Source organism: Mus caroli, unplaced genomic scaffold (assembly GCF_978045245.1).
Source record: "Mus caroli unplaced genomic scaffold, Mus_caroli_1 scaffold_18, whole genome shotgun sequence".
Lineage (NCBI taxonomy): Eukaryota > Metazoa > Chordata > Mammalia > Rodentia > Muridae > Mus > Mus caroli.
In genome coordinates, this window is record NW_028227273.1 from 59,636,199 (window position 1) to 59,879,991 (window position 243,793).

Sequence of the window (243,793 nt, forward strand, 5' to 3'; positions counted from 1 at the left end):
ATGCACATACAATTAAAATAAACATTTATGAGACCGGAGAGATGGCTCCGCAGTTAAGAGTACTGTCTGCTTTTCCATAAACTTAGGATTCAGTTTCCAGTACCCGTATGGCAACTCCCAACTACCTGTCATTTGAGTCCCAGGGGACCTGACCTGTTCTCTGTCCTCTGTGGGCACCCGCTGGGCTCCTGGGGAGAGGGGCAGGAGGACTGCATGTGATAGGAAAAGGGGGGAGTGATAGGTCTAAAAAGGTTGAGATGAGAATGGCAGTGAGGATGAGGGAAATGAGAAGACTTTATGGGTGGGGTGTGAGTCCAGCACTCGGGAGGCAGAGGCAGGGAGATCTCTGTGAGTTCAAGGCCAGCATGGTCTACAAATCGAGTTCCAGGACAAACAGGGCTACACAGAGAAACCCTGTCCTGAAAAACAAAACTAATAATAATAATAATAATAATAATAATAATACAACCACTTAATGAAGTAACTAAAAGATACAATTAATTTTTGAAGGCTTGGCTATATCACACAGAGATGAATAATGCCACCCCTCAGAAACCATAGATCTCTAAGCCGAAATCCCATTGCCAAGTGTGGGTTATCTCCCTGTGTGTTGCTGGCCAAGAAGCCCTGAGAAGCGCTCAAGACAGGGCGGCTACTGTCATCTCTCTCCGTTCCTGTTCTACTTTTCTTCCTGCTGTTGTGATCAAAAGCCCCATGGGGAGGAGAGACTTTGTTTCAGCTTGTACCTGAAGGCCACTGTCCGTCATGGAGGGATGTAAGAACGGGAATTCAAGCTGGAGCTCCCAACTGAAACCACAGAGGCACACTGCCTGCTGCCTCACAGCTCTCATATACAGGCGAGGCCACCTGCCTTAGGATGGCCCTGTGTCCCTGGGCCTGGTGGGTTGATTCTATGCTGTGTCAAGTTCATTAGAGCTACACTTGCGAGCGCCCCCTGGTGGGGATTTATTGCTAACATCAGCTAAATGGTCCCAGAGCAAAGCTGCTTTCAAACTGCATTTAGGTTGCCAGACTGGTTCTGCCCGGTCTGTGGCCAGAGAAGATGCCTTTCATGGTAGGCAATGGCCAGGACATACTCTTAACTGGACAAAGTTCTGGAACGAATGACAGCTAACGGCTCAGCCCTAAGAGAGACATTGATATTATGCCCCTCCAAGCCTAAGGGACATGGTGGAACGGGGACTGAAAGACTAAGGTAAGAGCCTGAGGCTGGGGTTGAGGGAGGGCTATGAGCCACCACCTCGTGGGTATGACATCCTGAACACACGAAGGCTGTCATGACTGTTTCCGGGCAGTGTGTAAGAGGGGACCTGGAACAGACTATGCTAAAAGCCTGAGAAAGAGTGGCGGTTGGAGGATGGAAACTAGGTCTGACTGGCGTAGGCGGGTAGTTTTCAGGCAACAGGTATACCAAGAGGTGTCTCTGAGGCCAGGATTACCTCTACTGGAGGCAGTCAGAACCTACAGTGATCTTGAACCACAAGATGAAGCCAAATCCCAAACTGCCGGAGGCAGAGTCCCAAGTGTGGTGAAGGGATGTGAGGGGCAGAGCCAGCCTTAGTGGCTATTCTAAGAAGTCTGACAAGGGGACATCACAGATGAGGCGGATGGGGGAAGTGCATTCAGTCTCCCTGGTGACTCCAGGACCTGACAGTTTCCAATGTCACCCATTTCTTCCCATCCATTCCTGCTGAGCCTGCCAGCAGGAGTCACGTTCAGGAAGGGACAAACATCCTGGGCCTTTGCCAGCACTGCTGCTATGTGTCCTAGCGTCATGGTGACTCCATTTGCTATGGGTAGCAGGGGTGCAGGGGAAAGGTGCACCTAGCCGTCACACAGAGCTTGACAGCCATGCTGTCTGTCTGACAAGCTAAGTCATGTGAATGACACTTTCCTCCTATATAAAGTGACGGTGGTTGTGAGGAAAGAGACTGGGGGCCTATAAGGCAGAATAACACTTCTCCTTGATCTTTCCTTGGATTTAGGCTTCTGGCACAAGGCAACAGTGATGTCATCTCAGAGACCCTTCCTCTTCTGGCTTTGAATCTCCCAAATTTCCCCTGCTAACTACTAACTACATCAGCTGTCCCAAATATGGGTAAGGGTACTGGAACACAAGGCAGCTAGGGGGATTCTCCTAGCCTAGAGTGCACTACAGTCTGTAGGTCTTAAGAACCCGCTGTCCTGCCCCATGCACCCAAGGAGCCCCAGGGGAGAGGGGGGACAAGGCCGGCTACACCTTTGCAGGAACCACCTCTTACCAAAGGCTCCTCCTGCCTCATATCCAGGAAACAGCAATGTGAAAACCAAATCCAAGTGTTTCCTCTCAGCCCCCGCTCCCAGTATGATGACTCTGAAGCTAATTATTTATTAACAAATGCCTACGCCATAAACGTCGGCTTGCTCTCTGACTTGCTCCTAACTTATCTCTTTTCTTCTATTCTGTTTCCCACATGGTTAGTTACCTCTCCTCAGCTTCATGCCTCCGAGTCCCAGGGCAAATCTCCTCTTTATCCAATCCTGAGTTCAGCTACCTGCCGGTTTCGGTCTGTCCATCTCCTCAGCGTTCCTGGGCGAATGTCTTCTGTATTCTAGCCTCCTTTCCGTCAGTCCCGGACACTTCTTCCTCAGCGTCTATCCTTGAATCTCTCGTGCCTCTATCTCCCAGAAATCTGTCTCTCTTCCTGCCAATATTCCACCTCCTATTTCCCACCTCCGATCATTGGCCAGAGGCTTTTTTTATTGACAGGTGTTGCTTGTAAGAGTGGCTCTACACAGCAACAAGTAAGAACCGTGCAGGATTGGATACAGCATCCCTGCTTGGAGTAAACTTCAGCTTGCTGGAATAAGCACTTTGGCCAGAGGCCAGAAAAGGCAGGGGGGGGGGTTCTCTGGGGCCTCATTAACTTTGTGTACTTTGAGGCACACACGGAGCCTTTAAATAACCATGAGAAAGAAAGGTCCCAACTGTGAGGAGCTAGCAGTAGCTCGGGGTGGTTTGAGCCAGCTTTAAGATTTAAAGATGTTTCCAAACTCTTGACTTTATAAATATGATGTAAAATCATTACGTATGAAAAGCACTCACCAACCTGGGCCTGAAACCCCAATTACTGGAGGCTGAAGCAGGATTTCACGTTTAGGACCAGCCTGGGTTTCAAGGAGTAGAAAGCCAGCCTGAGCAACTTAGGGAGACAGCTTGGTGGAAGAGTGTCACCTCGTGTGGCTTTGTTCCAGTGAGAAAGTGACCTGTGAAAAAGTGACCCCTTGATCACATGTCAGCTCGGTGAAACCAGTGCAGACCAGAGAGAGCAGGCTGAGGTGGGAACAAGTTAAGCAGAATTAAGCACACTGTGTCAAGTGTTGGGATACCAAGCACAGACTTTCATTGTTACAAAGGCGCAAGTAGTGTAAAAGACAGACAGACACCAGGGCGTGTTGCGTTCCACAGTGAGAGTCAGAAAGGATGGGGCGGGGCAGAAGGTGTCACAGTACTGACGTTTAATCTGGGCTTGAGGGACTGGCAGGCAGGATCTGGGCACACAGCGTAACTTACGCAAAGTCAAACATACAAGGGAAGGCTGTGACTTACACAGCGACTATTTTCGTGGCGTTTCTAGAGCTAAGGTTAAAGTTGTCAGGGTTTGAGGAGGCTCCTCACCCTGTGGGGAAGGGAGCGCAGGTGTGACCGTGAGACAGGAGGAAGGGAAAGTTCTACCCAGACTCACACGGAGTTTCAGAACTCCCACATCTTTTGGCTTTTCAGCTGGAAGCTGAGTGACTCGAGGCATTTGTTAGATGTCCTCGGGGGAATTATTTCCAACCTTGACCTTTGTACCGTCTGTAATGGCTATTCCTGGTTGTCAACTTGACTATGTCTGGAATGAACTACAATTCAGAATCGGAAGGCTCAGCCGGGCAGTGGTGGCGCACGCCTTTAATCCCAGCACTTTGGAGGCAGAGGCAGGTGGATTTCTGAGTTCAAGGCCAGCCTGGTTTACAGAGTGAGTTCCAGGACAGCTAGGGCTACACAGAGAAACCTTGTCTCAAAAAACAAACAAACAAAACAAAACCCAAGAATTGGAAGGCTCACCTATGTTCCAGATCTTGAGGCTGGAAGACACAAGTTTCTGACCTGGATCTTGGCATGGAGATCTTGAGGCATAGTGTCCATGAAAAGCTTAGGCCCAGGCAAGGTCATACATGCCTTTAGTCCCAGGAGACTGAGGCAAGCAGATCTCTGAGTTCAAGGTCAGCCTGGGACAAAACAAGTCCCAGATCCAGGCATGGTGGTACACACCTTTAATCTGGGAGCCACACCTTCTGCTGGAGACCCACTTAAGGACCTTAGAAGAAGGAAGACTCACTTTTCTTTGCCTGCTTGCACTTACTTGCCAGCACATCTGTAGGAATCTACTATCCTGGTGGGACCGAGCAACTACTAGATCCTTGGACTTCCCATCCACAGCTGACCATTGTTGGGTATTGAACTGTATTGACTATAAGTCATCATAATGAATTCCCTTACTATAGAGACTACCATGAGTTCTGTGACTCTAGAGAACCCTGGCTAATAGGCCGTCCTAGGGTGAGAGTGGAACGAGACCATGTTCCTCCACCCACATAGAATAAAGTTGGCTCCTTTGCACGAACTCTCTGAAACCGAAGGAGTATGTGCCCGGATAAAACAAGGCACCAAGGCCGGGCGTTGGTGGCCCACGCCTTTAATCCCAGCACTTGGGAGGCAGAGGCAGGCAGATTTCTGAGTTCAAGGCCAGCCTGGTCTACGAAGTGAGTTCCAGGACAGCCAGGGCTATACAGAGAAACCCTGTCTTGGAAAAACAAAACAAAACAAAACAAAACAACACAAAAACAAGGCACCAAACCGTAGAAGAGAGGTGACAGGGAACAAGAAACGAGAGATCCGGCAGAGCAGACAGGTGCATCCTGACAAGATGCAGATGGAGGTGACAGCCGAGTCACCAAGGACTAAGAGCAGAGAAAGTTCTGGGAGGACACACAATGTGTGTCAGAATTTTGATTGGCTAGGAACAAATACAACCAAAGTCAAGCAAAAGGAAAGTGAACTAAGCCCCCAGGGAGAACAGGACGTCATCTAGGGACGGAGAGCTGCCAGCTGGTTCCACGGCTCACCCTGTGTGGGCAACCCTTGGCCAATCAGAGTCATGAACAAAATTGTTGAAAGTGTGTGTGGTGTTGGAAGGGGGCGTGTGTGATCCTCACCACGGAAAAAGCAAAGCAGAACCCCAGCTCCTCCTCAGAGCCCCAGCTCCTCCTCAGAACCCCAGCTCCTCCTCAGAGCCCCAGCTCCTCCTCAGAACCCCAGCTCCTCCTCAGAGCCCCAGCTCCTCCTCAGAACCCCAGCTCCTCCTCAGAGCCCCAGCTCCTCCTCCTCAGAGCCCCAGCTCCTCCTCAGAGCCCCAGCTCCTCCTCAGAACCCCAGCTCCTCCTCAGAACCCCAGCTCCTCCTCAGAACCCCAGCTCCTCCTCTGCCACAGTGGCAGGAGAAAAAGGAAAGCTTAAAGACCAACATCGGGATAGGCCTCTGATCCCAGTGGAGACTGACGGGTCCCTGGGAGTTCGAGGTCAGCCTAGTCTACATAGGAAGTTCCAGAACAACCAGGCTACATACTAGGGCCCAGTTTGAAAACAAAACAAATCTATCAAGATGTAGCAATCCATCCCATGTGGTGTGGATAGGAGTAACATTATTGTTAACTGCTGTAGTCCTCTTTCCACTAACAAAATGTTTTTTTTTTTTAACCTTTAAAAGATTTATTTAGTACATGGTTCTAGAGAGTCAAGAGCACGATGCCAGGCTCTGGGGAGGATCTGAAGTATGGGGATACCCCCATGGAGGGAGGATGTGGGAGGAGGAGAGGGCATTGCCAGACAGGAAGCCACAGGGCAGTTGGGGATCAGGCTGTCTCTTACAACTAGCTAACCAGAGCTGCCTTAATCCCTCCCCAGGGCAATGTCCCCAGTGATCTCAGAACCTCCCTTTGACCTCATATCTTAAAGGTCCCTGAACCCCAACATCACCAGCACTGAGGATCAAGCTGCCAACACCATAAATGTGGGAGGGAGCAATCCACGATGAATCACACACACCTCAGGGTCTGTTAGGACAGTTGAAAGCAATTGTCCCTGAGGGTGAGGCCGAGGTAAGGGAAGGGCTTGGTCATGGATCCTGTAGAGCTCTTTTGACTCTTAGGCTATTCATGGAGGGATCTGAGGAGGCCAGCACGGAAATCTCAGGGAAACTGGTTGGACACTGGAGGGTTGGCTGGAGGGTAGAGGGGGAGGTTTTCTGTCATTACGTTGAGAGAGGCGACCTGATTGTTATCTGTAGGAAAGTAGGATGCGGAGGGTTGAAGCCCTAAGGAGAAGCAGTCTCTGATGGCCGGGTAGCTAGGTGTGAATGCATGACAAATTGGGCAAGGGTAGTGGCAAACTGTGATATCTTCCAAGAGCTGGGCTGTCCTCACTGAACCTCAGGTAGGAGCTCAGTGGCTGTGCGATCTTATCCCCTGCTCTGAATACATCGGACCGGCATGGATGCCCACCCCAGGTTTAGCTAGCTGTTCTGTTCGTTTTTTCCAAGGATTTGAAAGTGTGACTGGGAGACAGTCCCGGGGGCGTGGCACGCATCGACAGGTGCAATAGGAGCTCAAGAGCTGGGAGAGGTTGGCCAGGGAAGTCAGTGCACGGAGGACTACGGCTAATATGCAGGCCCTGCAGCCCAACAAGAAGATGAGCTGGGTTCTGCTGCCTTGCCCCAATGTGTTCCCAGGAGACAAGACCAACCCCCAACCCCCTGGGTTGTGTGTACCACCCCGAGCCTTTATGGTAGTAGTGTGTTCTTGGTGTACCGGGAAGACCTTGCCGTTGCTGGCAAACAAAGCCTTTGACACCTTTTCCCAGACCCAACATTTTGTGGTTGGCTTCTACCAGTTTTACTCTCTCCCAGGAAGTCTGAGAAGTCTTTGCCAACCAGTTCTTTCCCAGGACCAAACTTACAGGTCAAACCACCATTTTGGCTCTATTTATCTATTTATCTTAATTAACTTTGATGCTTTGAAAAACAACAAACCCAGTTTCTTCAGAAAGCAGTTTTGGTCCAACTCAGACCTCAGGGTCCTCCTGCCAGTGCCTAATATGATCCATACCACTGAAGGAAGTGGCCATGCTGTGTCTTAGGCAGCTGTCTGTCAGTCACAGGATGCCAGGAAATGTCCAAAAGAGAGGTGGTGTTCAAGTAGGAGCAGAGTCCCTGTGAGCCCTCCTCCCCGTGCCCTACAAAAGCCCTTGATTGGGGGAGTTGCAATAATTGGATACTCTGTGCCCATTTCCTTGAAGCCTGAATTAGGAGACGAATTTTGTGAAGCCCTTATGCAGTGGCCCACTGACAAAGTACCACCCTATGGGTCAAACAAGGCGCAGGTGAGATGGCATAAAAACATTTACTAATGTGGCCCCGCTGGGTGATCACCACCCAGAACTCCTCTTGATGCTCAGGCGTCCCTGACCTGTAAGTACTGACCCTGTGAAAAGGACACACACAAGGACTCTTAAGAGAATTTAGTGCGGTTGCCAGAGCTGTGGATGGCACTGGAGCTATGAGTGAAGTGGGGTACCAGGGCAGTAGACTGCGCCCACAATGTTCTACTGGGATTTGGTGATCAGAAAATAAGCGATCTATAGAACAGAGGTTGATGCCACTCGAGGTCAACACTGTCACAGGCTGCCGCTGAGCACACAGAAGCTTCCAGAAGTCCGCCAGGAATCTTCTCTCAAGGGTTTCTCAGAAGAGAAGTTACCTAAAGTCGCGAAACCCAGGTGACCGAAGCCATTCACATTCGCACACCCACTTCTCCAAACTCCCGCTTTTCTAGCTCCTCCCCCTTCCTCTGTCTCCCTCCACCCCCCCCACCCCCCCCCCCACCCGCGTCCCCCATCTGCTCTCCACACCTTCCTCCCTTTGCCCACAGACTCCCGGGGCTTCTGCACCTGCGGATACTGGGCATGCGTGTGCCTGTGATCATGAGCACGGTGCCCAGGAGGCAGCCCATAAGGCCAAGAACCAGGCCCAGGCCACAGATCAGGGTCTCTATGGTGTCCGGTGGTGGGGTAAGCACTTGGGGTTCTAGGAAAGAAAGCAAGGGTCAGAGGACACAGGAAGGGATCTGGAGTAGTGGAGACACAGGCGTGAACAGGCTGGGGCAGGGTGCTTCCTACCCCAGTGCTGGAGGAGCGGTGTATCCAGGCCCCAGTGCTCCACCTTGCAGTCGTACACATCCTCCGCAGAGGGCACGAAGGTCAGGTAGTGGAACTTCCGGAACCTGTGGTTAGGCTGAGAGTAGAAGCTGGTCTGGGCCACTCCCTTAGTGATGGGCTGGCTGTTGCGCAGCCAGGTGACATTGATCACAGGCGGGAAGATATCATCCACGATGCAGATGAGGACGTTGGGCTTTCCGAGCTCCACACGAGACTTGGGGAGAACGGTCACTCTGGGAGGCACTAGGAGGAATGAGAACCTAAATCCCAAAGTCCCGTCCCTCACAGCTCTCGGTCTTACTAGAGCTGAGATTAAGGGATACTTCCTCCCGTGTGGCTACCTGCAGAAACGTTCTGGGATCTTCCTGGGGCAGGAGGGGAGGGGAGGGGAGGGCAAGACTCTGAAGAGGGGTTGGGGATTCTGTCCAGCACCTTCCCTGCCTAGTTAGGTGGGTTGGAGGGAGGGCCAGGTACCGCTGACGGCTCTGGTTCGGTTGGAGCGTTCCACCAAGATGTCCAGATGAGCTCTGATCATGGAAATGCTCATCAGCCCACTCTGAAAGTCCGAGTGTGCGAAGTCTCCAAACTCAGGAAGACGCCACACGACCTCCTCGTTCTTCAGATCCACAGAGAAAATTTGTTCCCCGTCAAATTCGTGTGTGAACTGTCCAGAAGCACCGTAAGATTGGTAGAAGGCGGGTCCATAGGAGCCCACGTGGTCGGCTGTATTGGGTGAGGGAAGGATGAGAGAAGCGTGTCTCAGCTTCTGAGTCTCAGCCTGGTCTCACCCTGGGCTGTGGGGTGAGGACAGCCCTGCAAAGCCATAGCAGCCCCTTGAAAAGTTCGAGAGACACGAAAGGGGGAGGGCAGAGGGGGCGTGGCCACTGCATGCTTGGGTGGAGCTGACAAAGCAGGCTGGGAAAAGGAGAGACTGCCCACAGGAGATGGTGTCAAGTTTCCAGGCCTCCATCATCTGCAGTAGCTGTAGCGGCAGCCACCCTGTCAGATCTTGTGTGTAAGATGGTAAATTTGGGGCAAGGAGAAAATGGTTAAGGGGAAGGGAGCTTTTGGGAAAGAAAGCTAGCATAGGAGTGGGTGAGGGACAGTGACAGACAGGAGCATGGTTTAATAATTTCCATGATTCAGAGACCAGGGTGAGGGAAAGGGCCGCTTTCCACAAGCCAGGCATGACAGCACATCCCTACAACTCCAGCACAGAGAGGGTTGAGACAGGAAGATCAGAAGTTTAAGACCAGCGTGGGCTACCTAGTTCAATGAAACTCTGTCTTATTAACACATGGAGGGAGAGAGAAGTTCCCAAAGTATTGTAAGATAACACTGGACATAAAGTCAGATGTTCAATCCTGGCAGCGGCATCGGCAGAGGCACACTTGAGAGGCAGTGGCAGGCAGATTTCTGAGTTTGAGGTCAGCCTGGTCTACAAAGTAAGTTCCAGGACAGCCAGGACTACACAGAGAAACCTTGTCTCAAAAAGCCAATTTAAAAGAGAAAACAAAAAAACAAACAAACAAACAAACAAAACCAAGATTCAAACTTTACATTCCACCTTCCATCTGGGAGTGTTGATTAATAGGTCTCACCCTCGACAGAATGCTGTTTCCTGGTGTCAGGGCTACATTTCCACTGGCTCTTTCAGAGCTCTACACTTCTGAGGAATGTAAGGGACTGTCATGAGCCCAGTGTGACAGCAAACAAACGGGGAAAACCAAAGGAGGTCACATGTAAACACAGCGGTGGTGGACGCTGCAACAAAGCTGGATGAGAACTGCATGTTGCAGCCAGGAAGTGGTTCAGGAGCCAGGGTGCTCTGAAGTGAAGCGGGTGAGGGCACGGATCTCAGAAAAGAGGAAGAGGTGAGGGGGACTCTGAATGTAAAAGAAGCCCAGAAGAGACCCAGCCTCAGCCCAGTGGTTAGGTCCACAATGGAGGTGGCAGGGATTTGTCTGCAGGTGGAGGGAGTTGCCATATATCCGACACAGAGAGAGACACTTTCCTCTGTGCTGTCCTCTCCCACTCCCAGGTGTCCCCAGCACTTACCCTTGATGGCCCTTACTCCTCGGGGACTCAGGAAGCTCATTATGGTTAGGAGTACCGGGACCAGCTCCACAAAAAGGACCATTGCTGGGGTGAGTGGCTCTAACAACGTCTGTTTGGGAAGCAAGGGAGCAAGATGGAGGTAAAAAGAAACAGAGTCCAGGTTAGGGGAAGACCCTTGCGGTAAGCAGCCAATCAGAGCAGTTCTCTGAGATAATGAGTTTGTTGCTGGGCAAGGAAGTAAAGAGTCTGGGTGAGAAGGTGGAGGGTGGAGGCCATGGGTCATCTGTCACTTCACCCTTCAAGAAGGGGCTTCAGGAAGGAGCAGAGAAGCCACAGAGCACCAAACGGCTGTGCTGGGCAAAGCCTCCATCTGGTCCATGATAGAACCTGATTTTCCCTGTGGGTCCCTCTGGAAATTTGGGGGGTAAAATATAAAATAAAACACACTAAGAACCTTTAAAGGGAGATCATTGGGTATAATAAATCACAGCATAGAAACTCTTATATTTGTAAATCATTTTCAAAAACATTATTTTATTTTATCCTGTAAGGAAGAATGTGTAACGGCTGAAGATGCTCCCCCTAAAGGAACACTACAGGCAGTTCCTACAACTGACGTGGGGTGGGCAGAGGGCATTGGTGGTCTCCATTTGTCCCTTCTAGTCCCCAGACACCCTCTTGTACGCTGGCCAGAGGTTGACCAGGGTCCGCATGCACCTAGCATTTGCCTATTGGTGAACTCAGCCAATGGCTGGCACTGGAAGGACTCAGTGAATACAGTAAATAGAGAGATTCAGGCCATGCCTTTAATGCCAGCACTCTGGAGGCTGAGGCAGGTGAATCTCTATGAGTTCGATGGCAGCCTGGTTTACACAGCAAGTACCAGACCAGCCAGGCTACATAGAGAAACTTTGTCTCAAAAAAGAGAAAGGAAATAGAAATGGGTAAAGGGAACTTCCATCAAACTTGTGGCAGCCATCTTCCAAAGAGGCTGAAATCAAGGGTTTTCAAGCTTGACTCTGTCTGAGAAATCTGCGAATTTGGCTCCAGCGAGTTGCTTTGGCTCAGTGGAGTTTGTAACAAATACTCGTTCCTGGTGCTGCTGAGGTGGCTCTGTGGGTAAAGTACTTGCCACACACGCACAAGGACGTGAGTTTGGATTCCCAACACACCGAAAAAGCCAGGCATGGTGGCACATGTCTGTAAACCCTCAGCCCTGGCGGGGCAGAGACAGGGAGATCTGTGTAACTGGCTAGCCAGCCAGTCTAGCCAAACAGGTGAGCTCTAGGTTCAGCAGCAGAGCCATCTCAAAAGATGCAGTGGGTAGGCTGGGAAACACTCAGCCTTAAAATCCCACGCTGTTCTGCCAGAGGACCAGAGTTTGGGAAACAGCGCCCTCAAGAGGCTGCTCACGACATTCTGTAACTGCAGCTCCAGGGGACACAGTGTACTCTCTGGCAGATGTCTGCATGAATGAGGGGACCTACTCACAGCCTTGGTCCAGCCCTGGACCAAGTCTCTCTTCCAGTGACAGTGCAGCTGGAGTCCCAGGTCAGCGGGGCAAGAGATGGGTATGTCTTAGAGAAATCATGGCTACCTCGGTGGCTTCTCTGTTTAGTAATGGCTGAATAGAGCGGAGTGATTTTGAGATGGGGTCACCCAGCAACTCATCAAGGGAGGCTGCCCAAGTGCGTTTTTATTTCTAAATATGTGAAGGCTTTTGAGCCAGGAGTCCCAGCCCACACCCATAATCTCAACACTGAACAGGCAGAGGAAGATCGCACAAATATAAGACTAGGTTCTGTCTCAAAAAACAAATCAAGAGGGACTGGAGAGATGGCCCAGAGGTTAAAAGCACTGGCTGCTCTTCCAGAAGTCTCAGGCTTGGCTCTTAGCACTCACTTGGTGTCCTACAACCATCTGTAACCCCAGTTATCGGAAATCCAGTGATGCACAGACATGCATGCAGGCAAAACACCATGTACAACGAAGAAATACATCTTTTTAAAAATAAAACAACAGGATGAAATAACAGTAAAAAATGTGAGCCTCCTGGCCACTGCCCCTCAAAGTGAACTGCAGACTCAATAAATCTGTTTTCTGCCTGAAAAATGGAAATTTTGTTCTGCTTTGAGGTTTTTTTTTTGTTGTTATTTGTTTGTTTTTAATTTTTTACATTTATATCTATTTTGAGACAGGATTTCTTTGTGTAGCTCTGGCTGCCTGGAACTCACTCTGTAGACCAGGCTAGCCTTGAATTCACAGATATCTGCCTGCCCCTACCTCCGGATCGCTGGGACAAAAGGTATGTGCCACCACTGCCCTCCTTTTCTTCTTCTTCTTCCTCCTCTTCCTCCTTCCTCTTCTTTTTTTTTTTTTTTTTTTTTGTTTGTTTGTTTTTATCGAGACAGGGTTTCTCTGTATAGCCCTGGCTGTCCTGGAACTCACTTTGTAGACCAGGCTGGACTTGAACTCAAAAATCCGCCTGACTCTGCCTCCCAAGTGCTGGGATCAAAGGCGTGCGCCACCATCCTCTTCTTTTTAAAAACGTATTTTCTGTGCACTGGTGTTTTGTCTGCATGTGTGTCTGTGTGAGGGCGTCAGGTCCCCTTGAACTGGAGTTGCAGACAGTTGTGAGCTGCTATGTGGGTGCTGGGAGCTGAACCAGGTTCTGTGGAAGAGCAGCCAGTGCTCCTCTTCAGCCCCTGAGTCCTCCTCCTAATACTGTGGTATGTTTTACTGTCAGTCACCTTTGACCTCTGACTTTGGGTGAACCAAGCTTTTCCCGCTCTCCCGTGAGCTCAGGATCATCACAGGGCATACAGATTCACAGTGTGGGGTTCATCTGCAGGATAAAAATCACAGCTTTTGCCAAATCCCAGCACAGAGGCAGGCGGATTTCTGAGTTCGAGGCCAGCCTGGTCTACAAAGTGAGTTCCAGGACAGCCAGGGCTATACAGAGAAACCCTGTCTCAAAACACCATTAAAAAAATAATAATAAATAAATAAAAATCACAGCTTTTTAAAAATGTAAACTGAAATCATATTTCCAAACTGAAGGAAGCACAGGCTGCCGAGTCTTTCTGCCACCCAGAGACTGAACCGACTTTCTTAGATTTCATAACTCTGCCCACAACACTTTGACCTCAGGCGTCATGAATATGAATATTAGCATCCACAAGGAGCGAGGACTTTTCTTGTTTCCATTTCCAGTTGTAAATAAAAAACGGTCAAGCTGGGCACGGTGGTGGTGCACGCCTTTAATCCCAGCACTCAGGAGACAGAGGCAGTGAATCTTTGTGAGTTTGAGACTAGCCTGGTCTACAGAGCAAGTTCCAGGACAGCCAGGGCTACACAGAGAAACCCTGTCTTACAATTTATTTTAAATAAAATAAAACATTACCCGTGAGACTCCACCTCAGTTTTACCTAACATATTAAGAAGAAGCGAAGGTTCGTCAAAAGATGCTTTATTACAGTCAACTAGAGGGGGTCTGAAGCTCTTCCTTAGGAACTCCAACCACTGTGGCCCTCAGACTCATCCAAACGAACCTTCATCCAAGTCAATTTTACCATTGTCCCTCTCCAGGGCCAAATCTAAATTCTCAACCCCGCCCCCAAGTAAGATCAGAGCCCTCAGAATTACTTCCATGGTGTCACTCGAAGTCACACTGCCATGCAATGTTAGTCACAAACGACTTGGCCCCAGACATCCAGTAAGAGCAGTCTCCTAGCTCAGAGACAGGAAAAATAGTTCTTGGGCACTCCCTGGAAGCAGGCAGCAGTGTCCATGGTGGAGCTCAGAGCTGGGGAGCCGAGGATAGGAGCCAAGGGCAGGCGTCTAAGCTGGTGCCAAGCACAGCAACACCCATGTGATATCATTAATTTATTGGTAACGATGCTAAGAGCTGAGCCCTTAAGTCCATCAAGGAGTAGAGCCCTCTGTGAGTTCAAGGCCAGCCAGGTTACAGAGCTCCAGGACAGCCTGGGCTACGTAACAACAGTTACGTACAGAAGTTCAGGACATCTTCCCAAGGCTGTGTTCCTTTCAGAAATATCATCACCTGCAGCAAGACGCACACAGTCACCGTCAACCTCGGGTTCAGGATGGAGTCTAAGATCCATCCTGCCTTCCCCTTCCCTTTATATATGGCTTTCCACAGTTTTTCAGCCCGTGAAGCTTCACTGTAGCCTTGCTCGAGCTGTCTATGATACACGCTCTCTACCATGGTGACAGTTATATAACACAGGCATGCTATGTTCTAGGGACGGTGCCACAGAGCTCATCATTGTAGTCTAGAGCTGGCACTCAGCCTTCAGTACGCTAACTGTATTTGAGGAACTAAACAAGCCCATGTCGGAGTAATAAATAATCTCTCCAGCAAGTCGACAGACGCTTATGGAGGAATTACTAAATATCAAGATACGTGCTAACCTCTACAGATAAAAAACACTAAGGAGGGGCTTGGAGGTGCCTGGTGTTGATTCCAGTGTTTGAGAAGCAGAAGCAGAGGCAGATGGATCTCTGTGAATTCAAGGCCTGCCAGGTAACTTAAAGAATTCCAAACCAGCCTACTGGGCTACATAGTGAAATTCTGTCCAAGAAAAAAAAAAAAAAGAGGAAGGATGGACAGACAGACAGACAGACAACACAGGCTTCTCGTTATAAGGCTACAAGCTAGGAGAAGTCCCAGACTTCTCCCTTCACCAAGTTTGCACACAGGAGACAGCAGGTTTTGGTAGGGGAGTGAGAGGTGGTGAGGTGGGGGGTGGGGGGTGGGGTGGGATGGGGGTGGGGGTGAGTCTGGCTGGTGACAGGGAGCAGGATTGGCAAGGTGACAGCAGGCAGCACTGGGCTTTTGCTTTTGTCTCCCTCCCCTGTTGCCCCATGAGAAACCTACTGTGGTTTGCATAGGAACGGCCCCCACTGACTTACGTATTTGGTATTTGAATGTCTGACCCCGGGAGTGGCACAATTAGGAAGTGTGGCCTTGTTGGAGTAGGTGTGGCCTTGTTGGAGTAGGTGTGGCCTTGTTGGAGGAAATGCATCACTGTAGGGGTGGGCTTTGAGGTCTCCTATGTTCTAACTCTGCCCAGTGTGCAATTCCTGTCCCCTCCTGGCTGTCCACAGAAGGCAGTCTCCTGCTGGCTGCCTTCAGATTTAAATGTAGTACTCTTGGCTCCACCAGCCCCTCATCTGCCTGCACACTGCCATGTTCCCTCCATGATAATAATGGACTGAACCTCTGAAACTGAAAGCCAGCCCCAATGAAATGTTGTCCTGTAGTCACGGTGTCTCTTCACATCAACGAAACCCTAACTAAGACATCTATCTTCCCTGGAACCTCGGGGACAGAGTTAGCAGCACATAAAACATCCTGGTTTGGCAGGAAAACATCCAGAGAGAGACAAAGCCCTGCTGGGTGATGACTTCACTTCAGGTCTGGGAACTGAGATCCACACAGCCATGATGATGGGCAGCACACGGTCAAGGGAAGAAGCGGCGTGCCCAGCTCCCAGCAACTGCGTCCCGGGATCCATGCATTCCAGAGATACCGGTCCACATGAGAGAGTCAAAGATAATCAGACACACCCCAGGTACCCCAGAGGTACCTGTAGCGACAGGTGGATGGTTAGAGCAGAACCATAGCGAACAACCGAAAGCAACAGACTAGAGGTTCAAAACCAGGCGTATGATAATGCCATCGGAGCTCCCTAAAACTGCAGATGTGGTGAATACTTCCACACGGTGCAGATAGTAACTATATGTAAAAAACAAACAAGCAAAAAACAAAAACAAAAACAAAAACAAAACTCACTCAATCCAATTACGTATGGTGTGGGGGGAGAGGTTAGAATAAGAGAACAGAGGAACAAATGAATCCAGGGTCAGAACAGGGATGTCCTGACAGTCTGTAGGGCCTCTGTGGAGTGGTGGCGTAACTCTCTCCCACCTTTTCACCCTGGTCCAGAGTGAATAATGACGTCAGTCAGTATGAGAGAGACGCAGATCATCATGGAGAGATCACTGTCCAGTGGGAGGAGAATTCAAAAGCATTAGTATTTGAAATATAAATGTTTCGATAAATAGAAGCCCAGAAGAGAATTTTTATGCGAGCTTTGCCAGCAGTGTGTCCGAGCAGAGATGGAAGCTGCACGTCATCCCCGGCCCACTATCCGGGACGCATGCGCAGGACAGACTGGGTTCAAGCACGGCTGAACTTAGTCTCTTCCATAGGGAGCTGTTTCGATCCAGACAGTCTAACTGTGTGGCTTTGGTGAAGGTGCTTAATGCTCTTGTGCACATAGATGCTATAAGCGTCTCTCATGTGTCAAAGCCACAGCGACTTTAGTACTGTCACGCAGATCTTAGGTGAGGGTAACAAGGGCGCAGATGCTCAGGGCAGGGCGTGAGTCTTAGGTTTTCAGTGTTGTTTCTACAAAGCTCTGCCCTGTTTACCCCCTTTCTGCACAGCAGGTGTAGATGCCCCCCTCTTTCATCTGACTGCACCCTATCTCCACAGTTACTCATAGGGGTTCCTGGGTGCGGGGAGTTATGGCTGCCATGTGGAACCCTTAGGATGAGCGCACTGCCAACCACGATGCCCATGCCCATCAAGCCCTCCACCAGGCCCAGGGCACAGACCGCAGTCTCCATTGTCTCAGATACCTGGACTGGCTTCTGCGTTTCTGAGGGAAATGAATAGATGCAGTTAGTATAGCAGGATGCTGGGGTACCAGGTCCTGGGAGCAAGGGTGTGTGGAAAGGGGGTGCTGCTTACCCCAGTGCTCCACTCTGCAGTTATACACATCCTGCGCCGTGGGTATGATGGTAAGGTAGTGGAACTTGTGAAATCTGAGTTCTGTGCTGGGCAGAAAGACAGTCTCAGAAGTTCCCTCAGTGACCAGCTGCCGATTACGTAGCCATGTAACATTCAGCACTGGTAGCAGGGCATGGTGGCACACGCCTTTAATCCCAGGCAGGCAGATTTCTGAGTTCGAGGCCAGCCTGGTCTACAGAGTGAGTTCCAGGACAGCCAGGGCTACACAGAGAAACCCTGTCTCAAAAAACAACAAAGAAACAAAAACATTCAGCACTGGGGGAAAGAGCCTATCGATGTGGCAGATGAGGACGTTGGACTGGCCCAGCTCTACCGGGTTCTTGGGGAACACGGTCACCTTGGGAGGCTCTGGGAAGAGACAGAACCCGATCAGTTCTGAGTGAGTCACAGAGATCCCACGCTGGGTGTTTTCTGTCTCAGGCTCAGAATTCTTGACACCTCTGAGTCCAGAGAGGGCCGGAAGACTCCTTCTACTGAGCAGCCTCAGTAGAGCTCAACCTCTCTTGGGTAAGAAGAGGAGACACCAGCCCCCTACTATACAGCAGGGAGTTCAGGGCCGCTCCAAGGAGGGTCCCTCAGCAGAGGGCATCTGTAGCCCATTCTGAGTGTGGACCAGGGGTCCTCCCATCGTTGTATCTCTGGATCAAGGCTCTCAGGTTGTTCTTCAGGCTGATGATGTAGGGCAGAGCTTCCTGGGCGTCAAATGCATAAACCTTGCTGAACTCCCGGCAGGTCCCAGACCGTTTCCTCCCTGTCAAGATCCATGTCGAACTGCTCATAGCCATCAAACGCGTACATGCATTCACCGGATGGATGTTGTGTCTGTACAAATATGCCATACATTGCTACGTGTTCTGCTGTAGAAGCAAGATAAAGAAAAATGAGACCAATATAAGAACTATCGTGTAAGTGGTAAGGCAGGGGAATGGCTGGATTTATTAATAAAGTCAGAAGAGACCAAAAAAAAGGGGGAATAGGGGAGGAGAAACAGCAGACAGGAGGCAGTGTGGGGTGTTGGGGAGAGGGAAGAAGATAGACTCTTCAGTCCATCTGCCCCTGCCCACTCCCAGGTGGAACCCCATGGATCTGGGCAGGGTGTGTGTGTGTGTGTGTGTGTGTGTGTGTGTTTGACAGAAGCCTCTGTTGAGCACTCGCTGAGTGCCAAGCCTGTTAATAGGCTACATGTTTGACACATGTTAATGCTACAACAACCTTAGATGCAACCAAGGAAGCACAGAGAAGGTCGGTGACTTGCCTCAGGTCACACAGCAATGCACAGCTAGGAGAGAGACTTTGCCCTCCCCACAGCTCCGGGTTCTAGGACTGTAGGTGTGAAATTAGGTTTAAACTCGTGGAGGTGGCAGGGCTGGCATGCTAGTGTCTATTACAGAAAAGGTGGGAAGCTCGCTGCATTGTAGTGATCCAGTTGCTGAGTTTCTGTGTTAGTTCATAAATTTGCACCTGCAGCATGTGCTAATTCTGTGACTCTGTATTTTTTTAATCTTAAGCATATTAAATCCAACAGAATGGATTTTGACAATGGTTTCAAAAAAAAATTTTTTTTTAATTTAAGTTGATTTAAAGAACTTTTAGGGCTGGTGAGATGGCTCAGTGGGTAAGAGCACCCGACTGCTCTTCCGAAGGTCCAGAGTTCAAATCCCAGCAACCACATGATGGCTCACAACCATCCGCAACGAGATCTGGCGCCCTCTTCTGGAGTGTCTGAAGACAGCTACAGTGTACTTACATATAATAAATAAATCTTTAAAAAAAAAAAAAAGAACTTTTAAAAATCTCTTTTAAATGTTTGCTTTTGTTTTAAGTGGAATTATGGAAGTTGTTGAGTTTGAAATCCCTGTGTGGTTTTTTTTGATTTTGTTGTTGTTGTTGTTGTTGTTTCTTAGTCTTTATTAGTTGGTAAGAAATAGCAAACATAAAGAAACTATCGTTAGTCGAAACGTTATAAACGGTGTGAGCATTCTGGACTTGGAAAGGGCGAGGAGAACCATGGGAGGATTTGGACCACGCCCCTCCTCTTCCCTGTGGATTCTGGGCCCCAGCAGGTAGGGGTGTCTATGCTTGGACCAAACAGTATGGAGAATGTTCTCGAAGAAGGATTCTAGGTTCCTTGTGAGCTCAGAAAATTCTTCCTAAAACACGGTGAAGATAACAAAAACCAAACAAACAACTCTCTGTGGTCTCTGCTTCAGTTCCTCCCTGGTTCCTGTCCCGATTCTCCTTAGTGGCGACTGTAAGCCAGACCGTCAAATAACCCTTTCTTTCCCAAGTTGTTTTTGGCCACTGTGTTTATCACAGCAACAGAAGCAGGCGGCACCCCAGGGAGCCTGTGTAAAGTGAGAACTGAAAAGGCGGGAGGCCACAGCAAAAGGGAGCGACAGCTAAGCAAGCCATTCAAAGGAAAGTGAAAAGGATGCTGGGAAATGGGGTGGGGGATGAACAAGTTCAGGGGATCCTTTCTGAGGTCCAATAATAGGAAAAGTGAGTTGAATTCAAGTAGTCTGGACTTGGTGGTATGGGCATGAAATTCCAGCACAGTCAGGAGCCTGAGGCAGGAGGATTGAGATTCAAGGCCAGCCTGAGCCACATAGAGAGACCCCACCTCATTTGCTCCAAACCAAAAGGCACCCGCGGGTATGGTCTCTTACGAAGGATATTGTCGATACGCACCCGCGGGTATGGTCTCTTACGAAGGATATTGTCTATACGCACCCGCGGGTATGGTCTCTTACGAAGGATATTGTCTATACGCACCCGCGGGTATGGTCTCTTACGAAGGATATTGTCTATACGCACCCGCGGGTATGGTCTCTTACGAAGGATATTGTCTATACGCACCCGCGGGTATGGTCTCTTACGAAGGATATTGTCTATACCAGGACCATGTGACTCCTGCCAAGGAGAGCCCCAGATGTAGAGTGGAGCTAACCTAAGAGGAAACTTGTGTGTGCTGTGGATGGCAGAACACCTGTGCACCAAATACCCTGTTTCCTCCCTAAATTGCTTTTCACTAGGGTATTTCCACAACAACAGAGAAACTAGAGCCAGGTGTATTTGTTACAGAGCCTAGTTTTGTTGGTTGGTTGGTTTAATTGTGCGTTTGTGTCGGAGGCTTGCCTTGAACTCCCAAACCTCAAGCCTCAACTAGGATTATAGGTGTGCACCATCACACCAGCCTGTGCTGTGAATTCTAATCCTTCCCATCTCTGCATCTTTGGACGGGTGCTTGGTGCTTGGTGCCAGATGGGCTTGGTGCTTCCTGATATCAGCAGGAGGAGACAGAGCACCATCATGGCTTATAATCTCAAGCGTCGTCTTTATGGCCATCCAAAGTCCACAACGCTCCGTGCAGTAAGAGCTGCTTGGCTCACTGGGGATCTGACTCACAATAACAAATCATGACACTCTGTTTGAGGGAAGAAGGCATGAAGAAGGCACAGAGATCCTAAGAAGGCCATAAGATCCTGGGAGACAGGATCTGATGCTCTGCTAGGTCCCAAACACAGCTCCATAGAGGCAGCCACATACAGCGGGATGGGGTCCTGGCGGGGTTCAGCTGTAAGGTCTGCATGTGCAGGGTCAATCTGTGGTCAGAGGTGTGGATGAATTCGAACCTTGAGTCCTGACTAGGTGAACTACTTTGGAACATGTTCTAATCTCTTTAGCTCCAGTGTTTTTGTCTCTCAGAAAAAGGCAAAACTATTTCCACAGATGGTTCCTGTGATGTGTAAAATGATGATTGTGAATGCTGTCCTTTTAGATTCCTTTATTTTTATTTTATATTGAGTGTTTACCTGCATAAATATAAGTGCAGTGCATGTGTGCAGTGCCTACAGAGGCCAGAAGAGAAAAATCAGATCCCCTGGAGCTGGAGTTACAGATTGTGAGTGGCCATGTGGTTGCTGGGGATTGAACCCAGGTAGGTCCATCTGGAAAAGCAGGCAGAACGCTTAACCATTGAGCCATCTCTCCAGCCCAGCTGCTTTTTTTTTCAATGCTTATTAGAGCAAGATGAAACCAAGTAAACTTCACATAAGGGAGTGAGGAGAGGTGAGACACAGAGGAAATGGACAGAATCCTGAAAAATCTCTCATTCTAAAGGAAGCACGTGGCTGTCTATTCCCACCATGTGATCCACCCATCCTCCTGACCTTTGATGGCTCCAGATCCCGAGGAGGCTCAGCAGGAAGGCCAGGAAGGAGGTTCTCAGGGCCTCAGCTTTAGTCTGCAACATCCTCTTTTCAGAGCACAGGTTGGGGAATCTACGGCTGATGACCGTAATCACAGGACAACGGTGAGGAACTGAGGCAGAGTAAGGACACCTGAATCTCCCAGACCTGGTTCTGTAGCCTGACTGCATAGACCAGGGGAAACCGGCAAGGCTGAGTCAGCCAATCAGAGAAGCCAGACAGCTGATCTGGCTGTTGCTGGGTAAAGGGGGCTAAAGAAGAGGAAGCACTCTCAGAAGCTAATGTGGCCATGACACTTCAGCCACAGTCTCCGTGAGGGGTAGAGAATTGAGATGTTTATACTGATTCTCTTTGGTAGAAATCGTCACCAACACCATTCCCAATCATGAGTTCCCAACATCACTGACACTTCAATGTCAGATTATCTCTATTGTATCGAGTTTGTTTGTTTTTGTTTTGTTTTTTTTTTTTGTTTTGTTTTTTTTTTTTTTTTGGTTTTTTCGAGACAGGGTTTCTCTGTGTAGCCCTGGCTGTCCTGGCACTCACTTTGTAGACCAGGCTGGCCTCGAACTCAGAAATCCGCCTGCCTCTGCCTCCCAAGTGCTGGGATTAAAGGCGTGCGCCACCACGCCCCGCTGTTTTTGTTTTTTTTTAAGATTTACTTTATTTATATGAGTACACTGTTACTCTCTTCAGACACACCAGAAGAGGGCATCAGATCTCATTACAGATGGTTGTGAGCCACCATGTGGTTGCTGGGATTTGAACTCAGGACCTTTGGAAGAGCAGTCGGTGCTCTTAACCACTGAGCCATCTCACCAGCCCTTGTCTTCTGTTTTTAATACCTTTTTATTTTATGTGCACGGGTGGTTTGCCTGTGTATTCTGTGTGCACCACATGCGTGCCTGGTGCCCACGGAGGCCAGAGGAGGGTGCCAGATTCACTGGAACTGGAGTTTCTGACACTCGTAAGCCACGATTTGAGAGCTGGGAATGAAATTCAAAGTCCTCATGAGAGCAGCAAGTGTTCTTCAAGTCAGCTCTTCAGTTCCTCCACCTTATTTTTGAGTAGGTTCCTCACTGAACCGGTATCCAGCAAGATATGCCTGTCTCGGCCTCCCTGTCACTGGGATTACATGTGTGCCAGGGATTCAGGCTCAGGCCGTTATACTTTTGTGGCAAACACTTTACTGACTGAGCCATGTCCCTAGCCCCTTCCATGACTCTTTTTTTTTTTGTTGTTGTTGTTTAGTTTTTGAGACAGAGTTTCTCTGTGCAGCCCTGGCTGTTCTGGAACTCATTCTGTAGACCAGGCTGGCCTCGAACTCAGAAATCTGCCTGCCTCTGCCTCCCCGTGACTCCTGCACTATGATTTGGCTGTGTCTCTTCAGGTACATGACCTGTGCCTTCTTCAGTTGCACAGTGTGGGTCTGGTTGCTGCTGTCTGCCTCAACTGCGCTTCCTTCTGTCTGTCGAGGGGTTGGGATGGGGCTGGCTGAATTATTCCAGTTTAGGTCATGGTGCTCCCTGCATTAATATTCTGCTTTTGTTTTGCCTCCAGCAGACACCTGGCTTTAGGAGGGCGTCGGGGTCACGTGGTTGCCCTCGACTGGGTGACAAAGAAGCTCATGTGTGAGATCAACATCTATGGAAGCAGTGCTGGACATCCAGTCAGTGTTTCCTCTGTTGGCGGTGGATGGGAATGGGCCAGCTTGTTCCCTATTGGATGGTGCCCTGTGGTCCTGTCTCCCATGAGCCCCTCCTCCTTTCTATCCAGCCTCTGACAGTCATCTCATCTGTATCACGCACTAGGTTGTCAGTCCTCTTACCTTCATCAGCCCAGTAACTGATGACTCATAGGAAGCTCAAGCCTCATTGGTTCTTTCCTCAGCCTCTGTCCAATGGGATCATAGCAGACAACTTCAGTCATAGGCGCTGCTGTTCATTCAGGAGTTCAACTTAAGGAGTCCACCATCCCCTGACCTCTGCTTTCCTCACTTCAGCAACCCTTCCAGCTCCACGATGGTCCCATGGGTCCCTATGGTCCCCTGGACAGCAGCTCTGATGGTGTTGCTGAGCAGAGAGACCCAAGGTGGGGCCACTCCAGGTAAGAGCGGGTACTCTGAAGAGCCTGGCTCAGGACTTTCCTCTTATAGGACCACACTTCTAGAAACAGTTGGGCTTCTCCCACAGCTAGAAAAGCAGGTTCATACCCGCATTGCTTTTTTTTTTTTTTTCAGCCAGTTTTTCCCAGTCCCGGAAATATAGAAACCGTGAACCCAGCAGAAACGCTAAGGGGTCTGCATGCCACATTCTGTGGACAACGGGCCTGGAGTTCTAGAATAAGTTTGCAGGGCAAGGTTACAGAGCGGTCAGAAGGCTCAGCCTCCTGGGTTTCCCAAACCTCTCCATCACAGCCTTGAGGGGACGCAGGTCACATGACCGACTCAGCTTTAAGAGAATGGCTTCTGCTCACCCAGAGTGGGATAGAAGCCTTGTGCCTTCTGTGGTGCCATCGGATGCACGGTGAGCCAGGAGCCTGTACATTGGGTGCACTTGCCAAGGAGGGAGAAAGAACTTGTCCTTGATGATCATAGAAGGCTGTGAGACCCAACTAAGGGACAGCTCAGCTGTGGGAACTGTACCTTCAAGGTCCAGGGAATCAGAAATGGATGGCGCCAGGGACAGGCTTAGCGGTGTATCTGGGACACTGAGTGACCGCGACAGGTGAGGGAAACCCCCACAGTTCAGTTTTGCCTCCTTCATGGATAACTTCCGCTTACAAAAATTAAGTGTTGCCAAAGGAACGTCTCAAAATTGTTTTCCTTGCTTGTACAAACACGAACTATTCACAAGGGAGGAGAAATAAAAACTAATAATTAAAATGACAAGATTCATATGTGGAGGCAAGGAGAGGCAGGTGGGGAAGAGGGAGAGAGAGAATGTTCACGGGAGGGGGTCGGGACCTGGGCACAGGGCTGAGTGAGACACAGTGTGGGTTGACTGCTACAGAACCCCAAGGCCTTCCCACACAACCCTTGTCCTCCGCTCCAGCCGGGCAGGGCCTCCTGAGCACACCAGGATGGGCCAGTTGTTCTGGGGTTACTATGGTGACAGAGGGAACCATCAGAACACCCCATAGTCATCTCTTCCTGCACCTGCACCCCAGGTTGTGTGCTCCCCCACCTCAGGAGGGCTTCCCAACGTCTGTAGCTACAGTAACCAGGGCAGGTTTGTCTGGAGCTGGGCTCCTGTCTCTGGCTTTAGCGCCTCCCAGCTTTAGCTCTCCTCCCACCCCACCCCCTGACATGGTAGATAAGTTAATTAATGAGCATCTTATGTCAAATGCACTGGGAGCCCCAGCAGTGTGTTAATACTGAGGCCTCAGAAGCTATGTGATGAAGAAGACTTAGCCCTTTAACTTAATATCCTCTTTGTCTTAAGATGAGAGGCCAGGCCGGCCTCCAGTTCTCCACAATGCCCCTGCCTCAGCCTCTCAATTGCTGGGATTACAGGCATGCATCCCCACGGCAAAGCCTAATATCCTTTTATGTGAAACAATAGATTATTTAGTTGAATGTGTTTATTACCTGCAATGCTGGGAATGGAACCCAAACAACTTCAAGCCTCCCTCCCCAAGCTGCTCCCAGCCCCAGGCTGCTGGTTAAAAAACGCCCTGTCTCGAAAAACCAAAAAAAAAAAAAAAAAAAAAACGCATTAATAAACCGGCCTAGAGCGCCCTCTTGTGGTACAAACAACACCTGCCGTTTCATCTTCGGATCCGCTTGCCTGATCAGGACAGACTATATTGGAACTGGTTGTTGGACTGGAAAAGGGGCAGGATATGCTTTAAAATGCTAATATTCAGGGAGTGGAACAAGAAAACCATCTTCACTGGTAAGAACAGACAGACCCACAGAGGCTCCCACCTCTCTTTTGTAACAACTACCCAGCCAGTGCTTCTAGGAACGAGGGAGCCCACTAGGGCTTCACGGAGGCGATTTTCAGTGATTAAGGTTCAGAACAGTGCCTACCCGAACCCCATTAGACCAGGTTGTCCCAAGATTTGCAGTAATCCTCCTGCCTCTGCATCCTTAGCCCTGGGATTTCAGATGAGAGCTGCCGTTCCACATTATTTCTAAGGGAATTTATTATGTTCTGTATTATTTTATGTGAAGGAATGCTTTGCCTGCATGCTCATATGTGGACCATAGGTCCTCCTGGGACCCACAAAGGTCAGAAGAGGGTATTGAATCCTTGGAACTGGACTTACAGGTGGTTGTGAGCAACCCTATGGGTGCTAGGAACTGAACCCAAGTCCTCTTATTAGGAGCTAGTGCTCTTAACTGCTGGTCCACCTCTCCAGACGCTAGTTAACTTTTTAAACTATCGTGCCAAGTGGTGAGCTTCATCATGGTGTTTCTACATATGTAGTCCACGCCTTTTAAGACTAAGTCTTCCCACATGGATACTTGAAGATGAAATAGCGAATTAACTCTTACGTTAGGGTTTAGGGGGTTTATTTCACATTCCTGGCGCATGGGACAGGACATACAGTGTGTAGTACAGCATGCAGGAGTATTAAAGATGTTGGTTCAGAAAGGAGAGCACCTTGGTATGGGGAGGTGACATTTGAGGTCTCCAAGTGGGCTGGTTCAGACTCCACAGATACGGGATTCAGTACGTCTCCCAAGGCCCCGCCCCCACCCCGCAGCTCCACTTCTGTAGGGACTGCCAGACGCAGGCTTTGATCTTAAACTGGAGTGGGAGTTGTCATATGAATTCTGGAATTCAAAGCTGCCGGTGCTCTTAGTCACCCAGTCTTCTGTCCAACTCCATAATCGCTCCTTTTTGAAAGTGATGTCATTAGTACGTGTCCAGTGCGCCAGTGGATGGGACAGCAGTAATTGAACTTAGAGGAAAAGAGGAGGAAGAGGAAAAGACAGGGTACAGAGAGAGGAGGAGGGAGGAAAAAAAGAGGGAGGGGGGAAGAAGGGGAAGAAAAGGGAGGAGGTAAGAAAGAGAGAGTAGAGAGAACCTGAAGTAGGGAGGGGCCATGTTGAGATATTTGCAGGGAATTGGAGGGGCAAGTGGAGGAGGGGGTAGATATGATCATGTCTAAGTCTCAAAAATGAAGAAACATCAATCAATAAAAATAGTATTCAAAGATCCAGACTGAGAGGGAAGCTGGCAAAAGGCAGCCAGGCTGTGAGCTGGTGGCTAGGGGTGGGGGGTGGGGCGCTCAGTGGGGTGGAACTGGGGCTGGTGGCATCCCAGCGCCCCAGGACTCAGCTACCTGCTGAGCACGCTGCACGAGTGCTACGCGGAGAACAATCAGATGCATCTTCAACCCCGAGGAGTTCATGCGCTTCGACAGCGCGGTGAGCGAGTTCCGCGCGCTGACCCCAAAGGGGCGGCTGTGGGCCAAGTCCTGGGACAAGCAGAAGGACTACATGGAGCTGCGGAGGTCTGAGGTAGACACGGTGTGCAGATACAACTACGAGCTGACCAGGGCTTCACGGTAAAACGCTGAAACGCCGAGGTGAGGTCCCAGAGGAGAGCAAGGCCAGGCAGCGGCCCAGGGGACCGACAGGGTGGGATGGGGGTGGGGGGTGGCAGGCGGAGACTTGGGGGCGAGGACAAGGGCACAGAGGTCGGACTAAGGAATCTCAAGACAGACAGTTATGAGCTGCCATGTGCAAGCTGGGACTTGAACCTGGATCCTCTGGATCCTCTTAGCGGCCGAGCCATGTCTCCATCCCTCCCGGATTGAGAAATCATCTCTATAACTCTGGCTGCCCTTGAGTTATGGGTTTTCCTCCTTGTATCCTTGGGTATTTAGCCTTGGGTGTACAGGGTGTATCACTGTACCCATCTGGACTAAGTCTCTAGGGTGAGTAACTGACAAGACTTGAAAGAACCTAGTGGGGAAACCCCCACCCAACTCCCGATTCAGCGTGCACCCAAGAATCACGAATAGAACACAAAACCTTGATGTAACAACACGAGGTATTTTAATGGCGGAGCTCCGGGTCGAAACGTATCTCACACAGGAGACAGTGGATTCGACCACGAGGCTTGGAAGCTAGGGGTTTTTATAGAAAAGGAGTGGGGCTGGGGGAGGAATTGGCGCGGTTTCACATGATTGGTCCATTTAAACATCAGCAGCCTGAGGTCAGAGGGGTGGGAGATAGGGAAGCGATGGGCCTGCCTGGGCATGTCCTGGTCTGTTCTGCTATGTTCTCAGCCCCAGGTTTCAAAGCTCACAAACAACTCTTTGGGCTATTTGACATACATTACATGAATCACAGGTCTCAAGTTTTATTTCCTTTCATTCCCCTCTTCTTCTGTTTAGACTAATTCTAATCATAGAATTTTAGAGATTGGTGTCCTCTAACTCTTCATCTACCTGAACTATAGGTTGATATTGCCTTTGAAGAACCATGAGTTTTACTGTATCAATTCTACTCTGGATAAAAGCCATTCCTCTATTTATTATACAGGGGCCGAAAACTAAAGCTAAGCATATCATAAGGATTGGTCCAGCTACAGCGGAAATCAAAGAAGTTATCCAAGATGGTCGTGATTCAAACCACGACTCAAACCACCCCCGTTGAGCATCCCGTTCCCGTTTCCTTCGCTCTAATCTTTCTCTCAGTTTCTGCATAGAGTCTCTAACTATTCCTGTATGATCTGCATAGAAGCAGCACTCTTCTTTAAGGGCAGCACACAGTCCTCCTTCCTTTAGGAACAACAAATCAAGACCTCTCCTGTTCTGCAAAACTACCTCAGACAGGGAGGTCAAAGATTTTTCTAAAGCGTCAATGGACTTCTCTATTGCCGCTAGGTCTTCATTGACAGCATCCCTCAAAGACTGAATTCCCTGTCTTCCTTCTATCAAAGCTGACACTCCTGTCCCCACTCCTACTGCCATACCTATTCCCAAGAATGCAGCCAGGGTTAAAGTAATTGGTTCTCTTTTCGACCGCCGGCCAGCATAGCTTTCTTCTAAACTGGATGCAGGGTGATAATATACGCGGGGTAACAGCTGGATCATGACACAAAAATCATGAGATGAATTAAAAACCTTAGTTGATACACAGGGAGTAAGTCCTGTATTGCAAGCCCACCATCCAACCGGGGAAGGTACAAGATAGTAATTAGCTTCCGTTCTGGACACGGACTGAATTTGTCCGCATAGGTGTTTGTGAGTGGAAGGTGGGGTGCCTATACAGAGACCTGGACTCCTCGCAGATACTTCAGTCAGGGTCAGTTTTTGTCCTGTTCCCCAAGAGCAGGAAGTATGGCTGCTGGTTCTGTTGAAATCTCCATTGAAAGCAATTCCTTCATAATAAGGCGGACCCGAGGTCAGGCATAGCCAGCAGTCCTCAGTAGCCCTTGGATCAGTTCTATTAAGGGCATAAAAGGCTCCTCTCACTAGGTTAAACATCCTCTGTCTTGTTGAAGGAATCTCAGGGGTAATAATTAGAGGTACCTGAGGAGTGGGAGGTTGGGTGGTAGCAGCCATACTAAGAGGGTCCGCAATCACCGGAGTAGGCTGAGGAATAGTATGGGTGAGGGGTGTGGACTTGGTTGGGGGGCCTAAAGGATTGTAGGGGGTCTCTACTTTTAGTCTGATGGTGAACAATAATCCCTCATCATATCTTTCCTTGTAAATCCTAAGACCCCAGGTATACCCTTTTGTCCATCCCAGAGCTCTTTTCCCTGGTTCAGTAAAGGTGACACGGAGCGGATGGCACCAGTCAGTACACTCGTCTAGGTCGAATCCTCCAGGTACATAAGACGCTAGGGAATAGTTGGCTGTTACTCTAATATAGTCCCAGCTTGAGGAGGGCTTCCAGTGGGCTGTACCTGAAGTCTCGCAACCCCAGCTCTTGCAATAGAAGTCAGCCTTACCTCCACATGTTGGATTAAGGGATTGACTTCGGTGGGGCCCGGGACAGACATAGAAGGGATGGGTTCGAAGCATACTTCTATCCCTTTGGTTAGAGCAACCACCCCATGGGTCTCTCGAATGTTTTTCTACGTACGGAGGGGGTGTTAAAGGTGCCCTCTGAATGTCAGAGTACCCCTCCAAGTCCCATCCAGGAGGGGCTCCTATAGCCAACTTACAGATGTCAGGGAAAAGATCAGGCCACCAAGTCCACAGAGGGTGTACCTCGGCGATTGTCCACACAGCCCTACCCCCCTCATTGAGTACCTCCCACGTTTGTTGAACAGGACTGTGGGGGTTGAAGTCCTTTGGGATCGCTCTTACGAAGCAGGCGCAACTTAAAAGGGTTAGTAGTCTTCTCCAAAGTCCACTCATCATGGCTGACTCCAGGGGGTGCTCTCTTGACGTGGGATGCGTGGACCCAAGTGGGGATTCCTTCCACTTTGACCGCGGTGGGCGTTGTCAGTAGCACCAAGTAGGGTCCCTTCCACCTCGGTTCTAGGTTTCCCGCTCGGTGTCTCCTCACCAGGACTGCGTCTCCTACTTCAAACTGGTGCGGCACCTGTGTGTCACCAGCAACATAGGTTTCTTTTAGCTGTTCCCAGACCTCTTTTCTTACTATTTCGAGAGCTTTTAATCGAGCCAAAAGACTAGAAGAAGGAGAGAAAGACACATCCGGGTGATTCCTATCCCCTACAGTCATAAAAATGGGTGGGGGTGCCCCATACATTAATTCAAATGGAGTTAGGCCAAGGGGTCCAGGTGTATTCCGAACCCTGAACAAGGCATAAGGGAGAACGGCTGTCCAATCGCTTCCACCGGATTCTAAGGCTATTTTAGTCAGAGTCTCCTTTAGCGTCCTGTTCATCCTCTCTACCTGTCCTGAACTCTGGGGTCTGTATGCACAATGTAATTTCCAATTTGTCCCCAGTTGCCTGGCCAATCCCTGACTTACCTGGGAGACAAAGGCAGGTCCGTTGTCTGACCCCATTACCTTAGGTATCCCAAAGCGGGGAAGGATTTCTTCAAGTATCTTCTTGACCACTACATTAGCTGTTTCTTTCTTGGTGGGGAACGCTTCGACCCATCCTGAGAAGGTGTCTATAAAAACTAGGAGATATTTATTTCCATACCTAGCCGGTTTCACCTCAGTGAAGTCAGTTTCCCAGTAGGCTCCAGGCCTGTCTCCTCGCAGTCGTTTTCCTTCCTGGAGCCTGCTAGACCCAGCATTGGTAAGTGCACAAGCACGGCAGTTTTTTACTATCTCCTGCACAATTCTCTTTAATCCAGGAATGTAATAGGGGGACTTACTAACCAATTTTAGTATTTTTTTAGTTCCTAAATGAGTCAGATGGTGTATGTTAGCTAAGTAATCTCGCCCCTCTTCTTCTGTGAGGGTTCTTTTATTAATTTCCTCAGCAGTGGGCTGTTGGGTTCTCACCACCAGAGTCATTGGCCCTTGGGCTGCTTTTTTAGCTTCTTGGTCTGCCATTTGATTTCCTTTTTCAACGGGCCCAGTTCCCTTCTGGTGTCCTGGGCAATGGATAATTGCCACCCTACGGGGCAGATGAACAGCTTCTAATAAGCTGAGAATTTCTTCTTTATTTTTGATATCTTTGCCGGCAGACGTCAGCAGTCCACGGTGTCGGTATATTGCTCCGTGAACATGAGCCGTGGCAAAAGCGTACCGGCTGTCAGTATAGACATTAAGAGTCCTTCCTTCTGCCAGCCTTAAGGCTTGAATTAGTGCGATTAGTTCTGCTTTTTGAGCTGATGTACCCTCTGGCAGGCTGCTGGCCCATATGACAGACTTTCCATCTACTACTGCTGCCCCAGCCCTCCGCTTACCTTCTACCACAAAGCTGCTTCCGTCTGTGAACCAAGTCATCGCCCCTGGCCAAGGTTGGTCTGTGAGGTCTGGCCGGATTCCAGTCTCTTCTGCCAGTATCTCTTCACACTTATGTGCAGGGGCCTCATCAGCCTCAGGTAGTAAGGAGGCAGGGTTGAGAATGGCTGGGGGTGCGAAACTTACTCGCTCTGTCAGCAATAGGCTCTGGTAATGCGTCATTCGGGCGTTGGTCAACCAGCGGTCCGGTGGTTGCCTGACGATGCTCTCAAGAGAGTGTGGGGCCACTATGGTAACATTCTGGCCCATAGTCAGTTTGTCAGCATCTCTTACTAGCACAGCCGTGGCTGCTATCGCTCGCAGGCAGGAGGGCCATCCACTGGCCACAGAGTCCAGTTTCTTTGATAAGTAGGCTACCGGGCGCTTCCATGGTCCCAAAACCTGGGTAAGAACTCCCCTTGCCACTCCATTTCTTTCATCAATGTATAGGGTGAAAGGTTTGTTTAAATCTGGCAGGGCCAATGCCGGAGCCTGCAGCAGTGCCTTTTTGAGAGTTTCAAAGGCTAGCTGATGTTCCCTGGTCCAGGTGAATTCCCCTTTCTCTTTGGTTAGTGGATACAAGGGAGCTGCCAGTGAGGCAAATCCGGGAATCCAGAGTCTGCAAAACCCGGCAGTCCCCAGGAACTCTCTTACCTGGCGAGCAGTAGTAGGGGCCGGGATCTGCATAACAGCTTGTTTTCTGGCTTCTGTGAGCCACCGTTGTCCATCTCTCAGGACATATCCTAGGTAGGTCACTTCTATCTGGCATAACTGAGCCTTTTTAGCAGAGGCCCGATACCCCAGCTTACCTAACTCGCCCAGGAGGTTATGGGTCCCAATTTCACAGTCCTCGCGTGTTTCTGCAGCTAGGAGCAGGTCATCTACGTATTGCAAAAGAGTCACCTGTGGGTTATTGGCTCGGAAAAGAGCAAGATCTCGGTGTAGGGCTTCATCAAACAAAGTGGGCGAGTTCTTGAATCCCTGAGGCAGCCTCGTCCATGTGAGCTGTCCGGCTTGTCCACTCTCGGAGTCTCGCCATTCGAAAGCGAACAAGGGCTGGCTGTTGGGGTGTAACCTCAAACAGAAAAAAGCGTCTTTGAGATCCAGGACTGTGTACCATGTCCGACCAGGTGGCAAGGTGCTGAGGAGGTTATAAGGATTTGGCACCGTGGGGTGTATGTCCTGAACTCTCTTATTGACTTCTCTAAGGTCCTGGACTGGACGGTAGTCACTGGTCCCTGGTTTTTTTACTGGAAGTAGAGGAGTGTTCCAAGGGGATTTGCATGGAACCAAAATCCCTTGTTGGAGCAGTTTGTTGATTTGGGGGCGTATACCCTCTCGAGCTTCTCTGCTCATGGGATATTGTCGGACCCCTATAGGGGTGGCCCCGGACTTAAGTTCAATCACCACGGGGGGGACCAGTTTTGCCATCCCCACTCCTCCCGTCTCTGCCCATGCCTGAGGGTATCGATTCAACCAGTCCTGTAATCCCTCATGGGGCTTTACTTTATTTTGGTAAAGTCGATATTCCTCTCCTAGTTGTAAAGACAGCTCTAGAGTCTGGGGCACTTTTATTCCCCAGAAAACCTCCGGTCGATGAGAGGTGAAAGTTATTTGTGCTTTTAACTTGGTTAGTAAGTCTCTCCCCAATAAAGGCATAGGACACTCTGGAATGACTAGAAATGAATGAGTTACTCGATTTCGCCCTATGTCTACTACTCGGGATGTGGTCCATGGATACAACTTTTGTCCCGTGGCCCCAATCACCAAGGTTTTTTCATTTTTTTTCACTTTTCCTAGAGGTGTTTTGAGTACTGAAAATTCGGCTCCCGTGTCAACTAGAAAGTCCACAGGGGTCCCCTCCACTTCTAAGGTTACCCTAGGCTCGGGGAGGGGGTCCGAGCCCCGTTCCCCCTAGTCTTCATCTTCTCCAAGAGAAAGTACCTTTACCTCTTGTTTTTTTTTCGGACAATCGCTCTTCCAGTGGCCCATTTCCTTGCAATATGCGCATTGGTTCCTCTCCAGGCGCTGCCTGCCTTCTCGGGGTCTCCTTGGTCCCTGCTGTCTTTTGTCTCCCAGGTACCCTGACTGTCTACCTTTTCTTCCGTTATCTCTTTCTCCTACTGCGGCCAGGATCCTAGTCAAAACCTTTTCTTGCCTCCTGTCTCTCCTATCCTCATCCTCTCTTTTCTCTCTTTTCTCTCTCTCTAACTTTTCATCTTCTGTTTCTCTCCTATGATACACTTTCTCTGCCTCTCTAACTACATCTCTTATGGTGTAATCCTGCAAGCCCTCAATTCGCTGTAACTTCTTCCTAATGTCAGGAGCCGACTGGCCAATGAAGGCCATAATTACTGAGGCCCTTTGACCCTCAGACGTGGGGTCGAATGGGGTATATCTCCTATAAGCCTCCATGAGCCTTTCGAGGAAGACTGAGGGGGGCTCAGTTGCTCCCTGCATAACCTCTCTTACCTTGGCCAGATTCGTGGGCTGCCGGGCAGCGCCTCTGAGACCCGCCACTAGGACCCGGCGATAATTGGACAGTCGTTCCCTACCTGGTGCCGTATTATAATCCCATCGGGGCCGGGTTAGCGGGAATCCTTCATCTATTTCAGCTGGAGTTTGGACAGGGCGCCCAGCCTCGTCTCGGACGTTTTTCCGAGCCTCAAGGAGAATTCTCTCCCTCTCCTCGGTTGTGAATAGAGTCTGCAGAAGCTGCTGGCAGTCATCCCAGGTCGGCTGGTGTGAATACATTAATGATTCAACCAACCCAGTGAGTCCTGCAGGGTTCTCTGAAAAAGGGGGGTGATTAGCTTTCCAGTTATAGAGGTCAGAAGAGGAAAAAGGCCAATACTGTAGGGGCTGTAGACTGTTCGGATCGGCAGGGGGAGCCCCAATAGCCCTGAGGGGGAGCGCCACGGTTGAATCCGCAGGCCCCTCAGGGGTGACTCCTCGCCGGCTCCTTGTTCCTGTGGAGGGACCCCCTCCTCCGGCCGGGGCCTGAGGCAGGGGTCCGGAGGGAGCTGAAGGTTGGGGCTGGGAAGCATATGGTGGGGGTTGAGGGGTGTCGGGCCATTCAGGGGGTTCTTCAATCTCTGGATAGATCTTGGGGGGTTTCGTCACTGGTGTGCTGCGGTCATCATCTCCCCTGAGCGGTGGTTTCGGTTTCTCTTTCTCACCATTTTCTCGGATGGCTAGAATCTTGGTGCCAGGGCGGAGAGGCGGGAGGAATGGGCGAACCCACGGGGGTGGGTAGCGTGCCAAGTCCTCCCATACCGTGATGTACGGTTGCTGCTCTGGATACGATCCTGGCCCCTCCTGAAAAACAATGGCCTTCACAGCCCTTATGGTGGGTAAGTAAAAAGTTCCTTCTGCTGGCCAACCTACTCCAAAAACAGGCCATTCTGAGGAACAGAAAGTCATCCATGGCTTTTTTTTCACTGTTACTGACAAATTTCGTCCTCTAGCCCTAACGTCCGTCCAATGGTCCTTAGTCAAAGATAAAGGAGTAGACACGGTCTGTCCCATAGTGAAGAATAAGAATAAACACAACACAATGACAGAGACGGAAAACACTAAGACATCCAAACACACTCGTCCGCGTCTGGACTTATACAACCAGCCAAACGCTACCTCTGACGGAGTGGGATTCCGCGTCCACTCCTCTGGCAGGAAGAGCACTCACTCTTCTTCACTCTGCCGGGCAACAGCCAGGTCCTCCTGACTGTTCCGTACCCTGGGCACTCCAGGGTCTCCCTCGGAACGTCTTCCAAGGTTGCAGCCCGTGGGGAAATAGACCGTCGTCTTCCCACAGCCACTAGGGTCCTTACGGTCCTCAGTGGCAGCTGCCAGAATACAGAAAACCAGAACTGGTAACACAGGTGGGACTCAAACCCACAATCTCAGAATTGAAAAACCAAGACACAAGTTCAGCGGTTTCACACTTACACACTTAGACAACAGACAACATACAAGACTCACACAAACAAACGTACCTCCAAGGGGTCCTTCGGGGTTCTTGGGTGTCACGCAGATCTCGGTGGGACCTCCAAATGAAAGAACCTAGTGGGGAAACCCCCACCCAACTCCCGATTCAGCGTGCACCCAAGAATCACGAATAGAACACAAAACCTTGATGTAACAACACGAGGTATTTTAATGGCGGAGCTCCGGGTCGAAACGTATCTCACACAGGAGACAGTGGATTCGACCACGAGGCTTGGAAGCTAGGGGTTTTTATAGAAAAGGAGTGGGGCTGGGGGAGGAATTGGCGCGGTTTCACATGATTGGTCCATTTAAACATCAGCAGCCTGAGGTCAGAGGGGTGGGAGATAGGGAAGCGATGGGCCTGCCTGGGCATGTCCTGGTCTGTTCTGCTATGTTCTCAGCCCCAGGTTTCAAAGCTCACAAACAACTCTTTGGGCTATTTGACATACATTACATGAATCACAGGTCTCAAGTTTTATTTCCTTTCAGACTCTAGAAATAATCATACGGATAATTAATGGCCATTCCGCGTGCAGCCTTAGGACATTGGAAATCTTTTTTTTTTCTTTTATTTTTTTCTTTCTCAGTCTCCTTCCTTCCTTCCTTCCTTCCTTCCTTCCTTCCTTCCTTCCTTCCTTCCTTCCTTCCTTCCTTTCTTTCTTTCTTTCTTCCTTCCTTCCTTCGTTCCTTCCTTCCTTCGTTCCTTCCTTCCTTCCTTCCTTCCTTCCTTCGTTCCTTCCTCTCTCTCTCTCTCTCTCTCTCTCTCTCTCTCTCTCTCTCTCTCTCTCTCTCTCTCTCTCTCTCTCTCTCTCTCTCTCTCTCTCTTTCGGTATTTTCTTAATTTACATTTCAAATGCTATCCCAAAATCTTTTGTCATTGTGAAATATATGAGTGTTCTTTGGGCCTGTAGATTTAGCTCCAGAGCCCCCTAGAGGTCAGTTGTATAGTGCAGGCGTGTTGTATATCTCGCGGTATGTTCTAAGGCAAAACTAACTGACTAACCTGAAGTCCGGGTGTTCAAATGGAGGGAGACACATCTTAATTCATAAATCACAATTCAGGAAGGAGTTTACTGAGGAACTATCAGTTCATAAAAGTGGCCAAGTGGGGACTGGAGAGATGGCTCGACAGTTAAAAGCACTGGCTGCTCTTACAGAGGTCCCAGGTTCAATTCCTGGCACCCACGTGGTGGCTTATAGCCTTCTGCAACCCCAGGTCTGAGAGAACCAACACCCTCTTGTGAGCTCTGAGGACACATGGTGCACAGACATGCATGCAGGCAAAACATTCATATACATAAAATAATACAAATAAATCTTTTTGTTTGTTTGTTTTGTTTTTTTGTTTTTGTTTTTTTCGAGACAGGGTTTCTCTGTATAGCCCTGGATGTCCTGGAACTCACTTTATAGACCAGGCTGGCCTCAAACTGAACTCAGAAATCCGCCTGCCTCTGCCTCCCAAGTGCTGGGATTAAAGGCGTGCACCACCACACCCGGCCAAATAAATCTTTAAAATTAATTTTAAAAAGTATTTGAATGAATCTTGTGTCCTTCTCACCATGACAAAGTGAGAGACTCACAGCTGGAAAACATGTCTCACTATGTGTTCCTGGATGTCCTGGAGCTCACTCTGTAGCCCAGACTGGCTTCACACTCACAGAGATCCACCCACCTCTGCCTTCTGAGTGCTGGGATTAAAGGCGTTTACCACAGAATCACACTCTCATATGACACTTCTTTTCCACTTCTAGTCCAGCCTAAGGTACATGTGTCACCTTCCAAGAAGGTCACCCTGAAGCACCATGACCTGCTGGTCTGCCATGTGACAAATTTCTACCCAGGCATCATTCAAGGCCATTGGTTCTGGAACAGCCAGGAGGAAACTGCTGGGGTCCTGTCCACCAGCCTGATCTGAAACGGGGACTGGACCTTCCAGATTCTGGTCCTGCTAGAGATAACTCCACAGCGGGGAGATGTGTATGCCTGCCACGTGGAACACCCCAGCCTGGAGAGCCCCATCACAGTAGAGTGGAGTGAGTCACCCCTAGGGACCCTTCTAGATCCACATCCTTTAGATAAGGCAGCACCTGACTTAAGACCCACTATCCTGCCCTAGCTGTTTATACACTGGGGCCTGATCACCCCAGGAACTTCTGGAGGCCCCTGACGCTGGTTCTGAGCTAGAGGCACAAGAGGAGAGCCTGTTCCTGGTCTGGGGATGTTGAGGATATGGGATCTGGTTCTGTCAGGAAGTCTAGGGAGGCAGATATCCCCTGCCATGCCCCCACAGCGAGGTCTGACCTCCATCTGCCTTTTTGTCTGTCCTTGTTTGGAAAGGCAGCTGTCCAAATCCTCATGGTGATTATTTGAAGACACTAGCCTAGGTCTACATCTCTGAGTCCTTCCACATAGTCTCCCCTACAGTGAGTCCCTCTCAGTGATAATCATGTTGATAATCCGCATTCCTGCCAGCCACTAAGGAGTGTTGTGCCTCAGGAGGGGACATTAACCCAGAATTCTCTTCTTCCCAGGGATCCAGTCTGACTCTGCCCGAAACAAGATGCTGACTGGAGTGGTTGGCCTGGTGCTGGGACTCATCTTCCTGACAGTGGGCATCATCAGGCACAGGAGGAGCAAGCAGGGTGAGAAGAGTGTGGAGGAGCAGCCTCCAACTCCAGCACAGGCAGGAAGGTCGCAGGTTCAAGGCCTGCCTGAACTACACCCAGTCCAGACATCAAAGATATGAAATAGAGAATCCTGACAGGTGGCTGGGGCTAGCATTCCCCCGATAAACTCTCCTGTTCACAGACGGGCCTAAGGCAGAAAGGTGATGCTAGAGAGTTCTAGAAGCCACTGGAACCAGTGTCAGAGCAAAGTTGTCCTATAGGACGAGAAGAAGCCCCAGCCAGAAGTCTGACCATTAGACTACAAGGTCCCCAGGTTCCCAGGCTTCTGTAGGTGAGGTGAAGAAGAAGGAGGAGGGATGGAAAGTGTCTCTCACTCTCTAAGGAGATTTTAATAGCTGAGTGTGTACCCTTTCAGCCCTCATCCAGCTCAGCTGAGATCTCCGGGATCTAGATGAGCAGCTAAGATATTGTGTTTGTCCTGAGGGCTCCTCTGCATGGTCAGAAAGTCTCAGCCTGAACTTCCCTCGCAGTCCCGAGGGAGTGTGGCGGAAGAGTGAGGCTGAGGAAGGGAGCTGGGGTAAGTTGTTCTAACACTTGGTCTTTTCAAAGACTAATTGTTTAGTTTTATTTTATAAGAGAGAGGGTGGGGGAGAGGGAGGGAGGGAGGGAGTGAGGGAGGGAGGGAGGGAGAGAGAGAGAGAGAGAGAGAGAGAGAGAGAGAGAGAGAGAGAGAGAGCTCTGTGCACAGTGCCTGCTGAGGCCAGCAGAGGGCGTCTGATCCCCTAGAACCGCAGTTACAGACAGCTGTGAGCTACCATGTGGGTGCTGGGAACTGAACCTGGGTTCCAGGCAAGAGCTGCAAATGCTCTGAGCCGTCTCCCCATCTCCTGAACACTTTCTCACAGGGTCATACTTTCTATGTCCTGGGTCATAGAGGAGGAGGTGCCAGCAACCTACAGTGGCTTGTCTTCCCTCCATACTGCCCCTGACCTGATCTCGAAGACAGTGTGTGCTTAGAACAAGATCTGTATCACACACACACACACACACACACAGTGGGGCCTGGGAACTAGTTATTCCTGTAAAGAAACTATCCTCACCCTCTTTCTTCCTCCAACCAGGTTACACCTCCCACAATTTCCACCAGCTCCCAACAGTCCATGAACTACAAACCCATGAACAGAGGCTGGAGAGATGGCGCAGCAGTTATGTATGCACTTGGTGACATCCCAGAGGTCCCCAGGTCAGTTCCCAGCACCCATGTCTGACATCTTCCAGCTGCCTCTAACTCTAGCGCCAAGGGATCTGAAGCAGTCTTCTGCCCTCCATGCACACACATGTACACATAAATACAAATATAAATAAATCCGTCAGGGCTGGAGAGATGGTTCAGTGGTTAAGAGCATTGGCTGCTCTTCCAGGGGTCCTGAGTTCAATTCCCAGCAACCACATGGTGGCTCACAACCATCTGTAATGGAATCTAATGCCCTCTCTTGGTGGTCTGAAGACAGCTACAGTGTACTCATATACAATAAATAGATGAATAAATAAATAAATAAATATTTTTTAAAAATCCACCAATGGATGAATCCACTGACAAGCTCCAGGTTTGCTGACTGCTCACCTCTGAACTATAGTGCATCAGGGACCAAGCCATCAACCCATGAGCCTCTGGGAGAGCATTCCAGATCCAAACAGTAACCGTAAGCACGGCCATCAGAGAATGCTGAGAGCACCCTCCCCAGCAGAAGTCTCCGCTGTCAAATGTCTATCTGCGTCTGCCAGCATGGAGGTTGGGAGCTCAGACACTATCATGCTGTCCGATTTAAATTATTTAAATTTAAGTGAAGCCATGCATGATCAGTAGCTGCCATGGCAGGCAGGCTGAGTTTATAATCTTTGTCTAAGGCTCTCTGAGTGACTTTTGTGGGGCCGTCTGCAGAGACAACACTAGAGAATTGGGCAAATAAAATAATTGGAGAACTCGGGCTTAACCGGGGAGCCGGGGAGGTAAAGCGTCTCTTAGCTCTCAGGATATAACATCCCCAAAGCATAGCAGACCCGTTAGCAAGCTAATGAAGTTACAGAAGAAGCGAGCCCTAAGCTGTCAGAGTAGCAAACGCTGCCTGCCCAGCTCAGTAGACACAGAAGCCACCGAACACCACAGAATCACTGTATGGCTGTGTCCCACATGGGCTCCCGTATTTGTACACTTAGCTCCCAGCTGGTGCCATTATGTTATTTGAGCCCTTACAGAAGATAGGTCTCTTCTGTAGGAGATAGAGCCTTGCTGGAGGAAGTGGATCACTGGAGGGCTGGCCATGTGGTTTTACAGCCCAGTACATTTCCTGTCTGTCTAGGTCGTGACTGCTGAGGCAGTGTGACCAGTTGCCTCATGCTACTGCCATGCCTCTTCTGCCATGAAGTGCCAGATCACTTGGAACTGAAGGCCACACTAAACCTCCTCCTTCCTTATGGTGCTTCTTGTCAGGGCTCTGGCCACAGCACTGAGAAAGAGAATGAATAGAAACTCTAAGACAAAGATGGCGTAAGAGCAAAGGACTCAGCTCCTGGGGCTGAGAGATGGTTTGGTGGTTAAAAGCACTTACCGCTCCTGCAGAAGACCCAGGTTGAATCCTAGCACTGGGTCAAGCAGATCCCTGTCACCTGTAACTGCAGCTCTGGGGGATCTACCTTTTGGCCTCCACAACGAGATGCATGCTCTTGGTGCACATAAACTCACATGTGCACACATGCTTCCACACATATGAGTGTGCACACACGTACACACACACCCTTGATAAGAACACACCTCTCTATACTTCAGTGTCTCCCTTAACATATCCTCTGAAGTCAAGGGGACCTTGTTTACTACTTCCTTCGATTACTTTGTCTTTGATCTAAGACCTGACCATGTCTTCTGGATATAACAGGGTGTGCATTCTCTTTCACCTCCTGTACTGGGGAAAGCAGCAGACAGCTCGGGAACAGATCAATGTGTAGTGCAGAATCGGCGGGGTGTGGGGGGGGGCTAGGATGATAGAAAAGCAGGCTGGAGAAAAATAAATCTACTTCAGCCTCAGCGCTGGCTGGAGTCATGGTATAGTGTTGTCTTTGTCTTTTCAATCCTCGCTCTCTCCCTCGAGACCCTGTTGATGGACTGAGCTGGCTTGGTCAGCCTCCATTTAAAAAGAATAGAAAAAGCAATCCCCACTGGACTGAGGTAAACCTTCAGCAAGAACAGGTGGCTTCCACCTGATTTGCATGGGGCGATGTGGACACAACCAGAGAGCGTGTCACCATGAGCCCCACACTTGGTGGAGTATTCGTGCCTTCCGAGCCCTTCACAGATGAAACAGCGAGGCTGCATACCAGAGCTGCCAGAACAGGAATAGGATACATCCTTTCACCTCCTGTACTGGGGAAAGTCACAGACCGCTCAGGAACAGATCAACGTGTAGTGCAAAATCAGCAGGGGGCTAACATGGTTGCATCCACCAAAGGAAGCAAGCTACTTTGTTGCCTTTCACTGAGGCCAAGATCTGGTTTGCTTGCGCATCTGGGCTGCTCAGGGAGGTATATATCCCTGGTACTTCATTTAAGGTATTGCATGATGCCATTCCCAGTGAGATGTGAATAAATTCCTACTTACTTCAGATAGGGAGCCAACAACAGAGCAGAGTAAGAACACCACCAAAACACAACTCAGGGCATCAATGGGTTAAGTCTATAGTGTTACTGTGGAGTGTGGATGAGCGATTACTTATAGGAATCAGTGACAGCTACACTCAAGAATGCACTCCATCTTGGGCAGTGGCTCATGAAACTGGAAACTTGGAGTGAGATTGTTTCCAGAAGCTCAGCAGGTCCGAGTGTCCCTCAGCAATTCTTTTTTTTTTTTTTTAAAGATTTATTTATTATATGTAAGTACACTGTAGCTGTCTTCAGACACACCAGAAGAGGGAGTCAGATCTCATTACGGATGGTTGTGAGCCACCATGTGGTTGCTGGGATTTGAACTGCGGACCTTCGGAAGAGCAGTCAGGTGCTCTTACCCACTGAGCCATCTCACCAGCCCCGTCCCTCAGCAATTCTTTCTGCTTATGCACTTGGGATGGGAAGGACCTAGTGAGTCTGGTCAGTTTCAGGAACTTCCTGGAACTTTTGAGTTGTTCACTTCCTGAGTTTTAAGGAGTATCCCTGCAGGATGGAATGTTCCCATCCCTTTAGACCAGCCTGAGTCTTAACAGCTTCCTTACAAGTTAGAATGCTACACAACAAAGGGCAAGAGACACAGTAGTCAGTACACAATGCCACTTCCCATGAAACTGATGTGAAAATGAGAATATTAGTGTCCAATAGGACACTCAGGAACATCCAAGGTGGAGTGGTGTCTCCTTCCCTCAACAGACTAGAGGCTCTCAGGAGCCCTCCAGGAAGAAGGTGGCATGTGACCATCATAGGCCTGCTCTACCAGCCTCACAGGAACAGGGGCCACACCCTTCAGCCTGGGTTTTTACTCTGCCACATAAAAACTTCCTTCTGAGGCAGCTCAAGTCTTGTTCCTCGCTCCCTTCCCTCTCCTATCCATTCCCACCTAGTCTGGCCCTGTGTATCTGCACCTGTGTATGTAACAAACCAAGGTCGAGAGCAGTGAAGGCCACAGCCTTCTAGGGTCTAGTGGTCTCAGGACAGTGGCCCAAATGTATTCTTCATGGTCTTTACTCTGTTATGTCTGTTTGTGATGGGATCTCTCACTATAGCCAGACTCACTACATAGCTCAGGCTAACCTCAAACTAAGCAATCCTCCTGCCTCAGCCTCCCCAGGATCTGGACTTACAGACATATGCTACCACTCTTGGCTTACAAGATTATTTTTAACCCATAGAAACCCAAAGCCAAGAAGTGGCTTCAGGGGTGTGACAGGCCCCAGGACTTCCCCTTGGCAGTTTCCCTCCCCCTCCTTGTTTCTCCTCCTCCTCCTCTGATCCACCAACAGGGCTGTGGGTTGTGCAGCTGTGTCTCCATCTTCCCTACAATTCTGTCCTATTCTTGCCTGTTCTAGTGACAGGGATGCAGCATCCCTCTAATTTGGGGTTTCAGCTAAACTTGGAGACTGAAATCTTTCTAGAACTGTCACCTCCTATAGCAGCTGGTATGCTCTGTCTCAGTCAGACCCACTGTAGGGCCTCAAAGCCTTTGATAACTTGCTCTTTTCTTTCCTGGTTCACACTGACACACACAGAGACACAGACACACACATGCAAGTGCACACATGCACACACACTAGAGCACGAGAGAGAAAGAGAGAGAGAGAGAGAGAGAGAGAGAGAGAGAGAGAGAGAGAGAGAGAGAGAGAGAGAGAGAGAGAGAGAGACTTCTGCCCTAAGCCATCAGGGGCACCCACTTGCCTACATGCCAGGGCACCCACATTCCCCAGCCCTACCCCAGAAGATCCACCTCAGAACCTCTGCCCTCAACTCCTCCCGCACCGCCTGAGAGCCAGGCCGCAGGTTCCCAGAGGAAGGAGAAGCTGCTGCAGGGAGGGGCTGTGAACCTGCCACTTAGCTGCCACTTGGCAGAGTGGCTCATGAACTGTCAGATAAGGTTGGCTGGCACAGTAATTTAATAGCCTGTTGTGGGTTGGGGACCTAACCTTCAACTATAAATGTTATTTGAGTAACTGTGTGACATTGTTTCCATGGAGAAAATCTCAGAGCAAAAGTGACCTTTGGGGACACTCCCCTTTGTGCTCTTGGGGTGACCACTGTGGTTTAGTACCAGCTGCAGAGAGCCCTAGCCAAACCTCAGCTCTGGCCCAACCCCGCTGGGAATGAGTCTGGGTGGGGAGGGTGAGTGTCTCTGAGGCCAGGGAGAGGAAGATGGAGGGGGCAGTCTCTCTCAAGACTTGACTATAGACATGGAAAGGCAGACAGGATCCCTCAAAGTGTATCCACTGTGTTACTCGATAGATGAGATGGTACACACACACACACATACACATACGGAGATACTTCAGCTCCCTTAAGGTTTGAGGAACAGGAAATAAGAATTTGATGGGTGAAGAAGGAGAAAAGATTTAGTGGTATTGTAGGGACTGCAATATTCTGGGTTGTGTTTGAGACAGGGGCCTCTATATAGCCCAGGCTGTCATGGAACTTGACTCAGAGATCTACCTGTCTCTGGCTCCCAGTGCTCAGATTTTAAAGGCACGCACCACCACATGTCCATCCAGGAACTGTATTCTGATTACTTTGCAATGGAGAAGACAATTTAAGTAGAAGACAGCAGAGACAGAGACAGAAAGGCAGAACTGTGGCACTCAGATGCAGGAGGGGTCTCCACTGGCACTGAGTCTGTACGAGCACTGGAGCCTGCACCTGCACTGACGCTCCACCTGCACTGACGCTGCACCTGCACTGAGACTGCTGTAACAACACTGACTCTGCACCTGCACTAGGGTCTTCACCTGCACTGAGTCTGTACCAGCACTGAGTCTTCACCTGCACTGACTCTGCACCTGTACAGGGGGATCTCCACCTGCACTGACTCTGCACCTACACTAGGGTCTTCACCTGCACTGAGTCTGCAGCTGCACTGGGTCTCCACTGGCACTGAGGTCTCCACCCGCACTGACTCTGCACCTGTACAGGGGGATCTCCACCTGCACTGACTCTGCACCTGCACTAGGGTCTTCACCTGCACTGAGTCTGCAGCTGCACTGGGTCTCCACTGGCACTGAGGTCTCCACCCGCACTGACTCTGCACCTGTACAGGGGGATCTCCACCTGCACTGACTCTGCACCTGCACTAGGGTCTTCACCTGCACTGAGTCTGCAGCTGCACTGGGTCTCCACTGGCACTGAGGTCTCCATCTGCACTGAGGCATCTATCTTCACTAGGTTCTCCACCTCCACTGAGTCTGCACCTTCAGTGAGGTCTTTACCTCCACTGAGTCTGTACCTGTACAGGGTGGGAACCTCCTGGGATCAAAAATGAGTGGGGTCTGAAGTCCCATGGTTTTGTCCTTCAGCAGGAACTATCTAGGTGATACGGTCTGGGACTCACCACAGGGAAGTGTTGGGGATGAGGTGAATGGAGGATGCAAATGAACGACATTCAGCCATCCCATCCCATGGGCTATAGACAGGAACTAGACACACTGTAAGGAGGGGCACCCCAGTTGGATAAGGCCCTGGAGTAACCCTCAACCTCCACTTGACAGACCAGAGCAAGCAAGGCTGTGTGAAGATGGGAAGCCCTTGGAAAGCAGGAGGCCTTCTAGGGGTGGCTAGAGCAGACCTGAGCTACTGAGCAAGTCCAGAGAAGGGCATCTTGAGAAGGAAGGAAGTCAGTATCCCTAGGCAGAGAAACCGGGGTCTATACACATGCCAAGCCCCAAAGAATAAAGATGCTTACATGCATATGTATATGTAAAAGCATGTGCCTGTCGGAGGCCTGACTTCAGTTCTGGTTTTTGACAGTGTTGCAAGCCTGAGGATACATTGTGTCTTGGGAAAGAAGCCACGAAAGTGGACACAGGTAGAGTTTAGACGGAACCACTCAGAGCCTTCTAACCTTGAAGACCTGAGGACAGCTGGATTTGAGGGGAAATGGAGGAGGCAAAGTTCACAGCGCCAGTGGCAGCCCTGCACTGGACCAGAGCCCTGTGCATGATGTCCCTGGAGTGTCCATTTGGGGGTCTGCTCTTGCCACCCTGGGACCCACTGGAGAACTCCTGTGTGTCAGGTGAAGCCAGGCTCTAGGGGACAGGAGCTCTGTGTGAAGCTTGGAGACTGAAATAACAACACAAGTACCAGCACACACCCAGGAGGAGACAATCACATTGTTTAACCATCAGTCAGCAGGGACGTTGGGCATAGGGCTAGAGGGGTCCTGGGAGTCCCTTCTGGCCATAGGCTAGACCTTAGCTTTCTTTCCAGAATCAGGGAAGGTGAGGAGGTGTGGCCAGGACAGTGGCTCAGAGCCACTGGCAGAACTTCAGTATCTTCATAACCTGCCAGAGGCAGGTCCTGCACAGCCCTCTGGTCTGGTCTCCCTTCAGGGAGCGGCCTGGTCTTAAGTAGCAGGTCATTCCTCCAAGGGACAGATGTGTCACAGAGCTTAGACTCTGGGGAAAGAGGGCTGGAGTCCTGAAGCAGGGGAGACCATGTTCCAGCATTCTTAGTGCCCCAGGTGGAAGGAGAGGAAGGAGGGGTTCATTTTAGGAAGCCACACCCACAGGCACTAGGGAAACCCTGAATGGAGGATGGGCTGCAGGCCCACCCTTGCAGCACCTGTCCCCAATATCTGCTGGGATTTTTGGCATTTCTCTCTTTATCTTCTTTGTTACTTTGTTCTTCCACTCTTTAAATAATTAATATAATTATTTTTTTAAATACAAAATACACAGTGTCCTTTCTCTTCCACTTATTTGGGGTGACAGGGAAGTGTTTTAAATAAAGGTCTCAGCTCTCTAATGGGTCATAAGTGGGAGAGCTGGAGGCCCAGGTACCACCCTCCCCCTGGGCTATCCCGGCACCCACTGGTTCACCCCAGCCCTGTGTGCTGCCTGACTTGAGGCTTGAGATGCCTGGCCCAAGGCCCTCTAAACGATGAGAGGTCCTCACGAGAGGTGACATGGAGTCCATGCTGTGTGACTCCAGCTGGACCTGGTTTTGGTTGACAGCGTCAGAGACAGGCCTAGCCCATGAAGCAGACAGGCCCCAGAAGCACCCCTCCCCGTCTTGTGGGGGCTCCCAGGTCTGCGAAGGAGGCATCCAGCACGGGCAGCTGCTCCAGTACAGGCGTGCGCACCTCCAACACCGTCCGGCCTTGCTGGGTCTTCACAGGGGAACAGGGAAGGAAGATCTGTGAGCACGGTGAGGCCTCCCTCAATGGACCCCTGACCTCAGCCTCTGGCTCGCCTCTCCTCTGAGAATCTCACCCACATGCAGATGATTCTGGATGCATGGCCTAGTGTGTCAGTGTGTACCCGCTCTCAGGGGCATATGTTTGTAACCTCTCTGTGCCTCTGCTGGGCATCTGGATGTGCACAGTTGCACGAGCTTGTGTAACTCCATGTAAGGCAAGTGTGTGTGCAGCCATGAGCCCACACAAGCTTGGCTTCCATTTTCCCCACCCTCCTCTTTAGCCCTGTAAGCTCCCTCCCCTCAGGTGCATCTGGCACTGGGAAAATGTACTCCTGCCTGCTAGGTCTCTAGGCACCCTGCTGAGAGTGTTTCCCTCTCTTCCTGTAGCCCAAATCTGGGACCTGCCACCCACCCAGCATTTCTGGTTCCCACCTGACAGCCATCTCTGAACTCCTTGACATAAGGGCTGGTCTCAGGGCTCAGCTCATCCTCGTTGGCTCCTCGGAGTTTCAGGGGACCATCCTGGGATACTCCAGAGCAAGGGTAGGAGACATCCTGGTGGGCAGAGACGCTGAGCAGCCGCAGGAAGGTGAGCTGGACCACGCCCACTGGGGAGCCCTCGGAGTCCACGTAGGAGAACTGGAGAGAGAAAAGAGTCAGGGGTGACAATGACTGCTCTGGGGAACAGCCACAGACGGGATAAGGACTGGCAAACTGCTGTCTGGGGATCCAAGGAAACGTGACAAAGGTCACACAAAACGATGGACAAGGGTGGGCAGACTGAGGGCCAGCAGCTCGCACCTGTGTGACGTCATCCCTGGGTGTGACACACGTCTCCCCTCCTGCTGTGAAGTTGCAGAACACCCGGAAGGCATCCCGAGCACAGCCCTGGTTAGGGTCAACCCAGTATTCTCCTGTAGAGGGAGAAACATGGAGGTCAGGGTTACAGAGGTCTCATGCTCTAAGAGACCCCTCTCTCTACAGACTTCCTTCCCTTGCTCTACCCCAGTGTCCCAGCCAGACCCACAGCACAGTCTGCCACTGCTTTCCCACTCTGTCCATCCTGAGCACCTTGCAGCCCTCCCCGATCTCTGGTTGGTGCCTGCATCTCTAATACTGACTCTGGGCTGCCCTGCAGAAGGACGGCGATGTGTAGATGTAACATGTAGCCATCTATGGATTCAGGTGCACATGTACACGTATATGTGTCTGCTCTCATGGACACTCGTGTTCACAGGCAGAGCCCTATTGGCTGCTAGGACCCTGAAGCACATCACCCCACTCCTACATCTTCATTAAGATCCCACTCCCAGCCGCCACTTCTCTGTGCCCCGCCAGGCCCAAGGCTGGTGCTGACCATCAGGAAGCTCTGGGTGGCACAGCTTCAAGTCCTGGCAGGTGCGAGCAGGGCTGTCCTGGGTCCCCGCCGGCCTCCTCATCTGCTCGATCTCCTCCCGCAGAGAGTCCAGTGAGCCAAAGATCTCCTCCAGCCCCGCAGGACTGCCCGGAGCACCGCCAGTGGGCACAGCCTCCTCATCCTGCATCAGTTTGCTTCCGTCCACGGAACGGCGGGTCTTCTTGGGCATCTGGATGGGCAGGGGCTGGATCACCTCTCCCGGGGGGCCCTGGGTGGAGACAGGGGGAGTACAGTGAGGTCCCAGTGAGAGTAAAAGGTAGGTACAATGGGTGGCTTACAGCCAGAGCAGCAGGTACCGCTGGCTCCTCACTCACCGGGTGTCCTGGAGGGCCCTGGACACCCTTCTCTCCCTTGGGTCCAGCCGGGCCCTAACAAAAGAATTAATAAGATCAAGGAGGGGTCAAGAGATCAAGTATAGGATCAGGGTCACAAAAGGGTCAAATTGGTCTCTTGGCAGAAATGAGGGATTCCCCACTGAGACAAGAGAATGTGAGGCTGCCCTGGAGAGACAGGGTTAGGGCCAGATCAAGGAGGGCAAAAGTCAAGGCTAATAGATCACTTACTGTGGCTCCTTTGGCTCCTTTGGGGCCAGAGGGTCCCTGTAAATGAACAGGAGGGGTCAGCTCAGGAAAGGGCACAGGACTGGACAGACAAAGTCATGAGTCCAGGAGCAACACAGAGACATAGACAGGAGAGACCGTGGCACACAGAGGCCTGGATGGGGAGTCTGCAGTAAGCTTACAGGATTACAAGGAGGAGATAGGGTACTTACGGGCAGGCCAGGAGGCCCTCCAGGACCGATGGGGCCAGATGCTCCTGGGATACCCTAGAACAGCACAGGGAGAGGCTGGCTCTCAATCCCTCCACCCCACAGACCCGTTCCTGTCCCCACCCCACCCCTGACATCTCTAAGCATAGCATAGGGAGAGGATGGGTCCTTCAATCCCTCCACCCCATAGACCAGTTCCTGCCCCCACCCCACCCCGACATCTCTGAGCCACATCCTGTACCCACCGTCTCTCCCTTCTGTCCAGGTGAGCCCTGAGGTCCAGGGAGGCCACGGTCGCCCTTCTCGCCTTGCTCTCCAGTCGGCCCAATCAGTCCAATGAGACCTGGGTGACCCTGGATAAGGGGAAAGGTGGACAAAGAGATGCTAAAAGAATGCACTCCGGTAAAGAAGGGCAAGAAGGCAGAGACAGACGCAGGCTCTGGAGAAAGCTTCAGCTAGAATAAGAACCCGCGGTCTGGGCACTGGAGGCCAGAAGCAAAACAATGGGCACTGAGCAAGCATCCCTGTGGGATGTGGGGCTGAGGCATGTGACCCCGTATCTTCTCTTACCTTCTCCCCCTTGGCTCCAGCATCACCTCGGAGGCCAGGAAGCCCTGGGGGTCCCTGTGGGGAGACAGGAAGTCACTCTCCTCAGAGGTGGATCCAAGTTCACTTTCTACTCCCTCCCTGGCTCTGGCCAGTCCAGGAGACCCAACCCACCCATATAGTGAGTCGCTTACCACAGGACCTGGGGGCCCAGCCTGGCCTGTGGCTCCAGGGCGGCCTTGCTGACCCTATAGATTAGAAAGAACACCCCAGGGTCGGGAGGATTGTTGATACATTATACACCGCCCATGGCCGGCACCCTCCTCCCAGATCCTTCACGCTGCAACTCACCACTGAACCCGGGAGCCCCCGAAGACCATCAGGGCCGGGCTTTCCTGCTAGGCCTGCAGGACCCACAGGGCCTGTCTTTCCCGGGGCCCCCACAGCACCAGGGTCCCCCTGAAACACACAGAAAGAACTTGTCCTCAAAGGCAGAGGAGGAGACAGAAGAGGAGTAAAGTGGAAAAGTTGGAGCTCAGGAACAAGGGTAGGGGCTCAGCACAGAAGAGGTGGGTATGAGGAACATCTGAACACAAGTCTGGGGAGGAGAACGCGGGCTAAGTCCCGGCACCAAGGGTGGCCTGTCACCTTAGCTCCCTTCTCTCCTTGCCGTCCTTCTGGACCAGGAGTGCCAGCAGGTCCCTGAGGAAGAGAGCAGGAAAGAAATGTTAAGGTGGTAGCCAGCCCGACTCAACTCAGCCCCTCCCATCATTGTGTACATGCGTGTGTGTGCACACATACACACTAACATGCATACACACACATACTTATGCTCACATGCAAACATGCATACATATGTGTGCACACACACAAACGGACATACAAACATGCACACAGAGAGGACCATTCACAGACAGTGAAGACAGGAGCAACCACGCCCACAGTTAAAACAGAACCTCACTGCCTATGGTGAAGAGCCGCTGGGCCACTTTCCCTCATCCCACCGCCTGCTCCAGCAAACTAAGAGGCTAAGCCCTTCATCCTGGACCCACCTTGATAGGTCAGTAAGTAACACCGATCAAAGCCCGGGGACAAAACCACACCAAAGATGGCCAGCTATGCATACCACACCCCAGCCAAAGATAACCAGATACCAGCATCTCCCTGCCCACCCCACCCCCCACTGTTGTCTCACCTCTGTCCACCCAACCCAAGGACGGGCAGCTGGATCGACTTACCCGCTTTCCGAGGGGTCCAGGGGGCCCGTTCTCCCCGGTGGGACCAGGGGATCCCTGAGGAGGGAAGACGAAGAGAGTAAGTAGGCCTCAGTCAAGAGACCTCTGGGGACAGGTAAGGGGAAGAGAGGGTTCACTGGTCACTCACAGGCTGTCCTGGCTCGCCATCCTCGCCTCGGTCTCCCTTAGCACCATCCTGGCCCTGAAGGGATGAAACAAAGTCAGAGGAGGATCCCCAACATGGCTGACACCTGAGCCAAGGTTCACTCCTGCCACCTGCCGAGTTACCATGCCAAACCCTGGCTCCTCGAGACCCAGGCCCACCTACCACACAGAGGCCAACCGATGATGTGCCACCATCTTAGCCTCTACCCCTCCCTGGATAAGACTTACCCGTGGGCCAGCTTCTCCAGGGGGGCCAGGGTCCCCAGGAAAGCCAACAGGACCCTAATCCAGAAGGAGAGCAAGGTCAGCACCCTAGCTCCCTACAGTCAGTCAGGGCCCTCGTCACGCTTGGAAGACAGTCACCTGGCCCCTCTTCCCTGCCTCATCCCTTGCTTTACTCTGCTTTCTCCCCCAGGAGACCATGCATTCATAACCTCGCTCCCAGGCATCACCCCATCCCTGGGTCTCCACGTTCCAAAGTGCCGATGCCCACACCCCCCAGTATTCCAGGGTCTCCCATTCCTAGAGCCCCCCATTCAGCCCCCAAACTCACAGGGTTCCCCTTGGGGCCATCGTCGCCTGTAGGGCCTTTGGGCCCCGGTGGTCCAGCCTCTCCCGCCTGCCCAGACTCTCCTTTCTCACCACGCTCTCCACGTGGACCCTGTAGAGCGAGGGAAGGGGTCTTGATGTCAAAGACAGCCTCAGCCACCCCCCAGTCACTCGATAACAGCGGGACAGTCTGAGTCAGGCCAATAGGGGGTGTCCTGGCCCCTCCTCCCTTCAGGGAAATGGGCATGAGCCTGAGAAGGTGAGGATACAGTTGGAGGGCAAAGGGGTTAGAGAGCAAGGCCTCAGAGCTGTCACTCACCTTGACGCCCGGCTCGCCCTGGACGCCTGGAGACCCTGACTCCCCCGGTTCGCCCTGCAAACAGATGAGTATCCAAGTTTCCCTCCCAAATCCTGACAACCCCACGTCTCAGTCAAGAACAGGCAGAATTCTGACCCTCATGCCCTGTCAAGTCTAGTACATTCACCTCTCCCCAGTTACCTTTTCTCCAGGGGGACCCAAGTTTCCAACACCTCCAGGGGAACCTTGTGGGCCCTGGAAGAGGAAGGAAAGCCATTTTTAGGAGGTGCAGAGGCCTGACTGAGAGCCCAGCAGGGAGGCAGGGTCCCAGCACTGTGGGGCTCCTCTTGGTGTCTGAGATGGGACTAGGGTTTACAGTGTAGGGAAAAGGAGGCAGAGGATGAATTGACTTACATCAGCACCATTGGGTCCAGCGGGGCCTCGAGGTCCTGGAGGGCCAGGGGGTCCCTGCGTGGGTGGGGTATGAATGCATTAGGGTGGGGCAGAGAGGGAGAGGAGGGTCTAAGGATGAGCAAGGTGGGTGAGCAGAGATGCAGGCAGAGGGCAGATGGCGGGGCTGCATGCACATCATGAGGTCAGAAGTGCAGCCTCAGGCTGGGGACTGGCTGGGTGGTGGGGGAGGGGAGGAGGGGGACTGGACAGGAGAGGGTCACACTCACCATAGGCCCCCCGTCTCCTGTTTCTCCCTTCTCCCCAGAGGGTCCTGGCAGGCCCTGTGCAGGGACAGGAAGCACAGACGCAGGTGATCAGTCCTTGTCTCTCAGCCCCGCAGCAGCGGGTGGATCCTCTGTCCCTACCTCCCAGTCACCACCAGCAGGTGACTGGCAGGTGCTCCCAGGCCCACCCTGAGCCCACCTCTCAGGCCCTGTCCCCAGTCCTGCTCACCTGTAGGCCGATGGGTCCCGGGGGTCCATTGAACCCTCTTGTTCCTTCATCACCTTTGGCTCCAAAGTGTCCCTGGGGTCCCCGAGCTCCAGGCTCACCATCAGCTCCCTGGAGCAGGACACAATGGTAGGTCATGGGTCAGCTGTCCTCCATCTATAAACCCACCCAGACTTGAGCACCAGGCACAAGGAAGTGTGGGAACCGAGGCAGGCTGGAGTCCAGGGTGTGAGGGTGGGGCTGTGTGGAAAGCCAGAGACACTCACTGCAGCTCCAGGTTGCCCCACAGGACCGATGGGACCAGGAGGTCCGGGAGGGCCCTAGGAAGAAAGGAGAAATCAGAGATGCCAGGACAGGCAGGAGTGGGTGTGGTGGTAAGGGCAACAAGGGAGGGATAAGGTTAAAGGCCAGGAGGCCAAGTGTCAGGGTCACAGATACTTACATGTTCACCCTTGTTTCCTTTGGTTCCCTTCTGTCCAGGGTCTCCCACCTCACCCTGCAGGAGAAGGTAACGGGATGGATGAGAAAGGAGATATGCAAATTAATAGAGGTCAGAAGGTCAGCAGTCTCCAGTGGGGAGAAGAGTGGACACATCTGTAGGTTCTGGTTCCCTCACCTTGTCTCCATCCTCTCCAGCCACGCCTGGGGGTCCTGCGGGACCAGGAAGCCCCACGGGGCCCTGCACCCCATCACGACCAGTGGGACCAATAGGGCCTTTCTCACCCTGCATGAAACAAGGGAAGAGGTAATGGCTTGGATGCAGCCTCACCTTCAAGTTCCCCCCCACAAAACACCTTGGTAGCCATTACTCCTCAGGCTACAACTCACAGCCTCCTGCCCCCAGGCTCACCGGCACGCCTTTCTCTCCTGCTGCTCCAGGAGGACCTTGTGGGCCTGGACGTCCCGGGGGACCAATGGGGCCCCCTGATCCTGCTGCACCTCGCTCGCCAGGAGAGCCCTGAGAGAGAGATGGAGTCAGACCCTCCAGGAAGGGGGACTCCAGGACCCCTGACCATAGATCTTGGGACAACAGAAAGTTGAATGCATCCTGACTTACCCCGAATTCCCTCATGTGTAGGCCCATGGTTCCTGCCACAACCTGCCCAGAATCCTCCCTCCCCAACCCCTTTTCTGGTTCCTGCCCACTGTCTCCTGGGAGCCCCAGACTCACTGCGGGGCCAGGAGGGCCAGCTGGACCTTCATTTCCTTTCAAGCCGGGTCCGCCCTATGAACCAGATTTAGGGTAAGTGGTGAGTGAGAAGGCAAGACTTCACAGGCACGGGGCCCCAAAAGACATCCTGGGAAGTTTGGGCTTTGGGGAGATGTAGGCCCAGTGAGAGAAGCGGGGTATAATATCAAGGGGCCCAGGGATGAGTGACCATATCCATAGGCTGTTAGCTTTGGGGGTCACACTCACAGCAGTGCCTGGAAGGCCTCGCTCTCCTGGGAAGCCTCTCAGACCAGCAGGACCATCCTTCCCTGGGGCCCCAGGAGGACCAGGGTCACCCTGAAATGAAAGGAGGGATGTCAAGTCATAAGTTGAGCAGAGATTCTGGCCCCTTAGAGCCACACTGGCCCATGCCTTGCAGCCCCCTTCCCAGCTCCTCTCCATCGGCCCTCACTGACCTTGGTTCCTTCTTTCCCAGATGTTCCAGGCAATCCTTGCTCTCCAGGAGGTCCTGGGGGGCCAGAGTGACCTCTCTCCCCCATGGGACCACTTTCTCCAGCTGTTCCCTGGGAAAATCACAGTCTAAACTCAGTTCCATCTGCCCTGAGACCCCACTCTGCATCCTCCAAAGTGCCAATCGAGGGCCCAGTAGTCTTGCCCAAAAGCCACGGGGAAATTGTTGATGCTCTCCTGGCTGCCACTGGGGCTTCCCACCCTGGTGTGGAGTGGCCATGCCACCTTGTGTCACAGCCAGGAAAAGTTTCAGGAGAGACAGAAACAGAGACAGAGACACAGAGAGACAGAGAGAGACACCTGGGAAAGAGCTGAAATTTGGGGTCTCTGCCCAGGCAAACAGGTGTCAGAGCTGAGTTACTGGGGGAGGAGGCCCGAACTCCAGTCTGGGGTGCATTTTCTCCTGGGGGAAACATACCTGAGGTCCCACCACTCCGGGCGGGCCTGGGGGGCCGGTCTTTCCTTGGAATCCCTGAGGGGAGAGCCAGAGTGACGTCACAGCCAGATAGGACAAGTGTGGGAGACAGTGGGGCAGGCCCCAAGTTCTAGGCTCCCAGAGGAAGCACAGCACCAGGGCAGCTGACTCAGCAAGATCCAAGCCCCTTTCTCCCCACACACCTGGAATCCCCTCCTTTCCCCACACCCCAGGATCACTCACCACTTCTCCTCTCTGGCCGGGGTGTCCCGGAAGCCCATCCTTCCCTGCAGGGCCCTGGAAGGGAGGTTTGGGGTCAGAGGGACTCTTGACACAGAAGACGAATGAGGGAGAAGGAAGTGATGTGGGTCACAAGTCAGCGGTCACCTTACCGGAGGGCCTTTGGGGCCAGGAAATCCATTGGGGCCTTGAGGTCCAGGAAGACCCTAGAGACAGAGATGGGATGAGTGGAAGACAGGTTCTGGATAGAGGAACGCATGTTTCTTCCCCAGGGAACACGGGAACAGAGCCTTTAAGCCACACTCACCCTCTCTCCGGGTGGCCCATGGGGACCGTCACCACCTGATGTTCCCTGTGAGGGAGAGGAAGTCAGGGAGTGAGACGGGTGTTTATCAGGCATCCCCGAGGAAGAGGCAGAGTGTGGAGGGGAGGGGTGTGGAGGCTCGGCATCAGGAGACAGATTCAGCCTTGCAGAGCCCACTCACCTTAGCTCCAGATTTCCCAGTGGCACCTCGAGGTCCCCGCTGACCCCTTGGACCCTAGGTAGACAGAAGGCAGATGTCAGAAACATCCTTGAGTCTGGAGGAGCTCACCATGTCACTGAAGGTGATCTTGAACATCTGATCTTCTTGCTTCTACCTGATTCTACCTTGTCACACTCAACTGATGGAGTACTAGGGATGAACCCAGGGCTGTTCACACTGTGTGGGACTGGGGATGAACCCAGGCTTGTTCACACTGTGTGGGACTAGGGTGAACCCAGGGCTTGTTCACACTGTGCAGGACTGAGATGGAACCCAGGGCTTGTTCACCCTGTGCTGGACTGGGGATGAACCCAGGGCTTGTTCACCCTGTGCAGGACTGAGATGGAACCCAGGGCTTGTTCACCCTGTGCAGGACTGAGATGGAACCCAGGGCTTGTTCACCCTGTGCTGGACTGGGGATGAACCCAGGGCTTGTTCACCCTGTGCTGGACTGGGGATGAACCCAGGGCTTGTTCACCCTGTGCAGAACTGGGGATGAACCCAGGGCTTGTTCACCCTGTGCTGGACTGGGGATGAACCCAGGGCTTGTTCACCCTGTGCAGGACTGGGGATGAACCCAGGGCTTGTTCACCCTGTGCAGGACTGAGATGGAACCCAGGGCTTGTTCACCCTGTGCTGGACTGGGGATGAACCCAGGGCTTGTTCACCCTGTGCAGGACTGAGATGGAACCCAGGGCTTGTTCACCCTGTGCAGGACTGAGATGGAACCCAGGGCTTGTTCACCCTGTGCTGGACTGGGGATGAACCCAGGGCTTGTTCACCCTGTGCAGGACTGAGATGGAACCCAGGGCTTGTTCACCCTGTGCAGGACTGAGATGGAACCCAGGGCTTGTTCACCCTGTGCTGGACTGAGATGGAACCCAGGGCTTGTTCACCCTGTGCAGGACTGGGGATGAACCCAGGGCTTGTTCACCCTGTGCAGGACTGAGATGGAACCCAGGGCTTGTTCACCCTGTGCAGGACTGAGATGGAACCCAGGGCTTGTTCACCCTGTGCAGGACTGGGGATGAACCCAGGGCTTGTTCACCCTGTGCAGGACTGAGATGGAACCCAGGGCTTGTTCACCCTGTGCAGGACTGAGATGGAACCCAGGGCTTGTTCGCCCTGTGCAGGACTCTACCAACTGAGCTACCGCCCAGCCCACCTCTTAGATTTTGAGCCTCTAGGTAACAGGTGTCAGCCCATAGCACTCACCGTGGGGCCCCGTTCTCCCCGAGGTCCCGATTTCCCAGACAGACCCTGGTGGGAATAGAGTCAAGCAAGCATTATACAAGGCAAGACTCCCACAGTGGCCCCTAGGGCCCCCTCTGGCCCCCTCTGCTTCCTCCCTGTGCATCCTTCCCCCTCCCCCCAGCTTACCCGAGCTCCCTTCTCTCCACTGGCTCCAGGAAAACCAGGGAAACCCAGAGATCCCTGGACAGAATGGAGAAAGAAAGAGGGGTAAGGGGGGGAGGAGCCTAGGAAAGGCCAAAGCAGGGGTGGGGGTGGGGGTGGGAAGAGAGGCCATCAAGACAGCAATGGCGCTGCCTGGGCCCTGCCAACAAACAGGTTGCCTTAGGAAGAGCCCTACCACCCACAGGCCTCTATTTCTCATCTATTCAATGGGAGTCAGTCAGCTAAAACCTCCCTAGGGAACCCCACTCATATATGGTTCCTGGGGTCAGAGGTCAAGGAAGGGGCAAAGAGGAGCATCACGGCACCTTGGGGCCCTGGCGTCCAGGGTAGCCAGGCAGACCAGGAACACCTAGCTTGCCCTGTGGGAGGACAGAATGCAATCAGGAAAGACAGGGGCCACAGACATCTAGCAGCAATACTCCCCACAGAAGCCCCGCCGGCTTCCTGGCTCCTTCGGTGTCCCACGAGTCCCCCAAGCCCATCTCTGCACCTCAGCTCCTCTGTCTCCTCAGCCACTCCTGCTCCTTCTCCAGGCCCACCTCCCCCCAGCACCCACCACTGTACTACCCAGCCAGACCTCTCTCCCTGAGGGGGAGCACCAGCCCAGCCCCTCCCTGAGATCCTTCCCTCCTAGTGCTCCAGGCACTGTCTTGCCCGGGAGGATACAGAGCTGTTGTAGGGAACAGGGGTTCTGTAGCTCATAGCCTGGCTCTGTCCTTCACTGGGGTTCAAAACCATCCTAATCACCCCCCCCACACACACACACAGCTGCAAAAAGCCTCATCTAGGAAGCTGACTATCATGGGGCTACCCATAGAACTGACAGGACAGGGCCACGCCTTCCTTTCCTCCTCGAGTCCCCTCCTCACATTGTCACCCCAGCTCGCACCCCTAGCCCCCCCGTGTCCTCCCTGTGCCTGTCATACTGATCATTTTTCTTGACCTCCTATGTGCCACCTCAGGCCACTGGCACCCAGCAGATACCATGAGTAGAGAGGCACAGTTAATTCACAGCTATTTTTGATCAAGCACCAACTTCTAGTTGGCACCCAGTGTGCCAAGTGACAAGGCACTCTTTCCCATCATCACCTTCTCACCCATGAGCCCAGTGGGCCCAGGGTCTCCTGTAGGTCCAGTGCGCCCTTTTGGCCCTTCAGGGCCATCTTCGCCCCTGGAACCAGGGACTCCAACCTCGCCCTGAGAGGAAAGTGGGAGGTGAGTGTTAGGGAGAGATGGGTCTAGGCCCTCCATAGAGAGGTGGGCCCCAGCAAGGCCGGCTGGGATTGGCAGGTGTCTGAGAAGACACTGCAGGACAGCAGAGATGCACAGAGGGAGCACTGTGGCTGGCTAAGGCTGCCATCTCCCTGGGGCCCAGCTCTAAAGGGGGCGGGGCAATGGAGGGAAAGCTTCCATTTCAAGGGAGCACAGGATGGCTCAAAATGGAGAGCGGTAGGACAGGAGATGGGGAATCGGGTGAGGACAAATGGACGGACAGTCAGACATCTACTCACCCTGTCTCCTTTCACTCCTATGTCACCTTTGAACCCAGGAAAGCCATCCTCGCCCTGGGAAAGACAGAGGTGAGAGGGCACCACAGAAGGTGAATGGTGGGGGAGCTGGGTGAGGTCAGAGGACAAGGGTAAAGGGTAGATTTCAGAGATGAGGGCAGGGGGAGCACTGAGGAAGAAGAGGGAGGTGGAGCACTGAGGGAGAGAGGAGGGCAGGGGAAGCACTGAAGGAGAGAGGAGGGCAGATGGAGCACTGAAGGAGCAAAGGGTTGATGGAGCACTGAGGGAGAGGAGGGCAGGGGAGCACTGAGGAAAGGGAGGGCAGGGGAGCACTGAGGAAAGGGAGGGCAGGGGAGCACTGAGGAAAGGGAGGGCAGGGGAGCACTGAGGAAAAGGAGGATGGGGGACACTGAGGGAGAGAGGAAGGCAAGGGAGCACTGAAGGAGAGGAGGGTTGGGGGAGCACTAGGGAAAAGAAGGGTCAGGGGAGCACTGCAGGAGAGAAGAAGGCAGAGGAATACTGATGGAGAGGAGGGCAGGGGGAGCACTAATGGAGAGGAGGGCAGGGGGAGGTACGTGGAAGCCAAGAGAACACTGCTTACCTTTTCACCCTTGTGGCCCTTCAGGCCCCGAATTCCATCCACACCCTAGGAACAGAGGGAGGGTATAGATAGAGAGATCAGCTAAGTTAGGTACTGAGTTCTAGCGTCCTGGCCCCCTTTGTCTTATTCCCTGGTAGACAGTTACCTTGACGCCTCGAGGGCCTGGGTATCCTAGAGGACCCTGTGGTCCAGAGGGGCCCTGCAAAAAGAAAGGGGGACTTAGGAAGGGCCTGGGGATGCCACCACAAGGGCCTTAGGGGGAGGGGGAAATGGAAACCCAGCAACCACACTGGGTGTTGGGGTCACAGGACTCAGATAATGCTCAGAGCCAAGTGAAGAATGAGACAGGAAATCCCAAGGACTCTGAGCACGTGCTCCCCAGTCTGAAGACACCTCAGACAGGAAAAGGAAGTGTGGAGGGAGGGTCTCACCTGGTTCCCTTTGGTTCCAGGGGGACCTTCCTTCCCTGGGTGACCCTGCAAGAAGGAGGCAGAGAATGTAACTGCTGGGCCGTGTCAACCTCCCAGGAGTCTCTGTGCTCTTCCAACCCAAATTGCTCTGTCAGCCAACACAGCAAGAATCACAGCAGGCCCCATGAGTGACCTTATAGCCACCCGGAGTGACCTTCCAGCAAAAGGTACACACTGGACAGACAGTCACTTGCACAGATGAAGCTTGCAGGCTGCATACTGGGGGGAGTAGAGGCAAGGACCACTCACCGGGAGTCCATCTGATCCAGGCATGCCAGGGAGGCCTGGTTTCCCACGAGCACCCTGCAGGAGGAAGGGCATGCTCACTAGAGGGATTAGCTCTCCACAGCTAAAGTCCCAGGAGAGAGGGAGCGCTCCTCCCTAGCCCTAGAACTTGATGCCCTGAGACTCAGTCACCCACCTTCTCTCCATGAGGGCCGATGGCTCCCTGAGGTCCGGGGAGGCCCTGCAGGTAGAGAAAGAGAAGTCACGGGAGCCTCAGGGCTGAGATGTTCTCTAAATCCCTAGTAAGTGCTGGAGCAGGAGGGCCCGATGCCCTGTCCCCACCCAGAGTGTGACCCGGGCGAGGCCTAGATGATGTCACTAAGCTTGGGAAGACAGGACCACTCACCTGGGCCCCAGGAGTACCCTGTTGTCCAGGAGGTCCTGGCTCTCCTTGAGGTCCCTAGAAACAAACCAGAGGGGGCCAGACCCAGCCCAGGCAAGGGTCAGGCAGGGGTCGGAGGATGGTGACAAAACAGAGAAGACAGAAAGCTTCCAGGGTGGTCCAGAGGACAGGGCAGGAAACAACGGGAAGGGGTTCAAAATGGCAGCCAACAAGACTGGGTGGGAACCTGCAGGGGAAAGGGGGGGTTCTCTCTGCCAATCACTCACCAAGCTCCCTTTGGGGCCATGGGGACCGTCCATGCCTCGGACTCCCTGAAACACAAGACTGGGTAAGCAGGCTGGAAGCTGGGGCCAGGCCAGGAGCACTGTGGTTTCTGGGAAGCCTGGTCACCCCAGAGGGTGGACAGCAGATGCCCGATCAGACCGCGCATTCATCTCAAACCCAGTCTGGCCCAGCCAGCCAGTGCGTGTGGATCTGCAGGGTGTGGGTCTGTGGGTTTGAGGGCTTGTTTTGTTTTTCTTGAAGATTTTTGTTGTGTTTGGCTACAGTCAGAGCCCTGGTGCACTGCACCATGCGGTCCACCAAGTGCTTCTTGTGGGGAAGCTAGAGCAGAAATAACCTGGGCAGGAGTGGGAACCATCACAGACAGAGAGGAAGAAACAAAGTATCAGGAAGGGTGGGGAACTGGAGAGAGCAGGGGTAAGGTCGGGGCTGGAAGCCCGGGTGTCACTTACCGGCGGCCCAGGAATACCAGGCGGGCCTTTAGGGCCAAGGAGTCCTCTAGGTCCCTGCATTCAGAATTGACAGGGACAACATCAGTGGGGTGACAGGGAAATGTGTTTCCCTTTGTGCACATTGTTTCCTGTGGCTTCCCCAGAGCATCTCAGACACTCACCGACTCTCCAGGCAGCCCCCGTGGCCCAATCTCTCCATCATCACCCTGGAAAAGGAAGGCATACGGCGGAATGAACCAACCTGGCTTCTAGACTTCTCCTGAGTCCAGCCGCTGCACTGACCAAGGCACTTACCCTCTCTCCATCCTCACCAGGAGGCCCAGGAAGACCCTGAGCACCCGTATCACCCTGGAAACGGAGAGAGCAGTGAAAGGGGACCCCAGGTCCCTCATAGGGGCAGATACTGATCCCTTCCCTGAGCTCCCAGCCTCCACGACTTACTCTGAGGTCCCAACTTCCCCTCTAGAGATCAGTCCCCGTCACTCCAGCCAGCACCCTTCACACTCACCCTTTGTCCCTTCTCGCCAGGTAGCCCTGGAAGTCCGTCGAAACCTCGGTCACCCTAGGAAGAAGAGGGAAAAATCAAACGGAGGGTCCAGCCCTGTCCCATCCCTTCCTACTCAGTCCTGGATGAGGAGGGACTGTATCCCACGAGGAACTCATGAGCCCTGGGGGTGGGGGGGCAGGCAAGGCAGATGCAGGCATCACAGGAGGATAAGCGTGCTACCTTCACGCCAGGTTCTCCTGGCATCCCACGGGCTCCATCAGCACCTGCTCGGCCCTGGGGGGGGGGTGCAAAAAATTTGTGAGAGCGGGAAGGGACATAGCCCCCTCTCCTCTGAGCTCCATTTCCATCCCTAGAGGACTCACCCTTCGTCCAGCCTTGCCAGGAGGGCCTGTGAGGCCCTGAGGTCCTCTGGGGCCCTGGTGAAGGGAGAGACAGGGATGGTTAATGGGCACAGAAGAGAAACACTGGGCTGAACATCAGACGTGGGGGTGGTCACCTGTGGGCCCAGGTCTCCAGATTCTCCCTTCAAGCCAGGGCTCCCAGGCTGACCCTGTGAGAGAGACGATAAACTCGTGGAAGGGCACAACCAACAGCTCCCCACCACATCTCCCCACCTAAGAAGCAAGTCAACTTCCGACCTGGTTCTTTGACCGGATTATCTACAACTGTGCACACCAACAGAGACGCCACTTTAACATCCAACTCACTCACCAATGGTCCAGGGCGGCCCGTGTATCCCATGGGGCCAGGGGGCCCACGGAGTGCCAGCTAGAGGAGCAGGAGGGACAGAAGGGGTGAGGAGGAAGCAATGTGACCAAACCCCCAGAACCCCAAGTTTGCCTGTCCTCCCTCTAATCTCCCTGTGACCTTCACTCTCCTCCATCTCCCCTCGGCCTCAGGAAACCCACCCTCTTTCCACACCGGTCTTCCCTTTCCACCACATACCTCCCTCTACCAGTCTGCACCCCTACCCTGTCCCTGCTCACCCGTGCCTGCTGCAGAATCGCCTGGGCCTGGGCCTCCTGGGCTGCCACCACGGGGCCCTTGTCACCCCCACTGCTGCCAAACCGGAACTGAGGGGCAATGGAAGATTCAAGTTCCCCTCCAGAAAATCCAAGGGCCCTCCAAGCCAGAGATGCCCTGCAGTGTCTTGGGTGTGCCCTGGCTCTGGCACAGCACTCAGAGGCTTCTAGAATCTCACTTCCTCCCACCCTTCTCCCCACGGCAGCCTCTTCAAGACCCTCCTCTGGTTCTTCACCACTTAAAACGTGAGATCTTTCTGCCCTGATTTAGACGACCCATGTTTGCTTCCAGGTCCAAAGAGACTGTACTCTTCCCACCCCTAAAAGATCAGCTGCTTCGGCTGACGCTATGAGCTCCAGGTCCTCCCACTGTCATGGTCCATGCACTGAGACTTCAGGTGTGCACCGTCATGCCCAGCTTTTCCTCCACAGCGTTCTCCGTTAGTTCTTGGTGAAACAACCCTCCGCCCCCTACCCTGAACCTGTCCCAAAGCCCAGAAGATAGCTCACTGGAAGCATCAGAGATGTGCCGGGAGGACCAGGGGGTCCGTCTGATCCAGGGAGCCCTGCTCGGCCAGGGGGGCCCTGAGTGGGAAGGAGGGAGAAAAAGGGGGAGCCAGGATCAAGTTAGGGATGTGACATCATTTTGAAATTCTTCCCTATAGGACAACATAGACATCTCTAGATCTCTTTGATGCTCTGCCCTATGAAGAAAACATGGAGGGGGATGCTAGATCACGTTCTCTCCAATCAGAGAGGGCGCCCACACTTTAGGTTGTGGGGAGTACAGTCAAGTCTTTAATTAGCCAGTTGATAGGGGATTACTGAAAACAGCAAGTGCCCCAGGGGTACAAGTGGCTCTTTGCAGCTACCCCAGCCCCCAAAGCACTCACTTACCCTCTCACCGGGGTCTCCAACCGGGCCTGGGTTCCCCTGGATGCCAGGGGGTCCAGCTAATCCCTGAAGGACAGAAAGAAGGAAAGTCAGATGTGCACATCAGACAGAAGGTGGCGCATGCGGCTGGGGTTCCACAGCAGAGGTGTGGGAATCCGGGGCTTGGATGGGAAGGGCTCTTGAGAGTGGAGACTTGGATGGACCTAGGCAAGCCACAAAAGGGCCTGCAGGAAATGTCTCTAGCAAAAGAAAGGGCTGCTAATATAATATACTCACCGCTGGGCCTTCTGGGCCTGGGGGTCCCTCTACAAACATACCCTGTGGAGTCAGATATCCAAAGTTAGAGGCCTTGGGGCCAGCACCTATCCTATTACTTCCTCCTCCTATCCACCCCCCCTCAGTTCTGTGACCAGTGTGACTTACAGGCTCCAGCACTGCAGGCTCTCCCTTCTCTCCCTTTAGCCCCCGGGGTCCGTGGGCAACCTGAGGGAGACATACATGTAACCCCCAGTGGGGCCTGTGAACAGCCAGGACACCAGGATGGATCCACCCCAACTCCAGCCTTCACTTGCAGGAACTCCTGCACACCACCTCCAAACCCTAAGCCCTGGTCCCTGGTCCACCAAAGCAAGCTCATGCTGCCACCCCAAAAGTCTTGCTCCTTTGGATTCCAAACCCCAGCATTCCTCTTATGGGGGACCCCACCCTGTCACCAAAGGCTCCTTCTGACCCCAGGAATTCTTAGATTCTTCTCCATCCTTACCCTGTTTGTCAAGAAGTGGGTAGGTTTATTTCTTGGGTGTAAGGCAGGGAACCACATGACAATCTGATTTTAAAAGCCATGGGTTTATCTCCAGAAAATAAAAAGTGTGTGCCCTAATGTATAGACAAGGTAAAATTGCCCAGAGGGGCTGGAAAGACGGCTCAGCAGTTAAGAGCACTTTGTTGTACTCACAAAGGATCCAGATTTGGTTCCCAGCACCTACATGGTGGTTTGCACCATCTTTAACTCCAGTTCTAGAGGATCCAACACCCTGATCTTCTGACCTCCATAGGCATCGAGTATGCATGTGGTGTGCACATACATACAGACGTATACGTGTTTGTGTGTTTATATTTATGTGTGTGTAGTCGAAACACACACACAAAGGAGATCTAGAGAACCCTTGTCACTGATATCCCAGATTCTAGCCTCCTGACTGGACTTTGGAAGAATACAGCTCTTGGGGTCAGTTAACTAAACTTTAGAAGTAACTCCCATAATTCCCTAGCTCCCTTCCCGGCAAGAGTTCTGTGCCTCCCTTCTCCTCCCTTATGATATACCACCCCCCTTACGTCGGCCAGTCCCTCCCTCCCACTCTTCCACCCCAATTCTCACTCTAAGCGCTAGGCCAGACCAAAGATAGCAACAGAGAGGAACAAGGTCATTTGCTACCACTCCACACCCCCCAAACCTCCCTCAACCCCCCCCCCCCAACGAAGACTGTTAGCATCCTCCCCTCCACCCCTACCTTGGCCAGTCAGGCATGATCAGTTCCCAAATTCCAGCTCAACCCCAAGTACTCAGAAAGAGGCACAAGGCAAAAGCAGCAAGGGTGGCCATAAGGGATGGGCAGGGCACAGCGTTAGGCAGCAGCAGCAAGGGGACAGCTGTGGCAGCAAGGCAGGCAAAGGACAGAGCGGAGCCAAGGGGAAGCAGTCCAACAGCCAGGGGTGTTTGAAGACCTGGGAAAATCACTGAGGAGGCAAATAAAGGGACACCCACTTATGCCAGAGCCAAGAAAAATTAAACATGGCCAAGATGGCTAGAAAACACAGTGAACAGACAGGAAATGCTCAGAGAGACAGGAAGCAGCCAAGAAAAAAGAATCGAGGAAGTGGATCTTCAAAAACAGCATGGCTATCATGACCAAGAGAGAAAAGAAATTCAGAAAAACAAATAGAAAGTGACTCTCGCAAAGAGAATTAAGAAGATGAAAGGCAGGGTCCAGAAAACACACCGACAGCAAGGTGAGGACACACAGGAAATGGCCATGATAAATATCTAGGTCCACAATGGATAGCCTTCTAACTCTGATCATCTGAAGTACCCAGGAGTGGCTTATTGTCAAAGAAAACGGACACAAGACATCAAGAAGATCAGAACACAAACAAACAATCCCTTTAGTTCAGCCTCACACAGTCACCAAGAGGGACATTAAGGCTACAGAAGACAGAGAAACACAGACCAGAAGTGGCCGCAAAGGTTGCAAGCTGCCACAGGGAAAGCTAGAAACTCTGCCGTCACCATGGACACAAAGTTGTTTTGACCAAGAAGAGATGAGTGAGACAGATGGGCACTGGGCACAAGCTTCTTATTGACTGAACAGGTTTGTAACATCCATCTTGAATTAGACAAAGAGTGGCCAAAAAAGAAAAGAAGTAGCCGTGGGATTGAAAAAAGTCCACTTGCCACAGACAGAGGATCTACAGGGAACCACGGGTTAAGACACGGGGCAAGAGAAAGCAGAAAGTGATCTTCTCAAGCAACACAGACATCTCATGTGACAGGAATGTGACAAACCAACAGGAAGTAGCCCACAGCCAACAAGGACCAAACAGGAAGTAGCCCACAGCCAACAAGGACCAAATAGGAAGTAGCCCACAGCCAACAAGGATCAAACAGGAAGTAGCCCACAGCCAACAAGGATCAAACAGGAAGTAGCCCACAGCCAACAAGGATCAAACAGGAAGCAATCCATGTCGCATCTCCTGATGGCAAAGGATGGACCAGGAGCTGCTTCCACTTACGGCTCCTGATTGAGCTGTCTCCGCAGAGAGGGCAGGGCCAAGCTCGGTCTCCTCACGATAATCATCCCCATAGCCATAGGTGTAATCGTAGAACCCTGCTGGGGAGTCTGTGCCTCCCTCCCCATATTCCTCTGCCTGGAAACTGTCAGCTGTTGGGGAGACCTGGAGATCTGTCTGCTCCTTCCCAAGGACCAGGAGGGAGGAAGGATAGATGGAGGCATTAGACCTGAGAGCAGATGTCCTCTGGGTCCCAGGGTTTGAAAACTTCTAGCCCAAAGGATCCTGAGGGTCGCTGGGTCTGGGGTGTTCTTCCCCAAGGGATCAAGGGGAGACTGAATGGAAATGGGATGACTACTAACCACAAAGTGGATGTTTGGAAATGGGTGTGGTTAGAGGAAACAGTAGAAAACTAGGATGGCCGGAGGGCTGGACACAGGACAGTCCATAGACATAATGATAGATGAGGAGTCCAAAACCAAAGACAGAGAGAAGAAAGTGAGAGTGCTGGACAGAAAAGGGACCTGAGAATGGTGAGAATGGTGAGAATGGCACCGTGGCACAGGAGGAACTCACTGAACACCAACATGGAGAGTGTACTTTAGAGTCAAAAGACAATGAGGCGGCCATGACATCAGAAGAATTGGCCATACTTAGACAAGCAGATAGAGGTCTAGAGTGACCGGAAAAGTCTTAAGTAGGAAAATGAAGAGCCCTCCGGCCAAGGAGGCATGGCTCCTCAAAATGCTGTGGGGTTTGGGGCCCTCGGCTGGGATGAGGCTGGGGATGAAGTTACCTCTTCAAGGAATGGCAAGGGGCTGGACTCCAGGACTCCTTCCTCTTCGCCTGGGGTGGGGTACTAGCCCCAAGGGGAGGGGGAGAGGAGTGGGGGGAGGTGAGAGAGTAGCAGAGAAGAAAGCAAAGCTGCCACCTGTCCTCACCACAGGCAGGATCTGGGATGGGGGTGGGGGAAATCGCAGATCTTGCAGCCCCTTTGAGGAGAATCAATCTCCAGTGTCTATAAATTGGGGGCAAAGATCTGGATGCCCCGTTCTACCTGCCGATAACCGCTGCCTCTGGTCCTGGGGGAAGCCCTGGCAGTGGGGGAAGCTGCCCGTCGAGCTGGGTGTCGGGAGGGGGGAGGCTGGCCGAGGGCTTTGCCAGAGCCTCCAGCTGGAGAGGGCCTCCGGGCTGGTGAGGGGGGCGCCTGCCTGGTTGTTGACCTCTTGGCAGGAGGGTTAGACTTTCTGGGAGGGGTCCGACGCCCCCTAGGGGAAGGGGGAGCCCTGTGGTTGGAGCTCTGAGGACGCTGCAGTGGAGAAATAGGGGGGCAGGCAGTGAGCAAGTGACCCTCCATAATCTAGTGTCCACCCCAGAAGCTGGGGTACAATGGGGTGTTAACACAGAGGACACTGATAGGGAGAGAGGTGAAGGGGACCCTCGAGGTTACCTGATAATCAGGGGCTGTCCCCGTAGTCATCACATCGTAATAGGGGGGTTCGTAGTCATAGTAGAGAGACTCAGTGGGCTGGGAGCAGGGAGAGGGACAGACAGGATGGGAGATTGGGGGGGATAAGGTGATGGTGCGGAGGTTGGGAAAGGGGGTGCAGGGTTGGAGAATGAGGGTTGTAAACAGAGGAGAGGTGACAGCAAGGTAGAGAGAAGGGGTGGGGGGGGGGAGAAGAGAAAAGAGGAAATGGGTTCCCATGTGGATGGAAGCAGACATGATTAAGAGATTGACCCTTCAGTCTTCAGACTATCCCAAGAACACATCTGTCACCTGAACTCCTAGGCCCTCCAACCCACACTTCTGTCCCTCTTCCCACTGTGTCCCCGAAGCACTTGGTGAGCCACAGACACTGTTCCCTGAGATCCCCTCAACCCCCAGTCCCTCCTTACCACCACCCACCCCCCCGCTTGGTACCACGGCTCAGCTCCAGTTACCTGTCCCCTCCTCCTCGGGGCTCACCTGTCCCCCTATTATTTCCCAATCTCTTAATTCAAGAAAGAGATGGGAAACCTGAGGCAGATAGGAAGAAGCTATCACACGGGTAGAAGCATGCAGCTTCCACCAGGGATTCTTCTTATTATCCTTTTTATTTTTAAATGAAAATAAAAAGGCTGATGACTGAGGACTGGGAGGAGGGCATGATGGGAATGGGGAAGTACAGCTGCAGACTAACAAGAGGACGGGATGGAGAATGGACCAGTGAGGATGGACTGCTATGGGGGACAGTCCTAGAGAAGCCCAGTGCCCTCCCCACAGGCTGCAGTTTCTGTTTGCCCAACTCCCTCACCTGCTTCTGGGGCTCCTGGCTCTGTGGCTTATGAAGTCTTGCTGGTTCCTTCTTTGGAGATCTCTGGGCTCTGTGAGGCTTCTGAGTCTGAGGGCTGTCCCTCTGTTCTCTCTCACATTCCAGATCCTTCTGCCCACAAGACTGATAGGCAGCTTGGACGCCTGGGACAATGAGGAGCTCCTGAACATCGCCCTGCAGAGATGAGGAGGGAAAAATGACGGAGAGATAAAAGCGGGAGCTCGGAGAGGTATTGGAAATGATCTGGGATGAGGTCTGGGTAGACGGTCAGGCAAGCAAACAAGGCAAGGTGGTGCAGCGTGTACATCCACAGGTGGGTCAGTGGGTGTCTGTGACTAGGCGGCCGGGTAGGTGGATGAATGGAGAAATTGGTTGAAAGAATAGATCGAGTAGTGAACAGGTGGTGTATGGATGGCTGAATAGCTGTATAACGGTCTGGGACTAAGCTGTGTCGTGGGAGAAGGTCAGGATCAGCTTCCTGCAGGGATCTCCATAACACTGAGAAGTCAGGAGGACGAGGACCTTCATCCCTTTCGATCCCATCCATAAGGGATGCCTTGGGTTTCATGTCTTAGACAGTCACTGATGAACCCCGGGTCACTCAGCATGACAGGTCAGATCTAGAACTCAGGCCTTCCAACTTCAGACTGAACACAGGCCATGTGGTCACACATGGGCCTCTCCACAGTGGCTTCTATAGACAGGTACAGCCTCGGGTGCTCCGCCTTACAGCATTAGTGATGGTGGAGGTGTGGGGGGGGGGCGTCCTTGGACAGATCTCTAGAAATGAAGAATCTGTCTCCTTCTGAAGCCTAGTGGCAATTACTTGCATCCACACATGGTGCTTATACACAGGCTCATCTCAAAGCAAAACCAAGACCTCCCCAGGATGTCAGGGACCTTGTACAACTGTGCTGTGTTTTCCTTCACCAATATTCAGAAAACAGTAGCTGCTTATGTGAGTGCTGGGTGACTAGATGGGTAGACGGATGGACAGATGGGGTGGGAGGGTGGATGGGTCAATAGATGTTCAGGTTCAAGAGAATGATGGGGGATGGAATGGATGGGTGGCTGGATGACAGACTCGTGGATTGAAGGAGGTTTGGCTCTATAGGCAGATGACAGATGAGTGTGTCAATATATGTATGAGGAGAGAGCTGTCTGGGTAGATGGTCAGGCAAGCAAATGGATGAACAGGCTAGGTGGTGCGTGCATCCGCAGGTCGGTCAGCGGGTGTCTGGCGAATAGGTGGCTGGCTGGGTGGATGAACCGGAGTTGGGGGCTTGGATGCATGCATGAGGGGTTGTCTGTGGGTGACTGGATAGTGGAGCATGCACATGAACAAGTAAATTGATCGAAGGGGGCTGGTGAGATGGCTCAGTGGGTAAGAGCACCCGACTGCTCTTCCAAAGGTCCAGAGTTCAAATCCCAGCAACCACATGATGGCTCACAACCATCCATAACGAGATCTGACTCCCTTTTCTGGAGTGTCTGAAGACAGCTACAGTGTACTTACATGTAATAAATAAATAAATCTAAAAAAAAATTGATCGAAGGAGTAGATCTATTGGTGAACAGGTAACATATGGATGACTGAATAATTAGCTATAAACTATATCTATATAAGGGGGCCTCTTGCTGTCCACTGAGAAAACCCACCCTGAAGACAAATGGAAATAAAAAACCATGGGAAGAGAAATGAAGGTTTAAGCCTAGGAAGACAGAGGGCTGGAGCCAGAAGCACGGCCACGAGACATGGGGATGGCATCACTCTTCTCGGACTTACTTCAAAGACTTCGTCGTCGAGGATGTGGGCACCAAAGATCACCACCCCGTGGGTGTCCAATACCGGATGCACACTTCTGGGAAGGGGCCGGGTGACTCGCTTCTTACAGTCCACAATGAGAGTGACAGACTGACCCTTCACAGCCACAGCCACGTGGTGCCACCTAATCGTGGGGTAAGAAGTTCACGTGGTTTACTTGTGAAATTGGGGAGTCGGCAGAGCTGGGCCACAGCAAGTAAAAGACTTGGCAAAGATCATGGGACTAAGAATCACAACGGTGGGGCTGGAGAGATGGCTCAAGGGTTAAGAGCACTGACTGCTCTTCCAGAGGGTCTGAGTTCAAATCCCAGCCCCTATATGGTGGTTCGCAACCACCTGTAACTCTAGTCCCTGGGGATCTGACACCCTTTTCTGTACTGTGTACTGGTACCAGGCACACACATGGTGCATGGACATACATGCGCGCACTAGTCAAGCAATATATATGGTGGGCATTTTCTAGTTGGGGAGACGTGTGATGATCTATGTCTTACAGACATAGAGACCGAAGGTCAGAAAAGTTAAGTAACTTTCCCACTGTATCAACGAAGATACCTTTTTATCCCAGTTCCCAGACACTGTCTTTGAGACCCTAAAACTGATTAAGAAGTGACAAGTTCAGGGGATGGCCAAGTGTGCCCAAAGGTCCAGTAGAGGTCTTCAGTTTAGAAACTGGAGGCTATGTGTCACTTTCCGCCGAAGGTGTGGGCCAGGCAGGACAAAGAGACAAAGGGACAAGGTGACTTACTTGCCATCTGCTAGGCTGAGGCCTCGGAAGATGGGCTGAGCGGAGGCTTGTGGCCGTCCCCTCTGGTCCTCATAGAGAAAGCGGACAGGGCGGCCGAGCTCCAGGCCCAGCTGCTGGACTCCCTGGGCGCTGTATAGAGTCAAGAGGGGAGCCTGGAGGCCAGGGCGGGTCCGGACAACCGTCAGCAGAGAGAAGTCTTTGGGAAAGCCTCCTGGTACCCCAGAGAGAGACACACACAGATGGAGTGAGAGGCAAGAGATCCCAAACCTCATCCCACCACCTCCCCATCTCGCTGACCAAACCTGGGAAGAGCTGGCGCGTGGGTGCGCTGAGCTGGGCAGGCCGTGCCACACGGTAAGCCACATCACCCGGACAGACCCCTTTTGATCTCCGAACACCATCAGGAAGGGAGGGGAACCTCAGGGCACGAAGCACATCCACAGAGGGACCACCTGGGAGGGGCAGGGTTAGAGTTAGGAGTGAGAACACGTCCCAAGGAGGGTCTAACCAGGCAACACCCAGATCTCAGTCTCCCTGACATTCTCCTAAAGGGACCTATATTTCCATATAGGAAGCAAAGTGATCCAGAGGGGAGGTGCACCTAGCCGGCTGGCATGCAACTCCACACTCTCTCTGCCTCCCTCTGTCAGCATCTGTGTCTCAGACTCACTGTCTCTGTCTTTCAGCTGTGAGTCTGCTAGGCTCACACTCTGACTCCCTGCTCCATTCATCTCTCCTGCCCTCTGCCCCCTGCTCCCCCACCTGTGCACCTGCTGGACCCTCCCACACCCTCTTTTCAGTTTTCCCATCTCCCTGACATCCTGTTCACCCTTTTCTCTCCCTCTTTCTCCCTCTCTTCCCTTATCTCCCAGTCTTTGGCTTCCTGGCATCTGCTTGGTCTCTAGCACAAACAACATCTGGGCAATCGATCATCCTGGGCACAGGGGAGGCAGAGAGGCAGCTGTAGAAGAGAGGTCTTCCAGTTGCCACAGAGACTGGGTTGAGGTGGGGGCAGGGGCAACTCTGCCTGTGCTAAGGAAGGGCATATAAGAATAAGGTGGCCCAGAAGCCTGTGCCCTCAGACTTGGCGAATGGGTTCGAAGAGGGGGAAGGGGAAACTGAAGCTGCCACACAGACCAGGAGCAGGTCCAGGGCCCCAAGCCACACATCTGTAAATGCTATCAGAGTTCTTGCCCAAAGCCCAGGCAAGCTCCGGACACCTGGAACTTCAGTCCTGCCCTGCCATCCCCCACCACCTGAATCCCAAGATTCAAGTCTCAGGCCATCAGCCAGGTCTCCTTAGGCTTCCTGGGCCCAAACTTGATGATGGAAAGAGAAAGCTTGCTCCTACACTTCCCACACCATCTCCACAGCAGAGAACTCCCACAGAGAGTGCTTGCAAAAGTGTTGGTAGAAGTGTGGGGCGGGGCAGAGGCCAGGGCAGTCAGGAGAGCAGAGCCTGGTGGGGTGGATGAGGTGGGGCAGGCAGGAGAGAAAAGGCCCTTTGAGTCCAGGAGCTGAGGAAACCGCGACCTTCCCCCCGCCCCTGAGGAGCCTGGCCCCAAAGTGTAGCAGCTTTGCAAACACTGACACACAAGGGCAGCTTTGAGAGAGTACAGTGAGGGAGACAGAGACACAGAGACTCACAGAGACCCCGGGCAAAGGAGACCTGAGAGGTCCCCACCCTCCGCCAAAGCCTGATGGAGGACAGTTTCACGCCATGCTCACAGCCCACCCACCTCAAGCCACATACTAACCCCACTGTCTCAGACCACTGCCACTCCACCTATCCCCTTGAGCCCCCAAATGCCCTGTCGTATACCCTCAGGAGTTCTTAGCTAACCATCTCCCTGGAGCCCCCCCCCCCCCTCAGTTCCCAAATGGAGACAGTTATCTTGGTCATCCCCCTGCCTCAACTCTGTAAACACCGTGTACTTCGTTCAGCTTCTCTTTCTTTAGTCTAACCTAGATCCTTTACACGGTCATCCTGCCAATTTTCTCTCTTGAGCAGAGAAAACATGAATAATGGAGATCTATACAAAAATCAGACAGACAGACACACATACACACACACACACACACACACACACACACACACACACACACACACACACACACACGTATTCCAGGAGAGAGGAACTGGTTCCTTCCTGCTTAGATCCAGTTATCAAATCCTCTTTTCTAGGAGGCTTTCCCTTCTAGGAGGTAAAAAGGGGAAAGATGGGGCCAGTGGACACCAAGGTCCCACGGGAGTCCTGCTGGCTAGAGGGGAGGGGCAGGAATGCAAAGAGTTGGCTCTGGCCTCAGACACCTGATCCTGGCCTGTCCAGCGGCCGTCCTGTTGGCAGCCAGCCCCCAGGCTCCCTAGAGCCAGCCGCGTGGCAGCATCCAGGGCACAGGGAGGGGTTGGGGGACCCAAAGAGGACGGGACAGTGGAGGTAGCTTTCTTCTCTAGCCTTCTAGGCTCCAACCTACAGACGTTCACCCCATTTCCTCTACCCATCAGTCCTGGTATTCACTACCCTGACATCAGCAAAGCCTGGGCAAAACCGGCTTTGGCCATCTCAAGTTCTTCTAAGGACCCAAACCAAGAGTCCAGCCTACTCAGGCTCTGGACGGTGGCTCCTGTTGGCCGGCGTCACCTGCCCTCTGCCAGTCATTTCAGAGAGGGAGACAGTCCTATAGTGGCTCCAGGGAACCAAAAGTGTCATGCCCTTCATCTAAATCCTGGTGCCCAAAACCCCTTTCTTAAGGCTCAGACGCTCCTACTCCAGGCATCAGAGGTCCCTTCCAAGCAGATGCTACAACCTCCAACTGACTGACACCCAGGCAGGACTCCTCTTACCTGCCCATCCCGGGGCAGCACTCAGACCCAGCACCAGAGGTAGGAACAGAAGGAGGCGGTGGCAGCGGCTGCACCGCTCCATGGCTCAGAATGCCAGATCCCAGGCAGTCCTGGTGCTGACAACAGACAGAAGCCAGCTGAGCCTCCGAACCAGGACCCCTGGATGTCAGCAGCTTTCAGTAGCCCAGCTCCATGCAGCAAGGTGCCGTTGTGGGGGTACCTCTTCTTGTCAGTGCTGCTTGCTCTTTGGTGGCCGCTACTGTGTGCCCCTGGCCACCCTGGCAGCTCAGAGACCCCAGCTCGCCCCCGCCCCTAGGTCCAGCTCCCGCCTCCTGCCGCCCGCCCACAGCCACCAAGGGGAAACCCCACCCCGATCTCCACCTGGGCAGGGGAGTGTGAGGGTTGGAAACCTTCCTCACTCGCTAGCCCTGGAATTGGTACACCCCTACTCCTGGAGGGATTAGGTAGCCCGCGTGCCCCCTCAGATGGCATTTGTGGGAATAGAATACATCTTCTCCAGCCCCTTCACTTTTATGATCCTATAGTCCTTTCACATCACTGTAGCTGCCCTTGGGGGCCCAGAGCCCTTATGCAGAGTCCGGGGAGGGACTCAGGGTACAGTGGGACAGAAGGGGCGGGCCTACGGGCGACCGTTCCACGCCCACTCGTAATCAGGTCTCTATAATTACCTCCCTCGTCCTGCCACATGTAATTACAGAGCAGTCCTGGGCGGGGTGTTTATAGACCCAGCTATAGTGACCCAAAGGTGGGGGGCGTAGGGTCGCCCTGCGGAACGGAGAAAGCTCAGAGATGGGTGACATGCTAATTGCCCCAAAAGATAAAAATACTGGACTAGGTGAAGCAGAATGAAAAGGGGTGGGGGTGGGGGGCAATGCTGATGGAAAGGTCTGGTGAGAGAGGGTCACTCAGGGTCGTGGCCGTTCTAGGAGGGCACCGCTGAGAGCAGTGTGCCCCTAAGCGTGGGCACAGTGCCGGGTCTGCCAGGAGCCTGTGGCGAAGCTGGGGTGAAAGCTGAAGTGACCAAGACGCCGCCGCCCGCTGGCGCTGGAAGGGCACCGGCAAACAAGGCGCCTTTGAAAAGCAGCCGCTCTCCCTCCTCCCTGGGCAGCCCCGCCCCCAACCTGGCACACCCTCTCCCCCTCCCGACAAAGCGCGCCTTGTGTCCCCCACCCTGCACCGCCTCTGTAGGCCCAGGGAACCTCAGGCCATGGCAGCATCCAGGGAGCACGTCAGGGTTTCTCAATGGATATCCCCACACGTAGATGCCCTGGTGCCCACCATCCATACAGTTATCTCAGTCCAGAAAATGGCTATTTTAACTGGAAAGCAACTTTATGTGCAAGTGAAAGATGGGAGGGAACCCCCAAAAGAGATCCAGGGCAAAAACCATGCAGCCCAGCACCCAACTCTGCAGGCTGGCCACCCCCATCAATGTCCCCACTCGCTCCCAGCCTAGCTGTGCTGAGGACTAGGGAAGAGCTGTAGGGCCACCCGCCTCACAGCCCAGAGCTGTGAGAAACATGAAGGCAGAGCCCAGAGGGCTCCAGGACAGCCCACCTGAGGGGCCTCCTTGCCCACATGCCATCTCCATTTAAGTCAACCTGGGGATGTACAGTACTTCTTTGAGTCTAACTCCCAGTCTCTCCTCACAGGAAATTAAAAAGAGCAATGGGTTCCTCCACCTCCAGCAGCCCCTTCACTACCCCTTTATTCTTCAGTCTGACTGCAGGAGGGACTGTGGAAATGGGGCTGACAGGAGACAGAGGCAGGTCCCTCCTCTGCCCCATCTGTCAAGTCTGAGAGGATAAAGGCTGTCAGAGCCCTGCTCTCACGATCATCAGCTTGGGGGGCCTGCCCCACAACACCCCTTTCTGGGGGAGCTCTGTTCCACTCTTCAGAAGGGAGTGAGGCCAAATGAGAAGGAAGCAGGGCAGTGCTTTGTGCTGGGGAGCCAGGATGAAGAATCACCTGCACCATGGGAGACCCCGACAAATTCAGAGACTCAAGGCCACTGAAGGTAGACATATAGTCCTCACAGGGATCTGGGGTCCCCTGTGACTTGGAGACCAAGCGAACCCTGCTAAGTGTTGCCAGATCCCTGGCAGGCTGGGCAAGTGCCCTCCTGCTCTGCACCTGTCCCACGGCTCTGCCCCCTGCCCAGGCTCAAGTCCTCCTCAGTGACACTCCGTGTGCATCTGGGCTCAGGCTAGCTGGTGGGGAGCCTCAAGCATCTCCATGAGGAAGGTGTCAATGGGGGTGTCGCCAATGAGCTTGAAGAAGAACAGGTGCTCCAGACACTTGAGGCCGATGGAGCGGAGGGCAGGAAGACGTAACAGCAGCTTGGCAAACCTGAGGTGGGGAGGGAGGGAGTGAGAGCCAGCACCACCCAGGCCCTGGACATACCCCATCTTCACAACCCCCACTTCCCCCTCGAGGTGTCCACAGCCCTGAGGCCCTCACCGGCCCTGCTGCTCAGGGTACTTCTGCTTGCAGTAGGTCTCCAGTGAGGCGTACACCTTCTCCCGAAGGATCTCCACCTCTCCAGGGTTGGAGAGGCCCTTGGCATCTGGGATGGTGAAGGAGGCAGAACAAGGGAAGACGGCAGGTGAATCAAGTCAGGACAGACAGACATGCAGTGTGGCCCTCAGGGTGAGGGAAATGAGGCCCACTGGGTTTGTGGGGCGGGGTGAAAAGGGAAGGCACTAGTGAAGTGGCCTTTTCAGGGTCAGCTGAGATTTCTGGGCTGAGGCGGGGTGGCCTCCTCTCACCTGGATTAAACAGTATGATTGCCCGCAGGCAGCCAAGCTCTGTCTTGTCCATCCTCATGTCACGCATTTTGGACACTAGCTCTGTCAGCACCCTGGAGAGGGACCTGCAGGTCACTCAAAGGTCACAGCTCAGCCAGCCTTGGACACGGACCAGCCTATAGCTCCACCCCTTCTAGCCACAGGCCAGCCTGGCCAAGGGCCACTGACCGATCAAAGATGGCTCCCACGCCTGCGGAATGGGCTGAGTTTCTGTGCACATGAAGACCCGTGGCCAGGAGGATGCCATCTCGGACATCAATGGACCGATGGGAGAAGGACGCAATGAGGAGCTCGTTCCAGCCTGGGGGCCAGAAGGCACTGAGGGTCAGCAGCCAGACACCAGGCCACGGGAACCCAAGTACAAAGAAAACCGAGGCAAGGTAGCCAGCTGGGCTCCCTGAATATGCACGAGAACGCTGCTGGGGTCACTGAAGGTCAAGAGACTAGAGAGGTTCAAAGAGGTCACTAACCTGCCCGCAGCAGTATGACCTGATCGTCCAGAGGTAGGGAGGAGAAGTGTGGGATCCTCTTTGCCCACTCAACGAGTGTGAACAGCTGTTTGTCAGCTGCCTGGCAGATGTTAGTCACTGGGTCATTTGGCTGCAGAGACAGGGGGGGAGATGCATGGGAAGGGGGAGACACCTTCTTTGTGAGAGGTGTTTTATACTCCTCTCTACACCCTCATTCCCTGTGGGAATCCAATCCACCTCTGCAGTCCAGGCTCCTCTCAGGGCAGGCATAGAGACCACTACCAGTCTAGGACTGTCCAGTGGGAGCAGAGAAGAGGGAGCTTTCACCCCGTGTCAGAGACGAGACTTTCTAAGACAGAGTCTCACTATGTAGTCATGACTGGCCTGAAACCTGCTATGTATACCAGGCTGGCCTTGAACTCATGGAGATCCACTTGCCTCTCCCTTCCCAAGTGCTGAGATTATAGGCATGGATCGCTACACCTGGCTCACCTCAGATTATTGAAAGGCCTTTCAGTTCAGTGCAAGATAAGGAGGGACTGAAAGAAGGGAAGAGGGGAGATGGAAGATACCCAGACCCCTTCTCCCAACCCCCCCCCCATCACTCACGCTGCTGCCACTACCCCCGGTGGCCCCAGGCCCCTCAACGCCTTGGTCACTCTTCTGCTCCACAGCAAGCTCTGCCTCCAGGATCCTGTCCACAGGCATCTCCTCAGGGGCTCCCCCAGCCCCGTCTCCATCCCCGTCTTTGTCCTTCCCCCGTTGACGCTCCTCCTGAACCGCTGAGGGGTGGGGAAAGAGAAGTGCAAAATTAGAAGCCAACTATGGGGTTGTCTGAAACTCGCTTGGGGCCTTCTCAGGGCCAATGTCCCTCGAGATAAAGCGACCAGGGAGGTAATTAGAACAGAAGGGTAGAACAGTCCAAAAGCAAATCTGTCCAGCACACACCAGACCCTGAGCTCTGGCCCCACCGCCACAAATAATAAACACACGAAAAGTAAACGAATAGGCAGATAAAAAGAGAAGGGTGCAAGAATCAAGGATGAGGGCTGGAGAGATGCTCAGCGGTTAAGGATGAGGGCTGGAGAGACGCTCAGCGGTTAAGGATGAGGGCTGGAGAGATGCTCAGCGGTTAAGAGCACTGACTGCTCTCACTCCTTTGCTCTCTTGCTCTTACTCTCCTCTCCTCTCACTCTCCCCCTCTTATTCTCTCTAGCCTTTCCTCCCCCCCCTCCTTTCCCCCTTTGTCTCCTCTTGGCCATAGCCGGCCTCTCTCTCTTTTACCTTCTCTCTTTCCCCCTGCCTTTCTATAATAAAGCTCTAAAACCAAAAAAAAAAAAAAAAAAAGCACTGACTGCTTTTCCAGAGGTCCTGAGTTCAAATCCCAGCAACCACATGGTGGTTGACAACCATCTGTAATGGAATCTGATGCCCTCTTCTGGTGTGTCTAAAAACAGCTAAGGTGTACTCATATATAATAAATAAATCTTTAAAAAAAAAAAAAAAACAAGGATGAGCTGGGCAGTGGTGGCGCATGCCTTTAATCCCAGCACTTGGGAGGCAGAGGCAGGCTGATTTCTGAGTTCGAGGCCAGCCTGGTCTACAGAGTGAGTTCCAGGATAGCCAGGGCTATACAGAGAAACCTTGTCTTGAAAAAAAAAACAAAATAATCAAGGATGAATCCACATTTAAATAGGCTAACGATGTACTAAAATACACACCAACACACTTTAACATTCATTGGAGAGTCCTAAAAACCCAGGAGGTTAAAGACATTAGTCTCCGAAGTTCACACGCTACACGGCCAGTTACATATTTGGCTGCAGACACTCCTGATGGCAAACCCTAAGCTCTGCTAACTAAAGAGCAGCAGCAGAAAGAGCCTGGTCTGGTCTGGTCTGGGCGGTATGTGTTCTGATGCTGGTCCTACCACTCTGCTGGGGTGACCCTGGGAGAGCTGACTTTCATCTTTTTTAAAGCAGGAATTGGACCAAAATGAGCTCTAAAATGTCTCTTAGAATTCTAGGAGTCAGCTTTACTTAGATAGAGACAGAAGGAGAGACACCAAGTCCCAACCTCTTCAGTGATTCTGTAGTTTAACCAGGTCCAAGGAAAGACTGGGAGACTAGGGAAAGAACATGGCGTCAAAGAAAGGAAAGGGCTGTATGCAGTGGAGGAGAGGAAACAGACCCATGAGAAAAGAGGTCACCTCGCCCTAGGGCCAAACTCTTGGAAGGTGGATGAACCCTGAGATGCAACCATGAAGACAGAGACAGAGACACTGAGAGGTACCAAGCTGTGGAGGACAGGAAAGAGAAACCCAACTGCGCCCCCTGGAGGAGAAAGTGAGCAAAGTCCCAAGATATGGAGGCCATGGGGCCCTCAGCAGTCTCCCCTGTTCCTCCTCAGGGCTCTCCCACAGGGTTGGAGAAGGGCCTGTGACTGAGGCCTGGCCAGGGCAGGCCCTTACCCTCCCTTTTCATGCCAGTGGCCAGGCACTTCTGATAGCGACAGTACTGACAGCGATTCCGCTGGCGCTTGTCCACTGTACAGTCTTTGTTATCACGACACGAGTAGGTCAGGTCCTTCCGAATGGTGCGCTTGAAGAAACCCTTGCAGCCCTCGCAGCTGTAAACCCCATAGTGCTTGCCTACGAGAAAGGTTGGCAGTTAAGACAGTTTTGTGGAGACCTCCTTCTGCCCAGAGAGGGAACACAGTCTAAATCTTTCCTGTGTTTCACCCAAAAAAGGTGACTCAGCCTTCGGTGACCAGAAACCCTGTAGCACCCCCATTCCTGCCCCTCTCTGCATCTGACATGAATCTAAAGGTCCCATAGGCCTCCTTGCTCTGACCAGCCTCAAGAACCCTTGGGAGCCCCATAGGCAGTGGTAAACAGCCCCGACGTGCTTTCTTCTTCTGCGGCTGTGCTGAGCCCCATACCTGAGCTTCGGTCCCCGCAGATTGCACAAAGCCGTTTGCCAGCCCCAGGACCACCTGGAGGGGGTGGACAGTGCAGGCCCCGGACCCCTAAGACCGGTGGCTTCACATCTTCAGGGGTGCCAGACCCACCCCCAGGGAGCGACACTGTGGAGTTGATCTGGGATGGGGGAGACAGGGAAGTCACAGGAGACTCTCTTATGTCAGGCAAACCACTTCCTGCTTGTGAGCAAGCCCTGTACTATTCCAGAAGGTACTGAGGACACTATGGTCTAACGTAAAGGGCCTTCCTTGCGCGTGACACCAAGAGTGATGTCCACCCTTCTGTAATTGCGCTACAGTGGCCCTGAAGGGCACAGGTCTTAGAAGGGCAGGCATATTGAAGCGAAAAGGGCAGCAAAGCCACCGTGAGCTGAACAGGACATCAAAAATATTCCCTGCAGGCTTAGGGTTTGTTTTCAAAACAGAGCTGATGAAGCATGCACCCCCACTGACCACCCCCTTCAGGAAGGGGGTCCGAGACCACAGGCTTGCTAGGATTAGAGAACTAGAAAGATTAACGGGTTTTGGGGAAGTTCACCCAAAGATGGGGAGTAGGGGTGAGAAGTTGAGAACAAGGAACTGAAGGCACAGTGGCAATAAGCAAGCCACAACCTCTCTCTCACCTGAGGGCTGCTGACAGGCCCGGAGAATCCTGGGGGAGCCGGAGGGGGCAGACCAGGGGACCCCATGGAAGAACTGATGACTGGGAAGGGGGAGCCCAGTGGCGGGGGTGGCATTGGAGCTGGAGGTGCTGAAGGGGTAAGAGGTGGGCCAGGAGGAGAAGACGGACGGATCCCCTGGGAAAGGGGATTTGGGGAGGAGCTGTCTGGGCTTCGGGAATCTGAGAAGTGGGTACGTACAAGGCAGACACACACGGACAGGAGAGACAAGAAGAGAAAGTGAGCCTTTTGATCATCCAAATGGACACTTTAATTCTCCCTGACCCACCACAGCCCGCATCCCTGGAGTTCAGAAATACCAAGTGGCCAAACAACAATTTCACTTCTAATAGTCGTGAGAGGAGGCGGTTGACAAAAAAGGGAGGCAGTACAGGCGGAGCCTACTGGGTCATCCCAAGCTGACCTCGGGAGGGGGGGGGATGTGAAGCAGCACGTGGAGGTGCAGCAGCGAACCCCTCGTCCAACCCCAACTTAGAACATTCGGGGCAAAGAGTATGGCAGAAATACCAGGTCCCAGAGCGTAAGCTCAGCCTTCGAACGCCCAGAGTCCTCCAGCCCAAGGGGAACGGTGTCCTTCCCACGCCCGAGACCGCGCACGCAGGCCCCGCCGCAGCCCCGAACCTGGAGGGCGGAAGCTCCCCCGCCGCGCCCCGCCCCGGGGGAGGGCGCTGGGCCTCGGGACGTCGAGGGCGCGTGTTTACAAACAAGGGGGCGGGAGCGCGGGGAGGGGGCGCGAGGGGCGCCGGCCCGGGCCCACGGGACACTCACCCCGCCCGCTGTCGCCCATCCCGTCCCGGCCAGCCTCCCCCGGCTCCGGCTCCAGGGCTTGCTGCTCTCCGGCCGCCGCCGCCGCCGCCGCCGCCGCCGCGGGATCCAGCCAGGGCCGCCGCCGCCGCCACCGGGACGCGACCCCACAATGCATCTCTTTTCTCACCCCCACCGGCCCACACTGCCCCGCGGCATGCCGCGGCGGGAGGAAGGGCGGACGAGTGGCCCAAGACATGACGCCGGGGCCGAGGGCGGGGGAGCCGGAGAGGCGCCAGGGACGCGCAGGGGGGACAGCGGGGGACTCCGGGGGCCGCGGAGGCGCGGAGGCGAGCAGGCCGCGGCCTGTGGCAGCGCGACTCAAGAGCCGCGCTCGGCTCGGCACTGAGGTGACAGCACCGGCGCGGCCGCCATCTTTGTACAGACGGGAAGTCTCGCCTTGAGCTCCCGCCCCCTCGCCGAGGTGGAAACGGAGGAGGCGGTGCCCGCCGGCCGTCCCCTCGGATAACCCCCAGCTTTGCGCATGCGCCCTGACGCCGTGGCCGCGCGGGGCGCCGCCATGTTGGTAAAGGTATCGGGGCGCAGGCAAGAAAGGGAGCTTCCGGATCTCGCGGGAGCTCGAGGCGTGAGTGCCACGTCCCAGCAAACCGAGAACCGAGAGGATCCCGGAGCGGGTGAGAGCTCCCTGCTGCTCCCTTACGGCGCTTTCCAGGCCTTTACCCCAACCAGTGGGCCATAGAGACGCGGGCCCAGAGAGACCGTAAAGTTGCTGATCAAAGGCTAGAGCGGTGTCGGGGGGTGGGGGGTGCTGCATCCAGGAAGGGTGTTGGAGATGAGGTGGACCGGCCTTAGGGACAATGTAAGAGCGGAGCAAGTAGTATAGAGGAAGGGCTTCAAGGGACGCGGATCCCGAATAGGTAGATTGAGAGTCAAGTCGAGTCGTCTCTGTTCCTCTGGTCAGCGTGATGGCCACGGGCCTGCTAGCCCCCCACTGGGTGGCTGTGGGACTGCTGACCTGGGCGGCTTTGGGGCTGCTGGTGGCCGGACACGAGGGGCATGGTGACCTGCACAAAGATGTGGAAGAGGACTTCCATGGCCACAGTCACGGGCACTCACATGAAGATTTCCACCATGGCCACAGCCACGGGCACTCGCATGAAGATTTCCACCATGGCCACGGCCACACTCATGAAAGCATCTGGCATGGGCATGCCCACAGCCACGACCATGGACACTCACGTGAGGAATTGCACCATGGTCATAGTCATGGCCACTCCCACGATAGCCTCCACCACGGAGGACATGGACATGCCCATCGTGAACATAGCCATGGGACTTCTAGGGAGGCTGGGCCTCCAGGCATCAAACACCACCTGGACACTGTCACCCTCTGGGCCTACGTGAGTCGCCAGGGGATGTGGGGAAGAGGGACTGGTTCTTAATCGGTGGGAAGCTCCATATTTGCCTTCTGATTGTGCTTCTCCACCAGGCCCTGGGGGCCACAGTGCTGATCTCCGCAGCTCCGTTCTTCGTGCTGTTCCTCATCCCAGTGGAATCTAACTCTCCCAGGCACCGCTCTCTGCTCCAGATCCTGCTCAGTTTTGCTTCCGGGGGGCTCCTGGGTGATGCGTTCCTCCACCTCATCCCGCATGCCTTGGGTAAGTAACTTGTGGGCTCCGCCTCAAAGGCTTAAGCGGTTTTGTTCTAATCCCCTGAGCCAGGTATTCCCTCATCAAGCCTTTTCTCCTACTTCCCGCAGAACCTCATTCTCACCACGCTCCGGAGCAGCCTGGACACGGACACTCCCACAGTGGTGAGAAAAACCAGGGACTGGCGTGCTGGGAAAGGGCAACCTCTCCATTCCCGTGCTTCGCCTCTTACACTTGAGTCTGCGTCTCCCTTCATGCTTTACTGCCTCCGTTCCAGGCCAGGGCCCCATTCTCTCTGTGGGGCTGTGGGTTCTCAGTGGGATTGTCGCCTTCCTCGTGGTGGAGAAATTTGTGAGACACGTGAAAGGAGGACACGGACACAGTCACGGACACGGAGACAGGCATGCGCATGGAGACAGTCACACCCATGGACACAGCCACGCGCATGGAGATAGACACGGTGAGCCCGCGTTGACTGCTCTGTAACACACTCAGGGTCACCTTGTGGAGCAGGACACATGCGAAAGCTCTGTTCCCCACTCTGATCAACTCCTGCCCCCCTCAGAGTGCTCTTCAAAGGAAAAGCCCAGCGCAGAGGAGGAGAAGGAAGTGGGCGGCTTGCGGAAAAGGAGAGGAGGAAACACGGGGCCCAGAGATGGCCCGGTGAAACCTCAGAGCCCTGAAGAAGAAAAAGCAGGCTCGGGTAAGGGATGAGCTGATAGGTTGGCTGTGGGTGTGTGGGTGACGGTGGGAGTCTAGGAAATGGGGGCGAGGGGGCCAAATGTGAACCTGCTTGATGGACACTCTCAGTCATTTTTGTCTTGTCTCTTTGCAAAAAGACCTGCGTGTGTCTGGGTACCTGAATCTGGCTGCTGACTTGGCACACAACTTCACAGACGGTCTGGCCATTGGTGCTTCCTTTCGTGGGGGCCGAGGGCTAGGGATCCTGACCACAATGACAGTCCTGCTGCACGAAGTGCCTCATGAGGTCGGGGATTTTGCCATCCTGGTCCAGTCTGGCTGCAGCAAGAAGCAGGTTGGTGCCGACTGCCCATCCTTGGTTCCTAACAAGCTACACTACAGTGAGCCGTTAAGAGTCAGGGAAAGTTGTGCCTTTACCTCTGACTCTGTTTTACACTGCAGTCCTCACCTGTGTATAGTCCTCTTTGATGGCTTAAGGCTCTCAGGAGATGTTTGTTCTAGTACTCCCTCCTCAACCTGGCTGTTTGGGGGGCTGTGGGCCTTAGGTGTGGTCCTGAGGCAGAGGGAGCCCCAGGCAGCCCAGACAGCTGTCTGACTGCTTCCTGGTACTGGTGCCTGGGATCCAGATTCCTGTCCTCGTGCTTGTGCAGCACACCACCTTTGAATCCTTCTCCCCAGCCCCTCCTTCCCTAACACTGGTCCCACCTAACTTTAGCTGTCGATGGTCATGTTCATGTCTTTCTCTTTTCTGCTCACCAGGCGATGCGTCTGCAACTCGTGACTGCAATTGGAGCATTGGCAGGCACAGCCTGTGCCCTTCTCACCGAGGGAGGGGCAGTGGACAGTGCCGTGGCAGGTGGTGCAGGTCCCGGCTGGGTCCTGCCATTCACTGCAGGTGGATTTATCTATGTAGCAACAGTGTCTGTGCTGCCTGAGCTATTGAGAGAGGCATCTCCACTGCAGTCACTGCTGGAGGTGCTGGGGCTGCTGGGGGGTGTTGCCATGATGGTACTGATCGCCCATCTTGAGTGAGGGCTGGGGTGACCTGTCCTCCCCTAACTCCTAATAAAGGCACTTGGGAGTCCTGGCCAGTGCTAATGCCAGAAGGAGTGTCAGCCTTGGAGATTAGCAGAACCTCTGTTTGAGGCCTTAGAGGTATGAGGATCATATGGAGCATGAGAGGCCAGAAGGACCACAGAGTGGGAGACTGCCCAGCAGTGTTGTTGCTTTTGGAAAAATCAATGGGACCATGAAGAAGACTGGGAAGACGGTAGCCTACCCGATGGTCCCTAGTCTACGATTTCTCAGCACCAGCGTGCCACAGGGGTCCCTCCAAGGCCCATCTCCCTCTGAACTAGTTAGTGATGGCTTCAGGGAAGACCTGGCAGAAGGACTGGGGTAGACATCAATCGTGTGTCCTGATTTGAAGGGGGAGGGGGGCTCCTTGGGAAGATGTCTCAGCCTGATTTTTGTCTCTACTCATTTTATACCACTGTTTGAATGGGTGCGGAGGAACGGTGACCAGGAATAAAAGACCTTGGATCTCTGCCCCACATGCAGCCTTTGTCTTTTTGTGGGGAACTGGGCCCCTTGGCTCCTGGACTCCCTGGGTCCCTAAGTAGTGGTGGATGGTCACGCCCCCGTGTTGGGAGGTCGCGCTGGTGGCTGCCAAAGGCCTATGACTAGTGTGGTTTCTATTGGGTCTGTACCGGGCCTAGCCACGCCCCCGGCGTGCTCAGATTGGCCTGGGCTCAGGGCACGCCCACCCACAGCCGCCATGGCGTCTCAGCTCCGGCTCCGCTCTGCGCTGGCCCTGGTCACAGGTTCAGGGGTTCCCTCTCAGGGTGGGTTGGGGTGCCCGGGCCATGTCAGCGAGAGCCACCCCTAGAGTCCCTGGCCCTGTTGTCTGAGTTTCAGTAACTTTGCGCCCCGTGACCTCTGACCTCCTCCCGTCTTCTCCCGCTTCCGCGGACTCCCATCTCAGGTGCCGGTAGCGGCATCGGCCGTGCGATCAGCGTGCGCCTAGCGGCAGAGGGCGCCGCCGTGGCCGCCTGCGACCTGGACGGGGCCGCGGCACAGGACACGGTGCGGCTGCTGGGAAGCCCGGGGAGCGAGGACGGGACGCCGCGCGGCAAGCACGCTGCCTTCCAAGCGGATGTGTCTCAGGGCCCCGCAGCCAGACGCCTGCTGGAGCAAGTGCAGGTGAACCGGACGCCGCGCCACACACCCCTCAGCCCGGTCCTTTGTGGTCTTTGGTGTTAGCCTCCCCCCTCCCTCACATAGGCCTGCTTTTCTCGCCCGCCATCTGTCGTTGTGTCCTGTGCGGGCATCACACGAGATGAGTTTCTGCTCCACATGTCAGAAGAAGACTGGGACAGAGTCATAGCTGTCAACCTCAAGGTGGAGATCTCTAAGCCTGTGACTTGTGCCCGCCCCCAGCCTGCGGAAGTACTTGGAGGAAGGCTGCCACCGCAGCTGATCTTGCCAACCTTGTTACCCTCTCGTGCCAGGGCACCTTCCTAGTCACTCAGGCTGCAGCCCAGGCTTTAGTGTCCAGTGGCGTTCGTGGCTCCATCATCAACATTAGTAGCATCATTGGAAAGGTCAGGATGAGTTGGGCCAGGCCAGCTAGCCACGTGGGCGCTGGGAAGCGGCTCCCCTGTAGACGACTCCTGACTTACTCTGGGTCTCTGACTCACTGTAGGTGGGGAATATCGGACAAACAAATTATGCGTCGTCCAAAGCAGGAGTGATTGGGCTCACCCAGACTGCGGCCCGGGAGCTTGGACGGTGGGTCAGACTGGGGACCTTGCTAAGGGAAGAAGTCAGTGTCCTTCCCGGGGTCAGCATCCATTCTTCCTCTCACAGACATGGAATCCGATGTAACTCAGTCCTCCCAGGGTTCATTGCAACGCCCATGACCCAGAAAATGCCAGAGAAAGTGAAGGACAAGGTAGGCTGTGGGTGGAGGGCAGTCTGTCAGAGGTCTCTGAGGGAGATTGCTGGGCACAGATGTGTACATAATGAGGGATGAAAAAATAAGGGTGGGGAGCCCATAAAAGAAACTTCTACCCACGTGAGTGTTTCCTTACAGGTAACTGCAATGATTCCGTTGGGACACATGGGGGACCCTGAGGGTGAGCATGGATTGCAAAAAGGGTCTGGTGGGGGCTTGAACAGAGCCTTAATTCTGTAATAGTATTGAAAAGGTCGCACAGAGATTAATGATTGGTATAGGTTTAGGGTTTTTTTTTGGGGGGGAGGGGTAAGGTAGAGGGGATAGCCAATCTGTATCTAAGGAAGTAAGACTGCCCGTCACCCACCATCCCCACAGATGTGGCAGATGTGGTTGCATTCTTGGCATCTGAAGACAGCGGATACATCACAGGGGCCTCCGTGGAAGTCAGTGGTATGAGGCCTTCATGGGGAGGAGGACGGGAAAACAGAACCCAGGTTGTAATAAGAAAGTGAGGGGGACCCTGCAGCCTGCGGAGCAGAGATCCCTTCTTTAGACCAGGGACAGAAGTGGGTGCCTACATCCCCACCCATGCACCTGTCCCGATGCCTCTGCCCCTCTCAGGAGGTCTTTTCATGTAACTGCCTGATGGAAGCCGGACTCTGCTCACTCCCCCACCACTGCCTGGCCCTCCTGCTGATGAGGACGCTAAGTTCCCAGGCTACAAAAGAGATGGCAGTGTGTGGCTCAGGCATGCTGAATATGGAAGGCAGGGGTGCTTGTGACCCTAATAAATTCCAAATCCTCTTCCCTGCCACCTCCGGTTCTTCTTGTGTCCAAGCCCTCAGACCCTTCCCCACCTCCCCCTCTCTCCCCTTTCCAGGGATTGTTCCCTTTCACTGCCTGGTCTCCCAGGGCAACCCCCGCCGCCGGGTGTGAGAGGAAAGAGTGTATGTCACTGTGTATGCGTGACACTCTGGGTCTTTTCAGAGGGAGGGGATTCTGCCTCCACCCCCTCTCATTGGTTCTGCAGCACCAGTCACCCACCCCCATTCCCCGAGTTCCTTATGGACCCCAAGGGTGATTTGTTCTTGGCCCCATCCTGGTGTCCAGTCTGGCCTTGGAAGGGGGTCTTGGAACAGGTGGCCCTCCCCCACCCCTCCTTTCTCTTTTCCCCTCCCTTCTCTCCACCTTACAATAGCTGCAGCCGGCCTGGGGTCGGATGGGGGGGGGATTAGGGGAGGGGGCCAGGATTAGGGGAATGGACTAACAGATGAAAGGGGCTGGAGGAGAGCAGAAGGAGGGGGCTGGGAGGAGGAGGAAGGGGAGGGGGTCCTTGCTAATCGACTCTGGTGCCCACATAAGGACTGGCCACGGACTGAAGGAGAGAACAGGGAAGTAGGGGGTAACTGGGTTGGGGGGCGAGGGGACCCACTGCTAACTTGTCCCAGAGATAGGACACCCCCTGGCAGCCGCTGCACAGGCTGGCGGGGGGGACGAATACCCATCACGGTCTCTTCCTCTGTGCCCCTTATTCCCGACTCTGAACCGGCTCTCAACCGGTATGGCCCTGCTCCTTCCCCTTCTCTTTCCTCGTCCGCTTCCTTCACTCCGAGTTCCGGAGTGGCTCTGACTACTTTCCCACGCCAGACATTCACTCGTGTGCTCCCCGACTTCCCCCAGAGGCCCGCCCCATCTGGTGTCCCCGCTTCCGCGCGGCGTCTCCATCACCGGTGCCTCCGGTGCGCTTCTCTCCCCGTCCCGGGCCGCGGCTCCTGATTGTCCAAACGCAATTCTCGAGTCTCTGGCTCCGGCCGAGAGTTGCGTCTGGACGTCCCGAGCCGCCGCCCCCAAACCTCGAGGGGGAGAGGCCGGGCGGAGCGCGGGACGGTCCCCGGACACCCGGGACCCCGCCGCAGCCCTAGGATCTCAGGGCGCGCACCCAGCAGCAGAGGTGCAGCTGCGGCCGGCTTTCCGGGGTTCCAGGCCCGGCTTGAGAAAAGTTGGGGATCAGCGCCACGGAGGAGATCCTCCGCCCTCGGGCTCTCCACATGCACCAGCACCCACCGGGCCGGCTCACCGCGCGCCCGGCGGGGGAGGGGGAACCCGGTTCCACGGCGCGCGTGGCGCGCGAGGGCGGTGACGTCTCCGTCGCGGGGTGGGATACAGGGAGGGCGGAAGTGACGTTGAGCCTCGGCGCCCGGGCCATGGCGGCGGCGGCGGTGGCAGCAAGGGTTGCGGCGTGAGTGGCAGCTGCGGACCGAGCGGACCAGGGCAGCGGAGCCCCGGGGTCCCCGGGGAGAGGCCCGCAGCAGGGCAGCGCGAAGGCCGGAGCTGGGTGAGGGGCCGCGGGGCGCACGCCCAGGGTCAGGGGGCGGGGTCTGCAGAGGGGCGGCCCCGACAGCGTCTCCCCCCCACCCCTTTCCGCAGACCTCTCTCAGCGGAGCCCTGCTTGGAGAGGGGGGAGGTCTGTGCCCCGTCACCATGACGACGCCGGCGAATGCACAGAATGCCAGCAAAACGTGGGAACTGAGTCTCTATGAGCTGCACCGGACCCCGCAGGTGACAGGGATCTTCCAGCCCCAGCTTACCCTCTCCCACCAGCCCTCTCCCTCCCCCGCCACACTACTCTTGGCCCGACTCTGTCTTTGAATCACCTTTTATCTTCTCAAAGCACTAAAACACCTACCTCGTTTGATCCGATTTAACCCCTCAAAGTGGCCATAGCAGAGAGGTACAGCAGATATCACTGACCACTCAATCACTTAATTGAAGCACGGTAAACAGACGCCAGAACTTACCGTCCCGGCCCTGACCCATCTCAACAGCCACATGTCAATGTACACATATATTCATCCTGCGAGCTTAAATATAATTCCCTCTCCAGTTTTCTGACTCACGTGCGCTGGGACGACGTCGGAATCTGTTTGACAGGCACCCTGAACTTCTAGTCTAGGAAGTCTTGCTCTTTAGAGTTTTAAGAAAGCCTGTTGAGGCCGGATGTGATGGCGAAGTCCTTTAACCCCAGCATTCCTGAAGCCAGGACAGGTGGATCTCTTAAGTTTGAGGTCAGCCTGGTTAGAGGCCTGCCAGGAATACATGCATATGGAGACCCTGTCTTGAAAACAGCGAACAAAAAATGAAGACGTCTGTAGCATAAATATCCCAACCCATAGATCTGTGCCATTCCCAACCCTAGTCCTCTCAACAAACCCTGGCCCTTCTGTTTCAAAACTCCTTGTAAATGGGCCCTCATCCCTTCTGTTCTGGTCATTTCCAAGTCATTGGTCTCCTCCACCCCAGAATTCCCATCAGTTTGGTCAGCATGGCTGTCCAGGTTCTTACCTTTCTCAAAGCTTGCCTCTAAAGTCCCCTTCCCCCAACCCACTGCCACCTTCTGATGACCCAGGAAGCCATCATGGATGGTACAGAGATTGCGGTTTCCCCTCGGTCACTGCATTCGGAGCTCATGTGTCCCATCTGCCTGGACATGCTGAAGAACACAATGACCACCAAGGAGTGCCTGCATAGGTTCTGCTCGGACTGCATCGTCACCGCCCTGCGGAGCGGGTAACAGGAGGGACATGTCTGCCATGGGGCCAGGCGGGTCAGCCTGGGCATGGCATCCATGATGGGAGCTGGCCCTACAGAGCTCCCTTCCTCCCACACCCAGGAACAAGGAGTGCCCTACCTGCCGGAAAAAGCTGGTATCCAAGCGGTCCCTACGGCCGGACCCCAACTTCGACGCCCTGATCTCCAAAATCTACCCTAGCCGGGAGGAGTATGAGGCCCATCAGGACCGGGTGCTCATCCGCCTCAGCCGCCTGCACAACCAGCAGGCGCTGAGCTCCAGTATCGAGGAGGGGCTCCGGATGCAGGCCATGCACAGGTGTGGAGAACCAGAGACCTTATTACCCATGGGTCTTGTCTGGAGTACCGGCCTGATAGTCTGCATTCAAGCTGCCAGGTGGTGACCGTGCAGCTGATGTTGGGATTTGAGGGCAAGTGTCTGTTCTCAAACAAGCTAACCTCTGCCAGCCCTCTTTAGGCCTGTGTCTCCAGCCATCAGATAGAAGCAGGAAGCCTCACTAGTAGGGCCTCCACGGCCTGGGGGGGATCCCCCTGAAGTTTTACACTAAGGGCTTGAATCCTGCTCTTTGTAACCTGGAGTGTTTGTTTCTGCAGGGCCCAGCGTGTGAGGCGGCCGATACCTGGATCTGATCAGACCGCCACAATGAGTGGGGGGGAAGGAGAACCTGGGGAGGGAGAAGGGGATGGAGAGGATGTAAGCTCTGACTCCGCCCCAGACTCTGCTCCTGGCCCTGCTCCCAAGCGACCCCGCGGAGCTGGTGCAGGGGGCAGCAGTGTAGGGACAGGGGGAGGGGCTGCTGGTGGGGCTTGCGGGGGTGCCGGTTCCGAAGACTCTGGTGACCGGGGCGGCACCCTGGGAGGGGGAACCCTGGGCCCCCCAAGCCCTCCTGGGGCCCCCAGTCCTCCAGAGCCCGGTGGAGAGATTGAGCTTGTGTTCCGGCCCCATCCCCTGCTTGTGGAGAAAGGAGAGTACTGCCAGACTCGGTGAGGAGCCCTGCCTTTGCAAAGCCAGACGACCTGGAAACTCGAGCTCAGAAATCTGTGTCAGAAGGGGGCTTCGGGCCTGGGGGTGTAGTTCAGTCAGTAGGGTGTCTGTCAAGCATGCATGCATGAGTCCCTGAGTTTGCTCCCCAGCAACATATAAGCCAAGGGTGGTAGTGTACACCTGTCATCCCAGAGGCAGTGGTATGAGAAGTCGAAGGTCATCTTCAGCTACATAGCAAGGTAGAGGCTAGCCTGGGGTACCTGAGTGCCGCCCCCAGCCAGAACTTTTGGAGAAGGCTGTGCACTCAGGGACTCTTGCCCCCTCCACCCCCAGGTACGTGAAGACTACTGGGAATGCCACAGTGGATCATCTCTCCAAGTACCTGGCCCTGCGCATTGCTCTGGAGAGGAGGCAGCAGCAGGAATCCGAAGAGCCTCGAGGGCCTGGTGGGGGTGCTTCGGACACAGGCGGACCTGATGGGGGTGGTGGGGAGAGAGGGGTTGCCGGAGGAGGCGAAGGTCCTGAGGAACCTGCGCTGCCCAGCCTGGAAGGTGTCAGCGAAAAGCAGTACACCATCTACATCGCTCCTGGGGGCGGGGCGTTCACGGTGAGCATCTGCTGATGGTAACAGAGAGCCAGGGTGGTGACCCCTGCTCTGTCCCTCTCCAGGGGCTCCTGTTGGGCCACACCCCCTCTGGTTTTCAGGATATTTTTTTATCCCTTCCTCTCCGCACTCCCTTTTCCTCTTGTCCGTTTCCTCTTTTAACTTCCCTCCCCCTGCCTCTCTCTCCCCCTCCCTAGACACTGAACGGCTCACTGACCTTGGAGCTTGTGAACGAGAAGTTCTGGAAGGTGTCCAGGCCCTTAGAGCTCTGCTATGCCCCCACGAAGGACCCAAAATGACGTCCCAAGGGGACAGCCGGAAGATGGGGACCACAGGGTGTCTCTGTGTCCCAGCTCAGCCTGCCAGCTTCATCTCCCAAAGCCCCCCAGCCAGACAGCAAGAGGACAAAGGAGGACAAACGGCTTTTATACAAAGTATCTATATTGAATTAGTCTATATTGGACAGCACGGGCCCTGTACCCACTACTGCCTTTTCTATGGACCCTAGCTTCCCACCCTGCTGGTGAAGGGCAGGGTGGACAAGATCCCCTCCCTGCCCTCCTCCCAACAACAAATTTGCTTATTTCTTCTTTGAAACCTGCAGTTCTTTGTGTGTGTCTCTCAGGGGGAGGGGGCTGGAGAGATGGCCCAGTGGCTAAGAGCACTGGCCTCTCATGCAGAGGACCCATTTGATTCCTAGCATCCACACGGTAGCTTGCCACCATCTGTAACTCCAGTGCCAGGGCTTTGGGTGCCCTTTTCTGACCTCTGCAGTTTCCAGGAACACGTGGTACACTGACTGGTGCAGGCAAAACAACCAAACACAGAATTAAAAATAAGCTAGTTGAGTGGGCGCACACCTTTAATCCCTGGGCTTGGAAGGTGGAGGCAGGCCATTCTCTGCAAGACTAAGTAGTGAAACCCTGCCTTTAAAAACAACCAAGGGTTGGAGAGATGGCTCAGTGGTTAAGAGAACAGACTGTTCTTCCAGAGGTCTTGAGTTCAAATCCCAGAAACCACATGGTGGCTCACAACCATCTGTAATGGGATTTGATGCCCTTTTCTGGTGTATCTGAAGACAGCTACAGTGTACTCACATACATAGATAAGTCTTAAAAAAAAAAAAGATAAAACAAAAACAAAAACCCCAAAACAACAAAAACCAACAGCCAAAAAACAAACAAAAACCACTTTTAATTGGGAAGGAAGGCTTCAAACTCACAGGAAATCCAGGTTGTAAATAGGAAGGTGATACCAGAGCTTAACTCCTCCATAACTCCATCCCCTTCTTCAAAAATACAAATGAGAGGGAGGAGCCAGCCATTGTAGCAAATTCCTGTAATCCCCAGCTCTGATTGGCAGAGCCAGAAGGATTGCCACTGAAACCAGCCTGGTCTAAGTGATGAATTCCAAGCTGGCCTGGACTAATTACACCTGATCCAAAAGCAAACACCTGAAGAAAAGGGAAGTAGTGAGGAGAGAGGATGGGGTTCCTCTGGGAGGGCAGGAGGAGTCCAGTGCTTATTCTGCACAAACCCAATGGCAGATCCCGCTAGCCTGGGGAATGGGCAGGGCAATATCTCCATGGTAAAGTCGGCCAGACAACTGAGACAAAAAGCCAGGAAGCTTGAAGGGAAAGATTCTGCTGCTGGTGTCAGAAATGACAGGGAATGGGGCTGTGAGAACCAGTCGCCACCTCAGTCTGCAGTCCCAGACAAGTCTAGGGTTGCCTGGACAGGCTTTCAGCAAAACGAACAACCCCTCTCCTTCCCACTGCCCACCCATCCTGCCCAGCATCCCTACCCCCTTACATTTGGCAGTGCCAGGGCCTCAAGATGCTGCAGGCTGGATGGCCTCTCCTGGGTTTTCCTGTGTGATCCCTGGTACTGTCAGTTACAGCCCACCCACAGTCCCCATGAATATGGCAGATGACCTGGAAAAGTGCCACCAAGGCCCCACAGAGGTCAAGATGCTCTCTCACCTCTCCATGCAGCCCCATTCTGCAGCATTTGTCCTGGACCCCCCCCCCCCCACACACACACCTTCTTTTAAAAAGATTTATTTTATGTGAGTACACTGTAGCTGTCTTCAGACACACCAGAAGAGGGCATTGTATCCCATTACACATGGCTATGAGCTACCATCTCTTGTGCAGTTGCAGGGATTTGTTTTTTAGATTGGTTGCACTATGTCACCCTGGCTGCCTAGGATCCACTACATAGACCATGCTAGCTCTGAACTGTCACAGCTCTGCCTCCTGAGTGCACCCATGCCCAGTGACATTCCCTTAATTTGGAGCCCGGGATGCACGGGTGGAGCAACCCAGTGGGCTTTGCCCCAGGAGACTTGAGGTAGAGAAGGAAGGAAGCCTGGTGAGACACTGGTGGAAGCCTGGTGAGACATGGGTGGAAGCCTGGTGAGACACGGGGGGAAGCCTGGTGAGACATGGGTGGAAGCCTGGTGAGACATGGGTGGAAGCCTGGTGAGACATGGGGAGAAGCCTGGTGAGACATGGGTGGAAGCCTGGTGAGACATGGGGGGAAGCCTGGTGAGACATGGGGGGAAGCCTGGTGAGACATGGGTGGAAGCCTGGTGAGACATGGGTGGAAGCCTGGTGAGACATGGGTGGAAGCCTGGTGAGACATGGGTGGAAGCCTGGTGAGACATGGGTGGAAGCCTGGTGAGACATGGGTGGAAGCCTGGTGAGACATGGGTGGAAGCCCCTTTAGGCAGTGAATGAACACTCCTGCCCACAGGCTTCTGTCCAGATTGCTGCCTGGCTCCCTCTCTCACTCCAATACTTCTCGGGTTTCCCCCTCTCCCTCCCTGACCCTGTGTAACTATGAACTTCATAGACATGGCTTCCTACCTTGGAAGCATGTGTGGGCCTGCCCCAGGTCTCTCTGGCTAAGTGTCTCCCACCTCTGCCAACCAGGCCTTCCTCAGTGCTGGGAGGAGGAACATTTTACCAACCCCAGATAGGGTATTTTCTCCTGACATCCTCTTCAGACGAGGTAGCATTATGACTCTGCAGGCTGAGAGATACAAAGTATAAAAAAGGACAGCTTGACTTCCCTGGGAGGCAGAGGTGGGGAAGGATGAAGGAAGAGGCAACAGTGGACAGGGTCAGGGTCTGCATGCACAAGGCTCTGAGTCTCTCTGTGGTGCCCTGGCACCACATGAGGAGAATAGGTGAGGTGACAAATACCCATTATCCCAGCACTTAGGAAGTAGACAGAGAAGGACGAGGAGTTCCTAACCAGCAAGTTCAAGGTCAGCCTGTGTGAGGCTGTGTGATGGATAATATTTGTAGAATCACCAAGTGCCTTGGTGGTTCTTGGCAGATACTGTGAGTACTATCAGGTTGTGGTGACACACACCCTTAATCCTGGCACTCAGGAGGCAGAGGCAGGAGGATCTCTGTGAGTTCAAGGGCAGTTCTACACAGTGAGTGCCAGGGCAACAGGGTTATATAGAGAGACGCTGTCTCAAAGGTTAGCCTTTGAGAGTGTCTGTGAGGGATCATCTTTATGTTAATTGATGTGGAGGCCCATCTTAACTATGATGGGACCATCCATTCCTTGGCAGGTGAACCTGGACTGTATAAAGTGCAGAAGTGAGCTGGTTATGAGCATTGGCTCTTTGCTTCCTGAGTGCACATGCGATGTGACCAGCTGTCTCAGGGACCGGCCACTTTGACTTTGAGGCCCACAATGACCTTGCACTGTAAATCAGAATAAGCTCACTGCTGCCCCCCTTACATTGTATCTTTTGGGAAAGAAACTAAGATGTTTTGTCTAAAAGAGGGCGAGGCAAGGTGGTCTTTACCACAGTGCTTCTCTCAGGGGCCTTGGAGGTCATCATGCCAATCATGGGTCACCTAAGCAGAGCCTATGGGAGCCATGGGGTCATTCCTTCAGTCGAGGAACCAAATGAGTGTGCGGCAGTGAGTGAGACCAGGAGTTAGAGTCAGGGAGACCAGATCTAGTACAAGACCAGGCTATGGCTTCTTCATGTCACCTTGGAATTGTCATTATATTCCCAAGGTAACATCCTCTTCCCTAGACTCCTGGACCAATGGAACAGAAAGGAAACCAAATTTTTTTAGTTTAAATGAGCAAATAATTGGTCCCTGGGCAATGTTCCACCCCCTACCCCCACCCCCCACCCCAGCCCTCTATCTGAGGAATTTAACACTTTAGACTTGTGTTGTGATGGATCAGATTCCCTGGGATTTTTCCCAACAAGGTCATTATAAGGAGATAATTGTCTCTGCATCTCCATGACAACCGCTTCAATCAAGTCCTAATCTATTTACCTCTCTAGAGGCAACAAGACCTGGGAGAATGGAGCTTAAAAATGAGGTGGACTGAAGTCTCCTGCAACAGCCAACGTTATTCAGAGCATCAGACAGTTTATACTCTGAGGGTTAAGCAGAGTCACACGGGTAAAGTGTCCAAGCACAAGGAGAGGCCACATGCAGCAGACACGTGTTTTTCCATAGAGGCATATAAGCAAATATCAATAGCCAGCTGTAATGAATAATCTGAAGTAAACTCACTCCTATCCGCTACGCCTGGGATGAGCTTCAAAACACATTCCAAGAACAACTCCACATTTTGAAGAAACAGAACTTGTTTTCTTGCAATTTTCTCACAAGCTCTCAGAAGTCTCCTCACATGGCTCCATTCTCTGACCATGTCCTGACACTAGTTCTCAACTGACCCACCCAACGACTTTGCTCAGAAGCGAGGTGCACATTAGCACCTCCACCTAACAATCCCACTGCCTGTGCCGGTCCATCCTGCCCCTGGACTTCCTAAAAGCCTGCTGTGCTCCATCAGAATGGAAGCTCAGAGGGCAGCACCTCCAACTGTTCTAGAGGCTTCTAAATTAAAAGAAGAGCAGAGAAGGTGTCCCAGCAAAGGGGTGGGGGGGGGGGGAGGAGAGGCAGAGATAGGAAGAAGCTAAGAGAGTGTGGTGGAGAAAGTGAAGGGGGTTAAGAGAAAAGGGCGCTGAGGAAGGCTCACTACAGTCGATATGGTGCTCCATCCTGTAATCCTAGTGCTCCACAGATGGGTGCAGGAGGATCAGAAGTTCAAGGTCATCCTTGGCCACACACTGAGTTCCAGGTACATGAAGCCCTGTGTCAGAAAGAAAATTCTCAGTATCAAAAACAAAAACAGGGCTGGGGAGATGGCTCAGTGGGTAAGAACACTGACTGCTCTTTCAAAGGTCCTCAGTTCAAATCCCAGCAATCACATGGTGGCTCACAACAACTGATAATGAGATTGATGCCCTCTTCTGAAGTGTCTGAAGACAGCTACAGTGTACTTACATATATTAAATAAATAAATCTTAAAAAAACAAAACCCCAACCATCTGTAATGGGATCCATGTCCTCTTCTAGTGAATCTGAAGACAGTAATAGTGTATTCATATACATTAAATAAATAGATGTTAAAAACAAACAAATACTTTAGGAGGAAGCATAGTTGGTGGGGCTTGCCCACTTTTTCTCCAGTTACATCTACCTAAAATGTAGTTTGGCTAAGAAAGAGATTCTGCCAGAGGTAGTGGCTCACACTTTTAATTTCAGGGCTCTGGAGGCAGAGGCAAGCAGGTGGCTGTTAGCTAAGGCCAGCCTAGTGAGTTCCAGCCAAGTTACAGAGTGAGACCCTGTATCAACCAAAACGAAGCAGTTACCACACCAAGCAGTCTTGGTTCAGGAATCCACACTTCCCAGAAGAACCTTCTGTAGGTCCAGAGGCTAGCTCTGAGCAAACTTGCCCAGCCATCCCCTCCACCAGGCCTGGCACTGAGGAGGGAGCCCCTGTTTTCACCCTGGTAGGGGGTCAGTTCCCTTAGGGAAGTCACTGGCTTAGGCAACAGATGCCACTTTGTTCCCATCACAGGCCACATAGGACCTCAGTACTTGCATCAACTTGCCCCACAGTTAACCCTTTGAAGCCCGGCAACATTTCCCCATGATCCCTTAGAGGGTGATGGGTGACAGATCTAAAGGGGATGCAACACTTTTAGAGGACAAAGGTGGTGGACAGGTCACCCCAGGTTCACCCATGTGGTTTCTTTCCACAGAGTCTCCTGGGCAGCCCTGGCTAGCTTGTGCCACACAAAATACACAGTTCACACTTCAAGAGGGAATAGGCGATAGCTTAGTGTAGAGCCAAATGTGAATGACTACTGATTTAGGTGACCCCAAATTCCCTCTTCCAAAACAGAAACAGTTTTATGAAGCTTTCGTAGGAGCAGAACAAAGACAGCCTTAAATCAAGACACTTTTCAAATACATTGAGAGAGAAATGGCTATAGCAAAATGGTGGAGACCTCTCACGGGCCTCGGATGATATTTGCTGACATTGTTAGCTTTTGGGTTAGTAGAAGCTAATGGTCTTTTACACACACACACACACACACACACACACACACACACACACACACACACACACTAGTCATTGATGTTAGTTCCCTATAAATGAATTATTATTAATATAAATGTAATTAGTGAATTAATCTGGTGGCTGTATTTATTTAATCTTAGCTAACCCCCAATAACCACACAGAAAAACCAAGATATATTTCAAGCTGCACCTCACTAGCCAGGCAGTTAAATGATCTAGAATAACCCCTAGGCTACTCTGGCTGCCTCCCAGCTCCATCCCACAATACTTGCATATTATTCTTGATGTGGCTCTTTGGGCTTCAGATGCCTCTGTTCATGGTATCTTCTCAGACCTTCTTGTCCTCGTGCACACCTCAATTTCGCCCACTCCCACTCCCATTTCCTCACTCTGGTTGGCCTTTTTCTCTCTTCTGCCCAGCCATTGCATGGTCAGCATTTATTGACAAGGCAAAGAATAAATGGTAAAGATTGTTTACACAAACTTGACACAGGAGATTCCTGGTATAAGCATTGCAATGCCATGTCCAGACTGAAACATGAATATGAGGCCAGAGAAATCAGCATTTGAATAACACAAGGGTAAACTTTGCACAGAAGGTACAAAATCATTATGCCTACATTTATCTTTTTTTGTCTATTAAAGGGCTCTTTTTTCTCTTAATAGTACACCATATACAATAATAATTGTGAAGATTACCAGATATGGTGTACAGTATAATGTCTAGTCCATAAATATTTGACAGTTTGGAGAAAGTATTCTACTATCTATCCTATGTTGGTGTGTTAGAGGTTTGTATCTAAATCATTTTTTTTAAAGATTTATTTATTTATTATATGTAAGTACACTGTATTGTAGCTGTCTTCAGACACTCCAGAAGAGGGCGCCAGATCTCGTTGCGGATGGTTGTGAGCCACCATGTGGTTGCTGGGATTTGAACTCTGGACCTTCGGAAGAGCAGTCGGGTGCTCTTACCCACTGAGCCATCTCACCAGCCCTCTAAATCATTTTTTATCCTCACTTGTATTGCCATCTTTAAAACATCGTAGAACTAAAAATATCTTCTTAAAGTCTAAACAACTTAGGCGTCATTGTGAGGCTGTAACTATTTAGTCTTTAACCACATCAGTGACCTGAGGAGGAATAAATATTATCCGGGTATACAGGAAGTACAGACACAGGAAGTACAGACACACAACCCACAAAACTATAGGAGTGACAGAGAGGCAGGCTGTCTAACAGCCACCCAGAATTGTCTCTATAATGTGCAGCATCCATCTTTAGCCTTCTGACCCAGTACACATGGCAGACCTTTGGTTAAGCAGGAATTATGAAGGACTTGCTTACTTTGTCTTGGCAGAGTTTGGCAGTCAACTTCCCTGCATCCATTTGTCCTTTCTGGACAGCATTTTGTCTGTAGATGAAGTTAGGGTGTTTTCTTTGCCCAGTGGCTAGCTTGCCATAACCGAAGCATTGAAGTGACTCCATGAGGAGGTTATTCAGTGCTCAACATCTCCTGTCAAGTGGATGGGGGTACTGTCAGGAGCAGACCTGTCCCATTGTCAAAAAGATTTTTGTTTGTTTGCTTGCTTTTCGAAACAGGGTTTCTCTGTGTAGCCCTGGCTGTCCTGGCACTCACTTTGTAGACCAGGCTGGCCTCGAACTCAGAAATCTGCCTGCCTCTGCCTCCCAAGTGCTGGGATACGAATGGCTGCCATGGGCTCATATATTGAAGTCTTCATCAAGGAATAGCACTACTTGACAAGGGAGTAGGAGGTTTGTCAGTGTTAGGATTGAAGCAGGAGAAGGGATGGAAAGAAAAAAGGGTTCTGTAGGCATCAATATTTTCAAACCTACTTTGACTAATGTTCAGCCTCTTCTTTTGTCTACCACCCAGAAGAGGCAGTGGAAGAGAAAAGTTATTAGGATACTGGGGAAGTGTACCTGTTTTACAATGGCTCTTTTGGGGCAAGCTCAGTCTTCTCTGTCAGCAGTTCAGTCCCATGGCAAACACCAAAAAAGAATCAATAGCGGCAGTCTAGTCCTCTCAGCAGGCAGACACCATGCCTGAACCAGCAACTGTGGATCAATCCTGAAGAAACCACAAGGCTCACCAACCAAGGAGCTGCAGAAACCTCAGGAGCAGTTCTCTGGAGAGTTTCTCTCAATGGCGGCATTTCCACAAGCGGATCTCAACAACTATGTAAGGCAAACAAATACATGCATGCCATTAATGAAGAATAGCAAGGCAGAGCAAACCAGACCTAAGCTCAGTGCTCATCCCCGACTGTCTGTGGGGTCATATTTATACTCCTTCATCACAGGTCCTTTCACGTGTCAGCTTCAGCAAAACATTCTTTCACGAGTGTGCTCCAGCAATCCATCATTTGACATAACTGACTTTCCAAAGAAACTAGAAGTTCCATGTCAGGACTATAAAGGAACAATAGGATAAGAGGGGAGGTTTTTGAATCTGCTTTCAGAGTAAAGAGCATTAACCACTGGTCTCAAATATTTAATACTGGTTTGGATTTTTGTACATTGAGAGAAATTTAAGCTTATATTTGCTACAACTTACCATACACATGTTTCAACTCTTGTTTAAGATATTGCACCTATGCAACTCATTTTAAAATGTAATGTTAAGTTCTAGTCCTTGAAAGAAACTATTGCAAACAGTTCAAGAAAATTAAGAAATGCAAGTGGATATTCACTTAATCAAACTTATGGACATTTTAGGAACTAGTGATGTTAATTACAGAAATAAACTTTCTTTAGCTTCTTGTAGATGTTTCTAAAGTTGAACAGATAGTGGATATCGAGAAACAAGCAACACGTGTCTATTCTGATACACTGTAGATACATAAGTGGTCTTCAAAAATCTCAGACATATACAGGATATGGCATTCAAAAATGTTTTTCAACAGAAGGCTTTCCATAACAGTGCTCCTGGCAGTGCCTCCATTGTGCTTCAAGGAAGATGATGGGCATAGAAGAACCTCCATATGGAGTTCACTTCAAATGTGGCACCAGCCAAAAATATGCCCTTACTTCAACTGCATACTGCCCACTGTCCTGACAGGGAACAAGCAGAACACAGAGGAAGTGGACTGGTGAGCTTTGCCAAGACAAGTTGGGGAAGTCCTTCAATGTTCCTGCTTCACAAAAAAGTCCATCATATACTGGGCCAGTAGGCAAAGATGGATGCCTCAGCACTGCAGGAGAATCTTGGGTGACTGTCCAGGCAGCCAGCAATCTCTGCCATTTCCGTAGCTTTGGAAGGAAGCTGCTTGCTCTGCACTTCCTGTTTTCTCAGGGAACATTTATCCTTCTCAGGTCATTGATGAGGGGGAAGACTACATAGTTACAGTCACACAGTAAGCTTAAGTTGTTTAGGACTCAAGAAAACTATTTAGATCTAGGAAGATATTTATAGGTGGATAATATCAAGTTATGATTGAAAGGGAATTAGGGAAAGAACTTTGGACTCATAAGATAGATAGGACTTTGGATTTATAACATAGATAATTTCTTTTTTTTTTTTTTTTTTTGGTTTTTCGAGACAGGGTTTCTCTGTGTAGCCCTGGCTGTCCTGGCACTCACTTTGTAGACCAGGCTGGCCTGGAACTCAGAAATCCGCCTGCCTCTGCCTCCCGAGTGCTGGGATTAAAGGCGTGTGCCACCACGCCCGGCTATAGATAATTTCTTAATGGTTGACAAATACAAATGAAACAGACATTATGAATGTAATTCTTATATTTTATATTAAGAATTAATTAAGCCAGGCAGTGGTGGCCCACGCCTTCAACCCCAGCACTCAGGGGCAGAGGCAGGCAGATTTCTGAGTTCGAGGCCAGCCTGGTCTACAGAGTGAATTCCTGGACAGCCAAGGCTGCACAGAGAAACCCTGTCTTGAAAACAAAACAAAAAAGGAATTAATTAAAATTCTTAATTTTCATAATTAATTTTCTTAATGAATTAAATGAAGAAGTAATAATAACTCTTAATAAATTATTAATAACTTAATTAAATTATTAACTTTTTAAAATTAAGTTTTTTAAAAAGATTTATTTATTTATTTTAGGTATTTGAGTACACTGTTGTTGTTTTGTCTTCAGACACACCAGAAGAGGGCAACAAATCACATTAGAGATGGTTGTGAGCCACCATGTGGTTGCTTGGAATTGAATTCAGGATCTTTGAAAGAGCAGTCAGTGCTCTTAACCACTGAGCCATATCTCCAGCCCTAATATTAAGTTTTGATACTTGTTCTTATTGTATAAAGTTGATGATGTCAGAGAAAGAGCCTTTCATAGGACTAAGAGGGGGCAATGTTGAAGTAATGTTGTTGTACACTGTGTGAAGATGAGTCTCTGTCCTACCTTGCCTATCTAAAGCACCTTCTGAGTGGTAAAATAAAAACCCTATGTCCTGTAGCAAAGGAGAATTGAAGGCAGGATTCTGGGCAGAGAGAGAAACTCAGGGAAGAGAGAAGCATGGGGGATTTGTCACACAGGCTCATAGAAAGTGGTATGTGTGAAACTGAGGAGAGGTGACCAGCCACGTGGCAGAACTTAGAATAGTATGAATGGGATAACTGAATTATGAGATAGCTGGGAACAGGCCTAGCATAAAGCGTAGGCATTCATAAATAAATGTAAGTCTGCCGTCATTATTCAGAGCAAGGGAGGACAAGCAGGAATCTCGGACAGATAACAGGAGCAGGAGCAAGCAGACACAGAGCAAGCCTTTCCTTCTTCCATGTCTTCATGCTTCCAGCAGAAGGCTTGGCCCAGATCAGAAAGGGGGAGGGGCTCCTGCTCAAATATTCTGAATTACAAAGGGGGAGGGGCTCCTGCTCAAATATTCTGGATTGCAGGTGTGTCTTCTTACCTCACAGAAAAGGGTCAGAAATTGATCTTCCCACTTCAAATTAAGCAAAAACGCCTCACAGATGGTGTCCTCCATTTTGGGGTTTTAGTTAACCCCACATGTAGCTGACATCAAAGAACCAACACCATGGTCCCTGTCCGACTTCTGGAACTGCTCTGTTTGGGGCTTTGCAGCTCCTTTTAGCACCCATGGCTCTGCTTCCTGCCTCCCCTCTTACAGGGAGTTTTCTTCCCACGGTGAAAAAGCACATAAAGTTTCTCTGGATGTAAGTTTGATGAGAGCAGGGCGGCCTGAGACCTGAGAGCCCTGGAGAAGAGCAAACAGGAAGGAGGCCCTGGGGCAGCTCAGCAGCCTGCCATCCCCTTTACCCTCTGCTCTGTGGCCTCGGACGCTGTCATCTTTGTTTCTTCCACCAGGCGGCGCCGTTGCCCAAGAATGTGATGCTTCTCTTTCATCTTCAACAGATGAGACCCTGGAGGCTCTGCAGTGGCAGGGAAGATGGGAAAGGGGACACCTTTCTCTGCAGGAATGCTCTGGATATTGGGGTGTCATGGGCTGTTACAAATTAGCATTCAAATATCTGATTGGAGTTTATCTTGTTCATAGGGAATCAAAAACTAACATCAGCTCAAGTGCAAAGATGAGCACACACGGTGTCTTCTTCCTGGGATGAGGCTGTGATCAGTATTTCGTATTTTTAATTCTATGACTCTTTTGTAAATTGTCTTCAGTACGGTGTATTTCAATCATACATTTCTGTCCTGTTCCAGAGCTTGCTTACTGGCTGGTGATACAGATTAGTCTAAGGAGCCTGCTATCCTCAGCCCTTGCTTCACACTCTAGATATGTAGGAGAAAGAAAGGATTTCTGAAACCATGTATTTAAATGTTTTTATTAGAAGCATTTGTTTTTTGTCCATGAGTATGTAGGTGCACAAGCATTGGATCCCTGGGAACTCAAGTTGCAGATGGTTGACAGCCTCCATGTGCTGATGGAACTCACCCTGGATCCTCTGCAACAGCAACACGTGCTCTCAGCTCTGAGCCATCTCTCCAGCCACCATTGGAATGTTCACATCAGGAAACCACACAGCTGATCCACAGCCTGCTGCTGAGCACCTTGAGAGAAACTAGAGGCTCAGGAAGAGACAGTGTCAGTGCAGAGGTCAGGAGGGAGGGGAGCTGGGCACTGATGGGGAGAGGCCTGAGGGACAGAGACAGAGAGGGGCTGAGCAGGAGGAGGACACAGAGGCAATGGGGGAGATGCTGACTCAGCAGAGTCCCCTGTTGGAGGGTATCTCTGTCAGATTGCACTGGACACATCTGCAGAACCCTGCTGGCCTCTTACATTTCATAGTGAACGCTGTGCTGGTTTGAATGAGAACAGCCACACAGGCTCATAGGAATGAATCCTTCAAATCCAGCTGATGGAACTGTTCAGAAAGGACTGGGAGGTGTGGCCTTGTTGGAGGATGCGTGACACTGGGTTGGGCAGTGAGGTTTTAACAGACTTTCTCTATTCCCAGTGTCTCAGCCTTTGCTTGCAAATCAATTCCTGAGCTCTCAGCTGTTCCTCCACCACACCTTCCCTCTGCCATCATGGACTCAAACCCTCTGAACCTAGAGAACAAATTAAACACGTTCTTTTATGTGTTGCCTTGGTTACACTGTCATATCACAGCAATAAAAAACTAGATAAAGCTGGTGTGGTACACAGGCCTTCAATCTCAGTGTGGTGGGTTGAATAGGATGGAAAGGCAGTTGTAAGTTCAAGGGCAACCTGATCTACATAATGAATTCCCGAATAGACAAGGCTGTGCAGATAGACCTTGTCTAAACAAACAAAAACCATAGTAAAATAAGAAAAGTAATGGAGACAGATCCTTTGTGAAGCTGCCTAGCCCCAACAGCATCCCTAGGTTGGTCAGGAAGAAACCTAAGAGCATCAAGTCCCCATGGAAAATGCTCACAGCATCTATAAGAGGGGTTCAGGGAGACAGGGTCTGCTGAATCCTGGTGAGGCTGGAGGGCTGCTGTGGAGATCTACATGGGAAGGTGACTGGAGTTCACACCTGTGGTCACACACATTTGTTGCTCTGTGTGATGAGTGACTCTCTTCAGGAGACCCCACCCATCTCTGCTCTTCTTTCCACAGAATCATAAAATGGGTAAAAAAAATTTTTTTTTTTTTTTTTTTTTTGGTTTTCTGAGACAGGGTTTCTCTGTGTAGCCCTGGCTGTCCTGGAACTCACTCTTTAGACCAGGCTGGCCTGGAACACAGAAATCTGCCTGCCTCTGCCTCCCGAGTGCTGGGGTTAAAGGTGTGCCACCACGCCCGGCTTTTAAAAAAAATTTTTTTTGGGGGGGGAATGGGTAAATTTAATCTTCCCCCACACTACTGATCAGGAATGAAACCCTGTGTGCTCTCTGGCATGAGAATCATCTTTCTTCCAGTATCCACACTGCACAGGCCTGAGGAACTCTGGGGCCAACTCAGTTATCAGAACCAGTGTCCCCCACTCCTGTGACATTCATGTCCCTCACCTCATCAGCTCATAAGTGTGAGTGAAGGTCAGGGAGGGAGGGAGAGGGTCAGAAATTACATATCTTCTACCACACTATCACCCGTATTCTGTGTTATAGTCGGTGACAGTTCCTCTCCTACTGTGACTGAGTCACTAAAGCAACTGCACCATGGAAGTGCAGACACAGAGAAGTGCAGTGGAGACAGGGATCAGTGCCCCGCTGTCTGTGGTCTGCACAGGGGTCTCTCTTCAGTGAACAAGGGGGTCTCCTGTGCTGAGACAATATCCCAGGTCCACAGAGACAAACTCAGGACTCAGAATGAAGATCCTTGTTTTAAATACACACACACACACACACACACACACACACACACCTACCCACCTGAAGCCACGGACTTCTAGGAATTAACACAAGGAATCTGTGTCTCGGCACAAGGCTGAGAAGACAGATCCTGAGGGGAGAGGCAAAGTCTACACTTAACAGATGAGAGTCCTGCACTCAGGCTTGGCAGTGTGAGCCGCCCATTGAAGGTGAACAGAGCCTGGTCTCTGTGGGGTCCGTGTGGAGCTTGCAGCCAGCGCCTCTGCTTTAAGGAAAAGCGCCGGGCGTGGTGGCACACGCCTTTAATCCCAGCACTCGGGAGGCAGAGGCAGGCGGATTTCTGAGTTCGAGGCCAGCCTGGTCTACAAAGTGAGCTCCAGGCCAGCCAGAGCTATAAAGAGAAACCCTGTCTCGAAAAACAAAACAAAACAAAACAAAACAAAAAAAACAAAAACAAAAAAACAGGAAAAGCCTCTCTCCACTTCATCCCTAAGCGCTTGTGTCGCCATTGTGTTCCCGGAAGAGGCTTTTCTTCTAGAAGACTCCAGGGTCTGACTTCTGAAGAGAAGGAAGAGGAAGAGTGGAAGAGAGGGCACAGAGTCTGGCCTGCGGGTCTCTCCTGGTGTTTTGAGAGCTTCTGGATCAGAACTCGGAGATGAAAGCACAGGGTTCAGGCAAAGTCTTAGTCTCCAGGCGGTGAGGTCAGGGGTGGGGAAGCCCAGGGCTGGGGATTCCCCATCTCCTCAGTTTCACTTCTGCTCCTAACCTGGGTCAGGTCCTTCTGCCCGGACACTGATGACGCGCCGTCAGCTCTTACCCCCATTGGGTGGCGCGATTACCAGGAACCAATCAGCGTCGCTGCGGACGCTGGATATAAAGTCCACGCAGCCCGCGGAACTCAGAGGTCGCGGATCGCCTATGGGTGCGATGGCACCACGCACGCTGCTCCTGCTGCTGGCGGCCGCCCTGGCCCCGACTCAGACCCGCGCGGGTGAGTACCGGGCCGGGAGGGAAACGGCCTCTGCGGGGAGGGGCGGGGCGGCACCGTGGAAGCCGCGTCCCCGCGTCGCCCACCGGACCCTCCGCCCCTTCCCCACCCGCGTCCCGAGTCCCACGCCCTGCTCCCCTCTCAGCCCGCGCAGCCGCCCGGGGTCTGGTGAGGAGGTCGGGGTCTCACCGCGCACCGCCCCCAGGCCCACACTCGATGAGGTATTTCCACACCGCCGTGTCCCGGCCCGGCCTCGGGGAGCCCCGGTTCATCGCTGTCGGCTACGTGGACGACACGCAGTTCGTGCGCTTCGACAGCGACGCGGAGAATCCGAGAGCTGAGCCGCGGGCGCCGTGGATGGAGCAGGAGGGGCCGGAGTATTGGGAGGAGCAGACACAGATCGCTAAGGGCAATGAGCAGAGATTCCGAGTGAGCCTGAGGAACCTGCTCGGCTACTACAACCAGAGCGCGGGCGGTGAGTAACCCCGGGTCGGAGGTCACGGCCCCTCCACGTCCCGACACAGGGACGCTGACGTCCCAGGTCCCAAGTCCGAGGTTCGGGAGCAGAACCGACCCGGGACCGGTTTCTCTTTCAGTTTGAGGAGTCCGCGGGTGGGCGGGGCCGGGGCGGGGCCGGGGCGGGTGGGCGGGGCCGGGCCGGGTGGGCGGGGCTGACCGTGGGATCCCGCAGGCTCTCACACGTTCCAGTGGATGGTCGGCTGTGACGTGGGGTCGGACGGGCGCCTCCTCCGCGGGTACTGGCAGTCCGCATACGACGGCCGCGATTACATCGCCATGAACGAAGACCTGAAAACGTGGACGGCGGCGGACACGGCGGCGCAGATCACCCGACGCAAGTTGGAGCAGGCTGGTGAAGCAGAGATATACAGGGCCTACCTGGAGGGCACGTGCGTGGCGTGGCTCCGCAGATACCTGGAGCGCGGGAATGCGACGCTGCTGCGCACAGGTGCAGGGGCCGCGGGCAGCTCCTCCCTCTGCCCTCGGGCTGGGGCTCAGTCCTGGGGAAGAAGAAACCCTCAGCTTGGGTGATGCCCCTGTCTCAGAGGGGAGAGAGTGACCCTGGGTCTCCTGATCCCTCATCACAGGGACTGCACTGAGTCTCCCAGGGCTCAGCCTTCTCCCTGGACAGTGCCCAGGCTGTCTCAGGAGGGAAGGAGAGAATTTCCCTGAGGTAACAACAGCTGCTCCTTCAGTTCCCCTGTAGCCTCTGTCAGCCATGACCTCTCCCAGGCCGGGTTCTCTGCCCACACCCACTGTGTGTGGACACTGACTCCTGTCCTGCTGAGTGTGTCAGCCCTTACACCTCAGGACCGGAAGTCTCCTTTACCTGATGAGAGACATGGACTCCCCAAACTAGTCTGGTTGCCCCAGCTTCTAGAAGTTTCCAAAGAATACATTCTCCCAGATCCCTCCCTGTGTGGCTTTTGCATCCCTTCCACAACCCAATTCTCTCTATCTCTTTTCTATCTTTCTTTCTTTCTTTTTTCTTTTCTTTTCTTTCCTTTTTTTTTTTTTTTTTTTTTTTTTGGAGGCCTTATTTTGTTTCTAATCAGTTTTTGTAAGCACTGGAGTAATCCTGTTTCTCCATGCCCTTGCATTATCATTTGTATCAGTCTATCAGGGAAGACTGCTAACCTGGATAATTAGGCAAGTTAAATCAGGGTTCTAATTAAAGGAGAGATTCTTGTGAACTTAGACTGTTTCCTGTCAGAACTAAACATCCAGAAGCCTCCTGCTCTTCCTCTGCCCCCACAAGTTACAGTGCTCCCCCCAGTGAATCAGGATTTGGACTCTGAGAGACAGGGTCTTCTGCAATCCAGGGCTGAGTGAGAGGGAAGATCACACACCCTGTGAGCCCACTGTGTTCCAGTGAGTGCTGCACTGTGGTCCACAGCTCACTCCAGGGATCCTGTGTGACACAACTGTACCTTGTCCCTCAGAGTTAGGGGCTGAGAGTCATTTTCTCTGGCTACACACTTTGTGATGGCTGTTCACTTGGACTGACAGTAAATGTTGGTCAGCAAGATGACCACAGTCATAGTCTCAGTGGTGGGCATCCTTCCAGTGGCATATGGCCCTAATTTCTGATTTTGATATGAACTCAAACACATATTAAATTACTTATTTTCCATTCCCTCTTAAATTCTTAGACTACCTCTCTCATGCTATTGAACATCACATAAGAATGTCCATGGTGACCCACTGGCTCATGTGGAGTCCCTCTTAGCTAATGAGTCTGAAAAAAAAAAAAGTGCAGTTCTGTGCTGAGAGGACCAGCTCTGCTTTGGTCACTAGTGCAATAACAGTTGAAGTGTCAAACAGACACATAGTTCAGTGTCAACATTGTTTTAACTGAGTCTTGTGTAGATTTCAGTTTGTCTTGTTAATTGTGTGATTTCTTAAATCTTCCACACAGATCCCCCAAAGGCCCATGTGACCCATCACCCCAAATCTAAACGTGATGTCACCCTGAGGTGCTGGGCCCTGGGCTTCTACCCTGCTGACATCACCCTGACCTGGCATTTGAATGGGGAGGAACTGACCCAGGACATGGAGCTTGTGGAGACCAGGCCTGCAGGGGATGGAACCTTCCAGAAGTGGGCATCTGTGGTGGTGCCTCTTGGGATGGAGCAGAATTACACATGCCATGTGTACCATGAGGGGCTGCCTGAGGCCCTCACCCTGAGATGGGGTAAGGAGGGTGTGGGTGCAGAGCTGGGGTCAGGGAAAGCTGGAGCCTTCTGGAGACCCTGAATTGGTCAGGACTGAGAGCTGGGGTCATGACCCTCACCTTCATTTCCTGTACCTGTCCTTCCCAGAGTCTCCTCCATCCACTGTCTCCAACATGGGAATCGTTGTTGGTCTGGTTGTCTTTGGAGCTGTGGCCATCATTGTTGCTGTGGTGGCTTTTGTGATGATGAAGAAGAGGAGAAACACAGGTAGGAAAGGGCAGTGTCTGAGTTCCCTCTCAGCCTCCTTTATCAGTGTGCTCTGCTCATCAATGGGGAACACAGCCACACCCACATTGCTACTGTCTCTAACTGGGTCTGCTGTTAGTTCTGGGAACTTCCAGTGTCAAGATCTTCCTTGAACTCTCACAGCTTTTCTTCTCACAGGTGGAAAAGGAGGGGACTATGCTCCAGCTCCAGGTTAGTGTTGGGGACAGGGTTGTCCTGGGGACATTGGAGTCAAGCTGGAGATGTTGGGAGCTCTGGGAATCCATAACAGCTCCTCCAGAGAAATCTTCTGGGGGCCTCAGTTGTACCATGATATGAATACATACATGTACATATACATTTGTTTTGTTTTACCCTAGGCAGAGAAGGCTCCCAGACCTCTGATATGTCTGTCTAAGATTGTAAAGGTAGCACTCTAGGGTCTGATTTGAGAGGGGCAATGTGGACATGATTGGGTTTCCAGGACTCCCAGAATCCCATGTGAGTGAGCTGTGGGTTGTTGGAATGTTGTCTTCACAGTGATGGGTCATGACTCTCATTCTCTAGCATGAAGACAGCTGCCTGGAGTGGACTGAGTGACAGACGATGTGTTCAGGTGACATCCAGAGCCCTCAGTTCTCTTTACACAACATTGTCAGATGTTCCCTGTGAGCTTTTGGGTTCAGTGTGAAGAATTGTGGAGCCCAGCCTGCCCTGCACACCAGGACCCTGTCCCTGCACTGCCCTGTGTTCCCTTCCACAGCCAACCTTGCTGCTCCAGCCAAACACTGGAGGACATCTGCAGCCTGTCAGCTCCATGCTACCCTGACCTGCAGCTCCTCACTTCCACACTGAGAATAATAATTTGAATGTAACCTTGATTGTTATCATCTTGAGCTAGGGCTGATTTCTTGTTAATTTCATGGATTGAGAATGCTTAGAGGTTTTGTTTGTTTGATTGATTAATTTGTTTTTTTGAAGAAATAAATGGCAGATGAAGAAACTTCCAGAATCTGGGTCACTATGCTGTGTAGATAGCCGGGCGCCTAAAAGATGGCACTGGCCTCTGGTACACTGTTGCCATAAACAACGCTTTAAAAAATTAAGAGTTCGCCCTAGGTCATCTGGCAGTTGTAGTCACACAGATCCATGGTATCCAGTGACAGGCAAATTTCCTTATGCACAGACCAACCTAAAACATGGGGCCTGGAGGCAATAGGGTAACCCTAGGACGAGTAAGGCTGTGACATGAAAGGATCGACCTAAGACAGGAGCCGTGGCCGGTGGACAGACTTGCCCAGACCTAGTCCAACATCATATTATTAAACAAAAAAGGGGGAGATGTTGGCAGCCGGGTGCCGTCCTCTGGTAAACAACGCTACTGCACAGGCGCTAGCCCGAATCTGGCGCCAACCCCTCCCAGGCAGGTACACACAAATCAAAGTGCGGGCAGACTGACCAATCCCAGGAGTACACATAGCTCTCCCCAGTGCTGGGGTGTATATAAGGAGTCCTCCCTGGGTTTCTGGAGGTTCCCATAGCATCGAAGTGTTCCTGAAATAAAAAAGGCTGTTGAGAAGAATCCGACTGTGTTGCATTTTTTCTTGCTGGACGAGGTGAGCGCAACAATGCTGTGTGTATCTGTTGGGACAGGATGAGGCTGTGGCAGCTGAGTGTGAACAGGGCTGTGCCCAGGTGGGCTTAGTCCGTTTTGATCTGTGATGGGGGCCACACCTCCACTGTGTCACCTCTGGGTTCTGTTCTCTCCATCACTATGAGACACATGCTGAGAGTTTGTGATCACAAGGACACAGGGAAGGCCTGAACCCTGCCTGTCCCCAGGATTATGATCCCGCAGGGCTACAGATCAGAGACTCAACTAGGGAACCTTTAATGTGCCAGTTGCAGAAGACAATTCACCCATTTCTTCTCACCCATTCGTTTTAGCTACTAATGATGCTATGTTGATGCCCTGAGCTCTCCCTGTCCCATGCTACTGTGGTGGTTTCTGCTTCTCCTTCTCTCCAGCTTCTCTCCCAGGGTCTCGGGTGTAGAATGGGATTTTTTGTTGAACTCCCAGGTGCACATCCTCAGGTGAGATAATTGGCTTAGATTTTTTCAAACCCATTTTTAATAAGGGTTCTTAAATGCTTAACCTCATTTATCGCCCACCACCCACAAGAAGTAGAGAAAAAAAAAGGATATGAGGATATGGGATTAGTTCACCTGTTTAGAAATGATTCTTTGAAGCAAATCCAATCTGTATTGTCAGGATATCAGTTCACAAGAATCAGCAATAGCAGCTTCATGCAGAAGCAGCCAAGAGGCTCAGCTCTTTGCTGTTTAGAAGTAGTTCCTTGGGGCAATTTCAATCTCCAATTGTCAGGATACCAGCAGTCCAGGTCTGCAGTGTCAGGATAGCAAACCCAAATCATTGGCTGTGGCATGAACCAGCGGAAACTGCCAGTCCTCCACCAAATCGTCACGAGTCAGCAGGAATGACCAGGAGAAGTTCTCTGCCATGACTCTCAACAAAATGAAGATCAATGAAGATGAAGACTTGAGAACAATGTAGCACTGCAAAGCAAGCTATGCAAGCCCACCATCACTGTCCATTGTGTCCTATTATACTCCCTACAAACATCATGTGTCCTCGCATGAGTCTTACCTTCCACGAGACTTGCCTCAGCAAAACTCCACATAAGTCTGTCTTAGCAAAACTCCACCTGAGTCTGTATCAGCTCACATATCCAGAGACTTTCACTTGACTCTGCCAATCCTCCTGCTGCAGAAGCAGCAAGAAGCCACCAGAGCATCACCAGAAGGTTTTTGATGCATTTCTCTCTATGGAGTCACAAGCAACGATGACCAATAAATAATGGTAAGGCTTACCAATACCATGCAGCCTCGTCTACTGTCTGTTGGGACTTATTTATATTCTTTCTAAACATCATGTGTCCTTTCACGTATCTACTTTAGCAAACACCCTTTCACCTGGATCTGCTTCAGCAAAACATCATTTGACAGAACTGACTTTCCACAGAAACCAGAAGTTCCCACTTCAAGAACAGCAATGTTTCTCTCCTCTGTAATTTGGGTACCACGCCCCGAAACTCTTTTTTTTTTTAAGATTTATTTATTATTTTATGTGTGCACATTGCTGTCTTTAGAAACACCAGAAGAGGACATCAGATCCTATTACAGTTGATTGTGAGCCACCATGTGGGTGTTGAGAATTGAACTCAGGACCTCTGGAAGAGCAGTCAGTGTTCTTAACCACTGAGCCATATCTCTAGCTTCCCCTGGCCCCCTGAGACTTTTTTTTTTTTTTTTTGGTTTTTTGAGACAGGGTTTCTCTGTATAGCCCTGGCTGTCCTGGAACTTACTTTGTAGACCAGGCTGGCCTCGAACTCAGAAATCCACCTGCCCCTGCTTCCCGAGTGCTGGGATTAAAGGTGTGCGCAACCATGCCTGGCCCCGGAAACTTTTATACTCCTCCATTATCTTCTCTTTTAACAGCTGTGTTCTGGAGTTAACTCCCTGAACTCTCATAATCTCTGTTCCCAGCTCAGTGAACCTGTTTCCTGCAGCCCTGACTTGGGCATGCTGGATTCATATTCAGCATAGTCTGTCTTAAGGCCCTGGTCATAGCCTGTTATTTCTCTGCATTGTGGATGGCAAATATAGGATCTTCCATGTGTAGTGCCAGGGAAGTGTTAGTGATCTCCCAAAACCAGACAGCAGCGAATCTGATGTAATCACTTTAGGGCCTTTTTTATTTTTAATTTTTTAAGATTTATTTATTATTATATCTAAGTACACTATAGCTGTCTTCAGATGCACCAGAGGAGGGAATCAGATCTCATTACGGATGGTTGTGAGCCACCATGTGGTTGCCGGGATTTCTGAACTCAGGACCTTCAGAAGAGCAGTCGGTTCTCTTAACCACTGAGCCATCTCTCCAGCCCACAGTAGGGCCCTTTTATTTGAGCTAGCTCAGGCCAGCGCACTGCATCATGAAGGACAGTTTTGGTGATGAGGAGCCTGAATATCTATTGGGGCAAGGCTTTATAGTAAGCAGCAAGTGAGGGGTGAGTGTGCAAGCATCTCATTGGGAAGTTACTGTGGCCTTTAACATAATTGGCCAGTGCTGGGAGTCATATCGTAAACTGATTTTATGCCTGCCTTAATTAGACAGGTTATGGGCGTGTAACATGAGGGTACAGGCTTGTTGGGGGTGCAACTTGGTGATGCAGGTCCTGTTGGGGGTTAGCCTAGAGACTGGAACTAAGCTCATGATTTGTTGGGAGGTAACCTGGAAACTAATGCTAGGTACCATCCTGTTAGTGTACCTGAGTTCAAGTTCTCTAAAGTGGAGTCTGAATTTAAAAGGTTTAGCCTTGCCTTCTTTGCTGATTGTTTGTCATGACCTTGCAGAGAGAAACGAACCAAAGAACTTTTGGTGGTATTCTGGCAGCTTCTTCCTGCTTCTGCAGACTCAGGCTTGTTGTGTCCGGCCAGCAGATCACAGCCTGGGTTCTAGCCTGGAAAGGCATTTTGGAAACCTGGAAGAGAAGAGGGGCTAGGCGGCGAAAGAAAGGAATGTAGCTAAGACAACATTCTGATCAAAGCTCAATTTTACTATTTCCAGACACTCAGTTATAAAGGAAGGGGGAGGGAACCCAATTTCCCGCCAAGTAACTCAGGGTCCAGTAGCAGGACAAACACGTGTGTGCCTCCTCCAAGCAGCAAAGCTACAGGGTCCAGCAGTAGGCGTGGCAGGACGAATGAACAGGAAGCTCCACCCTTGAGCAAGCAGGTTCAAGCAGGTGGGGGAAGGGAGACCACATCTCCTCCCATTAGTTAACAAAAAAAAATAAAAAAAGAAAAGGCTGGCTTGAGGCAGAAAAATTATCTATGCGCAATAGTTCTGCCTGAGTACTTAGGGCTAAAGAAAGAACCTGTTTCCGTGGGATTCCCTAACTTTTCTAATGGTAAACTGTATCTGGCTAAGACTGTCCTTATTATCCTAGTAAACCACTAACAGAATAGCTGTAGGCTCTGACTTTATAATGCTAATTAGTGCTGAATAGGTAACTTCCTGGTTGCATTTTAAGTAGGGCGTTGGAACCCTGGCTAAGTTTGACAGAACAAATTTAGAATAACACTGAGCTGATATTCCTCCGCAATTTTGGATGACAGGCAGGGAAACAGGGAGAAGGGGCAAGACCGGCTGGTTCCTTAGTACAAGGCCAATTGGCTTTATTATTTGGGTGGGAGGCAGTGAAGGGCTTGCCCTTTCGACAGTACGGTCTCCAACCTCTCTCCCCCCTATTAATTTAGTTTAAATAGGCAACGCTTAACTGAGGTGATCAAATGATTTTCTCATCTGTAGATGAGTGGGCCTTTAACCTTGGCTTGGATGGACATTGACCTGATTCCTCCCGTGGGCGCTATAACAACCCACATCTGTGGCTCTTGGTATCTTTTGGGGAGGGGAGGCAGAGCCTTAGGTATTTTTGGTTTTTAGCTGGAGTCAGATACCAACCCCCTTTAAATTATGTGTGTCACACAGGGAACTCAGAAACGGTCAAGCTGGACCTTCCCCCGCAGTAATCTCTTGCGCCAAGCGGTAGCCATACTGTATTCGTATGATTACGAATCAGTACGCGCAGTTCTGAGTGCTGCGCGGTCTCTATAGGAGACTTGTCAACCTCAGATTTAGCAAGGCCTAGACAAGAATTATGTCATTATTAACACCACTAATTGTGGTTAAAATAGGAACTGGAAGTCTTTCCTCCTCATCCCTGTTATTCCCAATAGCCTAAGGAACTAAGGACACCTTGCAGTAACAGTAAGGGTGAAAAGCCAGAGGCCAGCTATGGGACTAAGCCCGTCTATCAAAATAAGAACTAATCTCTGTAAATATTTGAAATTTCTACTTTCCTAGCTCTCTTGGTAAATCTAAATTTTATCTCAGACTGAAAACCACGTGCTGGAATGTCCTTGGAAGGAAGATAATAGTCGCCACCTGTGTGTTCTTGGGGGAGGGATAGGCACGCCTGCAGGTCCAGCCGGAAAATGTAGATTGACCTACTTGAAAAAAAGGAAAGAGATCTAGACAATGAGAGAGTAGCAATGCAAATTTTCTTTTTGGAGAAGTCAAGGTACTTTATTTAGTTGCAAATTGTAAGGCTAAGGCTAGTCTCCGGCCTCCTGTGGGGGAGCTGGCTCAGAGAGTAGCAGGAAAACAGCTTTTTTAGGAGCTTTAGTTTCCAGCTGAATTTTAAGCAAAAGAGGAATTTTAGTTCTCAAGGTGATACTTATAAGATTTGTAATGTGCGTTCATCTGACTAATTAATCTCTCTGGCAGCCACCATGCTCTATCTTTATCTTTTGAAAAAACACAAACCCAGCCCCTTCCCCAGATTAGAACCGGATCCTTTTATTTGTTAGTTGGGGGGGGGGTCTTTTCAATTTTATCAATGGATAAGAATTAGAAGTAACTGGATGCCAGTGGCGATCTGCTGCAGACTGACTTTTAATATCAGTATGCAAAAAGTTTAGGACAAATAAGGCAAGATGAGCCTTTGGTGACCTTGGGGGATATGCTCTGAATTAACTTTGCTAGGTAATTTAGAATATAGGAATCTCTAATAATTGGACTGAATATTAGACCAGTCTAAGATTGAGTTAGAATGGCTGGTCACACTGAAGAAAAGTGAAAAATCATTATGACTCTATTAAATGACTAATTTTACTAAGTCTGAATATACAGTCTCTGATGTACTATTGCCATAAAGTTAAAAGCCTAGAAGCTAGTCGAAACTGGAAAAATGACAAGCAAGGATGGATCTAAAACATGAATTTAATCTTTTAGTCCTTTTAATCAGGACACTGAGTTAACTTACCTGTCAGCTCAGCACACGAATTACTAATATGCTTTTGTAGTGTTCTGTGGAAAGAACCTGTTTTTTCCTTTCTTAATAAGGTAGCTGTTTTAGGATCAATCTATAAGCCAATAAGTAGATCCTTTTAAGATACTAAAAGGCATTTATTAAATTTGACATTTTAATCTCAAATTTTGAAAATAAAGGTATGTTTTAAATAGTGTGCATGGAAATGCACTAAATAGTATATATGGGGATACAATTTCTCTCTTTTGTCTTTTAAGAGGTTAAAGTTTAAAATTTTACAATATCTAACCTTTTGAATTAATAACTTTATGGACAAAACATTTTAAATACTTAGCTGTAAAGGGGCAGTGACTAATTGCACTTTCAATCATTTTTTTTAAGGAACGGTTGTAACTAGAAAGCTTGAAAAGTTATTAAGAGTCACACGTGCATAATTTATTTATTTATTAACTAGAAATATGTATAAGCAATTGCAAATTTGAGAATTAATAGTATCTGAGGGACGAACAATTTTAAGTAATTATGAGCTCAGAGATATAGCATTGACTATTAATATATAAATTAAGGTTTGATTGTTCAGCATTTTAAAACACCAATCCACAGCACACAATTAGATTATTTGTGTTGGGAACAGGGGCAACTGTGTGTCTTAAGATTTCGCCCCACAGCAGCTAATTGGGCCCACGTGGGCCAACGATCGGCTGGGAGGATGAGAAAAATGACTTTACAATAATGTTTTTTTTTTGTTTGTTTGTTTTTGGTTTTTCGAGGCAGGGTTTCTCTGTGTAGCTCTGGCTGTCCTGGAACTCACTTTGTAGACCAGGCTGGCCTCGAACTCAGAAATCCACCTGCCTCTGCCTCCCAAGTGCTGGGATTAAAGGCGTGCGCCACCACGCCCGGCTGTACAATAATGTTTTTTCTGGCCAAAGAATTGTCTTGGGCACAACTAATTTTTAATTACCAATTAACAACAATTATAAAAGCTTTCTTTATTTTTTGGTTTTTTTTTTTTTTTTTTTTTTTTTTGGTTTTTCGAGACAGGGTTTCTCTGTGTAGCCCTGGCTGTCCTGGCACTCACTTTGTAGACCAGTTTTGTAGTAAACTAAAACACTAAATAATAAAAGAATACTGTCTCTGAATTTTTGGGGTGAGAGCAAGGATTTAAGGTAAACTTCCCTTGAGAAGCATTAGTTAATAAAATACTTTTCACTTAGGAAACAATATATACTGAAAGATTAAAACTTTTGGCTTCTTGTAAAGAAGCAGAAACAATAAACATTTTTTTTACATAATGTAAAGCTATATTAGCCATACATAGAGGCAAAATTTTCTAGTGATTACCAGTTTACTAGAAGCAAAGATCTTTGAATTTAAGCATTATTTTAAACATCTGAATAGATCTGTAACACTGTAAAAAGAAATTTTCTTGAACACAGGGAAAAACCTTTTCAGGCATTGTTTGCAAAACAAAAGAAGGGCCACAAGCCGCTCTGGGGCTGCCCAGAGCCCTGTATTGACTCAAAGGTAAAATACTTTTTAATCTGAGCATTAATTTTAAATTTGCAATCAAACTGCAAGCTGCAGTTAATGGAACAATGGCAGTTTTAACCATAATTTTTAAGTTTTTTGTGCAAGGTTAGGATAATACCTACAACTTTGGGAAAGCAAAACCTAAGTTTAAAATAATTTATCACCTTTAAAATCAATATTAGAAGCATTACTATCATATTACAAAGTTTGGATGTCAATTAATATCTATGAATACCTATTAAAGCAAGCTTTAATGCTTTAATAAGGAGGCATTGCTTTAAATCTTATCTTAAATTTTACTATTTAGGATAGGAACCACATTAATCATTATCTAAACTAGAAATATCTTTAGAGACCCAGCCTCTTGGGCTGCCTTATGCCAGGTGTAGGAAGGACTCTAAACTTGAGTTATCAAATTTAACATTAACCATCTATAGCAATGTAACAATTATTAATCTTAACCAACAACTTATGAGCTGAATGTGAAAACATGCAGAACACATTTTCAATAAAAAAAGAACCAAATGAAGCAGTTAATTTTAGACCAATCAGAGAATATTAATTTTTGTAGCTACAATCATAGAATAAAAAAGCACTTTACCATTGTCAAACACATTAATCATGAACCATTTATCAGATTTTTTACTCCGAAACTAAGAGGCTGTGCACTCGCTGCTTTTTCTAAAAACGAACATTTTTCCAGCAGGGGCCCTCCTGCCACGTGTCTGGTTTTTGGCTGAAACACGTGGCAGCTCTTGGCTTTGCAGATAAAGTTTTTTATACCATCTTTATTATCCAACATAAAACATAGAACATTCATTCATACAGACTGGACACGAACATACATGAATTGAACACGAGAACAGATTGGTGCACCAGATATTAAACAAGACACAAAAAGGGGGCAGAGTATTCCTGCTATTTGGGACAATTTCCTCCCTCATGATGCAGTTTTTATAACTGCAGCAATCCGCCTGATTATTAATTTCCTTTTAATAAACCCTTTCCTTTCTCACACCTAACAATGTAGCTTTTTTGAGCCACGGCCTACTGCCTGTGCCTAGCTCCTCTTAAGCTTCACTGCTGAACCTAAGTGAACCAGCGCTCGGGCTTAACGCTGTCTCAGCTTAGCCCATACCTTCTCCGGTATGAATTTCCTTTATCCTTTAATTATTCCATGGAGCTCCAAACCAGCAGTGTCTCTTCCAAAAATCCTTTGCCGTTTCTCAGTCCCGCGTTGGTTCGCCAAATGTTGTGTCCGGCCAGCAGATCACAGCCTGGGTTCTAGCCTGGAAAGGCATTTTGGAAACCTGGAAGAGAAGAGGGGCTAGGCGGCGAGAGAAAGGAATGTAGCTAAGACAACATTCTGATCAAAGCTCAATTTTACTATTTCCAGACACTCAGTTATAAAGGAAGGGGGAGGGAACCCGATTTCCCGCCAAGTAACTCAGGGTCCAGTAGTAGGACAAACACGTGTGTGCCTCCTCCAAGCAGCAAAGCGACAGGGTCCAGCAGTAGGCGTGGCAGGACGAATGAGCAGGAAGCTCCACCCTTGAGCAAGCAGGTTCAAGCAGGTGGGGGAAGGGAGACCACAAGGCTGATGGGTACAAACTCAAAGTTTCTTCTGGATTAAACTGCTATTGCTGACTGGTGTGAACTCAATTGCTGATATCCTGACAACACAGATTGGACTTGCCACAAAGAACAATTCCTACACTATTTCCACACCCTTTGTCCTGTTAACCTTTCCTTTCTACTTCCTCTGGTGGGTGGTGAGCTAGAAAAGAGGTTAAAACATTTAAATAAGCTTATTAAAGTAGGTTTGGGAAAATATAAACCTACACAGGGCATCTGGAATGTTCCATGTGTGGGTTATGTTAGCAATGCTACATTGGTGCTGGAGGACATCAGACATTTTTGTAGACTGAGGACTGTGGGGACAGATTGGGAAGCTCCTTCTCTTGGTCTCTGTGACCCTGAGCAACCCAAGGCTTCTCCTATTCAAACCTTCTCTGCAGGGTAGTTAGGTAGCCTGGCCTGAGTGAGGCTCTATGCTGCAGAGAAAAGGACTACAGAGAGCCAAGGCATAAAAATAAAGATGGCGTCACTTCTGAGTAAAATTATAGAGTTTGAGAGATTGTTCAGAGGTGAAGAATGCTTATTGCTGTTCCAGAGGACCTGGGTTCAGTTCCCAGCTCTTACCCACTTGTAACTCCAGTCTCAGAGGGGCTAGGGCGCCATCTTCTGGCTGCCTTGGGCACTCCATGCACGTGGTGCATAGACATACATGGAGGCAAAACACCTATATACATAAAAATATTTTTAATATAAAAAAATGAAATGGAGCGAAATAAGATTTCTATAAATAAAGAGATCCTTGAACAATATTGGGGGTCATTACAGCACATAGGAACAGCTCCAAACAGTACTGCAGGACTCTAGGGTCCCCTGCACTAGATATACACACTGATCTTAGGGATTCAGCAAGGAAAGGAAGAAATCGACACAACTCGCCCTACAGAGTGGCCTCTGATGCTACTGGTCTATGGAGCCTGTGTGTTCGTTCATTTAGGCTGTTTGTGTTGTATGCCTTGTTGTAGCTCAGGTTGACCTTGAATTTTTTTTTAAAGATTTATTTATTCATTAGGTACATTGTTCTGCCTGCGTATGTGCCTGTCTGCCAGTAGAGGGCGCCAGATCTCATGATAGATGATTGTGAGCCAGCACGTGATCTGAGAATTAAACTCAGGACCTAGGAAAAGCCCTTAATGCTGTCAGTCTCTGAGTCATCTCTCCAATCCCGACCTGGAATTCTCTATCCTTCCGCCTCACCTCAGCATGACAAGTGCCGGGATCACAGGAGACTTGTGTGTCTCTGTGTGTGTCTGTGTGTCTGTGTATGTGGGCGTCTATGTCACTGTGACTGGAGATTGTGGCGTTGAGTAACAATCGAGTGAGGAGCCCGAGGTGTAATCTCACTCAGAAGTTGTGTTTCAGCCCGAAGATCATAAAGACCCGTGAAAACTGCAAAGCAGAGGATTCGGGGCTAAAGGGAAAATCCTTGGCTGCTTTAAAGCCAACTAAATAAACCATAGTCTCTCTGTGTCAATTATTTGGGAGCAAGCTGGGTGAGAGAAAAAAATACCACTTATTAATTTCATGATATACACCTTGGCACACATTATGTCTCCTTGTGTCATGATTTACTTCCCAATGAAATCAATAACCAGGTCATAATAACATTGAAACATGAGATAACTATCACTCATTCAATTGTAAATGCACTATAAATTTAGAAAAAGTAGCAATGTCCCTTTAGAGAGATTCCTATAGTATCTCAAATTTAAATATGATAGCCACTGATAATTCTCTTAATTGATGCTACATCGCATGATAAAGAAACAGTAAATAAAATGTAATAACTTTTTTCAACCAAGTACACCAGAAATGCACATGTCAATTATAATCCTCATTTCTGCAATGGTCACATGTTTTTTCTGGTATTCATCACTATAACCATATGTTTTCCAACTGGCCTCTTTATTTACAGGAATAAGGATTCTGAGACGTATATGCTAATGCCTTGGCCAAATACCTTTGTCTGGTTCCCTGGCTAGCTCATAATATTTAACTCCATTTATTTGACACTATTTTCTGCCCTGTGGTTAGTTACTGCTCCTCTGCTTCCTGTGTCTGTCTTCTTCAGTGTCCCTGGACAGATCTCTTGCTTTCCTGACTGATACTTATAACTACCTTCTTCTTCTTCTTCTTCTTCTTCTTCTTCTTCTTCTTCTTCTTCTTCTTCTTCTTCTTCTTCTTCTTCTTCTTCTTCTCCTTCTCCTCCTCCTCCTCCTCCTCCTCCTCCTCCTCCTCCTCCTCCTCCTCCTCCTCCTTCTCCTTCTCCTTCTCCTTCTCCTTCTCCTTCTCCTCCTCCTCCTCCTTCTTCTTCTTTTTTGAGATTGGGTTTCTCTGTGTAGCCCTGGCTGTCCTGGAACTCAATTCGACTGCCTCTGCCTCCCAACTGCTGGGATTAAAGGCATGCACCACCATGCCTGGATTTTTTTTTTCCCCGAACTACCTTCTTCTACTACCCATTTGGCATTTCCTCTTTTTCCACAGGCACCTCACTACATCTTAGCTCCTTGTCTTGTCTTGGAGGAGTGACCACACCACCATTCCTGGAGGGTCTGTGCCCTTTGTCATCCTGCCTGGATTAGGCTGGTGTGGTTTCCCATTGACTTTAATCACAGGACATGGTAGTACTAAGAGAAGCCCTAAAGGATTTCCTGCACTCCAGACATGATCCTTCTTACCCCCATTGTGGAGAAGCAATCTAATTTTCCCTTGGTGATCTGCATCATTCGCCCCTCCTAACACTTTCTCAGCCTGATGGCAATGTCTAGACAGGAGAGTAAAGGTGGGACTTCAGGGCTGAGAGAGGGCCTGTGGGAAAAGAATCAGAGGCAGGAGGATTTGCAAACATGACATGGGGAAGGATAGATGTACCAGGGTTCTGAGAAAGAGGTAAAGGACAGGTCACTTAGTGGGACATAGGCCAGTATTTGTCACATTAGAAGAGCTGAAAGTCAGTCAAGTGTCTAAGTATTTATTAATAATAATAATAAGTCTCTGTGTCTTTATTCATCCACTGGCAGGACCAAGAAAGTCCCACTATTCATGACTCAGTGCTGCAGGCTGCTGTCACCTAAAGAGCACTGTAACTGTGTCTTCAGACAGTCAGCCCATCTTTCTATCAAGCCAGCTGCCTCAGGTTGGTGTGGAACATGGTAAGACTAGAGGACCCCATGACCGTGGGCCACTGTCACACTTCTCCTGCTGAGAAGTGAGTTCCTTGGTCAGAATACCACGTGGAACTCTGTGTGGAATAGCAGGATGGTGGATAATGAAATTATGATTGTTTCGGGAGACGCATCACATGTGGGAAAGGCAAATCCACAGTCAGAATGAGCATCTACTCCAGTAAGTACCAAGTGTTGTCCTTTCCATGACAGACCTGGTTCATGTAGTCAGCCTGCCACCAGGTAGCTGGCTGGTCACCTTGAGGAATGGTGACACATCTGGGGCTCAGGGCTGGTTTCTGCTGTTGTCAGGTCTGGCATTCAGCAGCAGCTGTAGCCAGGTCAGCCATAGTGAGTGGATGTCCATATTGTTGAGCCCATCCATAACCCCCATCTCTGCCACCATGGCCTCTTTGTTCATGGGACCAATGGGTAATGACAGAGATGGCTGGGTAAAGAGATTGACTGTCCACAGAATGGGTCACCTACCAACTTGATTATTGAACTTCTTCACAGCTGATGTCACCTTCTGATGAACATGTCCATGGGACACAAGTGTCTTCATACCCTTCCCCCATTTGGAGAGATTTATGCACATGCTTCCTCCCCAGATGACTCCAATCTTGCTCATTCCAAGTCCTTGTCCATCAGCCAATCCATTGGCTACAGCACGTGAATTAGAGAACAACCATATATCTGACCATTTCCCCTTCCAAATAAAATGTATTAACGTGTATTGCCTGAACTTCCACCCACTGTGCAAGATTTCCCTTCCCAAGAGTCTTTCAGTATTGTCCAAGAAAGGGGTTGTAATGCTGCCACTGTGCATAACATGCAGAACTACCAGCAAGACAGGCCCTGGTCTCTTCTTCCTTAGTCTTCCAATAATAAGGCACCTCATGAGGCTGTAGGTGCATGCGTGGCAGCAGGTGACATTGCGACAGGAGTAGAGACCGTAGGCATTTGGGCAAAGCCTTCTTGTAACTTCATTGCCTAGAGGACCTGTCCCGGCCTGATTCCTTATATACCACTTCCATTTGACAATAGGTTACTGCCGTGTGTGTCCTATTTTATGACTTCGTGGGTTACATAACATCCAACTCATTATATGCAGCACAGGTCACATGATAACTTGGTGGTCCATTGTTCAATGTTAAGTTTTCATCAAGGCTAAGAGCTGCCTCTCAGAGGGGAATAGTGGTCTTCTGAGGATGGTGGAGCCTTGCTCCAAAATCCCAAAGGTCTCTTCTGTGAGTCACTCATAGGTGTCTGCAAAAGACTCCAAACTGCATCCCTCTCTGTCACTGACACCTCAAGTACCATCAGGTCTGCTGGATTAGAAGGTCCAAGATTTGGAACAACCTGAACAGCAGCCTGGACTGGGTTAAGAGCCTTTGCCTGTTCCTGGACACACACAGAGCTAGCAGCTTTCTGATTCAGTAGGCACATGGGCCAGAGTAACAGATCCAAGTGAGGGATGCACTGGCTGCAGAATCCAGAGAGACAAACCTAGCACTGTGCTCCTTTCCTGGTGGTAGGAGGGGCCGGATCAGTAGCTTTTCCTTCATCTTGGATGGACTATCTCTGCATGCCACAGCTCACTGGGTTCTTTAATTTCACTGAAGCAGAAGGCTCTCAAATGTTTGGTTGGATTTATTTCTTATCCTCTGCACACATGTGTTACCAGAGTCCAAAGTGTTTCTGACCACATCTCCCTTTAACTCTTCTATCTAGCCAGTGCAGAGCAACACAGATTGACCGTGGAGAATGACAGTTGACTATTGATGGTGGCACTAATTTCTGAAATTCCTCTGAGGAGACGTTACTGTCTTTAATTTACTATTTCCCTTGGCAGAGGGAACTCAAAAGGCTTCCATTTAGCCTCTCCAACTAGAATAGCCCTCACTCCACAGGTCAGGGAACCAATGTGAGAATTCTGCCAACCTCTAAGTATATCTATCCCAGTTATACATTCTGGGACTGGAAAAATAAACACCAAATGAATTCAGGAACCCACTGGACCTAGTGTAAATCACATGTCTGCCAAAATTCATTAATCAACAGACATATACAATATCCTACTTTAACGGAAGTGCCATAATATTTCTTAGGATCTCTGACAATCAGCATTAATATGAATCACTATCCAATTGACACTGGAAAGTCTGATTATTCTTTCCCCAGGATACGGTTACCCTGGTGAAAGCCTGTAGAACCCACTAGGAAAGGACTGGAGAAAGGCTAGCCGTAAACCTTTTTGGTATTTCATAAGGTATTTACTAAAGTCACCTGGCCATTAGTTCATTCAAGGGGTTCTGCATCTGCAAACTGGCTCAAATCCAGAAACTGATTCATGGGCCGAGATGTTCCTTTGCCAGTATTATGTAGCCTTTCTCTCATTTGGGGACAATTGTTCCTTTTATGTGATCAAACAAAATTCAGAAGGCTTCTCTGGTGATTTGATTAAGAATATTTGCTGGGCCCTGTGTGTACACACCCAGAGGCAGGCAGATCTCTGAGTTTGAGACAATCCTGGTGTCCAGACCGAGTTCCAGGGCAGCCAGAGCTACACAGAGAGACCTGTAGCTGGTCTTTGCTACTTTCTGGTTTCTATTTCTTATCCTTTACCCCTGGGTTTTACCCCTATCACTAGATAGGAGAAAAGGAAGGATGAGAAAGAGAGAGGAGAGAGAGGGAGATTGAGAGAGACAAGAAATCTAATTTCTTTCCTAGCCACTATTCCCAGTTTCTAGCTCAGCCCCCTTCAAATGCTTTTCCCACCCATTCCTCTCGAAGTTCCTCAGACCAAGCTTAGGGGCCCCAGTGGAAGAGCTAGGGGAAGGACTGAAGGAGCCGAAGGGGATTGCAACCCCATAAAAAGAACAATATCAATGAACTGGACCCCCCAGAGCTCCCAGGGACTAAACCACCAATCAAATCCTATACATGGAGGGAGCCAAGACTCCAGGTACATATGAGGCAGAGGATGGCCTTATCTAACATTAATGGGAGGGGAGGGAGGCTTGATGCCCCAGTGCAGGGGGATGCTAGAGGGGTGAGCCAGGAGTGGGTGAATGGGTGGAAGAGCACCCTCATAGAGGCAAAGAGGAGGGGGTGAGAGGGATGGAATGGGGATGTTGGTGGAGGGATAACTAGGAAGGGGGCTATCATTTGAAATGTAAGTGAATAAAGTTAATATAAAATTATACATATAACAAAACCCCCAGCAGGCTGTTGAAGACATATTTGAACGAGGAGCAAAGCCACAGCTCTAGCAAGCAGCAGAACTTGGCAGCTTCAGCCACATGGTTCTGGTTTCTTCAGAGTTAAAAATACAAGAAAGGAAGTATGGAATCTCCGTCCAAGGCTAAGAATTGCCACTGAGGTCAGGCATAAGGCAGGGTTGTAAGACACAGAGGGCTAGAGAGGCCTCTGTGTGAAGCTGTGACAGTGAATCCTGGACTCCACTGGGGACCTCAAATGTTGGGGATGCCACAGTCACGGGACACCTCTCAACCAAAGGTGCTAAGAGGGAGAGGAACCAGCCCAAGAGACAGAAGTGTGTTGCAGTCAACAAAGGTGACAGGAGATCTGAAGAGTGCTTTGACATCAGACATGGAGTTGCAGAGTCTGGCGTTGGCCCAGCTGCTCTCTGGTCTTGCTCTGGTTCAGCATTTCCTCATGATGCTCCCTCTCCTGCATTTCGGAACTGTGATGCACATCCTGTGCCATGGCGTGGGGGGGGAGAATGTGATCTATCTGATTTTTTTATATTTATTTATTTATTTATTTATTTATTTTGCTTTTTTCAAAACAGGGTTTCTCTGTAGCCCTGGCGGTCCTGGAACTCACTTTGTAGGCCAGGCTGGCCTCAAACTCAGAAATCCGCCTGCCTCTGCCTCCCAAGTGCTGGGATTAAAGGCGTGTGCTACCACGCCTGAGTCCTGATTTTTTATTTTTATTTTGCAGGGGTTACAGTTTAGGGATTGCATGGATCTCAGAAGAGACTCAGAACTTTGAAGTTCATAATGTGTTGAGATTGTGATAGACATTAAACTATGGGGTTTAAGTTGGCTGAAGCATTTTTGCCTTATGATATTGCTGCAAGCCTGTGGGGAACTGGAAATGGAATGTTGTGGTTTGAATTAGAATGGTTCCCCGTAGGCTCATGCATATTATAATCTTGATCATCAAGGTGTAGGAGGTGTGGCCTTGTTAGAGGACTGTGGCCCTGTTTGAGGAAAAGAGTCAGAGGGTAGGATTTGGTTTTCAAAAGCCAGGCCTAGTCTTTTTCTGTCTCTGTCTCTCTGTCTCTCTCTGTCTCTCTCTGTTTCTCTCTCTCTCTCTCTCTCTCTCCCCTGCTGCCTATGGATCCCTATGTAGAACTCTCAGCCCTTTCCCCAGCCCCATGGCTGCCTGTGTGCATCTCTTCATGATGAGAATGGACTGACCTCTGAAATGTAAACAAGCTCCAATTAAATGCTTTCTTAAATGTGTTTTTATTTGTTCATGATGTCTCCTCACAGCAATACAACAATGACTAAGACGTTTTCTTATGTATTTTATGCATAGAAACACTATGACCAAAGTTCCTTGAGAGTGAAGACACTATAAAATTCATGCTGCCAGAGATGACCATTCTGGGTAGGGTAGTCCACTGTGGACATTATGTTGTCTCTGCTTCCCATTATGGTAATTACAATCACCCTGCCTTTGGCACTTGTGTGCTGCTACATGGCCACTGTTGAGAATTAAACCCACTGCATTTAATTCATCCAATTCAGCAGCAGCAGCATCTCCAACTCTAAGGTCTGGCACAAGGAAAAGGACAATGACAAAGCTCTTCAAATGTGCTGGTGCCCTCTCAACATTTTGTGTGTTATATGATCAGTGAAGGGCGTGTCTTCTGGCCTGTCCCACGGCAAAGAATTAAGTTTTACACAGCATGAACACTCCACCATTGCATATTCCCTCAGCTGTAAATCCCTCCATCAACACTAAACCAAGATATATTAGACATCTTCAACTCCTTTTCAGTAGTCCATCTTTTCATAACCACTTCAAGCTAAAGATTCAAACACAGTCTTGACAACTTTTTAAAATGTGAAATCTAAAGCTACAATCTTTACAGAGTGGACCCATGTCAAAAAACTCAGCCTGACCCAGTTTTATGTTCCTTCCACTATTATCCCATACCTTCAAAATCCATTCCCACACATGTTCCCCACATTCTGCTTAATGAATTAGCAAACTCGTCAAGCTCCTTGCATGAGTGCACAGAAGTGCAGGGCTCCTCCTCATGGACTACACACTCCACCTGCCTTCCTGGAATCTACTTTGTCTGAAGTCTGGTTATAGGTCTAGAGACAGGTAACACAGCTGCTGAAAAACACTGGAGTTGAGAAAGGACTGTTGGATTAGATTGGCGCACATACCTGAGAACCTCAGAATGGAAGGAAGGAAATGTGTTGAGTTCAGGGAGATGGTTTGCTTTTGTTTCAACAAGAAAAGAAAAGCTATAACTTCCTTCAAAATTCATAAAGATGAGATTTGACCAGAGGAGACATCCTGAAAATCTTGGCTGCAAAAATGATGATAACAAAGCAGATCAACAAAACTAAACAAAAGATAAATTCTCATCCCTCTATGTGGAAACAGCTATGGAGAAGGCCAAGAATGGAATGTCTCCAGCCAGGATGTCAGCTATTCATATCCAATAAATCTTGTTGGCTACAAAGTCCACATGACTTATGAGGTCATCCTTTCAATGTGGCATGGGTGGATATTTATATTGCAGCTTGAGTATATAGCGCCAACAGAGTTATAAAGCTCTGTGCACACTGTACATTCCATACATGTGTTAATGCAGAAATGCATATCACCTATAAAAGTTTGTGTGTTTACAGAGAAAGGACCAGGCACTAATGAAGACAAGAGAAATAGCCCAGATGATCCAACCTCAAACTGCCTTAATGGCCCCTCAAAATTATGCATCCAAAACAACTTCAAAATAGCTAATCTTGCAGCCTCAAAGACTGCTCCATCCAGGACTTCAGCTGAGCCCTGCACCTTCCCATCACACAGCGAGTGGACAGCATTGAGGTTTTAAACATTTCCAGGCTTCAGGCACCTGTGTTTGGCTGTGCCTGTGGTCTGACTGGACTTTAATGGCATAGGTTGTGGAAAGCTGGACCCAGGGACCATTATAGAGCAGGTGAACGTGCAGACCATCATTGCCAATGCGCAGGAGCTGCTGAAGATGACTGACAGGTGTTTCACGAAGTGCATCGGGAAGCCTGGGGCCCCTGGGACAACTCTGAGCAGAAATGCATCACCTTATGCATGGACCGCTACAAGATGCCTTGACACTGTGTCCTACGCCTACAACTCGTGACTGCCACTGGAACAAGCCAACGTGTGATCGACACCTGTGCTTTCTGACAGTGCTCTCAGAAGACAGCAAGGACCAGTGTGAGTGCAGGGACATGGCTGACCCACTGAGCTGTGACCTCATGAGAGAGCAGGCCAATGAAGCACTGATGGGAGGGTGGGGAGGAGCAACTCCCACTGTTCCCAGTGTCTCTCCCTTGGTGTGCAGATAGATGTGTGAGCTCACACTGTTCTTGTACCATGTCTTTCCTCTGCCGTCATGGACTCACATTCTCTGAAAGTAGAGAACAGATTAAAAACATATTCACAACTTGCTGGGGTCCCAGTGTCTTATAGTCATAGAAAAGTAACTAAAGTCAGGTGCGATGACACAGGCCATTAATCCCAGCAGACAGGTGAACTCTGTGAGTTCAAGGCCAGCCTGATGTACATGGTCATCTGTGGAGACACACCTTGCCTTATAAAAACAGGATAAAACAGAAGAGAAGTAACAGAGACAGATCTTCTGTGGAGCTGCGTAAGGCCAGTTGCTTCCCTAGTCATGATGAAACCTAAGAGCATCACGTTCCCAGGGAAACGGGGAGAGATCAGGTCAAACTGCACACAACCAAAACCTGCACAAACTTCATCTTTCCCCACATCACTGATCAGGGGTGAAACCTCACATCACAGTGTGTGCTCTCTGGCATGAGAATCATCTTTCTTCCAGTGTCCACACTGCACAGGCCTGGGGAACTATGGGGCCAACTTAGTTATCAGATCCAGTGTCCCCCACTCCTGTGACATTCATGTCTCCCACGTCATCAGCTCATAAGTGTGAGTGAACGTCAGAGAGAGAGTGAGAGGGTGACAGATTACATAGCTTCTACCACACTATCACCCGTATTCTGTGTTATAGTCGGTGACAGTTCCTCTCCTACTGTGATTGAGTCACTAAAGCAACTGCACCATGGAAGTGCAAACACAGAGAAGTGCAGTGGAGACAGGGATCAGTGCCCTGCTGTCTGTGGTCTGCACAGGGGCCTCTCTTCAGTGGACAAGGGGGTCTCCTGTTCTGAGATACTTGGACAATCTCAGAACCCTCTAACCCTGAGGCTGAGAAGACAAATCCTAAGGGGAGAGCAAAGTCTACACTTAACTGATGAGAGTCCTGTACTCAGGCTTGGCAGTGGGAGCCACCCATTGCAGGTGAACAGAGCCTGGTCTCTGTGGGGTCCAAGTGGGGCTTGCAGGCCAGAACCTCTGGTTTAAGGAGAAACCTCTCTCCCCTGCAGCCCCAAGCGCTTGTGTCTCCACTGTATTCCCGGAAGTGGCTTTTCTTTTTTTTTTTTTAATGATTTATTTATTTATATATTTATTATTACACTGTAGCTGTCTTCAGACACACCAGAAGAGGGAGTCAGATCTTGTTACGGATGGTTGTGAGCCACCATGTGGTTGCTGGGATTTGAACTAAGGACCTTTGAAAGAGCAGTAGGGTGCTCTTACCTGCTGAGCCATCTCACCAGCCCGTGGTTTTTCTTCTAGAAGACTCTAGGGTCTGACTTCTGAGGAGAAGAAGGAAGAGGAAGGGTGGAGGAGAGGACACAGAGAGTCTGGCCTGCGGGTCTCTCCTGGTGTCCTGACAGCTTCTGGATCAGGACTTAGAGACTCCACAGCACAGGGTTCAGGCAAAGTCCTAGTCTCCAGTGTATGAGGTCAGGGCTGGGGAAGCCCAGGGCTGGGGATTCCCCATCTCCCCAGTTTCACTTCTGCTCCTAACCTGGGTCAGGTGCTTCTGTCAGGACACTGATGACGCACCTACAGGTCTCACACCCAATGGGTGGCGCGTTCCTGGGGAACCAACCAGCTTCTCGGAGACAAAGTCCACAGAGCTAGCAGAACTCAGATGCCCCGGAAGCCAGATAGGATTGGTTGGCTTGGTGCGCAGTGCTCCTGCTGCTGGCGGCCGCCCTGGCCCCGACTCAGACCTGTGCGGGTGAGTGCGGGGTCGGGAGGGAAACGGCCTCTGAGGGGAGGGGCGGGGGCGGCACCCGGGTAGCCTCGTCCCTGTGTGGCTTTTCTGATCCTTCACCCGATCTCCACCAGCATCTCCAGCCCCGCGTCCTGCTCCCCTCCAAGCCCGCGCACCCGCCGGGGTCCTGGGAGGAGGTCGGGGTCTCACCACGTGCCGCCCCCAGGCTCACACTCGCTGCGGTATTTCCACACCGCCGTGTCCCGGCCTGGTCTCGGGGAGCCCCGGTTCATCTCTGTTGGCTACGTGGACGACACGCAGTTTGTGCGCTTCGACAGCGACGCGGAGAATCCGAAGATGGAGCCGCGCGCGCCATGGATGGAGCAGGAGCGGCCGGAGTATTGGGAGCGGGAGACACGGATCGCCAAGAACAGGGAGCAGATTTCTCGAGTGAACCTGAGGACCCTGCGCGACTACTACAACCAGAGCGAGGGCGGTGGGTGACCCAGGGTCGGATGTCACAACCCCTTCATGTCCCGACAAGGAGACCTGAGATGGAAAGTTCCCAGGCCCCAAGTCCGAGGTTCGGGAGCAGAACCACAACCCAGCACTGGTTTCCCTTTCAGTTTGTAGGTGTCCGCTCGTGGGCGAGTCCGGCAGAACACGGGAGGGGGGTCAGGGGGTGCTGACCGCGGGGTCCCGCAGGCTCTCACACTTACCAGCGGATGTCTGGTTGTGATGTGGAGTCCGACGGGCGCCTCCTCGGTGGGTACTGGCAGTACGCCTACCATGGCCAGGATTACATCGCCCTGAACGAAGACCTGAAAACGTGGACGACAGCAGACATAGCAGCTCAGATTACCAAACAAAAACTGGAGCAGGCTGGTGTTGCAGAAAGAGAGAGGGCCTACCTGGAGGGCAAGTGCGTGGAGTGGCTTCGCAGATACCTGGAGCGCGGGAATGTGACGCTGCTGCGCAAAGGTGCAGGGGCACTGGGCAGCTCCTCCCTCTGCCCTCGGGCTGGGGCTCAGTCCTGGGGAAGAAGAAACCCTCAGCTGGGGTGATGCCCCTGTCTCAGAGGGGAGAGAGTGTCCCTGGGTCTCCTGATCCCTCATCACAGTGACTGCACTGACTCTCCCAGGGCTCAGCCTTCTCCCTGGACAGTGCCCAGGCTGTCTCAGGAGGGAAGGAGAGAATTTCCCTGAGGTAACAACAGCTGCTCCCTTCAGTTCCCCTGCAGCCTCTGTCAGCCATGGCCTCTCCCAGGCTGGGTTCTCTGCCCACACCCAGTGTCTGTGGACATGGACTCCTGTCCTGCTGAGTGTGTCAGCCCTTACACCTCAGGACCGGAAGTCTCCTTTACCTCATAAGAGACATGGAGTCCCCTACACAAGGATGGTTCCCCCCAGCTTTTAGAACTTTTCAAAGAACACATTCTCCCAGATCCTTTCCTATCTGTGGGGTTTGCCTCCCTTCAACATCCCAATTCTCTCTATTCCTACAGTGCTGAATGGCCCACGAGCCTTTATGGGGTACAGTACAGGAATATAAATCGTGGAATTTCTTACTTTTTTCTCTTTTCATTTTCTTTCTTTTTTTTTTTAAGATTTATTTATTATTATATCTAAGTACACTGTAGCTGTCTTCAGATGCACCAGAAGAGGGCGTCAGATTTCATTAGGATTAGTTGTGAGCCACCATGTGGTTGCTGGGATTTAAACCAGGACCTTTAGAAGAGCAGTCGGTGCTCTTAAGTACTGAGCCATCTCTCCATCCCTCTTTTCATTTTCTTATTTCATATTTTTTCTTTACTTTTTGGGTGTTTGTTTGTTTGTTTGTTTGTTTTTGAAGGTATTATTTTGCTTCTAGTCAGGTTTGGTCTGCACTGGAGTGATCCTGTTTCTCCCTGCCCTTGTATTATCATTTGTATCAATCTCCACAGGTGTCAGGGGAGAGTGCTAAACTAGACAATTAGACAAGTTAAATAGGGTTTTCATTAAAGGAGAGATTCCTGTGAACTGAGACTGTTTCCTGTCAGAACTAACTAAACATCCAGAAGCCTCCTGCTCTTCCTCTGCCCCCACAAGTTACAGTGCTCCCCCCAGTGAATCAGGACTTGGACTCTGAGAGACAGGGTCTTCTGCAATCCAGGGCTGAGTGAGAGGGAAGATCCACACACCCTGTGAGCCCACTGTGTTCCAGTGAGTGCTGCACTGGGGTCCACAGCACACTCCAGGGATCCTGTGTGACACACCTGTACCTTGTCCCCCAGAGTCAGGGGCTGGGAGTCATTTTCTCTGGCTACATACTTTGTGATGGCTACTCACTTAGAATGACTGTTAATGTTGGTCAGCAAGATGACCACAGTGGCAGTCTCAGTGGTGGCACCCTTTCAGTAACATATGACCCTGATTTCTGATTTTGATATGAACTCAAACACATATTAAATTACTTATTTTCCATTCCCTCTTCCATTCTGTGACTACCTATCTCATGCTATAGAACATCACATAAGGATGACCATGTTGACCCCCTGGCCTCTGTGGATCCCCTCTTAGCTTCTGAGTCCCAAAAGAAAATGTGCAGTCCTGTGCTGAGGGGACCAGCTCTACCTGCAGGTCGCTAGTGCCATGACAGTTGAAGTGTCAAACAGACACATAGTTCACTGTGATCATTGGTTTAGCTGAGTCTTGTGTAGATTTCACTTTGTCTTGTTAATTGTGTGATTTCTTAAATCTTCCACACATATCCCCCAAAAGCACATGTGACCCGTCACCCCAGATCTGAAGGTGATATCACCCTGATTGCTGGACCCTGGGCTTCTACCCTGCTGACATCACCCTGACCTGGCAGTTGAATGGGGAGAAGCTGACCCAGGACATGGAGCTTGTGGAGACCAGGCCTGCAGGGGATGGAACCTTCCAGAAGTGGGCAGCTGTGGTGTTGCCCCTTGGGAAGGAGCAGAGTTACACATGATATGTATACCATGAGGGGCTGCCTGAGCCCCTCACCCTGAGATGGGGTAAGGAGGGTGTGGGTGCAGAGCTGGAGTCAGGGAAAGCTGGAGCCCTTCTGCAGACCCTGAGCTGGTCAGGGCTGAGAGCTGGAGTCATGATCCTCACCTTCATTTCCTGTCCCAGTCCTTCCCAGAGCCTCCTCTATCCACCAATTCCAACATGGTGACCATTGCTATTCTGGTTGTCCTTGGAGCTGTGATAGTCATTGTTGCTGGGGTGGCTTTTGTGATGAAGAGGAGGAGAAACACAGGTAGGAAAGGACAGGGTGTGCATTTTCTCTCAGCCTCCTTTAAAAGTGTGCTCTGGCAAGGCGTGGTGGCGCACACCTTTAATCCCAGCACTTGGGAGGCAGAGGCAGGAGGATTTCTGAGTTCAAGGCCAGCCTGGTATACAAAGTGAGTTCCAGGACAGCCAGGGCTTCAGAGAAACCCTGTCTTGGAAAACAAAAAAGCAAACAAACAAACAAACAAAAAATTGTGCTCTGCTCATCAATGGGAAACACAGCCACACCCACATTGCTACTGTCTCTAACTGGGTCTGCTGTCAGGTCTGGGAACTTCCAGTGTCAAGATCTTCCTTGAACTCTCACAGCTTTTCTTCTCACAGGTGGACAAGGAGGGGACTATGCTCCAGCTCCAGGTTAGTGTGGGGGACAGGATTGTCCTGGGGACATTGGAGTGAAGTTGGAGATGGGAGCTCTGGGAATCCATAATAGCTCCTCCAGAGTAATCTTCTGGGGGCTTCAGTTGTACCATGATAGGAATACACACACGTACATATGCATATATATTTGTTTTGTTTTACCCTAGGCAGAGAAGGCTCCCAGACCTCTGATATGTCTCTCCCAGATTGTAAAGATGACACTCTAGGGTCTGATTTGAGAGGGGCAATGTGGATATGATTGGGTTTCAGAGACTCCCAGAATCTCCTGTGAGTGAGCTGTGGGTGGTTGGGATGTTGTCTTCACAGTGATGGGTCATGACTCTCATTCTCTAGGGTGAAGACAGCTGCCTGGAGTGGACTGAGTGACAACCAGTGTGTTCAGCTCTCTCCTGCCTGTGACATCCAGAAACCTCAGTTCTCTTTAGACAACATTGTCTGATGTTCTCTGTGTTCCTGTGGGCTCAATGTGAAGAACTGTGGAGCCCAGCCTGCCCTGCACAACAGGACCCTGTCCCTCCATTGCTTGGTCCCTTCTACAGTCAACCTTCCAGCTCCAGCCAAACATGGGGAGACATCTGCATCCTGTGAGCTCCATGCTGCCCTGAGCTGCAGCTCCTCACTTCCACACTGAGAATAAGAGTCTGAATGGGACCTTGATTGTTCACATCCTGACCTAGGGTTGATTTCTTGTTAATTTCATGGATTGAGAATACTTAGGGTTGTGGTTTGGTTTGATTTTTTTTTCAAGAAATAAATGGCAGATGGAGAACCTTCCAGAATCTGGGTCACTATGCTGTGTGTATCTGTTGGGCCAGGATGAGGCTGTGTCAGCTGAGTGTGAACAGGGCTGTGCCAGGTGTGCTCAGTCCGTTCTGATCTGTGATAAGGTCATTCCTAGGCTGTGTCACCTCTGTGTTCTGCTCTCTCCATCACTATGAGGCACATGCTGAGAGTCTGTGATCACAAGGACACAGGGAAGGCCTGAGCCTTGCCCTGTCCCCAGGATTATGAGCCCCCAGGGCTAAAGATCAGAGATGCAACTAGAGATCCTTTGATGTGCCAAGTGTACAAGACAATTCACCCATTTCCCCCCACACATTTGTTGTAGCTACTAATGATGTCATGTTGACGCTCCCCTGGGCTCTCCCTGTCCCTGCTACTCTGGTGGTTTCTGCTTCTCCTTCTCTCCAGCTTCTCTTCCAGGGCTCTCAGGTGTAGGATGTGATTTTTTTGTTGAACTCCCAGGTGCACATCCACAGGTGAGATAATTGGCTTAGATTTTTCTAAACCCATTTTCAATAAGGGTTCTTAAATGCTTAACCTCCTTTATCGCCCACCACCCACCAGAAGTGAGAAAAGGAAAGGACATGAAGACGGGGGAAGTTCACCTGTTTACAAATGGTTCTTCAGAGCAAATCCAGTCTGCACTGTCAGGATATCAGCAGTCCAGTTCACAGGAATCAGCAATGACAGCTCGATGCAGAAGCCAGGAGGCTCAGCTGTTTGCTATTTAGAAGTAGTTCCTTGGGGCAATTTCAATCTCCAATTGTCAGGATACCTGCAGTCCAGGTCTGCAGTGTCAGGATTGCAAACCCAAATCATCGGCTGTGTCAGGACCCAGCAGAAACTGCCAGGCCTCCACCAAAACGGCCCGAGTCGGCAGAAATGACCAGGAGAAGTTCTCTGCCATGACTCTCAACAGAGTGAAGATCAATGAAGATGAAGACTTTAGAACAAGGTAGCATTGCAAAGACAGCTATGCAAGCCCACCATCACTGTCCATTGTGTCCTATTAAACTCCCTCCAAATATCACCTGTCCTGCTCATAGGCCTGAAACAATTTAAATTATGTAATATTTATACCAATAGGAAACAGGAGGCATAAACTGACGCACAAACCTGCCAGGTCAGTGAGGAAACTTTATTTCCTTAACTATATAAGAGACACCTATTACAAGCCCAATTCTACACCTAAACTGCCAGCTCTTTAGAGATCTCTTCCTATCTGTGTCAATCTGATCAGGCTACTCTACCTTTCTCTTGAGCTCCTCCAAACTCAAGAGGGTTCCTTAGCTCTGATTCCTAGATTTCTGTTTTACCTGTGTCCTGCCAGATGCTTCTCTGTTGTTCCTGCAACCCAGAGAGGAAATGCCCATCACTTACCCAGAGTTCCTTCATTATCGGCTCTTCCAAGCTGTGTGTGTGTGTGTGAGAGAGACAGAGACAGAGACAGAGACAGAGAGAGACACAGAGGGAGAGAGACAGACAGAGAGAGACAGAGATCTGTCAAAGGTCCAATTATAAAAGAAGTCTAGCTCCTCCCATCCGCCCTTGGCAGGCTGAGCCATGTCACTGTCATGGGATTTTTCTGCTCAGGGATTGCTAGCTTTTTTTCACCACATTTTCTTTGGCATGAGTCCCATGGGCCAGAGTGAGAAGTCCTTCCCACATGCAGCTGGCTTTTGCTGAGGTGCCATTTCTGTTGGGTTGCTGGGGACAGGAGAGGTGTTGGCACTGTGGACAGCTCCTGCAGTGTTTCACCAAGGCTGCAGGCTGAACCTGGAAAGAAGGGCTCGCCACCATGGACAGCTCCTGTGAGGCCTGCAGAATAGGAGCCCCCATTTTTACTGCTCCTGTGGGAGGTTTTACTGAGGTGGCCTCTAGGCTGAAGCAGGAATGAAGGGCCTGCCTGCACTTTGACAGATTTAGCGTTAGGGGCTACAATAAGCCAGGATAAACCCGTTCTCCCTAAGCTGTGTCTTGTCAGATATTAAGCCACAGTGATGGAAAAGGGAACTGTATTGGTTACTTTTCTGTTGCTGTGATGAAGCATCAAGTCCAAGGAAACTTCTAGAAGGTTTACCTGGGGATTAGGATCCCAAAGAGTTAAGAGGCCATCAACATCACAACAGCAAACACCAGGCATGGCAGCAGGAACAGCTGAGAGCTCACACCTCCAACCATGCCCCTGGTGACATACTTCCTCCAGCAAGGCCACACCCCCTAAGCTTCCCCAAACAGCACCACCTGGGGACTAAGTATTCAAGTGACCAAGAATATGGGGCCATCGTATTCAGAGGACCACAGTAACTGACACAGACAGTGACACCCTAGCTCTCAGGGCAAATACGGGATCTTCCAGGTGTAGTGCCAGGAAAATGTTAGCGAATCACAAAAACCAGACAGCAGCCTATCTGAGGTAATCACAGTAGGGCATTTTTAATATGAGCTAGCTCAGGCCAGTGTACATTGTCATGCAGAACAGTTTTTGTGATGAGGAGCCCAAATATCTAACAAGGCAAGGCTTTATAGTAAGCAGCAAGTGGGGGGTGGTGAGTGTGCAAGCATCTCATTGGAGAGCTACTGTGGCCTGTAACATAATTGGTTAGTGTTTGCAGTCATATCGTAAACTTAAGTTTTGCTTCCCAGTGTATTGGTGACCGTTAGACTGAGGATGGACTTGTAACCTGGAGACGCAGGTCTTTTGGGGGACTGACCTGTAGTCACAGCTTTTCTTGAGGGTTAGCCTAGAGATTGGAGGTAGACTCTGATTTTGTTGGGAAGTAACTGGGAAACTAATTCTAGGTACCAGGCTGTTAGTTTGCCTGAGTTCAAATTCTCTAAAATGGAATCTGAATTTAAAAGATTTGACCTCTCACAGGTGGCAGCTGGCTGGCACTGCCACAGGTATGACCTGGGCAAGAAGGCTTGGTTCTCCAGAGTTGCCCAAGGCAGTGCTGGTACCTATCTGGCCAGGAAATGCTTTTTCTAATGTCATGGTGGGCATCTCTTTTATGTGCCAAGTCCAAGAATGAAGGAACTTTCCAAAGGAAATGTTCAAACCTAATGGTCTCCAAGGGGACCATCGAGATGACTCAGAGTGTAAAGGTTCTTGCCACCAATCTTGGCTCCCCGAGTTTGAACCTTGGAAGCCACAGGGTGAGTGGAGAGACCTGAGTCCTGTAAGTTATCCTCCCAGCATCACATAGACATCACGACATGCACATCCCTACACATAATTATTAAATCAATGTAATAAAATAAAAAAGGAACCATGATGGTTTCATATTGAAGGACATGAAAACACATATGTATGTGGACACCTATGTGTAAGGACAAGTATGTAAAAATAGTGTCCAGTTTTCCTCCAGACTTACCTGTGTCCGAAACCCACATTGTGATGAGATGCAGCCAGGAAGATTGAAGGGCATCCCATGCAAGGATAATCACAGAGATTTTAAACTCTTCTATGTGTTATGTATTTATACTATTGCTTTATGTGTACCCTGTGTGAATGCGGCCACTCCCCAGCTGTGGTGTGTGTTGGGGGAAGCGGGAGTCAGAAGACAACCTTGGATACCCAGTTCTCTCTCCACGTGGGCTCTGGGGGACTAAACTCAGGTGGTCAGACTCAGTGGCAAGCACCACTACCTGAGTCACCTCAGCATCCCGAATTGGTGCCACAGCCTTGTTTTTGGAGGTGTTGAGAAATTGAACCAGGACCTGCACTATACAAGGTGGGCACTCAAGTCACTGAGTCACATTCTCTATGTTTGAAAACCACTCAGCAGACATCTCTCTGTCATTGCAAAGGCCCTTACTAAAGCTTTAAGATAAAGATAAAATCAGAGACAATCTGTTTAAAAATAGAGATGGGTGGTACACAAGAAGCACTTTTGGAACACAGCCCTCTCATCTGAGGACCTAAATCTAAATGAACCAGGCCTGAAGAGGAAATGTCTGGGTTTTTTGGGACTCAGTTGTGAGATGTTTTTCTGGAAACTGTCTTATGAGAGGATGTTTTTGCTGAAGCAGTCACGTGTTAATTTTCTGGAAGCTGCCTGGAAAAGGGGCATGTGATGTTTAGTAGAGCTTGAGAGATGCCCTCTTGAGAGAACACATGATGTTTGGATAGGGTGTGAATATAACCCAACAAATCACAGACAACACTGTGCGGCATTGGCTCACCTTACCACTCTTTGCTGGTCCTTGTTGGGCTTTGCTGATGCTGGTCTTCACAGAGGCAGCTGTGCCATTGGTTAGCATTGCCTTCTTTGCTGACCATTTCTCATAACTTTGTAGAGAGAAATGAACCTAAGAACTTCTGATGGTGTTCCAGCATCTTCTCCCTGCTTCTGCAGACTCAGGCCGATTGGTACAACCTCAAATTGCTTCTGGATTAAACTTAGATTGCTGACTGGTGTGAACGCAATTGTTGATATCCCCACAAGGCGGATTGGACTCTCCCCAAAAAGGTGTTTTTAAACAGGTCCACACCCTCTTTACCCTATTAACATTTCCTTTCTATTTACTTTGGTTGCTGGTGAGGTAGAAGAGAGGTTAAAATATTTAAGTAAGCTTATTAAAGTAGGTTTGGGAAATATAAACCTACACAGGGCATCTGGAATGTTCCATGTGTGGATTATGTTAGCAATGCTGCATTGTTGCTGGAGGACATCAGACGTTTTTGTAGACTGAGCAGTGTGGGGACAGATTGGGAAGCTCCTTCTCATGGACTCTGTGTCCCTGAGGAACCCAGGGCTTGTGTTCAAACCTTCTCTGTAGGGTAGTTAGGAGGCTCAGGTCTAAATTAGGCCCTGTGGCTACAGAGAAAAGAATCAAACAATCAAGGCATAAAAACAAAGATGGCGTCACTTCCGAGTAAAATTATGGAGCTGCAGAGACTGTTCCGAGGTGAAGAATGCTTACTGCTGTTCCAGAGGACCTGGGTTCAGGTCCCAGCTCTCATCCACGTGTAACTCCAGTCTCAGAGGGGATAGGCTGCCCTCTTCTGGCCGCCTGGAAAACTCCATGCTCTTGGGGAAAAGACATACATGGAGGCAAAACACCCATAAACATATATTTTTTAAAAGAATGAAAAAGAAATGGAGGGAAATAAGATTTCTGTAAAGAGACCCTGCACAGTATTTGGGGGATCACTACAGCACGTAGGAACACCTTTAAACCCTACTGCAGGATTGTAGGGTCCCCTGCAGTAGATGTGCACACTGATCTTAGGGATTAAGCAGGGAGGGGAGAAATCGACAAAACTCCCCCTACAGAGTGGCCCCTGATGCTACTGGTCTATGGAGTCTGTGTGTTCATTCATTTATGCTGTTTGTGTTTGTTGTAAGCCTTGTTGTAGCTCAGGTGGACCTTGAATTATTTATTTTATTTTTAAAAGATTTATTATGTACAGCGCTCTGCCTGTATATGTGCCTGTCCACCAGAAGAGGACGCCAGATATTACTATAGATGGTTGTGAGCCACCCCGTGATTTCTGAAATTCAACTCAGGACCTATGGAAGAGCAGTTAATGCTCTCAAACTCTGAGTCTTTTCTCCAGTCTTGATCTTTAATTCTTGACCCTCTTGCATCACCTCAGTATGCCGTGTTGTGTGTGTGTTTGTCTTTCTGTATCTATTTCACTGTGACTGGAGTGTGGTGTTGAGTAACAATAAGGCGAGGAGCCCAAGGTGTAATCTCACTCAGAAGCTGTGTTCAGAAAGACTCGTGAAAACCACAAACCAGAGGATTGGGGGCTGAAAGGAAAATCCCTGGCTGCTTCAGTATGAAGAAGGCATAGTCGACCACAACTCCCTGCCTTCCCCAGCATTCAAAGCTCACAGCCACTTAGGTGATCAGGAACTGGAGCCTCTCCTACGCCTGTGTCCTGCTGCCCCCTGGCGGTCTCGAGCCGCATCGCAGCTCCCAAGAATCTTGGAGATGGACTGGGCTCTATGTCAAATGACCCTCCAGACTGCAGACTGCAGAGTCCAGGAACTGCTGGACAGCTTCACAAGCCCGTGAAGCTGTCCGGGTCACACTGAGGAAGGGCCACACTAAGAAACCAGGTATCCCCTGCAGTGTCCGCCACAGCACAGCATTAGTTGTTTTCCTTTTGTGGTTGCTGTTGCCCAGGATTTACCCCAGGGCTTCCTGCCTGCTGGCCTTGTCCTCACTGAACCACACACCAGCTGAGCTTGATGTGACCACCCAAAGAAAGGGTCCTGGGTTTCTCTGGGAATGCCTTCAATCCCAGGCCTCGGGATGGCGGATCTCTGCATTCTTCAACCACATAGCAAGTTCCAGAACACCCGGGGCTATAAGTAAAACCAGAAGACTGGGATCCCCAGGACTGACACCTGGAAGGGGGTGGTGGAGTAGGTGAGAAAGTTGTAATAAGTGAGAAAGGAGCATGGATGCCCGGGGTGGGGTCTGGGTGAACTTAGGCGCCCCAGCCAAGGCCCTGGGAAGTGAATGGGGTAAAGGAAATAACCTCAAATTACTCTTTTTTCCTTGACAGCGTCTTTCACCTGGAATTTCACCCACCCTGTAGATGAGACCTAGGGATGGCTTCCTGCCACTGAGCTGTATCCCAGCTTTACTTTTAAGACTTGGTCCAGGCTGGCCTTGAACTTAATCTGTAACTGAAGCAGGCTTTCCATCCAGTGCCTGAGGCCCCCAATTTGCAAGGGTTACAGGTCTGCAAACCAGCCTAGCTTTTAAGACTTGGTCAAGGTTGCCAGGCTGTTGCAGCACACACCTTTAATCCCAGCACTTGGGAGGCAGAGGCAGGTGGATCTCTAAGTTCCAGACCAGCCTGGCCTACAGAGTGAGTTCCTGGACAGCCAGGCCTTCACAGAGAAACTGTGTCTCAAAATACAAACAAACTGGTCAAGGATGTACTCTAGAACCTGTGGGCCATGACCCCTTTGGGGGACCAAACAACCCTTTCACAGGGGTTGCTTAAGTCCATCAGAAAACACAGATATTTATTAGTATTCTTCTTTTTTTTTTTTTTTTTTCAAGACAGGGTTTCTCTGTATAGCCCTGGCTGTGCTGGAACTCTTTTTGTAGACCAGGCTGGCCTCGAACTCAGAAATCTGCCTGCCTCTGCCTCCCAAGTGCTGGGATTAAAGGCGTGTGCCACCACGCCCGGCTATATTAGTATTCTTACTTTTGAAAAAAAAAAAAAAAGATTTTTATATGTAAGTACACTGTCTCTGTCTTCAGACACTCCAGAAGAGGGAGTCAGATCTTGTTAAGGATGGTTGTGAGCCACCATGTGGTTGCTGGGATTTGAACTCAGGAACTTTGGAAAAGTAGACGGTGCTCTTACCCACTGAGCCATCTCACCAGTTCCTATATTAGTATTCTTTTTTTTTTTTTTTTTGGTTTTTTCAGGACAGGGTTTCAGGACAGGGCTTCTCTGTGTAGCCCTGACTGTCCTGAAACTCACTTTGTAGACCAGGCTGGCCTCGAACTCAGAAATCCACCTGCCTCTGCCTCCCAAGTGCTGGGATTAAAGGCATGTGCCACCATGCCGGGCTAGTATTCTTAACAGTAGCAAAATCACAGTTATGAAGTAACAATGAAAATAACTTTAAGGTTGGGGTCAGCACAAGGAACTGTGTTAAAGCATCACAGTATTAGGAAGGTTGAGAACCACTGCTCTGGAGTCTGCAAACTCCTTACAGAGGTGGGGCAGAGGGCAGCGGGAAGGGTCTGAGTCACATGAAAATGACAGAATCTGTTCTGGAGACAGGTCCACCCCTGCCTCAATGCATGGCTGCAAGTGTTACAGGCCCTCCATCCTAAAAGGGGCTGTGACAGCCACTTAGAGGCTGACACAGACAATCTTAGAGTCTGTGTGGATTATTCCCATGGTAGCCCTCAGGACAGCACCCAAAGCTAGCCCATTCCCAGGCCTTGCAGCAAGTGCCACCCTCCTGGAGAGCTACAGTCCCCTCCTGAGCATCTATGCCACCCCTGGGCCAGAAGCAGCAATAGACCTCGGGGTACTATCCCACCCTCTTCCTGATGCCCACCAGGAACTGACTAGGTCTACAATAAACACATGCTGGAGAATTCAAAGGCCCAGGGACAAAGGAGAGGACACAGTCCCAGCACTGTAAGTACTTATTATTGCCACAGAGTGAGACCCACCACGAGGTGATGTCACTGTTCCAGCAGAGCCTGCAGATCAGCTATAGGGTGGCCTGCACCGCTCTGTCCTAAGAGCTGAGGGTCAGTCAGAGCCTGGTGCAGTGAAAGCTCACAGGCTGTGAGTGAACAGCAGAGGAGCTGACCAAACTGGAAATGAAGGTCACCTCACTCAGAAGCAGGGAGTGGCCTTGGGTGCACCCTGTTGAGGCAGAGTCCTGGCAATGGAGGCTGAGAGGGGAATGTGGGAGCCATAGAGATAAAAGGGATGGGAAAGGGATCCCAGGTGACAATGTGTGACACACAGAGTCCACTGGAGTTTAGGGTCCTGGGGAGGGGGGAGAGGGTCTGAATCAGAAGTTCGGCTTGTGTTTCTTCAGCTCCACCATGAGGTGATGGATGTTGATGAGCTCAGCCCTGGCCGGGAGTGCGCGGAGCTGGGGCTGGGACAGCACCCGGTGGAAGCGATGGTAGAGTTGGATCAGCTGGGTCAGTGCCCCCTGCACAGAGGAGAGTCGGGGTCAGACTCATGGTGACTGGAGCTGTCAGAGCTTCACCAGAATCTCGGGCACTGATGCTTGTTGGCCTTCAAGGCATTTGTGTGATGCGGAGCCCAGGGGAAAGAGTGAGGAAACAGACAACCATGGGACACAGGCAAAGGGCTGGGAGTGGCCAGTCACCTGAATGATGCTGGTTCCATTTCGGAAGTTGGTAAAACTTCGCATTACATCCTGACTCAGGGACTCCACTGACGCCTTCCAGGAACTACCAAAGCCACGGATCAGCTGAGTGACTCGGGCTGACCGCCAGAGGAAAAGGTGTGTCAGAGAGCAACCAGGCCTGGTGACCATCCACCAGGCACAGAGCAACCAGGGCTGATGACCCAGCAAGGCCTGCCCAGGGCACAGCTGTGTTCACCATCAAGCCTAGCTTTCTTGGTATTCTCCAGCCAAATCTTCACTGCTGCGTTACCTCCCCTGTGACTCCCAATTCTCAACCACCCCCTGAACCCCCCCCCCCGGCCCTCCCCGGCCCCCCGCTCATTTTCCCTATTTCCCACTACCCACTGCACCAGGACAACATCATATACCTTCCTCCCCTCGGAGCCGCTCAGCCTGCCCACGTTCAATCAAGGCTTCAGCCTCCTTCACGAATGCCACCAGACCCCCGAAGGGGGGAGACAGCAGCTCCTCAATGAACTCCTAGAGAGAAATGCCAGCCCACACAGGGTCAGACTCCTGGGAGCAAAGGACCCCCATTCGGCACAGGGATGTCTAATGACCTGCCAGGCAGCAGCCTCTGTGAGCCTTCCACCTTAGGTGGTGATGTCACAAGGTGCAGGGAATGTCCCCAAGGGTTTTCTCCAGAACCAAGAACCAATAAGCTGGCCAATCAGGGAACAGTGCTTGCCACTGGTCCCCAGAACACAAGGTGGAAGAAGGAAGAAAAGAGCCCACTCTTAGAAGTTGTGACCTCTGACCTCCATGAGCTTCAGATTTGCCTGTGTGAGCTTACATGAGCACACACACAAACAGTTCCCTGCAAAGCAGAATGAACATACACACAGGGCTATAGTGCATACACACACATACACACAAGGTTATAGTGCACACACACACATACACACAGGGCTATAGTGCACACACACACACATACACACAGGGCTATAGTAGATGCACACACATACACACAGGGCTATAGTGCACACACACACATACACACAGGGCTATAGTACACACACACATACACACAGGGCTATAGTAGATGCACACACATACACACAGGGCTATAGTGCACACACACACATACACACAGGGCTATAGTACATGTACACATGCACACACATGCATACATACATGTAGCTATAGTACACACACACACGTACACACAGGGCTATAGTGCACACACACATACACACAGGGCTATAGTACACATGCACACACATGCATACATACATGTAGCTATAGTACACACACATGCATACATAAATAGCTATAATTCTATTTTGCTTCTAAGCTATTAGTCCCTTGAAAAAGTTAAATGAAACAGACTAGCAACAAGGCAGTGGGTTGTACTCATGACTGCACACGGAGGTCAGTCCAACAGCATCATGGTCTTCCTGCCACACCCAGGCCCTACCTGTGTCCGAGCATTGAGCAGCTGCTGGAAACTCTCCACCTCTTTGCTGTCATCAGCAGCCCGCTCCTAAGGAAGACAAGACGAGTCAGGAGCTTGGGAACCTTCACTGTCGCCATCACTTCCCCTTCATTCCACCCTGACGACACTGCCAGCATCCAGGGGTAAAGCGCTGAGCTCAGGCAGAGCTCACAAGCTGTAGGGACCCCCGTGGGAAGAGCAGCGTTACCATCAGCACCCCGAGCATCATGTCATAGTTGTTGATCAGAAACACAAGCTGTTCCTTCCTGGAGGAGAACTCTGCAGCCACTCGGAGGACAAAATTCTCCACCTCCACCTGCACAAGCCAAATGAAAGCAGCAGGTTAAAAAGCAAGGACACAGGTCCAGTCCCTCTGCTGGCAAGTCTGTCCTGCCTAGCCCCACCTGGAGCTGTCCCAGCAGCTGCAGCGTGCGTTCATTGGGGATCGTCTGGTTGATGCTGACAAGTGCAGAGGAGAACTCAGCATAGCGGCGTGTGATCTGGGAGCAAGAAGGGAAGGCTCACACCTGCCTGACTGGCAGACACAACCCTCAGATGCCCCTGCAAGTTCTGTCCCCAGTCAGGACAGAAGTTGTCTGCCTAAGTTGATTCCTTCGGCAGTACCCAACCCACCACTCAGTGTGACCACAGACCCCCTTGTTACCCTCACTCTCCCTTACATAGTGGGGCCGAGTGTCCAATCCCCCAAGGCGCTGGGGGTCAGTGCTGCGGACACTCTGGACATTCATCTCCAGGATCAGCTCAAACCGAGGCCACAGCAAGGCAAGCGCCTGCTCCCAGTACCTGCAGGCTTAATCAGAGTCAAAGGTCAGCTGGCTGGGGGTGCAGTCTGCCCAGGGAGCACAGCACCCTTCAGGGTGACGGTGAGTGGGTGTGCCCGATGCCAATGCTGCCCCTGGAACACAGGAATGGGAATAAGAGTGAAGGGCATCAGGTGAGGCAGAGCCCAGAGTCAGGATGGAGTTGTTTGCGTAACATAAAAAGCTGACCGCATCAGGACACCAAGGACCAGAACTCAGTGACCTGTCAAGGGCAGGGACGTCCCTCTTCGCTGCAATGTTGCGGAACCGGAGAACAATGTGGATACAGAGAAATACAGCAATGGCGTCATAGCAGTCAGCCAGGTAGGACTCCAGGTGTTTCTGTGGCAGACAAATGAATGTTACCTTGTTGTTCGAGTGGCTGTAGGAAAACAGATGTACATTTCTTTGGGGACAAGGCACTGGCCAGGGAGACCAGCTTCTTCCCTGTCCACAGGCACCTCAAGCGACCTGACCTGCTCACGAGCCACACTTATGTAAGTTCCCCACAGCAGAAGCTGGGGCTGAGCTTGGGATGGGAGCTCCAGAGCCAAGGTTTAGAGAACACTCATTCTCCAGGAGTTGCTGTCTGCCTGTACAAAGGCCCAGAATTTGGGAGCTCACCAGTGTCATAGAGAGCGTGCGGCCCATGACGGCGTGGAACAGGTCATGTGCAGCCGGGCCAGACACGATGAAAAATTCACAGATGAAAAGATATTCACGGCAAGAATTGTCAAGGAGGGCATAGTGCTGGCTGCGGAAGAGCGCTTCGAAGGGATACTACCGAGACAGAGAAAGACGTGGATGGGTCTCGCACTGACCCCGTGGATGTGGAGACTCAGCACAGCTTAGTAATCAGAGCTCACAAGACCACACACCCAACCTCCAGGCAGGGAGGAGCACCCTGAACAGTCACTGAAGATGGGGCACAGGTCACAATAAAAGCCCTCCCCACTGACTGCTGCCCCCACATTCACTTCAGCTGTTGCCTCCAACAGTCACGCCTCAGCCAGTCTCCCTCTGCCCACCTCTAAGTCCATGGCTCCTAACTTCCCGAATCACAGCAGGCCAGGGACACCGGCCCCCCCACACACACCAAACTAACACTCAGGGAACTGATCCTGGCCATGGAGGAGTTGCCCCACCATACCCTCTGCTCTCCACGCTGGGCAGTATGGGGCACCAGGATGGGGGCCTCTAGCTCGGCTGGTGAGATGACAGCACCACGGGTGCCCAGAGTAAAGATGGTGTTCCTGCTTCGGAGGGATGGCTTCGAGAAGAAGCGTGAACAGCATTGGAGTCAGGGAAACCAATGAGACCGACTGCACCAGGCCCAACAAGCCAAGACCCGAGTCCCAGGAAACTAAATATGGCCCGGACAGCCCTTTCCAGAACCTGAGCCTTGCTTGGCCTGACACCCTTAATGGCCGTCAAGGTTTTACAAACCCTCAGAAATAAATGTGAAAATCTGTCAGAGCGGCGAGTGCTTCTTAGAGAAAAAGCTCTCAATTTCATGTCCTCAAAGGTTGAGAACCACAGAATGTGTAAGAAACACAGCCCTGGGCTGGAGAGATGGCTTAGGGATTAAGAACACTGACTGCTCTTCCAAAGGCCCGGAGTTCAATTCCCAGCAACCACATGGTTGCTCACAAACATGTGTAATGAGATCTAATGGTGTGTCTGAGGACAGCTACGGGGTACTCATATACATAAAGCAAATAAATCTTTAAAAAAAAAAAAAGAAAAGAAAAGAAAAGAAAAGAAAAGAAAAGAAAAGAAAAGAAAAGAAAAGAAAAGAAAAGAAAAGAAAAGAAAAGAAAAGAAACACAGCCTGCAGGCTGGAGCCAGATGTCCACACCATGGTCCCAGCCATGAGCCCACCCCATGAGGCTCTCCTCTCCAGGATATCTTTCTTTGCTGTGTCTTCAACACCCATTAGGTCATCTTTCTCAGCAACTTCCTCGTACTAGAGAAAATAACAGAGCTGAACCATCACTCCCCACCAGCAGCAGGTGGGGACTCCATCCCTCCCCCTCCTCTCACTCCTCCCCCTCCTCCTCCTCCCCCTCCTCCTCCATGTCTCCAGCCTGGCTCACCTGCACTTTCATGAGCCGCCCCAGGTAGGATCGGTAGTAGGACAGGTAGATCTTGCTCAGTGTCTCTACATACTCATCCCTGATCTCCTTGGCTGTAGCCCGCTCATTGCCCAGCAGGAACTGATAGAAAAACCTTGGAAGGACCAGGGCAAGTCAGACTCCCTGGATGCCCACGCTGCACTGTTGAGAGACTCACAGGCCACCCGCGCCTAGCCTGGGCCCACTCCGCGCCCACCTGTACTTCAGCAGGGCCGCCTGGGGGATCTGGTAGTTGGTCATGGGCTTTCTGAAGGAGTAGATCTTCTGGAGAATGAACTCCCGGATCTTCGTCACTGCCTAGGCGTGGGGAACAGACGGGCCATGAGGCGGGGTGGGCTTTACTGCACGGCAGGAACGGGGTGAAGATAAAGCAAAGGGAACAAATGCTTCGGTTGTGTTCTGGTTATGGAAACAGGGTCACTCTGTGCAGCCCTTGCTGGCCCGGGACTCACAGAGGTCTGCCTGCCTCTGCCTCCTGAGTGCTGGGGTTAAAATCCTGCACCACCACGCCCGGCCTTATTTTTCCAGATTGTTTCATTTTGTAAATATTGAAGGCTTCATAATTGCGTGTCATCTCTTACTTGCACAGGGACCATGCTAATCTTCTCTGTCTTGTTCTAATTTTAGTATCTATGCTGCCAAGGCGAGCACTGCTTGTTTTTGAGGCAGGGTCTCATGTATCTGTAGCTGGCCCCAAACTCCCGCTTCTTCTTTCACCTCCCGAGTGCTAGGACAACAGACTTGTGCCATCATGCCAACGTATATGGCAGTGGGGACGGAACCTGGGGCTGCATGCATGCTAAGCAAGCGCTCTGCCAACTGAGCCACATGTCAACCCTCTTTAGATTTTCAGGGGACCTGGAGGGCCAACCACGCACTGCACAGCGGGAAGCAGTGTGAAGCTCCTGGGAAGCTGATTCTGAGCAGACCACTCCCCACCTTGACCCGGAGCCGGTCGAGTACGCCTCTGACGTCAGCACAGGCAGCGGTGCCCATGGCCTCCTGCTCTCTGACCGCGGCTGCCTTGGCATCCAGCTCCTGTAGCTGCTCCAGGAACCTGGGCTCGGTCACTGGAGCTTCCAGAATTGCTCTGAGGAGCTCGGGAGGATGGGCATGGTTAGACGGGAAACTCCACAGCCCTGAGAGAGCCCCCTCACACCTCACATGTCATTTCTGCCTTTCTCTGTGGTCTCGTGCCTTCAAGAGAATATGTACAAAGTTTTCATCTCCTGGGCCACACCTCCTCATGTGGCCTTGGAGCACTCCTAACCTGTGTCCTATCCTATGGCAGCTAAAGCAGGGTTCGAAGTTCTTAATCCATCCATTACAAGATCTCACTCTATAGCCCAGGCTAGTCTACTTGCAGCCATCCTCCTGTCTCAGCCTCCCAAGCATGTGATTACGGGCATGAGCCGGCACACCTGATTTCTAGATGGTACCAGACAACCCCAGTCTGGAGATCTATGTTGTAAATTGTGTAGGTAACCCAGCCCAACCACCTGCTTTGGACATTACTACCCTTCAAACCAGTGACTCACGTGACCAGAGCAGAGGGCACCACCAGCCCATCCACAAGTTCCCCAAGTTTCCCCCGAACTGCCTGTCGGTTACGAAGTCGATGTTCATGGCCCCCGACTGCTCCTGCAGGGTTCGGATCTCAGAGCTGATGATGCTGAGATCGCTCTGAAAAGTTCCCAGCATCTGTTCCATGCGCTGTGGGGAGGGCAGGAAACATTGTGGGCATGACTCCAGATTGACGGGGAACGGGGACAGGTGTGCCACCCAAGTCTCTGTGCAAATCCCTGGTACCCAGCAACCCAGGAGGATGGGAGATCATCACTTGTCCAAGGGGGACAAAAAATACTGATAAGAAGAAGAAGAAGAAGAAGAAGAAGAAGAAGAAGAAGAAGAAGAAGAAGAAGAAGAGGAAGAGGAAGAGGAAGAGGAAGAGGAAGAGGAAGAGGAAGAGGAAGAGGAAGAGGAAGAGGAAGAGGAAGAGGAAGAGGAAGAGGAGGAGGAAGAGGAGGAGGAGGAGGGGGAAGGAGGAGGAGGAAGAGGAGGCGGTGGCGGCAATTAGGTCAGATATGGGGCTACAGGTGAGGGCCACCCACCTCCAGGACGGCGTCACAGGCCGTGATCTGATTGTGTAGAGACGCTATGTTTTCACTCTCTTGGATATCTGACCCACAAAAGTCAAGGGCTTCACCCTGAACATAGAGCTCTGCCGATCTGCAGTACCTGCCCCCAGGTCCCCCCCCAAAGTGACAGAAGCCTGAGAGTGACGACATCCCCATGAGGACTACCTGCATCACAGGCCCCCAAGAGCCCATGCCAAAGGCAGCCATCTTTCCCTGCGCTTGTGAGGCTGGAGGATACAGTCCCGGATTGACTTCCTCTCAATCCCCTGCAGCTCCAGCTCTACCTGCTTTGAATAGTGTCTAAGATCCACACCCTGGAGGAAAGGACAACCAGAACAGACTCGGTGACTGGCTAGAGGGCAGCCACAAAGCTGAGGGGACCCCAAGAGGAAGGGAGGGTGGGGAGATCAACGCAGTGGAGAGCCTCACCGTTTTGAGAGCTTCATTCACTAACTCGTCCTCCAGATTTGCCTGGATGTGAACTGGAAACAAGGCTACATTTAGTGTCCCCTGCCACTCCTCCCTCTGCCCACACTGGGCACATGCACACCACACCAATCTCCCCTTCCCTCCCAGCCCCCACCCTCTCCAGTTATAGGCACAGCTGCTTTGCCCGGTGGGACTTCCTGCTGTTTATGCTCCTCATGGTCTACTCAACCACAGATGGAAAATATTAATTGGGGATTTCCAAAGAGTGGCTTGTAAGATCTAAAATGTGTGGCATTTTGAGGAGCTAGAGAACCTCTCACCGGGCCTTGGATCTGAAACATATTTGCTCTGTTAATCTATGGTGTGTGCTGTGCTTGCCTCTCAGTCACTCAGTCTTAGCTGTCTGCGTATGTATGTTCAACCAGGCTGTATTCTTACTTAATAATAGTCCCACAGAGCAAAAAGTGAAGCTGCGATTTTATTACAGTGTATTGCTGTGACTATTCGACTCGTACTGTTCATTTCTTACTAAGCCTAAATTAGAAATTAAGCCTTCTCAACTCATGGATTAAACTTTATATGTACATTAAGAAAAAAGCCAGGCGGGTGGTGGTGGTGCACGCCTTTAATCTCAGCACTTGGGAGGCAGAGACAGGCAGATTTCTGAGTTCGAGGCCAGCCTGGTCTACAGAGTGAGTTCCAGGACAGCCAGGGCTACAGAGAAACCCTGTCTTGAAAAAAATCCAAAAAAAAAAAAAATTAAAAATAAAAACACACAAAAAAACACAAAAAAGAAAAGAAACCATAGAGGGTCATCTACTGGGGTCATGTAATATATTCCTAAAGAATAAAGGGGTCTCCTTTGCCCCCACCCCATGTCAGCACTTACCATCCACTTCATCCAGGATGAATTCATCAGAGGTGATATCCAACTCTCCAAGTTGTAGGGGCTCTTGGAGTGCAGAACCTCCCTGCTGAAGAGGGACAGGGTAATGAATGTGGGATACAAAAAGAGACGTTGGAAACAAAACATAACCGGATATCCTTAATCCTCCAAGTGAGGTGAGGGGTGCTTTTGGCAGGGGTGCCATAGTAAGTGGGTCAAAGGTTCTGATGCATTCAAATCTACATTCTTGGGCTACTGAGAAAATCAGGCAATTCATGGAGTTGCTGGAGTTGTTCAAATGAGAAAAAACTAGGATTAGTCAAACTTGCCTTTGAATTTAGGACCTCATTCTCCAGCTATCCCAGGTGATCCCTGAAAGATATTTTCTTTATATTCATTTCAAATGCTATCCCAAAAGTACCCTATCCCCTCCCCATGCCCTGCTCTCCTACCCACCCACTCCCACTTCTTGGCCCTGGCATTCCCCTGTACTGGGGCTTATAAAGTTTGCAATACCAAGGGGCCTCTCTTCCCAGTGACGGCCGACTAGGCCATCTTGTGCTACATATGCAGCTAGAGACACCAGCTCTGAGGGTACTGGTTAGTTTATATTGTTGTTCCACATATAGGGTTGCAGAACCCTTCAGCTCCTTGGGTGCTTGTGGTCCATCTTACAGATGATTGTGAGCATGCACTTCTGTATTTTCCAGGCACTGGCATAGCCTCACACGAGACAGCTATATCAGGGTCCTTTCAGCAAAACCTTGTTGGCATATGCAATAGTGTCTGGGTTTGGTAGCTGATTATGGGATGGATCCCGGCTGGGGTAGTCTCTGGATAGTCCATCCTTCGTCTTAGCTCCAAACTTTGTCTCTGTAACTCCTTTCATGGGTATTTTGTACCCTATTCTAAGGAGGAATTAAGTATCCACACATTGGTCTTCCCTCTTCTTGATTTTCTTGTGTTTTGCAAATTGTATCTTGGGTATTCTAAGTTTCTGGGCTAATATCCACTTCTCAGTGAGTGCATATCTAATGACTTCTTTTGTGATTGGGTTACCTCACTGTACTGGCTAGTTTGGTGTCAACTTGACACAGCTGGAGTTATCACAGAGAAAGGAGCTTCAGTTGAGGAAATGCCTCCATGAGATACAACTGAAAGACATTTTCTCAATTAGTGATCAATGGGGAAAGGCCCCTTGTCGGTGGGATCATCTCTGGGCTGGTAATCTTGAGTTCTATAAGAGAGCAAGCTGAGCAAGCCAGGAGAAGCAAGCCAGTAAAGAACATTCCTTGAAGGCCTCTGCATCAGCTCCTGCTTCCTGACCTGTTTGAGTTCCAGTCCTGACTTCCTTGGTGATAAACAGCAGTATGGAATTGTAAGCTGAATAAACTCTTTCCTTCCCAACTTGCTTCTTGGTCATGATGTTTGTGCAGGAATAGAAACCCTGACTAAGACCACTTGGTACCAGCATAATGGGGTATTCCTGTGACAACCTGACCATGTTTTGGGGAGGACTGTGGAAGGACTTTGGAACTTTAGGTTTGAAGATCCATTCGTTGTTAAGAGCTCTGTCAGATGTTGTGTAGGAGCTTGGAAGATAATGTTGAGAACAGTGCAGCAGATGGAGGTCTGGCTTGTGAAATTTCAGAGGGAAAATTAAAGACTCTTTGTGGGGGCCATTGCTGTTTTGATTGTGAAGATTCTGTAGTTCTGGTTAGCTGGGGCTGAAGAATCAGCTGTGATTAACAAGATACCAGAACTACTAAAGCAAAAACTTTGCATTACTGGGACTATTGATGGTGGTTAGCTGGAGCTAAGAAATTAGCAGTGATTAAATAGAGACCAGCATTGTTGAGGTGACATCTTCTGGGAAGTGTTTTCTGAAAGCACAAAGAGGCTGTGTTCCAGAGATAGCCAAGGTTATACTCCTGCTGCAGTGGGACTTGGTAATGTGTAAGGGTCACCCAGGTGGTACTGGTTTTGAAGGCATGAATGGGTCACACAGAGCAGCTGAGGCTCAGCACTGTGAGAGGCCATGGAAGGCCATTGGTGAAGGTGCAGCCTCAGTTGCAATTGACGGCCCAGGACTGAAGGGGTCATGCAGTGTTTTGGAGATGCCAGTACAATGAGATGGCCACCAAGAGCAGCAGCAACAGTGGAGTACAGGCATCTGGAGCCTAGAGGATGATGTGTGTGCTACAAAGGCCATGGCTGGAAAAGTGACTCAAGCCCTTGGAGGAGCCCAGAAGATCATTGAGTTGGATCCCAGACATTGGATGGTTGGAGATTGATTTTTGCTTTTGATTGTGACTGTGCCCTGATATTTTCCCTCTTGATTGAAGAAACTATATTAGTGGAGCCCACAGTTAAGAGACTTTTAATTGTAAAAAGATTTTGGATTTTAAAAGAGATGGATATTTTAAAGAGATTGTAATTTTAAGAATATGTAAAGACTGTGGGACATTTAAAGTTATTTAGATGTTGGGGATGAATAAGAATGTAAGGGTTGAGGCTTACTAGTGATGTGTTTGTGTGTCAAGTTGACAAGGGGTCAATTGTACTGGCTAGTTTTGTGTCAACTTGACACAGCTGGAGTTATCACAGAGAAAGGAGCTTCAGTTGAGGAAATGCCTCCATGAAATACAACTGAAAGACATTTTCTCAATTAATGATCAAGGGGGAAAGGTCTCTTGTGGGTGGGCCCATCTCTGGGCTGGTAATCTTGAGTTCTATAAGAGAGCAAGCTGAGCAAGCCAGGAGAAGCAAGCCAGTAAAGAACATTGCTTCATGGCCTCTGCATCAGCTCCTGCTTCCTGACCTGTTTGAGTTCCAGTCCTGACTTCCTTGGTGATAAACAGCAGTATGGAATTGTAAGCTGAATAAACCCTTTCCTCCCCGAACCTGCTTCTTGGTCATGATGTTTGTGCAGGAATAGAAACCCTGACTAAGACACTCACTAAGGATGATATCCTCCAGATACATCCATTTGAACAAGAATTTCATAAATTCATTGTTTTTAATAGCTGAGTAGTACTCCATTGTGTAAATGTACCACATTTTCTGTATCCATTTCTCTGTTGAGGGACATCTGGGTTCTTTCCATCTTCTGGCTATTATAACTTCCCTGAGGGAGTTCAAGAGGCTAAAATCGCCAGCTCACATAGTGTTTACCCACGTGTCTGGTGCACCACTTAACATACTTCCCAGCCTGGGAGGTGTCAGCGAAAAGCAGTATACCATCTACATCGCTCCTGGGGGTGGGGCATTCATGGTGAGCATCTGCTGATGGTAACAGAGAGCCAGGGTGGTGACCCGTCTCAGCCTCTGCTCTGTCCCTCTGGGGGCTCCTGTTCGACCACAACCCCTCTGGTTTTCAGGATTTTTTATTCCTTCCTCTCCATGCCCCCTTTTCCTCTTTTCTCTTTCCTCTTTTAACTTCCCTCTCCTTGCTCTCTCTCTCCCCCTCCCTAGACACTGAACAGCTCACTGACCTTGGAGTTTGTGAAGGAGAAGTTCTGGAAGGTGCCCAGGCCCTTAGAGATCTGCTATGCCCCCACAAAGGACCCAAAATGGCATCACAAGGGGACAGCCGGAATATGGGGACCACAAGGTGTCTCTGTGTCCCAGCTCAGCCTGCCAGCTTCATCTCCCAAAGACCCCAGCCAGACAGCAAGAGGACAATGGAGGACAAATGGCTTTTATACAAAGTATCTATATTGAATTAGTCTATATTAGACAGCACGGGCCCTGTGCCCACTACTCTCTTTTCTATGGACCCTAGCTTCCCACCCTGCTGTTAATAGGCAGGGTGGACAAGACCCCCTCCCCGCCCTCCTCCCAACAACAAATTTGCTTATTTCTTCTTTCAAACCTGCAGTTCTCTGTTTGTGTCTCTCAGTGGGAGGGGGCTATAGAGATGGCCCAGCAGCTAAGAGAACTGGCCTCTCATGCAGAGGACCCATTTGATTCCTAGCATCCACAAGGTAGCTTGCCACCATCTGTAACTCCAGTGCCAGGGTGTTGGGTGCCCTTTTCTGACCTCTGCAGTCTCCAGGAACACGTGGTACACTGACTGGTGCAGGCAAAACAACCAAACACGCAGAATTAAAATAATAAGCTGGGTGAGTGGATGCACACTTTTAATCCCTGTGCTCGGGAGGTGGAGGCAGGTGGATCTCTGTAAGTTTGAGGGCAGCCTGGTCTACAGAGTGAGTTCCAGGCCAGGCAAGACCACGTAGTGAGACCCTGCCTTTAAAAACAACAACCAAGGGCTGGAGAGATGGCTCAGCAGTTGAGAGCACTGACTGCTCTTAACTGACTGCTGAGTTCAAATCCCAGCAACCACATTATGGCTCATAACCATCTGTAATGGGAACCGATGCCTTCTTCTGGTGTGTCTGTAGACAGCCACAGTACACTCACATAAAAATATATAAATCTTAAAAATAAAAAAATAAACATAAAAATAAAACCCCCGCCAGGCGGTGGTGGCACATGCCTTTAGTCATAGCACTTGGGAGGCAGAGGCAAGTGGATTCTGAGTTTGAGGCCAGCCTGGTCTACAAAGTTAGTTCCACGACAGCCAGGGCTATACAGAGAAACCCTGTCTCGAAAAACCAAAACAACAACAACAGCAACAACAACAACAACAACAACAAAAAAAACCAACCAACAAAGAAAAACTGAAAGACCACAGTGGGAAGACCCCCACTCAAGTCCCAAGATGGCATGCACACCCAAGGTATCACGAGAGACCGTCTTGATGTAAACACACGAGGTAGTTTAATGACAGAGCTCCAGACCAACACATGTCTCACACAGGAGACAGAGGATTCGGTCAAGAGGATCAGAAGCTAGGGGTTTATATACAAAAAAGTTGGGGTCAGGGGAAGAATTGGCACGGTTACACACAACTGGACAGTTTAAACATCAGCAAATTACACGTGTAGAGCGAGGTAACAGCTGAAATAGTCTGGACGTCCTTGTATGCCTCTCTCCTATCTTTATGGCTAGCCAGTTCGTGGAATGACTTAACAGCAACAGCCTTTGTTCTTTGCCCTTGGCCCAAAAAGCCCTCCTAACTAGCAAGCCGAGTGAGTCATGGACCTTGAATTTAATTTTCTTTAAAGACCACTTTTAATTGGGAAGGAAAGCTTCAAACTCACAGGAGATCCGGGCTGTAAATAGAAGTTCATACCAGAGGTTACCTCCTCTGTGACTCCCTCCCCCTCTTAAAAAATACAAATGAGAGGGAGGAGCCAGCCATTGTAACAAATTCCTGTAATCCCCAGCTCTGATTGGCAGAGCCAGAAGGATTGCCACTGAAACCAACCTGGTCTATGTGATGAATTCCAAGCTGGCCTGGACTAATTAAACCTGATCCAAAAGCAAACACCTGAAGAAAAGGGAAGTAGTGAAGAGAGAGGATGGGGGTCCTTTGGGAGGGCAGGAGGAGTCCAGTGCTTATTCTGCACAAACCCAATGGCAGATCCCGCTAGCCTGCGGAATGGGCAGGGTAATGTCTCCAAGGTAAAGTTTGTCTGGCCACTGAGAGGACAAAGCCAGGAAGCTTGAAGGGAAAGATTCTCACCACTGCTGGTGTCAGAAATGACAGGGAATGGGGCTGTGAGAACCAGTCGCCACCTCAGTCTGCAATCCCAGACAAGTCTAGGGTTGCCTGGAGAGGCTTTCAGCAAAATGAACAACCCCTCTCCCTCCCACTGCACACCCATCCTGTCCAGTATCCCTACCCCCTTACATTCGGCAGTGCCAGGGCCTCAAGATGCTGCAGGCTGGATGGCCTCTCCTGTGTTTTCCTGTGTGATCCCTGGTACTGTCAGTTACAGCCCACCCACAGTCCCCATGAATATAGCAGATGACCTGGCAAAGTGCCACCAAGGCCCCACAGAGGTCAAAATGCTCTCTCACCCCTCCATGAAGCCCCATTCTGCAGCATCCCTCCTGGACCCCCCCCCCATCTTCTTTTTAAAAGATTTATTTTATGTGAGTACACTGTAGCTGTCTTCAGACACACCAGAAGAGGGTATTGTATCCCATTACAGATGGCTATGAGCTACCATCTCTTGTTGCAGTTGCAGGGAATTGTACTCATGACCTCTAGAAGAGCAGTCAGTGCTCTTAACTGCTGAGCCATCTCTCCGGCCCCTTGATTTGTTTTGTTTTGTTTTTTAGATAGGGTTACTCTATGTTGCCCTGGCTGCCTAGACTCTACTACACAGACCACGCTAGCTCTGAACTCTCAGAGCTCTACCTCCTGAGGGCCCCCATTCCCTTAATTTTGAGCCCGGGATGCACAGGTGGAGCAACCCAGTGGGCGTTGCCCCAGGAGATTTGAGGTAGAGAAGGAAGGAAGCCTGGAGAGACATGGGGGGAAGTACCCTTTAAGCAGAGAATGAACACTCCTGCTCACAGGCTTCTGTCTGGATTGCTGCCTGGCTCCCTCTCTCACTCCAATACTTCTCGGGTTTCCCCCTCTCCCTCCCTGCCTCTGTGTAACTATGTACTTCATAGACATGGCTTCCTACCTTGCAGGCATGTGTGGGCCTGCCCCAGGTCTCCCTGGCTAAGTGTCTCCCACCTCTGCCAACCAGGCCTTCCTCAGTGCTGGGAGGAGGAACATTTGAGTGGGGCGCTAGTTGTCCACTCACCAACCCCAGATAGGGTATTTTCTCCCGACATCCTCTTCAGACGAGGTAGTGAAAGAGGAAAATTACTGACCACCTGAACTCTTCACCCCAGAGTCCTACCCCTCCCATCTGGAGATTGTTCCCGGAACACTCCTGAACTCTTCACCCCAGAGTACATTCCTGAACTCTTCAACTCAGAGTTTGACCCCCTCCCAATTGAGGACTGTTCCAGGAACATTTTTGAGATAAAGGCTTCCTGGAACAACCTCAAGAACATTTTTGAGATAAGAGAACAACCTCAGAATGTTCCAATAGATCGGGTACATTGCCAAATATAGGACACGACCCCTTGGTTACGGAAAGCCCCTTGGAAAGCCCCTTGGAAAAACCCTTGGCAAAACCCCTTAGTGACGCAAACTTGTACTTTTCCTACCCTGCTCCCCCCTTGGCTTTTTCCTATATAAGCCTGTGAAAAATTTGGGTCGGGGTCGATTCTCCTCTACACCATGCTTGGTGTATGAGTTTCGCCCCCAGAGCTCTGGTTCATGTGCTTGCTTGTTGTTGCTTTATTAAATCTTCCTTCCTATATTCTGAGTTCGGTCTCAGTGTCTTCTTGGGTTCGCGGCTGTCCCAAGACTTGAGTGAGGGTCTCCCTTCGGGGGTCTTTCATTTGGGGGCTCGTCCGGGATTTGCGCGACCACCCAGAAGTCCTAGACCCACTTGAAGGTAAGATTTTCTGTTCTGTCTTGGTCTGGTGTCTGTGTTCTGTTTCTGGAGGCCAGGAAGGTCTCGATCTGTAGGCCTTTGAGAGGCCATCTGAATCTGTATCTGGTGCGATCGCAGTTTCGGTTTTGCGTGACGCTCTGTGCTCAGTACGAGCACCTGAGACCGCGCTCCGGGAGGGAGCGCGGGGTGGATAGGGATAGACGTGTCCGGTGTCCACCGTCCGCTCGCCCTGGGAGACGTCCCAGGAGGAACAGGGGAGGACCGGGGACGCCTGGTGGACCCCTCTGAAGGCCAAGAGACCATCACTTTGGTGGAAGGTCTAAATCGGCCGGCCTTGGAGAGGCCATCTGATTCTGTAAGTTGCCTGTGGTCGACGCGAAGTCGCCGCTGTTTTTGGTTTCTTTTTTGTCTCAGTCTCGTGTCTGCTCTTGTTGTGTCTGCTATTATTCTAGAAATGGGACAATCTGCCTCCTCTCCCCTGTCTCTAACCCTGGAGCATTGGAGAGAGGTGAGGGTCAGAGCTCACAACCAGTCGGTGGAGGTTAGAAAAGGTCCTTGGCAGACCTTCTGCACCTCTGAGTGGCCGACATTTGGAGTAGGCTGGCCACCAGAAGGTGCTTTTGACTTGTCACTAATCGCCGCCGTCAGGCAAATTGTTTTCCAGGAAGAAGGAGGTCACCCTGATCAGATCCCCTACATTGTGACCTGGCAGAATCTTGTTCAGTTCCCACCTCCGTGGGTCAAGCCGTGGATCCCAAATCCTTCGAAACTGACGGTCGCGGTTGTCCAGTCCGATGCAGCTGAAAAATCCAGTCCCTCAGCACCCCCCAAGATTTATCCAGAGGTTGACGACCTCCTCTGGATGGACTCCCAACCTCCCCCTTACCCCCTGCCCCAGCAGCCGCCTGCGGCCGCCCCGCCACAGGGACCAATAGCGAGAGGGGCTCAGGGACCGGCGGGGGGGACTAGGAGCCGCTGAGGCCGAAGCCCTGGGGAGGAAGGGGGGCCGGATTCAACAGTCGCTTTGCCACTTAGAGCACATGTGGGAGGGCCAGCGCCAGGACCTAATGATCTCATTCCTTTGCAGTACTGGCCTTTTTCCTCTTCTGATTTATATAATTGGAAAACTAACCACTCTCCTTTCTCAGAAAACCCCTCTGGGCTTATTGGGCTCCTTGAATCACTTATGTTCTCCCATCAACCCACTTGGGATGATTGCCAGCAACTTTTGCAGGTCCTCTTCACCACGGAGGAGAGAGAAAGGATCCTGCTGGAAGCCAGGAAGAATGTCCTGGGACAAGATGGGACCCCCACTAATCTCCCCAATCTTATAAATGAATCCTTCCCCTTAACTCGTCCTAATTGGGACTACAACACTGCGGAAGGTAGGGAGCGTCTCACGGTCTACCACCGGACTCTAGTGGCGGGGCTCAAAGGGGCCGCACGGCGACCTACTAATTTGGCCAAGGTAAGAGAGGTCCTTCAGGGTCCAGTGGAGCCGCCCTCTGTTTTCTTAGAACGACTAATGGAGGCTTACAGGAGGTATACACCGTTTGATCCCTCTTCAGAGGGTCAAAAAGCAGCCGTGGCTATGGCTTTCATTGGTCAGTCCGCCTCTGATATCAAGAAAAGGTTACAGAGACTAGAAGGGCTCCAAGATTATACTTTACAAGACTTAGTAAAAGAAGCTGAGAAAGTGTATCACAAGAGAGAGACAGAGGAAGAGAAGCAAGAGAGAGAAAAGAGAGAGCTCGAAGCGAGAGAAAATCGGTGTGATCGCCGCCAAGAGAGAAACTTAACTAGGATTTTGGCCATAGTAGTAGGTGAAAAAAGGGCAGAAAAAGAACAGTCAGGGTACCTGTGCAACAGGGCGAGAAGACCTCCAGGAGAACAGAAACTTCCACTTGAAAGAGACCAGTGTGCATACTGTAAAGAGAAAGGACATTGGGCCAGAAATTGCCCCAAAAGGAAGCCAAGAGGACCCAAGGTGTTGACTATGAAGGAAGACTAGGGGAGTCGGGGCTCGGACCCCCTCCCTGAGCCTAGGGTAACACTTTCTGTGGAGGGGACTCCTGTTAATTTTTTAATAGACACAGGAGCAGAACATTCAGTCTTGACTAAACCGTTAGGACAATTAGGAAGTAGGAAGACTATGGTAATAGGAGCTACTGGCAGTAAATTTTACCCCTGGACTACTAAGAGAGTTTTGGAAATAGGAAAAAATCAAGTAACTCACTCTTTTCTTGTGATTCCTGAGTGCCCTGCGCCCCTTCTGGGACGAGACTTGTTGACCAAACTTAAAGCTCAAGTCCAGTTCACCTCAAAGGGACCAGAAGTTACCTGGGGAGAGACCCCTATAGTGTGTTTAGTTTTAAATTTAGAAGAAGAGTATCGCCTCCATGAGCAGGGTCCCAAACAATTGCCAGACCCTGAATGGCTATCCGCTTTTTCTGGAGTCTGGGCTGAGCAGGCAGGGATGGGATTAGCTAAACAAGTACCACCGGTCGTGGTAGAGTTAAAAGCCGATGCCTCCCCCGTCTCGGTCAGACAATACCCTATGAGTAAGGAAGCTAAAGAAGGCATCCGGCCACATATTCAGAGACTGATAGAGCAAGGAATTCTAGTGCCTTGCCAATCCCCTTGGAACACACCTCTCCTGCCAGTACGAAAGCCTGGGACTAATGATTATCGACCAGTGCAAGATTTAAGAGAAGTTAACAAGAGGGTGCAGGATATTCACCCTACCGTTCCAAATCCTTACAACCTACTAAGTTCCCTCCCGCCAGAGCGGACTTGGTACACTGTCCTGGACTTAAAAGATGCCTTTTTCTGCCTTCGATTACACCCTAATAGCCAGCCACTATTCGCTTTTGAGTGGAGGGACCCAGAAGGAGGATATACAGGCCAGCTAACCTGGACGAGGTTGCCCCAAGGATTCAAGAACTCCCCTACTCTTTTTGATGAAGCACTCCACCGTGACCTTGCGCCTTTTAGAGCGCAAAACCCTCAGATTTCTCTCTTGCAGTATGTAGATGACTTACTGGTTGCAGCCCCAACTCAGGAACTGTGCCTTGAAGGAACCAAGAAGCTCCTGAATGAACTGGGTGAGTTGGGGTACCGGGTATCGGCCAAGAAAGCTCAGCTATGTCGCACCGAGGTGACCTACCTAGGATACACCCTCCGAGAAGGAAAGCAGTGGCTCACCGAGGCGAGAAAAAAGACTGTGATGCTGATCCCAACCCCTACCACCCCGCGCCAAGTACGTGAGTTTCTGGGAACGACGGGCTTTTGCAGACTCTGGATACCAGGGTTCGCAACACTGGCGGCCCCTCTATATCCACTTACTAAAGAAAAAGTCCCATTCACCTGGACTGAGGAACACCAAAAAGCCTTTGACAGCATAAAGTCAGCCCTGCTTGCAGCCCCCGCTCTGGCCTTGCCAGATTTGACTAAGCCTTTTACCCTATATGTTGATGAGCGGGCTGGAGTAGCCCGCGGGGTTTTGACTCAGACTCTGGGGCCCTGGAAGCGGCCAGTGGCCTACCTATCTAAAAAGCTTGACCCAGTCGCCAGCGGTTGGCCCTCCTGCCTGAAAGCCATTGCTGCAGTAGCCCTGCTCGTTAAAGACGCTGACAAGCTTACTCTGGGTCAGCATGTGACTATAATCGCCCCCCATGCTCTGGAGAGTATTGTACGACAGCCCCCTGACCGATGGATGACTAATGCCCGGATGACCCATTACCAGAGTTTGTTGCTAAATGATCGAGTAACTTTTGCTCCACCTGCCATCCTCAATCCTGCCACCCTCCTCCCCTTGGCGGATGACTCCACTCCTGTACATCAATGTGCTGATGTCCTGGCTGAAGAAACTGGAACGAGGAGGGATCTGACTGATCAGCCTTGGCCAGGTGTGCCTGCCTGGTACACAGATGGTAGCAGCTTTGTGGTGGAAGGAAAAAGAAGAGCAGGAGCGGCAGTGGTAGATGGAAAACAGGTAATTTGGGCGAGTGGTCTTCCAGAAGGAACTTCGGCTCAGAAGGCTGAACTCCTGGCGCTAACCCAAGCCCTGCGGCAGTGAGTGAGACCAGGAGTTAGAGTCAGGGAGACCAGATCTAGTACAAGACCAGGCTATGGCTTCTTCACGTCACCTTGGAATTGTCATTATATTTCCAAGGGTAACATCCTCTTCCCTAGACTCCTGGACCAATGGAACAGCTCAAGAAACAGAAAAGGAAACCACATTTTTTAGTTTAAATGAGCAAATAATTGGTCCCTGGGCAATGTTCCACCCCCTACCCCCACCCCCCACCCCTGCCCTCTATCTGAGGAATTTAACACTTTAGACTTGTGTGGTGAATGGATCAGATTCCCTGAGATTTTCCCAACAAGGTCATTATAAGGAGATAATTGTCTCTGCATCTCCATGACAACCGCTTCAATCAAGTCCTAATCTATTTACCTCTCTAGAGGCAACAAGACCTGGGAGAATGGAGCTTAAAAATGAGGTGGACTGAAGTCTCCTGCAACAGCCAACGTTATTCAGAGCATCAGACAATTTATACTCTGAGGGTTAAGCAGAGCCACACCGGTAAAGTGTCCAAGCACAAGGAGAGGCCACATGCAGCAGACACGTGTTTTTCCACAGAGTCATATAAGCAAATATCAATAGCCAGCTGTAATGAATAATCTGAAGTAAGCTCACTCCTATCTGATACGCCTGGGATGAGCTTCAAAACACATTCCAAGAACAACTCTACGTTTTGAGGAAACAGAACTTGTTTTCTTGCAATTTTCTCACAAGCACTCACAAGTCTCCTCACATGGCTCCATTATCTGACCATGTCCTGACACTAGTTCTCTACTGACCCACCCAACGACTTTGCTCAGAAGCAAGGTGCACATTAGCACCTCCACCTAACAATCCCACTGCCTGTGTCGGTCAATCCTGCCCCTGGACTTCATAAAAGCCTGCTGTGCTCCATAAGGATGGAAGCCCAGAGGGCAGCACCTCCAACTGTTCTAGAGGCTTCTAAATTAAAAGAAGAACAGAGAAGGTGTCCTAGCAAAAGGGGGGGGGGGAGGCAGAGATGGGAAGAAGCTAAGAGAGTGTGGTGGAGAAAGTGAAGGGGGTTAAGAGAAAAGGGCGCTGAGGAAGGCTCACTACAGTCAACATGGCGCTCCATCCTGTAATCCTAGTGCTCCACAGGTGGGTGCAGGAGGATCAGAAGTTCAAGGTCATCCTTGGCCACACACTGAGTTCCAGGTACATGAAGCCCTGTGTCAGAAAGAAAATTCTCAGTATCAAAAACAAAAACAGGGCTGGGTAGATGGCTCAGTGGGTAAGAACACTGACTGCTCTTTCAAAGGTCCTCAGTTCAAATCCCAGCAACCACATGGTGGCTCACAACAACTGATAATGAGATTGATGCCCTCTTCTGAAGTGTCTGAAGACAGCTACAGTGTACTTACATATATAAAATAAATAAATCTTAAAAAAACAAAATCCCAACCATCTGTAATGGGATCCATGTCCTCTTCTAGTGTATCTGAAGACAGTAATAGTGTATTCATATACATTAAATAAATAGATGTTAAAAACAAACAAATACTTTAGGAGGAAGCATAGTTGGTGGGGCTTGCCCACTTTTTCTCCAGTTACATCTACCTAAAATGTAGTTTGGCTAAGAAAGAGATTCTGCCAGAGGTAGTGGCTCACACTTTTAATTTCAGGGCTCTGGAGGCAGAGGCAAGCAGGTGGCTGTTAGCTAAGGCCAGCCTAGTGAGTTCCAGCCAAGTTACAGAGTAAGACCGTGTATCAACCAAAACGAAATAGTTACCACACCAAGCAGTTTGATCCAGGAATCCACACTTCCCAGAAGAACCTTCTGTAGGTCCAGAGGCTAGCTCTGAGCAAACTTGCCCAGCCATCCCCTCCACCAGGCCTGGCACTGAGGAGGGAGCCCCTGTTTTCACCCTGGTAGGGGGTCAGTTCCCTTAGGGAAGTCACTGGCTTAGGCAACAGATGCCACTTTGTTCCCATCACAGGCCACATAGGACCTCAGTACTTGCATCAACTTGCCCCACAGTTAACCCTTTGAAGCCCGGCAACATTTCCCCATGATCCCTTAGAGGGTGATGGGTGACAGATCTAAAGGGGATCCAACACTTTTAGAGGACAAAGGTGATGAACAGGTCACTCCAGGTTCACCCATGTGTTTTCTTTCCACAGAGTCTCCTGGGTAACCCTGGCTAGCTTGTGCCACACAAAATACACAGTTCACACTTCAAGAGGGAATAGGCGATAGCTTAGTGTAGAGCCAAATGTGAATGACTACTGATTTAGGTGACCCCAAATTGCCTCTTCCAAAACAGAAACAGGTTTATGAAGCTTTCGTAGGAGCAGAACAAAGACAGCCTTAAATCAAGACACTTTTCAAAAACATTGAGATAGAAATGGCTATAGCAAAATGGTGGAGACCTCTCACGGGCCTCGGATGATATTTGCTGACATTGTTAGCTTTTGGGTTAGTAGAAGCTAATGGTCTTTTACATACATACATACACACACACACACACACACACACACACACACTAGTCATTGATGTTAGTTCCCTATAAGTGAATTATTATTAATATAAATGTAATTAGTGAATTAATCTGGTGGCTGTATTTATTTAATCTTAGCTAACCCCCAATAACCACACAGAAAAACCAAGATATATTTCAAGCTGCACCTCACTAGCCAGGCAGTTAAATGATCTAGAATAACCCCTAGGCTACTCTGGCTGCCTCCCAGCTCCATCCCACAATACTTGCATATTGTTCTTGATGTGGCTCTTTGGGCTTCAGATGCCTCTGTTCGTGGTATCTTCTCAGACCTTGTCCTCGTGCACACCTCAATTTCGCCCACTCCCACTCCCATTTCCTCACTCTGGTTGGCCTTTTTCTCTCTTCTGCCCAGCCATTGCATGGTCAGCATTTATTGACAAGGCAAAGAATAAATAGTAAAGATTGTTTACACAAACTTGACACAGGAGATTCCTGGTATAAGCATTGCAATGCCATGTCCAGACTGAAACATGAATATGAGGCCAGAGAAATCAGCATTTGAATAACACAAGGGTAAACTTTGCACAGAAGGTACAAAATCATTATGCCTACATTTATCTTTTTTTGTCTATTAAAAGGCTCTTTTTTCTCTTAATAGTACACCATATACAATAATAATTGTGAAGATTACCAGATATGGTGTACAGTATAATGTCTAGTCCATAAGTATTTGACAGTTTGGAGAAAGGATTCTACTATCTATCCTATGTTGGTGAGTTAGAGGTTTGTACCTAATCATTTTTTTTTAATTTTTAATATTTTTATTACATATTTTCCTCAATTACATTTCCAATGCTATCCCAAAAGTCCCCCATAGCGCCCCCCACTTCCCTACCCACCCATTCCCATTCTTTTGGCCCTGGCATTCCCCTATATTGGGGCATATAAAGTTTGCAAGTCCAATGGGCCTCTCTTTCCATTGATGGCCGACTAGGTCATCTTTCGATACATATGCAGCTAGAGACAAGAGCTCCGGGGTTCTGGTTAGTACATCATGTTGTTCCAACAATAGGGTTGCAGATCCCTTTAGCTTCTTGGGTACTTTCTCTAGCTTCTCCATTGGGAGCCCTGTGATACATCCAATAGCTGACTGTGAACATCCACTCCTGTGTTTGCTAGGGCCCCCTAATCATTTTTTATCCTCACTTTTATTGCCATCATAAAAACATCATAGACCTAAAAATATCTTCTTAAATTCTAAACAACTTAGGCATCATTGTAAGGCTGTAACTATTCAGTCTTTAACCACATCAGTGACCTGAGGAGGAATAAATATTATCTGAGTATACAGGAAGTACAGACACACAACCTCCAAAACTCTAGGAATGATAGAGAGGCAGGCTGTCTAACAGTCACCCAGAATTGTCTCTATAATGTTGCAGCATCCATCGTTAGCCTTCTGAATCAGTACACATGGCAGACTCTTGGCTAAGCAGGAAATATGAAGGACTTGCATACCTCGTCTTGGCAGAGTTTGGCAGTCAACTTCCCTGCATCCATTTGTCCTTTCTGGACAGCATTTTGTCTGTAGATGAAGTTAGGGTGTTATCTTTGCCCAGTGGCTAGCTTGCCATAACTGAAGCATTGAAGTGACTCCATGAGGAGGTTATTCAGTGCTCAACATCTCCTGTCAAGTGGAATGGGGGTACTGTCAGGAGCAGACCTGTCCCATTGTCAAAAAGATTTTTGTTTGTTTGCTTGCTTTTCGAGACAGGGTTTCTCTTGCGTAGCCCTGGCTGCCCTGGACCCACTCTGTAGACCAGGCTGGCCTTGAACTCAGAAATCTGCCTGCCTCTGCCTCCCAAGTGCTGGGATACAAATGGCTGCCATAGGTTCATATATTGAAGTCTTCATCAAGGAATAGCACTACTTGACAAGGGAGTAGGAGGTTTGTCAGTGTTAGGATTGAAGCAGGAGAAGGGATGAAAAGAAAAAGGGTTATGTAGGCATCAATATTTTCAAACCTACTTTGACAAATATTCAGCCTCTTCTTTTGCCCACCACCCAGAAGAGGTAGTGGAAGAGAAAAGTTATTAGGATACTGGGGAAGTGAACCTGTTTTACAATGGCTCTTTTGGGGCAAGCTCAGTCTTCTCTGTCAGCAGTTCAGTCCCATGGCAAATGCCAAATACGAATCAACAGCTGCAGTCCAGTCTTCTCATCAGGCAGACACCATGCCTGAACCAGCAACTTTGGATCAATCCTGAAGAAACCAGAAGGCTCACCAACCAAGGAGCTGCAGAAACCTCAGGAGCAGTTCTCTGGAGAGTTTCTCTCAATGGTGGCATTACCACAAGTAGATCTCAACAACTATGTAAGACAAACAAATACATGCATGCCATTAACGAAGAATAGCAAGGCGGAGCAAACCAGACCTAAGCTCAGTGCTCATCCCCGACTGTGTGGTGTCATATTTATACTCCTTCATAGGTCCTTTTACGAGTCTACTTCAGCAAAACATTCTTTCACCTGTGTGCTCCAGCAATCCATCATTTGACATAACTGACTTTCCAAAGAAACTAGAAGTTCCATGTCAGGACTATAAAGGAATGACAGGATAAGAGGGGAGATTGTTAATCTGCTTTCAGAGTAAAGAGCATCAGCTACTGGTCTCAAATATTTTATACTGGTTTGGATTTTTGTACATTGAGAGAAATTTAAGCTTATATTTGCTACAACATAACATATACATTTTTCAACTCTTGTTTAAAGTATTGTACCTATGCAACTCATTGTAAAATGTAATGTTAAGTTCCAGTCCTTGAAAGAAACTATTGCAAACAGTTCAAGATAATTAGGAAATGCAAGTGGGTAGTCAGATAATCAAACGTATGGACATGTTAGGAACTAGTGATGTTAATTACAGAAATAAGCTTTCTTTAGCCTCTTTTAGATGTTTCCTAAGTTGAACAGATAGTGGATAGCAAGAAACAAGCTACACTTGCCTATTCTGATACACTGTAGATACATAACTGGCCTTCTCAGACATCTACAGGATATGGCATTCAAAAAATGTTTTTCAACACCATGCTTTCCATAACAGTGAGATATAACTGCTCCTGGCAGTGCCTCCATTCTACTTCAAGGAAGATGAGCGGCATTGAAGACCTCCATATGAAGTTCACTTCAAATGTGGCACCGGCCAAAAATATGCCCTTACTTCAACTGCAGACTGCATGCTGTCCTAACAGGGGACAAGCAGAACACAGACGAAGTGGACTGGTGAGCTTGCCAAGACAAGTTGGGGAAGTCCCTCAATATTCCTGCTTCACATAAAAGTCCACCATATACTAGGCCAGTAGGCAAAGATGGATGCCCCAGCACTGCAGGAGAATCTTGAGTGACTGTCCAGGCAGCCAGCGATCTCTGCCATTCCCATAGCTTTGGAAGGAAGCTGCTTGCTCTGCACTTCCTGTTTTCTCAGGGAATATTTATCCTGCTCAGCTCACTGATGGGGGGAAGAATGCATAGTCACAGTCTCACAGTAAGCTTAGGCTGTTCAGGACTCAAGAAAACGATTTGGGTCTAGGAAGATATTTATAGGTGGATTATATCAAGTTATGATTGAAAGGGAATTAGGGAAAGAACTTTGGACTCATGAGATAGATAGGACTCTGTATTTATAACATAGATAATTTCTTAATGGTTGACAAATACAAATGAACCAGACATTATGAATGTAATTCTTATATTTTACATTAAGAATTAATTAAGCCGGGCAGTGGTGGCCCACGCTTTCAATTCCAGGTACTCGGGAGCAGAGGCAGACAGATTTCTCAGTTCGAGGCCAGCCTGGTCTACAGAGTGAATTCCAGGACAGCCAGTGCAGCACAGAGAAATCCTGTCTCAAAAAAAGTAATTAATTAAAGTTATTAATTTTAAAATTATTTTTTAATGAATTAAATGAGGTATTAATAATAATTCTTATTAAATAATTAATAACTTAATTAAATTCTTAACTTTTTAAAATTAAGTTTCTTTTTTTTAAAGATTTATTTATTTATTTTAGGTATATGAGTACACTGTTGTTGTTTTGTCTTCAGACACACCAGAAGAGGGTGTCAAATCACATTACAGATGGTTGTGAGACACCATGTGGTTGCTGGGAATTGAATTCAGGACCTTTGGAAAAGCCAGCCGTACTCTTAGGCACTGAGCTTTCTCCCCAGCCCTAAAAGTAAGTTTTGATACTTGTTCTTATTGTATATAGTTGATGATGTCAGTGAAAGAGCTGTTTATAGGACTAAGAGGGGTAATGTTTTTTTGTTTTTTTAAAGATGTATTTATTTATTATATGTAAGTACACTGTAGCTGTCTTCAGATACTCCAGAAGAGGGAGTCAGATCTCGTTACGGATGGTTGTGAGCCACCATGTGGTTGCTGGGATTTGAACTCCGGACCTTCGGAAGAGCAGTCGGGTGCTCTTACCCACTGAGCCATCTCTCCAGCCCGAGGGGTAATGTTGAAGTAATGTTGTGGTACACTGTGTGAAGATGAGTCTCTGTCCTACCTTGCTTAAATAAAGCACCTTCTGAGTGGTAAAATAAAAACCCTATGTCCTGTAGCAAAGGAGAGTAGAAGGCAGGATTCTTGTCAGAGCGAGGAACTCAGGGAAGAGGGAAGCATGGGGGATTTGCCACACGGGCTCATAGAAAGTGGTATGTGTGAAACTGAGGAGAGGTGACCAGCCACGTGGCAGAAATTAGAATAGTATGAATGGGATAACTGAATTATGAGATAGCTGGGAACAGGCCTAGCATAAAGCGTAGGCATTCAAAAATAAATGTAAGTCTGCCGTCATTATTCAGAGCAAGGGAAGACAAGCAGGAATCTCCGACAGATAACAGGAGCAGGAGCAAGCAGACACAGAGCAAGCCTTTCCTTCTTCCATGTCTTCATGTAGGCTTCCAGCAGAAGGCTTGGCCCAGATCAGAAAGGGGGAGGGGCTCCTGCTCAAATATTCTGAATTACAAAGGGGGAGGGGCTCCTGCTCAAATATTCTGAATTACAAAGGGGGAGGGGCTCCTGCTCAAATATTCTGGATTGCAGGTGTGTCTTCCTACCTCACAGAAAAGGGTCAGAAATTGATCTTCCCACTTCAAATTAAGCAAAAACGCCTCACAGATGGTGTCCTCCATTTTGAGGTTTTAGTTAACCCCACATGTAGCTGGCATCAAAGAACCAACACCATGGTCCCTGTCCAAGTTCTGGAACTGCTCTGTTTGGGGCTTTGCAGCTCCTTTTAGCACCCATGGCTCTGCTTCCTGCCTCCCCTCTTACAGGGAGTTTTCTTCCCACGGGTGGAAAAGCACGTAAAGTTTCTCTGGATGTAAGTTTGATGAGAGCAGGGCGGCCTAAGACCTGAGAGCCCTGGAGAAGAGCAAACAGGAAGGAGGCCCTGGGGCAGCTCAGCAGCCCGCCATCCCCTTTACCCTCTGCTCTGTGGCCTCGGACGCTGTCATCTTTGTTTCTTCCACCAGGCGGCGCCGTTGCCCAAGAATGTGATGCTTCTCTTTCATCTTCAACAGGTGAGACCCTGGAGGCTCTGCAGTGGCAGGGAAGATGGGAAAGGGGACACCTTTCTCTGCAGGAATGCTCTGGATATTGGGGTGTCATGGGCTGTTACAAATTAGCATTCAAATATCTGATTGGAGTTTATCTTGTTCATAGGGAATAAAAAACTAACATCAGCTCAAGTGCAAAGATGAGCACACACGGTGTCTTCTTCCTGGGATGAGGCTGTGATCAGTATTTCGTATTTTTAATTCTATGACTCTTTGCAAATTGTCTTCAGTAAAGTGTATTTCAATCATACATTCCTGTCCTGTTCCAGAGCTGGCTTCACTGGCTGGTGATAGAGATTTGTCTAAAGAGCCCGCTATCCTCAGCCCCCTGCCTCACACTCTAGATATGTAGGAGATAGAAAGGATTTCTGAAACCATATATTTAAATTTTTTTATTAGAAGCATTTGGTTTTTGTACATGACTATGTAGGTGCACAAGCATTGGGTCCATTGGAACTGAAGTTGCAGATGGTTGACAGCCTCCATGTGCTGATGGAACTCACCCTGGATCCTCTGCAACAGCAACACGTGCTCTCAGCTCTGAGCCATCTCTCCAGCCACCATTGGAATGTTCACATCAGGAAACCACACAGAGGTTTCACAGCCTGCTGACTGAGCACCTTGAGAGAAACTAGAGGCACAGGAAGAGACAGTGTCAGTGCAGAGCTCAGAGGGGAGCTGGGCACTGATGGGGAGAGGCCTGAGGGACAGAGACAGAGGACAGGGATGAGCAGGAGGGGACAGAGGCAAAGGCAGAGACCTAACTCAGCAGAGTCCCCTGTTGTAGGGTATCTCTGTCAGACTGCACTGGACACATCTGCAGAACCCTGCTGGCCTCTTACATTTCATAGTGAACACTGTGCTGGTTTGAATGAGAACAGCTCATGGGAATGAATGCTTCAAATCCAGCTGATGGAACTGTTCAGAAAGGACTTGGAGGTGTGGCCTTGTTGGAGGATGTGTGCCACTGGGTTGGGCACTGAGGTTTTAACAGACTTTCTCTATTCCCAGTGTCTCAGCCTTTGCTTGCAAATCAAGTCCTGAGCTCTCAGCTGTTCCTCCACCACACCTTCCCTCTGCCATCATGGACTCAACCCCTCTGAACCTAGAGAACAAATTAAACACGTTCTTTATATGTTGCCTTGGTTACACTGTCATATCACAGCAATAAAAAACTAGATAAAGCTGGTGTGGTGATATAGGCCTTCAATCTCAGTGTGGTGGGTTGAATAGGATGCAAAGGCAGATGTAAGTTCAAGGGCAACCTGATCTACATAATGAGTTCCAGAATAGCCAGGGCTGTGCAGATAGACCTTGTCTAAACAAACAAACAAACAAACACCGTAGTAAAATAAGAAGAAAAGCAATGGAGACAGGTCCTCTCTGTGAAGCTGCCTAGCCCCAACAGCATCCCTAGCTTGGTCAGGAAGAAACCTGAGAGCATCAAGTCCCCATGGAAAATGCTCACAGCATCTATAAGAGGGGTTCAGGGAGACAGGGTCTGCTGAATCCTGGTGAGGCTGGGGGCTGCTGTGGAGATCTACATGGGGAGGTGACTGGAGTTCACACCTGTGGTCACACACATTCGTTGCTCTGTGTGATCAGTGACTGTCTTCAGGAGTCCCCACCCATCTCTGCTCTTCTTTCCACTTCACTTCTGTGACTGTGATTTGAAAAGATCCACAGAATCTTGAAGTGAGTAAATTTAATCTTTCCCCACACTACTGATCAGGGATGAAACCTCACATCACCAGTGTGTGCTCTCTGGCATGAGAATCATCTTTCTTCCAGCCCAGCGTCCACACTGCACAGGCCTGAGGAACTCTGGGGCCCACTCAGTTATCAGAACCAGTGTCCCCCACTCCTGTGACATTCATGTCCCTCAACTCATCAGCTCATAAGTGTGAGTGAAGGTTAGGGAGGGATGGAGATCATTATTCTCTGTTATAGACAATGACAGTTCCTCTCCTACTGTGACTGAGTCACTAAAGCAACTATACCATGGAAGTGCAGACACAGAGAAGTGCAGTGGAGACAGGGATCAGTGCCCTGCTGTCTGTGGTCTGCACAGGGGTCTCTCTTCAGTGGACAAGGGGATCTCCTGTGCTGAGACAATGTCCCAGGTCCACAGCGACAAACTCAGGACTCAGAATGAAGATCCTTGTTTTAAATACACATGCACACACACACACACACAAATACACCTAACCAACCTGAAGCCACAGACTTTTCATCTAGGAAGTAACACAAGGAATCTGTGTCCCAGCACAGGGCTGAGAAGACAGATCCTGAGGGGAGAGGCAAAGTCTACACTTAACAGATGAGAGTCCTGCACTGAGGCTTGGCAGTGTGAGCCGCCCATTGCAGGTGAACAGAGCCTAGTCTCTGTGGGATCCGTGTGGGGCTTGCAGCCCAGCGCCTCTGCTTTAAGGAAAAGCCTCTCTCCACTGCATCCCTAAGAGCTTGTGTCGCCATTGTATTCCCGGAAGAGGCTTTTCTTCTAGAAGACTCCAGGGTCTGACTTCTGAAGAGAAGAAGGAAGAGGAAGAGTGGAAGAGAGGGCACAGAGAGTATGGCCTGCGGGTCTCTCCTGGTGTCCTGAGAGCTTCTGGGTAGAACTCGGAGACACCATGACAAACAGCGCTCTGTCCGCAGTACAGGGTTCAGGCAAAGTCTTAGTCTCCAGGCAGTGAGGTCAGGGGTGGGGAAGCCCAGGGCTGGGGATTCCCCATCTCCTCAGTTTCACTTCTGCTCCTAACCTGGGTCAAGTCCTTCTGCCCGGACACTGATGACGCGCGGTCAGCTCTTACCCCCATTGGGTGGCGCGATTACCAGGAACCAATCAGCGTCGCTGCGGACGCTGGATATAAAGTCCACGCAGCCGCGGATCTCAGAAGTCGCGGATCGCCGAGGGGTGCGATGGCACCGCGCACGCTGCTCCTGCTGCTGGCGGCCGCCCTGGCCCCGACTCAGACGCGCGCGAGTGAGTACCGGGCCGGGAGGGAAACGGCCTCTGAGGGGAGGAGCGGGGGCGGCACCGGGGAAGTCGCGTCCCCACGTCGCCCAACAGACCCTCCGCCCTTCCCCACCCGCGTCCGGTGCCCCGCGCCCTGCTCCCCTCTCAGCCTGCGCAGCCGCCCGGGGTCCCGGGAGGAGGTCCGGGTCTCACCGCGCGCCGCCCCCAGGCCCACACTCGCTGCGATATTTCTACACCGCCGTGTCCCGGCCTGGCCTCAGGGAGCCCCGGTTCATTATCGTCGGCTACGTGGACGACACGCAGTTCGTGCGCTTCGACAGCGACGCTGAGAATCCGAGATATGAGCCGCGGGCGCGGTGGATGGAGCAGGAGGGGCCGGAGTATTGGGAGGAGGAGACACAGATCGCCAAGGGCAATGAGCAGAGATTCCGAGTGAACCTGAGGACCGCGCTGCGCTACTACAACCAGAGCGCGGGCGGTGAGTGACCCCGGGTCGGAGGTCACGGCCCCTCCACTTCCCGACACAGGTGCCAGAGACGTCCCGGGTCCCAAGTCCGAGGTTCGGGAGCAGAACCGACCCGGGACCGGTTTCTCTTTCAGTTTGAGGAGGCCGCGGGTGGGCGGGGCGGGGCGGGTGGGCGGGGCTGACCGCGGGGTCCCGCAGACTCTCACACGATCCAGCGGATGTCCGGCTGTGAGGTGGGGTCGGACGGGCGCCTCCTCCGCGGGTATGAGCAGTTCGCATACGACGGCCGCGATTACATTGCCCTGAACGAAGACCTGAAAACGTGGACGGCGGCGGACATGGCGGCGCAGATCACCCGACGCAAGTGGGAGCAGGCTGGTGATGCAGAGAGATACAGGGCCTACCTGGAGGGCGAGTGCGTGGAGTGGCTCCGCAGATACCTGGAGCTCGGGAATGCGACGCTGCTGCGCACAGGTGCAGGGGCCGCGGGCAGCTCCTCCCTCTGCCCTCGGGCTGGGGCTCAGTCCTGGGGAAGAAGAAACCCTCAGCTGGGGTGATGCCCCTGTCTCAGAGGGGAGAGAGTGTCCCTGGGTCTCCTGATCCCTCATCACAGGGACTGCACTGACTCTCCCAGGGCTCAGCCTTCTCCCTGGACAGTGCCCAAGCTGTCTCAGGAGGGAAGGAGAGAATTTCCCTGAGGTAACAACAGCTGCTCCCTTCAGTTCCCCTGTAGCCTCTGTCAGCCATGGCCTCTCCCAGGCTGGGTTCTCTGCCCACACCCAGTGTCTGTGGACATGGACTCCTGTCCTGCTGAGTGTGTCAGCCCTTACACCTCAGGACCGGAAGTCTCCTTTACCTGATAAGAGACATGGACTCCCCTACACTAGCCTGGTTGCCCCAGCTTCTAGAATTTTCCAAAGAATACATTCTCACAGGTCCCTCCCTGTGTGGCATTTGCATCCCTTCCACAACCTAATCCTCTCTATCTCTTTTCTCTTTCTTTCCTTCTTTCCTTCTTTCTTTTTTCTTTACTTTTTTTTTTTTTTTTTTTTTTTTTTTTTTTTTTTGGAGGCCTTATTTTGTTTCTAATCAGTTTTTGTCTGCACTGGAGTAATCCTCTTTCTCCCTACCCTTGTATTATCATGTGTATCAGTCTATCAGGGAAGACTGCTAACCTGGATAATTAGACAACTTAAATCAGGGTTCTCTTTAAAGGAGAGATTCCTGTGAACTTAGACTGTTTCCTGTCAGAACTAAATAAACATGCAGAAGCCTCCTGCTCTTCCTCTGCCCCCACAAGTTACAGTGCTCCCCCCAGTGAATCAGGACTTGGACTCTGAGAGACAGGGTCTTCTGCAACCCAGGGCTGAGTGGGAGGGAAGATCCACCCTGTGAGCCCACTGTGTTCCAGTGAGTGCTGCACTGGGGTCCACAACTCACTCCAGGGATCCTGTGTGACACACCTGTACCTTGTCCCCCAGAGTCAGGGGCAGGGAGTCATTTTCTCTGGCTACACACTTAGTGATGGCTCTTCACTCAGATTGACAGTTAACGTCAGTCAGCAAAATGACCACAGTCATAGTCTCAGTGGTGGCATCCTTCCAGTGGCATATGGCCCTAATTTCTGATTTTGATATGAACTCAAACACATATTAAATTACTTATTTTCCATTCCCTCTTAAATTCTTAGACTACCTCTCTCATGCTATAGAACATCATATAAGAATGTCCATGGTGACCCACTGGCTCATGTGGAGTCCCTCTTAGCTTCTGAGTCCGAAAAAAAAAAAATGCAGTCCTGTGCTGCATTAGGGGACCAGCTCTACCTGCAGATCACTATTGCAATGACAGTTGGAATGTCAAACAGACACATAGTTTAGTGTCATCATTGATTGAGCTGAGTCTTGTGTAGATTTCAGTTTGTCTTGTTAATTGTGTGATTTCTTAAATCTTCCACACAGATCCCCCAAAGGCACATGTGACCCATCACCCCATATCTGAAGGTTATTTCACCCTGAGGTGCTGGGCCCTGGGCTTCTACCCTGCTGACATCACCCTGACCTGGCAGTTGAATGGGGAGGAGCTGACCCAGGACATGGAGCTTGTGGAGACCAGGCCTGCAGGGGATGGAACCTTCCAGAAGTGGGCATCTGTGGTGGTGCCTCTTGGGAAGGAGCAGAATTACACATGCCATGTGGAACATGAGGGGCTGCCTGAGCCCCTCACCCTGAGATGGGGTAAGGAGGGTGTGGGTGCAGAGCTGGGGTCAGGGAAAGCTGGAGCCTTCTGCAGACCCTGAGCTGGTCAGGGCTGAGAGCTGGGATCATAATCCTCACCTTCATTTCCTGTAATTGTCCTTCCCAGAGCCTCCTCCATCCACTGACTCCAATATGGTGACCATTGCTGTTCTGATTGTCCTTGGAGCTGTGATAGTCATTGGAGCTATGGTGGCTTTTTTGATGAAGAGGAGGAGAGACACAGGTAGGAAAGGGCAGTGTCTGCGTTCTCTCTCAGCCTCCTTTAGCAGTGTGCTCTGCTCATCAATGGGGAACACAGCCACACCCCACATTGCTACTGTCTCTAACTGGGTCTGCTGTCAGTTCTGGGAACTTCCAGTGTCAAGATCTTCCTTGAACTCTCACAGCTTTCCTTCTCACAGGTGGAAAAGGAGGGGACTATGCTCCAGCTCCAGGTTAGTGTTGGGGACAGGGTTGTCCTGGGGACACTGGAGTCAAGCTGGAGATGTTGGGAGCTCTGGGAATCCATAACAGCTCCTCCAGAGAAATCTTCTGGGGGCCTCAGTTGTACCATGATATGAATACATACATGTACATATACATATACATTTGTTTTGTTTTACCCTAGGCAGAGAAGGCTCCCAGACCTCTGATATGTCTCTCCCAGTTTGTAAAGGTAGCACTCTAGCGTCTGATTTGAGAGGGACAATGTGGACATGATTGGGTTTCAGGGACTCCCAGAATCCCCTGTGAGTGAGCTGTGGGTGGTTGGAATGTTGTCTTCACAGTGATGGGTCATGACTCTTGTTCTCTAGCATGAAGACAGCTGCCTGGAGTGGACTGAGTGACAGATGGTGTGTTCAGGTCTCCTGTGACATCCAGAGCCCTCAGTTTTCTTTACACAACGTTGTCATATGTTCCCTGTGAGCTTTTGGGTTCAGTGTGAAGAATTGTGGAGCCCAGCCTTCCCTGCACACCAGGACCCTATCCCTGCACTGCCCCATGTTCCCTTCCACAGCCAACCTTGCTGGTTCAGCCAAACACTGGGGGACATCTGCAGCCTGCCAGCTCCATGCTACCCTGACCTGCAGCTCCTCACTTCCACACTGAGAATAATAATTTGAATGTGACCTTGATTGTTATCATCTTGAGATAGGGCTGATTTCTTGTTAATTTCATGGATTGAGAATACTTAGAGGTTTTGTTTGTTTGATTGATTAATTTGTTTTTTTGAAGAAAGAAATGGCAGATGAATAAACTTCCAGAATCTGGGTCACTATGCTGTGTAGATAGCCGGTGCCTAAAAGATGGCGCTGGCCTCTGGTACACCGTCGCCATAAACAACACTTTAAAAAATTAAGAGTTCGCCCTAGGTCATCTGGCAGTTGTAGTCACACAGATCCATGGTATCCAGTGACAGGCAAATTTCCTTATGCACAGACCAACCTAAGACATGGGGCCTGGAGGCAATAGGGTAACCCTAGGACGAGTAAGGCTGTGACATGAAAGGATCGACCTAAGACAGAAGCCGTGGCTGATGGACAGACTTGCCCAGACCTAGTCCAGCATCATATTATTAAACAAAAAAGGGGGAGATGTTGGCAGCTGGGTGCCGTCCTCTGGTAAACAACGCTACTGCGCAGGCACTAGCCCGAATCTGGCGCCAACCCCTCCCGAGCGGGTACACACAAATCAAAGTGCCGGCAGACTGACCAATCCCAGGAGTACACATAGCTCTCCCCAGTGCTGGGGTTTATATAAGGAGTCCTCCCTGGGTTTCTGGAGGTTCCCATAGCATTGAGGTGTTCCTGAAATAAAAAAGGCTGTTGAGAAGAATCCGACTGTGTTGTGTTTTTTCTTGCTGGACGAGGTGAGCGCAACAATGCTGTGTGTATCTGTTGGGACAGGATGAGGCTGTGGCAGCTGAGTGTGAACAGGGCTGTGCCCAGGTGGGCTCAGTCCGTTTTGATCTGTGATGGGGTCACACCTCCACTGTGTCACCTCTGGGTTCTGTTCTCTCCATCACTATGAGACACATGCTGAGAGTTTGTGGTCACAAAGACACAGGGAAGGCCTGAACCCTGCCTGTCCCCAGGATTATGATCCCGCAGGGCTACAGATCAGAGACTCAACTAGGGAACCTTTAATGTGCTGGGTGCACAAGACAACTCACCCATTTCCTCTCACACATTCGTTTTAGCTACTAATGATGCCATGTTGACGCTGCCCTGGGCTCTCCCTGTTCCATGCTACTGTGGTGATTTCTGCTTCTCCTTCTCTCCAGCTTCTCTCCCAGGGTCTCGGGTGTAGAATGGGATTTTTTGTTGAACTCCCAGGTGCACCTCAGGTGAGATAATTGGCTTAGATTTTTTCAAACCCATTTTTAATAAGGGTTCTTAAATGCTTAACCTCATTTATCACCCACCACCCACAAGAAGTAGAGAAAAAAAAAAGGATATGAGGATATGGGATTAGTTCACCTGTTTAGAAATGATTCTTTGAAGCAAATCCAATCTGCATTGTCAGGATATCAGTTCACAAGAATCAGCAATAGCAGCTTCATGCAGAAGCAGCCAAGAGGCTCAGCTCTTTGTTGTTTAGAAGTAGTTCCTTGGGGCAATTTCAATCTCCAATTGTCAGGATACCAGCAGTCCAGGTCTGCAGTGTCAGGATAGCAAACCCAAATCATTGGCTGTGGCAGGACCCAGCGGAAACTGCCAGGCCTCCACCAAATCGTCACGAGTCAGCAGGAATGACCAGGAGAAGTTCTCTGCCATGACTCTCAACAAAATGAAGATCAATGAAGATGAAGACTTGAGAACAATGTAGCACTGCAAAGCAAGCTATGCAAGCCCACCATCACTGTCCATTGTGTCCTATTATACTCCCTACAAACATCATGTGTCCTCGCATGAGTCTTACCTTCCACGAGACTTGCCTCAGCAAAACTCCACATAAGTCTGTCTTAGCAAAACTCCACCTGAGTCTGTATCAGCTCACATATCCAGAGACTTTCACTTGACTCTGCCAATCCTCCTGCTGCAGAAGCAGCAAGAAGCCACCAGAGCATCACCAGAAGGTTTTTGGTGCATTTCTCTCTATGGAGTCACAAGCAACGATGACCAATAAATAATGGTAAGGCTTACCAATACCATGCAGCCTCGTCTACTGTCTGTTGGGACTTATTTATATTCTTTCTAAACATCATGTGTCCTTTCACGTATCTACTTTAGCAAACACCCTTTCACCTGGGTCTGCTTCAGCAAAACATCATTTGACAGAACTGACTTTCCACAGAAACCAGAAGTTCCCACTTCAAGAACAGCAATGTTTCTCTCCTCTGTAATTTGGGTACCGCGCCCTGAAACTCTTTTTTTTAAGATTTATTTATTATTTTATGTGTGCACATTGCTGTCTTTAGAAACACCAGAAGAGGACATCAGATCCTATTACAGATGATTGTGAGCCACCATGTGGGTGTTGAGAATTGAACTCAGGACCTCTGGAAGAGCAGTCAGTGTTCTTAACCACTGAGCCATATCTCTAGCTTCCCCTGGCCCCCTGAGACTTTTTTTTTTTTTTTTGGTTTTTTGAGACAGGGTTTCTCTGTATAGCCCTGGCTGTCCTGGAACTTACTTTGTAGACCAGGCTGGCCTCGAACTCAGAAATCCACCTGCCCCTGCTTCCCGAGTGCTGGAATTAAAGGTGTGCGCAACCATGCCTGGCCCCTGAAACTTTTATACTCCTCCATTATCTTCTCTTTTAACAGCTTGTGTTCTGGAGTTAACTCCCTGAACTCTCTTAATCTCTATTCCCAGCTCAGTGAACCTGTTTCTTGTAGCCCTGACTTGGGCATGCTGGATGCATATTCAGCATAGTCTGTCTTAAAGCCCTGTTCATAGCCTGTTATTTCTCTGCATTGTAGATGGCAAATATAGGATCTTCCATGTGTAGTGCCAGGGAAATGTTAGTGATCTCCCAAAACTGAACAGCAGCCAATCTGATGTAATCACAGTAGGGCCTTTTTTATTTTTATTTTTTTAAGATTTATTTATTATTATATCTAAGTACACTGTAGCTGTCTTCAGATGCACCAGAAGAGGGAATCAGATCTCATTACGGATGGTTGTGAGCCACCATGTGGTTGCCGGGATTTCTGAACTCAGGACCTTCAGAAGAGCAGTCGGTTCTCTTAACCACTGAGCCATCTCTCCAGCCCACAGTAGGGCCCTTTTATTTGAGCTAGCTCAGGCCAGCGCACTGCATCATGAAGGACAGTTTTGGTGATGAGGAGCCTGAATATCTATTGGGGCAAGGCTTTATAGTAAGCAGCAAGTGAGGGGTGAGTGTGCAAGCATCTCATTGGGAAGTTACTGTGGTCTTTAACATAATTGGCCAGTGCTGGGAGTCATATCATAAAGTGATTTTATGCCTGCCTTAATTAGACAGGTTATGGGCGTGTAACATGAGGGTGCAGGCTTGTTGGGGGTGCAACTTGGTGATGCAGGTCCTGTTGGGGGTTAGCCTAGAGACTGGAACTAAGCTCATGATTTGTTGGGAGGTAACCTGGAAACTAATGCTAGGTACCATCCTGTTAGTGTACCTGAGTTCAAGTTCTCTAAAGTGGAGTCTGAATTTAAAAGGTTTAGCCTTGCCTTCTTTGCTGATTGTTTGTCATGACCTTGCAGAGAGAAACGAACCAAAGAACTTTTGGTGGTATTCTGGCAGCTTCTTCCTGCTTCTGCAGACTCAGGCTTGTTGTGTCCAGCCAGCAGATCACAGCCTGGGTTCTAGCCTGGAAAGGCATTTTGGAAACCTGGAAGAGAAGAGGGGCTAGGCGGCGAAAGAAAGGAATGTAGCTAAGACAACATTCTGATCAAAGCTCAATTTTACTATTTCCAGACACTCAGTTATAAAGGAAGGGGGAGGGAACCCAATTTCCCGCCAAGTAACTCAGGGTCCAGTAGCAGGACAAACACGTGTGTGCCTCCTCCAAGCAGCAAAGCGACAGGGTCCAGCAGTAGGCGTGGCAGGACGAATGAACAGGAAGCTCCACCCTTGAGCAAGCAGGTTCAAGCAGGTGGGGGAAGGGAGACCACATCTCCTCCCATTAGTTAACAAAAAAAAATAAAAAAAAGAAAAGGCTGGCTTGAGGCAGAAAAATTATCTATGCGCAATAGTTCTGCCTGAGTACTTAGGGCTAAAGAAAGAACCTGTTTCCGTGGGATTCCCTAACTTTTCTAATGGTAAACTGTATCTGGCTAAGACTGTCCTTATTATCCTAGTAAACCACTAACAGAATAGCTGTAGACTCTGACTTTATAATGCTAATTAGTGCTGAATAGGTAACTTCCTGGTTGCATTTTAAGTAGGGCGTTGGAACCCTGGCTAAGTTTGACAGAACAAATTTAGAATAACACTGAGCTGATATTCCTCCGCAATTTTGGATGACAGGCAGGGAAACAGGGAGAAGGGGCAAGACTGGCTGGTTCCTTAGTACAAGGCCAATTGGCTTTATTATTTGGGTGGGAGGCAGTGAAGGGCTTGCCCTTTCGACAGTACGGTCTCCAACCTCTCTCCCCCCTATTAATTTAGTTTAAATAGGCAACGCTTAACTGAGGTGATCAAATGATTTTCTCATCTGTAGATGAGTGGGCCTTTAACCTTGGCTTGGATGGACATTGACCTGATTCCTCCCGTGGGCGCTATAACAACCCACATCTGTGGCTCTTGGTATCTTTTGGGGAGGGGAGGCAGAGCCTTAGGTATTTTTGGTTTTTAGCTGGAGTCAGATACCAACCCCCTTTAAATTATGTGTGTCACACAGGGAACTCAGAAACGGTCAAGCTGGACCTTCCCCCGCAGTAATCTCTTGCGCCAAGCGGTAGCCATACTGTATTCGTATGATTACGAATCAGTACGCGCAGTTCTGAGTGCTGCGCGGTCTCTATAGGAGACTTGTCAACCTCAGATTTAGCAAGGCCTAGACAAGAATTATGTCATTATTAACACCACTAATTGTGGTTAAAATAGGAGCTGGAAGTCTTTCCTCCTCATCCCTGTTATTCCCAATAGCCTAAGGAACTAAGGACACCTTGCAGTAACAGTAAGGGTGAAAAGCCAGAGGCCAGCTATGGGACTAAGCCCGTCTATCAAAATAAGAACTAATCTCTGTAAATATTTGAAATTTCTACTTTCCTAGCTCTCTTGGTAAATCTAAATTTTATCTCAGACTGAAAACCACGTGCTGGAATGTCCTTGGAAGGAAGATAATAGTCGCCACCTGTGTGTTCTTGGGGGAGGGGTAGGCACGCCTGCAGGTCCAGCCGGAAAATGTAGATTGACCTACTTGAAAAAAAGGAAAGAGATCTAGACAATGAGAGAGTAGCAATGCAAATTTTCTTTTTGGAGAAGTCAAGGTACTTTATTTAGTTGCAAATTGTAAGGCTAAGGCTAGTCTCCGGCCTCCTGTGGGGGAGCTGGCTCAGAGAGTAGCAGGAAAACAGCTTTTTTAGGAGCTTTAGTTTCCAGCTGAATTTTAAGCAAAAGAGGAATTTTAGTTCTCAAGGTGATACTTATAAGATTTGTAATGTGCGTTCATCTGACTAATTAATCTCTCTGGCAGCCACCATGCTCTATCTTTATCTTTTGAAAAAACACAAACCCAGCCCCTTCCCCAGATTAGAACCGGATCCTTTTATTTGTTAGTTGGGGGGGGGGGTCTTTTCAATTTTATCAATGGATAAGAATTAGAAGTAACTAGATGCCAGTGGCGATCCGCTGCAGACTGACTTTTAATATCAGTATGCAAAAAGTTTAGGACAAATAAGGCAAGATGAGCCTTTGGTGACCTTGGGGGATATGCTCTGAATTAACTTTGCTAGGTAATTTAGAATATAGGAATCTCTAATAATTGGACTGAATATTAGACCAGTCTAAGATTGAGTTAGAATGGCTGGTCACACTGAAGAAAAGTGAAAAATCATTATGACTCTATTAAATGACTAATTTTACTAAGTCTGAATATACAGTCTCTGATGTACTATTGCCATAAAGTTAAAAGCCTAGAAGCTAGTCGAAACTGGAAAAATGACAAGCAAGGATGGATCTAAAACATGAATTTAATCTTTTAGTCCTTTTAATCAGGACACTGAGTTAACTTACCTGTCAGCTCAGCACACGAATTACTAATATGCTTTTGTAGTGTTCTGTGGAGAGAACCTGTTTTTTCCTTTCTTAATAAGGTAGCTGTTTTAGGATCAATCTATAAGCCAATAAGTAGATCCTTTTAAGATACTAAAAGGCATTTATTAAATTTGACATTTTAATCTCAAATTTTGAAAATAAAGGTATGTTTTAAATAGTGTGCATGGAAATGCACTAAATAGTATATATGGGGATACAATTTCTCTCTTTTGTCTTTTAAGAGGTTAAAGTTTAAAATTTTACAATATCTAACCTTTTGAATTAATAACTTTTTGGACAAAACATTTTAAATACTTAGCTGTAAAGGGGCAGTGACTAATTGCACTTTCAATCATTTTTTTTTAAGGAACGGTTGTAACTAGAAAGCTTGAAAAGTTATTAAGAGTCACACGTGCATAATTTATTTATTTATTAACTAGAAATATGTATAAGCAATTGCAAATTTGAGAATTAATAGTATCTGAGGGACGAACAATTTTAAGTAATTATGAGCTCAGAGATATAGCATTGACTATTAATATATAAATTAAGGTTTGATTGTTCAGCATTTTAAAACACCAATCCACAGCACACAATTAGATTATTTGTGCTGGGAACAGGGGCAACTGTGTGTCTTAAGACTTCGCCCCACAGCAGCTAATTGGGCCCACGTGGGCCAACGATCGGCTGGGAGGATGAGAAAAATGACTTTACAATAATGTTTTTTTTTTTTTGGTTTTTTTTTTTTTTTTTGGTTTTTCGAGGCAGGGTTTCTCTGTGTAGCTCTGGCTGTCCTGGAACTCACTTTGTAGACCAGGCTGGCCTCGAACTCAGAAATCCACCTGCCTCTGCCTCCCAAGTGCTGAGATTAAAGGCGTGCGCCACCACGCCCGGCTGTACAATAATGTTTTTTCTGGCCAAAGAATTGTCTTGGGCACAACTAATTTTTAATTACCAATTAACAACAATTATAAAAGCTTTCTTTATTTTTTGGTTTTTTTTTTTTTTTTTGGTTTTTCGAGACAGGGTTTCTCTGTGTAGCCCTGGCTGTCCTGGCACTCACTTTGTAGACCAGTTTTGTAGTAAACTAAAACACTAAATAATAAAAGGATACTATCTCTGAATTTTTTGGGTGAGAGCAAGGATTTAAGGTAAACTTCCCTTGAGAAGCATTAGTTAATAAAATACTTTTCACTTAGGAAACAATATATACTGAAAGATTAAAACTTTTGGCTTCTTGTAAAGAAGCAGAAACAATAAACATTTTTTTTTACATAATGTAAAGCTATATTAGCCATACGTAGAGGCAAAATTTTCTAGTGATTACCAGTTTACTAGAAGCAAAGATCTTTGAATTTAAGCATTATTTTAAACATCTGAATAGATCTGTAACACTGTAAAAAGAAATTTTCTTGAACACAGGGAAAAACCTTTTCAGGCATTGTTTGCAAAACAAAAGAAGGGCCACAAGCCGCTCTGGGGCTGCCCAGAGCCCTGTATTGACTCAAAGGTAAAATACTTTTTAATCTGAGCATCAATTTTAAATTTGCAATCAAACTGCAAGCTGCAGTTAATGGAACAATGGCAGTTTTAACCATAATTTTTAAGTTTTTTGTGCAAGGTTAGGATAATACCTACAACTTTGGGAAAGCAAAACCTAAGTTTAAAATAATTTATCACCTTTAAAATCAATATTAGAAGCATTACTATCATATTACAAAGTTTGGATGTCAATTAATATCTATGAGTACCTATTAAAGCAAGCTTTAACGCTTTAATAAGGAGGCATTGCTTTAAATCTTATCTTAAATTTTACTATTTAGGATAGGAACCACATTAATCATTATCTAAACTAGAAATATCTTTAGAGACCCAGCCTCTTGGGCTGCCTTATGCCAGGTGTAGGAAGGACTCTAAACTTGAGTTATCAAATTTAACATTAACCATCTATAGCAATGTAACAATTATTAATCTTAACCAACAACTTATGAGCTGAATGTGAAAACATGCAGAACACATTTTCAATAAAAAAAGAACCAAATGAAGCAGTTAATTTTAGACCAATCAGAGAATATTAATTTTTGTAGCTACAATCATAGAATAAAAAAGCACTTTACCATTGTCAAACACATTAATCATGAACCATTTATCAGATTTTTTACTCCGAAACTAAGAGGCTGTGCACTCGCTGCTTTTTCTAAAAACGAACATTTTTCCAGCAGGGGCCCTCCTGCCACGTGTCTGGTTTTTGGCTGAAACACGTGGCAGCTCTTGGCTTTGCAGATAAAGTTTTTTATACCATCTTTATTATCCAACATAAAACATAGAACATTCATTCATACAGACTGGACACGAACATACATGAATTGAACACGAGAACAGATTGGTGCACCAGACATTAAACAAGACACAAAAAGGGGGCAGAGTACTCCTGCTATTTGGGACAATTTCCTCCCTCATGATGCAGTTTTTATAACTGCAGCAATCCGCCTGATTATTAATTTCCTTTTAATAAACCCTTTCCTTTCTCACACCTAACAATGTAGCTTTTTTGAGCCACGGCCTACTGCCTGTGCCTAGCTCCTCTTAAGCTTCACTGCTGAACCTAAGTGAACCAGCGCTCGGGCTTAACGCTGTCTCAGCTTAGCCCATACCTTCTCCGGTATGAATTTCCTTTATCCTTTAATTATTCCATGGAGCTCCAAACCAGCAGTGTCTCTTCCAAAAATCCTTTGCCTTTTCTCAGTCCCGCGTTGATTCGCCAAATGTTGTGTCCGGCCAGCAGATCACAGCCTGGGTTCTAGCCTGGAAAGGCATTTTGGAAACCTGGAAGAGAAGAGGGGCTAGGCGGCGAGAGAAAGGAATGTAGCTAAGACAACATTCTGATCAAAGCTCAATTTTACTATTTCCAGACACTCAGTTATAAAGGAAGGGGGAGGGAACCCGATTTCCCGCCAAGTAACTCAGGGTCCAGTAGTAGGACAAACACGTGTGTGCCTCCTCCAAGCAGCAAAGCGACAGGGTCCAGCAGTAGGCGTGGCAGGACGAATGAGCAGGAAGCTCCACCCTTGAGCAAGCAGGTTCAAGCAGGTGGGGGAAGGGAGACCACAAGGCTGATGGGTACAAACTCAAAGTTTCTTCTGGATTAAACTGCTATTGCTGACTGGTGTGAACTCAATTGCTGATATCCTGACAACACAGATTGGACTTGCCACAAAGAACAATTCCTACACTATTTCCACACCCTTTGTCCTGTTAACCTTTCCTTTCTACTTCCTCTGGTGGGTGGTGAGCTAGAAAAGAGGTTAAAACATTTAAGTAAGCTTATTAAAGTAGGTTTGGGAAAATATAAACCTACACAGGGCATCTGGAATGTTCCATGTGTGGGTTATGTTAGCAATGCTACATTGGTGCTGGAGGACATCAGACGTTTTTGTAGACTGAGGACTGTGGGGACAGATTGGGAAGCTCCTTCTCTTGGTCTCTGTGACCCTGAGCAACCCAAGGCTTCTCCTATTCAAACCTTCTCTGCAGGGTAGTTAGGTAGCCTGGCCTGAGTGAGGCTCTATGCTGCAGAGAAAAGGACTACAGAGAGCCAAGGCATAAAAATAAAGATGGCGTCACTTCTGAGTAAAATTATAGAGTTTGAGAGATTGTTCAGAGGTGAAGAATGCTTATTGCTGTTCCAGAGGACCTGGGTTCAGTTCCCAGCTCTTACCCACTTGTAACTCCAGTCTCAGAGGGGCTAGGGCGCCATCTTCTGGCTGCCTTGGGCACTCCATGCACGTGGTGCATAGACATACATGGAGGCAAAACACCTATATACATAAAAATATTTTTAATATAAAAAAATGAAATGGAGCGAAATAAGATTTCTATAAATAAAGAGATCCTTGAACAATATTGGGGGTCATTACAGCACATAGGAACAGCTCCAAACAGTACTGCAGGACTCTAGGGTCCCCTGCACTAGATATACACACTGATCTTAGGGATTCAGCAAGGAAAGGAAGAAATCGACACAACTCGCCCTACAGAGTGGCCTCTGATGCTACTGGTCTATGGAGCCTGTGTGTTCGTTCATTTAGGCTGTTTGTGTTGTATGCCTTGTTGTAGCTCAGGTTGACCTTGAATTTTTTTTTTAAGATTTATTTATTCATTAGGTACATTGTTCTGCCTGCGTATGTGCCTATCTGCCAGTAGAGGGCGCCAGATCTCATGATAGATGATTGTGAGCCAGCACTTGATCTGAGAATTAAACTCAGGACCTAGGAAGAGACCTTAATGCTGTCAGTCTCTGAATCGTCTCTCCAATCCCGACCTGGAATTCTCTATCCTCCTGCCTCACCTCAGCATGACAAGTGCCGGGATCACAGAAGACTTGTGTGTCTCTGTGTGTATCTGTATGTCTGTGTATGTGGGTGTCTATGTCACTATGACTGGAGATTGTGGCGTTGAGTAACAATCGAGTGAGGAGCCCGAGGTGTAATCTCACTCAGAAGTTGTGTTTCAGCACGAAGATCATAAAGACCCGTGAAAACCGCAAAGCAGAGGATTCAGGGCTAAAGGGAAAATCCCTGGCTGCTTTAAAGCCAACTAAATAAACCATAGTCTCTCTGTGTCAATTATTTGGGAGCAAGCTGGGTGAGAGAAAAAAATGCCACTTATTAATTTCATGATATACACCTTGGCACACATTATGTCTCCTTGTGTCATGATTTACTTCCCAATGAAATCAATAACCAGGGCTGGTGAAATGGCTCAGTGGGTAAGAGCACCTGCCTGCTCTTCCAAAGGTCCAGAGTTCAAATCCCAGCAACCACATGGTGGCTCACAACCATCCGTAACGAGATCTGGCACCCTCTTCTGGAGTGTCTGAAGACAGCTACAGTGTATTTACATATAATAAATAAATAAATAAAAAGAAATCAATAACCAGATCATAATAATATTGAAACATGAGATAACTATCACTCATACAATTGTAAATGCACTATAAATTTAGAAAAAGTAGCAATGTCCCTTTAGAGAGATTCCTTTAGTATCTCAAATTGAAGAAGAAGAAGAAGAAGAAGAAGAAGAAGAAGAAGAAGAAGAAGAAGAAGAAGAAGAAGAAGAAGAAGAAGAAGAAGAAGAAGAAGAAAGTGGTGGTAGTTATATATATCAGTTAGGAAAGCAAGGGATCTGTCCAGGGACACTGAAGAAGACAGACTCAGGAAGCAGAGGAGCAGTAACTAACCATAGGGCAGAAAATAGTGTCAAAGAAATGGAGTTAAATATTATGAGCTAGCCAGGGAACCAGACAAAGGTATTTGGCCAAGGCATTAGCATATACGTCTCAGAATCCTTATTTCTGTAAATAAAGAGGCCAGCTGGAAAACATATGGTTATAGTGATGAATACCAGAAAAACCATGTGAACCACTTCTTCTTCTTCTTCTTCTTCTTCTTCTTCTTCTTCTTCTTCTTCTTCTTCTTCTTCTTCTTCTTCTTCTTCTTCTTCTTCTTCTTCGAGACAGGGTTTCTCTGTGTAGCCTTGGCTGTCCTGGAACTCACTCTGTAGACCAGGCTGGTCTCGAAATCAGAAATCCACCTGCCTCTGCCTCCCAAGTGCTGGGATTAAAGGCGTGCACCACCATGCCCAGCTTCCCCCCGCCCAACTACCTTCTTCTACTACCCATTCAGCATTTCCTCTCTTTCCACAGGCACCTCACTACATCTTAGCTCCCTGTCTTGGAGGAGTGACAACACCACCATTCCTGAAGGGTCTGTGCTCTTTGTCTTCCTGCCTAGATTAGGCTGGTGTGGTTTCCCATTGAACTTAACCACAGGACATGGTAGTACTAAGAGACGCCCTAAAGGATCTCCTGCACTCCAGACATGATCCTTCTTACCCCCATTGTGGAGAGACAATCTAATTTCCTCTTGGTGATCTGCATCATTCGCCCCTCCTAACACTGCTATCCCTTTCTCAGCCTGATGGCAATGTCTAGACAGGAGAGTAAAGGTGGGACTTCAGGGCTGAGAGAGGGCCTGTGGGAAAAGAATCAGAGGCAGGAGGATTTGCTAACATGACATGGGGAAGGATAGATGTACCAGGGTTCTGAGAAAGAGGTAAAGGACAGGTCACTTAGTGGGACATAGGCCAGTATTTGTCACATTAGAAGAGCTGAAAGTCAGTCAAGTGTCTAAGTATTTATTAATAATAATAATAAGTCTCTGTGTCTTTATTCATCCACTGGCAGGACCAAGAAAGTCCCACTATTCACGACTCAGTGCTGCAGGCTGCTGTCACCTGATGCACACTGTAACTGTGTCTTCAGACAGTCACCCCATCTTTCTATCAAGCCAGCTGCCTCAGGTTGGTGTGGAACATGGTAAGACCAGAAGACTCCATGACTGTGGGCCACTGTCACACTTCTCCTGCTGTGAAGTGAGTTCCTTGGTCAGAATACCACGTGGAACTCTGTGTGGAATAGCAGGATGGTGGATAATGAAATTATCATTGTTTCAGGAGACGCATCACATGTGGGAAAGGCAAATCCACAGTCAGAATGAGCATCTACTCCAGTAAGTACCAAGTGTTGTCCTTTCCATGACAGACCTGGTTCATGTAGTCAGCCTGCCACCAGGTAGCTGGCTGGTCACCTTGAGGAATGGTGACACATCTGGGGCTCAGGGCTGGTTTCTGCTGTTGGCAGGTCTAGCATTCAGCAGCAGCTGTAGCCAGGTCAGCCATAGTGAGTGGATGTCCATATTGTTGAGCCCATCCATAACCCCCATCTCTGCCACCATGGCCTCTTTGTTCATGGGACCAATGGGTAATGACAGAGATGGCTGGGTAAAGAGATTGACTGTCCACAGAATGGGTCACCTACCAACATGATTATTGAACTTCTTCACAGCTGATGTCACCTTTTGATGAACATGTACAAGGGACACAAGTGTCTTCACACCCTTCCCCCATTTGGAGAGATTTATGCACATGCTTCCTCCCCCAGATGACTCCAATCTTGCTCATTCCAAGTCCTTGTCCATCAGCCAATCCATTGGCTACAGCACGTGAATTAGAGAGCAACCATATATCTGACCATTTCCCCTTACAAATAAAATGTATTAACGTGTATTGCCTGAACTTCCACCCACTGTGCAAGATTTCCCTTCCCAAGAGTCTTTCAGTATTGTCCAAGAAAGGGGTTGTAATGCTGCCACTGTGCATAACATGCAGAACTACAAGCAAGACAGACCGTGGTCTCTTCTTCCTTAGTCTTCCAATAATAAGGCCCCTCATGAGGCTGTAGGTGCATGCGTGGCAGCAGGTGACATTGCGACAGGAGTAGAGACCGTAGGCATTTGGGCAAAGCCTTCTTGTAACTTCTTTTGCCTAGAGGACCTGTCCAGGCCTGATTCCTTATATACCACTTCCATTTGACAACAAGTTACTGCCGTGTGTGTCCTATTTTATGACTTTGTGGGTTATATAACATCCAACTCATTATATGCAGCACAGGTCACATGATAGCTTGGTGGTCCATTGTTCAATGTTAAGTTTTCATCAAGGCTAAGAGCTGCCTCTCAGAGGGGGAATAGTGGTCTTCTGAGGGTGGTGGAGCCTTGCTCCAAAATCCCAAAGGTCTCTTCTGTGAGTCACTCATAGGTGTCTGCGAAAGACTCCAAACTGCATCCCTCTCTGTCACTGACACCTCAAGTACCATCAGGTCTGCTGGATTAGAAGGTCCAAGATTTGGAACAACCTGAACAGCAGCCTGCACTGGGTTAAGAGCCTTTGCCTGCTCCTGGACACACACAGAGCTGGCAGCTTTCTGATTCAGGAGGCACATGGGCCAGAGTAACAGATCCAAGTGAGGGATGTGCTGCCTGCAGAATCCAGAGAGACTAACCTAGCACTGTGCTCCTTTCTTGGTGGTAGGAGGGGCCGGATCAGTAGCTTTTCCTTCATCTTGGATGGACTATCTCTGCATGCCACAGCTCACTGGGTTCTTTAATTTCACTGAAGCAGAAGGCTCTCAAATGTTTGGTTGGATTTATTTCTTATCCTCTGCACACATGTGTTACCAGAGTCCAAAGTGTTTCTGACCACATCTCCCTTTAACTCTTCTATCTAGCCAGTGCAGAGCAACACATATTGACCGTGGAGAATGACAGTTGACTATTGATGGTGGCACTAATTTCTGAAATTCCTCTGAGGAGACGTTACTGTCTTTAATTTACTATTTTCCTTGGCAGAGGGAACTCAAAAGGCTTCCATTTAGCCTTTCTAACTAGAATAGCCCTTACTCCACAGGTCAGGGAACCAATGTGAGAATTCTGCCAACCTCTAAGTATATCTATCCCAGTTATACATTCTGGGACTGGAAAAATAACCACCGGATGAATTCAGGAACCCACTGGACCTAGTGTAAATCACATGTCTGCCAAAATTCATTAATCAACAGACATACACAATATCCTACTTTAACTGAAGCACCATAACATTTCTTAGGATCTCTGAAAATCAGCATTAATATGAATCACTCTCCAATTGACACTGGAAAGTCTGATTATTTCTTTCCCCAGGGTATGGTTACCCTGGTGAAAGCCTGTAGGGCCCACTAGGAAAGAACTGGAGAAAGGCTAGCCATAAACCTTTTTGGTATTTCATAAGGTATTTACTAAAGGTCACCTGGCCATTGGCTCATTCAAGGGGTTCTGCATCTGCAAACTGGCTCAAGTCCAGAAACTCATTCATGGGCCAAGATGTTCCTTTGTCAGTATTATGTAGCCTTTCTCTCATTTGGTGACAATTGTTCCACTCACGTGATCAAAGAAAATTGAAGGCTTCTCTGGTGATTTGATTAAGAATATTTGCTGGGCCCTGTGTGTACACACCCAGAGGCAGGCAGATCTCTGAGTTTGAGACAATCCTGGTGTCCAGAGTGAGTTCCAGGGCAGCCAGAGCTACACAGAGAGACCTGTAGCTGGTCTTTGCTACTTTCTGGTTTCTATTTCTCATCCTTTACCCCTGGGTTTTACCCCTATCACTAGATAGGAGAAAAGGAAGGATGAGAAAGAGAGAGGAGAGAAAGAGAGATTGAGAGAGACAAGAAATCTAATTTCTTTCCTAGCCACTATTCCCAGTTTCTAGCTCAGCCCCCTTCAAGTGTTTTTCCCAACCATTCCTCCCTCAGTTCCTCAGACCAAGCTTGGGGACCCCAGTGGAAGAGCTAGGGGAAGGACTGAAGGAGCCGAAGGGGATTGCAACCCCATAAAAAGAACAATATCAACGAACTGAACCACCCAGAGCTCCCAGGGATTAAACCACCAACCAAATCCTATACATGGAGGGAGCCAGGACTCCAGGTACATATGAGGCAGAGGATGGCCTTATTTAACATTAATGGGGGGGAGGCTTGATGCCCCCCCTGCAGGGGGATGCTAAAGGGGTGAGCCAAGAGTGGGTGAATGGGTGGAAGAGCACCCTCATAGAGGAAAAGAGGAGGGGGAGAGAGGGATGGAATGGGGAGGTTGGTGGAGGGATAACTGGGAAGGGGGCTATCATTTGAAATGTGTCTTAGTCAGGGTTCCTATTCCTGCCCAAACATCATGACCAAGAAGCAAGTTGGAGAGGAAAGGGTTTACTCGCCTTACACTTCCATACTGCTGTTCATCACCAAAGGAAGTCAGGACTGGAACTCAAGCAGGTCAGAAAGCAGGAGCTGATGCAGAAGCCATGGAGGGATGTTCTTCACTGGCTTGCCTCCCCTGGCTTGCTCAACCTACCCTCTTATAGAACCCAAGACTACCAGCCCAGGGATGGTCCCACCCACAAGGGGCCTTTCCCCCTTGATCACTAATTGAGAAAATGCCTTACAGTTGGATCTCATGGAGGCATTTCCTCAACTGAAGCTCCTTTCTCTGTGATAACTCCAGCTGTGTCAAGTTGACACAAAAATAGCCAGTAAAATTGACCCCTTGTCAACTTGACACACAAACACATCACTAGTAAGCCTCAACCCTTACATTCTTATTCATCCCCAAGATCTAAATAACTTTAAAAGTCCCACAGTCTTTACATATTCTTAAAATTTCAATCTCTTTAAAATATCCATCTCTTTTAAAATCATAAGTCTTTTTACAATTAAAAGTCTCTTAACTGTGGGCTCCACTAAAACAGTTTCTTCCTTCAAGAGGGAAAATATCAGGGCACAGTCACAATCAAAGCAAAAATCAATCTCCAACTGTCCAACGTCTGGGATCCAACTCACGATCTTCTGGGCTCCTCCAAGGGCTTGGGTCACTTCTCCAGCCATGCCCTTTGTAGCACACACGTCGTCCTCTGGGCTCCAGATGCCTGTACTCCACTGCTGCTGCTGCTCTTGGTGGTCATGTCGTGGTACTGGCATCTCCAAAACACTGCATGACCCCTTCAGTCCTGGGCCTTCAATTACAACTGAGGCTGCACCTTCACCAATGGCCTTCCATGGCCTCTCACAGTGCCGAGCCTCAGCTGCTCTGCATGACCCCTACATGCTTTCAAAACCAGTACCACCTGGGTGACCCTTACACATTACCAAGTCCCGCTGCAGAAGGAGTACAACCTTGCCTATTTCTGGAACACAGCCTCTTTGTGCTTTCAGAAAACACTTCCGAGATGTCACCTCAACGATGCTGGTCTCTTCTTAATCACCGCTAATTTCTTAGCTCCAGCTAACCAGCATCAATAGTCCCAGTAATGCAAAGTTTTTGCTTTAGTAGTTCTGGTATCTTGTTAATCACAGCTGATTCTTCAGCCCCAGCTAACCAGAACTACAAAATCTTCACAATCAAAACAGTAATGGCCCTGAAAAGAGTCTTTAATTTTCCCTCTGAAATTTCACAAACCAGACCTCCATCTTCTGCACTGTTCTCAACATTATCTTCCAAGCTCCTACACAACATCTGACAGAGCTCTTAACAACGAATGGATCTTCAAGCCCAAAGTTCCAAAGTCCTTCCACAGCCCTCCCCTAAACATGGTCAGGTTGTCACAGGAATACCCCACTCTGCTGGTACCAACTTCTGTATTAGTCAGGGTTCTCTAGAGTCACAGAACTTATGGGTAGTCTCTATATAGTAAAAGAATTTATTGATGACTTACAGTCGGCAGCCCAATTCCCAACAATGGTTCAGTCGCAGCTGTGAATGGAAGTCCAAGGATCTAGCAGTTACTCAGTCTCACACGGCAAGCAGGCGAAGGAGCAAGAGCTAGACTCCCTTCTTCCAATGTCCTTATATTGTCTCCAGCAGAAGGTGTAGCCCAGATTAAAGGTGTGTTCCACCACACCTTTAATCCCAGATGAAAGGTGTAGCCCAGATTAAATCTCCTTAAACTCAGAGATTTAATCTTCTGGAATCCATAGCCACTATGGCTCAAGATCTCCATACCAAGATCCAGATAAGGATCTCCAAGCCTCCAGATAAGGGTCACTGGCGTGCCTTCTAATTCTGGATTGTAGTTCATTCCAAATATAGTCAAGTTGACAACCAGGAATAGCCACTACAAAATGTAAGTGAATAAAAGTATTAATATAAAATTATACATATAACAAAACCCCCAGCAGGCTGTTGAAGACATATTTGAACGAGGAGCAAAGCTGCAGCTCCAGCAAGGAGCAGAACTTGGCAGCTTCAGCCACATGGTTCTGGTTTCTTCAGAGTTAAATAACCAGAAAGGAAGTATGGAATCTCCCTCCAAGGCGAAGAAGAATTGCCACTGAGGGCAGGCATAAGGCAGGGTTGTAAGACACGGAGGCCTAGAGAGGCCTCTGTGTGAAGCTGTGACAGTGAATCCTGGATTCCACTGTGGACCTCAAATGTTGGGGATGCCACAGTCACGGGACACCTCTCAACCAAAGGTGCTAAGAGGGAGAGGAACCAGCCCAAGAGACAGAAATGTGTTGCAGTCAACAAAGGTGACAGGAGATCTGAAGAGTGCTTTGACATCAGACATGGAGTTGCAGAGTCTGGCGTTGGCCCAGCTGCTCTCTGGTCTTGCTCTGGTTCAGCATTTCCTCACGATGCTCCCTCTCCTGCATTTTGGAACTGTGATGCACATCCTGTGCCATGGCGTGGGGGGAGAATGTGATCTATCGGATTTTTTTATATGTATTTATTTATTTATTTATTTTGCTTTTTTCAAAATAGGGTTTCTCTGTAGCCCTGGCGGTCCTGGAACTCACTTTGTAGGCCAGGCTGGCCTCAAACTCAGAAATCCCGCCTGCCTCTGCCTCCCAAGTGCTGGGATTAAAGGCGTGCGCCACCACGCCTGAGTCCTGATTTTTTATTTTTATTTTGCAGGGGTTACAGTTTAGGGATTGCATGGATCTCAGAAGAGACTCAGAACTTTGAAGTTCATAATGTGTTGAGATTGTGATAGACATTAAACTATGGGGTTTAAGTTGGCTGAAGCATTTTTGCCTTATGATATTGCTGCAAGCCTGTGGGGAACTGGAAATGGAATGTTGTGGTTTGAATTAGAATGGTTCCCCGTAGGCTCATGCATATTATAATCTTGATCATCAAGGTGTAGGAGGTGTGGCCTTGTTAGAGGACTGTGGCCCTGTTTGAGGAAAAGAGTCAGAGGGTAGGATTTGGTTTTCAAAAGCCAGGCCTAGTCTTTTTCTGTCTCTGTCTCTCTGTCTCTCTCTGTCTCTCTCTGTCTCTCTCTGTGTCTCTGTCTCTCTCTGTCTCTCTCTCTCTCTGTCTCTCTCTCCCCTGCTGCCTATGGATCCCTATGTAGAACTCTCAGCCCTTTCCCCAGCCCCATGGCTGCCTGTGTGCATCTCTTCATGATGAGAATGGACTGACCTCTGAAATGTAAACAAGCTCCAATTAAATGCTTTCTTAAATGTGTTTTTATTTGTTCATGATGTCTCCTCACAGCAATACAACAATGACTAAGACATTTTCTTATGTATTTTATGCATAGAAACACTATGACCAAAGTTCCTTGGGAGTGAAGACACTATAAAATTCATGCTGCCAGAGATGACCATTCTGGGTAGGGTAGTCCACTGTGGACATTATGTTGTCTCTGCTTCCCATTATGGTAATTACAATCACCCTGCCTTTGGCACTTGGGTGCTGCTACATGGCCACTGTTGAGAATTAAACCCACTGCATTTAATTCATCCAATTCAGCAGCAACAGCATCTCCAACCCTAAGGTCTGGCACAAGGAAAAGGACAACGACAAAGCTCTTCAAATGTGCTGGTGCCCTCTCAACATTTTGTGTCTTATATGATCAGTGAAGGGCGTGTCTTCTGGGCTGTCCCACGGCAAAGAATTAAGTTTTACACAGCATGAACACTCCACCATTGCATATTCCCTCAGCTGTAAATCCCTCCATCAACACTAAACCAAGATATATTAGACATCTTCAACTCCCTTTCAGTAGACCATCTTTTCATAACCACTTCAAGCTAAACATTCAAACACAGTCTTGACAACTTTTTAAATGTGAAATCTAAAGCTACAATCTTTACAGAGTGAACCCATGTCAAAAAACTCAGCCTGACCCAGTTTTATGTTCCTTCCACTATTATCCCATACCTTCAAAATCCATTCCCACACATGTTCCCCACATTCTGCTTAATGAATTAGCAAACTCGTCAAGCTCCTTACATGAGTGCACAGAAGTACAGGGCTCCTCCTCTTGCACTACACACTCCACCTCCCTTCCTGGAATCTACTTTGTCTGAAGTCTGGTTATAGGTCTAGAGACAGGTAACACAGCCGCTGAAAAACACTGGAGTTGAGAAAGGACTGTTGGATTAGATTGGCGCACATATGTGAGAACCTCAGAATGGAAGGAAGGAAATGTGTTGAGTTCAGGGAGATGGTTTGCTTTTGTTTCAACAAGAAAAGAAAAGCTATAACTTCCTTCAAAATTCATAAAGATGAGATTTGACCAGAGGAGACATCCTGAAAATCTTGGCTGCAAAAATGAACATAACAAAGCAGATCAACAAAACTAAACAAAAGATGAATTCTCATCCCTCTATGTGGAAACAGCTATGGAGAAGGCCAAGAATGGAATGTCTCCAGCCAGGATGTCAGCTATTCATATCCAATAAATCTTGTTGGCTACAAAGTCCACATGACTTATGAGGTCATCCTTTCAATGTGGCATGGGTGGATATTTATATTGCAGCTTGAGTATATAGCGCCAACAGAGTTATAAAGCTCTGTGCACACTGTACATTCCATACATGTGTTAATGCAGAAATGCATATCACCTATAAAAGTTTGTGTGTTTACAGAGAAAGGACCAGACACTAATGAAGACAAGACAAATAGCCCAGATGATCCAACCTCAAACTGCCTTAATGGCCCCTCAAAATTATGCATCCAAAACAACTTCAAAATAGCTAATCTTGCAGCCTCAAAGACTGCTCCATCCAGGACTTCAGCTGAGCCCTGCACCTTCCCATCACACAGCGAGTGGACAGCATTGAGGTTTTAAACATTTCCAGGCTTCAGGCACCTGTGTTTGGCTGTGCCTGTGGTCTGACTGGACTTTAATGGCATAGGTTGTGGAAAGCTGGACCCAGGGACCATTATAGAGCAGGTGAACGTGCAGACCATCATTGCCAATGCGCAGGAGCTGCTGAAGATGACTGACAGGTGTTTCACGAAGTGCATCGGGAAGCCTGGGGCCCCTGGGACAACTCTGAGCAGAAATGCATCACCTTATGCATGGACCGCTACAAGATGCCTTGACACTGTGTCCTACGCCTACAACTCTCGACTGCCACTGGAACAAGCCAACGTGTGATCGACACCTGTGCTTTCTGACAGTGCTCTCAGAAGACAGCAAGGACCAGTGTGAGTGCAGGGACATGGCTGACCCACTGAGCTGTGACCTCATGAGAGAGCAGGCCAATGAAGCACTGATGGGAGGGTGGGGAGGAGCGACTCCCACTGTTCCCAGTGTCTTTCCCTTGGTGTGCAGATAGATGTGTGAGCTCACACTGTTCTTGTACCATGTCTTTCCTCTGCCGTCATGGACTCACATTCTCTGAAAGTAGAAACAGATTAAAAACATATTCACAACTTGCTGGGGTCCCAGTGTCTTATAGTCATAGAAAAGTAACTAAAGTCAGGTGCGATGACACAGGCCATTAATCCCAGCAGACAGGTGAACTCTGTGAGTTCAAGGCCAGCCTGATGTACATGGTCATCTGTGGAGACACACCTTGCCTTATAAAAACAGGATAAAACAGAAGAGAAGTAACAGAGACAGATCTTCTGTGGAGCTGCGTAAGGCCAGTTGCTTCCCTAGTCATGATGAAACCTAAGAGCATCACGTTCCCAGGGAAACGGGGAGAGATCAGGTCAAACTGCACACAACCAAAACCTGCACAAACTTCATCTTTCCCCACATCACTGATCAGGGGTGAAACCTCACATCACAGTGTGTGCTCTCTGGCATGAGAATCTTCTTTCTGCCAGTGTCCACACTGCACAGGCTTGAGGAACTCTGGGGCCAACTCAGTTATCAGATCCAGTGTCCCACACAGCTGTGACATTCATGTCCCTCACCTCATCAGCTCATAAGTGTGAGTGAAGGTCAGGGAGGGAGGGAGAGGGTCAGAGATTACATAACTTCTACCACACTATCATCCTTATTCTGTGTTATAGTCGGTGACAGTTCCTCTCCTACTGTGATTGAGTCACTAAAGCAACTGCACCATGGAAGTGCAAACACAGGGAAGTGCAGTGGAGACAGGGATCAGTGCCCTGCTGTCTGTGGTCTGCACAGGGGTCTCTCTTCAGTGGACAAGGGGGTCTCCTGTGCTGAGACAATGTCCCAGGTCCACAGAGACAAACTCAGGACTCAGAATGAAGCTCCTAGTTTTAAATACACACACACACACACACACACACACACACACACACACACACACACACCTACCCACCTGAAGCCACGGACTTCTAGGAATTAACACAAGGAATCTGTGTCTCAGCACAGGGCTGAGAAGACAGATCCTGAGGGGAGAGGCCAAGCATACACTTAACAGATGAGAGTCCTGTACTCAGGCTTGGCAGTGTGAGCCGCCCACTGCAGGTGAACAGAGCCTGGTCTCTGTGGGGTCCAACTGGGGCTTGCAGGCCAGAACCTCTGGTTTAAGGAGAAACCTCTCTCCCCTGCAGCCCCAAGCGCTTGGGTCTCCACTGTATTCCCGGAAGTGCCTTTCTTTTTTTTTTTTTTAAATGATTTATTTATTTATATATTTATTATTACACTGTAGCTGTCTTCAGACAGACCAGAAGAGGGAGTCAGATCTTGTTACGGATGGTTGTGAGCCACCATGTGGTTGCTGGGATTTGAACTAAGGACCTTTGAAAGAGCAGTAGGGTGCTCTTACCTGCTGAGCCATCTCACCAGCCCGTGGTATTTCTTCTAGAAGACTCTAGGGTCTGACTTCTGAGGAGAAGAAGGAAGAGGAAGAGTGGAGGAGAGGACTTAGAGAGTCTGGCCTGCAGGTCTCTCCTGGTGTCCTGACAGCTTCTGGATCAGGACTTAGAGACTCCACAGCACAGGGTTCAGGCAAAGTCCTAGTCTCCAGTGTATGAGGTCAGGGCTGGGGAAGCCCAGGGCTGGGGATTCCCCATCTCCCCAGTTTCACTTCTGCTCCTAACCTGGGTCAGGTGCTTCTGTCAGGACACTGATGACGGGCCTACAGGTCTCACACGCAATGGGTGGCGCGTTCCTGGGGAACCAACCAGCTTCTCGGAGGCAAAGTCCACACAGCTAGCAGAACTCAGATGTCCCGGAAGCCAGATAGGATCGGATGGCTTGGCGCACAGTGCTCCTGCTGCTGGCGGCCGCCCTGGCCCCGACTCAGACCTGTGCGGGTGAGAGCGGGGTCCGGAGGGAAACGGCCTCTGCGGGGAGGGGAGGGGGCAACACCGGGGAAGCCTCGTCCCTGTGTGGCTTTTCTGATCCTTCACCCGATCTCCACCAGCATCTCCAGCCCCGCGTCCTGCTCCCCTCCCAGCCCGCGCACCCGCCCGGGGTCCTGGGAGGAAGTCGGGGTCTCACCGCGCGCCGCCCCCAGGCTCACACTCGCTGCGGTATTTCCACACAGCCATGTCCCGGCCTGGCCTCGGGGAGCCCCGGTTCATCGCTGTTGGCTACGTGGACGACACGCAGTTCGTGAGCTTCGACAGCGCCGCGGAGAATCCGAGGATGGAGCCGCGCGCGCCATGGATGGAGCAGGAGGAGCCTGAGTATTGGGAGCGGGAGACACGGATCGCCAAGAACACGGAGCAGATTTCTCGAGTGAACCTGAGGACTCTGAGCGGCTACTACAACCAGAGCGAGGGCGGTGGGTGACCCAGGGTCGGATGTCACAACCCCTTCATGTCCGGACAAGGAGACCTGAGATGGAAAGTTCCCGGGCTCCAAGTCCGAGGTTCGGGAGCAGAACCACAACCCAGCATTGGTTTCCCTTTCAGTTTGTAGGTGTCCGCTCGCTCGTGGGCGGGTCCGGCAGAACACGGGAGGGGGGTCAGGGGGTGCTGACCGCGGGGTCCCGTAGGCTCTCACACTTACCAGCGGATGTCTGGCTGTGATGTGGGGTCCGACCGGCGCCTCCTCCGTGGGTACTGGCAGTATGCATACGACGGCCAGGATTACATCGCCCTGAATGAAGACCTGAAAACGTGGACGACAGCAGACATAACAGCTCAGATTACCAAACAAAAACTGGAGCAGGCTGGTGCTGCAGAAAGAGAGAGGGCCTACCTGGAGGGCGAGTGCGTGGAGTGGCTCCGCAGATACCTGGAGCTCGGGAATGCGACGCTGCTGCGCACAGGTGCAGGGGCCGCGGGCAGCTCCTCCCTCTGCCCTCGGGCTGGGGCTCAGTCCTGGGGAAGAAGAAACCCTCAGCTGGGGTGATGCCCCTGTCTCAGAGGGGAGACAGTGTCCCTGGGTCTCCTGATCCCTCATCACAGTGACTGCACTGACTCTCCCAGGGCTCAGCCTTCTCCCTGGACAGTGCCCAGGCTGTCTCAGGAGGGAAGGAGAGAATTTCCCTGAGGTAACAACAGCTGCTCCCTTCAGTTCCCCTGCAGCCTCTGTCAGCCATGGCCTCTCCCAGGCAGGGTTCTCTGCCCACACCCAGTGTCTGTGGACACTGACTCCTGTCCTGCTGAGTGTGTCAGCCCTTACACCTCAGGACCAGAAGTCGCCTTACCTGATAAGAGACATGGAGTCCCCCTACACAAGGATGGTTCCCCCCAGCTTTTAGAACTTTCCAAAGAATACATTCTCACAGATCCTTTCCTATCTGTGGGATTTGCGTCCCTTCAACATCCCAATTCTATCTATTCCTACAGTGCTGAATGGCCCACGAGCCTTTATGGGGTACAGTACAGGAATATAAATTGTGGAATTTCTTACTTTTTTCTCTTTTCATTTTCTTTCTTTTTTTTTTTTAAGATTTATTTATTATTATATCTAAGTACACTGTAGCTGTCTTCAGATGCACCAGAAGAGGGAGTCAGATCTCATTAGGAATAGTTGTGAGCCACCATGTGGTTGCTGGGATTTGAACCGGGACCTTTAGAAGAGCAGTCAGTGCTCTTAAGCACTGAGCCATCTCTCCATCCCTCTTTTCATTTTCTTATTTCATATTTTCTTTACTTTTTGGGTGTTTGTTTGTTTGTTTGTTTGTTTTTGAAGGTATTATTTTGCTTCTAGTCAGGTTTGGTCTGCACTGGAGTGATCCTGTTTCTCCCTGCCCTTGTATTATCATTTGTATCAATCTCCACAGGTGTCAGGGGAGAGTGCTAAACTAGACAATTAGACAAGTTAAATAGGGTTTTCATTAAAGGAGAGATTCCTGTGAACTTAGACTGTTTCCTGTCAGAACTAAACATCCAGAAGCCTCCTGCTCTTCCTCTGCCCCCACAAGTTACAGTGCTCCCCCCAGTGAATCAGGACTTGGACTCTGAGAGACAGGGTCTTCTGCAATCCAGGGCTGAGTGAGACAGAAGACCACACACCCTGTGAGCCCACTGTGTTCCAGTGAGTGGGGCACTGGGGTCCACCTCTCACTCCAGGGATCCTGTGTGACATACATGTACTTTGTCCCCCCAGAGACAGGGGCATTTTCTCTGGCTGCATACTTTGTGATGGCTACTCACTTAGAATGACTGTTAATGTTGGTCAGCAAGATGACCACAGTGCAGTCTCAGTGGTGGCACCCTTCCAGTGGCATATGGCCCTGATTTCTGATTTTGATATGAACTCAAACACATATTAAATTACGTATTTTCCATTCCCTCTTCCATCCTATGACTACCTCTCTCATGCTATTGATCATCACATAAGGATGACCATGTTGACCCCCTGGCCTCTGTGGATTCCCTCTTAGCTTCTGAGTCCCAAAAGAAAATGTGCAGTCCTGTGCTGAGGGGACCAGCTCTACCTGCAGGTCACTAGTGCAATGACAGTTGAAGTGTCAGACAGACACATAGTTCACTGTCATCATTGGTTTAGCTGAGTCTTGTGTAGATTTCAGTTTGTCTTGTTAATGGTGGAATTTCTTAAATCTTCCACACAGATCCCCCAAAGGCCCATGTGACCCATCACCCCAGATCTGAAGGTGATGTCACCCTGAGGTGCTGGGCCCTGGGCTTCTACCCTGCTGACATCACCCTGACCTGGCAGTTGAATGGGGAGGAGCTGACCCAGGACATGGAGCTTGTGGAGACCAGGCCTGCAGGGGATGGAACCTTCCAGAAGTGGGCATCTGTGGTGGTGCCTCTTGGGAAGGAGCAGAATTACACATGCCATGTGTACCATGAGGGGCTGCCTGAGCCCCTCACCCTGAGATGGGATAAGGAGGGTGTGGGTGCAGAGCTGGAGTCAGGGAAAGCTGGAGCCTTCTGCAGACCCTGAGCTGGTCAGGGCTGAGAGCTGGAGTCATGACCCTCACCTTCATTTCCTGTCCCGGTCCTTCCCAGAGCCTCCTCCATCCACCGACTCCAACATGGTGACCATTGCTGTTCTGGTTGTCCTTGGAGCTGTGATAGTCATTGTTGCTGGGGTGGCTTTTGTGATGAAGAGGATGATAAACACAGGTAGGAAAGGACAGGGTTTGCATTTTCTCTCAGCCTCCTTTAAAAGTGTGCTCTGGCCAGGCGTGGTGGCATACACCTTTAATCCCAGCACTTGGGAGGCAGAGGCAGGAGGATTTCTGAGTTCAAGGCCAGCCTGGTATACAAAGTGAGTTCCAGGACAGCCAGGGCTTCAGAGAAACCCTGTCTTGGAAAACAAAAAAGCAAACAAACAAACAAAAAAAATTGTGCTCTGCTCATCAATGGGGAACACAGCCACACCCCACATTGCTACTGTCTCTAACTGGGTCTGCTGTCAGGTCTGGGAACTTCCAGTGTCAAGATCTTCCTTGAACTCTCACAGCTTTTCTTCTCACAGGTGGACAAGGAGGGGACTATGCTTCAGCTCCAGGTTAATGTGGGGGACAGGATTGTCCTGAGGACATTGGAGTGATGTTGGAGATGGGAGCTCTGGAAATCCATAATAGCTCCTCCAGAGAAATCTTCTGGGGGCTTCAGTTGTACCATGATATGAATACACACACGTACATACGCATATATATTTGTTTTGTTTTACCCTAGGCAGAGAATGCTCCCAGAGCTCTGATATGTCTCTCCCAGATTGTAAAGATGACACTCTAGGGTCTGATTTGAGAGGGGCAATGTGGACATGATTGGGTTTCAGAGACTCCCAGAATCCCCTGTGAGTGAGCTGTGGGTTGTTGGAATGTTGTCTTCACAGTGATGGGTCATGACTCTCATTCTCTAGCGTGAAGACAGCTGCCTGGAGTGAACTGAGTGACAACCAGTGTGTTCAGCTCTCTCCTGCCTGTGACATCCAGAAACCTCAGTTTTCTTTAGACAACATTGTCTGATGTTCTCTGTGTTCCTGTGGGCTCAATGTGAAGAACTGTGGAGCCCAGCTTGCCCTGCACACCAGGACCCTGTCCCTGCACTGCCCCGTGTTCCCTTCCATAGCCAACCTTGCTGCTCCAGCCAAACACTGGGGGACACCTGCATCCTGTGAGCTCCTTGCCACCATGAGCTGCAGCTCCTCACTTCCACACTGAGATTTAGAATCTGAATGGGACCTTGATTGTTCACATTCTGACCTAGGGTTGATTTCTTGTTAATTTCATGGATTGAGAATACTTAGAGTTTTGGTTTGGTTTGTTTTGATTTTTTTTTCAAGAAATAAATGGCAGATGGAGAACCTTCCAGAATCTGGGTCACTATGCTGTATGTATCTGTTGGGACAGGATGAGACTGTGGCAGCTGAGTGTGAACATGGCTGTGCCCAGGTGTGCTCAGTCCGTTCTGATCTGTGATAAGGTCATTCCTAGGCTGTGTCACCTCTGTGTTCTGATCTCTCCATCACTATGAGGCGCATGCTGAGAGTCTGTGATCACAAGGACACAGGGAAGGCCTGAGCCTTGCCCTGTCCCCAGGATTATGAGCCCCCAGGGCTAAACATCAGAGACGCAACTAGAGATCCTTTAATGTGCTGGGTGCACAAGACAACTCATCCATTTCCTCCCACACATTTGTTGTAGCTACTAATGATGCCGTGTTGAAGCTCCCCTGGGCTCTCCCTGTCCCTGCTACTCTGGTGGTTTCTGCTTCTCCTTCTCTCCAGCTTCTCTTCCAGGGGTCCCAGGTGTAGGATGTGATTTTTTGTAGAACTCTCAGGAGCACATCTACAGATGAGATAATTGGCTTAGTTTTTTAAACCCATTTTTAATAAGGGTTCTTAAATGCTTAACCTCCTTTATCGCCCACCACCCACCAGAAGTAGAGAAAAGGAAAGGACATGAAGACGGGGGAAGTGCACCTGTTTAGAAATGGTTCTTCAGAGCAACTCCAGTCTGCACTGTCAGGACATCAGCGGTTCAGTTCACAGGAATCAGCAATGGCAGCTCGATGCAGAAGCCAGGAGGTTCAGCTGTTTGCTGTAGTTCCTTGGGGCAATTTCAATCTCCAATCGTCAGGATACCAGCAGTCCAGGTCTGCAGTGTCAGGATTGCAAACCCAAATCATCGGCTGTGTCAGGACCCAGCAGAAACTGCCAGGCCTCCACCAAATCTGCACCAGTCAGCAGGAATGACCAGAAGAAGTTCTCTGCTATGACTCTCAACAAAGTGAAGATCAAGGAAGATGAAGACTTGAGACCAAGGTAGCATTGCAAAGCCAGCTATGCAAGCCCTCCATCACTGTCCATTGTGTCCTATTATACTCCCTCCAAATATCACGTGTTCTGCTCATAGGCCTGTAACCATTTAAATTATGTAATATTTATACCAATAGGACACAGGAGGCATAAACTGACACACAAACCTGCCAGCTCAGCGAGGAAACTTTATTTTCCTAACTATATAGAAGACACCTATTGCAAGCCCAATTCTACACCTAAACTGCCAGCTCTTTAGAGATCTCTTTCTATCTTTCAGGCTACTCTGCCTTTCTCTTCAGCTTCTCCAAACCCTAGAGGGCTCCTTAGCTCTCCTTCCTAGATTTCTGTTTTCCCTGTGTCCTACCAGATGCTTCTCTGTTGTTCCTGCAAAGCCAAAGAGGAAATGCCCATCACTTACCCAGAGCTCCTCCCATAGAGCCTCTTCCAAGCTGAGAGAGAGAGAGAAAAAGAGAGAGAGAGAGAGAGAGAGAGAGAGAGAGAGAGAGAGAGAGAGAGAGAGATCTGTCAAAGGTCCGATTACTTATAAAAGAAGTCTAGCTCCTCCCATCCACCCTTGGCAGGCTGTGCCATGTCATGGGATTTTTCTTCTCAGGGATTGCTAGCTTTTTTTCACCACATTTACTTTGGCATGGATCCCATGGGTTAGAGTGGGAAGTCTTTCCCACATGCAGCTGGCTTTTGCTGAAGTGCCATTTCTGTGGGGTTGCTGGGGACAGGAGAGGTGTTAGCACTGTGGACAGCTCCTGCAGTGTTTCACCAAGGCTGCAGGCTGAAGCTGGAAAGAAAGGGTCGCCACCATGGACAGCTCCTGTGAGGCCTGCAGAATAGCAGCCCCCATTTTTTTTTTTTTTAAAGATTGATTTATTTATTATATGTAAGTACACTGTAGCTGTCTTCAGACACTCCAGAAGAGGGCGCCAGATCTCGTTACGGATGGTTGTGAGCCACCATGTGGTTGCTGGGATTTGAACTCTGGACCTTCGGAAGAGCAGTCGGGTGCTCTTACCCACTGAGCCATCTCACCAGCCCGCAGCCCCCATTTTTACAGCTCCTGTGGGATGCTTTACTGAGGTGGCCCCTAGACTGGAGCAGGAAGGAGAGGCCTGCCTGAACTTTGACGGATTTAGCCTTAGGGGCTACAATAAGCCAGGATATGTCCCTTCTCCCTACGCTGTGTCTTGTCAGATATTAAGGCACAGTGATGGAAAAGGGAGCTGTATTGGTTACTTTCCTGTTGCTGTGATAAAGCATCAAGTCCAAGGAAACTTCTAGAAGGCTTATCTTGGGATTACGGTCCCAAAGAGTTAAGAGGCCATCAACATCACAACAGCAAACACCAGGCACGGCAGCAGGAACAGCTGAGAGCTCACACCTCCAACCATGCCCCCAGTGACATAAATCCTCCAGTAAGGACACACCACCTAAGCTTCCCAAAACAGTACCAACTGGGGACTACGTTTTCAAGTGACCAAGAATATGGGGGTTATCATATTCAAAGGACCACAGTAACTAACACAGACAGTGACACCCAAGCTCTCAGGGCAAATATAGGATCTCTCAGGTTTAGTACCAGGAAAATGTTAGCGAATCCCAAAATCCAGACAGCAGCCTATCTGATGTAATCACAGTAGGGCATTTTTAATATGAGCTACCTCAGGCCATTGTACATTGTCATGCAGGACAGTTTTTGTGATGAAGCATCCCAAATATCTATCAGAGCAAGGCTTTATAATAAGCAGCAAGTGGGGGGTGGTGAGTGTGCAAGCATCTCATTGGAGAGCTACTGTGGCCTGTAACATAATTGGTTGGTGTTCAGAGTCATATCTTAAACTTAATTTTTGCTTCCCAGTGTATTGGTGGCCGTTAGACTGAGGATGGGCTTGTAACCTGGAGACGCAGGTCTTTTGGGGGGAGTAACCTGTAGTCACAGCTTTTCTTGGGGGTTCACCTAGAGACTGGAGCTAGACTCTGATTTTGTTGGGAGGTAACTGGGAAACTAATTCTAGGTACCAGGCTGTTAGTTTGCCTGAGTTCAAATTCTCTAAAATGGAATCTGAATTTAAAAGATTTGACCTCTCACAGGTGGCAGCTGGCTGGCACTGCCACAGGTATGACCTGGGCAAGAAGGCTTGGTTCTCCAGAGTTACCCAAGGCAATGCTGGTACCTATCTGGCCAGGAAATGCTTTTTCTAATGTCATGGTGGGCATCTCTTGTATGTGCCAAATCCAAGAATGAAGGGACTTTCCAAAGGAAATGTTCAAACCTAATGGTCTCCAAGGGGACCATAAAGATGGCCCAGAGAATAAAGGTACTTGCCACCAAGTTTGGCTCTCTGAGTTTGATCCATGGAAGCCACATGGTGAGTGGTGAGACCTGAGTCCTGTAAGTTATCCTCTCAGCATCACATAGCCATCACGACATGCATATCCCTACACATAATTATTAAATCAATGTAATAAAATAAAAAAGGAACCATGATGGTTTCATATTGAAGGACATGAAAACACATATGTATGTGGACACCTATGTGTAAGGACAAGTATGTAAAAATAGTGTCCAGTTTTCCTCCAGACTTACCTGTGTCCGAAACCTGTGGTGTGTGTTGGGGGCAGCGGGAGTCAGAAGACAACCTTGGGTACCCAGTTCTCTCTCCACGTGGGTTCTGGGGGACTGAACTCAGGTGGTCAGACTCAGTGGCAAGCACCTCTACCTGAGTCACCGCACCATCCCTAATTGGTGCCACAACCCTGTTTTTGGAGGTAATGAGAAATTGAACCCGGGACCTGCCGTATACAAGGTGGACACTCAAGTCACTGAGTCACATTCTCTATGTTTGAAAACCACTCAGCAGACATCTCTCTGTCATTGCAAAGGCCCTTACTAAAGCTTTAAGATAAAGATAAAATTAGAGACCATCTGTTAAAAAATAGAGATGGGTGGTGTACAAGAAGCACTTTTGGAACACAGCCCTCTCATCTGAGGACCTAAATCTAAATGAACCAGGCCTGAAGAGGAAATGTTTGGTTTTTTGGGGACTCAGTTGTTTCATGTTTTTCTGGAAACTGTCTTATGACAGGATGTTTTTACTGAAGCAGACTTGTGGTGCTTTTCTGGAAGCTACCTGGAAAAGGGGCATGTGATGTTTAGATAGAGCTTGAGAGATGCCCTCTTGAGAGAACACATGATGTTTGGATAGGGTGTGAATATAACCCAACAGACCACAGATGACACTGTGTGGAATTGGTTCACCGTGCCACTCTTTGCTGGTCTTCGTTGGGCTTTGCTGATGTTGGTCTTCACAGACGATGCTGTGGCATTGGTTAGCCTTGCCTTCTTTGCTGATCATTTGTCATAGCTTTGTAGAGAGAAATGAACCAAAAAACTTCTGATGGTGTTCCGGCAGCTCCTTCCTGCTTCTGCAGACTCAGGCCGATTGGTACAACTTCAAACTTGCTTCTTAAACTTAGATTGCTGACTGGGGTACTCAACTGTTGATATCCCGACAAGACAGACTGGACTCTGCCCAAAGAGCTGTTTCTAAACAGGTCCACACCCTCCTTTATCCTATTAACATTTCCTTTCTATTTACTTTGGTTGGTAGTGAGCTAGAAGAGAGGTTAAAACTTTTTTTTTTTTTTACCTTCCATAAGAAACATTTTTTTAAATAGGTATTTTCCTCATTTACATTTCCAATGCTATCCAAAAAGTCCCCAATACACTCCCCACCCCCACTCCCCTACCCACCCACTCCCACATTTTGGCCCTGGAGTTCCCCTGTACTGGGGCATAAAAAGTTTGCATGTCCAATGGGCCTCTCTTTCCAGTGATGGCTGACTAGGCCATCTTTTGATACATATGCAGCTAGAGTCAAGAGCTCTGGGGTACTGGTTAGTTCATAATGTTGTTCCACCTATAGGGTTGCAGATCCCTTTAGCTCCTTGGGTACTTTCTCTAGCTCCTCCATTGGGGGCCCTGTGATCCATTCAATAGCTGACTGTGAGCATCCACTTCTGTGTTTGCTAGGCCCCGGCATTGTCTCACAAGAGACAGCTATATCTGGGTCCTTTCAGCAAAATCTTGCTAGTGTATGCAATGGTGTCAGCGTTTGGAAGCTGATTATGGGATGGATCCCTGGAAGGTTAAAACATTTAAGTAAGCTTATTAAACTAGGTTTGGGGAAAATATAAACCTACACAGGGCAATCAGAATGTTTCATGTGTGTTATGTTAGCAATGTTGCATTGGTGCTGGAGGACATCAGACGTTTTTGTAGACTGAGCACTGTGGGGACAGATTGGGAAGCTCCTTCTCGTGGACTCTGTGACCCTGAGGAACCCAGGGCTTCTCCTGTTCAAACCTTCTCTGCAAGGTAGTTAGGAGGCTCAGGTCTAAATTAGGCCCTGTGGCTGCAGAGAAAAGAATCAAACAATCAAGGCAAAAAAACCCAACATGGTGTCACTTCCGAGTAAAATTATGGAGCTGCAGAGACTGTTCCGAGGTGAAGAATGCTTACTGCTGTTCCAGAGGACCTGGGTTCAGGTCCCAGCTCTCATCCACTTCTAAGTCCAGTCTCAGAGGGGATAGGGTGCCCTCTTCTGGCCGCCTGGTGAACTCCCTGCTTATGGTGCATAGACATACATGGAGGCAAAACACCCATATACATAAATATATTTTTTTAAAAGAATGAAAAAGAAATGAAGGGAAATAAGATTTCTGTAAAGAGATCCCTGCGCAGTATTGGGGGGTCACTACAGCATGTAGGAACACCTCTAAAACTTAGTGCAGGACTGTAGGGTCCCCTGCACTAGATGTACACACTGATCTTAGGAATTCAGCAGGGAAGGGAGACATCGACACAACTCCCCCTACAGAGTGGACCCTGATGCTACTTGGTCTATGGAGTCTGTGTGTTTGTTCATTTATGCTGTTTGTGTTGATTGCCTTGTTGTAGCTCAGGTGGGCCTTGAATTCTTTATTTTATTTTATTTTTTAAAGATTTATTATGTACAGTGCTCTGCCTGTATATGTGCCTGTCCACCAGAAGATAACGGTAGATATTACTATAGATGGATGTGAGCCACCCCGTGATTTCTGAGAATTCAACTCAGGACCTATGGAAGAGCAGTTAATGCTCTCAAACTCTGAGTCTTTTCTCCAGTCTTGATCTGTAATTCTTTTTTTTTTTTTTTTTTTTGGTTTTTCGAGACAGGGTTTCTCTGTGTAGCCCTGGCTGTCCTGGCACTCACTTTGTAGACCAGGCTGGCCTCGAACTCAGAAATCCGCCTGCCTCTGCCTCCTGAGTGCTGGGATTAAAGGCATGCGCCACCACGCCCGGCTGATCTTTAATTCTTGACCCTCCTGCATGACCTCAGTATGCCGTATTGTGTGTGTTGTGTGTGTGTTTGTCTTTGTGTGTCTATTTCACTGTGACTGGAGAGTGTGGTGTTGAGTAACAATCAGGCGAGGAGCCCGAGGTGTAATCTCACTCAGAAGCTGTGTTCATAAGGACCCGTGAAAACCACAAAACAGAGGATTGGGGGCTGAAAGGAAAATCCCTGGCTGCTTCAGTATGAAGAAGGCATAGGCGACCACAACTCCCTGCCTTCCCCAGCATTCAAAGCTGACAGCCACTTAGATGATCAGGAACTGGAGCTGCTCCTACTCCTGTGTCCTGCTGCCCCCTGGCGGCTGTGAGCCGCATCGCAGCTCCCAAGAATCTTAGGGATGGACTGGGCTCTATGTCAAATGTCCCTCCAGACTGCAGAGTCCAGGAACTTCTGTCCAGCTTCACAAGCCCGTGAAGCTGTCCGGGTCACACTGAGGAAGGGCCACACTAAGAAACCGGATATCCCTGCACAGCCCGCCACAGCACAGCATTAGTTGTTTTCCTTTTGTGGTTGCTGTTGCCCAGGATTTACCCCAGGGCTTCCTGCCTGTTGACCTTGTCCTCACTGAACTACACACCAGCTGAGCTTGATGTGACCACCCAAAGAAAGGGTCCTGGGCTTCTCTGGGAATGTCTTCAATCCCAGCCCTCGGGATGGCGGATCTCTGCATTCTTCAACCACATAGCAAGTTCCAGAACAACTGGGGCTATAAGGTAAAACCAGAAGACTGGGATCCCCAGGACTGACACCTGGAAGGGGGTGGTGGAGTAGGTGAGAAAGTTGTAATAAGTGAGAAAGGAGCATGGATGCCCGGGGTGGGGTCTGGGTGAACTTAAGCGCCCCAGCCAAGGCCCTGGGAAGTGAATGGGGTAAAGGAAATAACCTCAAATTACTCTTTTTTCCTTGACAGCGTCTTTCACCTGGAATTTCACCCACCCTGTAGATGAGACCTAGGGATGGCTTCCTGCCACTGAGCTGTATCCCAGCTTTACTTTTAAGACTTGGTCCAGGCTGGCCTTGAACTTAATCTGTAACTGAAGCAGGCTTTCCATCCAGTGCCTGAGGCCCCCAATTTGCAAGGGTTACAGGTCTGCAAACCAGCCTAGCTTTTAAGACTTGGTCAAGGTTGCCAGGCTGTTGCAGCACACACCTTTAATCCCAGCACTTGGGAGGCAGAGGCAGGTGGATCTCTAAGTTCCAGACCAGCCTGGCCTACAGAGTGAGTTCCTGGACAGCCAGGGCTTCACAGAGAAACCCTGTCTCAAAATACAAACAAACTGGTCAAGGATGTACTCTAGAACCTGTGGGCCATGACCCCTTTGGGGGGCCAAACAACCCTTTCACAGGGGTTGCTTAAGTCCATCAGAAAACACAGATATTTATTAGTATTCTTCTTTTTTTTTTTTTTTTCAAGACAGGGTTTCTCTGTATAGCCCTAGCTGTGCTAGAACTCTTTTTGTAGACCAGGCTGGCCTCGAACTCAGAAATCTGCCTGCCTCTGCCTCCCAAGTGCTGGGATTAAAGGCGTGTGCAACCACGCCCGGCTATATTAGTATTCTTACTTTTGAAAAAAAAAAAAACAAGATTTATATATGTAAGTACACTGTCTCTGTCTTCAGACACTCCAGAAGAGGGAGTCAGATCTTGTTAAGGATGGTTGTGAGCCACCATGTGGTTGCTGGGATTTGAACTCAGGAACTTTGGAAAAGTAGACGGTGCTCTTACCCACTGAGCCATCTCATCAGTTCCTATATTAGTATTCTTTTTTTTTTTTTTTTTTGGTTTTTTCAGGACAGGGTTTCAGGACAGGGTTTCTCTGTGTAGCCCTGACTGTCCTGAAACTCACTTTGTAGACCAGGCTGGCCTCGAACTCAGAAATCCACCTGCCTCTGCCTCCCAAGTGCTGGGATTAAAGGCATGTGCCACCATGCCCGGCTAGTATTTTTTTTTTTTTTTTTTTTTTTGGTTTTTCGAGACAGGGTTTCTCTGTGTAGCCCTGGCTGTCCTGGAACTCACTTTGTAGACCAGGCTGGCCTCGAACTCAGAAATCCGCCTGCCTCTGCCTCCCGAGTGCTGGGATTAAAGGCGTGCGCCACCACGCCCGGCTAGTATTCTTAACAGTAGCAAAATCACAGTTATGAAGTAACAATGAAAATAACTTTAAGGTTGGGGTCAGCACAAGGAACTGTGTTAAAGCATCACAGTATTAGGAAGGTTGAGAACCACTGCTCTGGAGTCTGCAAACTCCTTACAGAGGTGGGGCAGAGGGCAGCGGGAAGGGTCTGAGTCACATGAAAATGACAGAATCTGTTCTGGAGACAGGTCCACCCCTGCCTCAATGCATGGCTGCAAGTGTTACAGGCCCTCCATCCTCAAAGGAGCTGTGACAGCCACTTAGGGGCTGACACAGACAACCTCAGAGTCTGTGTGGATTATTCCCATGGTAGCCCTCAGGACAGCACCCAAAGCTACCACATTCCCAGGCCTTGGGACACGTGCCACCCTCCTGGAGAGCTACAGTCCCCTCCTGAGCATCTATGCCACCCCTGGGCCAGAAGCAGCAATAGACCTCGGGGTACTATCCCACCCTCTTCCTGATGCCCACCAGGAACTGACTAGGTCTACAATAAAGACATGCTGGAGAATTCAAAGGCTCAGGGACAAAGGAGAGGACACAGTCCCAGCACTGTAAGTACTTATTATTGCCACAGAGTGAGACCCACCACGAGGTGATGTCACTGTTCCAGCAGAGCCCACAGATCAGCTACAGGGTGGCCTGCACCTCTCTGTCCTAAGAGCTGAGGGTCAGTCAGAGCCTGGGGTGGTGGAAGCTCACAGGCTGTGAGTGAACAGCAGAGGAGCTGTCCAGACTGGAAATGAAGGTCACCTCACTCAGAAGCAGGGAGTGGCCTTGGGTGCACTCTGTTGAGGCAGAGTCCTGGCAATGGAGGCTGAGAGGGGAATGTGGGAGCCATAGAGATAAAAGGGATGGGAAAGGGATCCCAGGTGACAGTGTGTGACACACAGAGTCCACTGGAGTTTAGGGTCCTGGGGGGGGGGGAGAGGGTCTGAATCAGAAGTTCGGCTTGTGTTTCTTCAGCTCTACCATGAGATGATGGATGTTGATGAGCTCAGCCCTGGCCGGGAGTGCGCGGAGCTGGGGCTGGGACAGCACCCGGTGGAAGCGATGGTAGAGTTGGATCAGCTGGGTCAGTGCCCCCTGCACAGAGGAGAGTCGGGGTCAGACTCATGGTGACTGGAGCTGTCAGAGCTTCACCAGAATCTCGGGCACTGATGCTTGTTGGCCTTCAAGGCATTTGTGTGATGCGGAGCCCAGGGGAAAGAGTGAGGAAACAGACAACCATGGGACACAGGCAAAGGGCTGGGAGTGGCCAGTCACCTGAATGATGCTGGTTCCATTTCGGAAGTTGGTAAAACTTCGCATTACATCCTGACTCAGGGACTCCACTGACGCCTTCCAGGAACTACCAAAGCCACGGATCAGCTGAGTGACTCGGGCTGACCGCCAGAGGAAAAGGTGTGTCAGAGAGCAACCAGGCCTGGTGACCATCCACCAGGCACAGAGCAACCAGGGCTGATGACCCAGCAAGGCCTGCCGAGGCACATGTGTGCTCATCATCAAGCCTAGCTTTCTTGGTATTCTCCAGCCAAATCTTCACTGCTGCGTTACCTCCCCTGTGACTCCCAATTCTCAACCACCCCCTGAAGCCCCCCCCCCCGGCCCTCCCCGGCCCCCCGCTCATTTTCCCTATTTCCCACTACCCACTGCACCAGGACAACATCATATACCTTCCTCCCCTCGGAGCCGCTCAGCCTGCCCACGTTCAATCAAGGCTTCAGCCTCCTTCACGAATGCCACCAGACCCCCGAAGGGGGGAGACAGCAGCTCCTCAATGAACTCCTAGAGAGAAGTGCAAGCACACACAGGGTCAGACTCCTGGGAGCAAAGGACCCCCATTCGGCACAGGGATGTCTAATGACCTGCCAGACAGCAGCCTCTGTGAGCTTTCCACCTTAGGTGGTGATGTCACAAGGTGCAGGGGATGTCCCCAAGGGTTTTCTCCAGAACCAAGAACCAATAAGCTGGCTCATCAGGGAACAGTGCTTGCCACTGGTCCCCAGAACACAAGGTGGAAGAAGGAAGAAAAGAGCCCACTCTTAGAAGTTGTGACCTCTGACCTCCATGAGCTTCAGATGTGCCTGTGTGAGCTTACATGAGCACACACACAAACAGTTCCCTGCAAAGCAGAATGAACATACACACAGGGTTATAGTGCATACACACACATACACACAAGGTTATAGTGCACACACACACATACACACAGGGCTATAGTGCACACACACACATACACACAGGGCTATAGTGCACACACACACACATACACACAGGGCTATAGTGCACACACACACATACACACAGGGCTATAGTGGATGCACACACATACACACAGGGCTATAGTGGATGCACACACATACACACAGGGCTATAGTGCATGCACACACATACACACAAGGTTATAGTGCACACACACACACACATACACACAGGGCTATAGTACATGGACACACACACAAACATACACACAGGCTATAGTGCACACACACACGTACACACAGGGCTATAGTGCACACACACATACACACAGGGCTATAGTACACATGCACACACATGCATACATACATGTAGCTATAGTACACAGACATGCATACATAAATTGGTATAGTTCTATTTTGCTTCTAAGCTATTAGTCCCTTGAAAAAGTTAAATGAAACAGACTAGCAACAAGGCAGTGGGTTGTACTCATGACTGCACACGGAGGTCAGTCCAACAGCATCATGGTCTTCCTGCCACACCCAGGCCCTACCTGTGTCCGAGCATTGAGCAGCTGCTGGAAACTCTCCACCTCTTTGCTGTCATCAGCAGCCCGCTCCTAAGGAAGACAAGACGAGTCAGGAGCTTGGGAACCTTCACTGTCGCCATCACTTCCCCTTCATTCCACCCTGAGGACACTGCCAGGATCCAGGGGGTAAAGCACTGAGCTCAGGCATTGCTCACAAGCTGTAGGGACCCCCGTGGGAAGAGCAGCGTTACCATCAGCACCCCGAGCATCATGTCATAGTTGTTGATCAGAAACACAAGCTGTTCCTTCCTGGAGGAGAACTCTGCAGCCACTCGGAGGACAAAATTCTCCACCTCCACCTGCACAAGCCAAATGAAAGCAGCAGGTTAAAAAGCAAGGACACAGGTCCAGTCCCTCTGCTGGCAAGTCTGTCCTGCCTAGCCCCACCTGGAGCTGTCCCAGCAGCTGCAGCGTGCGTTCATTGGGGATCGTCTGGTTGATGCTGACAAGTGCAGAGGAGAACTCAGCATAGCGGCGTGTGATCTGGGAGCAAGAAGGGAAGGCTCACACCTGCCTGACTGGCAGACACAACCCTCAGATGCCCCTGCAAGTTCTGTCCCCAGTCAGGACAGAAGTTGTCTGCCTAAGTTGATTCCTTCGGCAGTACCCAACCCACCACTCAGTGTGACCACAGACCCCCTTGTTACCCTCACTCTCCCTTACATAGTGGGGCCGAGTGTCCAATCCCCCAAGGCGCTGGGGGTCAGTGCTGCGGACACTCTGGACATTCATCTCCAGGATCAGCTCAAACCGAGGCCACAGCAAGGCAAGCGCCTGCTCCCAGTACCTGCAGGCTTAATCAGAGTCAAAGGTCAGCTGGCTGGGGGTGCAGTCTGCCCAGGGGAGCACAGCACCCTTCAGGGTGACGGTGAGTGGGTGTGCCCGATGCCAATGCTGCCCCTGGAACACAGGAATGGGAATAAGGGTGAAGGGCATCAGGTGAGGCAGAGCCCAGAGTCAGGATGGAGTTGTTTGCGTAACATAAAAAGCTGACCGCATCAGGACACCAAGGACCAGAGCTCAGTGACCTGTCCAGGGCAGGGACGTCCCTCTTCGCTGCAATGTTGCGGAACCGGAGAACAATGTGGATACAGAGAAATACAGCAATGGCGTCGTAGCAGTCAGCCAGGTAGGACTCCAGGTGTTTCTGTGGCAGACAAATCAATGTTACCTTGTTGTTCGAGTGGCTGTAGGCAAACAGATGTACATTTCTTTGGGGACAAGGCACTGGCCAGGGAGACCAGCTTCTTCCCTGTCCACAGGCACCTCAAGCGGCCTGACCTGCTCACGAGCCACACTTATGTAAGTTCCCCACAGCAGAAGCTGGGGCTGAGCTTGGGATGGGAGCTCCAGGGCCAAGGTTTAGAGAACACTCATTCTCCAGGAGTTGCTGTCTGCCTGTACAAAGGCCCAGAATTTGGGAGCTCACCAGTGTCATGGAGAGCGTGCGGCCCATGACGGCGTGGAACAGGTCATGTGCAGCCGGGCCAGACACGATGAAAAATTCACAGATGAAAAGATATTCACGGCAAGAATTGTCAAGGAGGGCATAGTGCTGGCTGCGGAAGAGCGCTTCGAAGGGATACTACCGAGACAGAGAGAGACGTGGATGGGTCTCGCACTGACCCCGTGGATGTGGAGACTCAGCACAGTTTAGTAATCAGAGCTCACAAGACCACACACCCAACCTCCAGGCAGGGAGGAGCACCCTGAACAGTCACTGAAGATAGGGCACAGGTCACAAGAAAAGCCCTCCCCACTGACTGCTGCCCCCACATTCACTTCAGCTGTTGCCTCCAACAGTCACGCCTCAGCCAGTCTCCCTCTGCCCACCTCTAAGTCCATGGCTCCTAACTTCACGCATCACAGCAGGCCAGGGACACCGCCCCCCCCCCCCCACACACCAAACTAACACTCAGGGAACTGATCCTGGCCATGGAGGGGTTGCCTCACCATACCCTCTGCTCTCCACGCTGGGCAGTATGGGGCACCAGGATGGGGGCCTCTAGCTCGGCTGGTGAGATGACAGCACCACGGGTGCCCAGAGTAAAGATGGTGTTCCTGCTTCGGAGGGATGGCTTCGAGAAGAAGCGTGAACAGCATTGGAGTCAGGGAAACCAATGAGACCGACTGCACCAGGCCCAACAAGCCAAGACCCGAGTCCCAGGAAACTAAATATGGCCCGGACAGCCCTTTCCAGAACCTGAGCCTTGCTTGGCCTGACACCCTTAATGGCCGTCAAGGTTTTACAAACCCTCAGAAATAAATGTGAAAATCTGTCAGAGCGGCGAGTGCTTCTTAGAGAAAAAGCTCTCGATTTCATGTCCTCAAAGGTTGAGAACCACAGAATGTGTAAGAAACACAGCCCTGGGCTGGAGAGATGGCTTAGGGATTAAGAACACTGACTGCTCTTCCAAAGGCCCGGAGTTCAATTCCCAGCAACCATATGATTGCTCACAAACATGTGTAATGAGATCTAATGGTGTGTCTGAGGACAGCTACGGGGTACTCATATACATAAAGCAAATAAATCTTTAAAAAAAGAAAAGAAAAGAAAAGAAACACAGCCTGCAGGCTGGAGCCAGATGTCCACACCATGGTCCCAGCCATGAGCCCACCCCATGAGGCTCTCCTCTCCAGGATATCTTTCTTTGCTGTGTCTTCAACACCCATTAGGTCATCTTTCTCAGCAACTTCCTCGTACTAGAGAAAATAACAGAGCTGAACCATCACTCCCCACCAGCAGCAGGTGGGGACTCCATCCCTCCCCCTCCTCCCCCTCCCCCTCCTCCCCCTCCTCCTCCCCCTCCTCCTCCATGTCTCCAGCCTGGCTCACCTGCACTTTCATGAGCCGCCCCAGGTAGGATCGATAGTAGGACAGGTAGATCTTGCTCAGTGTCTCTACATACTCATCCCTGATCTCCTTGGCTGTAGCCCGCTCATTGCCCAGCAGGAACTGATAGAAAAACCTTGGAAGGACCAGGGCAAGTCAGACTCCCTGGATGCCCACGCTGCACTGTTGAGAGGCTCACAGGCCACCCGCGCCTACCCTGCGCCCACCCTGCGCCCACCTGTACTTCAGCAGGGCCGCCTGGGGGATCTGGTAGTTGGTCATGGGCTTTCTGAAGGAGTAGATCTTCTGGAGAATGAACTCCCGGATCTTCGTCACTGCCTAGGCGTGGGGAACACACGGGCCATGAGGCAGGGTGGGCTTTTACTGCACGGCAGGAACGGGGTGAAGATGAAGCAAAGGGAACAAATGCTTCGGTTGTGTTCTGGTTATGGAAACAGGGTCTCTCTGTGCAGCCCTTGCTGGCCCGGGACTCACAGAGGTCTGCCTGCCTCTGCCTCCTGAGTGCTGGGGTTAAAATCCTGCACCACCACACCTGGCCTTATTTTTCCAGATTGTTTCATTTTGTAAATATTAAAGGCTTCATAATTTGCGTGTCATCTCTTACTTGCACAGGGACCATGCTAATCTTCTCTGTCTTGTTCTAATTTTAGTATCTATGCTGCCAAGGCGAGCACTGCTTGTTTTTGAGGCAGGGTCTCATGTATCTGTAGCTGGCCCCAAACTCCCGCTTCTTCTTTCACCTCCCGAGTGCTAGGACAACAGACTTGTGCCATCATGCCAAAGTATATGGCACTGGGGACGGAACCTGGGGCTGCATGCATGCTAAGCAACCGCTCTGCCAACTGAGCCACATGTCAACCTTCTTTAGATTTTCAGGGGATCTGGAGGGCCAACCACGCACTGCCCAGCAGGAAGCAGTGTGAAGCTCCTGGGAAGCTGATTCTGAGCAGACCACTCCCCACCTTGACCCGGAGCCGGTCGAGTACGCCTCTGACGTCAGCACAGGCAGCGGTGCCCATGGCCTCCTGCTCTCTGACCGCGGCTGCCTTGGCATCCAGCTCCTGTAGCTGCTCCAGGAACCTGGGCTCAGTCACTGGAGCTTCCAGAATTGCTCTGAGGAGCACGGGAGGATTGGCGTGGTTAAATGGGGTACCCCACAGCCCTGAGAGAGCACCCTCACCCCTCACATGTCATTTCTGCCTTTCTCTGTGGTCTCATGCCTTCAAGATAATATGTACAAAGTTTTCATCTCCTGAGCCACACCTCCTCATGTAGCCTTGGAGCACTCCTAACCTGTGCCCTATCAAATGGCTGCTAAAGCAGGGTTCGAAGTTCTTAATCCATCCATTACAAGATCTCACTCTATAGCCCAGGCTAGTCTACTTGCAGCCATCCTCCTGTCTCAGCCTCCCAAGCATGTGATTACGGGCATGAGCCGGCACACCTGGTTTCTAGATGGTACCAGACAACCCCAGTCTGGAGATCTATGTTGTAAACTGTGTAGGTAACCCAGCCCAACCACCTGCTTTGGACATTACTACCTTTCAGACCGGTGACTCATGTGACCAGAGCAGAGGGCACCACCAGCCCATCCACAAGTTCCCCAAGTTTCCCCCGAACTGCCTGTCGGTTACGAAGTCGATGTTCATGGCCCCCGACTGCTCCTGCAGGGTTCGGATCTCAGAGCTGATGATGCTGAGATCGCTCTGAAAAGCTCCCAGCATCTGTTCCATGCGCTGTGGGGAGGGCAGGAAACATTGTGGGCATGACTCCAGATTGACGGGGAACGGGGACAGGTGTGCCATCCAAGTCTCTGTGCAAATCCCTGGTACCCAGCAACCCAGGAGGATGGGAGATCATCACTTGTCCAAGGGGGACAAAAAATACTGATAAGAAGAAGAAGAAGAAGAAGAAGAAGAAGAAGAAGAAGAAGAAGAAGAAGAAGAAGAAGAGGAAGAGGAAGAGGAAGAGGAAGAGGAAGAGGAAGAGGAAGAGGAAGAGGAAGAGGAAGAGGAAGAGGAAGAGGAGGAGGAGGAGGGGGAAGGAGGAGGAGGAAGAGGAGGCGGTGGCGGCAATTAGGTCAGATATGGGGCTACAGGTGAGGGCCACCCACCTCCAGGACAGCGTCACAGGCCGTGATCTGATTGTGTAGAGATGCTATGTTTTCACTCTCTTGGATATCTGACCCACAAAAGTCAAGGGCTTCACCCTGAACATAGAGCTCTGCCGATCTGCAGTACCTGCCCCCAGGTCCCCCCCCAAAGTGACAGAAGCCTGAGAGTGACGACATCCCCATGAGGACTACCTGCATCACAGGCCCCCAAGAGCCCATGCCAAAGGCAGCCATCTTTCCCTGCGCATGTGAGGCTGGAGGATACAGTCCCTGATTGACTTCCTCTCAATCCCCTGCAGCTCCAGCTCCACCTGCTTTGAATAGTGTCTAAGATCCACACCCTGGAGGAAAGGACAACCAGAACAGACTCGGTGACTGGCTAGAGGGCAGCCACAAAGCTGAGGGGACCCCAAGAGGAAGGGAGGGTGGGGAGATCAACGCAGTGGAGAGCCTCACCATTTAGAGAGCCTCCTTCACTAACTCGTCCTCCAGATTTGCCTGGATGTGAACTGGAAACAAGGCTACATTTAGTGTCCCCTGCCACACCTCCCTCTGCCCACACTGGGCACACGCACACCACACCAATCTCCCCTTCCCTCCCAGCCCCCACCCTCTCCAGTTATAGGCACAGCTGCTTTGCCCGGTGGGACTTCCTGCTGTTTATGCTCCTCATGGTCTACTCAACCACAGATGGAAAATATTAATTGGGGATTTCCAAAGAGTGGCTTGTAAGATCTAAAATGTGTGGCATTTTGAGGAGCTAGAGAACCTCTCACCGGGCCTTGGATCTGAAACATATTTGCTCTGTTAATCTATGGTATGTGCTGTGGCTGCCTCTCAGTCACTCAGTCTTAGCTGTCTGCGTATGTATGTTCAACCAGGCTGTATTCTTACTTAATAATAGTCCCACAGAGCAAAAAGTGAAGCTGCGATTTTATTACAGTGTATTGCTGTGACTATTCGACTCGTACTGTTCATTTCTTACTAAGCCTAAATTAGAAATTAAGCCTTCTCAACTCATGGATTAAACTTTATATGTACATTAAGAAAAAAGCCAGGCGGGTGGTGGTGGTGCACGCCTTTAATCTCAGCACTTGGGAGGCAGAGACAGGCAGATTTCTGAGTTCGAGGCCAGCCTGGTCTACAGAGTGAGTTCCAGGACAGCCAGGGCTACAGAGAAACCCTGTCTTGAAAAAAATCCAAAAAAAAAAAAAAATTAAAAATAAAAACACACAAAAAAACACAAAAAAGAAAAGAAACCATAGAGGGTCATCTACTGGGGTCATGTAATATATTCCTAAAGAATAAAGGGGTCTCCTTTGCCCCCACCCCATGTCAGCACTTACCATCCACTTCATCCAGGATGAATTCATCAGAGGTGATATCCAACTCTCCAAGTTGTAGGGGCTCTTGGAGTGCAGAACCTCCCTGCTGAAGAGGGACAGGGTAATGAATGTGGGATACAAAAAGAGACGTTGGAAACAAAACATAACCGGATATCCTTAATCCTCCAAGTGAGGTGAGGGGTGCTTTTGGCAGGGGTGCCATAGTAAGTGGGTCAAAGGTTCTGATGCATTCAAATCTACATTCTTGGGCTACTGAGAAAATCAGGCAATTCATGGAGTTGCTGGAGTTGTTCAAATGAGAAAAAACTAGGATTAGTCAAACTTGCCTTTGAATTTAGGACCTCATTCTCCAGCTATCCCAGGTGATCCCTGAAAGATATTTTCTTTATATTCATTTCAAATGCTATCCCAAAAGTACCCTATCCCCTCCCCATGCCCTGCTCTCCTACCCACCCACTCCCACTTCTTGGCCCTGGCATTCCCCTGTACTGGGGCTTATAAAGTTTGCAATACCAAGGGGCCTCTCTTCCCAGTGACGGCCGACTAGGCCATCTTGTGCTACATATGCAGCTAGAGACACCAGCTCTGAGGGTACTGGTTAGTTTATATTGTTGTTCCACATATAGGGTTGCAGAACCCTTCAGCTCCTTGGGTGCTTGTGGTCCATCTTACAGATGATTGTGAGCATGCACTTCTGTATTTTCCAGGCACTGGCATAGCCTCACACGAGACAGCTATATCAGGGTCCTTTCAGCAAAACCTTGTTGGCATATGCAATAGTGTCTGGGTTTGGTAGCTGATTATGGGATGGATCCCGGCTGGGGTAGTCTCTGGATAGTCCATCCTTCGTCTTAGCTCCAAACTTTGTCTCTGTAACTCCTTTCATGGGTATTTTGTACCCTATTCTAAGGAGGAATTAAGTATCCACACATTGGTCTTCCCTCTTCTTGATTTTCTTGTGTTTTGCAAATTGTATCTTGGGTATTCTAAGTTTCTGGGCTAATATCCACTTCTCAGTGAGTGCATATCTAATGACTTCTTTTGTGATTGGGTTACCTCACTGTACTGGCTAGTTTGGTGTCAACTTGACACAGCTGGAGTTATCACAGAGAAAGGAGCTTCAGTTGAGGAAATGCCTCCATGAGATACAACTGAAAGACATTTTCTCAATTAGTGATCAATGGGGAAAGGCCCCTTGTCGGTGGGATCATCTCTGGGCTGGTAATCTTGAGTTCTATAAGAGAGCAAGCTGAGCAAGCCAGGAGAAGCAAGCCAGTAAAGAACATTCCTTGAAGGCCTCTGCATCAGCTCCTGCTTCCTGACCTGTTTGAGTTCCAGTCCTGACTTCCTTGGTGATAAACAGCAGTATGGAATTGTAAGCTGAATAAACTCTTTCCTTCCCAACTTGCTTCTTGGTCATGATGTTTGTGCAGGAATAGAAACCCTGACTAAGACCACTTGGTACCAGCATAATGGGGTATTCCTGTGACAACCTGACCATGTTTTGGGGAGGACTGTGGAAGGACTTTGGAACTTTAGGTTTGAAGATCCATTCGTTGTTAAGAGCTCTGTCAGATGTTGTGTAGGAGCTTGGAAGATAATGTTGAGAACAGTGCAGCAGATGGAGGTCTGGCTTGTGAAATTTCAGAGGGAAAATTAAAGACTCTTTGTGGGGGCCATTGCTGTTTTGATTGTGAAGATTCTGTAGTTCTGGTTAGCTGGGGCTGAAGAATCAGCTGTGATTAACAAGATACCAGAACTACTAAAGCAAAAACTTTGCATTACTGGGACTATTGATGGTGGTTAGCTGGAGCTAAGAAATTAGCAGTGATTAAGAAGAGACCAGCATTGTTGAGGTGACATCTTCTGGGAAGTGTTTTCTGAAACTACAAAGAGGCTGTGTTCCAGAGATAGCCAAGGTTATACTCCTGCTGCAGTGGGACTTGGTAATGTGTAAGGGTCACCCAGGTGGTACTGGTTTTGAAGGCATGAATGGGTCACACAGAGCAGCTGAGGCTCAGCACTGTGAGAGGCCATGGAAGGCCATTGGTGAAGGTGCAGCCTCAGTTGCAATTGACGGCCCAGGACTGAAGGGGTCATGCAGTGTTTTGGAGATGCCAGTACAATGAGATGGCCACCAAGAGCAGCAGCAACAGTGGAGTACAGGCATCTGGAGCCTAGAGGATGATGTGTGTGCTACAAAGGCCATGGCTGGAAAAGTGACTCAAGCCCTTGGAGGAGCCCAGAAGATCATTGAGTTGGATCCCAGACATTGGATGGTTGGAGATTGATTTTTGCTTTTGATTGTGACTGTGCCCTGATATTTTCCCTCTTGATTGAAGAAACTATATTAGTGGAGCCCACAGTTAAGAGACTTTTAATTGTAAAAAGATTTTGGATTTTAAAAGAGATGGATATTTTAAAGAGATTGTAATTTTAAGAATATGTAAAGACTGTGGGACATTTAAAGTTATTTAGATGTTGGGGATGAATAAGAATGTAAGGGTTGAGGCTTACTAGTGATGTGTTTGTGTGTCAAGTTGACAAGGGGTCAATTGTACTGGCTAGTTTTGTGTCAACTTGACACAGCTGGAGTTATCACAGAGAAAGGAGCTTCAGTTGAGGAAATGCCTCCATGAAATACAACTGAAAGACATTTTCTCAATTAATGATCAAGGGGGAAAGGTCTCTTGTGGGTGGGACCATCTCTGGGCTGGTAATCTTGAGTTCTATAAGAGAGCAAGCTGAGCAAGCCAGGAGAAGCAAGCCAGTAAAGAACATTGCTTCATGGCCTTTGCATCAGCTCCTGCTTCCTGACCTGTTTGAGTTCCAGTCCTGACTTCCTTGGTGATAAACAGCAGTATGGAAGTGTAAGCTGAATAAACTCTTTCCTCCCCAACTTGCTTCTTGGTCATGATGTTTGTGCAGGAATAGAAACCCTGACTAAGACACTCACTAAGGATGATATCCTCCAGATACATCCATTTGAACAAGAATTTCATAAATTCATTGTTTTTAATAGCTGAGTAGTACTCCATTGTGTAAATGTACCACATTTTCTGTATCCATTTCTCTGTTGAGGGACATCTGGGTTCTTTCCATCTTCTGGCTATTATAACTTCCCTGAGGGAGTTCAAGAAGCTAAAATCGCCAGCTCACATAGTGTTTACCCACGTGTCTGGTGCACCACTTAACATACTTCCCAGCCTGGAAGGTGTCAGCGAAAAGCAGTATACCATCTACATCGCTCCTGGGGGTGGGGCATTCATGGTGAGCATCTGCTGATGGTAACAGAGAGCCAGGGTGGTGACCCGTCTCAGCCTCTGCTCTGTCCCTCTGGGGGCTCCTGTTGGGCCACAACCCCTCTGGTTTTCAGGATTTTTTATTCCTTCCTCTCCATGCCCCCTTTTCCTCTTTTCTCTTTCCTCTTTTAACTTCCCTCTCCTTGCTCTCTCTCTCCCCCTCCCTAGACACTGAACAGCTCACTGACCTTGGAGTTTGTGAAGGAGAAGTTCTGGAAGGTGCCCAGGCCCTTAGAGATCTGCTATGCCCCCACAAAGGACCCAAAATGGCATCACAAGGGGACAGCCGGAATATGGGGACCACAAGGTGTCTCTGTGTCCCAGCTCAGCCTGCCAGCTTCATCTCCCAAAGACCCCAGCCAGACAGCAAGAGGACAATGGAGGACAAATGGCTTTTATACAAAGTATCTATATTGAATTAGTCTATATTAGACAGCACGGGCCCTGTGCCCACTACTCTCTTTTCTATGGACCCTAGCTTCCCACCCTGCTGTTAATAGGCAGGGTGGACAAGACCCCCTCCCCGCCCTCCTCCCAACAACAAATTTGCTTATTTCTTCTTTCAAACCTGCAGTTCTCTGTTTGTGTCTCTCAGTGGGAGGGGGCTATAGAGATGGCCCAGCAGCTAAGAGAACTGGCCTCTCATGCAGAGGACCCATTTGATTCCTAGCATCCACAAGGTAGCTTGCCACCATCTGTAACTCCAGTGCCAGGGTGTTGGGTGCCCTTTTCTGACCTCTGCAGTCTCCAGGAACACGTGGTACACTGACTGGTGCAGGCAAAACAACCAAACACGCAGAATTAAAATAATAAGCTGGGTGAGTGGATGCACACTTTTAATCCCTGTGCTCGGGAGGTGGAGGCAGGTGGATCTCTGTAAGTTTGAGGGCAGCCTGGTCTACAGAGTGAGTTCCAGGCCAGGCAAGACCACGTAGTGAGACCCTGCCTTTAAAAACAACAACCAAGGGCTGGAGAGATGGCTCAGCAGTTGAGAGCACTGACTGCTCTTAACTGACTGCTGAGTTCAAATCCCAGCAACCACATTATGGCTCATAACCATCTGTAATGGGAACCGATGCCTTCTTCTGGTGTGTCTGTAGACAGCCACAGTACACTCACATAAAAATATATAAATCTTAAAAATAAAAAAATAAACATAAAAATAAAACCCCCGCCAGGCGGTGGTGGCACATGCCTTTAGTCATAGCACTTGGGAGGCAGAGGCAAGTGGATTCTGAGTTTGAGGCCAGCCTGGTCTACAAAGATAGTTCCACGACAGCCAGGGCTATACAGAGAAACCCTGTCTCGAAAAACCAAAACAACAACAACAGCAACAACAACAACAACAACAACAAAAAAAACCAACCAACAAACAAAAACTGAAAGACCACAGTGGGAAGACCCCCACTCAAGTCCCAAGATGGCATGCACACCCAAGGTATCACGAGAGACCGTCTTGATGTAAACACACGAGGTAGTTTAATGACAGAGCTCCAGACCAACACATGTCTCACACAGGAGACAGAGGATTCGGTCAAGAGGGTCAGAAGCTAGGGGTTTATATACAAAAAAGATGGGGTCAGGGGAAGAATTGGCACGGTTACACACAACTGGACAGTTTAAACATCAGCAAATTACACGTGTAGAGCGAGGTAACAGCTGAAATAGTCTGGATGTCCTTGTATGCCTCTCTCCTATCTTTATGGCTAGCCAGTTCGTGGAATGACTTAACAGCAACAGCCTTTGTTCTTTGCCCTTGGCCCAAAAAGCCCTCCTAACTAGCAAGCCGAGTGAGTCATGGACCTTGAATTTAATTTTCTTTAAAGACCACTTTTAATTGGGAAGGAAAGCTTCAAACTCACAGGAGATCCGGGCTGTAAATAGAAGTTCATACCAGAGGTTACCTCCTCTGTGACTCCCTCCCCCTCTTAAAAAATACAAATGAGAGGGAGGAGCCAGCCATTGTAACAAATTCCTGTAATCCCCAGCTCTGATTGGCAGAGCCAGAAGGATTGCCACTGAAACCAACCTGGTCTATGTGATGAATTCCAAGCTGGCCTGGACTAATTAAACCTGATCCAAAAGTAAACACCTGAAGAAAAGGGAAGTAGTGAAGTGAGAGGATGGGGGTCCTTTGGGAGGGCAGGAGGAGTCCAGTGCTTATTCTGCACAAACCCAATGGCAGATCCCGCTAGCCTGCGGAATGGGCAGGGTAATGTCTCCAAGGTAAAGTTTGTCTGGCCACTGAGAGGACAAAGCCAGGAAGCTTGAAGGGAAAGATTCTCACCACTGCTGGTGTCAGAAATGACAGGGAATGGGGCTGTGAGAACCAGTCGCCACCTCAGTCTGCAATCCCAGACAAGTCTAGGGTTGCCTGGAGAGGCTTTCAGCAAAATGAACAACCCCTCTCCCTCCCACTGCACACCCATCCTGTCCAGTATCCCTACCCCCTTACATTCGGCAGTGCCAGGGCCTCAAGATGCTGCAGGCTGGATGGCCTCTCCTGTGTTTTCCTGTGTGATCCCTGGTACTGTCAGTTACAGCCCACCCACAGTCCCCATGAATATAGCAGATGACCTGGCAAAGTGCCACCAAGGCCCCACAGAGGTCAAAATGCTCTCTCACCCCTCCATGAAGCCCCATTCTGCAGCATCCCTCCTGGACCCCCCCCCATCTTCTTTTTAAAAGATTTATTTTATGTGAGTACACTGTAGCTGTCTTCAGACACACCAGAAGAGGGTATTGTATCCCATTACAGATGGCTATGAGCTACCATCTCTTGTTGCAGTTGCAGGGAATTGTACTCATGACCTCTAGAAGAGCAGTCAGTGCTCTTAACTGCTGAGCCATCTCTCCGGCCCCTTGATTTGTTTTGTTTTGTTTTTTAGATAGGGTTACTCTATGTTGCCCTGGCTGCCTAGACTCTACTACACAGACCACGCTAGCTCTGAACTCTCAGAGCTCTACCTCCTGAGGGCCCCCATTCCCTTAATTTTGAGCCCGGGATGCACAGGTGGAGCAACCCAGTGGGCGTTGCCCCAGGAGATTTGAGGTAGAGAAGGAAGGAAGCCTGGAGAGACATGGGGGGAAGGACCCTTTAAGCAGAGAATGAACACTCCTGCTCACAGGCTTCTGTCTGGATTGCTGCCTGGCTCCCTCTCTCACTCCAATACTTCTCGGGTTTCCCCCTCTCCCTCCCTGCCTCTGTGTAACTATGTACTTCATAGACATGGCTTCCTACCTTGCAGGCATGTGTGGGCCTGCCCCAGGTCTCCCTGGCTAAGTGTCTCCCACCTCTGCCAACCAGGCCTTCCTCAGTGCTGGGAGGAGGAACATTTGAGTGGGGCGCTAGTTGTCCACTCACCAACCCCAGATAGGGTATTTTCTCCCGACATCCTCTTCAGACGAGGTAGTGAAAGAGGAAAATTACTGACCACCTGAACTCTTCACCCCAGAGTCCTACCCCTCCCATCTGGAGATTGTTCCCGGAACACTCCTGAACTCTTCACCCCAGAGTACATTCCTGAACTCTTCAACTCAGAGTTTGACCCCCTCCCAATTGAGGACTGTTCCAGGAACATTTTTGAGATAAAGGCTTCCTGGAACAACCTCAAGAACATTTTTGAGATAAGAGAACAACCTCAGAATGTTCCAATAGATCGGGTACATTGCCAAATATAGGACACGACCCCTTGGTTACGGAAAGCCCCTTGGAAAGCCCCTTGGAAAAACCCTTGGCAAAACCCCTTAGTGACGCAAACTTGTACTTTTCCTACCCTGCTCCCCCCTTGGCTTTTTCCTATATAAGCCTGTGAAAAATTTGGGTCGGGGTCGATTCTCCTCTACACCATGCTTGGTGTATGAGTTTCGCCCCCAGAGCTCTGGTTCATGTGCTTGCTTGTTGTTGCTTTATTAAATCTTCCTTCCTATATTCTGAGTTCGGTCTCAGTGTCTTCTTGGGTTCGCGGCTGTCCCGAGACTTGAGTGAGGGTCTCCCTTCGGGGGTCTTTCATTTGGGGGCTCGTCCGGGATTTGCGCGACCACCCAGAAGTCCTAGACCCACTTGAAGGTAAGATTTTCTGTTCTGTCTTGGTCTGGTGTCTGTGTTCTGTTTCTGGAGGCCAGGAAGGTCTCGATCTGTAGGCCTTTGAGAGGCCATCTGAATCTGTATCTGGTGCGATCGCAGTTTCGGTTTTGCGTGACGCTCTGTGCTCAGTACGAGCACCTGAGACCGCGCTCCGGGAGGGAGCGCGGGGTGGATAGGGATAGACGTGTCCGGTGTCCACCGTCCGCTCGCCCTGGGAGACGTCCCAGGAGGAACAGGGGAGGACCGGGGACGCCTGGTGGACCCCTCTGAAGGCCAAGAGACCATCACTTTGGTGGAAGGTCTAAATCGGCCGGCCTTGGAGAGGCCATCTGATTCTGTAAGTTGCCTGTGGTCGACGCGAAGTCTCCGCTGTTTTTGGTTTCTTTTTTGTCTCAGTCTCGTGTCTGCTCTTGTTGTGTCTGCTATTATTCTAGAAATGGGACAATCTGCCTCCTCTCCCCTGTCTCTAACCCTGGAGCATTGGAGAGAGGTGAGGGTCAGAGCTCACAACCAGTCGGTGGAGGTTAGAAAAGGTCCTTGGCAGACCTTCTGCACCTCCGAGTGGCCGACATTTGGAGTAGGCTGGCCACCAGAAGGTGCTTTTGACTTGTCACTAATCGCCGCCGTCAGGCAAATTGTTTTCCAGGAAGAAGGAGGTCACCCTGATCAGATCCCCTACATTGTGACCTGGCAGAATCTTGTTCAGTTCCCACCTCCGTGGGTCAAGCCGTGGATCCCAAATCCTTCGAAACTGACGGTCGCGGTTGTCCAGTCCGATGCAGCTGAAAAATCCAGTCCCTCAGCACCCCCCAAGATTTATCCAGAGGTTGACGACCTCCTCTGGATGGACTCCCAACCTCCCCCTTACCCCCTGCCCCAGCAGCCGCCTGCGGCCGCCCCGCCACAGGGACCAATAGCGAGAGGGGCTCAGGGACCGGCGGGGGGGACTAGGAGCCGCTGAGGCCGAAGCCCTGGGGAGGAAGGGGGGCCGGATTCAACAGTCGCTTTGCCACTTAGAGCACATGTGGGAGGGCCAGCGCCAGGACCTAATGATCTCATTCCTTTGCAGTACTGGCCTTTTTCCTCTTCTGATTTATATAATTGGAAAACTAACCACTCTCCTTTCTCAGAAAACCCCTCTGGGCTTATTGGGCTCCTTGAATCACTTATGTTCTCCCATCAACCCACTTGGGATGATTGCCAGCAACTTTTGCAGGTCCTCTTCACCACGGAGGAGAGAGAAAGGATCCTGCTGGAAGCCAGGAAGAATGTCCTGGGACAAGATGGGACCCCCACTAATCTCCCCAATCTTATAAATGAATCCTTCCCCTTGACTCGTCCTAATTGGGACTACAACACTGCGGAAGGTAGGGAGCGTCTCACGGTCTACCACCGGACTCTAGTGGCGGGGCTCAAAGGGGCCGCACGGCGACCTACTAATTTGGCCAAGGTAAGAGAGGTCCTTCAGGGTCCAGTGGAGCCGCCCTCTGTTTTCTTAGAACGACTAATGGAGGCTTACAGGAGGTATACACCGTTTGATCCCTCTTCAGAGGGTCAAAAAGCAGCCGTGGCTATGGCTTTCATTGGTCAGTCCGCCTCTGATATCAAGAAAAGGTTACAGAGACTAGAAGGGCTCCAAGATTATACTTTACAAGACTTAGTAAAAGAAGCTGAGAAAGTGTATCACAAGAGAGAGACAGAGGAAGAGAAGCAAGAGAGAGAAAAGAGAGAGCTCGAAGCGAGAGAAAATCGGCGTGATCGCCGCCAAGAGAGAAACTTAACTAGGATTTTGGCCATAGTAGTAGGTGAAAAAAGGGCAGAAAAAGAACAGTCAGGGTACCTGTGCAACAGGGCGAGAAGACCTCCAGGAGAACAGAAACTTCCACTTGAAAGAGACCAGTGTGCATACTGTAAAGAGAAAGGACATTGGGCCAGAAATTGCCCCAAAAGGAAGCCAAGAGGACCCAAGGTGTTGACTATGAAGGAAGACTAGGGGAGTCGGGGCTCGGACCCCCTCCCTGAGCCTAGGGTAACACTTTCTGTGGAGGGGACTCCTGTTAATTTTTTAATAGACACAGGAGCAGAACATTCAGTCTTGACTAAACCGTTAGGACAATTAGGAAGTAGGAAGACTATGGTAATAGGAGCTACTGGCAGTAAATTTTACCCCTGGACTACTAAGAGAGTTTTGGAAATAGGAAAAAATCAAGTAACTCACTCTTTTCTTGTGATTCCTGAGTGCCCTGCGCCCCTTCTGGGACGAGACTTGTTGACCAAACTTAAAGCTCAAGTCCAGTTCACCTCAAAGGGACCAGAAGTTACCTGGGGAGAGACCCCTATAGCGTGTTTAGTTTTAAATTTAGAAGAAGAGTATCGCCTCCATGAGCAGGGTCCCAAACAATTGCCAGACCCTGAATGGCTATCCGCTTTTTCTGGAGTCTGGGCTGAGCAGGCAGGGATGGGATTAGCTAAACAAGTACCACCGGTCGTGGTAGAGTTAAAAGCCGATGCCTCCCCCGTCTCGGTCAGACAATACCCTATGAGTAAGGAAGCTAAAGAAGGCATCCGGCCACATATTCAGAGACTGATAGAGCAAGGAATTCTAGTGCCTTGCCAATCCCCTTGGAACACACCTCTCCTGCCAGTACGAAAGCCTGGGACTAATGATTATCGACCAGTGCAAGATTTAAGAGAAGTTAACAAGAGGGTGCAGGATATTCACCCTACCGTTCCAAATCCTTACAACCTACTAAGTTCCCTCCCGCCAGAGCGGACTTGGTACACTGTCCTGGACTTAAAAGATGCCTTTTTCTGCCTTCGATTACACCCTAATAGCCAGCCACTATTCGCTTTTGAGTGGAGGGACCCAGAAGGAGGATATACAGGCCAGCTAACCTGGACGAGGTTGCCCCAAGGATTCAAGAACTCCCCTACTCTTTTTGATGAAGCACTCCACCGTGACCTTGCGCCTTTTAGAGCGCAAAACCCTCAGATTTCTCTCTTGCAGTATGTAGATGACTTACTGGTTGCAGCCCCAACTCAGGAACTGTGCCTTGAAGGAACCAAGAAGCTCCTGAATGAACTGGGTGAGTTGGGGTACCGGGTATCGGCCAAGAAAGCTCAGCTATGTCGCACCGAGGTGACCTACCTAGGATACACCCTCCGAGAAGGAAAGCAGTGGCTCACCGAGGCGAGAAAAAAGACTGTGATGCTGATCCCAACCCCTACCACCCCGCGCCAAGTACGTGAGTTTCTGGGAACGGCGGGCTTTTGCAGACTCTGGATACCAGGGTTCGCAACACTGGCGGCCCCTCTATATCCACTTACTAAAGAAAAAGTCCCATTCACCTGGACTGAGGAACACCAAAAAGCCTTTGACAGCATAAAGTCAGCCCTGCTTGCAGCCCCCGCTCTGGCCTTGCCAGATTTGACTAAGCCTTTTACCCTATATGTTGATGAGCGGGCTGGAGTAGCCCGCGGGGTTTTGACTCAGACTCTGGGGCCCTGGAAGCGGCCAGTGGCCTACCTATCTAAAAAGCTTGACCCAGTCGCCAGCGGTTGGCCCTCCTGCCTGAAAGCCATTGCTGCAGTAGCCCTGCTCGTTAAAGACGCTGACAAGCTTACTCTGGGTCAGCATGTGACTATAATCGCCCCCCATGCTCTGGAGAGTATTGTACGACAGCCCCCTGACCGATGGATGACTAATGCCCGGATGACCCATTACCAGAGTTTGTTGCTAAATGATCGAGTAACTTTTGCTCCACCTGCCATCCTCAATCCTGCCACCCTCCTCCCCTTGGCGGATGACTCCACTCCTGTACATCAATGTGCTGATGTCCTGGCTGAAGAAACTGGAACGAGGAGGGATCTGACTGATCAGCCTTGGCCAGGTGTGCCTGCCTGGTACACAGATGGTAGCAGCTTTGTGGTGGAAGGAAAAAGAAGAGCAGGAGCGGCAGTGGTAGATGGAAAACAGGTAATTTGGGCAAGTGGTCTTCCAGAAGGAACTTCGGCTCAGAAGGCTGAACTCCTGGCGCTAACCCAAGCCCTGCGGCAGTGAGTGAGACCAGGAGTTAGAGTCAGGGAGACCAGATCTAGTACAAGACCAGGCTATGGCTTCTTCACGTCACCTTGGAATTGTCATTATATTTCCAAGGGTAACATCCTCTTCCCTAGACTCCTGGACCAATGGAACAGCTCAAGAAACAGAAAAGGAAACCACATTTTTTAGTTTAAATGAGCAAATAATTGGTCCCTGGGCAATGTTCCACCCCCTACCCCCACCCCCCACCCCTGCCCTCTATCTGAGGAATTTAACACTTTAGACTTGTGTGGTGAATGGATCAGATTCCCTGAGATTTTCCCAACAAGGTCATTATAAGGAGATAATTGTCTCTGCATCTCCATGACAACCGCTTCAATCAAGTCCTAATCTATTTACCTCTCTAGAGGCAACAAGACCTGGGAGAATGGAGCTTAAAAATGAGGTGGACTGAAGTCTCCTGCAACAGCCAACGTTATTCAGAGCATCAGACAATTTATACTCTGAGGGTTAAGCAGAGCCACACCGGTAAAGTGTCCAAGCACAAGGAGAGGCCACATGCAGCAGACACGTGTTTTTCCACAGAGTCATATAAGCAAATATCAATAGCCAGCTGTAATGAATAATCTGAAGTAAGCTCACTCCTATCTGATACGCCTGGGATGAGCTTCAAAACACATTCCAAGAACAACTCTACGTTTTGAGGAAACAGAACTTGTTTTCTTGCAATTTTCTCACAAGCACTCAGAAGTCTCCTCACATGGCTCCATTATCTGACCATGTCCTGACACTAGTTCTCTACTGACCCACCCAACGACTTTGCTCAGAAGCAAGGTGCACATTAGCACCTCCACCTAACAATCCCACTGCCTGTGTCGGTCCATCCTGCCCCTGGACTTCATAAACCTGCTGTGCTCCATAAGGATGGAAGCCCAGAGGGCAGCACCTCCAACTGTTCTAGAGGCTTCTAAATTAAAAGAAGAACAGAGAAGGTGTCCTAGCAAAAGGGGGGGGAGGCAGAGATGGGAAGAAGCTAAGAGAGTGTGGTGGAGAAAGTGAAGGGGGTTAAGAGAAAAGGGCGCTGAGGAAGGCTCACTACAGTCAACATGGCGCTCCATCCTGTAATCCTAGTGCTCCACAGGTGGGTGCAGGAGGATCAGAAGTTCAAGGTCATCCTTGGCCACACACTGAGTTCCAGGTACATGAAGCCCTGTGTCAGAAAGAAAATTCTCAGTATCAAAAACAAAAACAGGGCTGGGGAGATGGCTCAGTGGGTAAGAACACTGACTGCTCTTTCAAAGGTCCTCAGTTCAAATCCCAGCAACCACATGGTGGCTCACAACAACTGATAATGAGATTGATGCCCTCTTCTGAAGTGTCTGAAGACAGCTACAGTGTACTTACATATATAAAATAAATAAATCTTAAAAAAACAAAACCCCAACCATCTGTAATGGGATCCATGTCCTCTTCTAGTGTATCTGAAGACAGTAATAGTGTATTCATATACATTAAATAAATAGATGTTAAAAACAAACAAATACTTTAGGAGGAAGCATAGTTGGTGGGGCTTGCCCACTTTTTCTCCAGTTACATCTACCTAAAATGTAGTTTGGCTAAGAAAGAGATTCTGCCAGAGGTAGTGGCTCACACTTTTAATTTCAGGGCTCTGGAGGCAGAGGCAAGCAGGTGGCTGTTAGCTAAGGCCAGCCTAGTGAGTTCCAGCCAAGTTACAGAGTAAGACCCTGTATCAACCAAAACGAAACAGTTACCACACCAAGCAGTTTGATCCAGGAATCCACACTTCCCAGAAGAACCTTCTGTAGGTCCAGAGGCTAGCTCTGAGCAAACTTGCCCAGCCATCCCCTCCACCAGGCCTGGCACTGAGGAGGGAGCCCCTGTTTTCACCCTGGTAGGGGGTCAGTTCCCTTAGGGAAGTCACTGGCTTAGGCAACAGATGCCACTTTGTTCCCATCACAGGCCACATAGGACCTCAGTACTTGCATCAACTTGACCCACAGTTAACCCTTTGAAGCCCGGCAACATTTCCCCATGATCCCTTAGAGGGTGATGGGTGACAGATCTAAAGGGGATCCAACACTTTTAGAGGACAAAGGTGGTGGACAGGTCACCCCAGGTTCACCCATGTGGTTTCTTTCCACAGAGTCTCCTGGGTAACCCTGGCTAGCTTGTGCCACACAAAATACACAGTTCACACTTCAAGAGGGAATAGGCGATAGCTTAGTGTAGAGCCAAATGTGAATGACTACTGATTTAGGTGACCCCAAATTGCCTCTTCCAAAACAGAAACAGTTTTATGAAGCTTTCGTAGGAGCAGAACAAAGACAGCCTTAAATCAAGACACTTTTCAAAAACATTGAGATAGAAATGGCTATAGCAAAATGGTGGAGACCTCTCACGGGCCTCGGATGATATTTGCTGACATTGTTAGCTTTTGGGTTAGTAGAAGCTAATGGTCTTTTACATACACACACACACACACACACACACACACACACACACACACACTAGTCATTGATGTTAGTTCCCTATAAATGAATTATTATTAATATAAATGTAATTAGTGAATTAATCTGGTGGCTGTATTTATTTAATCTTAGCTAACCCCCAATAACCACACAGAAAAACCAAGATATATTTCAAGCTGCACCTCACTAGCCAGGCAGTTAAATGATCTAGAATAACCCCTAGGCTACTCTGGCTGCCTCCCAGCTCCATCCCACAATACTTGCATATTGTTCTTGATGTGGCTCTTTGGGCTTCAGATGCCTCTGTTCGTGGTATCTTCTCAGACCTTCTTGTCCTCGTGCACACCTCAATTTCGCCCACTCCCACTCCCATTTCCTCACTCTGGTTGGCCTTTTTCTCTCTTCTGCCCAGCCATTGCATGGTCAGCATTTATTGACAAGGCAAAGAATAAATGGTAAAGATTGTTTACACAAACTTGACACAGGAGATTCCTGGTATAAGCATTGCAATGCCATGTCCAGACTGAAACATGAATATGAGGCCAGAGAAATCAGCATTTGAATAACACAAGGGTAAACTTTGCACAGAAGGTACAAAATCATTATGCCTACATTTATCTTTTTTTGTCTATTAAAAGGCTCTTTTTTCTCTTAATAGTACACCATATACAATAATAATTGTGAAGATTACCAGATATGGTGTACAGTATAATGTCTAGTCCATAAGTATTTGACAGTTTGGAGAAAGGATTCTACTATCTATCCTATGTTGGTGAGTTAGAGGTTTGTTCCTAATCATTTTTTTTTTAATTTTTAATATTTTTATTACATATTTTCCTCAATTACATTTCCAATGCTATCCCAAAAGTCCCCCATAGCGCCCCCCACTTCCCTACCCACCCATTCCCATTCTTTTGGCCCTGGCATTCCCCTATATTGGGGCATATAAAGTTTGCAAGTCCAATGGGCCTCTCTTTCCATTGATGGCCGACTAGGTCATCTTTCGATACATATGCAGCTAGAGACAAGAGCTCCGGGGTTCTGGTTAGTACATCATGTTGTTCCAACAATAGGGTTGCAGATCCCTTTAGCTCCTTGGGTACTTTCTCTAGCTTCTCCATTGGGAGCCCTGTGATACATCCAATAGCTGACTGTGAACATCCACTCCTGTGTTTGCTAGGCCCCCCTAATCATTTTTTATCCTCACTTTTATTGCCATCATAAAAACATCATAGACCTAAAAATATCTTCTTAAATTCTAAACAACTTAGGCATCATTGTAAGGCTGTAACTATTCAGTCTTTAACCACATCAGTGACCTGAGGAGGAATAAATATTATCTGAGTATACAGGAAGTACAGACACACAACCTCCAAAACTCTAGGAATGATAGAGAGGCAGGCTGTCTAACAGTCACCCAGAATTGTCTCTATAATGTTGCAGCATCCATCTTTAGCCTTCTGAATCAGTACACATGGCAGACTCTTGGCTAAGCAGGAAATATGAAGGACTTGCATACCTCGTCTTGGCAGAGTTTGGCAGTCAACTTCCCTGCATCCATTTGTCCTTTCTGGACAGCATTTTGTCTGTAGATGAAGTTAGGATGTTATCTTTGCCCAGTGGCTAGCTTGCCATAACTGAAGCATTGAAGTGACTCCATGAGGAGGTTATTCAGTGCTCAACATCTCCTGTCAAGTGGAATGGGGGTACTGTCAGGAGCAGACCTGTCCCATTGTCAAAAAGATTTTTGTTTGTTTGCTTGCTTTTCGAGACAGGGTTTCTCTTGCGTAGCCCTGGCTGCCCTGGACCCACTCTGTAGACCAGGCTGGCCTTGAACTCAGAAATCTGCCTGCCTCTGCCTCCCAAGTGCTGGGATACAAATGGCTGCCATAGGTTCATATATTGAAGTCTTCATCAAGGAATAGCACTACTTGACAAGGGAGTAGGAGGTTTGTCAGTGTTAGGATTGAAGCAGGAGAAGGGATGAAAAGAAAAAGGATTATGTAGGCATCAATATTTTCAAACCTACTTTGACAAATATTCAGCCTCTTCTTTTGCCCACCACCCAGAAGAGGTAGTGGAAGAGAAAAGTTATTAGGATACTGGGGAAGTGTACCTGTTTTACAATGGCTCTTTTGGGGCAAGCTCAGTCTTCTCTGTCAGCAGTTCAGTCCCATGGCAAATGCCAAATACGAATCAACAGCTGCAGTCCAGTCTTCTCATCAGGCAGACACCATGCCTGAACCAGCAACTTTGGATCAATCCTGAAGAAACCAGAAGGCTCACCAACCAAGGAGCTGCAGAAACCTCAGGAGCAGTTCTCTGGAGAGTTTCTCTCAATGGTGGCATTACCACAAGTAGATCTCAACAACTATGTAAGACAAACAAATACATGCATGCCATTAACGAAGAATAGCAAGGCGGAGCAAACCAGACCTAAGCTCAGTGCTCATCCCCGACTGTGTGGTGTCATATTTATACTCCTTCATAGGTCCTTTTACGAGTCTACTTCAGCAAAACATTCTTTCACCTGTGTGCTCCAGCAATCCATCATTTGACATAACTGACTTTCCAAAGAAACTAGAAGTTCCATGTCAGGACTATAAAGGAATGACAGGATAAGAGGGGAGATTGTTAATCTGCTTTCAGAGTAAAGAGCATCAGCTACTGGTCTCAAATATTTTATACTGGTTTGGATTTTTGTACATTGAGAGAAATTTAAGCTTATATTTGCTACAACATAACATATACATTTTTCAACTCTTGTTTAAAGTATTGTACCTATGCAACTCATTGTAAAATGTAATGTTAAGTTCCAGTCCTTGAAAGAAACTATTGCAAACAGTTCAAGATAATTAGGAGATGCAAGTGGGTAGTCAGATAATCAAACGTATGGACATGTTAGGAACTAGTGATGTTAATTACAGAAATAAGCTTTCTTTAGCCTCTTTTAGATGTTTCCTAAGTTGAACAGATAGTGGATAGCAAGAAACAAGCTACACTTGCCTATTCTGATACACTGTAGATACATAACTGGCCTTCTCAGACATCTACAGGATATGGCATTCAAAAAATGTTTTTCAACACCATGCTTTCCATAACAGTGAGATATAACTGCTCCTGGCAGTGCCTCCATTCTACTTCAAGGAAGATGAGCGGCATTGAAGACCTCCATATGAAGTTCACTTCAAATGTGGCACCGGCCAAAAATATGCCCTTACTTCAACTGCAGACTGCATGCTGTCCTAACACGGGACAAGCAGAACACAGACGAAGTGGACTGGTGAGCTTGCCAAGACAAGTTGGGGAAGTCCCTCAATATTCCTGCTTCACATAAAAGTCCACCATATACTAGGCCAGTAGGCAAAGATGGATGCCCCAGCACTGCAGGAGAATCTTGAGTGACTGTCCAGGCAGCCAGCGATCTCTGCCATTCCCATAGCTTTGGAAGGAAGCTGCTTGCTCTGCACTTCCTGGTTTCTCGGGGAATATTTATCCTTCTCAGGTCACTGATGGGGGGAAGAATGCATAGTCACAGTCTCACAGTAAGCTTAGGCTGTTCAGGACTCAAGAAAACGATTTGGGTCTAGGAAGATATTTATAGGTGGATTATATCAAGTTATGATTGAAAGGGAATTAGGGAAAGAACTTTGGACTCATGAGATAGATAGGACTCTGTATTTATAACATAGATAATTTCTTAATGGTTGACAAATACAAATGAACCAGACATTATGAATGTAATTCTTATATTTTACATTAAGAATTAATTAAGCCGGGCAGTGGTGGCCCACGCTTTCAATTCCAGGTACTCGGGAGCAGAGGCAGACAGATTTCTCAGTTCGAGGCCAGCCTGGTCTACAGAGTAAATTCCAGGACAGCCAGTGCAGCACAGAGAAATCCTGTCTCAAAAAAAGTAATTAATTAAAGTTATTAATTTTAAAATTATTTTTAATGAATTAAATGAGGTATTAATAATAATTCTTATTAAATAATTAATAACTTAATTAAATTCTTAACTTTTTAAAATTAAGTTTCTTTTTTTTAAAGATTTATTTATTTATTTTAGGTATATGAGTACACTGTTGTTGTTTTGTCTTCAGACACACCAGAAGAGGGTGTCAAATCACATTACAGATGGTTGTGAGACACCATGTGGTTGCTGGGAATTGAATTCAGGACCTTTGGAAAAGCCAGCCGTACTCTTAGGCACTGAGCTTTCTCCCCAGCCCTAAAAGTAAGTTTTGATACTTGTTCTTATTGTATATAGTTGATGATGTCAGTGAAAGAGCTGTTTATAGGACTAAGAGGGGTAATGTTTTTTTGTTTTTTTAAAGATGTATTTATTTATTATATGTAAGTACACTGTAGCTGTCTTCAGATACTCCAGAAGAGGGAGTCAGATCTCGTTACGGATGGTTGTGAGCCACCATGTGGTTGCTGGGATTTGAACTCCGGACCTTCGGAAGAGCAGTCGGGTGCTCTTACCCACTGAGCCATCTCTCCAGCCCGAGGGGTAATGTTGAAGTAATGTTGTGGTACACTGTGTGAAGATGAGTCTCTGTCCTACCTTGCTTAAATAAAGCACCTTCTGAGTGGTAAAATAAAAACCCTATGTCCTGTAGCAAAGGAGAGTAGAAGGCAGGATTCTTGTCAGAGCGAGGAACTCAGGGAAGAGGGAAGCATGGGGGATTTGCCACACGGGCTCATAGAAAGTGGTATGTGTGAAACTGAGGAGAGGTGACCAGCCACGTGGCAGAAATTAGAATAGTATGAATGGGATAACTGAATTATGAGATAGCTGGGAACAGGCCTAGCATAAAGCGTAGGCATTCAAAAATAAATGTAAGTCTGCCGTCATTATTCAGAGCAAGGGAAGACAAGCAGGAATCTCCGACAGATAACAGGAGCAGGAGCAAGCAGACACAGAGCAAGCCTTTCCTTCTTCCATGTCTTCATGTAGGCTTCCAGCAGAAGGTGTGGCCCATTTCAGAAAGGGGGATGGGGGGGTTCCTGCTCAAATATTCTGGATTACAGGTGTGTCTTCCTACCTCAAAGGAAAGGATCAGAAATTGACCTTCCCCCTTTAAATTAAGCAAAAACGCCTCACAGATGGTGTCCTCTATTTTGAGGTTTTAGTTGATTCCACATGTAGCTGACATCAAAGAACCAACACCATGGTCCCTGTCTGAGTTCTGGAACTGCTCTGTTTGGGGCTTTGCAGTTCCTTTTAGCACTCATGGCTCTGGCTCCTGCCTCCCCTCTTATAGGGAGTTTTCTTCCCACGGATGAAAAGGCACGTAAAGTTCTTCGGGATGTAAGTTTGATGAGAGCAGAGCGACCTGAGACCTGAGATTCCCAGAGAAGTGCAGACAGGAAGGAGGCTCTGGGGCAGCTCAGCAGCCTGCATCCCCTTTACCCTCAGCTCTGTGGGCTCAGACGCTGTCACCTTTGTTTCTTCCACCAGGCGGCGCTGTTGCCCAAGAATGTGATGCTTCTCTTTCATCTTCAACAGGTGAGACCCTGGAGGGTCTGCAGTAGGAGGGAAGATGGAAAAGGAGACACCTTTCTCTGCAGGAACGCTCCGGATGTTGGGATGTCATGGTCTGTTACAAATTAGCATTCAAACATCTAATTGGAGTTTAT

The 243,793-nt window shown here is 49.7% G+C and overlaps 13 protein-coding genes, 2 non-coding genes and 4 pseudogenes across 31 annotated transcripts; 10 read left to right on the top strand and 9 right to left on the bottom strand.

Moving 5' to 3' along the window:
* Window positions 1-7,220: 7,220 nt before the first annotated feature.
* On the bottom strand, window positions 7,221-10,476 carry LOC110284178 (HLA class II histocompatibility antigen, DO alpha chain). Its single transcript, XM_021149867.2, has 5 exons — window positions 10,375-10,476; window positions 8,791-9,039; window positions 8,278-8,559; window positions 8,050-8,185; window positions 7,221-7,859 (listed from the first exon to the last, which is right to left on the bottom strand). Exons 1-5 carry the CDS (start codon window positions 10,454-10,456, stop codon window positions 7,856-7,858), a joined length of 753 nt encoding a protein of 250 aa, XP_021005526.1. The 5' UTR covers window positions 10,457-10,476; the 3' UTR covers window positions 7,221-7,855.
* A 6,425-nt stretch (window positions 10,477-16,901) lies between these two features.
* On the bottom strand, window positions 16,902-21,593 carry LOC110312138 (RLA class II histocompatibility antigen, DP alpha-1 chain). The gene is given in 9 exon segments (XM_021185685.2): window positions 16,902-16,925; window positions 16,927-17,063; window positions 17,126-17,314; window position 17,431; window positions 17,472-17,563; window positions 17,829-17,940; window positions 17,942-18,072; window positions 21,385-21,406; window positions 21,408-21,593. Coding segments are annotated over 9 exon segments (894 nt in total).
* Window positions 21,594-24,090: 2,497 nt separating this feature from the next.
* On the top strand, window positions 24,091-37,994 carry LOC110284029 (rano class II histocompatibility antigen, A beta chain-like; annotated as a pseudogene).
* Window positions 37,995-45,713: 7,719 nt separating this feature from the next.
* Window positions 45,714-74,843, bottom strand: Col11a2 (collagen type XI alpha 2 chain). Of its 3 annotated transcripts, XM_021186095.3 has the most exons (67): window positions 74,174-74,843; window positions 73,793-73,908; window positions 71,250-71,399; window positions 70,948-71,158; window positions 70,161-70,323; window positions 68,357-68,548; window positions 67,510-67,587; window positions 66,856-66,918; window positions 66,063-66,242; window positions 63,696-63,755; window positions 63,549-63,590; window positions 63,276-63,338; window positions 62,889-62,963; window positions 62,343-62,429; window positions 62,068-62,124; window positions 61,853-61,906; window positions 61,719-61,772; window positions 61,576-61,629; window positions 61,357-61,410; window positions 61,143-61,196; window positions 61,010-61,054; window positions 60,849-60,902; window positions 60,381-60,425; window positions 60,118-60,171; window positions 59,908-59,952; window positions 59,736-59,789; window positions 59,448-59,492; window positions 59,162-59,215; window positions 59,017-59,061; window positions 58,419-58,472; window positions 57,997-58,104; window positions 57,213-57,266; window positions 56,872-56,925; window positions 56,707-56,751; window positions 55,453-55,506; window positions 55,275-55,319; window positions 55,120-55,173; window positions 54,971-55,024; window positions 54,731-54,784; window positions 54,258-54,365; window positions 54,049-54,138; window positions 53,803-53,856; window positions 53,482-53,589; window positions 53,248-53,355; window positions 53,074-53,127; window positions 52,898-52,951; window positions 52,635-52,742; window positions 52,409-52,462; window positions 52,143-52,196; window positions 51,930-51,983; window positions 51,750-51,803; window positions 51,435-51,542; window positions 51,110-51,163; window positions 50,865-50,918; window positions 50,720-50,773; window positions 50,130-50,183; window positions 49,833-49,940; window positions 49,676-49,729; window positions 49,506-49,559; window positions 49,181-49,288; window positions 48,939-48,992; window positions 48,730-48,765; window positions 48,481-48,534; window positions 48,107-48,374; window positions 47,551-47,663; window positions 47,182-47,388; window positions 45,714-46,720 (listed from the first exon to the last, which is right to left on the bottom strand). In XM_021186095.3, the coding sequence occupies exons 2-67, from the start codon at window positions 73,872-73,874 to the stop codon at window positions 46,580-46,582; spliced, it is 5,211 nt and encodes a 1,736-aa protein (XP_021041754.1). In that variant the 5' UTR covers window positions 73,875-73,908; window positions 74,174-74,843; the 3' UTR covers window positions 45,714-46,579. The 3 variants fall into 3 exon arrangements, with proteins under 3 accessions (XP_021041754.1, XP_029327485.1, XP_029327486.1); XM_029471625.2 differs by lacking the exons at window positions 66,856-66,918; window positions 67,510-67,587; window positions 74,174-74,843 and having other exon boundaries at window positions 73,793-74,076; XM_029471626.2 differs by lacking the exons at window positions 66,063-66,242; window positions 66,856-66,918; window positions 67,510-67,587; window positions 74,174-74,843 and having other exon boundaries at window positions 73,793-74,076.
* A 281-nt stretch (window positions 74,844-75,124) lies between these two features.
* Rxrb (retinoid X receptor beta) lies at window positions 75,125-81,958 on the bottom strand. 3 transcript variants are annotated; one of them, XM_021185692.3, is made up of 10 exons: window positions 81,518-81,958; window positions 80,693-80,910; window positions 80,031-80,187; window positions 79,561-79,740; window positions 77,700-77,872; window positions 77,091-77,220; window positions 76,789-76,921; window positions 76,582-76,685; window positions 76,274-76,379; window positions 75,125-76,162 (listed from the first exon to the last, which is right to left on the bottom strand). In XM_021185692.3, the coding sequence occupies exons 1-10, from the start codon at window positions 81,750-81,752 to the stop codon at window positions 76,015-76,017; spliced, it is 1,584 nt and encodes a 527-aa protein (XP_021041351.2). In that variant the 5' UTR covers window positions 81,753-81,958; the 3' UTR covers window positions 75,125-76,014. The 3 variants fall into 3 exon arrangements, with proteins under 3 accessions (XP_021041351.2, XP_021041352.2, XP_021041353.1); XM_021185693.3 differs by having other exon boundaries at window positions 76,582-76,673; window positions 81,518-81,957; XM_021185694.3 differs by lacking the exon at window positions 81,518-81,958 and adding an exon at window positions 81,257-81,501.
* A 110-nt stretch (window positions 81,959-82,068) lies between these two features.
* Slc39a7 (solute carrier family 39 member 7) lies at window positions 82,069-85,418 on the top strand. 2 transcript variants are annotated; one of them, XM_021185696.2, is made up of 7 exons: window positions 82,069-82,622; window positions 83,020-83,172; window positions 83,274-83,327; window positions 83,441-83,623; window positions 83,729-83,866; window positions 84,003-84,199; window positions 84,625-85,418. In XM_021185696.2, the coding sequence occupies exons 1-7, from the start codon at window positions 82,571-82,573 to the stop codon at window positions 84,895-84,897; spliced, it is 1,050 nt and encodes a 349-aa protein (XP_021041355.2). In that variant the 5' UTR covers window positions 82,069-82,570; the 3' UTR covers window positions 84,898-85,418. The 2 variants fall into 2 exon arrangements, with proteins under 2 accessions (XP_021041355.2, XP_021041354.2); XM_021185695.3 differs by having other exon boundaries at window positions 82,072-82,914; window positions 83,004-83,172.
* A 188-nt stretch (window positions 85,419-85,606) lies between these two features.
* Window positions 85,607-87,638, top strand: Hsd17b8 (hydroxysteroid 17-beta dehydrogenase 8). Of its 4 annotated transcripts, XM_021149030.3 has the most exons (9): window positions 85,623-85,709; window positions 85,850-86,067; window positions 86,149-86,265; window positions 86,376-86,468; window positions 86,570-86,655; window positions 86,734-86,818; window positions 86,960-87,002; window positions 87,200-87,274; window positions 87,446-87,638. In XM_021149030.3, the coding sequence occupies exons 1-9, from the start codon at window positions 85,643-85,645 to the stop codon at window positions 87,460-87,462; spliced, it is 801 nt and encodes a 266-aa protein (XP_021004689.1). In that variant the 5' UTR covers window positions 85,623-85,642; the 3' UTR covers window positions 87,463-87,638. The 4 variants fall into 4 exon arrangements, with proteins under 4 accessions (XP_085689248.1, XP_021004688.1, XP_085689247.1 ...); XM_085833122.1 differs by having other exon boundaries at window positions 85,607-85,688; window positions 86,570-86,818; XM_021149029.3 differs by lacking the exon at window positions 87,446-87,638 and having other exon boundaries at window positions 85,607-85,688; window positions 87,200-87,418.
* Window positions 87,639-89,020: 1,382 nt separating this feature from the next.
* Ring1 (ring finger protein 1) lies at window positions 89,021-92,598 on the top strand. Its single transcript, XM_021186225.2, has 7 exons — window positions 89,021-89,159; window positions 89,252-89,383; window positions 90,231-90,391; window positions 90,495-90,710; window positions 91,007-91,396; window positions 91,731-92,004; window positions 92,199-92,598. Exons 2-7 carry the CDS (start codon window positions 89,306-89,308, stop codon window positions 92,298-92,300), a joined length of 1,221 nt encoding a protein of 406 aa, XP_021041884.2. The 5' UTR covers window positions 89,021-89,159; window positions 89,252-89,305; the 3' UTR covers window positions 92,301-92,598.
* Window positions 92,599-107,034: 14,436 nt separating this feature from the next.
* LOC110312198 (H-2 class I histocompatibility antigen, L-D alpha chain-like) lies at window positions 107,035-111,110 on the top strand. Of its 5 annotated transcripts, none has more exons than XM_029471027.2 (7): window positions 107,043-107,153; window positions 107,296-107,625; window positions 107,842-108,117; window positions 109,588-109,863; window positions 109,991-110,110; window positions 110,273-110,320; window positions 110,675-111,110. In XM_029471027.2, the coding sequence occupies exons 1-7, from the start codon at window positions 107,081-107,083 to the stop codon at window positions 110,677-110,679; spliced, it is 1,128 nt and encodes a 375-aa protein (XP_029326887.1). In that variant the 5' UTR covers window positions 107,043-107,080; the 3' UTR covers window positions 110,680-111,110. The 5 variants fall into 5 exon arrangements, with proteins under 5 accessions (XP_085689209.1, XP_029326887.1, XP_085689208.1 ...); XM_085833082.1 differs by lacking the exon at window positions 107,043-107,153 and adding an exon at window positions 110,488-110,535 and having other exon boundaries at window positions 107,342-107,625; window positions 110,288-110,320; window positions 110,648-111,110; XM_021185748.3 differs by lacking the exon at window positions 107,043-107,153 and adding an exon at window positions 110,488-110,535 and having other exon boundaries at window positions 107,343-107,625; window positions 110,288-110,320.
* Window positions 111,111-129,519: 18,409 nt separating this feature from the next.
* On the top strand, window positions 129,520-129,774 carry LOC147000444 (mitochondrial import inner membrane translocase subunit Tim13 pseudogene; annotated as a pseudogene).
* Window positions 129,775-129,838: 64 nt separating this feature from the next.
* Window positions 129,839-179,954, top strand: LOC110288770 (uncharacterized). The gene is made up of 6 exons (XM_085832668.1): window positions 129,839-129,900; window positions 131,515-131,721; window positions 131,832-132,193; window positions 135,321-135,353; window positions 135,524-135,569; window positions 178,932-179,954. The coding sequence occupies exons 1-6, from the start codon at window positions 129,839-129,841 to the stop codon at window positions 178,936-178,938; spliced, it is 717 nt and encodes a 238-aa protein (XP_085688794.1). The 3' UTR covers window positions 178,939-179,954.
* LOC147000445 (vacuolar protein sorting-associated protein 52 homolog) lies at window positions 144,662-151,828 on the bottom strand. Its single transcript, XM_085832887.1, has 17 exons — window positions 151,813-151,828; window positions 151,548-151,615; window positions 150,975-151,149; window positions 150,376-150,526; window positions 149,633-149,733; window positions 149,398-149,530; window positions 149,210-149,267; window positions 148,452-148,585; window positions 147,926-148,081; window positions 147,525-147,643; window positions 147,161-147,284; window positions 146,885-146,980; window positions 146,689-146,796; window positions 146,463-146,528; window positions 145,414-145,525; window positions 145,004-145,122; window positions 144,662-144,823 (listed from the first exon to the last, which is right to left on the bottom strand). Exons 4-17 carry the CDS (start codon window positions 150,430-150,432, stop codon window positions 144,677-144,679), a joined length of 1,530 nt encoding a protein of 509 aa, XP_085689013.1. The 5' UTR covers window positions 150,433-150,526; window positions 150,975-151,149; window positions 151,548-151,615; window positions 151,813-151,828; the 3' UTR covers window positions 144,662-144,676.
* Window positions 149,978-150,087, bottom strand: LOC147000446 (U6 spliceosomal RNA). Its single transcript, XR_015046010.1, has one exon. It is a non-coding gene; the product is annotated as a U6 spliceosomal RNA (small nuclear RNA).
* On the top strand, window positions 175,227-178,879 carry LOC110289160 (H-2 class I histocompatibility antigen, L-D alpha chain-like). Of its 5 annotated transcripts, none has more exons than XM_085833078.1 (7): window positions 175,319-175,421; window positions 175,624-175,893; window positions 176,080-176,355; window positions 177,843-178,118; window positions 178,246-178,362; window positions 178,526-178,573; window positions 178,747-178,853. In XM_085833078.1, the coding sequence occupies exons 1-7, from the start codon at window positions 175,358-175,360 to the stop codon at window positions 178,836-178,838; spliced, it is 1,143 nt and encodes a 380-aa protein (XP_085689204.1). In that variant the 5' UTR covers window positions 175,319-175,357; the 3' UTR covers window positions 178,839-178,853. The 5 variants fall into 5 exon arrangements, with proteins under 5 accessions (XP_085689202.1, XP_085689204.1, XP_085689205.1 ...); XM_085833077.1 differs by having other exon boundaries at window positions 175,321-175,421; window positions 178,541-178,573; XM_085833081.1 differs by having other exon boundaries at window positions 175,321-175,421; window positions 175,676-175,893.
* Window positions 179,955-199,862: 19,908 nt separating the features above from the next.
* LOC110288490 (mitochondrial import inner membrane translocase subunit Tim13 pseudogene) lies at window positions 199,863-200,117 on the top strand (annotated as a pseudogene).
* A 2,003-nt stretch (window positions 200,118-202,120) lies between these two features.
* Window positions 202,121-205,285, top strand: LOC110288489 (H-2 class I histocompatibility antigen, Q10 alpha chain-like). Its single transcript, XM_085833084.1, has 4 exons — window positions 202,121-202,201; window positions 202,435-202,674; window positions 202,888-203,163; window positions 204,916-205,285. The coding sequence occupies exons 1-4, from the start codon at window positions 202,138-202,140 to the stop codon at window positions 205,251-205,253; spliced, it is 918 nt and encodes a 305-aa protein (XP_085689210.1). The 5' UTR covers window positions 202,121-202,137; the 3' UTR covers window positions 205,254-205,285.
* A 10,761-nt stretch (window positions 205,286-216,046) lies between these two features.
* LOC147000447 (vacuolar protein sorting-associated protein 52 homolog) lies at window positions 216,047-221,850 on the bottom strand. Its single transcript, XM_085832771.1, has 14 exons — window positions 221,731-221,850; window positions 220,986-221,086; window positions 220,751-220,883; window positions 220,560-220,617; window positions 219,873-220,006; window positions 219,344-219,499; window positions 218,943-219,061; window positions 218,578-218,701; window positions 218,302-218,397; window positions 218,106-218,213; window positions 217,879-217,944; window positions 216,800-216,911; window positions 216,390-216,508; window positions 216,047-216,209 (listed from the first exon to the last, which is right to left on the bottom strand). Exons 1-14 carry the CDS (start codon window positions 221,785-221,787, stop codon window positions 216,063-216,065), a joined length of 1,530 nt encoding a protein of 509 aa, XP_085688897.1. The 5' UTR covers window positions 221,788-221,850; the 3' UTR covers window positions 216,047-216,062.
* LOC147000448 (U6 spliceosomal RNA) lies at window positions 221,332-221,442 on the bottom strand. The gene has a single exon (XR_015046011.1). It is a non-coding gene; the product is annotated as a U6 spliceosomal RNA (small nuclear RNA).
* Window positions 221,851-222,325: 475 nt separating the features above from the next.
* Window positions 222,326-223,678, bottom strand: LOC147000449 (vacuolar protein sorting-associated protein 52 homolog; annotated as a pseudogene).
* Window positions 223,679-243,793: the final 20,115 nt, after the last annotated feature.

Excerpts from the sequence above, each read along its gene's own strand:
- LOC110284178 (XM_021149867.2), bottom strand. The coding sequence starts at position 10,456 with ATGGTCCTTTTTGTGGAGCTGGTCCCGGTACTCCTAACCATAATGAGC. Across the intron at positions 9,040-10,374 it reads AGGAGTAAGGGCCATCAAGG|CCGACCACGTGGGCTCCTAT; the intron begins GTAAGTGCTGGG and ends CACCCAATACAG. Across the intron at positions 8,560-8,790 it reads CCGAACCAGAGCCGTCAGCG|TGCCTCCCAGAGTGACCGTT; the intron begins GTACCTGGCCCT and ends CATTCCTCCTAG.
- Col11a2 (XM_021186095.3), bottom strand. The coding sequence starts at position 73,874 with ATGGAGCGGTGCAGCCGCTGCCACCGCCTCCTTCTGTTCCTACCTCTG. Across the intron at positions 61,773-61,852 it reads CTGGAGACCTGGGCCCACAG|GGCCCCAGAGGACCTCAGGG; the intron begins GTGACCACCCCC and ends TCCCTTCACCAG. Across the intron at positions 61,055-61,142 it reads CTGGTGAGGATGGAGAGAGG|GGTGATGATGGAGAGATTGG; the intron begins GTAAGTGCCTTG and ends TTCCTTTTCCAG.
- Rxrb (XM_021185692.3), bottom strand. The coding sequence starts at position 81,752 with ATGTCTTGGGCCACTCGTCCGCCCTTCCTCCCGCCGCGGCATGCCGCG. Across the intron at positions 77,221-77,699 it reads CCGGGGGTAGTGGCAGCAGC|CCAAATGACCCAGTGACTAA; the intron begins GTGAGTGATGGG and ends CTGTCTCTGCAG. Across the intron at positions 76,380-76,581 it reads AATCATACTGTTTAATCCAG|ATGCCAAGGGCCTCTCCAAC; the intron begins GTGAGAGGAGGC and ends TCACCATCCCAG.
- Slc39a7 (XM_021185695.3), top strand. The coding sequence starts at position 82,480 with ATGGCCACGGGCCTGCTAGCCCCCCACTGGGTGGCTGTGGGACTGCTG. Across the intron at positions 83,173-83,273 it reads CCTCATCCCGCATGCCTTGG|AACCTCATTCTCACCACGCT; the intron begins GTAAGTAACTTG and ends TACTTCCCGCAG. Across the intron at positions 84,200-84,624 it reads CTGGCTGCAGCAAGAAGCAG|GCGATGCGTCTGCAACTCGT; the intron begins GTTGGTGCCGAC and ends TCTGCTCACCAG.
- Hsd17b8 (XM_085833121.1), top strand. The coding sequence starts at position 85,643 with ATGGCGTCTCAGCTCCGGCTCCGCTCTGCGCTGGCCCTGGTCACAGGT. Across the intron at positions 86,469-86,569 it reads TTAGTAGCATCATTGGAAAG|GTGGGGAATATCGGACAAAC; the intron begins GTCAGGATGAGT and ends GACTCACTGTAG. Across the intron at positions 86,819-86,959 it reads CAGAGAAAGTGAAGGACAAG|GTAACTGCAATGATTCCGTT; the intron begins GTAGGCTGTGGG and ends GTTTCCTTACAG.
- Ring1 (XM_021186225.2), top strand. The coding sequence starts at position 89,306 with ATGACGACGCCGGCGAATGCACAGAATGCCAGCAAAACGTGGGAACTG. Across the intron at positions 90,392-90,494 it reads GTCACCGCCCTGCGGAGCGG|GAACAAGGAGTGCCCTACCT; the intron begins GTAACAGGAGGG and ends TCCCACACCCAG. Across the intron at positions 90,711-91,006 it reads CGGATGCAGGCCATGCACAG|GGCCCAGCGTGTGAGGCGGC; the intron begins GTGTGGAGAACC and ends TTGTTTCTGCAG.
- LOC110312198 (XM_029471027.2), top strand. The coding sequence starts at position 107,081 with ATGGGTGCGATGGCACCACGCACGCTGCTCCTGCTGCTGGCGGCCGCC. Across the intron at positions 107,626-107,841 it reads CTACAACCAGAGCGCGGGCG|GCTCTCACACGTTCCAGTGG; the intron begins GTGAGTAACCCC and ends GGGATCCCGCAG. Across the intron at positions 108,118-109,587 it reads TGCGACGCTGCTGCGCACAG|ATCCCCCAAAGGCCCATGTG; the intron begins GTGCAGGGGCCG and ends TCTTCCACACAG.
- LOC110288770 (XM_085832668.1), top strand. The coding sequence starts at position 129,839 with ATGGCTGACCCACTGAGCTGTGACCTCATGAGAGAGCAGGCCAATGAA. Across the intron at positions 129,901-131,514 it reads AATGAAGCACTGATGGGAGG|GTGCTTCTGTCAGGACACTG; the intron begins GTGGGGAGGAGC and ends AACCTGGGTCAG. Across the intron at positions 131,722-131,831 it reads CCCGACTCAGACCTGTGCGG|CATCTCCAGCCCCGCGTCCT; the intron begins GTGAGTGCGGGG and ends GATCTCCACCAG.
- LOC147000445 (XM_085832887.1), bottom strand. The coding sequence starts at position 150,432 with ATGGGCACCGCTGCCTGTGCTGACGTCAGAGGCGTACTCGACCGGCTC. Across the intron at positions 149,268-149,397 it reads GGCGGCTCATGAAAGTGCAG|TACGAGGAAGTTGCTGAGAA; the intron begins GTGAGCCAGGCT and ends TATTTTCTCTAG. Across the intron at positions 147,285-147,524 it reads GACGTCCCTGCCCTTGACAG|GTACTGGGAGCAGGCGCTTG; the intron begins GTCACTGAGTTC and ends TTAAGCCTGCAG.
- LOC110289160 (XM_085833076.1), top strand. The coding sequence starts at position 175,227 with ATGACGCGCGGTCAGCTCTTACCCCCATTGGGTGGCGCGATTACCAGG. Across the intron at positions 176,356-177,842 it reads TGCGACGCTGCTGCGCACAG|ATCCCCCAAAGGCACATGTG; the intron begins GTGCAGGGGCCG and ends TCTTCCACACAG. Across the intron at positions 178,574-178,746 it reads GGACTATGCTCCAGCTCCAG|GCAGAGAAGGCTCCCAGACC; the intron begins GTTAGTGTTGGG and ends GTTTTACCCTAG.
- LOC110288489 (XM_085833084.1), top strand. The coding sequence starts at position 202,138 with ATGGCTTGGCGCACAGTGCTCCTGCTGCTGGCGGCCGCCCTGGCCCCG. Across the intron at positions 202,202-202,434 it reads CCCGACTCAGACCTGTGCGG|CCATGTCCCGGCCTGGCCTC; the intron begins GTGAGAGCGGGG and ends ATTTCCACACAG. Across the intron at positions 202,675-202,887 it reads CTACAACCAGAGCGAGGGCG|GCTCTCACACTTACCAGCGG; the intron begins GTGGGTGACCCA and ends GGGGTCCCGTAG.
- LOC147000447 (XM_085832771.1), bottom strand. The coding sequence starts at position 221,787 with ATGGGCACCGCTGCCTGTGCTGACGTCAGAGGCGTACTCGACCGGCTC. Across the intron at positions 220,884-220,985 it reads GCGGCCCTGCTGAAGTACAG|GTTTTTCTATCAGTTCCTGC; the intron begins GTGGGCGCAGGG and ends GGTCCTTCCAAG. Across the intron at positions 220,618-220,750 it reads GGCGGCTCATGAAAGTGCAG|TACGAGGAAGTTGCTGAGAA; the intron begins GTGAGCCAGGCT and ends TATTTTCTCTAG.